Source organism: Musca autumnalis, unplaced genomic scaffold (assembly GCF_047663935.1).
Source record: "Musca autumnalis isolate F117 unplaced genomic scaffold, ASM4766393v1 scaffold_4, whole genome shotgun sequence".
NCBI classification, from domain to species: domain Eukaryota; kingdom Metazoa; phylum Arthropoda; class Insecta; order Diptera; family Muscidae; genus Musca; species Musca autumnalis.
Genome location: NW_027411977.1, coordinates 25,814,601 through 26,060,935, shown reverse-complemented (window position 1 = coordinate 26,060,935; position 246,335 = coordinate 25,814,601). Strand labels below are relative to the sequence as shown.

General features: G+C 37.6%; 2 protein-coding genes across 5 annotated transcripts; both read right to left on the bottom strand.

Annotated features, from left to right (window-relative positions):
• Positions 1-28,365: 28,365 nt before the first annotated feature.
• Positions 28,366-52,613, bottom strand: ssp6 (PDZ domain-containing short spindle 6). Its single transcript, XM_073980855.1, has 3 exons — positions 51,344-52,613; positions 30,942-31,304; positions 28,366-30,872 (listed from the first exon to the last, which is right to left on the bottom strand). The coding sequence occupies exons 1-3, from the start codon at positions 51,545-51,547 to the stop codon at positions 28,788-28,790; spliced, it is 2,652 nt and encodes an 883-aa protein (XP_073836956.1). The 5' UTR covers positions 51,548-52,613; the 3' UTR covers positions 28,366-28,787.
• Positions 52,614-75,400: 22,787 nt separating this feature from the next.
• On the bottom strand, positions 75,401-213,052 carry vn (membrane-bound neuregulin protein vein). Of its 4 annotated transcripts, none has more exons than XR_012412255.1 (7): positions 212,435-213,052; positions 180,038-183,232; positions 94,364-94,530; positions 94,052-94,176; positions 93,827-93,950; positions 89,472-89,527; positions 75,401-75,919 (listed from the first exon to the last, which is right to left on the bottom strand). XR_012412255.1 is itself a non-coding variant. In XM_073980854.1 (7 exons), the coding sequence occupies exons 2-7, from the start codon at positions 182,139-182,141 to the stop codon at positions 75,873-75,875; spliced, it is 2,628 nt and encodes an 875-aa protein (XP_073836955.1). In that variant the 5' UTR covers positions 182,142-183,232; positions 212,435-213,052; the 3' UTR covers positions 75,695-75,872. The 4 variants fall into 4 exon arrangements, 2 of the variants coding, with proteins under 2 accessions (XP_073836955.1, XP_073836954.1); XM_073980854.1 differs by having other exon boundaries at positions 75,695-75,919; positions 94,364-94,535; XR_012412254.1 differs by lacking the exon at positions 75,401-75,919 and having other exon boundaries at positions 87,743-89,527.
• Between the last annotated feature and the right edge of the window lie 33,283 nt (positions 213,053-246,335).

Below are 246,335 nucleotides of genomic sequence, written 5' to 3'. Positions count from 1 at the left end.
TTGGACAATGCACTGACTGTATCGCCTCCTGATCAAACAATGTCATGCACGATGCGCCTTAACTAACTTTAAATGAAAACCGCTTAGTCCCGGTCCACACTAGCATGAATTTCATTATAAAATTTAATGAAATTAGGCGTTCTTAAATCGAATTCCCCACAATTTTATGATTTTGATATGGAAGTCGATCTAGAGGCGATACTTTCATGCAATTTTTTAAATGAAATCACTCTAGTGTGGACTGGGACTTACGCCTGGGAAGTTTTTGCGGATTCTAAAACTACGATCATAATAGATGAGAAAAATTAATAAACAAAAGAATCACCGGTGTGCCTTTTAAATGAATCTCAATCAAAGTTGACATTTTTAGAGTTTTAATGTTTTCATGATTTTGCTTGGAAACCGCAAGTCCTATCGAAATGGGAGAGAAAATAAATATTGTATGTAGCTGTGAAAATTCTCTACAAGATTAGCTCTTATGGTATTTTCGTAGGTTTTACAATTTTTGAGATATAGTTCAAATGGGGACAATTCACTGACTGTATCCTCTCCTTATAGAACAATGTCAGGGACTGCGATTTTCCAGCTTAAACTTATATATCTCAAAAATGATACAACCTAGGAATAAATTGCGAAATTGCCAATCTTCTAAAGAATTTTAACAGCTATAAGAAACCGACTTTCCCTCCATAAATGAGATAGCTGAAGCTATAACAGATTTAAAAAATAACAAGACAGCTGGCGTTGATAATATAGCTGCAGAGTTGATAAAAGTAGACCCTTTAGTTAGCTCAAAACTCCTATACCCTATAATTACAAACTTCTGGGAAAATGGTACTTTAGACGATGAAATTAAAGAAGGTGTAATAGTAAAGTTGCCAAAAAAGGGTGATTTGTCAAGATGCTCAAACTGGCGAGGTATAACAATATTATGCACCATCAATAAAGTTATAACCTATATAATAAACAAACGAATCAACATAGCATACCCTGAGCTGTGTCGAGCAGAAAAGAACAATAGTCTTCGCATAATAGTTGAACAAAGTGTCGAATATCGGTCGCCGTTATACCTAATTTTCATCGACTTTCAGAAAGCCTTTGACAAATTACGCCACAAGGCAATATGGGCTGCAATGCGGTGCAAAGGTTTTCCCGAGAAAATCATAGAACTTGTTGGGCACCTGTACAGCGGAGCAAACTGCCGCATATTGCATGAGGGAGTTCTTAGTGATAAGGTTTTCATCAAAGTAGGAGTAAGGCAAGGCTGCATATCATCCCCAACACTATTCAACATAGTCCTAGATGTTGTTATGAACCAAGCACTCCAAAGCCAAAGGGGGATTAGCTGGGGACTACATGGATTCCTGCAAGGTCTTGACTACGCTGACAATATCTGTCTACTTGCGCACACATATGATGATATGGCTCGCAAACTCAAATCAATAGCTACAATTACCGCCAATGCCGGACTTCATATAAACATTGAAAAAACAAAAGCAATGCGACTAAATACAACGAAAAATCGCCCATTTCTTCTAAAAGGAAAACCGCTGGAAAATGTGCAATCTTTTATATATCTAGGTAGCACTGTTACAAACACCGGTGGAAGCGCTGGAGATATCGAGAACCGTATAAAAAAGGCACAGCAAGCTTTTGGACAACTCAAGAACATTTGGACATCAACATCTCTTTCCAATCAAACCAAGATACGTATTTACAACTCAAACGTAACTTCAGTTCTTTTGTACGGTTCTGAAACATGGAAAGCGGCGCCTCAGCTCATACAGCGACTACAAAGCTTCAGCAATCGCTGCCTAAGACGCTTGTTAAGAATTTACAGGCCCAACACAATACCAAACAACAGGCTATGGGAGCTAACGAGTCAAACGCCAATCTATATAAATATAATGGAACGGAAATGAAAGTGGATAGGGCATACACTGCGGAAGGATGGTGGTGATATAACAAGACAAGCCATTGAATGGAATCCACAGGGAAGTCGAAGAAGAGGACGCCCAGAACACACCTGGAGGCGACAAATTGAAAAAGATGTTGAAAGAAGCGGTGTTACATGGAGTGAAATAAAATTATTAGCATTAGATAGAAATAGATTTCATAATTTTGTTCTGGCCCTATGCTCCTTATACGAGTTTAAAGAAATAAACATAAGATTTTCTCTAGTCCCATTTCGATAAGACTTACCGTTTTCAAGCAACTCGTGAAAGCCTAGAAAAAAAACGTCCAATCCTCTAGAAAATTTTCAGAGCTACAACATTTTCTTTAGCTCCATTTCCATAGGTATTGCGGTTTCCAAGTAAAATCGTGAACTTTGACCGCGATTTATTTAAAAATCCCTCCAGCCATTTGTTCTTGTTTTTCGATTTTTCTCATTTATGAATATTAGACTTGGGTGCCACCGTGGTGCAATGGTATGCACGCCTTGCACGCAGAAGGTCGTGGGTTCGATTCCCCGGCTAGGCAACATCAAATTTTCAACGGTGGCAAAATATCCCTCAGTAATGTTGGCGACATTTCCTGATTATTTCAGCCATGTAAAACTTCACCCGCCTTGCACGCAGAAGGTCGTGGGTTCGATTCCCCGGCTAGGCAACATCAAATTTTCAACGGTGGCAAAATATCCCTCAGTAATGTTGGCGACATTTCCTGATTATTTCAGCCATGTAAAACTTCTCTACAAGTGGTGTCGTAGGACACGCCTCGGACACGGCGATAAACTGTGTAGGTTCCATATCACTGAGCTAATATGAATCGGTGTGCACTCATTGATATGAGAGAAGTCTCCCTTGTCCCGTGTGGGATGTTGTGGAACAATGTTTTTTTGTTGTTGTGAATATTAGACTGCTTTTAACTCAAAGGGAAAAAATCGATGTCAGATTTTTTTATGCGGCAAGCCCCTAAAGTTTTTAGTTTTTATACCCTACATCACTACGTGGGGAGGGTATTATAAGTTGGTTTTGCCCAAAAAGTTTGTAACGCATCGAAATAATGGTCGTAGACCCATACTTATATATACCAAAATGAATGTCTCGACGAGCTGAGTCGAACTGGCTATGTGTGTCCGTCCGTCTGTCCATCTAAACCCCGTATTCACGCTACAGGTCGCAATTTTGATCGGATCGTCACCAAATTTTGTGTGTTGATGAGGGTCGCGGAGGGAAAGAAGCCTATTGATTTTGATGATGGTCGGATAATATTCAGGGTTCGGAATGGACAAAAACCTTATTTGGGATATATTAAAAGCCTTTACAATGATGTATAGGTTGTCGTAGGTGGTAAAACAACGAAGATATCGCAACAGCCGCTAATACAAGTCAACTTTAATTTTTGCGATTATAAGTATAATTCGTCATTATTAAATATAATCGCAAAAATTATCACAGCTTTGAATGGGCAGCGTCCGAAAGCGAACGTCCGAATGATGCAAAGTAGTTTGGCGTAGGTGGCTAAACAATGGAGATATAGCAATAGTCGGTAATTTATTATTATTATTATTATTATTATTATTATGGCATGTTTATTTACATCTTGTAGTAAAACTTAGCATATTCACAAAGATTATTTGTATATATTTTCCATTGATTTCTGTCTCGAGCCATTGTTCTAAGTTCGCTAAAAGATTTAGATGTTTCTTGAGTCACTGATATGCGCCAAGTAGATTTAGGGCGTCCTCTTTTTCTTTTTCCCTGTGGATTCCACTCCAGAGCTGCATGAGTTACATCGTAAGTGTCCTTTCTTAACGTATGTCCAATCCACCTGTATTTTCTGCGTTTAATTTCACGTTCTATTTCAATTTGGTTCGTAACTTGCAATAATAGCTCGTTGCTTATAGTTCGTGGCCACCATATTCTTAGAATTCTTCGTAGGCACCTGTTGACGAAGCACTGTAGTTTGTGAGCTATCGCCTTTGTTACATACCAAGTCTCGCTTCCATAGATAAGAACAGATTTCACACACGCGTTGAAAATTCTGACTTTTGTGGGCTGTTTAATATTTTTGCAGCTCCACACACGACTCAATCGAGCAAAGGAGATTTTTGCTTTCCGCAGACGGTTGTCAACATCCGCTAGTGTTCCTCCGACGTCGTCAACAACACTGCCTAGATATTCGAATTTGCGAACATCTTCCATCTCTACGTTACCTATAGTCAGCGTGTTATCGTTGTTAGCGTTAATACGCATACTTTTTGTTTTGGTTGTGTTAATTTTTAGACCAACTATCTTAGCCTCGTTATCAAGCAAGGTAACGTGTGTTTGCATATCCTGGTATCTATTTGCTAGTAGCACGATATCATCAGCGTATGCCAGTTCGCACAGTTTTCCACTTAGTCTCCAATTAATTCCCATATTCGCTTGGTTAACTACTTGCAGTATAAGGTCTAGTGTGGTAATAAACAACAGTGGGGATAAAGCGCATCCTTGTTTTACACCGCTGATCGTTGGGAATGGATCGCTGAGTTGTCCTTTGTGCACAACTCTGCATAGTCCTCCGTCATAGCTATTTTTAATAATGTTAATAATTTTTCTAGGGATGCCTTTGAATTCTAGCGCTTTCCATATACATTCTCTTTTAATTGCATCAAATGCTTTCTCAAAGTCTACAAATGTTAGATACAGACTTGAGTTAAGTTCGACGGACTGCTCTATGAGAATTCGGATGCTGTTGATATGGTCTGTGCAACTCTTGTTTGGTCTAAATCCAGCTTGGGTGTGTAAGATACTGTCGTTAAGCGACTCTTTTATTCGGCATAGTAATATTTTATTAAAAATTTTTGTTACGGACGGAATAATTGATATACCGCGCCAATTGTTCCTGTTCTTTAAATCTCCCTGTTTAGGTATTTTTATTACTATAGATTCCTTCCATTCACTTGGTATATCTTCCTCTTTCCAAATCTTTTGAAAGAGGGGCAAAAACAGCTGTGCCACCTTTTGTGGATAGACCTTATAACATTCTGTAGGTATTGCATCTGCTCCGGCCGTTTTACCGGATTTTTGAGTCGATATTGCGTCGACAATTTCATCGAATGTGGGTGGTTCGGTAGAAATATCTAATCTTGGGCTTAGTGGATTGAATATTTGTAGTTCCTCCTCATTTTCATCGTGGATAACATTTAGTGTTCGTTCGAAATGTTGCTTCCATGCAATCATTTGCTCATTTTTATTTGTCAATAGAGTGCCGTTGTCGTCTACAATCATATTGGAACTTCTGGTTTTGGTTCCACTTAGTTGCTTTGTGATTTTAAAAACATCCTTAGTATTTCCCTTTGCAGCAGCCTTTTCCGCCTTTTCCGAGGTCGTCCATATACTTATTTTTATCTGCTCTGGTTTGTTTCTTGATTAATTTGTTTAGCCTTTCGTAATCTCTTTTAAATATCTCATATAGTGTAACATTATTCTCTTCTGTGGCTAGCATTTTCCACTTTACTTCCCGCCGATTTTCTATTAGTTTCCAACTATCTTCTGTTATCCATTCTTTTCGCTCGGATTTGCTGTATCCAAGGGTCGATTCGCATGCATTCCTTAGTTCGTTTTTTAGCCTTTGCCATATCTCGTCGTTGGTGCTATCATCATAGTTGATATTTATTTCCTCCACTTTTCTTCGCAGTTCATTCCTCGATGCATCATTTCGAAGCTTGTCGGTATCAAATCTTCTTCTTCCTATGGTGTTTGTCCGGGTTTTTCTTAGCATGTTTAACTTAAGTTCACTGACCACAAGATAGTGATCACTTCCTATTTCGGCGCTTCTTCTGTTCCTCACATCAGAGCAAATATTAAACCATTCTCGGGAGATGCAGATATGGTCAATTTGAGATTCAAATGTTCCCGTCGGTGATTTCCATGTTACTTTATGTATTTCCTTATGCGGGAAGACAAACCCCGCAATCTTTAGATTGTGATTGCTGCATGTATCTAGTAACAGCTCGCCATTTTCGTTGCAGGATCCCAGCGCATGTTTCCCCATTATACTTTCATAATCATGATTGTCGCATCCTATTTGGGCGTTGAAGTCGCCCATTAGTATAGTGATGTCTCTGTTTGGTATCTCTGATAGGGTTTTGTCTAACAGGCTATACAGGGCTTCCTTGTGGGCGAATTCGCCGTCCTCTGTAGGCGCGTATACCTGCACTATAGTTATGTTTCTGCCTTTTGCTGCCAGCCTCGCAGTGATGATTCTTTCGGAAACTGGTTTCCATGTCAATAAGGCTTTTTTTGCTTTTATGGAGAGGTAAATTCCAACTCCTTTTATATGAGGGTCCTTCTCGTTTGGCATTCCAGAGTGCAAAAGCAGTCTGCCGTTTTTGCTAGGAGTTTCCCCGCTTTCGTTCCATCTAACCTCGCTTAAGCCCACAATATCCATTTTTAATCTTGCGCATTCAGCTGTAAGTTGATCAAATTTACCCCTTTGGAACAATGTTCTGACATTCCAATGTCCACACCTTATCCTTTTCCGTTTGCCATATGTCGTCAACTGATTTCCATTATTATTCATTATCTTTGTAAATACTCGAATCTTTATAAATTTCAGCAGCACATAGAGGATTATTCTTTGACTGCCTAGCCCGGTGGTAGGGCTGCTACCTTTTGGCCTCCGAGCATGCCATAGTACATCCCATTTTTATTTTTTTTTCTTCGAAATCGCGCTATGGGTCGCAATTTTGATCGGATCGTCACGTTTGGGGGTTAATTGGGTTCCCACAGAGGAAGAAGCCTATTGATTTTGATGGTGGTCGGATAATATTAAGGGGTCGAAATGGGCAAAAACTTATTTGGAGAAAAGGCCAACGTTTTATTTCAAATCCAATATCTCTGTTTCTTTAAGAGGTATATCAAAAGCAAAGTAGAAAATATCACCTTTATAACGATGTAAAGTAGGTTGTCGTAGGTGGTCAAACAACAGAGATATCGCAATAGTCGCAGTTTGCAATCACGCTACAGGTCGCAATTTTGATCCGATCGTCACGAATTTTTTGGAGTTGATGCGGGTCCCTCAGAGGAAGATGCCTATTATGTTTGGTGATAGTGGGATAATTTTCAGGAGTCGGAATAAGCAAAAAGCGTGTGTGGAGAAAAGTCAACGTTTTTTTCTTATGCGAATATCTCCGCTTCTGGTAATTCCAAAAGGAAAGGCCGTCAATGGAAGAAGAAATGATGTCCTTTAAATTGATGCAAAGTATGTTGGCGTAAGTGGGCAAACAACCAACCGTAAAAGTTATTAATATATCCAATTTGTACATTTTTTTAATCACGCTACAGGTTGAAATTTTTATCGGATAGTCACGAAATCTTGGGGGAAGATGGGGGCCCCACAGAGGAAGAAGCCTATTTTGATGATAGTCGGATAATATTTAGGGGTCGGAATGGGGAAAAACTCATGTTTAGACAAATTAAAAGTTTTATTCTTTGTGAATATATCGGTTTCTAGCAGGGGTATTCCAACGGCAAAGCCTGTCAATGGAAGAAGAAAATGTTACCTTTAGATTGGTGTAAAGTAGGTTGGCGAAGGTGGTCAAATAAGTGAGATACCACAATAGTCGGTAATGCATCCAATTTTTTAATTTTTTGCAATCACGCTACAAGGACCGTCGTATGTTTTCTACATTTTTTTGATATATATTCACCATAATTATTTCAAAAACTTTTTGTATCGAGCGTACAACATCTCTATAATATATTAGTGTCGAAAAAGCCACAAAAATATTTGTTTGTATCCGGAAATAACGAAATTCTGGGTAAAACTCTTAAAAACCGGTTTTGTGCTTTATCTCAAGAAAAAGAGCTGATGGAGAAAAACCGCGACCGGATTTGAAAATAACTCGCCGAACTCATTTTGAAACAACAAAAACTTCGGTTAAACAAAAGTCGTGTTGACCAGTGTAATTTTATTGTTTTCTAATGTATTCTCCGACATAGCTCAAACGAATTGTGGAAGCACTTCTTCACGTTTTCATACGCCTCAAAAACGTGGTTTTTGAACTTTTCAGCAGCATGTTCTGTCTAGTTTCTGGCTTTTACGCACATATCCATGAATCGTCACCTGCGATGATCTTTTAAAAGTCTTTTGAAGCACCGGGATAGTATTTTTTCGAAATGTCTTACACCTATCGACACGGAATCCAACGAGAACAAACCGTTTTTACGGCCACGTGTTTACGCAATATCGAATGTAAGCTGGTGGAAGAAATGTCCAAGTATGACTCTATCATGGCGATTTTGCATTATCAGTTCACGGACGGCTTCAATGTTTGTGATATGATCGCAGTTTTTAGACGACCTTCTCTACCCTCGTCGTTGAGGGTTCAACTCCCAATAGTTTAATTCCCTGTTTTGGCAAATTGATTTTTCAAGTCGCAACACATGGTGGTACGTCAAACCATACTGGGTACTTTTATACTAAAAATGTCAAACTTTTTAATAGAACTGTGAAATGGCTTCTGGAAACTCGTATTGTTGCCTGGGGCAGAAACTTATGTAGTAGCCCTCGTGTATGTAAATTTTTTCATAAATATTGACTTTTTAAAGCAATTCTGGGCTATATCACTGAAACCTATGTGAATTTTCATTTGACCTCTGAAGCAAATTTGTAGATACGGGCAAGAATAAAATATTTGAACAAATAATGAACTCGAAAAACTATATTTATTGGCTTATTGGCTTATTTGATTGTAAAGTAGATCCATATGCCGCATTTTTCTCTTCCGTAGCAGCACGACAATCCTGGTCATAACATGAATTCCTTTGTGGAGGTCTCTGGAATCCAAGTATGGATTTTGCGGCTGTTTGCATGGAGTGGGCAATATATTTTGCCATTGTGTTGTTATGTTATCGGGACAAGGAGTGCTCGCGTTAAGCAATTGGGCTAGTTGAGTGGAATATGCTGTGGCTATCTGTTATGTTTGCAGCCTATCGATGTCCAGCTTCCGCGTTGTGTCTGTTCGTGCTTTATTTGCAACGTTTAGACGGGTACGTACCTTTGCTGCAACAAGGTAGTGGTCCGAATCAATGTTTGCGCCTCGGAACGATCGTACATCCAACACGCTGGATGAATGTCTTCCATCTATCACAACATGATCAATTTGATTACTTGTTCTTTGATCTGGAGACAGCCAGGTGCCCTTATAAATATCGAGATGATTAAATCTGGTACTGCTAACTACCATGTTTTTTGCAGCTGCAAAGTCTATCAGCCTCATACCATTGTCAGATGTTTCACTGTGGAGACTGAATTTCCCGACTGTTGGGCCAAAGATATTCTCCTTTCCAATGTTGGCATTAAAATCGCCTAGAATGATTTTAATGTCATGGGCAGGGCAACTGTCATATGTTTCTTCTAAGCGCACGTAAAATATATCTTTGGTCTGTTCGTCCTTTTCTTCAGTGGGAGCATGAGCGCAAATAAAGCTGATGTTGAAGAATTTAGCTTTTATTCGAATTGCACCAAGTCTTTCATTCACTGGGGTGAAGCTGGAGACCAGATGTTTTAGTCTCCGACTAACTACGAATCCGCAACCAAACTCATGCTTTGCGTCATGGCAGCTATAATACATTGCGTCACCTTTAGGTGTTGTTGTGACGCCTTTCCCAATCCATCGTATTTCCTGTATGGCAGTAATATCGGCCTTGTACTTTTCAAGTATGTCTGCCAATGCGAAGACCTTCTCTATAAAGAGTGCGAACATTTCAGGTGCAGATTCGCAGATCATGGTCCCTAAAACGTTTGCGGGGTTCGTCAACTTTAAGGGGTTTGTTTTTCTTTTCTTTCGTTTTTTCATAGTAGGCTGTTTTTTCTAGGGGAGGGTTACTTAACCGACGCCCAAACCCAAGTTTTTAACGTTCTTATGGGTGAACCCGCGGCACATGTTAGCTCACTACCTTTAACGGGTGTTAAAGGCAGCTACCCCAGGTGACACCACGGGGAGGTCAGTGTCCACTTGATATGAAAGAGGGACCAAGATAAATCCTGGGCTTTGCCATGTTAAAACCGGTCAGGACCGTTCCTTGGTATCTACCATCCCCTACGTCACCTGATACCTAGCTGATACTGAACAGAATTTCAGCTATTATGTAAAAATTTCTATATTTTATCGATTTTCATGTGACAAAAAGTGACTAAATGCCAAATTTCAGCTATTTTAGTTGGATAATGCGGCTAAAATCTTCAAAATTACCAAAATCGGGCGGTACCTTTCTATGGGGGCTATATCAAAAAGTGCACCGGTACCGACTATTCTCTGTTGGAATATTTTATACCCCCCAACGAAGACTAAATGCCAAATTTCATTCATTTCATTTGTATAAAGCAGCTAAAACCTTCAAAATTACCAAAATCTGGTGGTACCTTCCTATGGGGGCTATATCAAAAAGTGGACCTGTACCGACAATTCTCAATCGAAATATTTTATACCCCCAAAGGAAGACTTTTAGTTAGATAATGCGGCTAAAATCATCAAAATTACATAAATCGGCAGGTACCGCCCTATGGGAGTTATATCAAAAAATATATAAAAAATATATAAATAATACAAATCGGCCAAATATATCAATAAATGAAGTAAAATTGACAATCTAAAGCTATACTTTTCATAATTATGGATAAACATACAATAAAACATCGAATTTTATTTTCTGCACGTTAGATCTGCATTTTTCCACTGTGATCTGGTACCTCCCGCACAAAAGTAAAAAAATATTCGGGAAAATGGTACGCACGAAATCTTTTGAACGGAGCTACCGCACATTGGATTTCGTAATATTCTGCCCAAACTCAGTTTATGTTCGAAAATGGGTCATATCGGTACACTCTTTAGGGTACCTCCCTCACAAAACTTCAACATTTTTGTTTAAGTGCAGTCTAAGATCAGTTCGATGATGCTTTGGAAATTGGAAGGCTACTCTTTGTGGGCATGCTTCCTGATTTAATGATCCAAAAGCTCTAAATTGCACATATCGCTCATTTACTTAAAGAGTGGCATAACTCAAAAAATGCGTTTTCTGAGCTAGCAGTTTCTTTTTTCTACGAGTTCTACTTTATCTTGTGTCAAATTTTCATGCTGATATCTCTAAAACTTAACGAGTTACAGCTCATTTGCTACGAGCTTCACATAATTCAACACAACAGTTTTTTGAGTTTATGAAGCACTAAAACAACTCAAATTATGATTAATCTTGCACAGAAATTTAGCACTGATATCTGGCTAGCTGTTTGCAAAATATGGTCCAAGTAGTTATTTTAGTTTTTGTGTAATAATCTTTTTATGTTGGGAAGTCAAATTTCAATCACGAACTTTAAACGCGTTTTTCTCGAAACTGGCTTTTTTGAAATGTTTCACTCTTTGAGTAAATGAGCGATATGATCGAAATGAATGATTCCCAAAATAAGAACCACTTCTAAAATGACCAATGCGGTCCATTCCTTCAGGTATCTCCTTCGCAACACCTTTGAGCTTTAATCCAAATCCATGTTATTGTCGGCTACGTCAGGAAAACCCTTAATAACTTAATTTTTGGAAAAAAAGATTTTGATTGAGCAACCGGTATATATATGCAATAAAATCTATAATAACAATAAAACACACCTCCCAAATTATTTTTGAACACATTCATGCATTTATTTATTTGTTTTTTTGTTTGTTTTAATTTATTAAATAATTATTATTTTTAGTTATACTAAATTCTAAATAACAAAACATCCATTGTATTTAAATATTTTTGGTTTAAATCAAATTCGATATTAAAGATAAATTTTAAAATATTATATTATAATTATTTATATAAATTTAAGGTTAATACCAAAATTCACATCTACTATTTTGTTTGGTTTTGTTTTCTATATTAAACTACAACTTCTAAATAGAAATAGAACTCGTTGGAAATAGAGCCAAAATGACAAATATTTGATTTAGTTATTATCTAATTTAAAATTTTCATGTTTTTGTTTACTTTAATTAAAATAATTATTTAAAGGAGTGCTATACAGATATCACAATAGAATGTATTTATTTAAGATTTTAGTTGTTTTTATTTGAAATGGCGTGGGAGAGTGTAGGTGCAGGGGAGGGGTAACAAATGACAGCACATTAAAACAATTTTGCCTATCCTAGTTAACCTTTCAGTCTTGGGCTGTTTGTATTGAAATTATGCATTATTCTTTATGTATTTCTATATACTATGTGAGTACAGCAGTGTTCAAGATAATAGTAGTACATGTAGTTAATCCGTTCATGCCACACATTAAATTTGACCTGCTTAAAATATAGGGTAAAACAAGAAATCAATGTTGAGAATGGATCATATTCTGAATTTCAGATTACTTTTGCACATGTTATCTACATGCACTATTACTATTTTGATTACACGGTATGTTTTGGTATGTATGATAATGATATTATTCATCGACGATTTAAAAATTTTATTTTTTTTTTGCTAAAACAGTTACGATCTATGTACAAAAGCAATTAAGTTGTTTTATCAGCAAATGATATGTAAAAATATGCAGCTAGAATAATTGTGAAAACAACTATCGTTCATTTCTATATATATAGCTAACACAAGCAGATTTTATCTAAAATAAAAACTGAACAGAAAAATCAATTTAATTTTACAATAGAATATTTTGAAATTATTAGTTTAACACAATTGTATATTAGAGGATTTCAGCTGATGCATCTCATATACCACTTCCCTATCGTATGTTAAATAGACCAAACTATAGCTTGGAACTGAAAAGCTAAGAAAGGTACTTTATTATTTGAACTTTTAATATTGACGACCTCCCCAAACGTTTTAAGGACCATGATCTGCAAATATGCTCCTAGAACGCCTGAACTCTTAACAAGGAAGATAGAGTTTGGACAAAAGTCGGTTCAGATTTGGATATAGCCCCCATATATATCTTTCACAGATTTTGCCTAAAATCGGTCAATTTGTGATAAATAGTCTTCAAATTCAACATTGGATGTCTTCGTAGGCCCTTTTTCAGTTTTACCGATTTTGACACAAATCGATTTGGATTTGGATATAGCTCTCATATACATATATTTTCGCCCGATTTTATGTTTTTGATCCACTAAACACGCAATGTATGTGAAATATTGATGCAATTTGGAAAAGTTGACGTAATTATTCGTAATTGAGTGACGTTAGGCAAAATTATATATGGGAGCTATATCCAAAACTGAACCGATTTTCATCAAAATCGGTAAAACTGAACAGGGGCCTAAGAACATATCTTATGCCAAATTAAAAGCAATTCCTCAAACCTTGACCGATTTATAGTAAAATCGGTGAAATATGGGGGCTATGTCCAAATCTGAACCGATATGGACCAAAATTTGAAGATTTCAATCCGTCAACCTACTTCAACTCCTTCTAATTAACGATGAAGCTGCAACACAGTTAGTAAATAAAAAAGGTATAGTTTTTCATTAATATCAATTTGACCATTCATTAAAATTGGGATATATCTCGGAAGGTTGCAGGGATGGGCAGAAAGTTTTTACACATTTTGCTTCGGAAGAGATGTCCAATTAACGGAAACCAAGAGCGAAAGTGGCAATCAAAAGATCTGTTCTACGAAATATTAAGAATTTATATTTTTTTTTATCAAATTTAAAGTTTCAATTTTTAATAACAGTACTTCGTCCATGTCCAGTTCATGTCCACTTATTTTACTAAAATTGTATATTTGTAGTCATCCAAAACTTTTAATATTATCAAAAAATTTTCGGAAATAGTTAGTTTAAAGGTCATCTAATTATATCCTACACCACTATGTGGGGAGGATATTATAAGTTGATTTTGGCCAAAAAGTTTGTAACGCATCGAAATAATGGCCGTAGACCCATACATATATATACCAAAAGGAATGTCTCGATGAGCTGAGTCGATCTGGCTATGTGTGTCTGTCCGTCCGTCTGTCCATCTAACCCTTGTAATCACGCTACACGTCGCAATTTTAATCCGATCTTCACCAAATTTTGGGTGTTGATGAAGGTCCCGGAGGGGAAGTAGCCTATTGAGTTTGGTGATGGTCGGATAATACTTAGGGGTCTGAATGGCCAACAAACTTATTTCAAAGCTAATATCTCCGCTTCTATATGTAAGTATATCAAAAGCAAATGAAAGTAGAAAATATCATTTGCAACCTTGTAACGTAGGTTGTCGTAGGTGGTCAAACAGAGATATCGCAATAGCCGCTAATAGAACCCAACTTTTCATTTTTGCGATTTTAATAATAATTACGGATATCACAGCTTCGATTGGGAACCTTCCAAAAACAAAGTCTGACTATGAAAGTAGAAAATCCCATCTTTACAATGATGCAAAGTAGGTTGGCGTATGTGGGCAAATAACGGAGATATCGCAATAGTCGCTAATACATCCCATTTTTTTTTGTTGTAATCACGCTACACGTCGCAATTTTGATTGGATTGTCACGAAATTTTGGGTGTTAATGGGAGTCCCACAGAGGAAAAAACCTTTTGATTTTGGTAATGGTCGGATATTATTCAATGGCCGGAATGTGAAAAAAGGCCAACGTTTTATTTCAAAGAAAATATCTCTATTCTGTAGGAGGTGTATCGAAAGCAAAACCTGGTAAGGAAAGTAGAAAGTATCGGCTTTACAACGATGTGAAGTAGGTTGCCATAGGTGGTCAAACGACAGAGATATCGCAATAGTCGGTAATGCATCCCTTTTTCCATTTTTTGGGCAATCACACTACAGGTAGGAATTTTGATAGGATCCTCACGAAATTTTGGGCGTTGCTGGGGGTCCTACAGAGAAAGAAGCCTATTGATGGTTGGCGTACATCCCACTTTTCAATTTTTTTTATTTGAGTTGCACTGACGATGCATTTACATGCGTTTCAACAAAATTGACCCGTATTAATGAAGACATTCAGAGCAAATGCGCTAAGCTATCCCAATTTTAATATTTTGAATTTTACCAGTCAGAAGCTTATGTACAGGGGTAGTGGCCGACCTGACTTTAGCCTTGGCTCACTTGTTTTCATATGATTATCGCTTTACCTGGGAAATATTTTTCATATTTAAAGAGCTGTAACTTCATTATGGATGCACATATCGAAAAAATTCTTTCAGATTCGACGTATCTGATGTGTCTACTGAACAGGAAAGAATGGAATAATGGATCACCACCGATGGATTTAGACACGAAGGTGTACATGTACGTACATGTACATGTACGACAAATTTTAGGTGGAACGTTTTTTACCCCCAAAGAAGAATTAATACCAAATTTCAGCCATTTCGGAAGGATATTGAGGTCACAACCTTGAAAATACCAGAAATACGGAGGTACCGTTCTGTGGGGGTTATATGAAGACGTGGACCTATACCGACAAATATCAGGTGGAAAGCATTTCGTTGGGATATTGAGGCCACAGCCTTCAAAATACCGAAAATGGTACCGTTCTATGGGGAATATATGAAGACGTGGGCCTATACCGACAAATTTCAGATGGAACGTTTTATACCCCAACGAAGACTTAATACAACCGTCAAAATATCGGAAATCGGGAGGTACCGTTCTATGGGGCGTATATGAAGATGTGGACCTATGCGGGCAAATTTCAGGTACAAAGTTTCATACCGCCAACGAAGACTTAATACCAAATTTCAGCCATTTTGGTGGGATATTCAGGTCACAAATCCTTGCATATGGTTTTGATATGCTCATTTTATGCAAATATGTAAAAATATGTCAAAATATGCACGATATGCAAATATTTCTGGGCCAAATTCATTTTATTTTGTGATAAACGATGAGAACTGGAAAACTTTGCTGCCAGACGCCATTTTTTGGAAAGCTCGACAGTTTTTATCCTCAACGTACTCGGAACAGTTTGACATACGATCATGTGTTGTGTTGTTTACAGTGACTTGATTGAGACACACCTCCAAAACATGGTTATTGAACGCTTCAACAGCATTTTCTGGCGACGAAAATCGTTGACCACGTTTCTTTTTTTGATGTTCGGGAATCATACTAACAGCGTGTTTTTGTAAAAATGCTTGCCTGTCACACGAACCGTTCGTACTAAAACGTATACGTTCAAAATTTGGTTCTTGTAAAATTTTACGAACCATTCGTTTTTATCTGAAAGCTTTCGTCTATTTTATAAAAGCTTTTATATTTCACGGTTTCCATGATACTTATTTTGTGAATTTTGCATAGGCATCTGCACGTAAAATGTGTTACATAATGGCAACCCCGATAAACAGATGACAAACAAAAAAATAAGAAAAAAATGTAATCAAATTTGTCCAAAAATAATTGTGATAATATGAAGAAACGGATGTACATATGGAAATAAATAAAATTGCATTCCCTTCCAGTTTTCGTGTGTTTTGTGCCATTTATTACTCAAATTATTTAATTATTAATTCAAAACGATGGGACTTTTCCATTCGTTTATTTTTGACGTATTCGTTCGTCTGATTTTGTTACGAAAACTAAAAAAATTACGAAAATAAAAAGCTTTCATTTGTTTGTCATACGAATACAAACGTCAACCGCTATGAAAACCAAATTGTGTCTTCGTTCATGAAATCGAGGAACGAATGGTCAAAAACTTTTTACAAAAACACGCTGTAAGTCTTTGGGTGCCAAGGCAGGGCTGTACGGCGGAAGGCCCATAAATTCCACGATTTGTCCGGTTAAAACGGCGCTGCTTTGAATCGATGTTTAAGAGCTCGCATTGTCATGGTGCACAATGATTCGTCGTCTCATGTTCGTTTCTCGAATTTCTCCGGAGACTTCAGGCAAACAAATTATAGTGTACCACTCAGAATTAACCGTCATATGTTGCTAAAGCCGTTTAGTCGGCACAGGGTCAGTTTTGCAGAAGAAACAGGCGACCATTTTCTCTGAGGTGCTTCTTTCATCAACAACTTTCGTAGGATTTGGCTCGCCTTCGAAAACCCACACGGTCGATTGCTGTTTTTTCGGGCTCATAGGGCGTAGCGTAGTTTGAAGCACAGCGATCGTAGTTATTCACAATTTCGCATCTGTCGACAAAAGCCTTTTTTGAGCAATTTTCAAATTGTGCTGGATGCCTTCATCTCACAATTTATAACATGGCGATTATCCGTTCACGCACGGCTTAATTTTTTTCTGGCACAACGCCCGTTTTTGGACTACCCTCACTACCTTCACTTTTAGCGAGTGTCGGTCACGACTGAATTCATTAAACCAGCTTTTCATAGTGCTATAGGATGGTCCTTTATCGACATACAAAGATATAATTTGATCGATGTACTTTTGCCGTGATTATTCACGTTGAAATTTGTGAAAAACGATTGGACGAAAATGCTCACAAGTAAATTTCAAAAAAAAAAAAAAAAGAAAACGAGTAAGCCAAGGCTATAGTCGGACGGGCCGACCATGCAATACCCTACACCTTTACCCTTGGGAATTAGCTTTCCACATATCAACATTTTTAACAAAATAATTGTTTCGCTTTATTGCAATTTTCATCAGGGGGAAGATCAGTAGTTCTATTTTCATATGTAGTATACTTTGCCGGTATATGCCCTCCAGGAAATAAAATATAGACCAAAAATATATTTTTTTTGTATATTTAATACAAAAGTAATGGTCCATTTCACCCGCTAAATAATATAAGATCATCATCCAAAATTAAAGGCATCTTCCTCTACCTAACTCCCAACCTCGTGCAAAATTTCGTGATTATTGGGCTATAATTGCGAACTCTACTGTGTTTATCATTACACTACAAACAAAAAACAGGGTATATTAGGCTGTAACTCTGTTATCTTATCATGTACACCAACACAATTGACATCAATAGAAAGTATAGCTTACTTGCCCGGTAAAATTTTTCACAATTTTCACACAAAAGTTTTGGTCCATTTAACCCTCTAAATATTACCTGATCGCCATCTCCAATTGCAAGATACTTCTTCGTCACATAATCTTACCTTACTTAAAATTTCGAGGCGATCTGACTATCATTGCGACCTACAGAGCATCTACAAAATCGGATAAAAATTATGTTTTTGGTCCATTTCACCCGCTAAATATTTCACGATCATCACCAATTAAAATAGCGATCTATTCTGATGTGAAACCGACCTCCATACCAAATTTCGTGACGATCGGTCCGTAATTGCGGCCTGGAGTTTGATTACAATTTATAATGGACAGACGGACACACGGACGGACGGACACACATCTCAAAATCGCTTTATCTCGCCGAGATATGAAGATTGGTATACCACATTGGGGGTCTCCGACGAATATTTCGCGGTGTTACATGAATTTTTACCAAAACAAACTTATAATACCCTTTCCACATTGTGGTGTAGGGTATAAAAAAAAATCAACACTACGTGTAGCCTAGGTCGCAAACTTTTCTGGTACCCCTCGTAATTGGTGCTATGAATGGTATATAGCCATCACGTAAACCAAACATTTGACAGCGTTCTTGTTATCGGTAGAACGACTACTTGTTTTTGGTCGCTAACTTACCGAAGTTACATTTTACCAATTTTTGTTGGTAACAAAAAATGAGTTAGCGAATCGAACTACAGGTTCGGATTTGTACTATATCGGTCCACACCTTTGGGTACTTCTCGCACAAAATTTCGCAAAAATACAGTTTAAGGGCAAGCTTCGGATCGTTTTGAAATGTTTTTTAACAGGTTGTCCTTGCGGCTCCATACTTCCTTTATTAACATTAGACCCTTTCAATGAAAAAAGAAAGAAGTAAAAAAAAGTATCAACCGATTTTTTCGACAGAGATATTCCCTCAGCTTGTGTGAATTAAAAAACTTTTTCTTTTTAAAAAAGTATGTATTTAGAAGGTTTTCAGAGTTTTGGGTGTATGAACTTGATTTTGCAGGGCAGGTACCTAAAGGAATGAACCGACATAGTGCATTTTGGAAGTGGGTCTTATTTTGAGAGACATTCCTCTTTATAGATATCGCGCCCACTAGTCACTTCAGTTGGTGACCCTATAATTTAGAGCTTTTGAAGCATTATATCAGGAAACATGGACTTGCCCACGAAAAACATAATATCGCTGTAAACACGGCCACTAGGAGTACCTTCGGTAAAAATTTCCAAAGGTTCCTCGAACAGACCCTTAACCGCACAAAAATTTTGAAAGTATGTGTGGCCCCATGGAGTGGACCGATAGGGCCCACTTTTGAACATAAACTGAGTTTCGACATAATATTTCGAGATCCAAAGATTGCTTCAAATCGGTTGCCCCGTTTATGAGATATCGCGCGTACCTTTTTATCGAATATTTTCGAACTTTTGTGGGGCAGGTACCGGAAGGAGTGGACCTATAAACACCATCGTCGAATTTTATTTAATATTCGAAGAGATATTATGATATGAAAGTGTGGACCAACGCAGTATTCGTGTCTTGTGGTGAAATTCGAAGGAGGTGCTTTCGGACCGTAGTGGTTTTTACAGCTTTCGGTTCAGTTTCTTAAGAAGTATGGACTTGCCGCTCAAAAATTTGCATCATCGTAATAGTGGCCTTGAGTGCAATCTGTTGCAGGAACAATCAAAACTATTCGAAAGTAAGCTCTAAACAGCACTTTTCAGAAATTTTGTGTGGGAGGTAACCGAAGGAGTTTACATATATAATCCATATTCCAACCGGATATTTGCCTCGTAGAAATATTACGATGTGCAAAGTATGGAGCAAATCGGTTACTGGCTTCTACACCATTTTCATGCGCACCATTTTAACGAAAAGTTTTGAACTTCTGTGCCCAATTTTGGACCGATTCGGTTTATCCGTTCGAGAGTTTTTGTGCGATCCATTTACTACACATGGTGCCATATCGGGTTCTTACAGCTTTCGGGCTATTTTCTCAGGAAGCATGGACTTGCCCCTGAAATAACTTGTACTGTCGTAATTGGGGCAGCGAATACAAGTTGTTACGAGAAAAATCAAAACGATTCTAGAGGAGGCCTTAAACTGCACTTTTCCGAAATTTTGTGTGGACCGCTATAATCCAAATTTGAACTTGATCTATGTCTTGTAAAAATATTACGGTATGCAAAGTATGGACTAAATCGGTTGGTCCCTTCGAGAGTTATCGTGCGCATAATTTATCCGAACAAATTTGAACTTTTGTTGGTGAGGTACCCGAGGAAGTAGACAGATATGTCCCATCTTCCAACTTAAAATAAGTTTGGACAAAATATTATGGAAGCCAAATTTTGAACCAAATCGGTTAATCCGTTCGAGAGTTATCGTGTGCTCCAGCCAGCCAGACAGACAGACGGACATGGCTAAATCAACTCCAAATTGTCTGAGACACATTTCGTCCAAACATACTTGGGGTCTAAAACCATTATTTCGATGAGCACATTTTGCACATATGAAAGTGTATATGGCGAATAACAAAATTCCTTTACAATTCCATTTGAAAAAAATTAAAAATTTTTTTTACGAGCACATCTACGATTTTTGGTACAGAGGTAAAGGAAAAAAATCCGGTTTCAAATCTGCTCGCGTTCACGAAATTGGCCAATGCGCGCAAAAGTTATAGCGGTTTTTATTCTCATATAAAGAAAAAATATTTAAAAATATCTTTTTTGTTGTTATGAGAAAATGTATGCACAAATCGTTAACAGCAGTCCATATCTATTCGTAGATGTTTAAATAGTTATTAAATTTATTATTATTTTCGCGGAAAGTCAACAAATAATAAAAAAATTTTGAAGTAAATCCAAATTATCCTGTCCCAGAATCCGTACAAACCCTCAAAAATAAATTAAAGAATATATGCGGAATCTAGACAATGCGTAGAAAAATATGATACCAAATTTATAGAGATTGGGTACATAAATTGCATATTATAGCAACAACAAAAGAGAAAAACTTATTGTTGGAAAATATTGTTGCAAATATTTTTTTGGTTTGATTCTAAAAATTAGAAAAAAATATTTGGGAGTTCTCCAACTATTTTGCTAAAATCCCATAGAATAATGAATGTATACAGTTAAAACTTCATCAAAACATATGGTTTACCATCGCGAGAGTTTAACTGATTACTGTGATAACTTATAAGGGTAGGAAATTAAGAGTAATATTGAAATTACAATCATTCAATTAATATTATAATTAAAAAGCCTGTTATTCGCGAATTAGTTAAAGTCGGTTGATGCGCATCCGTTTTTGGATACAGCGAATCAATCTCTGTCAAAATTTATGCATATTTCGATGTTTCACTCAGGGGTCATTGTGTGCCACCAGTTGCATCATACACTGCAAAAAACCTTAAAGTTGGTGAAAGTCGCGCAATGTGCATACGATTTTGATGCGCATCCGGTTTCGTCAGCGCCTATCAAAAATACGTCCAAATATACCAATTTTAATTAGATTCTTCAAGAACCGCGGATGTGCCTCCACATTCTATTTTTGGTGAAAAACCCATATTACACGCGAATCTCTGTAATTTATGACACGCGTTTTCGCAAATATTATAATCGCGTATAAAGGATTCCATTTACGTAAAAAAATTTCAAGAAAATCGCGGTTTAGTACGCGGATTTTTCGAAATAATTTTTTGCTGCTTTTCCTATTTTCAGGGTATTTATATCCGCGGTTTTAGTGGATGGATTCGCTCGCGGAAGGTCTCATTAGATCCGACGCGTAAAAAAACTAAATTCACGCGGGGTACAAAGGAAATTGAATGGCACTTGTAAATTTTAAACGCAAAAAATAGGTTTTTTAAAAAAAATCACACATCAAATATTGGCCTTTAGACTCCAATTACTAGGATGCTATAAGGAGCACACTCATGAGATATGCATTAAACGACGTAGAATCAAGAGTTTTATAATCCTAATGTGAGTTTTGAATATTATCTTGTTGCGCGTCCGAATTATTAAAACAATTCAAAAAACCCCGAAATTCCGGCTTCAAAATGTTAGCATCAATTTTAGGTGGATGCAGTGGATATATCGAAAAATGATACACTAGTATCATATTGCCCATGAAGTATTCTTTGAGTCTTTCTTTGGGCATATGTCTATAAAATGTAAGGTTAAGCCTAAAATCGGAAGGGAGCATAAAAAAACTTGTTGGCTTCAACCCATTTTTTTGCTATTTTTCTACATTGATGCCAACACAGCTTCCACGTAAATTAATTTTAATGGTCGACCTTATGGGATTCCTCCTAAAACACTTCAGTTTAAAGAATGTATATCATACTATATAGAATATGTTAACAGTTCGCGAATTCTGAAAGGGTGAAACTCGGATTCATCGATTGTAAAAAATTTTTGTTTTTCGCCATATACTCTTCTTAGTATAAATGCTGAGGGCATAAAAATAATATAAATTCGTGGTGAAATGGAGAAGTTGTGGCCGTTTAAAATTGAATTTCCAAGAAAGTCCTTTTTCTATATATTTATCGTTATAAATATCTTTTACGAAGTGATCTGAAAAAAATCCAAAGGTAAGGAGCGATGCCGTTACTTGAGGGATATATTAAATTGTGAATTCTCTGTATGAGTGTTTTATATTCATAGCAAAGAATAAATACAATTTGTGTACTCCCATCGAAGCCTAATTATGAACACTAAGCCATTTCGGTATTATAATTAGGCAAAACTTTGAAAAAAACCGACAATCGGAATATACGGCGGATATAACAAAACGTCGACCTATAACAAAAATCTGAGGGAAATTTTATTGCTAACAGCGAAGACTGAATACGAAATTTTAGCCTTTTACGAAAATCCGAAGGTACCATTTTATGGGGGCTATATAAAAACGTGGACCAATAACAACGAATTTCTGGGGGAACGTTTAATGTTCTCAACAAAGACTGAATACATAATTTAAGCCAATTCGATGTGATAGTGAAGCTAAAACCTTCCAAATACCGAAAATCGGGCGGTAAAATTTTAAGTGTGGACCGATATAGCCCATTCTCAAAACCTCCTAGGAGTAAACGAAATTTCTGTACCAAATAATAAAGCTCTGGCTTAAATATTACAAGCTGTATCTTAATTTCAACAGACAGACGGACGGACGTCAGTATTTCGACTTAGGATTTTATGCTGATTAAGAATATATCGACTTTATAGGGTCTCCGACGAATATTTCGATGTGTTACAAATGGAATGACAAATATAACAAGTAAACAAGTAAAAAAAGTTAAGTTCGGCCGGGCCGAACTTTTTTTACCCTCCACCATAAAATTTTCTGATACTAAATATGGAGTACATATTATTTTTTCCTGTCCACAATACCTTATTAGGATAGTGGATATTTGCCGACACCTTGGTCCATGGTAAAACAGATGAGATATTGAGAGGCAAACATTTTAGCTTAATTGACTTGAACCCGCCAATATGCGAGTAGTAAGTAATTCAGTTGTCCAACCCCATCTTCGAACATGTTATGTATATGTTTGATATTTTGTAGTTGTTGAAAAAATATACGACAACAAAATATTGAGAGAAATTTTTCTTCTTCGTATCGTTCGACGTTATAACCGGTAGAAAAAAAAGAAAATATTTCACAAAAAAATTTTTTGGTGTAGAAGTTTTGTGACCACTGAGAACATCAAATGTCGAATCACAGATAGTTCGGTTAACAAATGTAGCTGTACTCCTCAAAAAATCTAAAATCGGAAGGTGCCGTTATATAGAGCCATTCAAAGCATGGATCTATGTTGACAAATATTAGTCAAATGTTAAACTACAGGTATTTGGGTAGATAGAATCCCCAAACACACGTAATATCGGGAGGTACCTTTATATGGGGGCTTATACCAAAAAAACATAGACCTGTATTGACAATTTTCAGTGGAGAGGTGTTATGACCGTTAGGAACCTCATACGGAAAATTACCGCTAGTTTGTTTAAAAATTGAAACTAAGTTCCCCAAAATGCCAAAAATTGGGAGAAGCCGTTATATGAAGGCTATAACAAAACATGGACCTATCGTGACCATTTTTGGTAGGGACGTCTGGTCACCACTGGGAACCTAAAATGTTAAATTACAGGTTATTCCTTTAAATAATGTAGCTAAAATATTCAAAATACCGAAAATCGGGATGTACCGTTATATGGGCGCTATACCAAAATTTGGACCTACGTTGACAATTTTTGGTGGAGATGTTTTGCGAGCACTGGAAATATCAAAATGCAGCCAAAATACCGAAAATCATGAGGTAGTGTTATATGGACCTACCAAAATTCGGACCTATGTTAACAATTGTTGGTGGAGACGTTTTGTGACCACTGGGAACCTCAAATGTAAAATTGCAGGTAGTTCGGTCAAATAATGAATCTAAAATCCCCAAAATACCGAAAATCGGGAGGTATATGGGCCTTATACTAAAACATGGACATATGCATATTGACATCTTTTGGTGGAGATGTTTTGTGATCACTGGGAACTTTAAATGTAAAATTGCAGGTAGTTTGGTCAAATAATGTAGCTAAAATTCTCAAAATACCGAAAATCGGGAGGTACCGTTATAAAAACACGAACATATGCCCATATCTTTTGGAATATAAGTTTGTTATATTATATGGGGGCTATACCAAAACGTGGACCGATGTAGCCCATCATCGAACTTGATCTGCCTGCAAATAAAAGACGCTTCTTCCCAAAGCGCCCTATCTCCATTTTTTGTGGATGCTAAAGTAATTACCACAGCCAGACGGATCGACGGAAATACACAGATCGACTCAGAATTTTACGCTGATCAAGAATATATATACTTTATAGGGTCGCAAATGATTATTTCAATGCGTTACACACGGAAAAACAAACTTAATATACCCTCTATACTAAGGTGGAGGGTATAAAAAGTATCAGTAGGCTTTGCCGATAGAGATATACCCAGCCTATGTGAATTGAAAGTTGAAAATTGAAAAATGTGGATTAGTTCAAAAGTATTGCGGAGGAGGTATTCGAAGGCATGGACCGACATAGTCCTTTATGGAAGTGAACCTCATTTTAGGAGTCATATCTTATCGACTGATTTCGCGCCCACCAGTCAATTCAGTGGGTCATCGTATGCAAGGACCAGTATGCAAGGAAGCATGGATTTGTCCATGGAAAACATAATATCGCTGTAGACAGTACCGCAGGAATCGGTATACATTACCAAAGGATCTTCGAACAGACCCTAAACTGCAAACAGAGACAAATGTTGAATTTTTGTGGGCGAGGTTTCCTAAGGAGAGTACCGATATGGCCATTTTAGAAGTTAAACAAATTTGGATATAATTGGAGGTCCCGTTCAAAAGATATCATGCATACCATTTTATTGACGTTTTTTAATAATTAGGGGGGGCGGGTGAATACCGGAAGTTGTGGACTGGTATTGCCCATCTTCGAACCGAAACTAAGTTTGGACCAAATATGGCGAAGGTCAAATTTTGGACCATATTGGTTGATCAGTTCGAGAGTTTTCGTTCTTCCAGCCACTACATATTATACCATAGGTGGTTTTTAAATTTTTCGGGCTGTTTTCTCAAGAAGTATGGACTTGTCTCTGAAAAAACGTTTACCATCGTAATTGAGGCAGCGAATGCAAGATGCTTCAACAAAAATCTAAGTGATTCGAGAGCAGATTTTAAAGTGAACTTATCTGAAATATTATGTAAAGGTACCCAACAAAGTAGACAGATATAGTCCATATTCGTAGCTGATCTATATCTGGTAGATATATTACGATATATTATATGTGTAAACTATGGACCAAATCGGTCACTCTCTTCAAAAGTTATCGTTCGCACAATTTTTCGAACATTTTTGAACTTTTGTGGGAGAGGTAGGTACCTGCAGGAGTGGATCGATATGGTTTATCTTCGAACTTAAACTACGTTTGAGCAAAATATTCCCAAAGACAAATTTTATATCGAATCGCCAGATCCGTTCGATATTTATCTTGCGCTCCAACCACCACACACGGTGTCAGGCGTTTTTGGCAACGATCAGGCTATTTTCTCAGGAAGTATGGACTTGCCCCTGATGATACTTGTACCGTCGTATGAAGGTGCAGTGAATACAAGTTGTTACAACAAAAATTAAAGCGAGTCGAGAGCAGTTCCAATACTGAACCTTTCCCAAATGTTGTGTGGGAGGTACCCGAAGAAGTAGACCTATTGAGTCCATATTGGAACTTCGTCTAAGTCTGGTAGAAATTTTACGTTGTGCAAAGTATGGACGAAATCGATTACTCCTATCAAGAGTTATCGTATCCGAATATTTTCGAACTTTTGTGGGAGAGGTGCCTGAAGGAGTGGACCGATATGGCTTATCTTCGTACTTAAACTAAGGTTGGACAAAATATTACGAAGGCCAAATTTTAGATCAAATCGACAGATCCGTTCGAGAGTCTCAGGAAGTATTGACATGCCTGTGATGAAACTTGCCTGTGATGAAACTTGGCAAATCCTGGAGAAGACCCAAGAGATGCAGATCGACACCTACCACCTTTTTGTCGATTATAAAGCAGCCTTCGACAGTCCGCTGCGCTCAAAGGTATTCCAAGCCATGTCTGAATTTGGTATTCCCGCAAAGCTCATCCGGCTTTGTAAAATGACTTTAACTGACACGAGGTCTTCAGTTAAAATAGGAAAGAACCTCTCCGAAGAGTTTGGTACCAAAAGAGGTTTCAGACAAGGAGACAGCCTTTCGTGTGACCTCTTCAACATCCTGCTAGAAAAGGTTATACGAGAGGCAAACGTCAAAAGAAGTGGCACAATCTACACCAATAGTCACATGTTACTTGCTTATGCTGATGATATAGACATCATGGGTCGATCAGTAAAAGAAGTAACTGATACCTTTATAAAGGTCGAAGGAGAATCTGCTAAAGTGGGTCTGGCGGTAAACGGTGAGAAGACCAAGTTGATGGTGTCGACGCGCAATGCGTCCATTGAGCTCGGACCGACTGTGGAAGTTGGTTCCTATAATATTGAGGTAGTAAAAGACTTCGTCTACCTCGGCACCTCCGTCAACACAACAAACGACATCAGTTGTGAAATAAAAAGAAGAATTGTATTGGCCAACAGATGCTACTTTGGATTAAGTAAGCAGTTTAAAAACAAAGCCACATCTCGTCAAACAAAAATAACGCTCTACAAAACACTGATACTACCCGTGCTGATGTATGGCTCCGAAGCCTGGGTACTTGCGCAAGCAGACATGGCAGTGCTTGGTGTGTTTGAGAGAAAAATTCTTCGAAAGATCTACGGACCAATCTGCGTTGACGGTGAATATCGACGTCGCATGAACCACGAGCTGTATCTGCTATACAACGACATGAATATTGTTAAACGTATCGAGATGCAGCGATTGCGTTGGCTAGGCCATATCATAAGAATGAGCGATGATGAACCCGCTAAAAAGGCGTATGAATACATGCCACATGGCGGTGCACGCAGAATTGGCAGGCCAAGGAATAGATGGCGCAAACAAGTGGATGTTGAGATGAAAAGGCGCGGTATTCCAGAGAGCAAAGCAACAAATAGAGAGGAATGGAGATCTCTTCTTAGTTCGGCCTATAGAACAAATGTTCTGTAATGGGCCAGCTAAGTAAGTAAGTAAGTAAGTGATGAAACTTGTACTGTCGTGTGGGGGGCAGTGAATACTATTTTTTTTCATCAAATATCAATGCGATTTGAGAGCAGGCCCTAAAATGATTTTTTTTTTGTGTGGGAGGTACCCGAAGATGTGGACCTATTGAGTCTATATTGGAACTTCGTCTATTACGAAAGGCAAATTTTGGACCGAATCGCTTGATACGTTCCAGAGTTATCGTGCGCTCGAACCAGGCAGACAGACTGAAGAAGTGGACCTATTGAGTCGATACTGGAACTTCGTCTATTACGGAAGTCAAATGTTGGTTATTGTGTTATCGTGCGTTCCAACCAGCCAGACAGACAGACTGACGGACATGGCTAGATCAACACCAAAGTGTCTGAAATGGATTTCGTCCAAACATACTTGGGGTCTAAATCCATTATTTCAATGAGGCACATTTTGCCCGTATGAAAGTGTACATACCCTCGTTAGCATAAATGCTGAGGGTATAATTATACCTTCCATTATCAGGTCCATGGATCCATGTCTTCATATTCATACATATAATAACTAATGACACTAAAATCAATAAAATATATTCATACATACAAACTAAGGAAGCGTTTTGAAGAATATGATGGTGCATAAGTGTAGTTCTTTATAGATTTTCCAATAACATGTTAGTGTATATGTACTGTTATAATTCTCATTCACTTGATTATATGAATATTTTAATTTGGCAAAATTTGACAAGACTTTTGTATTCCTTCTTCTTTGGACTTTTGTTACTGATTATGATATACCTAAGGTTATTTGTTGTAATTGTGATAAATATTTCGTTATGAACTGTATGTATGTATATGAACCTAACCTAATATCGATGTGTCAAGATGAGAAGAGACGGCTACACTATGCAATGTTTCTTTCCTTTGGACTATAACTTGCCATGCTATGCGTCGTTCTATGATTATGCTAAAGTAAGAGGCATTTGGTTATATTTGGTTTCTATACTCTTCAATCCTTTCGGATAGCTATGTATTAGTTAAGCGTTATGGTGCTTCGCTAGATATTCGAGATCGCTTACTGAGATTATCACCACCACCACAGGCGTGGGACAATTAAGTTATGCTGCTTCTTCTTCCATTTCGCTTTGCTGAATTTTATTTAGGCCAATTGCAGCGATTGACCTAAACAAGCGATACCTACAAACGTGTTACCTCGGTAACTGTGGCAGAATTGGCAGTTTGTGGTGATCCGGCTGTGGATGTTGCGGCATCCGTTTTTGGTTGCGGCAGATGGGAATAATAACCCATTTGGCATTGCTGGTGATGACCTGCATGACCTTGATTAATTTGCATTTGAGCCATTTTTATGGCCTGCTGATGCTGTTGCGAGGTGCTACATTCACAGGGATTTGGTGTTGGTCCAGTCCCCGGCGAGGCTAAAATATCCTCGGCTGATTTGGCAGTAATGGTTGTTGTGGTGGTTGTCACCTGTTCGAGAAATTCCGTGGGTGGCGGTGCATAATTTTCCACATCGGTATAGGCTGAATAACGGCCATAGGGATTTTTCCTTGGTATGGAGTGGCGTTGTTGGGCAATTTGCAAATTGACAATGGGCTTCATGGCCACCGTGTCCAGATAACCGTAACCATAGCCATAGGCTCCCAAATTGGCAGCAGTTAAATTATCCCATGATTTGGGTTTGTGGACATAGGCGGTGTTGGGAAATATTTGGGCCGGTTGGATTTGAGTGGCGGTGATATGGTAACGTTGCTGGTACATGTGCTGCATATACTGGGCTTGATGTTGTTGCTGCTGCTGTTGGTGATGATGGTGTTGCGAATGATGTTGATGCTGATGTTGCTGCTGTTGATGATGATGGTGATGATGATGAGGGCCACCGGATTGTTGCTCCGCCTGCTGCTGTTGTTGTTGCTGCTGTGGCTGATGGTGATGATGTTGATGCTGATGTTGTTGATGTGCCTGTTGCTGACATGTCGATTGCCGGGACTTGGTGGAATGCTGCCTAGAAGTCATACCCGGATTTTCACTATTCGGATCATAGAATAGCGTGTCGGTACTAATCGAGGTGGTATAGGAAGCCGTATCAGGTTGTTGGAATTCACTTGAAGTACATGAGTGTAGGCTACAGTGACTGGCCAAGCCAGAGGCCAAATCGAAATAACGTGACCTAATGCTCCCACTCTGGGAATCACAGCCATGACCAGATTTCTGATGTTGACTGGCAAGGGATTGCTGTTGTTGCTGCTGCTGTTGGCCACTTCCATAATACTGATAATGTTGGGTGACATGATGATGGCTGGGATCGTGGGCCACATGGTGGTGATGATGATGATGCCTTGTGGCCGGTCCCGGTGAGACATGACTCTGTGACTTAGGTCTGGGTGGACGTTCTTTCGACTCACTTTCCCTTTCACGATCTCGATGCTTGTGCTTGTGTCCATGTTCCTTGTGATGATGGCGTACATGTCGCCGTGTGGGTACACATTGTGTGTCACAACAGGGACTGGCCAAATCGTAGGCATCCAAACTAACATTATCACCATTACCACTGGTGGCCAGGGCCGCCGTTTTAGCCGACGATTTCCATCGAAAATCAATGCAGGGATTACAGGAACGACCATGACAATGTTTACCAGCCTTGGAGGATTTGTGAGCACCTGCTACTGCTCCGCTACTAGTATCCTGCTGCTTAGGTGGTGTCGATTGTTGTTGCTGCTGCTGCTTGTTTGGTGGTTTGTGTTTCTCACATGTCCTAGGTGGTGGTGCTGGCGGTGTTTGGGAAACACTTGATCTCCTTTGGCTGGTGAAATGCTGCGAGGTGGGTCCAGCTGTTGTGGTATCACCCGATTGTGCCCGACTCAACGGTTCTCCTATTGTCACAAAACAATCACCACTACTGGTGGTGGATATCGATGGCTTCAAGACATAACGATATGTTGGATCGAAATATTGATACGACAACATATACTGAGCTGGTGGTGGTATTATTGTCTGCTGTGATGATTGACGAGCTATGTTTGTAAAATCTTCGGTGGACAATGCCGGACGATAGTAGGGTAAATTTATTTCTGTATCAGTGGGTGAGTTGCCCGTCTCTGTACCACCTTCTGTGGCAGTGGTGGCTTTTTTGCGTGCCGGCAAACTGTGGGTCTTCCACTTGCCCTCCAACAGCTCACGTTCCCTGACGCAAATCCTCTCCAATTCGTTCATTTTGTTTTGCAGCAGTGTTTGCAATTGGATATAGCGCATGTGTAAATTAACCTGGTTAAGGAAAAGGATAACAAATTAATGAAAATTTTAAAAATTTTTTAATATCATCCCCACACTCACCTTCCGCACACAATCCTCAAACAGCACAACCATGCGCATCCTAGAATCACAACTTTTTATAAAATCCACCAATGTCTTGTGATCAGCCTTCTCCATATTTTGGCCATTAATCGAGAGTATGACATCACCCTCCCTCATACCCGCCTTATAGGCTGGTCCATCATATTCCACATAATCAACATAGGTAATCATCTCCACTTCCTGGTCCTTTTTGTAGTGTATGCCATAACTTTGCAGGGTAAAGCCAAAAGAATCGTTTTTCTTTTCCACAATTATGGTGCGGCGCCGACGATCCTCATCCACTTTAGATGATAGAAAACGATCCGATTTAACACGTCCCAATATATGGGTCGATTGAGATAACTGAAACGAGACAGACACACACACATACATAGAAATATATTAGCTTTTTACAAAAATACATATTTAGAACAAAAGAACTAAAAAAAATGCCTTTTGGCTTCCATTTCAAAGTCTTGCCAACACCACAGCAATCATCGTCTTTGTCCCATTATACCAGCCGGCTAACGGCAGCCAGCCAGCCGTAGTCGTTGTCATTGTGTTGTGTTGAAAACTCATTACAATCTCCTTTTCAAACGCATGCCATAAAAAAGAGGAGAAATAAAAAAATTCAAAGTATCGTCACAAATAGCCCGCAGCTATGCAATTGCTAATTGTGGCAGGACATTTACACGACAAGTACAACTTACTGCCTGTGCCACCGACAACCAGCTTCCAGTTTGGAAAGTTTTACCCCAGCCTAAGAATTGTCAATGTGTTGAACTTTTAATAATACAGGACAAGAGAAGACTCAAGGGAATGTTTGAACTTCCCTTATCGAAGATGTAGCCTAAGTGGTGGACACTCTGCTAAGTACTACGAACTCTGTATGTGGGTTAGTGTATAGCCTGAATTTAATTGAAATACCGTTGAAAACTGGTAGAAGAGGTGAGGAAATGGGAAATGTTGAATTATAAATATAAAGTAAAGATGTGTAGGATGAATAGTTTTTAGGTTTGGAATGCCACATTATTCTCCTAGGAGACTATAGATACAAAACAAAGATTCCGGTAGGTTATAGCACAGCAAAGCCCAGTACGTGGTCCCTATTTTGCTTAAGTGGACACTGACTTACCGGGTCAAGATATCTCTGTGTGCCGAACACCACATTCGTCTACAATTACCTTATAAAGATAAAATGATCCACCAGTGGATAATCCTTTGGCAAACAAGTAAAAAAGTATCAGTCAGCTGTGCTGACGAGATATACCCTCAGCCTTTGACTAAAAAAATATATTGATTTTGTATCACGAATTTGTTTCGAAATACGTGAAATTTGTAGGTGTGGGGCTATATCATTGACATATACCAAAATTTTTTAGTGAGCAAACTTCTGATTCATAGATAACTCGAAAAAGTTTGAAATTTATCTCTCACGCTAGCCATTTTAGTATGAGCTGGCAGAGTTTTTGAAGCTTTTGGGCCATTATTTCAGGAAGTATGGACTTACTCCGGAAAAAAATTTACCGTTGTAAAGGGGGCCGCTAGGACAAGCTACTGAAAAATTTTCAACACGATCCAAGAGGAGCTCTTAAACTTCACTTCTTCCGAATTTTGTGTGGTAGATACCCGAAAGAGTGGAGTCCATTTTTCAACCTGATACATTACTGGGTGAAATAATACAATGTGCGAGTTTTGGGCCAATCAAAATTTCCCAGAGAGAGTTATTTTACAGATTTTCCATTTTATTTCGGGAGGTCAGGCTTTCTTGGGGAGTTTAGTCCGCTATCTACGGAAGTATTGACTTGCACACGAAAAAAAATTTACCATCCAAAAGGGAGCTGCAAGAACAACCTGCTGAAAATTTTTTCAAGACGATTCGAGAGGAGCTCTTAAACTTCACTTTATCCGAATTTTGTGTGGGAGGTAACTGAAGGAGTGGGTCGATCTATATCTGGAAGGAACTATACGATGTGCAAGGGTTGGTACAAATCGATTGCTCCATTCGAGAGTTACCGTTCACACAATTTTACAGAAAAATTTTTGAACTTTTGTGTGGGAGGTACCTGAAGGAGTGGACCGATATGGCCCATCTACGAACTTAAACTAAGTTTGGGCAAAATATTACGAAGTGCAAAATTTTTTTCGAATCGGTTAATCCGTTCGAGAGTTATCATGCGCACCAGCCAGACAGACAGACCGACGGATGGACATGGTTAAATCGTCTCCAAATTGTCTGAAACGAATATCGTCCAAACATGCTTGTCGTCTAAAACCTTTATTTCGGTGAGGCACATTTTTAGTCCTTTAGTCCCTTTCTAGTCTAAAGGCTGAAGGTATAGTAATCAGTTCAAAACCGTCCTATGACTTTTAAAACACCGTAACAAATCCATAATTCAAACCAGTATGGAAGCGATCAAAGTCGGGCCGGGCCGACTAACACCACGATGAGGACGTAGGGTATGAACGATACAACAGCAACGGTCCTGACCGGCTTTAACATGGCAAACCTGAGGACTTATCTTGGTACCTCTTTCATCTCAAGTGGCCACTGACCTACCTGTGGTCTCACCGCGCATTGCATTGCCACGCATTCACCCATAAGAATGATAAAAACTCAGGTTGGGGATACGGATTAGTAAACCCACACATATAAATAAACCTACCTTAAAATAACAAACAAACAAAAAAATCAAAGCCTTCTGATGTTTACGACCCCCACAAATATTTTAAGGACCGTGATCTGCGAATCTGCACATGGAATGTCCGGACACTTTACAGAGTACGTGCAGTTTGCGCATTGGTGGATGTTCATCTAAATTTGTTCTAGGTTATTGTAATGCTAAAAGTAGGAGGGAAAATAACTTTGGTCCACGGTTGGGAAGTTAAGCCTTCATGTTGTACAATTAAAAAAGTATCAGTCGGCTTTGCCCACATAGACATACCCTCAGCCTGTGTGAGTTGAAACACTTTTTTTTACCCTCAGCATTTATGCTAACGAGGGTATATACACTTTCATATGGGCAAAATGTGCCTCCTCGAAATAATAGTTATAGACCCCAAGTATGTTTGGAAGAAATCCGTTTCAGACAATTTGGAGTTGATTTAGCTATGTCAGTCTGTGTGTCTGGCTGGAGCGCACGGTAACCCTCGAGCGGATCAACCGATTCGGTCCAAAATTGGGCTTTCGTAATATTTTGTCTAAACATAGTTTAAGTTCGAAGACGGGTTATATCGGTCCACCTCTCTCGGTACCTCCCCCACGAAAGTTCGAAAATGTTCGGAAATTTTGTGCTCACGATGAGTCTTGAAGGGAGTAACCGATTTGGTCTATACTTTAGACATCATGAAATTTCTACCAGACATAGATGAGGGTTCAATATGGACTCGATCGGTCCACTCCTTCGGGTACCTCCCATACAAAATTTCGGAAAAGTTCAGTTTAGGACCTGCTCTCAAATTGCTTTGATTTTTGTTGTAACAACTTGTATTAACTGCTCCCCATACGACGCTACAAGTTTCATGAGGGGCAAGTCCATACTTCATGAGCAAATATCCTGAAAGTTACCAAAAACCCCTATGACACCGTGCGTAGTGGCTGGAGCGCACAATAATTCTTGAACGGATCAACCGATTCGGTTGAGTTCAAAGATAAGCAATATAATTTCACTCCTTTAGGTACCTCCCCCACAAAAGTTCAAAAATGTTTGAAAAAATTGTGAGCACGATAAATCTTGAAGGGAGTGACCGATTGGGTCCATATTTTACACATCCTAATATATCTACCAGATATATGTAGATCTGGTTGGATTATGCACTGTATTTGTCCACTCCTTCGAGGACCTCCTACACAAAATTTCGGATAAGTTCACTTTAAGACCTGTTCTCGAATCACTTTAATTTTTGTTGAAGCAACTTGTATTCGCTGCCTCCATTACGACGGTAAATGTTTTTTAGGAGCTTAAGAAAACAGCCCGAAAGGTTTAAAAACCACCTATGGCACCCTATGTATTGGCTGGAGAGCACGATAACTCTCGACTGATCAACCAATTTTGGTTCAAAAATTGGCCTTCGTTATATTTTGTCGAAAATTAGTTTCAGTTCGAAGATGGGCAATACCGGTCAACAAATTCGGGTACTTCCTCCCAATATTTAATAAATTGTCACTGAAATGGTATGCACGATATTCCTTGAACGGAGAAACTAATTTGGTTCAAACTTTGGTTCTCCTAATATTTTGTCCAAATTTAGTTTAACTTCTAAATTGGCCCATATCTGTCCTCTCCTTAGGGAAACTCGCCCACTCAATATTTGTGTCTAAGTGCAGTTTAGGGTCTGTTCGAAGATCCTTTGGAAATGTATACCGATGCTGTTCGTTGTGGTCATGTTAACAGCGATATTATGCTTTCTGTGGAAAAGTCCATGCTCCTGGCATACTGGTCCAAAAGATATACGATGACCCACTGAAATGACTAGTGGGCGCGATATCTATCGAATAGATATGACTCCCAAAATAAGATCCACTTCTATAATGGACTATGTCGGTCTATTCCTTTAACTACCACCTCCGCAACACTTTTGAACTTCAATCCTAATCCACATTTTTGTCGGCAAGTTCAAATGTCCAAAAAAGGCCGCAACTTTCAGGAAAGACCCTGAATAACATTCGATCTATCCGTAGATGAAAGTTTCAATTCACATATGATGAGGATATATGTATCTCTATCGGCAAAGCCGTTTGATACTTTTTTTACTTGTTTTGCCCAAAAACCTACGTATTTAGGAGGTTTTCACAATTTAGGGCGTATTAACTTAAGGACAAAACAAGTAGAAAAGCGTTAAGTTCATACCCTCCAACATAAAATATTCTGAATTAAAATGGAATAATTAGTTTTCATTCCTGTCCCCAACTTTATGTGGGTACGTTAAAATGCCAGATAATGTACATAAAATGCTTCATTCGGGAGGCCCTTTTTGTGGTGCCTATACCTAACTATGTATGTTGACAATTTTTGGTGGGCTAGAAAGTGGAAGGTACCGTTATATAGGGGTTATAATAAAACATGGACCTATGTTGACAGTTTTTGATGGGAGCCTTTAATGTCAAATAACTCTTATTTCGGTTAAAAATTGTAGCTAAAATCCTCAAAATACCGAAAATCGGTACATAACGTGAGAACTTCAAATGTCATTAAAAGCTAGTTCGGAGGTACCCCCATATGTGGGCTATACGAAAATATGAACTTAAGTGAATAATTTTTGTTGGCTCTTAAATTTCAAATTACGGGAAGTCCAACAAATAAAGCTAAGGTACGGAAAATCGGGAGGTTTGTTTTGGGGCTATACCAAAACATGGACCTAAGTTCGATTAAACATTTTAAGTAAAATCCTCAAAGTACCGAAAATCGGGAGGTATCGTTATACTGGGGCTATGTTGAAAATTGTTTATGCAGATGTGTGGTGACCACTACAACCTTCAAATGTCAAATTACAGTTAGTTCGGTTAAAAATTGTAGCTTAAATTGCCAAATTACTGAAAATCGGGAGGTACCGTTATATGGGAGCTATATCAAAACATGAACCTATGTTGACAATTTTTGATGGAGAGGTGTTGTGACCACTAAGAACTTCAAATGTCAAATTACAGCTTCTCTGATTAAAAATTTTAGCTAAAATCCCCAAATTACTGAAAATCGGGTGGTACCGTTATATGGGGCTATACCAAAACATGGACCTAAGTTTATAATTTTTTCGAATATAAGTTTTTTTGGGCACTAAGAACCCTAAATATCAAATTATAGCTAATTCGGTCGAGAAATGTGACTTAAAACGTCAAAATACCTGAAATCGGGCGGTAACGTTATATGTGGGCTACTCCAAAACATGGACCTATGTCCACTAGTTTTGTTATATAAGTTTATTGACACTTAAGAACTTTAAATGTCTAATTATAGCTAAATCGGTTTGAAAATGTAACTACAAACGTCAGTATTCCGTAAATCGGGGGGTACCGTTATATGGGGGCTATACCAAAACGTGGACCTAAGTTTTGTTATATAAGTTTATTGACACTTAGGAACCCTAAATGTCAAATCATAGCTAAATCGGTCTGAAAATATAGCTAAAAACGTCAAAATACCGTAAATCGGGGGTAGCGTTATATGGGGTCTATACCAAAACGTGAACCGATATAGCCAATCATCGAACTTGACCTGCCTGCAAACAAAAGACGCATTTTCCCAAAATTTCGGCGTCCTATCTCGTTTTTGTGGATGCTAGAGTGATTACCACAGATGGATGGACGGTCGGACGTTCAAAGATCGACTCAGAATTTTACCCTGATCAAGAATATATACACTTTATAGGGTCGTAAATGAATATTTCAATGCGTTACAAACGGAAAAACAAACTTAATATACCCTCCATACTATGGTGGAGGGTATAAAAATATGGATTAGGATCAAAGCTGAAAAGCATTGCGGGGGAGATACCTAGAGGAATGGACCGACATAGTCCATTTTGGAAGTGTGTCTTGTTTTGGCATTCATTCCTCTCGATGGATATCGCGCACCATTATATCAGAAAACAAGGACTCGTCCATGAAAAACATACCACTGTAAACAGGGCCACTAGGAGAACTTTCGGTGAAATTTTTCAAACAAAAACAAAATTGTTGAAAATTTATGTGGGGGTACCCTAAGGAGTGGACCGATAGGACCCTTTTTTGAACATAAACTAAGTTTGGACCAAATTGGTTGCTCCATTGATGAGATATCGCGCGTACTATATTAGAGAATATTTTCAAACTTTTGTGGGGGAGATACTGGAAGGAGTGGACCTATAAGCACCATCTTCGATTTTCATCTAATATTTAAAGAAATATTTCGATATAAAAAGTGTGAACCAATGCAGTATTCGGTTCGAGAGTTTTCGTAGGCACCAGCCACTACAAATGCTGGCCGTATGGGTTTTTATAGCTTTGGGGTCATTTTCTCAAGAAGTATCGACTTGCCACGAAAAATACTTATACCTAGTAATAGGGGATTTGAGTACAACCTGTTTCAAGAAAAATCAAAACGATTTGAGAGAAGGTCCTAAACTGATCCTTTCCGAACTTTTGTGTGGGAAGTACCCGAAGGAAGATTCCAACTTTGGTGAAGGAGATACCCAATGTAGTATCGTAGTGAACCGAACTTGATTTAAGTTTATGAAAAATATTTCGACTGCGAAATTTTTGGACCGAATCGGCTTATCCGTTGGAGAGTTACCGTGCGCTCTATTCACCACAAATGGTGCATTGCCGGTTTTTACAGCTTTCAGGACATTTTATCAAGAAGTATGACTTGCCCCCTGAAAAAGCTTGTACCGTTGCAATGGGAGCAGCGAATACAAGTTGTAACAACAAAAATCAAAATGATTCAAGAGGAGGTCTTAAACTGCACTTTTTCGAAAATTTGTTTGGGCGGTATCCGAAGGAGTGGACTGATATAGTCCACATTCGAACTTGATCTGTGTCTGGTAGAAATATTACGACATGCAAAGTATGGACCAAATATTTTAACCTAATTTCTGGGCTACCTTACTTTTACTTTGAAACCCTATTAATATTTTTATACTCTAACCCACACTGTGGAAAAGCCATAGGAAGAACGCTATTGTTTTTGGTAAGAATTGGTTCAGATTTTGATATATGTAGCTCCCGTTTATATTTTATCCGATTCGAGGTACTTGATGCACCAAACACGCAAGATCTGTCCAATTCCAATGAAATTTGGAGTGTGTGGTATAGAAACAAGTCTGTTAAATTATATTGAAATCGTTCTAGATTTAGATAAAGCTGTCATATATATTTAACATATTCACAGTGGTGTAGTGTAGCATATAGTCGGCCCTGTCGACTATTATAATTTCAGTATGAGCCCGGCTGGGATTGGAACCTAGGTCTCCGGCAACCAAGTGACATGTGAATTATTCAATAGGGGAATTTTTGTGGCTTGTAATCTAATAAGGATATAGCTCTGTGATATAAAATATACGAAAAAGGCTGAATTGAAGCTATGATAGGTCCTCAAAAAATATTTTCAGAAACAACAGCATGGCTCTTTTATTCGTTCATATACTTTGAATCCATTTCGAAATAATGTCAATACATTTATAACTTGGATTCCATGGAATTTCCAATTTATATATACGAGCACTTGTATGTATGTATGTGGGTACGTATTCGCTATATGTATGTAGGTACATACATATGTATCTTAATTGTTGCTTTTGACACTTTTTCTACAACTATCCCTGACAGTGCAATGTTGTTGTGTCTGTCTGCACTTCAATGCTATGTTATGGCTGTATACAATTTGTACCCTCAAAAACAGATAACAATGCGAATATCAAAGAGGTCAAACACGATAAGGTTGTTTTGGTTGCCCAGGTAGACTGTGCAAAAAACGTCACTTTCGTGTCTACAAACAATAAAGTTCAATATCAATGCAACTGTCTACGGTATGAATGATTCATTGCCGTGTGTAACGAAAATAGATAAGATGGTCGGTCGTTCGTCATATACATATTTAGAGAATAAATTCATATTTAGGAATTTCATTAATTTTTAATTTAGTTCAAATGACTACCATATCATATGTAGGTACAGAATATGTTTAATATTCTAATCGATATTACTCAGTCAGATAGAAATATATTTGTATGTATTTATGTGACTAACTAATCTGGGCATTCGTAATAATAATGCATCGTCATTTTTTACAAAGTCTAAACGATAAGATATAATATTTAGTCTGACGTAGAAATTTGTTGTCACATTATTTACGTTTTATGGCAATTAAAAAGATGAGTTATAATGACGAATTATATTAATTGTGTGTCAAGTACTGTTGGATTAAAATATCTACCCTGTAGGAAATGTCAGTAATGAATCTTTTAATGTATTATCCGGTGGAAATTTTATACATACATATGACCTGTTATTTGAAATTTACACTAGTGACATTAGAGCTAGGATGCCAGTTGTAAGTCATTAGTTGCTGATCGGCCATTTGTTGACATTGGCGTTAGTTAGTCCAAACACACAGTGACTTGTCGACCCCAGGTTTCCTACAGGTTAATTTCCTATATGACTTTGTAACATGATAACACAATATGGTGCAATTGTGTAACACACATACAAATTTATATATAATTAGATGAAATAATTTCGTCCTTTTAATTTAAAAAGGGGGAACTGCCTTTAACACCCGTTAAAGGTAGTGAGTTAACATATGCCGCGCGTTCACCCACAAGAACGTTAAAAACTTGGGTTTGGGCGTCGGGGTAGTAACCCTCCCCTAGAAAAAACAGCCTACTATGAAAAAGCGAAAGAAATGAAAAACGAACCCCTCTAAAGTTGACGAACCCGCGAATCTGCACCTGGAATGTTCGCACTCTTTATAGAGAAGGTACAGTCTTCGCATTGGCAGACGTACTTGAAAAGTACAAGGCCGATATTACTGCCATACAGGAAATACGATGGATTGGGAAATGCGTCACAACAACACCTAAAGATGGAGCACTGTATTATAGCTGCCATGACGCAAAGCATGAGTTTGGTTGCGGATTTGTAGTTAGTCGGAGACTAAAACATCTGGTATCCAGCTTCACCCCAGTGAATGAAAGACTCGCTGCAATTCGATTAAAAGCAAAATTCTTCAACGTCAGCTTTATTTGCGCTCTGCTCCCACTGAAGAGAAGGACGAACAGACCATAGATATATTTTACGAGCGCTTAAAAGAAACTTATGACCGTTGCCCTGCCCATGATATTAAAATTATTCTAGGCCAAAATTGGAAAGGAAAATATTTTTGGCCCAACAGTCGGGAATTTCAGTCTCCACAGTGAAACATCTGACAATGGTATGAAGCTGATAAACTTTGCAGCTGCAAAAAACATGGTAGTTAGCAGTACCAGATTTAATCATCTCGATATTCATGAGGGCACCTGGCTGTCTCCAGATCAAAGAACAAGTAATCAAATTGATCATGTTGTAATAGATGGAAGACATTCATCCAGCGTTTTGGATGTACGATCCTTCCGAGGCGCAAACATTGGTTCGGACCACTACCTTGTTGCAGCAAAGGTACGTACCCATCTAAGTGTTGCAAATAAAGCACGAACAGACACAACGCTGAAGTTGGACATCGATAGGCTGCAAACACAATAGATAGCCACAGCATATTCCACTCAACTAGCCCAATTGCTTAATGAGAGCACTCCTTGTCCCGATAACATAACAACACAATGGCAAAATATTGCCCACACCATGCAAACAGCTGCAAAATCCATACTTGGTTACCAGAGACCTCCACAAAGGAATTCATGGTATGACCAGGAGTGTCGTGCTGCTACCGAAGAGAAAAATGCGGCATATAGAGCTACTTTACAATCATTAGCAACACGTAGCGCACGAGAGAGATATCGGGAGAACAGGAGAGAAGAGAAACGTCTTTTCCGCAAGAAAATGGGAGAAATGGAAAAACGGGAGTGTGAAAAAATCGAGATGTAGGAGCCAGAATGAAGTCCGAAAATTCTACCAAAGAGTGAAACATCAAACTGATGGCTTTGGAACTGACACATCCTCCTGTAGAGACCAGCAAGGTAATCTGGTAACTGATACAGATAGTGTGCTAAGGATATGGAAAGAGCATTTTTCCAAACTGTTGGTATCCAATAGTAGCGAAGTCGACGAAGATACCACAGATCCAATCCCAGAAAATGGTATTGAATGTATACCACCCGGCCAAGATGAGGTAAAGACAGCAATAAACCGACTGAAGAATAATAAGGCAGCAGGAGCTGATGGCCTACCAGCCGAGCTGTTTAAAACCGGAGGCGACGCGCTGATAAGATGTATGCATCAGCTAGTTAGCTCCATCTGGAGGGAAGATCGCGTACCCGACGATTGGAACCTGAGCATCCTGTGTCCCGTCCATAAGAAAGGATATAAGACTTTATGCTCCAACTATAGGGGCATAAGTCTTCTTCCTATCGCCTCCTAAAGTGGGTCTGGCGGTAAACGGCGAGAAGACCAAGCTGATGGTGTCGACACGCAATGCGTCCATTGAGATCGGACCAACTGTTGAAGTTGGTTTCTATAATTTTGAGGTAGTAAAAGGCTTCGTATACCTCGGCACCGCCGTAAACACAACAAACGACATCAGTTGTGAAATAAAAAGAAGAATTGTATTGGCCAACAGATGCTACTTTGGCTTAAGTAAGCGCTTTAAAAACAAAGCCACAACTCGTCAAATGTATGGTTCCGAAGCCTGGGTACTTGCGCAAGCAAATAAGGCAGTGCTTGGCGTGTTTGAGAGAAAAAGATCTACGGACCGATCCGCGTTGACATTGAATATCGACGTCATATGAACCATGAGCTGTATCTGCTATACAACGACATCAATATTGTTAAACGTATCGAGATGCAGCGATTGCGTTGGCTAGACCATATAATAAGAATGAGCGATGATGAACCTAAAACGCTAAAAAGCCGTATAAATTCGAGCCACATGGCGGTGCACGCAGAATTGGCGGGCCAAAGAATAGATGGCGCAAACAAGTGGATGAAGAGATGACAAGGCGCTGTATTCCAAAAAGCGATGCACGAAACAGAGAGAATTGGAGATCTTTTCTTAGTTCGGCCTATGGAACAAATGTTCTGTAATGGGCCAGCTAAGTAAGTATGTAAGTATTTAACAGGTAAGGAAAGGCTACAGTCATGACGGTATCGGCCATCAACGCCGTTATTCATTGTTAAGGCAAGTTGTACTATAATTATTTCGAAGAGTTTATTTTTCAAACACACCAATACTGACTAATCTGCTTTGTCACGTACTCAAGCTACATATCTGGTAGTGGAACGGTCCTGGTTTTAACATGAAGAAGCTTAGGACGTATCTTGGTCCCTCTTCCATCTCAAGTGGACGCTGACCTCCCTGTGGTGTCACCTGGGGAACCGCCATTAATACCCGTTAAATGTAGTGACACAACATGCGCCGCGTGTTCACCCATAAGAACGATAAAAACTTAGTTACCGAGTTGCAATATAGAAATCTGTGATATAATTTAAGTTGTCTTTAATTAAATATGTGTTGCCATTCATTGTGCTATTTGACGAAAACCTTCATGTAAATATATTCAAAATTATTACGTATCCCCTGAAGATGTCAACAAAAATTGACGAAACGTCGGGACCAATGAAATAAAAACGAATTTTTATTTACACAAACTTAGGTCGACAAAGCTTAACTAATACACAATAGGATAAAAACTTAGGTTGGAGAAACGGATTAGTAAACCCATCCCCATAAAAAATCGACCATAAAAAACAAGTAAGAACAGCGTTAAGTTCCGCGTGACGAACTTGTTATACCCTCCACCACGAGTTAAATTGAAGTAAAATGGAACAATTAGTTTCCTTTTGTTTATGAAGAAGACTAAATATCAAATTTCAGCAAGTTCGGTAAAACAGTGTGGCTAACCTTCACAATACCGAAATTCGGAAGGTTCCATGGGGGCGATATCAAAACGTCGATCTATACTTACAAATTTTTAGCGGAAAACTACATGAAGGCGTGGACCTATACCGACGAATTTCTGGGAAAACATTTTATACCCCCAACGAAGACTAAGTAAAAAATGTCAACCATTTCGGTGTCATAAAACGGCTAAAACCTTCACAATACCGAAAATCGAGTGGTACCGTTCTATGGGGGCTATATGAAGGCCAAATACCAAATTTCAGCCATTTCGGTGGAATATTGAGGCCACAACTTTCAAAATACCGAAAATCGGGAGGTACCGTTCTATGTGGACTATATGAAGGCGTGGAGTTACCGTCAAATTTTATATGGAACCTTTAATACTCCAAATGAAGACCAAATACAAAATTTCAGCCATTTCGGTGGAATATTGAGGCGACAACCTTCAAAATACCGAAAATCGGGAGGTACCGTTCTATGGGGACTATATGAAGGCGTGGAGTTACCGTCAAATTTTGTATGGAACCTTTAATACCCCAAATGAAAACCAAATACCAAATTTCAGCCATTTCGGTAGAATATTGAGGCCACAACTTTCAAAATACCGAAAATCGGGAGGTACCGTTATATGGGGCTATATGGAGCGTGGACCTATACCGACAAATTTCTGGGGGAAAGTTGTATACCCCCAAGGAAGACTATGTACCAAATTTCAGCCATTTCGGTGTGACATTGAGGCAAAAAATCTTCAGAATGCCGAAAACCGGGTGGTACCGTTCTATGCGGGCTGTATCAAAATCGATATAGCCCATTTGCAATACAAAATATCCTGGGAGTAATAGAAGCTTCTGTACCAAATTACAAACCTCTATCTTTAAAATTGCAAGCTGTATCTAGATTTCAACAGACGGACAGACAGACATGGTTATATCGACTTAGAATTTTACCCTGATCAAGAATATATATACTTTATAGGGTCTACGATGAATATTTCGATGTGTTACAAACGGAATGACAAATTTAGTTATACCCTCCATATTACGGTGGAGGATATAAACAAAGAAAAATAAAACAAGTAAAAAAGTATCAGTCGGCTTGGCCGACAGAGGTACATATACACTCAGCCTATGTCAATTGAAGCTTTCATCTACGGATAGATCGGGTCTTTTCAGAATTTTGTGGGCCTTTTTGGACATTTGATCTTGCCGATAAAAATGTGGGTTAGTGAAGGAAGTACTTGAAGGAATGGACCGACATAGTCCATTACGGAAGAGGATTTTATTTTGGGTGTCATATACTTTCGATAGATATCGCGCCCACTAGTCGTTTCAGTGGCTCACCGTATAATTTTTGGTCCAGTATACCAGGAAGCACGAAGCGTATGCCAGGAAGCATATCACTGTAAACCGGACCACAACGAACAGCATAGGTATACATTTCCAAAGGATCTTCGAACAGACCATAAACTGTACTTAGACACAAATGTTGAACTTTTGTAGGGAGTTTCTATAAGGAGAGGACCGGTATGGGTCATTTAAAAATTAAACTAAATTTGGACAAAATAGTTGGTTATCCAAAGTTTGTACCAAACTGGTTGCCCCGTTCAAGGGATATCGTACATACCATTTTAAGTGACATTTTTTAAATATTGGGAGTGGACCGGTATTGCCCATCTTCGAACTGAAACTAAGTTTGGACAAAGTAAGACGAAGGCCAAATTTTGGACCAAATCGGTTGATCAGTTCGAGAGTTATCGTGCTGTCCATCTTTCGGGCTGTTTTGTAAAGAAGTACGGACTTGCTCCTGAAAAAAACTTTTACAGTTGTAATTGAAGTGGCGAATGCAAGTTGCTTCAAAGTGATTCGAGCGCAGGTCTTAAAGTGAACATATCCGAAATATTGTGTGATAGGTACAAGTAGTGCGATTCTCCAACATATTTTTTGAGTTACCGACAAAAATCGGTCAAATTAAAACGCACAATTATGAATCAAAAGTCGTCCCTAACTTACCGAAAAACACCGGAAATTACCGAAATTATAAGCATTTTAATTTTACCGACAATTGTCGGTAACTCAAAAAATGAGACAGAGAATCGCACTACAGTAGGAGTGAACAGATATAGTCCATATTCGAACCTGATATATTAGCATGTATAACGTATATTAGCATGTGTAAAGTATGGACCAAATTTTTAGCAAAAACTTTAGAGCAACATTAGAGCAAAAACCAAAGCGATTCGGGAGCAGATCCTAAACTGAACTCTTCCGAAATTTGGTGTGGGAGGTAAGGACCGAGTGAGTCCATATTGGAACCTTATCTAAGTATTGTAGAGATTTCATGAACCAAATCGGTTACTTCCTTCAATAGTTATCGTGCGCACAAATTTTCCGAAAATTTTCGAACTTTTTTGGAGGAGGTACCAGAAGTGGACCGATATTACCCATATTCGAACTTAAACTAAGTTTGGACAAAATATTACGAAAGCCAGATTTTGGACCGAATCGATTGATCCGTTCGAGAGTTATTGTATGCTCCAGCCAGACAGACGGACATGGCTAAATCAACTCCAAATTGTCTGAAACGGATTTCGTCCAAACATACTTGGGGTCTAAAACCATTATTTCGTTGAGGCACACACATATGTATTTACCCTCGTTAGCATAAATGCTGAGAGAAAAAAACATGGGTATTTTTATATTCCCAGCTTTTAGGCTAGAGAGGGTATATCGGCCTTTTTGTAGAAAATTTACTTCTGTTGAAACTGAGGTATGGGGTATTGTATCTCGCGAATTGTTGTAATATACCATAACGCATTTAGGTAAAATAAACTGTTTTAGCACGATTCACTGATGGATTTCTTAAAATTATAATTTGAGCGGAAGCTGTGGTCATATTAATGTAAAACAATAGGAAACAATCGTTGAAGGAAACGAGTTTTTTTAAGTCAATTTGCAATTAGTGGCTTTACAATACAATGTAGAGTATAATGTTCAAAGAAGAAGTTAAAGAATGCACTTCAGAGATGAAGTTTCTAATGTATGGTTTTTTAATATAACCACTGCATCAATCTTAAACGGATGCTGACATTTTGAAGACTGAAAAATTGGGTTTTTTGAATTTTTGCTCTAATCGGGACGTGCAACTGTACTCGTTTAAAAACTGACTATAAGATTGTAGTACTCGCGATTACGCATTTTTTGATGTATAACTCTGGCGTGTATCCTTCAAAGGTTCACAACAATCTCAGATTAAAATCGAAATTTTTGTGCGTAAATTTTTCTAAAAAAACAGTTTTTTGGATTCAAAATTTACAAATGCCATTCGATTTCAGTGGAAACCCGCGTGAATTTAGTTTTTTTACGTTCTGAATCTAACAAGCCTTTGCGCGTCTAAATCCATCCACTAGATCGGCGGATATGATACCCCTCAAATTTCGAAAATATGCAAAAAATATTTTTGAAAATATCACGTATTTAGACGCGTTTTAGATGTGTTATTCCTACTTAGATAAATAGAGCGAAACGCATATTTAAAATGTGCGAAAACATCTATTGAAAATGTTCGCGAATCCGGAGATATAATAGATTTTTTCTAAAAACTGAGTGCGATGCTACATCCACGGTTCTTGATGGATCGCATTGAAATGACATAGGATGATGTATTTTTTAACGGTGATCATTGAAATCGGATGCGCATAAAATGCAAATGTACTTCGTGGAAATTATGGGCATTTTACTGTTTTTTGCACCCTAACATGCAACTGATGCTACATCGTGGTCGTTAAATGGAATTTCACAAAGTGTATATATAATAAGAGGGATTGATTCGCTGTTTTGGAAAGTCGGATGCGCATCTTGTGATTTCCACTATTACGCGGTTTCTATGCGTTTCAAATGTTGTAATATTCAATATAACATTATTTTAATGTTATGCCACAATTGGAATTCCTTGTGATTTAATATAATGTTCTAAAAATATTCGCCAATAGGAAAACTATAAGTGAAAAAGTTGTTGCAACGGAATATCTTCATTATTGCGTGAAATTTGGACGAAAATGACGAAGAACTCAATCATTTTTTCTTCAACATTTCCTATAAAACCATAAAATTAGAATAACATAATTTTTATTTTTTCGTCACATTTTCATTGTATTTTTGCAAATAACACGAATACTATAGCTCCAAACTTCACGACTTAGGTTTCATTTTATTCCTCACAATGTCTGGATGCTGCTATAATTTTTTTATATATTTTTTGTAAGTATAAGCGCTATTGTTTCAAAAATATGCTTGTAAATACATGAAATTATTTAACAAATTTAATTTTTCGCGAATCCATTGAAACTTTTTGAATTTTTTTTGCATATTCTCAAAGGGTGCGAATTCAGTTAACGACAATTGGATATAACAGCTAACTATATTAAGCCGCGATTTTTTTAGAATTTTTTCTAATTAGCATAATTAAAACGGTCATATCTTTTGCGCGCAACAATCAAAGTTGGTAACGAAAACAGATTTGGAATGACGATTTTTTTCTTAATCTATGTACCAAAAATCATAGATGTAGTATCAAAATTTTTTTTGATTTGTTTGAAATGGAAAATACGATTTTAGACATTTTTGCTGATATACACTTTGATACGACCAAAAATGTTCCTCATCGAAATAATGGTTTTAAACCCCAAGTATGTTTGGGCGAAATCTGTTTCAGACAATTTGGAGTCGATTGAACAATGTCCAATGTCTGTCTGGCTGGTGCGCACGATCTGGTCCAAATTTTGCATTTGCAATATTTTGTCCAAACTTAAAGTTCGAAGATGGGACATATCGATCCACACCTTCCGCTACCTTCCCCACAAAAATTAAAATAATAATAATAGTGTGCACGATAATTCTCGAAGGGAGTAACCGAATTAGTCATAACTTTGCATATGGTATTTTTACTTCCGGTCCACTCTTTCGGGTACCTCCCACACAAAATTCGTAAGAAGTGAAGTTTGAAGTTTTGTCGCCTCCTTTACGACAGTAAAATTTTTTCGGGGGCTAGTCCATTTAATGAATTCACCACGGTGCTCTAGAATCAACTTTAAATGGAAGGTGCTGACACCTGGGAAGTTTTTGTTCTTAGATGAGAAAAACAAAAAAATAAAAAAAATCACCGGAGCGCTTTCTATGTATCATTTTGGAATATTGACTATATCGGTCCCTTCCTTCAGGTATCCCCCACACAAAATTTGAGAAGGATGCAGTCTAACAGCTTATCGCGGATCCTTTGAAATTTTTTCCAAAAATGTCTTCTTGTGGGCCCTGTATACTCCCTGAGATAATGACCCACAATCTAAAAAAAACCCTGTCGGCACCAACTAAGCTGAGTAGTACGTAAGATAACCCTCGAAGTGAGAAACCGATTTGGTCCAAACGTTGTACATCATACAGCCCCGAATTATGTCCGAATATTGACTATATCGGGCCACTTTTTCGGGTACCTCCCACACAAAGTTTTGAAAAAGTGCAGATTAAGGACTCGTGTTGGATAATTTTTAATTTTTTTGCAACATTTTGTGTATGTATGTCCTAGTTAAGACGGTACATATTTTTCGGGGACAAATCTATACTTCCTGAGACATTGAACCAAAAACTCCGATGCTGGGGTATATCTATGTCGGCACAAACTTTCTTACTTGTTTCAAAATCCCTCGTTTAAAGATATGGTTATTAGGTGCTTAATAAGATCACAAATATATATGATCGGTCCGAGCTATATTGTTTGTTAAAAAAGCGGGTAACACCTCAATGATAGGTTCAGGCAATTTTTGGAGATTTACACTTATAAATTTGAGAAAAACTTTTTACAAATCGTTGTTTTTGTTTTTTTTTTGTATCCACGAGTAATTAAAGTCAGTGTTTGTGACCGATTTATTTTAACCTGCAGATTTATTCAACACTTTAAAACCTTTTTCAAGAACCACATTATTAGTGGGGGAAAAGGAGGTAAACTATTGGTTGTCAGAGGTAAGGATCATGTGCAAAGTATTGACCAAATCGGTTACTGCCCATTTATACCATTTTACAGAAAAAAATTAAACTTCTGTGAGGGAGGTACCCAATGGACCGATATGGCTTATCTTCTAACGTAAACCAAGTTTGGACAAAATATTACGAAGGCCAAATTTTGTGCCGAATCGGCTGATCCGTGAGTTATCGTGAGTTCCAGCCACTACACATGGTGTCGTAGGGGTTCTTTACAGCTTTCGGCCCATTTTCTGAGGAAGTGTGGGATTGCCCCTGAAAAAAAACTTGCAACATCCTAATGGGGGCAGCGAATACAAGTTATTGCAGAAGAAATAGAAAAAAAAAATCGCGAAGAGATCTTAAACTGCACTGTCCGAAATTTCGTGTGGGAGGTACCCGAAGGAGTGGACCGATATAGTCCATATTCGAACTAGATCTATGTCTGGTAGAAATTGTATAATGTGCAAGGTATGAACCAAATCGGTTATTGCCTTCGAGAGTTATCGTTTACACCATTTTACAGAAAAAAATTGAACTTTTGTGGAGGAGTGGAACCGATATGGCGCATCGTTGAACTTAAACTATGTTTGGGCGAAATATTACAAAGGCCAAATTTTGAACCGAATCCGTTTATCCGTTTAAAGGTTATCGTGCGCTCTAGCTACTACACATGGTACCGTAGGGATTTTTTAAAGCTTTCGGGTAATTTTTTCAGGAGATGTGGATTTGGACCGAAAAAAGCTTGTACAAGCTGTGGCAAAAAACATCAAAGCGATTCGATAGCAGGTCTTTAATTAAATGTACTTTTCCGACATGTTGTTTGGGAAATACCCAAAGAAGTGGACCGAAACAGTTCATATTCGAACCTGATCTTTGCCTCGAGGAAATATTACGTACCAAATCGGTTACTGCCTTCTAGAGTTATCGTGCCCACAATTTTACCGAAAATTTTTGATTTTTTGGTGGGGAGATATCGAAGGAGTGAGGCGATTGGTCCCATCTTCGAACTTAAATTAAGTTTGGACAAAATATTACGAAGTCCAAACTTTGGACCGAATTGGCTGATCCGTTTGAAAATTATCGTGCGCTCCAGACAGACAGGCGGATATTGCTAAATCGACTCCAAATTGTCTTAAGCGGATTTCATCCAAACATACTTGGGGTCTAAAACCACTATTTCGATGAAGCACATTTTGGTCGTACAAAACTGTATATAACCTCGTTAGTCCAAATACTGAGGGCATACGAATACCTTTCGCCCTGAAATTTTAACTTTTGTATGGATATTTGTGACAAGGCATGCTTCTATTTTAAGAGCTTAACCCCACCACCAGATGTGGCCAAAAATAATTTTTTTTCTGATTACATTTTTTATCTCTTAATTCCTTAATTCCCCCACTCCATTTTCTCGATAACTTTTTTTCCCTACCAAAGAGATTATGTTATAGATTATACTAAAACATATGTACTTGGGGGTATCATCTATTCACTGAACTCATAATTGGATTAAATATCATCATGGTTGGTTGGCCGATGGCTATTTCGAACGAACGAACAAAAAAATTATTATTAAGGGGTGGCAATAGAGGAACTCCAATTTGTAACTTGTGGGAGAGCCACAACAACATCGAATTGAAAGAAAAAACAAATTTGCAATCAAGCATGACACTAATGTCAAACACCTGAAATAAATGGTGGTCAAATGATGGGTAAAAAGAAAAACCACGACAAGGAATACGAACAAAAAAACAAACTCCTCTAAAGAACTCCATAGGAAGGCCATTGTAGGAGGGTAGGGAAAATAAATAATTAGCCGATGTAGAATATCTAGTTTATGGGGGGCGACAAGTTTTACAATATTTACCTGGGCAAAATCCAATTCCTCGTCACTGGCGCCCAACGTTTTCAGTTTGAGTCTCCCCAAACTGCCGGTACCCATGACATACTGAGTATTGCCATTGCCACTGTTGGAACGTAAACAACCACCACCGCCACCAACGCTTGTGGACATATTTGTAACAGCAGCTATGCTCTGACAGCTACTGCTCATAGCATTGGCAGTGGCCATGGTCGGTTATTCGTTCGGTCGGTAGTCTGGTTTGAAGTAGTAGTTAAGGGTGCTGTCGATGTTTCTTAGCTTTTAAGCGATTGTTTTGGTTTCCTTTTTGTTTTGCCTTGCCTTGTCTCACGTCGCGTTGCGTTCTTGATGGCATACAACACTGTTGATTTCCGGATTATTCCTGTTTCTCTGGCTTCTTGTGTGGTATGTCGCACATTTTAATATACATACATAACACATATGTCTGCGTGTATGTGGCGAATGTGTGCAAACGAGATTTGCCTTGTATCCTTTGATCCTGTATTTGCATAGCTATTGATTTATGGTCTTATACACGGCCGTCACTAGGCCACTCACTCATTGACCAGTTGTGTGTTTCATCATCGCTGGCTTTGAGATTTATGGAAAGTAGGGTAGCTTTTTTGGCATTAGCATTTAATTAATTTGATTATATAATTGCATTTCAACATTGAAACTCTAATCAACACACACACACTCACATAACTCGAATTGTCTTAGGGGAAATCACAAATAAAGGGGGGAGGCAGGTATCTATTTTTTCGCACGTACACACACGTTAAGAGGATACAGAAAGCAATATACCGGATAAAATTGACCGACCGACCGAGTGCAAGACGTAATCACTTAAATCTCTACATAATTTGAAATCTTTTCAAATAGCCTCAGAACCGAACGAACGAGCAATGAACCCCTAAAGCCATATGAATATCATGTTATACCCCAAACACACAGTTTTCAGCTTATTCGACTTTTGTTATTTTTTAAACTTTTTTCATTTCTGGCTTTTGTTTTTGTTGGTTGCTGTTTTTGGCCACTTAACTAATTATTTATTAATTTTCTTGTAAATATATTACAAAATTGTTTTGAAATAGGTATTTTCATAGAAAAAAATTCTTCCGATATATTAGACCAATGCCGTGTATTTAAGAGAGAGTTTAGCTTTCAACTGTTTTGCCTTTGATTCAAAAGCCATTCAATTTAGTTTGAATTTCCATATCAAATCAACCACCATTACGTTAACCATGGCCAACAGAACGTACAGAAAAATGTCACTGAATCGTTTGTGCAGGTTAATTCCATAATAGAAAACTTTCTCTGTCTGTTACTCTCCCACACACACGTGTACTCTCTCTCCCTCTCTTGGGTCATTTATGTACTACTCTTCGTTGGCATCAACAAAAAACGGAAAAGGAAGTCATTTTGCATGGTCCGTCAGAACAACATTAGGCCAAGAGGCAAAAGGGTTCACTTTTTAATATTATTTCCTAATTAAAAATTAAAACTCAACTAGAAGTTTTATTCATCTGTCAGCCAGCCAGTTAACCAGTCATCCGTAACAAACGGTTACGCTGATTTGGAATTGTATGACGACGGCCCACAAGAGATACGGAGCAATGTAGATTTCGTTGCTTTGGCACGCACATTTTATAATTTTATTATTTATTATTACGGTAATGCATTCTTTCTCTCGCTCGCGTTCTCATCACCATATGCTATTGAATATTTCTCTCTACTAATTTGTAGTTCTCTTTTTTTATTTGCCTTAACAGACGTTGTTGAATGCAATATTGTTTGGAGCAGTTTTCTGCACATGAATAGACACACAACCATATGTTAGCTGTCATCGCGCAAGCACACACATATACACACATACATTAAACATTATACACAAATGAACCGTTATGCTTACTTTTCGTTTTGTAGCTATGAGCTTTTGTATGTATTGAGTCTGCTGTGTTCAAATTAACGGCACTGAGAGAATTTGGTTTGCATAGTTGGTAACACTAGATAAAATATGGAAGTGTTCCCAACTTATATTTCCTTCAACACTTGCCGTTAGACACATTATGTTTTGAAAACAATTAAAAAAGAATTATTTGGTTTTGCCGAGAGATAAATACTATAACCCCATAATTATACAGAAAACAAGTGAGCAAAGGCATTTCACCAATTTTGGTAACGCAATTGGGAACATTTTAAAGCGCTGTATGTCTTCACTGTTGAAAAGCATCTAAGCAAAGCTTAGATATTCTTCATTATTATTCACATAAAAAATGGAAAAGTGGGATGTGCGCCAACCTATTTTGCATCATAATAAAGGTGATATTTTTCTCATCCATTGACGGGCTTTCCTTTTTGAATACGGCTACTAAAAGCGGAGATATTTGCATAATAATAAACTTTGAATTTTTGTCAACGTACGTTCTTTGCGTGAGGGTTACGTGACGTAGGGGATGGAAGATACCAAGGAACGGTCCTGACCGGCTTAAACATGGCAAAACCCAGGATTTATCTTGGTCCCTCTTTCATCTAAAGTGGACACTGCCCTCCCCCTAGTGTCACTTGCGCCTTTTACACCCGTTCAAGGTAGTGAGCTAACATGTGCGACGCGTTCACTCATAAGAACGTTAAAAACTTGGTTTTTGGGCGTCGGGTTAGTAACGTTTTCAGGACCATGATCTGCTAATCTGCACCTGGAATGTTCGCACTCTTAATAGAGAAGGTGCAGTTTACGCATTGGCAGATGTACTAGAAAAGTACAAGGCCGGCATTACTGCCATACAGGAAATACCATGGATTGGGAAAGGCGACACAACAACACCTAAAGGCAACGCACTGTATTTTAGCTGCCATGACGTAAAGTATGAGTTTGTTTGCGGATTTGTAGTTGGTCGGAGGTTAAAACATCTGGTCTCCAGCTTCACCCCAGTGAATGAAAGACTCAGTGCAATGCGAATAAAAGCAAAATTCTTCAACATCAGCTTTATTTGCGCTCATGCTCCCACTGAATACAAAGACGAACAGACCAAAGATATATTTTATGAGCGCTTAGAAGAAACTTATGACCGTTGCCCTGCCCATGTCATTATTATTATTATTCTAGGCGATTTTAATGCCAAATTGGAAAGGAGAATATCTTTGGCCCAACAGTCGGGAAATTCACAGTGAAACATCTGACAATGCTATGAGGCTGATAGACTTTGCAGCTGCAAGAAACATGGTAGTTAGCAGTACCAGATTTATGCATCTCGATATTCATAAGGGCACCTGGCTGTCTCCAGATTGACCATGGTCTCAAATTGACCATGTTCTGATAGATGGAAGACATTCATCGAGCGTGTTGGATGTACGATCGTTCCGAGGAGCAAACATAGATTCGGGCCACTACCTTGTTTCAGCAAAGGTATATACCCGTTCAAACGTTGCAAATAAACCACGAACAGATACAACGCGGAAGTTGGACATCGGTAAACTGCAAGCACAACAGATAGCCACAGCATATTCCACTCAATTAGCCCAATTGCTTAATGAAAGCACACCTCGTCCCGATAAAATATAAGCACAATAGCAAAATATTGCCCACTCCAGCCGCAAAATCCATTCTTGGATACCAGAGACCTACACCAAGGAATCAATGGTATGACCAGGTGTGTCGTCCTGCTACAAAAGTGAAAAATGTGGCATATAGGGATACTCTACAATCAGTAGCAACGCGTAGCGCGCGAGAGAGGTATCAGGAGAAAAGTCATTTCCGCAGGAAAAAGACATAAATGGAAAGACAGGAGTGTGAAAAAATCGAGATGTACAGGAGCCAGAATGACGTCCGAAAGTTCTACCAAAGAGTGAAATATCAAACTGAGTGCTTTGGTACAGGGATATTCCCCACGACAGCAATAAGTCGGCTGAAGAATTATAAGGCAGCAGGAGCCGATGCCTTACCAGCCGAGCTGTTCAAAACTGGAGGCGATAAGGTGTATTCATCAGTTAGTTAGCACCTTCTGGTGGGAAGAACGAGTACCCGACGATTGGAACCTGAGCATCCTGTATCCTGTCCACATGAAAGGAGATATGGCTGTATGCTATAACTGTAGGGGCATAAGTCTTCTCCTTCTTGCCTACAAGATAGTGTCAGGGATAATGTGCGAACGACAAAAGCCTATGCTCAATGAAATAATTGGGCCATACCAATGCGGTATCCCTGCAAAGCTCATCCGGCTTTGTAGAATGACATTAACTGATACTCGATCGTCAGTTAAAATAGGAAATAACCTCTCCGAAGAGTTTGGTACCAAAAGAGGTTTCAGACAAGGTGATGGTCTCTCGTGTGATCTCTTCAACATTCTGCTGGTAAAGGTTATATGAGATGCGAAGTTGAAAAGAAGTGGCACAATATATACAAACAGCCGTATGAACCACGAGATGTATCTGCTATACAACGACATCAGCATAGATAAACGTATCGAGATGCAACGATTGCGTTGGCTAGGCCAAATCATAAGAATGAGCGATGATGAACCTGCTAAAAAGGCGTATGAATTCGGGCCGCATGGCGGTGCACGCAGAATTGGCAGGCCAAAGATTAGATGACGCAAACAAGTGGATGAAGAGATGAAAAGGCGCGGTATTCAAGAAAGCGAAGCGCTAAACAGAGAGAGTTGGAGATCTTTTAATGGGCCAGCTAAGTAAGTAAATTTTTTGCCCATTCCGACTCTTGAATATTGTCCGACCATCACCAAAGTCAATATGCTTCTTCCTCTCTGGGAGCCATTTTAACCACCTAAATTTCGTGACAATCCTATCAAAATGTAGAAAAACTACTTTACATCGTTAGAAAGTTAATATTATTTTCATTGTCAGGTTTTGGTTTTCGTATACCCATTATAGACGCTGATTTATTTGCTTTGGAATAAAACGTTGACCTTTTCCCCAAAAATTATTTATTTAGAGAATTTTCTGAATTTCTGAATTTTGTGGCGCTTTTTTGACGAATGGACTTGCCGAAAAAGTTATGGATTGGGACTAAAGCTCAAAAGTGTTGCGTAGGAGGTATCTGAAGGAATGGACCGCAATGTCCATTTTGGAAGTGGATCTTATCTTGGAAGTTATTCCTTTCGATACATATGGCACCCATCAGTCATTTCAGTTGGTCACCGCACAGTTTAGAGCATCAGGAAGCATGGACTTGCCCACGAAAAGCGGAGTAGCTTCGGTAAAACTTTCCAAAGAATCTACGAACAGACCTAAAAGTGCACATAAGAAAAAATATATTAAATTTTTGTGAAGAAGGTACCCTAATGCCTTGTTCAGACTGACGGTGTTTCGCTCTCTATTCGTTGTTCGACCCCAAATTACGATGTAAATACTTCATTTCCCATACAAAATATTGAGAACGAACAACGATTTGTGTACATTGTTCAATTTAAATTACTCTCAGAACGACGATAAAATTTGTCCCATCTCTAAAAAATGAGAGATTTATCGAAATAAATTAATTATGACAGGAAAAATAAAAAATTTAAAAATTTATTCAAAAACCAAACATTTTTAGAAAAACTGCAAAATATGAATGAAAAGTAAACGGTTTAGCGACTAGTATACATTCAAATCATGGCAAATTTTGTGTTCTCTTTCATTGCATTTACATTTCTTGTCCAACGTTTCAAATTCGCGTACAAATTTAGAAACAAAAATCAAATGCCTGCCGGAAAGTCTGTATACCAAAAAGTTATTTTGGCAGGTCTCTCTCTCGTTTATTTTTAAAATAGAAACATTTGAAAATATACTGAAAACACCAAAATTGTGAGAAAAAATAGAAAACATGAATGAAAATAATATAATTTAATATTAAATAGATATCTGAAAGAAGGACAAATATTTTTTCAGTTCATATCAATTAACTTTACTCGTCTTTTGGCTGAAACTTTCTTTAAAATCAGTAAACAGAAACTATGAAAATATGAATCATGTTGCTATGAATGATGTACCATGTCGTATGAACGGGTTAATTCGTGTACGTAATTATGAGAACGAACTACGTTATTCAAATGCTGGTATGAACATGGCATAAGGTTGCTCTCTTTAGAGAATATTTTTGAACTTTTTTAGGTGCTGAAAGAAGTGGACTGATAATCATGCAAAGTTTGAACCAACGCACTGTGGTTTAGCTTGTATGGGAGAGAGCGACAAACATATTCCTAATCAAGATATCGATTTGAAAATGTTACCGTAAACTCGTAGTGACTAGGAGATAATTTTTCCCAAAAAATCGTCAGGATTGGTCCACTTTTTGGAATAGACCCCCCATAACGGTACTTCCAGTTTTTTTATTATTAATTTTAAGATTTTGTCTATAATTTCAGAGACAGTGGTCCCACTTGTATGGGAAAATGCGACAAAAATATTTATAATAGTCGGATCAATCTGATTTTTTTCAGTATATGCTAAAAATAAGTAAAAAATACTTTAGCCAAAAAATCAACAAATTGGGTCCAGTTTTTCCTATAGTCCCCATGTAGCGGTACCACCCGTATTTAGGTATCTTGAAGATTTTATCTACATTTTCAGCTCGAATTGGTTGTAATTTGCCATTTGGAGTTCTCAATGATCTAAAACCTTCTGCGCCAAAAACTGTGGTCTTAGGTCCAAGTTTCGGAATAGCCCTCCCCATTTCAGTTTTTTTTTGATGTTTTTATCTACATTTTCGATTCGAATTGGTTGTAATTTGCTATTTGGAGTTCTTAGTAATCAAAAAGTCTCCGACTGCTATAGTGGACAGGAAAGGAAACAAATTATTAAACTTGAGGTTAGAATAATATTACATGGTAGGGTGCGACCGAACTTTACATTTTACTTGTTATACCCTCAGCATTTATGCTAACGAGGGTATATACACTTTCATACGGGCAATATGTGCCTCATCGAAATAATGATTTTAGACCCCAAGTATGTTTGGACGAAATCCATTTCAGACAACTTGGAGTCGATTTAGCAATGTCTGTCTGTCTATCTGGTGCGCACGATAACTCTCGAATGGATCAGCCGATTTGGTTCGAATTTTGGGTATCGTAATATTCTGCCTAAACTTAGTTTAAGTTTGAAGATGGGCCATATCGGTCTACTCCTTCGGGTATCTCCCCCACAAAAATTCAAAAATGTGAGGAAAATTTGTGCGCACGATAACTCTTGAAGGGAGTAACCGATTTGGTCCATACTTTGCACATCGTGAAATGTCTACCAGACTTAGATGGGGTTCCAATATGGGCTCAATCGGTCTACTCCTTCGGGTACTTCCCACACAAAATGTCGGATAAGTTCAGTTTAGGACCCGCTCTCGAATCGCATTGCAACAACTTGTATTACCTTTCCCCCAAACGACGGTATAAGTTTCATCAGGGGCAAGTCCATACTTCTTGAGAAAATGGCCGGAAAGGTGCAAAAAGGCCCTATGACACCTCGTGTAGTGGTTGGAGCGCAAGATAACTCTCGAAGGGATGTGTCGATTCGGTCCAAAATTTGGCCTTCATAATATTTGGTCCAAAATTTTGCCGTCGTCATATTTTGTTCTAACTTAGTTTATCTTCTAAAATGACCCATATCGGTCCTCTCCTTAGGATACCTCCCCCACAAAGTTTCAACATTTGTGTCCCGGTGTAGGTGCACAAAACTACTACGAAAACGCGACAAAAGCGATTAGTTGTCAATGAGAGCCGTACCTAAAATTTTCTGAGCGACATTTTTGCAGAACATTTCGACGCTGAAAAACGTCATATTGTGGTACTTTTATAGCGGCTCTTAAAATAAAGGACGAAAAGGACATTGAATGAAGCGAGTTAGAAGGTCGAAGTGCTCTACGAAAATAATCCTCATTCGATTCGACTGCAGACAAGTCATCTCAAAAATAAGCTAAAACAACAGTGGATAAAGATATAACGCTAATTCTTAATGCCTTACAGGATCTCTAGCAAAAACTTCATCACGCCATAACGCGGAAGTTAACTCACGGCGGATCTGTCTTTTGGGATTCTAAATATCCTCACCAAGGCCTTTCTTCTCCAAGAGGAATTTTCCGTGCCCCAGACTTTGAAGTTTTTTATATATGGTTTTTTGTTGAATTTTTTTTCGAGCCACTCAAAACAAGCTTTAAAGCCACACGACATAACCAAAATGAAATAAGCATTTGTTTCTCACGAATTTTATCTCCATATCATTATATATATATATATATATATATATATATATATATTTATATCATATTATGTCATATATAACATTATTCCATATATCATATTAATTGAAAGTGGTCTGTGCTTTTTCAATATTTAAATGGAATAAAAGTTATTCTAGTTATTAATAGGCAAAAAGTGCAACAGGAAATAATTTTTTGAAAAAAATGTTTTTCATTTCATAGAATTTTTTTCAATTTTTTTCAAAGTGGTTTGTGCGTCGTGACCTTTTTTAATAATTAAATGGAATGAATGTTATTTTTGGCATTAATAGGCAAAAGTTTATTTATTCTCGCTACCGGAAATCGTTTTTGAGAAAAAATATATAAAAGGCATAACCCAAGTGTATATGGGCAAAACTGCCAATTATTTCATATTCCATTTCCAAAAAATTGAATTTTTTCTTTTCGCGCTACATTAACGATTTTTGGTACATAGGTTAAGAAAAAATTCCCCAGTACAAATCCGCTCGCGAGCAAATTTTTGGTTGTTGCGGACAAATGTTATCGCGGTTTTACTTCTGCTTTTAAGAAAAAAATATTATAAAAACGCTAATTATTTTATTGAGCACAATTGTCACTAAAAAGTTATCACGAAGTGACGTCATTAAGTAGATTGCATAATATTTGTAAAATGTTTCTCAGCATTCGCGGAATTTACAAAAAATTGACAAAATTTTAAATGTAATCCGAATTTTTGAAAAAATAGGTCCATTTACCCGTCAAAAATTACAAAAAAGTAACAGTTTTAAATAAAGACTTCATGGGGAATCAAATGAGGCCAAACTTACAATCATCGGGATAGTAGTTAGGATATTATAGCCAAAACAATCACATATTTGTGTTACAAAAAACTAATTTTGGTTTGGAATAATGGTTTTCACATGCATTCTAGAGTAGAAAATATTGGAAAAATGCTATAGGAGTACTTCTTTTATTTTTCTTGAAACTCCCAAGAAAATGGGTGGATTTTGCTTTATCTACATTCACATAGAAGGTTTCCCATTGAGGAAAGTTATCGGGTTGTTGAAATAAATCATTAAACTTCTTTAAAGGAAATAGAGTTCAAATAAACCGCTTTAACTTATATGCATTATTAAAATATGTTTAAATCGCGTAATTATCAAAATCGTTTTGTCCGCATGTGATTTTCATGTACAGCAAGACCATATCTTTTAATTTGTATATGTTTTTCGAAATATAATTTGGACGCTAAGGTGTAGCATCGGCTGCATCTTAGCATTAAAAAACCTATAAAACATCGCTAATTTGCGCAAAGTTCATACAATTTCGTTCCGCATCCGGTTTTAGTGTCACCATGAAAATCTGCATCTATATATACCTATTTCAAGGCAATCAGTCAAGAACCGTGGATGTAGCATCACACACTATTTTTGGGATAAAATGAATGTAGTTTCCTTATCAGTGAAGTTTTTAAATCTCTGTTTCCGCAAAAAGGAAGATGCTGCACTAGTTATTTCATAGTAGTGCAAGCGGCCGACAGAATACGCGATAAAATGCGCGATATTTTCAAAAACAATATTAGGTGATTTTCCTACCTTGGAATTTCTCCTATCTCGCGTTTTAGTAGATGGATTTTAACGAATAATGATTTATTAGATCCGCAACGTAAAAATCCAAAATTTGCAATCATGCACGAGTAAATCGAATGCCAATTGTACAAATTAGACCCGAAATATATGATTTTTAGAAATTTGTTCGCACAAAATTTTCGTATTTGGATACAGATTTCTCTGAAGCTGTGTAGGCTACATTCACGACACATATATCAAATAAATCAGAATCGTGAGTTCTTCATTCCTATATATGATTTTTTGAAAAACCTGTTTGCGGAACGAAATTATAAGAAAATTTCAAAAAACACTTAAAATCTGGCTTCAAAATGTCAGCATCATTTAATTGTAGACGCAGATCAAATTTTGAGAAGTTATACACTAGTGAGATGATCCTTATTTAGTTGCCTTCTACTTTTACTTTAACGGGAAAATCGTGATAAGTGTGGTTTAATCACAAATCGAGAGAAAACAAAAAAAGACACGTTGGCTTCAACCCATTTTTACCCATTTTTTAACATAAATATAGCCACAGCTTCCACGCAAATCAACTTTGAAGGCCAATATTTTTTGCCAAGACTAAAAACATTTCATTTTATCCAAAAGCATGTAAATTGTACAATATACAACCACTATTCGCGAGTTATAAACAGGTAAACCTTGGCTTCAACGATGTTAAATTTTCAATAATATTGCCCATATACCCTCGTTAGCATAAATTCTGAGGGTATAAACTTCTCATTTAGGAGATCCGTTATCTACGGAAGACCCCTTTGTCTGTCTATAGAAAATGACTATCTATAGAACAATCCTTTTGTGGGTCTTCTACCTGTCAAATACTATTTAAGGAGGTTTGCATTTTTAGACGACTTTTTAAGAACCATTTTTATTTATAAGGTTTTTTGTCTAAGGCATACCCTATAGGAGGTCTTCATTAAACAGGTTTACATATTGGGGAGAACACATTTTTGTTCTTCTTTCAATATTTTTAACAACAGGTTTGTTTAGCAAATTTTCGCAGGAGTCTAGTGCTATCTTACTTACTTACTTAGCTGGCCCATTACAGAACATTTGTTCTATAGGCCGAACTAAGAAAAGATCTCCAATTCTCTCTATTTGTTGCTTCGCTTTCTGGAATACCGCGCCTTTTCATCTTAACATCCACTTGTTTGCGCCATCTATTCCTTGGCCTGCCAATTCTGCGTGCACCGCCAAGCGGTCCGTGTTTATACACCTTTTTAGCGGGGTCATCATCGCTCATTCTTATGATATGGCCTAGCCAACGCAATCGCTGCATCTCGATACGTTTAACAATATTGATGTCGTTGTACAGCAGATACAGCTCGTGGTTCATGCGACGTCGATATTCACGGTCAACGCAGATTGGTCCGTAGATCTTTCGAAGAATTTTTCTCTCAAACACACCAAGCACTGCCATGTCTGCTTGCGCAAGTACCCAGGCTTCGGAGCCATACATCAGCACGGGTAGTATCAGTGTTTTGTAGAGCGTTATTTTTGCTTGACGAGATGTGGCTTTGTTTTTAAACTGCTTACTTAAACCAAAGTAACATCTGTTGGCCAATACAATTCTTCTTTTTATTTCACAACTGATGTTGTGTTTGTTGTGTTTACGGAGGTGCCGAGGTAGACGAAGTCTTTTACTACCTCTATAATATAGGAACCAACTTCAATAGTCGGTCCGAGCCCAATGGACGCATTGCGCGTCGACACCATCAACTTGGTCTTCTCACCGTTTACCGCCAGACCCACTTTAGCAGATTCTCCTTCGACCTTCATAAAGGTATCAGTTACTTCTTTTACTGATCGGCCTATGATGTCTATATCATCAGCATAAGCAAGTAACATGTGACTATTGGTGTAGATTGTGCCACTTCTTTTGGCGTTTGCCTTTCGTATAACCTTTTCCAGCAGGATGTTGAAGAGATCACACGAAAGGCTGTCTCCTTGTCTAAAACCTCTTTTGGTACCAAACTCTTCGGAGAGGTTCTTTCCTATTTTAACTGAGGACCTTGCGTCAGTTAAAGTCATTTTGCAAAGCCGGATGAGCTTTTCGGGGATACCAAATTCAGACATGGCTTGGAATACCTTTGAACGCAGCGGGCTGTCGAAGGCTGCTTTATAATCGACAAAAAGGTGGTAGGTGTCGATCTGCATCTCTTGGGTCTTCTCCAGGATTTGCCGCAGGGTAAATATCTGGTCAATGGTGGACTTGCCAGGTCTAAAGCCGCATTGGTATGGTCCAATTATTTCGTTGACCGTGGGCTTTAGTTGTTCGCACAATATCCCTGACACGATCTTGTAGGCAATAGGATCACACGAAAGACTGTCTCCTTGTCTGAAACCTCTTTTGGTACCAAACTCTTCGGAGAGGTTCTTTCCTATTTTAACTGTCAGTTAAAGTCATTTTGCAAAGCCGGATGAGCTTTGCGGGGATACCAAATTCAGACATGGCTTGGAATACCTTTGAACGCAGCGGGCTGTCGAAGGCTGCTTTATAATCGACAAAAAGGTGGTAGGTGTCAATCTGCATCTCTTGGGTCTTCTCCAGGATTTGCCGCAGGGTAAATATCTGGTCAATGGTGGACTTGCCAGGTCAAAAGCCGCATTGGTATGGTCACATTATCTCGTTGACCATAGGCTTTAGTCGTTCGCACAATATCCCTGACACGATCTTGTAGGCAATAGGGAGTGCCTCTATAGTTAGAGCATACAGTCTTATCTCCCTTCTTGTGGACGGGGCACAGGATACTCAGGTTCCAATCGTCGGGTACTCGTTCTTCCTGCCAGATGGTGCTAACTAGCTGATGAATACACCTTATCAGCGTGTTGTCTCCGGTTTCGGTTTATTGCTGTCTTTAACTCATCTTAGCTGGGCGGTATACATTCAATACCATCTTCTGGGATTGGGACTGTGGTATCTTCGTCGTCTTCGCTGCTATTGGATACCAACAGATTTGAAAAATGTTCTTTCCATATCCTGAGTACACTATCTGTATCAGTTACCAAATTACCTTGCTGGTCTCTACAGGAGGATGTGCCTGTACCAAAGCCATTAGTTTGATGTTTGACTCTTTGGTAGAATTTTCGGACTTCATTCTGGCTCCTGTACATCTCGATTTGTTCACACTCCCGCTTTTCCATTTCTCTCTTTATGCCGCATTTTTCTCTTCGGTAGCAGCACGACACTCCTGATCATACCATGGATTCCTTGTGGAGGTCTCTGGTATCCAAGTATGGATTTTGCGGCTGTTTGCATGGAGTGGGCAATACTTTGCCATTGCGCTGATATGTTATCGTGATGAGGAGTGCTTTGATAAAGCAATTGTGCTAGTTGAGTGGAATACGTTGTGGCTGTCTGTTGCATTGTATTGTGTCTGTTCGTAATTTGTTTTCTACATTTAACCAGGTGCGTACCTTTGCTGCAACTAGGTAGTGGTCCGAGTCTATGTTTGCTCCTCGGAACGAGCGCACATCCAACATCCAGTGTCTTCCATCTATCACAACGTGATCAATTTGATTTTTTGTTTTCTGATCTGGAGACAGCCAGGTGCCCTTATGAATGTCGAGATGTTTAATTCTGGTGCTGTAGTTAGCAGCATGTTTTTGCCGCTGCGAAGTCTATCAGCCTCATGCCATTGTCAGATGTTTTATTGTGGAGACTGAATTTTCCGACTGTTGGGCCAAAGATATTCTCCTTTCCAATTCTGGCATTAAAATCGCCTAGAATAATTTCAATGTCATGGGCAGGACAACGGTCATATGTTTCTTCTAAGCGCTCATAAAATATATCTTTGGTCTGTTCGTCCTTGTTTTTAGTGGGAGCATGAGCGCAAATAAAGCTGATGTTGAAGAATTTTCCTTTTATTCGAATTGTAGCAAGTCTTTCATTCCCGGGTATGAAGCTGGAGACCATGTGTTTTAACCTCCGCCCAACTACAAATCCGCAACCAAACTCACGCTTTATGTCATGGCAGCTATAATAGAGTGCGTCACCTTTAGGTTTTGTTGTGACGCCTTTCCCATTCCATCGTATTTCCTGTATGGCAGTAATGTCGGCCTTGTACTACATCTGCCAATGCGTAAACTGCACCTTCCCTAAAGTGTGCGAACATTCCACGTGCAGATTCGTTTGCGGGTGTCGTCAACTTTAGAGGGATTTGTTTCTCTTTTGTTTTTTGTTTTTCATAGTAGGCTGCTTTTTCTAGGGAATGGTTTCCAAACCGGCGCACAAACCCAAGTTTTTAACGTTCTTATGGGTGAAAGCGCGGCACATGTTAGCTCACTACCTTTAACGGGTGTTAAAGGCAGCTCCCCAGGTGACACCACGGGGAGGGGAGTGTCCACTTGAGATGAGATAGGGACCAAGATAAATCCTGGACTTTGCCATGTTAAAGCCGGTCAGGACCGTTCCTTGGTATCGCTCATCCCCTACCTCACCCCCATAACATACATATAACATTATTCCATATATCATACCAATATTTAAATGGAAGTTATAAATTGGCAAAAAAATTCATTTTTTGAGATTTCTTTTCATTTCTTAGTAAAAAAATGAAAAAATTTGATTTTTGGCATTAATAGGCAAAAGATACCCTCGTTAGCATAAATGCTGAGGGTATAGAAATCTCATTTAGGAGATCCGTTATCTATGGAAGACCCCTTTGTCTGTCTATAGAAAATGACTATCTATAGAACATTCGTTTTGTGGGTCTTCTACCTGCCAATTACTATTTGAGGAGGTTTGGATTTTTAGAGGACTTTTTAAGAACAACTTTTATTTATGAGTTTTTTTGTCTAAGGCATACCTTTTAGGAGGCCTTCATAAAACACATTTACATATTGAGGAGAGCACATTTTTGTTCTTCTTTCAATATTAGATTTGTTTAGCAAATTTTCACAGGAGTCTACTGTAATCTAGAAGATGGATTCTCTAGCGGTTTATCAATAATGCTTCCGACTTACCATATTTTCGATACTTACCATCTGTTGATCCAAACAATTATATTATTATATTATGCCTAACATTTCCCCCCGCAATATTTTTTTCTACGAAAAATCTTAATTTCGTTTTGTCGTTTATGGCCATAAATTTGTCTTGCCCACCAAGCCAAATGCATACGTGGCATGTATTTGTCATAGTGAAATGTTTTCCATGGAAAACCGACTGACTGTTGACAATTAACCCAATAAAACAGCTGAGATTTCATGAAAATTGTAGTGTGACACAAATTGGTATTGTATCTTCTGGTATTATTTTAATATTTTTTTCGGTATATATTTTAATTTTTATTGTTCTTTCGTTTCTTGTTTTTTGTTGTAACACAATTTATGTTTATTATCGTTTTAATAAATTTTTTGTTTTAATTTTTATATCTTTTTTCATTTAGTTGTGTGTGTATGTGTGTAATTGTAATAAATATGACATTATTCACTTAAATTCCATGTAAATTGTGTTGTTGTTGTTTTTTTATGTATATATATAAAATTATTAGCAAAAATAATTTACATTTACTTAAAGGCTAAATAAAAAAATGTATGTATGTGTGTGTGTTTAATAAAGGAAAAGATAATTTTTTAAGAATGGACTTTGGGGATTGTTTTTGTTTTTAAGGCGTATAATATTTCGGGTGAGTGAGTGTGTGTGTGCGTGATAAATAAAAACACATTAAAAATACAATACATACAAAAAATATTAACAAAAATAATAATAAAAAACTAAATATTAATATTATGTATATGAAAAATAATAATATTTTTTATTTGAATATTTAATAAATATATGTTTTTAAGAATATTTATTATAATCATCATCATCATCTTTTTCTTGTTCTTCTTCTTAGGGAGATAGAGAGATTCTTTCTTTGTTCTATTTTTTAACACATGGATGAAAATGTTGCGAATCTAATACACAAGTGCCTGCTTTTTTTTAATTGAAATTTTGTTTTCCATCCAAGATATTGAAATTTCATAACAATCTGCTCATTAATGTGTGAGTTCATGTGCTAAATGCCATGTTGATTTTTTTATTTTTTAAAATAATTGATCAAAACCATTAATTTTTTAACTTTTATTTATTTTTTGGTGTGAAAAAACACAGTATTTACCCAGAGCTAAATATTTTGGAAAAATCTTTATGAATTTTGGCCATTGTATTGTTGTTTTTCCGCAACATGTTTTTCACCCCGTGTTGTTTGCTATTGGCTTGATGGTTATTTTGATTATTATTTTCCTTCTATTTCTTTTTCTTTAATTTACAATTGAAATGTTAACTAATTATAATTACATTTTTGGTATGAATTGTGCATTTTCTTCTTGTCTTAAGCATAACTAATATTTGAATATTTTTTTCAATATTTTTTATGTGTAATATTTTATTTATTTGTTTCATTATTTATTCTAATAATAATATTGGGGTAGTTTCTTATATTTAGAAAATTTATATTTTATTATAATTTTCTTTTTTTTCTTATACATTGTCTCATATTGGTTTGTTTGTTTTGCTTGGAGGGAGGAGCGAGCATACATATATAGAGTATTTGTTTTTTAACTTATAATTTAAATCTAAATATATATATATATATATATATATAGAATAATATTAAGTATAACATAACCATTACAATTTACATTTTGAAAAAAGAAAATATGAATAAAAACACCAAAATAATTATTAATAAAATTTAAATTAATAATTAATAGTTAATAATAAAAATAGTAATAACATTAACATTGTTTTTCTTTTCTTTTGTTTTTAATTTCAATTTTTTTAATACTAACAAAAAGAATTCGTTTCTTGCTTTTGCTTTTTTTTTGAAGTTTAGCTGAAGATTTGGATTGATTATGATTGCAGCGTAGGACATCGCAGTATAAACAGCATTGATTTCCAATCAATGTTGTTCTAGTTTGGTTATCCTTTAATTTAAAGGATATATGTTAGGGAGATTTTATTGTTATTGGCTTATTTTTGGAAAATTTGGTGTAGAGTTTTTTCTTATATATTTTTTATATTTATTTCTTTTTTTGGCTATTGTGTTAATACAACAATGACCACAGCAAACAAAAATACAAACAACAACAGTACCACAAAAGCCGTAGCAATTATATATTTATATAAATGTATGTATATAAGAATCGTTGTGCGGTGATATAACATTCGCTGAAGTATTTCGAACCTGATTCTAGATTTTGTTTTACATTTTTGTGATTTTTTATTGGACTGTGATAAAGTTCCAAAGTGATTATCCAAATTTAGCATCTTCAAAGTTTCAAAACAGAGCGGTCAATAAAGCATAACTATAAAGTATAGAAATTAATTTTGTAGCCGGCCTAGATTTAAGAATTTCATCCTTGGAGAGATACAAAGCGCGTTTCTCGTATAAAGGGGTGACGCTTGTAAATTTCAGAAAATCAAAAAGAAAAAAATAATATTTGGATTATTTTAAAGTAGAAAATTTAAAGTCGATCGGACCAATATTGCCTGATATATGAGCTTTGGAAAGGAAACAATTACTGTATTTTTATTGCAACATAAAAATTTAAAATGTGTTTTTTTTTCGAAATCGGTGCCTACTTCAGCTCGTAAACTAATCAACCGATTGTCATACAATCAAGGACATCAAAACCTAGCAATTCATGGATCAAGTTTATTTTTAAAATTGTTTTGTCCGTTTTATGACCAGAAAACACCCGTTTTTTTAGGCCAAAACATTGAAATTTTGAGTTATTTTTTGGTCCACCATTTTAGTAAAACCTAATATTTGTAAAAATTTTTATCGATGCAGGACTAGATATTTATTTTCTAAATAAGCCCACAAAAATATATGACATTCGGTTAATTAGTTTCAAAGCTAGAGTTGGCACCGCAAAACGCTTCTACAAAAAATTGATTTTGAGGACGGCCGTTTGCCACAAAACTACATCATATGTTCCAACAAAAAATTCATACATAAATTAAAATGTGCTCTATTAGATGAAAAAAAGATCTACCAAAATAGTTTGGTAGTTTTCTTGTAGAAAATTCATGGAAGTGGCCTTTTTTGGCGTTTACAAGTGACCGTCAACCCTTTAATCATTATTGCCAACTTTGAGATTTCCTTACATTGATAGTTTTTAATTTGAAATTAACATTTGTATTAATACAATAAATTTATAGAATGCGAAGTGACATTCTTTTTTATTTACAAAAAAAAAAAATAATTCTTGATACTTTGTTTTTTAGAAAATTGATTATTACGAGTACCCCCTGTTTTTGTAACTATTTTTTTGTTCGTTTGTTTATATTCGTAATAATTTAGGCGTCCATAGCTCAACCCCCAGATGACATACGGACCTAATTTTTCATAGACGCGTTCCATATACAGTTAAGAATTCCTCTTTTCAAAATCAGAGATCTGCATTTGCGCTGAGGCGAGTAGATCGATCTACAAAATTTGTCATTTCGTGTGAGAGGAATAAAAAATTTTACAAAAACAGGGGGTTAATTTGTTTGATGTTTTAATCTAGACTTTTTAATAATATTTAATTATTTTTACGAATGTTGCAACAAAAATGTAGAAAATCAGATGAGGAGGAATAAACTGTTGTCAGTGGTCTGCCCTAAGAAACAACAAGTTTTGTCGCAACAGTCTGGACGAACACAGGAAATGGTCCTACTTCATAACTTTAATGACTTTATATAAATTAGATTTTTCATTGATTTTGAGCCAATATCGCAATATTTCATTGAACATCAAATTACTTTTTCATTGATTTTTAGCCAATAATGAATGTATTTATTAAAACAATGAAATGTCATTACAGAATGAAACATTTTCATTAATACAACAATATGTACTTTTATTAATGTAATAAACTGTGTCATAGTATTAATAAAAACTTTCGTAGTATTGATAAAAACTTTCGTAGTATTAATAGAAACTTTCATAGTAATAATAAAATATTTTCATTAGATTAATTATAGTTTTTCTTTACATAATTGAAAAGGTTGAACTGCATTACAATATATATATTCATAAATTTTACTTTAATGAGACTCAATGAGTTTTTATTAAAACAAGAAAATAAATGAAAGATTTAATTGATGTAATGAAAGATTTCATTCATGTTGTGGAGCGTTTTTTGTCGACTTTGTGCCAATATCGGAAAGTTTCATTAAACACATTTCATTAATACAACGAATTACTTTTTTTATGTTTCATTGATTTTGAGCCAATAATGAATATATTTATTAATACCATCACATATTATTACAGAATGAAACATTTACATTAATACAACAGTATACTTTTATAAATGTAATAAACTGTTTGTTAGGAACCCTAAGTACCAAATAACAACTAATTTTGAAGGAAAAGGTGGCTTAAATCCTCAAAATATCGAAAAAATATTTCCCTATGTTGTTAATATTTAGTCCATAATTACCCACAGACACAGATTAAGTTTGTGCAAAATTTCAGAAAGATATGTTCATTCGTTTCCAAGTTATTATTTTCGCGCCGCTAGATCAGTGGTTTCGACCACTGTGCGTTGCAAATAAAGCACGAACAGATACAACACGAAAGTTAGACATCGGTAAGCTGCAATCGCAACAGATAGCCACAGCATATTCCACTCAACTAGCCCAATTGCTTAATCACAGCACTCCTCATCCCGATAATATATCAGCGCAATGGCAAAGTATTGCCCACTCTATGCAAACAGCCGCAAAATCCATACTTGGATACCAGAGACCTCCACCAAGGAATCCATGGTATGATCAGGAGTGTCGTGCTGCTAACGAAGAGAAAAAAGCGGCATATAAGGCTACTCTACAATCAGTAGCAGCGCACGAGAGAGGTATCGGGAGAAAAGGAAAGGGGAGAAACGTCTTTTCCGCAGGAAAAAGAGAGAAATGGAAAGGCGGGAGTGTGAATAAATCGAGATGAACAGTAGCCGGAATGAAGTCCGAAAGTTCTACCAAAGAGTGAAGCATCAACATGATGTCTTTAGAACTGGCACATCCTCCTGTAGAGACCAGCAAGGTAATCTGGTAACTGATACAGATAGTGTGCTAAGGATATGGAAAGAGCAGTTTTCCAAACTGTTGGTATCCCATAATAGCGAAGTCGACGAAGATACCACAGATCCCATCCCAGAAGATGGTATTGAATGTATACCGCCCAGCCAGGATGAGGTAGAGACAGCAGTAAACCGGCTGAGCTGTTCAAAGCAGGAGGCGACGCGCTGAAAAGGTGTTAGCACCATCTGGAAGGAAGAATGCGTACCCGGCGATTGGAACCTGAGCATCCTATGTCTAGTCCACAAGATGGGAGATAAGACTGTGTGTTCCAATTACAGGGCCATAAGTCTGCTCCCTATATATACGTCTGAGAGACTAAAGCCTATGGTCAGTGAAATTATTGGACCCTATCAGTGCGGTTTTACACCAGGCAAATCCACCACTGACCACATATTTACCTTGAGACAAATCCAGGAAAAGACCCAAGAAATGCAGATCGACACCTTCCATCTTTTCGTCGATTATAAAGCAGCCTTCGGCAGCCCTATACGTTCAAAGGTATTCCAAGCAATGTCTGATTTTGGTATTCCTGCAAAGCTCATTCGGCGTTGTTGAATGACATTAACTGATACCCGGTCCTCGCTTAAAATAGGAATGAACCTCTCCGAAGAATTTGTTACCAAACGAGAATTCAGACAAGGAGACGGTATGTCGTGTGATATTTTCAACATCCTGCTGGAGAAGGTCATACGAGACGAGAACGTCAAAAGAAGTGGAACAATATACACGACCAGCCCGGATATGCTACTTCGGATATGCTACTTGCTTATGCCGGCGATATTGACATCACGGGTCGATCGATAAAGGAAGTAACTGACACCTTTGCAAAAGTCGAAAGGGAATCTGCTAAAGTGGGTCTGGCGGTAAACGGCGAGAAGACCAAGTTGATGAAGTCGACGCGCAACTGTTGACGTTGGTTCCTATAATTTTGAGGTAGTAAACACAACCAACAACATCAATTATGAAATACGAAGAAGAATAGTGTTGGCCAACAGATGTTACTTCGGTCTGAGCAAGCAGTTTAGAAATAAAGCCATATCGCGTCAAACAAAAACAACGGTTTACAAAACACTGATACTATCCGTGCTGATGTATGGTTCCGAAGCCTGGGTACTTGCGCAAGCAGACAAGGCAGTGCTTCTTGTGTTTGAGAGAAAAATTCTTCGAAAGATCTATGGACCAATCTGCGTTGACGGTGAATATCGACGTCGTATGAACGAGCTGTATCTGCTAAACAACGATATAACGAATCGAGATGCAACGATTGCTTTGCCTATGTCATACCATAAGAATGAGCGATTATGAACCCGCTAAAAAGGCGTATAAATTCGAGCCACATGGCGGTCCACGCAGAATTGGCAGGCCAAAGAATAGATGGCGCAAACATGTGGATGAAGAAATGACAAGGGGCAGTATTCCAGAAAGCGATGCACTAAACAGGGAGAATTGGAGATCTCTTCTTAGTTCGGCTTATGGAACAAATGTTCTGTAATAGGCCAGCTAAGTAAGTAATTAAGTAAGTTAGTTGTAATTCGAGAATTCCATTTGTAATTCGAAAATTCCATTTGTAATTCGTAACATTGTGTTGTAATTCGAGAACTCCATTCGTAATTTGAAATATTTCAATTGTAATTGGAATTATTCCCTTTGAAATTCGAATTATTCTATTTGTAACGCGAATTATTTCTTTCGTAATTTGAGTTATTTTATTTATAAATCGAATTATTTCATTTGTTATTCGAAGTATTTCATTTGTAATACGAAACATTTCATTTGTAATTCGAAAAACTAATTATAAAACCAATACAAAATTTTTTTTGTGTTTTTTTCAAATGGAATAATTCGGATTACAAATGGAAAAATACAAAATTCAAATGGAAAAATTCGAATTACAAATGGAATTCTGGATTAACAATTGAATTGTTTCGAATTACAAATGGAATAATCGGTATACAAACCAGATGCTACCAATTACACCTGTAGTGCGATTCTGTAACTCCTTAACGACAGAATTAACGACGAATGACGGTAGTTAACGATAATATTCGATAAGTGCTATACTGTAACCAGTTTTAACGATTTTTGTCGGTAAATTCTGTCTTTAATTACCGAAAATTATTGTTAAGTTAACAACCAAAAAAAGTAGTCGTTAAGTCTTAACGACTGTACATTATTGCTGTATTTTGATGATTTCTTTTAACAAAGGCGTTTTTATATGAACATATATGAAGATAATAAAGAGGGCTCACAAGGTAAATTCCGCCCTATTGAGAAAAATCTTCTTAACATGGGGCAGCTTCGCCACAGTTGTGCTTACCCCAGCGCCGATTTTATTGAAGCTGCATATAGGAGAAAGTTGTAGATCTACGATTAACTCGTAACTTTCCCTTGGACGATCTTTATGTATCATCAATTAAATCGGCGCTGGCGAAGGCGCAACAGTGGCGAAGCTGCCCCATGTTATCTTACATAGTAAACACTTATGTGACGGCCTTAAGAAGATTTGTCTTAATAAGGCTGCGCTTACCTTTGTTTTAATTATTAAAGAGGAAAAACGTGAGCAAATGCATCAAGAGAACGCGAGTGTGGTACTGCTATGTAAGACCTATACCTATGTCCTTAACACTATCTTTCTAGGAGGCTTTCATTGGCTTCAATGTTGTACTGAGGCCTGTATAATCTTATAGATTTGAACTTAGCATCACTAACAATCAGAATTCTAATGCGTATAAGCTTGGATTTCCGAACGTTTCATACTTTACTTGGAAATATGTACTTATTTGGCACGCTTAATCAAAAAGCAGACCTTTTTGCCTACCTTACGAGTTTTGTGTCCTGTATTTGCGGAAAACTAATATTTTTAATTCAAAACTACATTAATAAATATACAAATATATTATTTGACAATTTGTCTTTCCATCGATATTCGTCGGTAGTGCTAACTATTTCTACAATCGGTAACATAAAGTTACAGAATAACACATTCGTTAACTCAACCGAATATTTTCGTTTACTACCGATGTCGGTTCGTTATTAAAAAAAGTTACAGAATCGCACTACTGGAATGTTTCGAATTACATCTGAAAAAGTGTTTACATTCGTTCCAGAACTAAAATGTTTTTACAATTTTTTCCGGACTCAAAAACGTTGCAAAATTTTCACTTCTCTTTAAACAAAAAAGTGGCGGTGAATATTGTTCTCTTTAGAATCTTTTTATACAACACATTTGGGCAAGCAAAAAGTTGCAACCTGTTTTCCGACTTCTGATTTGCTGTTACTCCCACATTGATAATTGTTTCCGTTTTTTGACGTTTCCGCAATTTTTCGTTCCGGTACTTTTCGAACAAATTCGTATGTGGAACTTCATTTTAACATTTCACTCTTTTGCTAACATTATTATAAAAAATTAGCAGAACACACATTATGGTTGGAAAAAGTTTTAAGATGAGAAAAGTTTTGACCAAATTCGTTTTGTCCTTTCGAGAGTTATCGAGGCTCTAACCAGACAGATGGACTGCAAATTCCCAGATACGGCTTTGTTTTAACGTGTGTGGGGGTGCAATAACACTTAGCCATAAGGCTGAAAGTATAATAATGTTTATTTATAAGAAGGGAAATTAACAACAAGTATGCACGGTGCGCCTTAACTAATTTTAAATGGAAGGTGCTTACACCTGGGAAGTTTTTGCAGATTATGAAACTACAATGCTCATAGATGAGATATATCAAAAAACAAAAAAAATCGCCGGAGGGATTTTCAAATAAATCGCGATTGTTTTATAAGGAGGCGATACAGTCAGTGCATTGTCTCAATTTGAACTTCTATATCTCAAAAACGGTAAAACCTACGAAAATATCATAAAGGTCAATCTTGTGGAGAATTTTCACAGCTACAACATTTTCTTTAGGCCCATTTTGAAAGCACTCGCGGTTTCCAAGCACAATCGTGAAAACCTAAAGAACCCCCAAAAATGTGAACTTAAATCGCGATTTATTTGAAAATCCATCCGGCGATTTTTTTGTTTCTTGATATATCTCATCTATGAGCATTGTAGTTTCAGAATCTGCATAAACTTCCTAGGTGTAAGCACCTACCATTTAAATTTGGTTAAGGCACACCGTGTATGTTGATTATTTATTAAAACATGTTAAATTAAGAATTTCAATATTTATGATAAAAATATTTGTTTTTCGTAAATTGGATAATCATGTTGGTACTTCACCTCATTCCGACAACTAACATATTCAAACCAAACCTTCACTCATACAAATAATTTTTTATGGAAATATTATTTATATACTGAAAATATAAACAGAACAATTCCAATTCTAACACCTATCCCAACGGAAAAAATTGAATGAAATTGCATTTGGAGGGGAATAAAAGTGGATGGTGTAAAATACAACACTACGTGTTTGCTTTATTTCTAAATTATTTTCTTTTAAATTCTTTCGGCTTTGCAAAGAAAAATCTTCTCTTCTTTCTTTTTTTCTTTCTTTGTTTTCATACAAATAACTACAAAACTTATGGACAAAATTAAAATAAAAAAATAAACTATACACAAAAAATTATATATATAATACAAATGACTGACTATAAAAAAACCAAGAACAAACAAAAAAATTAAAATTAAAAAATAATAATAAATAAAAAAACTTTCAAATAATCAAAGGTGTGTATTTGGCGGTAGATTGCAACATGAAATCTGTGAATAGAAACAAACATGTAAAAATGTCATTAATGTTTTGTTTACTGTTTCTTTAGGAGGTTTTTTCAATTTTTTACGATTCTACTTTGTTTTTTTTTTTATAAAATCAAATAAATGAAAATTAAGCACGAAAGAAGAGCATGGAAAAGAACAGGGCAATAAATTAAGAAAACTAAACGAACTATGTAGTGTAACTGTCATAAAAGAAAATGCTGAGTGTAGAGTATAATGTGTGTGCAGGGTTGTGTGGTATATCTTTGTGCGGGGAAATTTTGTGGAAGGTGGGGAAAGGGAACAACTTAACTAAACCAATCCAAAATAAAACTGAGAAAGAAACAAATTATTAGTAGTACTACAAAACAAACTACTTTTCTCCCTAGGAAGAAGGAAGCAGAATAATATAAAGAAATGCACCAAACCATACATTCAGCCAACCAACCAACCAACCGATCATCATCCAACATGTTGCATGATCTACGGCCAAAAACAGCCACTCTAATTCTTTTTTATGTTTTTTTTCTTGCTTCTAAATTAATTGAAATCATGAAATGAATTTGGAAATAAAAATAAATGAAAATTAAATATATGTAACTGTGGGTGTAATGTAATTATGTTTTTCTGTGTGTTCTTCATGTTTATGTTACGTAATAAACTAACTTTAAATGTAGGCATATTATTTGTTTTTCTTTTTGTTCTTGTCTGGCCTCTACCAAAACCGTTTATAATATTAAGTACAAAACAAAAATTATATACAACAATTGTTTATATTATTTTAAAGAAAGATAAATACTCGTACTCAGTGTATACATACATATCTACTTAATGTTGATGAAACAAGAGCAAAATACGAAATTAATGTAGTGGTGTGGTAGTGTACGTAATGTTAGATGCATGGATGGATTAGTTAGTTATATTAGAGAAAGAAATCTACATACAGTAAATACAACTGCGACATTTGAGTAATTGATTAGGTTGTATTCGAGATGTAGTGGACAGTGATGATTTTCATCATTTTATCAAGGAGTGAGAAAAGTTAATTCGATTACTCGACAGTGGTATTTCTTCCTATTTTAATTTTTTTAATTAATAATAATTATAATAAATAATTTTTTAGCAAATTTTGTGCAATTCCCTAGAATCATATTTCCCATGTATTTCGAAAATATGTGAAAACTGTCATTTGCTTTTTAAAACATCGAATTAATATTTTCATCACCACTAATTAAAGTGATGAATTATTAAGTATTTTATATATCTTTTTGTTTCTAACAAATGATCAGTCTTTGAGATTAGCACAAAACATGTATGACGATTTTTAACAAAGAAAACGAATTGTATCTCAAAATATTCAGTTGAATATTTATGTATGGGTCAAGCAAGGGAAGCGGCAAGTCATTAGGTTCGGAAGAGATGCATTTCCCTGACAACTATTTGTCAGTATGACGACTTTTAATACACAAATTACTGTTTTCATTGTAATCTTTAAATAACTGAGATGTATTGCCAAAGTAATATCACCATGCACCGTGGTCCACGCCATTGGCCAAAAATAAAAAAGTCAAACTTTAGGTTTAAAGCATTCCATCCTCAAAATGCTGTTGGGGCTTTTCTTTAGAACGGATATACATAAATATTTTTGTTATTTAGACAATTCCAAAAGCTTTTCAAATGGAGGTATCATGATTATATTTTGAGGGCAATGGTGCCTAAATGTGTACTCCAACAAACAATTTTGAAATAAAAATATTTAATTTTTTCGATGGAAAAACAAGTAAAAGACAAAAGTATCAATAAATATTAAAATTGCGAAAGGTTGGCGCCTATTGCAATAATTCTGATTTGGTAGACAGTCTACTTTCTATATCAGTTTCTCCCTTTAGTATATATCAAACAGAAGGGGAGACAACCGCCATGGAAATAAAATGCCACAATTTAGAAATTGGGATACATGAGCGTCTTCTTCTATAACTCTAGTATTTGACTAATTTTGGTGACGTAATTGGGATCAATTTAAAGCTCAGATTGTCTTCTTTTATATTGATTACCTTTGTTGAAAAGCTGGGATATTCGTCATTACGATTAAAAAAAATGGAAACATGTTGTGTGATGCTGTGTATAATTTTAAATGTTGTTGTTGTAGCAGCATATAATGCTGGGTTGGCAGCCGCTGGCCGAAACACTTTTGGTTTCTTGTCAATCCGGTACGTAAGAACACGCTGCCGTGATGAGATTTTCTGCTTTCACTGTCAGACTTTGCTTTTGGAAGGTTCCTAACCAAAGCTGTGATATTCGTCATTACTAGACATCAGATCTTTTGCATATTTTTGAAAATTATAATGCAAATACTTCGGTTATTAAACAATAGAAGTTGGAGCTTTGTATGTGTTATTGATTATTTTCAATATTTCATCGAATTTCTATTACTGGACCGATATAATTCTATATAATAACGTAGTTATAATTGGTTGACATTTCAAAAATATGCAAAAATCCGATGTCTAGTCATTGCAATTTAAATGTCAAAAATGAAAACGTGAATAGAAACGGATATATTCGCATAAGAATACAATTGTAACTTTTTCTCTAAATAAATATTTTTGTCATTCAACACCCAAAATTTCGTGACGATTCGATGAAAATTGCGACCTGTAGCGTGGTTAAAAAAGATCGACTGAGGTTGTCGAGACATTCATTTTGGTATATATACTGGCCTAGGCAACACGCAGTTTCGCCAGGCGTAATTTGACATTTTTCTTGGAAAGTTTGACAGTTTTTAGGCTAAGAGTTCTCAGGACAGTTTGACATACGGCTATGTGTTGAGTTGTTTACAGTGCACAATGGATCCACTTGCATCGAGAAAGTGGTCAAAAATATTTAGAGTGTACAAAACAAGATTAAGCGCCCATTACAGCTTTGTGCTGCTGCGAAGAGTGTTTTAAGAAACCACGAGCGTAACATTCTCCCCCTTTTCTATTCTATGCTGTTAATACAAAATGACATGAACAGAAGTCCCGATTATCTTATGATGCAGAAATAGGCTTGGGGAAACAAAACAATCTCCAAACATAAAATCCAACAAATTTAGCGGATTAAAAAAATTTACATTTTGTCTGAAAATTGGTAAAATTTTTAATATAGATATTATAGCATTCTTCCTGGAAGGCACATACCGCCAACGTAGGGCAAATTTGGAAAAAGATTTCTTTATCTTCCCACTGATTATGTTAATGTACGTTGTCAGATAACAGAGTTATACGCTAATATATCCATAGAAACCCTATTCTAGGGCAGCTTTAGTCAGCGACCCACCATTTATAGTCTTGCACTAGATGGAAGCTGATTTTAATACTGATTTATATTAAACCCATGACCTACTTTGGAAAATTATTCCCGAGGTGGGCACTGGTGGGCATCATGACTATAAACTTAGCTCAAATTTTAATTTATGATTGAAATGACATTACAAAATACACTAAGAAAATATGCAGCTAACTAGAGTCCCACAACACGCTAAAACACTATTTTTTAATGAAAATTAAGCTATTGCCCCCTCCTTCAAAATCCAATATAATATTTGGCTATACGTATTAGTTTCGCGATATGTTGAATATATTTACTTGCACTTAAAATATAGGTTGTACTCACAACAAAAATATTAGTCAAATATTCCGACTTTTGAAGCTATTCTTAAAAAGATCGCGTTCGAATGAAACAAAAAGTAATATATTTTTAAAAAGGTCCATGTCATAGCTGTCAGATTTGCCAGATGTTGTACCAAAATTTTGACATTAATTTTTTATTTTTGGTCAATGGGTGGATCCACTGTGCAGTGGCTTGATTGAGACACCTCCAAAACATGGTTTTTGAACGTTTTTACAGCATCTTCTGGCGATAGCTGCCATTTTTCGGGTTCATACGCATAGTTCTATGATTTGTCACCTGATCCATCTTATAAATGCCTTTTGAAACGGCGCGTTCGTATTTTTTTCGAAATTCCATGCACCGAGAAAAACTTCATTTTTGCCTTCAAGTTTACATGCAATATCAAATGTTAGTTGGTGGAAAAATGTCCAAGGATGCCTCAATTTCACGGTATATTACACTGCGTTCTTGCATTATCTGTTCACACACGGCTTATTTTTTTCTGGCACAACGGCCGTTTTTGAACGTTCCTCACGAACTTCTTTTCTTTGGCGAGTGTCGTCGACGACTGAATTCATTAAACAAGTTTTTCATAGTGCTATAGGATTGTTTTTTATCGACGCCCAAAGATTTAACCCACTTAGCGCCTAGAATTTTTTTTTTGCGAGAAAACTTAAAAATTTGTGTGAAAATTATATTTTTGGGACTTTCTAAGCATTTCTTAACAAATAACTTTTTTCTCTAAAACGAATAGTTTTCCTGCAATCGGGCCTTCTTTTAAAAGTACCGAAAATTTTGAAGGGTAATATACGTGTATTCTTACATCTCAATCCCTTGGTTTTTTATTGAGAAAATACTTTTACTACATCCCTAACAAATCCATGAAGTTATATGAATGTAACATTTTAGATTAAATTTTTATCGCATATTTAAAATTTTCATCAAAAGTCGAAAATTGCAAAAAAGTCGATTTTTTTTGAGTTCCTTGCGTTTTAGGCCGATTGTGTGGAAATGCATGCACCAAATGAAACCTTTTAGGCATGGAATGACAGATAATAGACATTACTATAACCAAATGCAAAAAACCCCACAAAAATATGCGAAAAAACCCGAGTTTTATGTCAATTTTTGCAACCATTTTTGGTGGCGTTTAAACGGCCAGTGGCTTTAAGTGGGTTAATTTGAACTCTTGCCGTGATTATTCACGTCGGAAGTTGTGAATGTCGGACGAACATTTTCACAATTAAATTATATTTTTTTGCTAAGTGATTTTCTCATGTCACTGTAAGCAACTCAACATGTGGTCGTATGTGAAACTGTCCTGAGTACGCTTAGGCTAAAAACTATCAAAAAAAATGTCAAATTTATAATCTCGAAAATGACATACAGCAACTGCTACATTCAAAGTACACCTGGAACATGATCCGAATGTGTTTAAATGCGAAAGATTTGTAGCTTTAACGTAAAGAAGATCTGTAAGCATTAAAAAACAACACTATGGCGTCCAAGATTTTATCTGCATAAATATATTGCAAATCGTGCCCACTCGCCTCATATATGCATTATATTTCTTCGAAATTAAGCAAGAGGTTCTGAAGGATTTCGTTCTGGAATATGAACATTATGAGAACAAAATCTTCTTTGAATATCATTACAGGTCTTTTTGGTGTATTATTTCCGCCTTGTATGCTGAATGCCCGGATTCGATTCCCAGGCCAGAAACATCAAATTTTCAACAGTGGCAAAATATGCTGGCGACATTTTCAGAGTATTTCAGCCATGTACAACTTTTCTACAAATATGCACACAGTTCGGACTCGCCAATGAACAGTTTGTCCCATATCATTGAGCTTAATATGGATCGGAGTGAACTCATTGGTATGAGAGAATTCTTCCTTGTCTTTTCTGGGATGTTTGTGGAACAAAACAAATAATAAAACTTGTAAAGCAATTGAAGATCGAGCTTTAAACTGAACATAAGATTGTTAGAGTTGGCAATGCCATCTGCAAATTTGCAATAAATTCAAATTTGCAAATAATTGCAAATTTGCAATAAATTCAGTATATATAGAAGGAAAAAATTTAGGGTAGACACATAGTCAGATTGCCGCACAAAATATCCTGATGACCGCTTCTCACCAAAGTGCGAAACATGTAGTGTAGTGGTTTGTGATGACTATTTCTCTGACATTCTTTTTCATTTACAAACACCTTCTGATGAATCAGCTCGTCTCAAAAGAGAAAAACAACAAAACATAAGAAAAAATGTTTGTGTTCGCCGAGAAATTAAAGGGGTTACGACATGTCATGCACCCAAAAACAGTAAAGTAGCATTGGAACCCCCAGTGCGTATGTTTGTTATAATAATATTTATAATTAATAACAATCATACGCGCTGGTGTTTCAATGTTAATTTTGTTATTGTTTTTTTCTTTCAATTTCACTGTGCAATATTTTCAAGGTAATTTTGTCCAAACAATTTTAAATGCGGTTTTTATGAAAGTACAGACGCAATAGACAAAAATCCTGTTTGGGTTTTGTTTTGTTAGATCGGGCTCAGATTTTATGGCCCTATCTAAACATGGTTAAATATTGACTTTTTAAAGCAAATCGGGGCTATATCTTTGACACCAATACGAATCTTTCCATGACATCCGCAGCAAACTTGTAGATAAGAACAAGAAGAATGTATTTGGAAACATGATGAACACGAATAACATCATTTATTGCCTCAAAATTTATAATATACTAGCAAAGTGCCCGCTACTTCGTATGCGGAAAGGATATAAAAAACAAATAAACAATATATAATATGAAAATGGCGAACACTGAAAATTTTATTGTACTTATACCAACTTTAATCAATATTTATTGTTATTTTAGTACTGTTCGTACAGCTTTAGTTCGATTTTCAAAAAGATCAGCCGTATCTCACCCTTACATGTTAAAAGCTAGACCAACATTGTACACCAGTACTCACACTAAATCCAAAAAATTCAGATTCCAGCACTGTTCCTACACCCAATAGTACGATTTTCCAAAACTACCTCAATCCTTCACTTCACCAGTAACCTAAATTCCAAAAAACAGGATTCCAGCGCCATCGGTGCACTCAAATTGTACCATTTGGTATATTTCGTGCCCATAAGTACGAATTTCAAAAACAACCTCCATGTCTAAATCCTACACTCCAATCTTAGTCTTACCAAATTCTAGGATTCCAGCTCTATCCGTTCCCCCAAATACCCACTGTACCAAATTTAGTATCATTTAGTACTTTTCGTACCCATAAGTACGAATTTTCAAAACTACTTCCATTCTACCCTCCAACTGTAGCCTTAATTCAAAATTTCAGGATTCCAGCTCTTTCCGTTCAACCTAAATCGAAATTGTACCAAATTTAGTACTATTTTATACTTGTCGTACCCATAAGTTCAAAACTGATTCCATTCTACTCTCTAATTCAAATTTGAGGATCCCAGCTCTATCCGTTCGCCCAAATCGTAATTGCATCAAATTTAGTATCATTTGGTACTTTTCGTCCCCATAAGTACGAATTTTCAAAACTACTTCCGTTATACTCTCCAACAGTAGCCTTAGTTCAGGATTCCAGCTCCATCCGTTCGCCCAAATCGTAATTATTCCAAATTTAGTACCATTTAGTACTTTTCGTACCCATAAGTACGAATTTTCAAAACTACTTCCATTCTACCCTTCAACTGTAGCCTTAATTCACAATTTCAGGATTCCAGGTCTATCGGTTCAACTTAAATCCAAATTGTACAAAATTTAGTACCATTTAGTACTTTTCGTACCCATAAGTACAAATTTTCAAAACTACTTCCATTCTAATCTCTAACAGCAGTCTTAATTCAAATTTCAGTATTCCAGCTCTATCCGTTCGCCCAACATCGTAATTGTACCAAATTTAGTACCATTTAGTACTTTTCGTACCCATAAGTACGAAATTTCAAAACTACTTCCATTCTACCCTCCAACTGTAGCATTAATTCAAAATTTCAGTATTCCAGCTCTATCCGTTCAACCTAAATCCAAATTGTTATTTAGTACTTTTCGTACCCATAAGTACGAATTTTTAAAACTACATCTATTTTACTCTCCAACAGTAGCCTTAGTTCCAAATTTCAGGACTCCAGCTCTATCCGTTCGCCCAAATCATAATTGTACCAAATTTAGTACCATTTAGTACTTTTCGTACCCATAAGTACGAATTTTCAAAACTACTTCCATTCTACTCTCTAACATTAGTCTCAATTCAAGTTTCCAGCTCTATCCGTTCGCCTAAATCATAATTGTACCAAATTTTGTATCATTTGGTATTTTTCGTACCCATAAGTACGAATTTTCAAAACTACTTCCGCTATACTCTCCAACAGTAGTCTTAATTAAAATTTTCAGGATTCCAGCTCCATCCGTTCGCCCAAATCGTAATTATTCCAAATTTAGTACCATTTAGTACTTTTCGTACCCATAAGTACGAATTTTCAAAACTACTTCCAACTGTAGTATTAATTCAAAATTTCAGTATTCCAGCTCTATCCGTTCAACCTAAATCCAAATTGTACCAAATTTAGTACCATTTATTACTTTTCGTACCCATAAGTACGAATTTTAAAATTTACATCCATTTTACTCTCCAACAGTAGCCATAGTTTCAAATTTCAGGATTCCAGCTCTATCCGTTCGCCCAAATAATAATTGTACCAAATTTAGTACCATTTAGTACTTTTCGTACCCATAAGTACGAATTTTAAAAACTACTTCCATTTTACTCTCCAACAGTAGCCTTAGTTCAAAATTTCAGGTTTCCAACTCTATCCGTTCGTCCAAATCATAAGTGTACCAAATTTAGTACAATTTAGTACTTTTCGTACCCATAAGTACTAATTTTCAAAAATACGTGCATTCTACTATCCAATAGTAGCCTTAATTCAAAATTTTGAGGATTCCAGCTCCATCCGTTAGCAAAAATCATAATTGTACCAAATTTAGTACCATTTAGTACTTTTCGTACACATGTGCACACTTTTCCTAAGCCACCTCCTTATGTCAACCGTGCCTTTTAACCTTGATTCTCACACCAAATTTCAACCTTTATCCTTTATCCGTTCACAAAATACGAATTGGCACCAAATTTAGTACACTTTAGTACTTTTCGTACACTTATAGTTCGAATTTCTAAAAACCTTTTAGCACATCTTTCCTACTCTCCATCACTGACCTTCATTCCAAATTTCAAAGTTCTAGCTCTACCGGTTCGCCAAATACAAACGGTACCATATTTTGTACCTTTTAGTACTTTTTGTACCCTTCCAGTTCGAATTTCCAAAAACCCAGCCTTATCTGACCCCTTCGGACCAAGAGTGATCCACACCCAAAATTTCAGGATTCTAGCTTCAGTCGTTTCGTCTGGGCGTTGATGAATCATTAAGTCAGTCAGTCAGTCAGTCAATCACTTTACTCTTTTATTAATATAGATCTAAAATTTTCGTGATTTGTATATATTTCGCAGCGTATCTCAAAAACCGTCAAATTTTTCTTAATATTATCTTTGAGAAAAATATTCGCTGGAATGTAATACACAACTCTTCAGAACATATCATTGTTGTAAAATTCCTCTATCGTGTTGTTTCTATAATATTTTTCAACGACAATTTGATAAATATATCAACATTACATTGAAATTTCAAATGTGAGAATAAACAGCCTGTGTGAACGTTGTTTAAAATATGTTTTGTAGAAAGTATGATATGAAATACCGCCTAAACAACATGAAATAAGGGTTTTACCGTTTCAGAATGTTCTGAAGAATTGGAAAATTTTTGCTAAAGGCTACTTGGTTCAACTCTCAATAGTTTGGCAGTTACTGACCATAATTCCAGAAATTATGTAATCTTTCCTATATTTTATCAATTGTGATGCGCTATATGCGGTTTTTTGTAAATCGTCTGTTTGACATATAAGTTCTACCACATTAGGACTACAATATAGTTGAAGAACACGGATCAATTGAAAAAAAGGGTCGTTTTAGCCCGGTATAGATGAGGCGATAAAATCCAAACACGATCTAAAAACACGAAACCCAACTAGGGATTTTGTAGTCTTAATATGTACTTTCAGAAAATGCCACTAGAAGTTGTTTGCATTTGCAGTGTTGCACAGTGTTTTTGAAAGCTTACCTAATTTCCTTTCTTCGTGAAAATAAATACTTGTTTTCTTTTGTAACTTCTAGTCAACTTAGAGCCGGAGGGAAAATATTTTAGGTTTCTAAGGAGTAGAGTTTCTGGTCGGGAATTCCCGGCCCGGGATTTTCCAGGAATTCCCGAAATTTTTTGAACGGGATTTCCCGGAAAATTTTTTTGAAACTCCCGGGAATACGGGTTTTTGTATTTTCATGTATAAGCCATATATTATTTGCCTTATAGTTATTTAATATTGGAAATAAAGTAGAGTGGCGATAATTCGTGCCCCGATTATTCCTAATTGCGGGCCCATTGCAAAAATCGCCATAATTCGTATAAAATATGTATGTATTAGTCCTCTCGATAATTGGTGTTTTTTTCTGGAATTAGAAGTCTGTATAACCTCACATAATTTTTAATTTTTAGTTTATCACGGTTGTTCTAGTCTAAATTTTTATTGGTGGCATTCTTGAAGAATATTAATTTGCTAAGATATAAAAGCTGTGATCCATTCGAATTGTTGTTTTCTCCAAAATTATTGTTTGCAATACAAAACACTGTATAATGTGTAAGTGGCAAATATGTATGTTCATATAAGTACGACTCTATATCATTGGTGCCACCGTGTACTCAAAAGGTCAGCCGTAGTAGGTATTTCATGTTTGCTTACTCTCTGTCACGTCTATGCCCCACGAATTCGATTTACCATAGTCCCGGGAATTCCCGGGTTTCCGGGAATTGAAAATTTTCATTCCCGATTTCCCGGAATTGAAAAAAAGTCTGGAATTCCCAAACTCTACTAAGGAAACCCCCCAACATGCCCCCCTCCCCCCTCTACAACTTGCCCCCCTTAACCTTGCACCAACGTGGAAACATTTTTAACCTGAAGGCAACCACAATGTAGCTAAGACCCTCAAAATACCTAAAATCTGGAGGTATCGTTATATGGGAGCTGTATATGGATATAGGTGATGATTTTTAGTTAAGAAGTTTCGTGACCACAGAGAACCTCAAATGTCAAATTACAGCTAGTTCGGATAAAAATTGTAGCTAAAGCCCTCAAAATACGGAAAATCGTGAGGTACCGATATATGGGACCTAGTTCGATTTTTGTTGGAGAAGTTTCGTGGCCACAGAGAACCTCAAATGTCAAATTACAGCTAGTTCGGTTAAAAATTGTAGCTAAAAACCTTAAATTACCGAAAATCAGGAGGAACTGTTATACGGGGCTGTAACTAAACATGGAGCTATGTTGACGATGTTTGGTGGAGAAGTTTCGTTACTACTGAGAACCTCAAATGTCAAATTACAGCTAGGTTGGTTACCCTCCATGCTATGGTGGAGTGGCAAACAAATATAACACTGTGCAACATAATCAAGGTAATTTTGTGCAAACAACTTCAACTGTGGATTTTATGAAAGTACAGACCTAATTGACAAAAACCGTATTTTGGTTTTGTGTTGTTAGATCGGATTTAGATTTTATTTTATTTGACACGTACGTTCTTTTACTTTTGGGCTATAATATTGCTGAAGACCGCGAAGTAAATTTCTTTTTATTTTCTGAGATAAAGCCCAGATGAGTGGAAAAAAGTGTCGTTTTAGCCAGGTTTAGATTAGGCTATAAAATCCAAACCCGATATAACAACACGAAATCCAATTAGGGTTTTTGTAGCCCCAGTAGGTACTTTCAGAAAAACCCCATTAGAAGTTGTTTGCATTTTCAGTGTTGCACAGTGTAATATTAATATAATGAGTGCAACCCATCAGAGAATTTTCCCAATTTTCACATATAATTCGGTACATAAAGTGAATATTGTTCGTGTCATTTGACGACAATACGCAAGAAAAATAATTTCTTTTTGGCCAAAATTTTAGATTAATTTGTTAAAGCGAATATATAACCTTATAACCTCTGATACAACCATGTTAGACTATATACCCCTTAACCCATCACAACTGAAGCAACTGAAGATTTCATTTTTTTAAACATTTGTTGACAAAACTTTTATTTCACTTCTAAAAAAAAATACATTTTTAAAATACAATTAATTCTTTTACTTTTTACAAAAAAATGACTATCGAGTAATCGTTCGTGGAGTTGAAATTGTGAAATATATATATACGTATGCGTGTGTATGTGATTCTAAAAATAAATTCTTGTATTTTATGTATAAAATAAATTAACTTTGGATACTTTGCTTTATTTTCTAAGCTACAATGAATGCTATGCTATGATGTGGTGGTGGTAATGGTGTTATTATTATGGTTAATTATGAATTAAAGGTTAATTAAGTACTCGGTACTCGGTTGCTATGGTAGTCTATTGTTAAACATCAATCTAGGTTTAATTGTTTAATTACAACTATATTTTCAGTGTTTTTTTGATTTAATGTGGGAAAAAAGCCTCTGTACTCTATATTAAGCATGGCATTATTTCATTATGGGTGGGTAGTTTGTTAACCGGTTTTATTGCAGTTGAGTAGTAATAACAAAAAATAACCGAGTTTCTTTGTTTAATGCGAAAACAAAATAAATACCAACTTAAAACTGGATTAGTGATGCATTTAAATAAAAAAATACTAATTAAAATTATATTAGAGAAAAAATACAAAATTCTTATATACCAATACAGACACATACATGTACATGTACATACCTATGTACATGTATATGGGTTTTGTATATAAGAAATAATAAATAATTAAAAATTATGTTTATATTGGAAAATCTAAGGAACAACAACTTTATATATTTTTTTGTGTTAGTAACCGCTTAGCGGGAGAAAAAGTAATTATTGTTTTCTGTGGTTGGGTGTGTGTGTATGTTGTCTCTTTGTCTGTGTTGGTGTGTAGTTAAAGTGTTCAAACAAAGAAAAGAAAAAAACAAAGCCTTTCTATAGCACCTTCTGTTCTTCTGTTCGCTATAACCGAATCAAATTGGCTATTTATTATTGGAATTTATATTCTTGGGACTTTAGAATGAAGAAAAAAAAATCAAGAAAAACATGAAATATGACGGCGACAAGTGAAGTGAGTGAAGAAGTCAGGAAACAAAAGACAATACCTAAGCGGATGTTATGGAATGTGGTGAATTTGTGCATGTGGTTAGCCCCCAGTTAAGAGGCCCATACTGTTGTTGCGTTTGCGTTATGTGTCATTGCATGAGCATTACATTTTGTTTTTTTGTTTGTACTATACAAATATTACTTTTTTATATAAGTGGTGGTGAATATTATTAAACTAAAAAAAAATCTTGAATAAAAAAATAACTATTTTGATTATCTGTTAATTAATTTTTTGGTGTTGTCTGCTGTTGATAATTTAACTTTTTTTGGCATATGCACACACACACACACTGTGTGGAACAAAATCCTATGGAAATTGTTAGCATGTGTGTGTGTGCACCTAAAATAATATTGTTTTTGGAGGGTGGGTGTTTCAACTCGTTTAGAAAAGTTTATAGAAATAATGATGTCTCCCTGCAGAGGGAAGGCCACATTTGTTGTGAACGTTTTTTTCGTTTTGCGGTTCCATCTTTCCAAAAAAGAGTTTGGAGTTTTTTCCTTTTTTCTTATAAAAAAATTTCGAGTTTGTTTGTATTCAATATCGTTAAACATTGGATGCTATAGAAAAGCCTACTTTAGCAATAATAACTTCCAAAATACTTTTTATCGCCACACTCTTGTTCGTTGCTGTACGTACTGGGATTGTTGACTTCCTTGCGATCACATCTTTCACCAATGAAGCCTTCAGGACATCTGAAAAAGAAAGAAAATAGAAAAAAAATAATTATACGGAATAAAATGATAAGGAGAAGAACAGTAATTGATCTAATGGTATAAAGTTCTATTTTAAATTCAAAGAAGACAAAATGTCTTATCGTAGAAACAGTATTTTCATGAGTGATCATCAAATTTCCTGGGGCTGGATCTTCACTTAGAAGGTCAGTATATTTTCACATAGATGATAAGTATTTCTCTTCGTACAACATCAGGGAGTTATCTCATAGAAGCCGTTTTTCTCATAGAAATTCTAGAGATCTTCTCACAGAAAGAAAAAATAAGAAGATCAGTAGAACTAACAACAAAGTATCATGAGATCTTTTCATTGAAAATCACCGGACCTTCACATAGAAGATCGGTATACCTTCTCACAGAGGATCAGTAGATATTCTCATAGAAGAACAGTAGGTCATCTCACAGAAGATCAGTAGGCCTTCTCGTAAAAGGTCGGTGGATCTTCTCACATAAGATCGTTAGATCTTCTCTTAGAAGATCAGTAAATCTTCTAACATGAGATCAGTAGATCTTCTTACAGAAGATCAGTAGATCTTCTCACAGAAGATCGGTACATCCACTCAAAGATCGTTAGATCTTCTCAAAGATTGTTAGATCTTCTTATAGAAGATCGATAGAACTTCTCATAAAAGATCGGTAGATCTTCTCATAGAAGATCGGTAACTCTTCTCATAGAAGATCGATAGATCTTCTCATAGAAGATAGGTAGATCTTCTCGTAGTAGATCAGTAGATCTTCTCGTAGAAGATCAGTAGATCTTCTTACAGAAGATCGGTAGATCTTCTCACAGAAGATCGGTACATCTACTCAAAGATCGTTAGGTCTTCTCAAAGATCGTTAGATCTGCTTATAGAAGATCGATAGAACTTCTCATAAAAGATAGATCTTCTCATAGAAGATCGGTAACTCTTCTCATAGAAGATCGGTAGATCTCCTCGTAGAAGATCGGTAGATCTCCTCGTAGAAGATAGGTAGATCTTCTCTTAGAAGATCGATAGATCTTCTCATAGAACATCAGTAGATCTTCTCATTGAATATCGGTATTTCTTCTCACAGAAGATCAGTCGTCCTCATATATGATCCGTAAATCTTCTCACAAGAGACCTCATAGAACATGCGTATATCTTCCTATAGAAGATCGGTAAGTCTTCTAATAGAAGATTGGTTGATCATCTTATAGAAGATCGATTGATCTTCTCATAGAAGATCGGTAAATCTTCTCATAGAAGATCGGTAAATCTTCTCATAGAAGATCGGTAAATCTTCTCATAGAAGATCGGCATATCTTATCATAGAAAATAGCCAGATCTTCTCATAGAAGGTTGATAGATCTTCTCATAGAAGATCGGTAGATCTCCTCGTAGAAGCTAGGTAGATATTCTTATAGAAGATCGGTAGATCACAGAAGATCAGTAGTCCTCATAGATGATCCGTAAATCTTCTCACAAGAGACCTCATAGAAGATCTGTAAATCATCTAATAGAAGATCGGCAGATCATCTCATTGAAGAGCGGTAGAATTTCTCATAGAAGATCGGTAGATCTTCTTACAGACGTTCGGTAGATATTCTCATAGAAGATCGGTAGCTTTCCTCATAGAAGAGCGGTAGATCTTCTTATAGAAGATCGTTAAATCTTCTAATAGAAGATCGGTAGATCATCTCATAGAAGGTCGATTGATCTCATAAAGATCGCTAAATCTTCTCATATAAGCCCGGTAAATCTTCTCACAGAAGATCTTCTCATAGAAGATCGGTAGATCTTCTTATAGAAGATCGATATATCTCCTCATAGAAAGTCGTTTGATCTTCTTATAGAAGTTCGGTAAATATTCTAATAGAAGATCGGTAGATCATCTCATAGAATATCGGCAGATCTTCTCATAGAAGATGGGTAAATCTTTTCAGAGAAGATCCGTAGATCTTCTCATAAAAGATTGGTTGATCTTCTCACAGAAGATTGGTAGATCTTCTCATAGAAGATCGGAAAATCTTCTCATAGCAGATCGGTAGATCTTCTCAATGAAGATCGGTAAATATTCTAATAGAAGATCGGTAGATCATCTCATAGAATATCGGCAGATCTTCTCATAGAAGATGGGTAAATCTTCTTATAGAAGATCGGTTGATCTTCTCATAAAAGATCGGTAGATCTTCTCACAGAAGATTGGTAGATCTTCTCATAGAAGATCGGAAAATCTTCTCATAGAAGATCGGTAGATCTTCTCATAGATGTTCGGTAGGTCTTCTCATAGAAGATCTGTAGATCTTCTCATAGAAGATCGGTAGATCTTCTCATAGAAGATCGGTAGATCTTCTCATTGAAGATCGGTAGATCTTCTCATTGAAGATCGGTACATGTTCTTAAAGAGGATCGGTTAATCTTCTAATAGAAGATCGGTAGATCTTCTCATAGAAGGTCGGTGGGTCTCCTCATAGAAGATCAGTAGATCTTCTCATAGAAGATCGGTAGTCTTCATAGATGATCGGCAAATATTCTCACGAGAGATCGGTAGATTTTCTCATGGGTGATCGGTAGATCTTCTCACAGGCAATCGGTAGCTCTCATAAATGATCGGTAAATATTCTCACGAGAGATCGGTAGAACTTCTAATAGAAGATCGGTGGATCTTCTTATAGAAGATCGGTAAATCATCTCATAGAAGATCGATAGATCTTCTGATAGAACATCGGTAGATCTTCTAATAGAACATCGATTGATGTTCTGACAGAACATCGGTTGATCTTCTCATAGAAGATCGGTTGATCTTCTCATAGAAGATCGGTAGATCTTCTTATAGAGGATCAGTAAATCTTCTTATAGAGGATCGGTAAATATCTTCATAGATGATCGGTTGGTCTTCTCACAGAAGATCGGTAGTCTTCATGGACGATCGAAAACACTTCTCACAAGAGATCGGTAGATTTTCTCACAAGAGATCGGAAGAACTTCTGATAGTTAAATCTTCTCATAGAAGATCGATAGATCTTCTCATAGACCATCGGTATATTTTCTGATAGAAGTTCGGTAAATATTCTAATAGAAGATCCGTAGATCTTCTCATGGAAGATCGGTAGATCTTCCCATAGAAAATCGGTAAGTTTTCTCATAGAAGATCGGTAGATCTTCTCATAGAAGATCGGTAGGTCTTCTTATAGAAGATTGGTAGATCTCCTCATGGAAGATCGGTAGATCTTCTCATGGAAGATCCGTAGGTCTTCTTATAGAAAATTGGTAGATCTTCTTACATAGAAGATCGGTAGATCTACTCACATAGAAGATCGATATATTTTCTCGCATAGAAGAAGAACGGTATATCTTTTCAACGAAGATAATTAGATTTTCTCTTTAAGTTCAGCATTCTTTCATATAGAAGTTAAGAATGTCTTCTCTTAGCAGATTTTCTTATAGAAGATCGGTAGAAAATCGGTAGAGTTTCTTATAAAAGATTCGTAGATCTTCTCATAGAATATCAATAGTCCTTGTCATGGGCGATCGCCAGATCTTCCCACAGAAGAACATGATTTCTTGCAATCGAAGATCGGTAGGTTTTTCATAGAATATCGATAGGTCTTCTAACAGGAGATCGCTAGACCATTTTATAGAAGACCTTTTGTCGATCTTCTCGTGAAAGATCAGTAATCGGTAGATATTCCCAAGAAAGATCAGCATTTTTTCTCATAGAAGATCCGTAGATTTTCTCATAAAATATTGGTTGGTCTTCCTATAGAAGATCGTTAGATCTTCACATAGAAAAATCTTGAGATCTTCTCATAGAAGATCGGTTAATTTTCTCATAGACGATCAAAATATCTTCTCAAAGAGGATCAGTCGATCTTCTCAAAAAAAAAAAATCGTCATATCTTTTCATAGAGGATCAGTAGATATTCTCACAGAAGATGAGAGGATCTTTTCATATACGACCAGTAAAACTTTTTCTAAAAAATTAGCAGATATTCTGACAGAAGATAAGTAGGTCTTCTCACAGCAGATCTCCTCGTATAAGATCGGAACATCTCCTCAGAGGACATCAGAAGAATTTCTTCTAGAGAATCAGAATCTCGTAGAAAGTCATACTCTCGTAGTGGATCAGCAGTTACTCTCCTAGAGGATGAGTACATCTTCTCAAAAATAAGCTGATCTTAAAAAGAAGATAAATTTTTCTCTTGATAGAAGATTGACTATTAGGTCTTAACGTAGACTATTAGAAATTTTCTTATAGAATATCAGCAAATCTTCTCTTAATTCATATAATACTTACATGCACGAATAGGAACTGATTTCAGAGAAGAACTTGCAGGTTCCACCATTAAAACAAAACTCAGAGGCATCATCGGGGCAGGTGTTGCCAGCACCACGGGGATTTGGATCAAAGCGTTGAACGACTAGAGAAAGAAAAAAGAGAAAAAAAGATCACGTTACAAACGATAAACAATGGAAAATGGTGTTTGTGGAGTCATATCAACCGCACAAACATGGTACCTACCTGGATACGCTTTGATGACAATGGTTCTGCGTTCTATATTACGATTAACCTTGTTTTTTGCTCGACACTCATAACGACCCGCATCAGAGGTATTGAAAGAACGTATAATAAGTTCAGATCTCTTCCTAACAAAAAAACAGGAAAAAAGAAAGCAATAACAAATTAGATCGGGTTTAAAAGGTAATAAACAAAAATAATGATGAAGGAATGGTTATATTTAAAAATATTTTTTAATTTTTATATTGACATTTTTCCAATAATTATTTTTAATGACTAATGATTTCTCTCTGTTTTTTTTTGTGACCCACTTACTTGTAGTGTATAAACTGATACAGTTTACGATTTCGATTTATTGATCGATGATCCTTAAACCATGTCACTTTGGGTGGTGGCCTCCCGGTCACTTTACACACAATTCGCAATTCTTGACCATTTTCCACTGTTCGATTGCTGGCTGATATTGATCTTATGGAAGCGAGCTGTGCTGTAAAGAAACAATAAAACAAAAGGCAAATAACGTAAGTTTAGTTGGTTGTGTGCAAGAGAGAGAAATAATATTTGAATTTAAATAATTAAACATTTTTAAAGCAAATGCTTTATATCTTTTTCAGAAATGCTCATCTCTAATGTCATAAATCTCTAAACACCGACGGTGCCACTCGTATCCCCGAAGTTTCTGACATATTTCAATGTTTTTCTAGTAAATTGCGAAGTTCTGTTCATTGATCCCATCCAAATGGTGTCGGAAGTATTTCTGTTTATGTCGGTGGCCCTTATTGGTTTGTTGTCACTTTTATTCAGCCGTTTCAGATCCTAAGGTCGTGGTGTTTACCTACATATGTAAGTGTGTTTTTCTCTCAAGACAAAGCGTCCCTGAAGTGTTGCTTTGCCTTAATGTAGATGAGCCTCTTCTAATAATCCCAAATAGAATATTGTAGCGCATTTGGTATTCGACTTCTACCATTGTTTGCCCACCATAATTTATTTAAACAAATAATAATATTTTTATGACTCATTTTGTGAGCCAATAAAATTTATATGCCTCATTTAATTATGACATTTATCAGATTGTATCAATACAAGGTTGGCAAAATTTCAGCAAAATATTGAAAATCGTTTAAAGAAGATCATCAGCAAAACACACAAACAGAAATGTTCTAGTAGCTGCTACATCAGAAAGCTACCAAAAAAAACATGCGTTCTTCAGTGTGACGCATAACGCAGATGCCTTTTTCGCATCGTGCATATACCGACATACATACATACCCACATATCATAGCTACCAAAAATGAAGGCGTCACGGTGTTGGTAAATTATCAACGCAGTATAACTTTTAATTTATGACTATGGAATGCGTTTGATTTGTGCTATCATCAGCTGCTGCGACTGTTTCTACTACTCACTTCCAAGTCAATGCAAAGCCGAGAGGAGTGAAGTGGTTTTCTGTGACGTAAGACTCTTGTGATGAGATGATTAAATTGTCACGTTGGCCCTGATGGCCAGGCACGATTTTTCTTAATTCTTATCAACCGAAGAAAAAAAAAAACAAAAACTTAGAGATTTGTTTTGAAAAACAAAAATTTTTCCAAAATTTATAACACACCCAGGGAGGAGACAGTTGAAGATGAAGAGAAAAAAATAATAAAAAGAAACGTAATCAACTAATCAAATATAAGGCGTTTTTTAGCAGGAATACTAGCGGCATACATGGATAACAACTGAATGACTGACACAATAGACGGTTGGATGGATGAATGTATGATTTTGGATGAGAGAAGACATCAAAACAACTTATTCATTTCATTTCTTTATGTTTCTTTTTTATTTGAGAAACATCATTTAACGTAACGTCAGGTTGGTAAACATGCCTATCATTCTGCTCGACAATAAATACATCAAAAAGCGACAACCGAAATTAAGACGAGTAACAGACAAATGAACTGAACGGAAAATCTGCCAACAATATCAGCAGCATCCCCAACAAGAACAGCAACAACAACAAGGAGTACAATGTTATCAACAGCATCAGGCCGAGAGGAAAAAGAACAACAACAACAAAAATAACTGAAATGACACAAAGCTTTGCTGCTCCTTAGCTTTGAAAATCAACATAAATGATATTTTTGTGGCATTTTAACGTACAACAGCGACGTCGCCGGGCAACGAAATCATCACAGCAAGAAGATGTTATGTTTATGTGATTATAAAGACATGTGTATGTGCAACAAAGTTTTAGCCAAAACTCAATGTAAACACACTCTTGTATATTCAAGTTGTGAGGGAAAGTGTCAAGTGCCAACCGGTTACTAGGCTTGAGATTTACTAAGGCGCTTTTTTAGGGACATGCCCATGCCCCCACCAAAGGCACGCCCACAGTTCAAATTTTAGGACCAGTCAAATCTTCTAAAAGAAGATTCAGATAGATTATTTCTTAGAAGAGGATAAAGTGCTCTCATAGCAGTACATAAGGTTATATTTTGATGGGATATAAACAGGTATTTTCAAGGATAATCATGAGATTTTTCATCAAAAATGGCATAAGCCAGATTTCCCCAAAAAAATAGACAAGTTGTTTTCACAGAAGATCAGCAGATTTTTTTTTTTGTAAATAATGAGGATATTTTTTTATTGAGCCTCGGAAGTTCGTATCATGGAAAACAAATATATTTTCCCATAGATCGCCTCATAGAAGATCTTTAGGTCTTCTTATGAAAGGTCAGAACTTCTCATAGTAGATCAGGAGGTTATTTTATTGAAAATCAGCTGGTCTTCTCGTAAATGGTCAGTAATTTTTTTTTTTATAAAAGAGCATCAGATTTTTTCATAGTAGATCAGCAAGTATCTTAATGTAGGTTCAGTAGATCTTCTCACAAAAGATCAAAATACATTCTTACAAAAGCACGTAAGGTCTTTCAATGAAGAACAACAATTTTTTGACGGAATATTTCCTGATCTTCTCATAGAAGATTTCTCGTAGTAAAACTGTTTCCGGAAGATCCGCAACTCTTTTCATTGAAGATAAACAGAACTTTAAAAAAACCTTCTACTTCGGCCTTTAAAAATATTTTTTTTTTGCTCCAGCTTTAAAATTAAGTTTTATTTTTTCTGTTGCTCCCAAAAAAAGCTTTAAAATTAGGATTTTTTCTGTGACCCCCAAAAAGCTTTAAAATATCCACGTTTATATTAGACTTTTATATTTGTTCTGGGTTGCTCCCAGAAAGCTTTAAACTTAAGTTAAATTTTTTACAGTTGCTTCCAAAAAAACTTTAAAATAAAAGTTGTATGTTTTCCTGTTGCCCCCAAAAAAGCTTAGAATTAGGGTTTATTTTTTCCGTGCCACCCCCAAAAGCTTTAAAAGACAACCTTTAAAGATCTTGGTCTTTAGTTCCTCCCGCAACAAGTTTTTAAAGCCACTTTTACCTTCGCGTTGGCTGCTCGACAAATAGCTTTAAAAATCCACGGAAGATCCGCAACTATTTTCATTTAAGGTAAACAGAACTTAAAAAAACCTTCTACTTCGGCTTTAAAAAAATTTATTTTGGTCTAGCTTTAAAATTAAGTATTATTTTTTTTGTTGCTCCCAAAAAAGCTTCAAAATTAAGATTTTTTCTGTGACCCCCGAAAAGCTTTAAAATATCCACGTTTATATTAGACGTTTATATTGGTTTTGGGTTGCTCCCAGAAAGCTGTAAGCTTAAGTTAAATTTTTTACTGCTGCTTCCAAAAAAGCTTTAAAATAAAAGTTGTATTTTTTTCTGTTGCTGCCAAAAAGCCTTGAAAATAATAGTTGTATTTTTATCTGTTGCCCGCAAAAAGCTTAAAATTAAAATTTATTTTTTTCCGTGCCCCCCAAAAAGCTTTAAAAAGCAACCTTTAATAACCTTGGTCTTTGGTTCCTCCCCCAACAAGTTTTAAAATCCACTTTTACCTTCGCAATGGCTACTCGCCAAAATGCTTTAAAAATTCACGGAAGATCCGCAACTCTTTTCATTGAAGATAAACATAATTAAAAAAAACTTCTACTTCGGCCTTTAAAAATACATATTTATTTTGGTTCAGCTTTAAAATTAAGTTTTATTTTTTCTGTTGCTCCCAAAAAGACTTTAAAATGAGGATTTTTTCTGTGACCCCCAAACAGCTTTAAAATATCTACGTTTATATTAGACGTTTATATTTGTTTTGGGTTGTTCCCCGAAAGCTTTAAACTTAAGTTAAATTTTTTACAGTTGTTTCCAAAAAAGCTTTAAAATAAAAGTTGTATTTTCTTCTGTTGCTCCCAAAAAGCCTTAAATAAAAGTTGTATTTTTTCTGTTGCTCCCAAAAAAGCTTAAAATTAAGTTTTATTTTTTTTCTGTGGCCCCTAAAAAGCTTTAAAAATCAACCGTTAATGACCTTGGTCCATGGTTCCTCCCCCAACAAGTTTTAAAATCCACTTCTACCTTCCCGTTGGCTGTTCGCCAAAAAGGTTTACAAATCCACGTAAGAACCGCAACTCATTGAAGATATACTGAACTAAAAAAAAACCTTCTACTTCGGCCTTTAAAAATATTTATGTTGGTCCAGCGTTAAAAGTTAGTTTTATTTTTTCTGTTGCTTCCAAAAATTAAGATTTTTTCTGTGACTCCCAAAAAGCTTTAAAATATCCACGTTTATATTTATTTTGGGTTGCTCCCAGAAAGCTTTTTTTTACTGCTGCTTTCAAAAAAGCTTTAAAATAAAGTTGAATTTTTTTCTGGTGCTCCCAAAAAGCTTTAAAATAAAAGTTGTATTTTTTTCTGTTGCTCCCAAAAAAGCTTAAAATTACATTTTAAAAAAGCTTTAAAAATCAACCTTTAAGGACCTTGGTCTTTGGTTCCTCCCCCGAACAAGTTTTAAAATCCAAATTTACCTTCGCGTTGTTTGTTCGCCAAAATGCTTTAAAAATCCACCTTTACCTTGTGTTACTTCCCAAAACGCTTAAAAGTCGATGTTTATATAAGGCTTGGGTTTATCCAAAAAGCCTCTAAAATTAATGTTTATTTTGGTATTGGATTGATCCCAAATAATCCAAAATCGACTTTTATGTAAGTCTTGAGTTGACCAAAAAAAGATTCGAAAATTATCGTTTATTTTGGTCTTGGGTTGCTGCCAAAAAGCTTTAAAAATCCTCCTTCGTATTTAGGTTTGGGAGAAAAGTTTTAAAAATCCATATGGCTGCTCGCCAGAAAGCTTTAAAAATCCACGTTTACCTTGAACTTGTGTTACTTCCCAAAAAGCTTCAAAGTCGATGTTTATGTAAGTCTTGGGTTTAACCCAAAAGCCTCTAAAATTAACGTTTATTTTGTTATTGGATTGATCCCAAAAAACATTCAAAATCTAATTTTTTTGAAAGTCTGGAGTTGATCCCAAAAAAGATTCGAAAATTAACGTTTATTTTGGTCTTGGGTTGCTCCCTAAAAGCTGTTAAAATCCACCTTTGCATTTAGGTTTGGGAGAAAAGCTTTAAAAATCCACGTTTACCGTGACCGTGTGTTACTCCCCAAAACGCTTAAAAGTAGATGTTTATATAAGTCTTGGGTTTATCCCAAAAAGCCTCTAAAATTAACGTTTATTTTGGTATTGGATTGATCCCAAAAAAAAATCAAAATCGACTTTTATGTAAGTCGTGAGTTGATCCCAAAAAAGATTCGAAAATTAACGTTTATTTTGGTCTTAGGTTGCTCCCAAAAAGCTATAAAAATCCACCTTTGTATTTAGGAATGGGAGAAAAGCTTTAAAAATCCTTTCGCTGCTCTCCAAAATGCTTTAAAAATCCACATTTACCTTGACCGTGTGTTACTCCCCCAAAAGTCTTGGGTTTATCCCAAAAAGCCTTTAAAATTAACGTTTATTTTGGTATTGGATTTCCCCCAAACAAAATTCAAAATAAACTTTTATATAAGTCTCGAGTTGATCCCAAAAAAGATTCAAAAATTAACGTTTATTTTGGCCTAGGGTTGCTCCTAAGAGCTTTAAAAATTCCCTTTTTTATTTAGGGTTAGGAGAAAAGCTTTAAAAATCCACTTGTATTTAGGTTTGGAAGAAAAGCTTTACAAATCCACGTTTGTATTTAGGTTTTGGATAAAAGCTTTAAAAATGTACCTTTGTATTTAGGTTTGGGAGAAAAGCTTTAAAAGTCCACTTTTATTTAAGTTTTTGAAGAAAAGCTTTAAAAATTTACTTTTATTTTTAATTTTTTGCCTTTTTAGGGGCGAAGGCCATTATTTGTGAGATTTAATTAATTTAATTAATCGAGCTTTTTACATTACATTGAAAAATTGATATCTAGCGAAGTTTTGTTTACGTTTGTATTTAGATTTAGGAGAATGCTTTCAAAACCCACGATTTTATTTAGGTTTGGGAAAAAAGCTTTAAAGATCGTATTTTGGTTTGGGAGAAAAGCTTTAAAAATCCCCGTTCATATTGGCCTTCGGTTGCTCCCAAAAATCTTTAAAAATCCACGTTTATATTTATGTTTGGGAGTAAATCTTTGAAAAGTCTACGTTTATATTGGCCTTCGGTGCTCCCAAAAAGCCTTCAAAAGTCCCGTTTAGTTTTGGTAACGAGTTTCTCTCAAAAGGCTTTAAAAAGTCTACGTTTAGTTTTGGTAAGCTTTAAAAGTCCAAGTTTAGTTTTGGTAACGGTTTGCTCCCAAAAAGCTTTCAAAAGTCAGGTTTAGTTTTGGTAACGGTTTGCTCCCAAAAAGCTTTAAAAAGTATGGGTTTAGTTTTGGTAAGACTTTGCTCAAGAAAGCTTTAAAAAGTCCAGGTTTAGTTTTGGTAACAGTTTTCTCCCAAAAAGCTTTAAAAAGTCCACGTTTAGTTTTGGTTAGTTTTAAAAAGTCTAAGTTTAGTTATGGTAACAGTTTGCTCCCAAAAAAACTTTAATAATCCACGTTTAGTTTTAATAAGCTTTAAAAAGTCCACGATTAGTTTTAATAAGCTTTAAAAAGTCCACGTTTAGTTTTGGTAAGTTTTAAAAATTCCACGTTTAGTTTTGGTAACGGTTTGCTCCCAAAAAGCTTTAAAAAGTCCACGTTTAGTTTTGGTAAGCTTTAAATAGTCTAGGCTTAGCTCTGGTAACGGTTTGCTCCTAAAAAAAACTTTAAAAATCGTTTTAATAAGCTTTAAAAAGTCCACGATTAGTTTTAATAAGCTTTAAAAAGTCCACGTTTAGTTTTGGTAAGTTTTAAAAATTCCACGTTTAGTTTTGGTAACGGTTTGCTCCCAAAAAGCTTTAAAAAGTCCACGTTTAGTTTTGGTAAGCTTTAAAAAGTCTAGGTTTAGCTCTGGTAACGGTTTGCTCCTAAAAAAAACTTTAAAAATCGTTTTAATAAGCTTTAAAAAGTCCACGTTTAGTTTTGGTAAGCTTTAAAAAGTCCACGTTTAGTTTTGGTAAGCTTTAAAAAGTCCACGTTTAGTTTTGGTAAGCTTTAAATAGTCTAGGTTTAGCTCTGGTAACGGTTTGCTCCTAAAAAAAACTTTAAAAATCGTTTTAATAAGCTTTAAAAAGTCCACGATTAGTTTTAATAAGCTTTAAAAAGTCCACGTTTAGTTTTGGTAAGCTTTAAAAAGTCCACGTTTAGTTTTGGTAACGGTTTGCTCCCAAAAAGCTTTAAAAAGTCCACGTTTAGTTTTGGTAAGCTTTAAATAGTCTAGGTTTAGTTCTGGTAACGGTTTGCTCCTAAAAAAAAACTTTAAAAATCGTTTTAATAAGCTTTAAAAAGTCCACGTTTAGTTTTGGTAAGCTTTAAAAATTCCACGTTTAGTTATGTTAACGGTTTGCTCCCAAAAAACTTTATGAAGTCCATGTTTAGTTTTGGTTTGCTCCCAAAAAACTTTAAAAAGTCCACGTTTAGTTTTGGTAAGCTTTAAAAAGTCTAGGTTTAGCTCTGGTAACGGTTTGCTCCCAAAAAAACTTTAAAAATCCACGTTTAGTTTTAATAAGCTTTAAAAAGTCCACGATTAGTTTTAATAAGCTTTAAAAAGTCCACGTTTAGTTTTGGTAAGCTTTAAAAAGTCCACGTTTAGTTTTGGTAAGCTTTAAAAAGTCCACGTTAATTTTTGGTAACGGTTTGCTCCCAAAAAGCTTTAAAAAGTCCACGTTTAGTTTTGGTAACGGTTTGCTCCCAGAAAGCTTTAAAAAGTCCACGTTTAGTTTTGGTCAGGGTTGTTCCCAAAAAACCCTTAAAAGTCCACATTTAATTTTTTCAAAACGGTATCTCTAACATACTAATTGAGGCTATAAAGTATGGCCACCACGTAAACCTAACCACATTTAATTTTGTTGTTGAGTTGCTCCAAAAAGAGCTTTGAAAATCCATGTTTTTGGTCTTGTATGCACTCAAAAGCTTTAAAAAGTCCTGGGATTCTCCCAAAAAAAGGTTAAAAAACCCACATTTTTGGTCTTGTGTTGCTCTCAAAAAGCTTAAAATAATTCACGTTTTTGGCTTGAAAAATTCATGCTTTTGGTCTTGGGTTTCTCTCAAAAAGCTTCAAAAATCCACGTTTTTGGTATTGCGTTGCTCTCAGATCCAAATTTACTTTGGGCCTTCAGAAAGCTTTAAATATGTATTTTTTGGTCTTGGGATGCTTCCAAAAAGCTTTAAAAAGTCAACATTTAATTTTGTTTTTGAGTTGCTCCAAAAATAGCTTTAAGAAATCCACGTTTTTGGTCTTGGTTGCACTCAAAAACTTTAAAAAGTCATGGGCTTCTCCCAAAAAAACTTTAAAAAAGCTTAAACAATTCACGTTTTTTGGCACGAAAAATCCATGTTTTTGGTCTTGGGTTTCTTTCAAAAAAAAGCTTTAACAAGTGAGCAAAGGATATAGTCGGGACGGGGCCGACCATGTGATACCCTACACCACTACCCCTGTGCATAAACTTTTCACTGGTAAACATTTCTTTAAGGGAATATAATCCGACTACCACCAAAAATAATATGCCTCTTTCTCTCTGGGACCCCCATAAGCAACCAAAATTTCGTGACCATCCGATCAAAATTACGACCTGTAGCTTGATTGCAAAAAATGGAAGAATTGGATGCATTACCGACTATTGTGGTATCGCCCTTGTTTGGCCACCTTCGCCAACCTGCTTTACACGAATGTAGAGGTAATATTTTCTTCTTTCATTTACAGGCTTTGCCGTTGGAATACCCCTACTAGAAGCCGATATATTCACAAAGAAGAAAACTTTGAATTTGTCTCCAAATGAGTTTTTCTCCATTCCGACCCCTATATATTATCCGACTATCACCAAAATCAATAGGCTTCTTCCTCTGTGGGGCCCCCATCTACCCCCAAAAATTTCGTGATTACAAAAAATGGAAATATTGGGTATTCCTTTTGGAATCCTCCAACCAGAAGCGGAGATATTCGCATAAAAAAACGTTGACTTTTCTCCACATAAGCTTTTCGCTTAGTCCGACTCCTGAATATTATCCGACCATCACCAAACTAAATAGGCTTCTTCCTCTGTGGGACCCGCATCAACTCCCAAAAAATGCGTGACGATCCGATCAAAATTGCGACCTGTAGCGTGATTACAAAAAAATTGGAAAATGGGATGCATTATCTACTATTGCCATATCTCTGCTATTTGACCACCTACGACAACCTGCGTGATTACAAAAAAATTGGAAAATGGAATGCATTATCTACTATTGCCATATCTCTGCTATTTGACCACCTACGACAACCTGCTTTTCATCCTTGTAAAGGTGATATTTTCTACTTTCCTTCCCAGGTTTTGCTTTAGATATACCTCTTAAAGAAACAGAGATATTGGCTTTGAAATAAAACGTTGACCTTTCCCCAAATAAGTGTTTGCCCATTCCAACCCCTGAATATTATCCGACCATCATCAAAATCAATAGGCTTCTTTCTCTTTGGGACCCCCATTAACCCCCAAAATTTCGTGACGATCCGATCAAAATTGCGACCTGTAGCGTGATTACAAAAAAATCGGAAAATGGGATGCATTATCGACTATTGCCATATCTCTGCTGTTTGAGCACCTACGACAACCTACTTTACATCGTTGTAAAGGTGATATTTTCTACTTTCCTCGCCAGGTTTTGCTTTTGATATACCTCTTAAAGAAAAAGAGATATTGGCTGTAAAATAAAATGTTGACTTTTCTCCAAATAAGTGTTTGCCCAGTCCGACCCCTAATTATTATCCGACCATCACCAAAATCAATAGGCTTCTTCATCTATGAGACCTCCATTAACCCTCAAATGTTCGTGACGATCCCATCAAAATTGCGACCTGTAGCGTGATTTCCAAAAAAATAGAAAAATGGGATGTATTACCGACTATTGCGATATCTCCGTTATTTGGTTACCTACGCCGACCTAGTTTGCATCATTGTAAAGACGGGATCTTCTACTTTCAGAGTTAGACTTTGCTTTTGGAAAGTTTTCAACCAAATCTGTGATATTCGTCAATATAATTAAAATCGCAAAAATGGAAATTGGGGTTTTATTTGCTACTATTGTGATATCTTCGTTGTTTGATCACCTACGAGCACCTGCTTTACATCATTAGAAAGGTGATATTTTCTACTTTCATTGTCAGGTTTTGCTTTTGGTATACCCCATATAAAAGCTGAGATATTTGCTTTGGAAAAAAACGTTGTCATTTTATCCACCTAAGTTTTTTGCCCTTTCCGACCCCTAAATATTATCCGACCATCACCAAAATCAATAGGCTTCTTCCCCTCCGGGACCCCTATTAACATGCAAAATTTCGTGACGATCCGATCAAAATTGCGACCTGTAGCGTGATTACAAGGTTTAGATGGACAGACGGACAGACGGACAGACGGACGGACGGACGGACTGACGGACGGACACACATAGCCAGATCGACTCAGCTCGTCGAGACATTCACTTTGGTATATATAAGTATGGGTCTGCGACCATTATTTCGATGCGTTACAAACTTTTTGGCCAAAACCAACTTATAATACCCTCCCCACATAGTGGTGTAGGGTATAAAAATCCACGTTTTTGGTCTTGGGTTGCTCTCAGATCCAAATTTACTTTGGGCCTTCAGAAAGCTCTAAATATGTATTTTTTGGTCTTTGGATGCTTCCAAAAAGCTTTAAAATCCACTTCTGTTATTTTCTAAAAGCCTTTAAAAGCGGTTATTTGTTTTAGCCTTGCATTACCCCCATAAAGCTTTTGTGCATTTTAGTGAACGGACAGACCCATTACCCTAGTTCCTCTTACAAGTGGGTTGTACGCTTAATGGGAATGAATATCTTGAAGTGTGAGTTATTGTTATCCTCCATTGTAAGTTTACTGACTGCAGTTGCTTTTAGCTGCCGACTATAAACAATTTCTTCTCGGTGTGTTGATGTCTTAAATGTGCGCCAAAAAGAATCATGTGAAATTTCCTTACCCAGTCAGTCCCCAGTCGTTTGCAAGGTGAGTTATGGGGGCGTGTGAACAACAGCAACATAAGAGAGATAAATATGTTGATAAGGCTAACTCCTTTACCTTGTAGACCAATGAAAGAAAACAAAAAACGCAACGCTTAAGAATAACATTTTCAAATTAAACAAAACAAGAAAAAACTACAAATGGCAAAAAGTAGTCAGTGAGCTTTTTTATGCTCTTTCACTTTGTTTGTAAAACCAATGGTACATACACAGATTATGCCGCCGCCACTGTAGTGGGTGATTCACACGAATGTTAGATTATATATCATACACTACTTATACGCATTCTAACCACCCACCATCCCCCTCTTCGTCACCATCCAAAAAGAAAGAGGCAAACAAAAAGTAGAATAGATTCCTATAAATAACATGTCTAATTGCAGCCACTATTCTTAACATAGTGAGGGAGAGCGGAGGGGGAGGGAGATGTATGTATGGGCTGCAGTAAGTACCCAAAAAAAAAAAAACAACTAACTACAAACCAATCAATTCTCAGAAGGTGTTCTGCCGACGATATCTAACAGATCAATGCCATCCTACATGTGTTTATATAGCAACAAGTACACACACGCTCTCACATTTGGTTTATATCCAGATTCTTGATGATTTGTATGGCAATTTTTACATTGAAATGATTTGGTAATACCCACCCGTTCGATCGATCCGTTCGACCGATCGCAGTGATGATTAATTTCATTGCTTTTACGAATTTGTAGATATTTTAAATGTAATCAATTGTGAGGTGAATTCAATTGCCAATTTAATGGCTATAAACACAAACAATGTACGTGAAATGTTTTCTATGAACCAACAAAAGGGGATTTTTCTGAATTGTACAAGATGGGAAAATGGATTACTGAGCGAAATTTTGGAGCAAAGAACAAGCAACAGACATGGATTTCATAAGGATTTTAAGGAGCAATCAAAAACAATCAATTTTTTAAAGAATTTTAGGTTACAACAAAGAGGCCAGGCTGAGTGGATTTTTTAATGAATTTTAGGTTACAACAAAAAGGCCGGGCTGCGTGGATTTTTTAAGGAATTTTAGCAACCTCTAAGAAGCCGAGACTGCGCGGATTTTTTAAGGAATTTTAGCAACCTCCAAGAAGCCCAGACTGCGTGGATTTTTTAAAGAATTTTAGCAACCTCCAAGAAGCCCAGACTGCGTGGATTTTTTAAGGAATTTTAGCAACCTCCAAGAAGCCCAGACTGCGTGGATTTTTTAAGGAATTTTAGAAACCTCCAAGAACGCCAGGCTGCGTGGATTTTTTCAAGGAATTTTAGCAACCTCCAAGAAGCCCAGACTGCGTGGATTTCTTAAGGAATTTTAGCAATCTCCAAGAAGCCCAGACTGCGAGGATTTTTTAAGGAATTTTAGCAATCTCCAAGAAGCCCAGACTGCGTGGATTTTTTAAGGAATTTTAGCAACCTCCAAGAAACCCAGACTGCGTGGATTTTTTAAGGAATTTTAGCAACCTCCAAGAAGCCCAGACTACGTGGATTTTTTAAGGAATTTTAGCAACCTCCCAGAAGCCCAGACTGCGTGGATTTTTTAAGAAATTTTAGCAACCTCCAAGAAACCCAGACTGCGTGGATTTTTTAAGGAATTTTAGCAACCTCCAAGAAGCCCAGACTACGTGGATTTTTTAAGGAATTTTAGCAACCTCCCAGAAGCCCAGACTGCGTGGATTTTTTAAGGAATTTTAGCAACCTCCCAGAAGCCCAGACTGCGTGGATTTTTTAAGGAATTTTAGCAACTTCCAAGAAGGCCAGGCTGCGGGGATTTTTTAAGGAATTTTAGCAATCTCCAAGAAGCCCAGACTGCGTGGATTTTTTAAGGAATTTTAGCAACCACCAAGAAACCCAGACTGCGTGGATTTTTTAAGGAATTTTAGCAACCTCCAAGAAGCCCAGACTACGTGGATTTTTTAAGGAATTTTAGCAACCTTCCAGAAGCCCAGACTGCGTGGATTTTTTAAGGAATTTTAGCAACCTCCCAGAAGCCCAGACTGCGTGGATTTTTTAAGGAATTTTAGCAACTTCCAAGAAGGCCAGGCTGCGTGGATTTTTTAAGGAATTTTAGCAACCTCCCAGAAGCCCAGACTGCGTGCAACCTCCCGGAAGCCCAGACTGCGTGGATTGTTTTAAGGAATTTTAGCAACCTCCCAGAAGCCCAGACTGCGTGCAACCTCCCAGAAGCCCAGACTGCGTGGATTTTTTAAGGAATTTTAGCAACCTCCCAGAAGCCCAGACTGCGTGGAGTTTTTAAGGAATTTTAGCAACCTCCCAGAAGCCCAGACTGCGTGGAGTTTTTAAGGAATTTTAGCAACCTCCCAGAAGCCCAGACTGCGTGGTTTTTTTAAGGAATTTCAGCAACCTCCAAAACGGCCAGGCGGCGTGGATTTTTTAAAGGATTTTAGCAACCTCCCAAAAGCCCAGACTGCGTGGATTTTTTAAGGAATTTTAGCAACCTCCCAGAAGCCCAGACTGCGTGGGTTTTTTAAGGAATTTTAGCCCAGACTGCGTGGATTTTTTAAGGAATTTTAGCCCAGACTGCGTGGATTTTTTAAGGAATTTTAGCAACCTCCCAGAAGCCCAGACTGCGTGGATTTTTTAAGGAATTTTAGCAACCTCCCAGAAGCCCAGACTGCGTGGATTTTTTAAGGAATTTTAGCAACCTCCCAGAAGCCCAGACTGCGTGGATTTTTTAAGGAATTTTAGCAACCTCCCAGAAGCCCAGACTGCGTGGATTTTTTAAGGAATTTTAGCAACCTCCCAGAAGCCCAGACTGCGTGGATTTTTAAGGAATTTTAGCAACCTCCAAAACGGCTAAGCGTCGTGGATTTTTTAAAGAATTTTAGCAACCTCCAACAATGCCACACTGCATGGAGTTTTTAAGGAATTTTAGCAACCTCCAACAATGCCACACTGCGTGGTGTTTTTAAGGAATTTTAACAACCTCCAACAATGCCACACTTCGTGGATTTTTTAGGGAATTTTAGCAACCTCCAAGAATTTAAAGAATTTTAGGTTTCAAAAAAGAGACTAGGCTGCTTGGATTTTTTAAGGAATTTTAACAACTGCTCTATTTCTCTAAAACCCTTAATTACCTCCTCTCCACTCACCTACCCTCTTGCTAACTACCACCCCATAAAATTTACAACATCACCAACTGATTAAAAATGTGTTTAATGCCGCCGCGGCAGCCACCGCCTTGTTTGTTTGGAACACAAAGTGTTTTCTTTTCGGATAATAGTTTTATAATGCTACACGTATCCCAACTACGTCGTATGTAGATATCTAACAAACTGCTCCCCCGCATTTGACCCGCTGGAAAAAAATACAACACACACCAAAAAAATTTTGCCGCATAATCTTTGTTTTCTTGGGAACTTTAATCTTTTGATGCGAAGCGGGTCAGGTGGAGAGTGGGGCGGGGGACAACTGAAAATACTGCGACCGTGGGACAAGTGGCGGTATGGCATATCACAAATAAACAAACAAACAAATGAACAACAATGAGACAAACAGACACACTTGTTGTTTGTTTCATGTTAAAGAAAAAATTTCTCTTGTTTGATTTTCTGTAATGTGTGATACCCCAACCAGTGAACCTACCAACCAACCAGCCAACAACCGACCGTCATCATCATCATCACCACCAGCAGCAAGGTGAGTGAGCGTGAGAGTGTGTCGTCTTTGGAAAAGTAGAAAAAAGCTCGGCAGCTGCAGTCTACCTCAAATCTCTGCATAAAATGCGCCGCGTACCCAGCCAGTTGTCTGTCTGTCAGTTATGTCCAACGTGAGTGTGTCGTTTTGGTCCATCCTATTTGTATATGTGTGTGTGTGTATCTCTGTATATGTGTGCCACAGTTAGTTTTACTTCTGTTTATATTTTTCTCACGGTGATAACATTATTTGTGTGCGCAAAGCTGGTTTTGCAGCTTCTTAAAAAAGAAGCGACACTCACTCACTCACTAAAAGTTGACATACTCTTTTTCGCCGGTCTCGTATGTTATCTTTTGGCTGGTTAGTTGGTTAGCCTGGCCGTGTGTGCATTGTTGTTGGTGATTTACGTGGTGTCTTTAGTGTTGTTGTTGTCTTTGTTGCTGTTGTCATCGTCATTGTTGCTGATGCTGCTCCCGGCTTCTGCTGCTGCTGCTGTTTCTACTACCAAGTTGTTGTCTTCAACAATTGTCTTTACCAAACCAAAAATGACGATGACAACAATGTCTGCACAGTGTTCTGACAATGTGTAAAAACGATAGTTGTTGCATTTATTTGCTAGCAAATGTTTTATCTGTTGTTTGTTTAAAATAAACTGACATTTAAGTGACATTTTTTAATAAAAGCAGCGATAACAATTTCTGCGTTGCACAGTTTTATAACAAAATTGTCAAAAAAAACTTCGCTGAGATGATTTATAATGTGATGTGTTGTGTCACTCCCAATGACCTTTTTTATCAGCACGTGCTTTGCTGTGATTTAAAAACAAAGAATAAATTGTGTATAATTTTAGCTAGTAGGAAAGAGTTCAATTTCAAGGACAAAAAACAGAACGCAAAACGGGTCAGCTGTAGAAAGTCTGCTGATTAAATATATGTCAAGAATGTGACATTCAGAAGAGATAAGGTATCGCGAAATGCAGTTCTGCAGTTCTCTATACGTATGTCTAAGAAAAATGATTTTTTTTAAAGATTTTTTAGGAGCACTAAAGATGCTAAGAAACGTGGATTTTTTAAGGAATTTTAATATTCACCAAAGATCCAAAGAAACGTGGATTTTTTAAAGAATTTTTATATTCACCAAAGAAGCCAAGAAACGTGGATTTTTTAAAGAATTTTAATATTCACCAAAGAGGAAAAGAAACGTGGATTTTTTTTAAGAATTTTAATTTTGATCAAAGAGCCCAAGAAACGTGGATTTTTTTAAGAATTTTAATATTCACCAAAGATCTCGAGAAACGTGGATTTTTTAAAGAATTTTAATATTCACTAAAGACCCCAAGAAACGTGGATTTTTTAAAGAATTTTAATATTCACCAAAGAAGCCGAGAAACGTGGATTTTTTAAAGAATTTTAATATTCACTAAAGACCCCAAGAAACGTGGATTTTTTAAAGAATTTTAATATTCACCAAAGAAGCCAAAAAACGTGGGTTTTGTAATGAATTTTAATATTCACCAAAGATGCCAAGAAACGTGGATTTTTAAAAAAAATAGTATTCACCAAAGACGCCAAGAAACGTGGATTTTTTAAGGAATCTTAGTAGTCACCAAAGATCCCAAGAAACGTGGATTTTTTAAAGAATTTTAATATTCACCAAAGCGGCCAAGAAACTTATTTACTTACTTACTTAGTTGGCCCATTACAGAACATTTGTTCCATAGACCGAACTAAGAAAAGATTTCCAATTCTCTCTGTTTTTCGCTTCGCTTGCTTTCTGGAATACCGCGCCTTTTAATTTTTTCATCCACTTGTATGCTCTATCGAAGCTTAGACCTGCCGATTCTGCGTGCACCGCCATGTGGCATGTATTCATGCGCCTTTTTAGCGGGTTCATCATCGCTCATTCTCATGATATGACCTAGCCAACGCAATGGTTGCATCTCGATACGTTTAACTATATTCATGTCTTTGTATAGCTTATATAGCTCGTGGTTCATACGACGTCGATATTCACCGTCAACGCAAATCGGCCCGTAGATCTTTCGAAGAAATTTCCTCTCAAACACATCAAACACTGCCTTATCTGCTTGCGCAAGTACCCATGCTTCGGAGCCATACATTAGCATGGGTAGTATCAGCGTTTTGTACAGCGTTATTTTTGTTTGACGAGATGTGGCTTTGTTTTTAAATTGCTTACTTAGACCATAGTAGCATCTGTTGGCCAATACAATTCCTCTTCTTATTTCACAACTGATGTTGTTTGTTGTGTTTATGGCAGTGCCGAGGTAGACGAAGTCTTTAACTACCTCAAAATTGTAGGTACCAACTTCCACAGTTAGTCCGAGCTCTATGGACGCTTTGCGCGTCGACACCATCAATTTGGTCTTTTCGCCGACGAAGTCTTTAACTACCTCAAAATTGTAGGTACCAACTTCCACAGTTAGTCCGAGCTCTATGGACGCTTTGCGCGTCGACACCATCAATTTGGTCTTTTCGCCGTTTACCGCCAGACCCACTTTCGCAGATTCTGCTTCGACCTTCCTAAAGGTATCAGTTACTTCCTTTACTGATCCTCCCATGATGTCTATGTCATCAGCATAGGCAAGTAACATGTGGCTATTGGTGTAAATTGTGCCATTTCTTTTGACATTTGCATCTCGTATTACCTTTTCGAGCAAAATGTTGAATAGGTCACACGAAATCCTGTCTCCTTGTCTGAAACCTCTTTTGGTACAAAATTCTTCGGAGAGGTTCTTTCCAATTTTAACTAAGGACCTAGTATCAGTTAAAGTCATCTTACAAAGCCGGATGAGCTTTGCGGGGATACCAAATTCAGACATTGCGTGGAATACCTTTGATCGGAGGGGACTGTCGAATGCTGCTTTATAATCGACAAAAAGGTGAAATATGTCGATCTGCATCTCTTGGGTCTTCTCTAGGATTTGCCGCAGGGTAAATATCTGGTCAATGGTGGACTTGCCAGGTCTAAAGCCACATTGGTATGGTCCAATTATTTCGTTGACCATTGGCTTTAGTCGTTCGCACAATATCCCTGACACTATCTTATAGGCAATAGGGAGAAGACTTATGCCCCTATAGTTTTAGCATACAGTCTTATCTCCTTTCTTGTGGACGGGACATAGGATGCTCAGGTTCCAATCGTCGGGTACGCGTTCTTCCTGCCCGATGGTGCTAACTAGCTGATGCATACACCTTAACAGCGCGTCGCCTCCGGTTTTAAACAGCTCGGCTGGTAAGCCATCGGCTCCTGCTGCTTTATTATTCTTCAGCCGGTTGATTGCTGTTTTTACTTCATCTTGGCCGGGCGGTATACATTCTATACCATCTTCTGGGATTGGATCTGTGGTATCATCGTCTTCGCTACTGTTGGATACCAGCAGATTGGAGAAATGTTCCTTCCATATCCTGAGCACGCTATCTGTATCTGTTACCAGATTACCTTGCTAGTCTCTACAGGAGGATGTGCCTGTACCAAAGCCATCTGTTTGATGTTTCACTCTTTGGTAGAATTTTCGGACTTCATTCTGGGTCCTGTACATTTCGATTTTTTCACACTCCCGCTTTTCCATTTCTCTCTTTTTCTTGCGGAAAAGACGTTTCTCTTCTCTACTTTTCTCCTTTTCTCCCGCGCTACGCGTTGCTACTGATTGTAAAGTAGCTCTATATGCCGCATTTTTCTCTTCGGTAGCAGCACGACACTCCTGGTCATACCATGAATTCCTTTGTGGACGTCTCTGGAATCCAAGTATGGATTTTGCGGCTGTTTGCATGGAGTGGGCAATATTTTGCCATTGTGTTGTTATGTTATCGGGAAAAGGAGTGCTCGCGTTAAGCAATTGGGCTAGTTGAGTGGAATATGCTGTGGCTATCTGTTGTGTTTGCAGCCTATCGATGTCCAACTTCCGCGTTGAGTCTGTTTGTGCTTTATTTGCAACGTTTAGACGGGTACGTACGTACCTTTGCTGCAACAAGGTAGTGGTCCGAATCAATGTTTGCGCCTCGGAACGATCGTACATCCAACACGCTGGATGAATGTCTTCCATCTATTACAACATGATCAATTTGATTACTTGGTCTTTGATCTGGATACAGCCAGGTGTCCTTATGAATATCGAGATGATTAAATCTGGTACTGCTAACTACCATGTTTGTTGCAGCTGCAAAGTCTATCAGCCTCATACCATTGCCAGATGTTTCACTGTGGAGACTGAATTTCCCGACTGTTGGGCCAAAGATATTTTCCTTTCCAATTTTGGCATTAAACTCGCCTAGAATGATTTTAATGTCATGGGCAGGGCAACGGTCATATGTTTCTTCTAAGTGCTCGTAAAATATATCTTTGGTCTGTTCGTCCTTTTCTTCAGTGGGAGCATGTGCACAAATAAAGCTGATGTTGAAGAATTTAGCTTTTATTCGAATTGCAGCAAGTCTTTCATTCACTGGGGTGAAGCTGGATACCAGATATTTTAGTCTCCGACTAACTACGAATCCGCAACCAAACTCATGCTTTACGTCATGGCAGCTATAATACAGTGCGTCACCTTTAGGTGTTGTTGTGGCGCCTTTCCCAATCCATCGTATTTCCTGTATGGCAGTAATATCGGCCTTGTACTTTTCAAGTACGTCTGCCAATGCGAAGACTGCTTCTTCTCTATAAAGAGTGCGAACATTCCAGGTGCAGATTCGCAGATCATGGTCCTTAAAACGTTTGCGGGGTTCGTCAACTTTAGAGGAATTTGTTTTTCTTTTCTTTCGTTTTTTCATAGTAGGCTGTTTTTCTAGGGGAGGGTTACTAACCCGACGCCCAAACCCAAGTTTTTAACGTGCTTATGGGAGAACGCGCGGCACATGTTAGCTCACTATCTTTAACGGGTGTTAAAGGCAGTTCCCTAAGTGGGCCAAGAAACGTGGGTTAAAAAAATATTTTTCACCAAAGCGGCCAACAAATGCGGATTAAAAAAAATATTTTTCACCAAAGTTGCCAAGAAACGTGAACCTTTTAAAGAACTTTAAGTTCACCAAAAAGCCCAAGACACGAAAATGCCAAAAACGTAGATTTTTTAAAGAATTTTTGGATCCACCTAAGATTCCAAAAAACGTTGATTTTTTTAATAATTTATCTTGCAACACTGTGCAACAAACCATTATTGTTGCTGATGCCTATTGCCTGTTTATTTTCCGGCCTGTCTGCCGGCTTCGCCAACCTGCCTTGTTGACTGCCAGTGTGTCTGACTGCCAACCAGGCAGCCAGCACGACAGTGTGGAGTAGTAGTATTAACCTTTTGTAAATTAGTTTTGGTTTGTATTCTCTCTATTTGTGTTAACCGCATTCTATCACAACACGTACTTTGTGTGTGCGAAAAAGACAAAGACGACGACAACAACAACAACAAGAAACTACTTCTGCAACAATACTACTGATGATGAAGACAACAATAATGATGTTGCTGATGATGATGATGACGATGGCGAAGAGCGACATAAGGACAGATTCACAGGCAACAGCCAAAACAATATCAACAACAGAAGCAGCAGCAGCAGAAGTAGCAAACAACAGTGGCATCCTGGCTGCAGATCGGGACTGCAATAATGCTAAGCGGCAACCAAAAATGATATACTTTAGACTGTTTGTTGGTTTGGCGGTGGCTTGGTTGACTGGCTGGCTGGCTAACTGGCTGCAATGCATTGCAATGTTCACATTTTCCTTTTTCAGATAACATCCGTGCTGTTCGCGATTCCCATTCTGGTCAACTTGGTGTGTAAAGTTGAAATTGTTTGGAGCAGCATAAATCAACTTGAATTCACAAATGTTTCTCGCTCTTCGTTGTTGTCGTTCGATGTCGTAGTCTTCATCATTGGTATTAGCTTGAGTTGTTTCTCATTCCCTCGCCGTCGTCCACTGTATTGTTGCGATCTGTCTTCTCGTCGTTGTTGTTGCTGGTCTCAAACATTAAATTATTTTACATTCAAATAGGCATCATTTACAAACGGAGAAATTCTTTTTATTTATTCCTTGGAAAAAACACCGACCATATTGTGGCAGCAAGCAGACTTGAAGACTGCCAAGCAAGCCATAGCCAAGGATTCACCACCACCACCAGCAACAACAACAACAACGACAGCAGCAGCAATAACAAAACATTATGACTTCATTTGGTCAATGAGGTGACTGCAGCATTCGATGAGACGACAGCAACAACAACAACAACAGATCTTAAGAAAAAGTGAATTGTACTGCTGATCAGAAAAGCAAAAAATATCAAATGACATACTATCAGCATGTGAAAAAATGCGGAAAAATGTTAATGTGCTTGGTTATCCTGTTGTTGTTTGTAGGTGGCCCAAAAGGGATTCGAAGTTGGCTTTTAGTATTGTGAGAATATAAAATTTCAATTATTCTATTTATTTTTTTGTAGATTATGTTGAAACTTGTTAACGTGGGTAGTTTAAATTTTGAATTCCGTGTTACACACCTATTAATTGAAGTAATTCGTCACTTAAATCATGCGGAAATCTTAATTTTTCTGAGATAAAATGACATGAAATTTGTACTTCCTCGAAAAGAACAATAATGGGCGAATTCATTAAAAAAGTCAGAGGCGGCCCAGAAACAATAAAAGATGATTTTTTGAAGATTTTTAGAAGTATTAAGGGATTAGAATTAATGCGTATATAGTGTCAAAAGACTTTTTTAAAAATATTTTGGAGTTGTGGATTTTTTTTATAGAATATTAGGAGTAGTGGATTTTTAGCGATTTTTAGGAGCGGTAGATTTTTTAAAGATTTTTAGGATCCGTAGATTTTTTAGAGTCGTGTATTTTTTAAAGATATTTAAGAGTCGTGGATTTTTTAATGATTTTTTGGAATTTTTTAAAGATTTTTTGGTGCCGTGGAAATATTAAGATCCTTAGCAGCCGTGGATGTTTCAAAGAATTTTAGGAGTCGGGGATTTTTTAAAGTATTTTAGGAGTCCTGGATTTTTTAAAGATTTTTAGGAGTCGTGAATTTTTTAAATATTTTTCGGAGTAGTAGATTTTTTAATTTTTTTAGGAGTCGTGAATTTTTTTAAAAATCTTTCGGATTAGTGAATTTTTTAAAGATTTTTAGGAGTATTGGATTTTTTAACGATTTTTTTTTTAAGATTTCTAGGAGTCGTGGAGTTTTAAATATTTTAAGGGATCGTGGATTTTTTAAAGATTGTTAGGATTCGTGGATTTTTTAAAGATTTTTAAAGGCTTTTAGGAGTCGTGGATTTTTTAAAGATTTTTAGAAGTCGTGGGTTTTTTAAAGATTTTTAAGAGTCATGGATTTTTAAAAGGCGTGACGTATGGGATGAATGATACCAAGCAACGGTCTTGACGGGCTTTAACATGGCAAAGCCCAGGAGTTATCTTGGTCCCTCTTTCATCTCAAGTGGACACTGACCTCCCCGTGGTGTCACCTGGGGAGCTGCCTTTAATATCCGTTGAAGGTAGTGAGCAAACATGTGCCGCGCGTTCACCCATAAGAACGTTAAAAACTTGGGTTGGACGTTGGGCTAGTAACTCACCCCGTCAAAACACCGCCTACTATGAAAAACAAAAAAAAAAAAAGAAGAAAAACAAACCCCTCTAAAGTTGACGAACCCCGCAAACGTTTTAAGGACCATGATCTGCGAATCTGCACCTGGAATGTCAGGACTCTCTACAGAGCAGGTGCAATTTGCGCACTGGCGGATATACTTGGCAAGTACAAAGCTGATATTATCGCCTTACAGGAAGTGCAAGGGAACTGGGCAGACGTAAAAGCTAGGCGTGAGCTAGGTGTTGGATTTATGGTAAATAGGAGGCTTAAAAATCTCGTCTCCAGCTTCACTCCTGTTGATGAGAGAATTGCCACAATCCGAATAAAAGCAAAGTTTTTTAACATCAGTCTCGTCTGCGCCCAGGCCCCGACCGAATAGAAAGATGAACAGACCAAGGATATATTCCACGAGCGCCTAGAGAGAGAATATGACCGCTGCCCTGGCCATGACAATAAGATTGTTCTAGGAGATTTTAATGCTAAAATTGGGAAAGAAAATATCTTTGGTCCCACGATCGGAAAGTTCAGCCTTCATGAGGTAACATCCGACAACGGAATGAGGCTGATTGATTTTGCAGCGGCAAAAAACATGCTAGTGAGCAGTACCAGATTCTAACACCTCGACATACACAAGGCCACGTTGATATCCCCCGATGGGAAAACAAGAAACCAGATTGATCATGTTGTGATAGAAGGAAGACACTCATCCAGTGTGTTAGATGCCCGATCGATTCGAGGAGCGAACATCGATTCGGACCATTTCCTTGTAGCAGCAAAGGTACGCACTCGCCTTAATGTTGCGGCAAAAGTGCGATCGAACACAGGACGGAAGCTGGATGTCGAGAAGCTGCAAACACAACAGATAGCACAAGCCTATTCCGCTCAACTGACTCACATGTTGGAAGACGGAACTGCTTGTCCCGATAATGTGAAAGCGCGGTGGCAAAGAATAGCCCATTCACTTCAAACTGCCGCAAAATCTGTGTTTGGGTACCAAAAACTCCACCTAAAAATCTATGGTACGATCAGAAGTGCCGTAAGTCTACTGAAGAAAAGAACGCGGCATACAGAGCAACCCTGTATTCAGTAGCAACACGAATTGCGAAAGAAAAATATCGGGAGAAGAGGAGAGAGGAGAAGCGTATTTTCAGAAGAAAAAAGAAAGAGCAAGAAAAATGTGATCGTGAGAAACTCGAGATGTTCAGGAGTCAGAATGAAGTCCGCAAATTTTACCAGAGTGTGAAACACCAGACTGAAGGGTATGGTGCAGGCACATTCTCCTGCAAAGATCATGAAGGGAATCTGGTAACTGATACAGATAGCGTACTGAGGATCTGGAAGGAGCATTTCATGAAGCTCTTGGTATCGAATATGGGCGGCGATGAAGATACACCAGAACCAATCGCAAACGACGACGTTGAATGTCTTCCACCTAGCCAAAGCGAGGTCATAACAGCAATTAATCGGCTGAAAAACAATAAAGCAGCAGGAGCTGATGGGCTGCCGCCGAACTGTTCAAGACCGGTGGCGAAATGCTGATAAGGAGTATGCATCAGTTAATTACCGAAATTTGGCAGGAAGAGAGCATACCCACCGATTGGAACCTCAGCCTCCTATGTCCCGTACACAAGAAAGGAAACAAGACGGTGTGTACAAACTACAGAGGCATAAGTCTGCTCCCAATCGCATACAAAGTGCTGTCGAGTGTGTTGTGTGAACGTTTAAAGCCCATGGTCAATAACATAATCGGGTCATACCAATGCTGTTTTAGACCTGGTAAATCGACAATTGACTAAATCTTCACACTGCGCCAAATACTGGAGAAGATCCACGAAAGACAGATCGACACATACCACCTGTTCGTCGACTATAAGGCCGCCTTCGACAGCCCAATTAGATCAAAGGTGTTTTAAGCCATGTCTGAGTTTGGTATCCCTGCAAAACTTATACGATTAAAGTAGGAAAGAACCTCTCGGAACCTTTTGAAACGAAACGAGGTTTCAGGCAAGGTAACAGCCTATCGTGTGACCTATTTAACATTCTATTGGAAAAGGTCATACGAGAATAAAGATAAAGATAGCACGATAAAGATAAAGATAGCACTATATACAATAAGGATATAATGTAACTGGCCTACGGAGACGATATTGATATAATAAGTCGATCAACTCGATCCGTAACAGCCACCTTTGCAAAAATTGAAAAAGTGTCTGCCAAAGTGGGTCTGGCAGTCAACGGCGATAAGACAAAGTTTATGGTATCAACACGCAAGACGTCCAGTAGACTCGGACCAATTGTTGATGTTCAGAACTACAATTTTAAGGTAGTAAATGACTTTATTTACCTCGGCACCGCCATAAATAAAACGAACAACATCAGTTTTGAAATCAAAAGAAGAATAATATTGGCCAACAGATGATACTTTGGTCTAAGTAAACAGTTTAAAAGTAAAACCACCTCTCGTCAAACAAAACTTACTCTCTACCAGACACCGATACTACCCGTACTTATGTATGGATCTGAAGCATGGGTACTTGCGAAAACAGATGAGGCAGAACTTGGTGTGTTTGAGAGAAAAATTCTTCGAAAGATTTATGGACCAATATGCGTTGACGGTGAATACCGACGTCGTATGAACCACGAGTTATACTTGCCGACCGACATCGATATAGTAAAACGTATCGAACTACAACGATTGCGTTGGCTTGGCCATGTCAGCAGGATGGATAAAGATGGCCCCGCCAAAAAGGCATTTGAGTACGAGCCACTCGACGGTATACGCCCCAAGGGAAGGCCAAAACATGACATCCAAAATTGGAGAAGTAAAGTAAAAGATCGGTGCGTTTGGAAATCTATTCTTAGTTCGGCTTATGGAACAAGTCGTTCTGTTTAATATAAATGCCATCTAAGTAAGTAAATAAGGATTTGTAAAAGATTTTTAAGAGTCGTGGATTTTTTTAAATATCTTTCGGATTAGTCGATTTTTTAATTGTAGTGGATTTTTTAAAGAATTTTAGGAGTTGTGAATTTTTTAAAGATTTTTCGGAGTAGTGGATTTTTAGAGATTTTTAGTAGTCGTTCATTTTTTAAAGATTTTTTAGAGTCGTGGATATTGTTTTTTAAAATAGTCAGGCTTAATCCCATAGTCGTTGTTTCAATATTTTAATAAAACAACTTTAATTTATTAGTGGGGAAAAATTGGCGATGTTTACCAAGGGTTAAGGCAGGGAAGACTATATTTTCAGATCTCGCCACAGATCTTCATCACCCACTAATAAATTAAAATTGTTTTATTAAAATATTAAAACAGCGACTATGGGATTAAGCCTGACTATTTTGAAAAACAAAATAGAAGTCGTCATCCTAAATAAAAAAAAAAAATGCCAACCCTTCTAGTCGTGGATTTTCATTAAATTTTTAGGAATCTGAATTTTTAATTTTTTTTTTGGAGTCGTGGATTTTTAAAGAATTTTATTCTTTTATTGTAAAGTCGTAGATGTTTTATAAAGTTTTTAGCTGTCTTGGAATTTTTAGGAATGTGAATGTTTTAAAGATTTTTCGGAGTCGTGCATTCTTGTAAGACTTTTCGGATTTTTTTTAAAGATTTTAAGAGACGTATTTACGTGAATATTTTTATAAAGATTTTTATGAGTCGTGGAGTTTTTATGACTTTTTGAGAGTCGTGTATTTAAGCCTTGAATTTTTTATGGAATTTTGGAATCGTTAGTTTAAATATTTTAGGAATCGTGGATATTTTTTTAACGATTTTTAACAGCCTTGAATTTTGTAACGACCTTTAGAAGCCTTGAATTTTTAAAGAATTTTAGGGGGATTTTTTTAAAAAATTTAGCTGACTTGGATTTCTTTTTTTAATTTTTAGCTGATATTCAAAGTTCTGGACTTTATGCCGACTCATTTTTTATTTTTAGGAGTTCTAGATTGTTAAAGTGCCGCGCGTTCACCCATAAGAACGTTAAAAACTTGGGTTTGGGCGTCGGGTTAGTAACCCTCCCCTAGAAAAAACAGCCTACTATGAAAAAACGAAAGAAAAGAAAAACAAACCCCTCTAAAGTTGACGAACCCCGCAAACGTTTTAAGGACCATGATCTGCGAATCTGCACCTGGAATGTTCGCACTCTTTATAGAGAAGGTGCAGTCTTCGCATTGGCAGACGTACTTGAAAAGTACAAGACCGATATTACTGCCATACAGGAAATACGATGGATTGGGAAAGGCGTCACAACAACACCTAAAGGTGACGCACTGTATTATAGCTGCCATGACGTAAAGCATGAGTTTGGTTGTGGATTCGTAGTTAGTCGGAGACTAAAACATCTTGTATCCAGCTTCACTCCAGTGAATGAAAGACTTGCTGCAATTCGAATAAAAGCTAAATTCTTCAACATCAGCTTTATTTGCGCTCATGCTCCCACTGAAGAAAAGGACGAACAGACCAAAGATATATTTTACGAGTGCTTAGAAGAAACATATGACCGTTGCCCTGCCCATGACATTAAAATCATTCTAGGCGATTTTAATGCCAAAATTGGAAAGGAGAATATCTTTGGCCCAACAGTCGGGAAATTCAGTCTCCACAGTGAAACATCTGACAATGGTATGAGACTGATAGACTTTGCAGCTGCAAAAAACATGGTAGTTAGCAGTACCAGATTTAATCATCTCGATATTCATAAGGGCACCTGGCTGTCTCCAGATCAGAAAACAAGAAACCAAATTGATCATTTTGCGATAGATGGAAGACATTCATCGAGCGTGTTGGATGTACGATCGTTCCGAGGCGCAAACATTGATTCGGACCACTACCTTGTTGCAGCAAAGGTACGCACCCGCTTAAACGTAGCAAACAAAGTACGAGCAGACACAACACGAAAGTTAGACATCGGTAAGCTGCAATCACAACAGATAGCCACAGCATATTCCACTCAACTAGCCCAATTGCTTAATCAAAGCCCTCCTCATCCCGATAACATATCAGCGCAATGGCAAAGCATTGCCCACTCCATGCAAACAGCCGCAAAATCCATACTTGGATACCAGAGACCTCCACCAAGGAATCCATGGTATGATGAGGAGTGTCGTGCTGCCACCGAAGAGAAAAATGCGGCATATAAGGCTACTTTACAATCCGTAGCAACGCGTAGCGCACGAGAGAGATACAGGGAGAAAAGGAGAGAGGAGAAACGTCTTTTCCGCAGGAAAAAGAGAGAGATGGAAAAGCGGGAGTGTGAAAAAATCGAGATGTACAGGAGCCAGAATGAAGTCCGAAAATTCTACCAAAGAGTCAAGCATCAAACTGATGGCTTTGGTACAGGCACATCCTCCTGTAGAGATCAGCAAGGTAATTTGGTAACTGATACAGATAGTATACTCAGGATATGGAAAGAACATTTTTCAAATCTGTTGGTATCCAATAGCAGCGAAGAAGACGAAGATACCACAGTCCCAATCCCAGAAGATGGTATTGAATGTATACTGCCCAGCCAAGATGAGGTAAAGACAGCAATAAATCGGCTGAAGAATAATAAGGCAGCAGGGGCCGATGGCTTACCAGCCGAGCTGTTCAAAACCGGAGGCGACACGCTGATAAGGTGTATTCATCAGCTAGTTAGCACCATCTGGCAGGAAGAACGAGTACCCGACGATTGGAACCTGAGTATCCTGTGCCCCGTCCACAAGAAGGGAGATAAGACTGTATGCTCTAACTATAGGGGCATAAGTCTACTCCCTATTGCCTACAAGATCGTGTCAGGGATATTGTGCGAACGACTAAAGCCAATGGTCAACGAGATTATTGGACCATACCAATGCGGCTTTAGACCTGGCAAGTCCACCATTGACCAGATATTTACCCTGCGGCAAATCCTGGAGAAGACCCAAGAGATGCAGATCGACACCTACCACCTTTTTGTCGATTATAAAGCAGCCTTCGACAGTCCGCTGCGCTCAAAGGTATTCCAAGCCATGTCTGAATTTGGTATTCCCGCAAAGCTCATCCGGCTTTGTAAAATGACTTTAACTGACACGAGGTCCTCAGTTAAAATAGGAAAGAACCTCTCCGAAGAGTTTGGTACCAAAAGAGGTTTCAGGCAAGGAGACAGCCTTTCGTGTGACCTCTTCAACATACTGCTAGAAAAGGTTATACGAGAGGCAAACGTCAAAAGAAGTGGCACAATCTACACCAATAGTCACATGTTACTTGCTTATGCTGATGATATAGACATCATGGGTCGATCAGTAAAAGAAGTAACTGATACCTTTATAAAGGTCGAAGGAGAATCTGCTAAAGTGGGTCTGGCGGTAAACGGTGAGAAGACCAAGTTGATGGTGTCGACGCGCAATGCGTCCATTGAGCTCGGACCGACTGTGGAAGTTGGTTCCTATAATATTGAGGTAGTAAAAGACTTCGTCTACCTCGGCACCTCCGTCAACACAACAAACGACATCAGTTGTGAAATAAAAAGAAGAATTGTATTGGCCAACAGATGCTACTTTGGATTAAGTAAGCAGTTTAAAAACAAAGCCACATCTCGTCAAACAAAAATAACGCTCTACAAAACACTGATACTACCCGTGCTGATGTATGGCTCCGAAGCCTGGGTACTTGCGCAAGCAGACATGGCAGTGCTTGATGTGTTTGAGAGAAAAATTCTTCGAAAGATCTACGGACCAATCTGCGTTGACGGTGAATATCGACGTCGCATGAACCACGAGCTGTATCTGCTATACAACGACATCAATATTGTTAAACGTATCGAGATGCAGCGATTGCGTTGGCTAGGCCATATCATAAGAATGAGCGATGATGAACCCGCTAAAAAGGCGTATGAATACATGCCACATGGCGGTGCACGCAGAATTGGCAGGCCAAGGAATAGATGGCGCAAACAAGTGGATGTTGAGATGAAAAGGCGCGGTATTCCAGAGAGCAAAGCAACAAATAGAGAGGAATGGAGATCTCTTCTTAGTTCGGCCTATAGAACAAATGTTCTGTAATGGGCCAGCTAAGTAAGTAAGTAAGTAAGATTGTTAAAGTTGTTTGAGAGTCATCGATTTTTTAAAGATTTTAAGGAGGCGAGGATATTTTTTTCCTAAAAATTGAAATAGAAAAATTCTGATGGAATGAAAATTCGTTTCACTGAACATAAAACTGAAAATCCTGTGCATATATTTTTCATTTTTTACATGATTTTGCATATATTTTCGCATAGTTTTCACATTGATAATATTCAAACAGTGGCATTTTAGATAGATTTGTAATGTCGACTCTGCACAAAATCAATAATCTAATTAATAAACACTTAAAAATGGAGTGGAAATTTTCTAAAGTTTGTTTAAAATAAATTAAAATAATTCCCACAATTACAACTCAGCACCACCACCTGGCTACAGACATTTAAAGAAAGATTAACGCTCTAATAAGTTATGGCGCCGTCGTCAGTTGGCGGTGACTCTTTGTCTAACACACAGCAAAAACGTAACCGCCTCTATTTGTCTGGCCCCCCTTGGAGGATCATTAACGTCATTCGAAGACGAAGTATTGGAAATGGTGGTGGTGATCATGTTTGATGGACAATTAGTCATTTGCAGATAAAAGGTGTCGATGGTCAGCAGAGGTGTGTGGAACATAGATCATGGCGAGCATGTGTGTGTTCTGCTGAAAACTTTTTTGTTTGCTGGCAAACAGTATCACTTACAAACAAATTCCCATGCTGGCTAAACTAGCAAAAGATTTATGTGGGGAAAAATAAGTACCATTTCTTTCAACTAACCGCCAAAGCGCCTTATTTTCAAGTACTGAAATTGATGATACAAAAAAGGAAAAAAAACGCATTCCCCCAACGGCGTTTTCTAATTAAATATAAAACAATATTTAAAACTATTAGCCAACAATTTGTTAATATATTACAAAATAGTTGGCCAACTTGGCTAGGAGGTGGAAAACAGCAATATATTAATTGATTTAATGAAAACAATAACGAGAGGAGCAGCAAAAAAACTGTGGCCGAAAATCAACCATTTGTAAAGGCAAATCCATTTCCCCCATTGATACCCTGCTGTGATACCTTGATGTTCTTTGATGAAGGCAAAAATGTTTTAAGTTCCTGTTGTTGTTGCTGTTGTTAACATTTCACAACTTATCCATCTCTGTGTTGTTTTGTGGGCTCCCTCTCTGTCTCCTTGTCGGGCGGGATCTGTGAAATGTATTCAAAGAGCTGTGTTCAAATATCAAATTGTTAACACTTTAGTTTGTCTATTTATTTGCCCTGTCTGTCGTTCATGCCACAGACATGTTGTTATTTCAACCGCCCGACTGACTGGCTGGCTGGATAGTCTTGGTAGCTTGTCTTGACTCTAGCAGATCTATCTGACTTGAACTAGCTATTCATCGCAACTATCTATCTTGCTATTCATCACCAGCTATTTACTTGTGGGAGCTACAAGTTGTAAATACTAAAGATTCTACCTCAAATAAGGTTGCGGCAGCCACAGCACAGCCTCCGTTAATGTGCTCATATCAACAACTCCCTCCTATCAACGTGTGCCCATCTTCTATTCGTCCATCCATCCATCCATTCGTTTGTTACGCTGTCCGTCCGTCCCTTCGTCAGTTTATTCGTGTGTCTGCCTAAACGTCTGTCTGGTCAGAGTAGAGGAAGAAGATAAAGTTATTTAGGCGCTGGGTATCACCATAACGCCACCATACACTTTACTTTGAGGCTAAACACAACAACAACAGCAATAATAACAACAACAAAAGAAGTAGAAGATTAAACTGTTTGTAAAACATAAAAGTTAACGCTATTGTTATCATCTACTCCTCCTAATTGTATCGTAATACGTTCTGATAATTATATGAATGCTGTGCGCGCCACTATGGACAGTCAGGCAGTTAACCGATCAAGCGACCGTTTATATCTCTGCTACTGGATTTTCGGCAAGGTTTTTTAATGTTTGTTTGTGTATTTGTTGTGTGTTATTTTATCACTCGAAACCAGAAAATAATGCAGATAAAGCGTTTGATTGAATCACCAACAAAGTCAGAAGCAATCGTCGTCGTCGTTGTCTGTCTCCCTTGTGGGTATAATAAAATGTTAATGCTCCGTTAAGGCATCAATGCAGAATTCCAGAGAAGAAGGTTTTTATTAATGTTTATATTTCGTTTGTTATGTTTGTTCTAAAAATAATAAAAAGGAAACATATCTATTTGCATACATATTTAGGGTAGGTTAAAATTAGTCATAAAGATATGACGATATTTTATAAACTTTGATCGGTAAAGTAGGCTACAACAGGGTGGTTCATTTCGTTATCAAAAAAAAAAATGGTTTTCACAGCCATAAACATTTTGGCATATAACTCTCCACATTATCCTACTAATCATTAGGCATAAGCCGCGCACTTCCATAATAGAATATACCTATATAGAACAAGTCAAAAAGTACCAGTCGGCTTTGCCGACAGAGATACACCCTCAGGGTGACGTAGGGGATGAGAGATACCAAGGAACGGTCCTGACCGGCTTTAACATGGCAAAGTCCAGGATTTATCTTGGTCCCTCTCTCATCTCAAGTGGACACTGACCTCCCCGTGGTGTCACCTGGGGAGCTGCCTTTAACACACGTTAAAGGTAGTGAGCTAACATGTGCCGAGCGTTCACCCATAATAACGTTAAAAACTTGGGTATGAAAAAACAAAAGAAAAGAAAAACAAACCCCTCTAAAGTTGACGAACCCCGCAAACGTTTTAAGGGCCATGATCTGGGAATCTGCACCTGGAATGTTCGCACTCTTTATAGAGAAGGTGCAGTTTACGCATTGGCAGATGTACTTGAAAAGTACAAGGCCGACATTACTGCCATACAGGAAATACGATGGAACGGGAAAGGCGTCACAACAACACCTAAAGGTGACGCACTGTATTATAGCTGCCATGACGTAAAGCATGAGTTTGGTTGCGGATTTGTAGTTGATAGGAGGTTAACACACCAGGAAAATAAGAGAGAGATGGAAAAGCGGGAGTGTGAACAAATCGAGATGTACAGGAGACAGAATGAAGTCCGAAAATTCTATCAAAGATTGAAACATCAAACTGATGGCTTTGGAACTGGCACATCCCCCTCTAGAGACCAGCATGGTAATCTGGTAACTGATACATATAGTGTGCTAAGGATATGGAAAGAGCATTTTTCCAAACTGTTGGTATCCAATAGTAGCGAAGCCGACGATGATACCACAGATTCAATCCCAGAAGATGGTATTGAATGTATACCACCCGGCCAAGATGAGGTAAAGACAGCAATAAACCGGCTGAAGAATAATAAGGCAACAGGAGCTGATGGCCTACCAGCCCAGCTGTTTAAAACCGGAGGCGACACGGTGATAATGTGTATGCATCAGCTAGTTAGCTCCATCTGGTAGGAAGAACGCATACCTGGCGATTGGAACCTGAGCATCCTGTGCCCCGTCCACAAGAAAGGAGATAAGACTTTATGCTCCAACTATAGGGGCATAAGTCTTCTCCCTATCGCCTACAAGATAGTGTCAGGGATATTGTGCGAACGACTAAAGCCCATGGTCAATGAAATAATTGCGGCTTTAGACCTGGTAAGTCCACCATTGACCAGATATTTACCCTGCGGCAAATCCTGGAGAAGACCCAAGAGATGCAGATCGACACCTACCACCTTTTTGTCGATTATAAAGCAGCCTTCGACAGCCCGCTACGTTCAAAGGTATTCCAAGCAATGTATGAATTTGGTATCCCCGCAAAGTTCATTCGGCTTTGTAAAATGACTCTAGCTGACACAAGATCTTCAGTTAAAATAGGAAAGAACCTCTTCGAAGAGTTTTGTACCAAAAGAGGTTTCAGGCAAGGAGACAGCCTTTCGTGTGATCTTTTCAACATCCTGCTAGAAAAGGTTATACGAGAGGCAAACGTCAAAAGTAGTGGCACAATCTACACCAATAGCCACATGTTAATTGCTTATGCTGATGATATAGACATCATGTGACGATCAGTAAAAGAAGTAACCGATACCTTTATGAAGGTCGAAGGAGAATCTGCTAAAGTGGGTCTGGCGGTAAACGGCGAGAAGACCAAGCTGATGGTGTCGACGCGCATTGCGTCCATTGAGATCGGACCAACTGTTGAAGTTGGTTCCTATAATTTTGAGGTAGTAAAAGACTTCGTATACCTCGGCACCGCCGTAAACGTAGCAAACGACATCAGTTGTGAAATAAAAAGAAGAATTGTATTGGCCAACAGATGCCTGGGCACTTGCAGACAAGGCAGTGCTTGGTGTGTTTGAGAGAAAAATTCTTCGAAAAATCTAAGGACCGATCTGCGTTGACGGTGAATATCGACGTCGCATGAACCACGAGCTGTATCTGCTATGCAACGACATCAATATATGTAGGTTAACGTATCGAGATGCAGCGATTGCGTTGGCTAGGCCATATAATAAGAATGAGCGATGATGAACCTGCTAAAAAGGCGTATAAATTCGAGCCACATGGCGGTGCACGCAGAATTGCCAGGCCAAAGAATAGATGGCGCAAACAAGTGGATGAAGAGATGACAAGGCGGGGTATTCCAAAAGGCGAAGCACAAAACAGAGAGAATTGGAGATCTTTCCTTAGTTAGGTCTATGGAACAAATGCTCTGCAATGGGCCAGCTAAGTAAGTAAGTAAGTGTAAAACGAATATTTTCAAACTCTACAATACAAAGACTAAAAGCTTTTGGCCAAATAAAATTTCTAATTTAGAACTATGGAATACGATTTTTCAGAGTCACCAGAGTGAAGAGAAATGTCCTCTCTATATCCCTCTGATATAAAGGATGTTTCTTATATCCGAGTCCATAGGCAAATGAGGGGTTTAGTCACCGCTAAAATAGGTATATACATATGTGATTTTATTCCAAAGTTTGAAAGTGAATATTTTTAGCCAACAATATGAGAATTTATGGCTTGTTTCACTAAGACGATACATGCAAAAATCAATTATGGTATTTGTTTTGAATCGTCATTGTATCAAATACCTTAGAGCACTCAAATTTCCTGAGACGCAAAAAAAGCCCACAAACCTCATAAATTTTAATATTTATATGTAAATACTCCGAACCGTAATCAAACATTTTGTTTGAATTCCATTAAAATATTTTAGGGCCATTGTAATAATTTCAAGCTACTTAAACCCAATAATTGTCCCCAAACAAGAAAACATAAACAACAAACATATTTGTTTAAACAAACATTTCAAACGATTATCGGATTTTTTGCTATCCACAAAATGTTTGAACATCTTGATTTTTCACTAAGACGATTCGAATTCAAATTAGTGCGTAGTGTAACCAAACTCCTGTTATTGTAGAACATTTTTGTTTGTTTGAAAACAAGAAAAATATGAGTATTTATTTTGAATAGTCGTTGTTTCAAATACCATGAACCACTCAAATTTCGTGAGACCCAAAAAGCCCACAAATCCCATCAATTTTAACATTTTATGTAAATACTCCGAATCGTAATCAAACATTTTGCTGAATTCCATTAAAATATTTTAGAGTTATTTGAATCTACTAACTGTGTCCCCAAACAAGAAATCACAAACAACAAACATTTTTGTTTGAACAAACAAATGATTATGGGATTTTTTGCTAGCCACAAAATGTTTGAACATCTTGATGTAATTTACGTACTTATGCTTGAGAGTTGGGTGTGTATGTGGTTTCATTCAGATTTAATATTTGTCTTTATTGTTGTAGGGTTTTGAAAGTATTTTTTATACCCTTAGCATATATGCTACGTACTTACTTAGCTGGCCCATTACAGAACATTTGTTCCATTGACCGAACTAAGAAAAGATCTCCAATTCTCTCTGTTTTTCGCTTTGCTTTCAGGAATACCCCGCCTTGTCATCTCTTTATCTACTTGTTTGCGCCATCTATTCTTTGGCCTGCCAATTCTGCGTGCACCGCCAATCGGTCCGTATTTATACGCCTTTTTAGCGGGTTCATCATCGCTCATTCTTATGATATGTCCTAGCCAACGCAATCGTTGCATCTCGATACGTTTGACTATATTCATGTCTTTGTATAGCTGATATAGCTCGTGGTTCATACGACGTCGATATTCACCGTCAACGCAAATCGGTCCGTAGATCTTTCGAAGAATTTTCCTTTCAAACACACCAAGCACTGCCTTATCTGCTTGCGCAAGTACCCATGCTTCGGAGTCATACATTAGCACGGGTAGTATCAGCGTTTTGTATAGTGTTCTTTTTGTTTGACGAGATGTGGCTTTGTTTTTAAATTGCTTACTTAAACCATAGTAGCATCTGTTGGCCAATACAATTCTTCTTCTTATTTCACAACTGATGTTGTTTGTTGTGTTTATGGCAGTGCCGAGGTAGACGAAGTCTTTAACTACCTCAAAATTGTAGGTACAAACTTCCACAGTTAGTCCGAGGTCTATGGACGCTTTGCGCGTCGAAACCATCAATTTGGTCTTTTCGCCGTTTACCGCCAGACCCCATTTAGCAGATTCTCCTTCGACCTTCATAAAGGTATCGGTTACTTCTTTTACTGATAGTCCCATGATGTCTATATCATCAGCATAAACAAGTAACATGTGGCTATTGGTGTAAATTGTGCCATTTCATTTGACATTTGGATCTCGTATTACCTTTTCCAGCAAAATGTTGAATAGGTCACCTTGTCTGAAACCTGTTTTGGTACTGAACTGTTCGAAGAGGTTCTTTCCTATTTTAACTGAGGACCTAGTATCAGTTAAAGTCATCTTACAAAGCCGAATGAGCTTTGCGGGGATATCAAATTCAGACCTTGCATGGAATACCATTGATCGGAGGGGACTGTCGAATGCTGCTTTATAATCGACAAAAAGGTGATATGTGTCAATCTGCATGTCTTGGATCTTCTCCAGGATTTGCCGCAGGGTAAATATCTGGTCAATGGTGGGCTTGCCAGGTCTAAAACCACATTGGTATGGTCCAATTATTTCGTTGACCATTGGCTTTAGTCGTTCACACAATATCCCTGACACTATCTTATAGGCAATAGGGAGAAGACTTATGCCCCTATAGTTGGAGCATACAGTCTTGTCTCCTTTCTTGTGGACGAGACATAGGATGCTTAGGTTCCAATCGTCGGGTACACTTTCTTCCTGCCAGAGGGTGCTAACTAGCAGATGCATACACCTTATCAGCGCGTCGCCTCCGGTTTTAAACAGCTCGGCTGGTAAGCCATCGGCTTCTGCTGCTTTATTATTCTTCAGCCGGTTGATTGCTGTTTTTACCTCATCTTGGCTGGCCGGTATACATTCTATACCATCTTCTGGGATTAAATCTGTGGTATCATCGTCATCGCTACTATTGGATACCAGCAGATTGGAGAAATGTTCCTTCCATATCCTGAGCACGCTATCTGTATCTGCTACCAGATTACTAACGCCATCTGTTTGATGTTTCACTCTTTGGTAGAATTTTCGGACTTCATTCTGGCTCCTGTACATCTCGATTTTTCCACACTCCCGCTTTTCCATGTCTCTCTTTTTCTTGGGGAAAATACGTTTTTCTTCTCTCCCGATATCTCTCTCGTGCGCTCGTTGCTACTGATTGTAAAGTAATATAGAGCCGCGGTTGTTTGCATGGAGTGGGCAATATTTTGCTATTGTGTTGTTATGTTATCGGGAAAAGGAGTGCTCTCATTAAACAATTGGGCTAGTTGAGTGGAATATGCTGTGGCTATCTGTTGTGTTTGCAGCCTATCGATGTCCAACTTCCGCGTTGTGTCTGTTCGTACTTTATTTGCAACGTTTAGACGGGTACGTACCTTTGCTGCAACAAGGTAGTGGTCCGAATCAATGTTTGCGCCGCGGAAAGATCGTACATCCAAAACGCTCGATGAATGTCTTCCATCTATCACAACATGATCAATTTGATTACTTGTTCTTTGATCTGGAGACAGCCAGGTGCCATTATGAATATCGAGATGATTAAATCTGGTACTGCTAACTACCATGTTTTTTGCTGCTGTAAAATCTATCATCCTCATACCATTGTCATTTCACTGTGGAGACTGAACTTCCCGACTGTTGGGCCAAAGATATTTTTCTTTCCAATTTTGGCATTAAAATGGCCTAGAATAATTTTAATGTCATGGGCAGGACAACGGTCATATATTTCTTCTAAGCGCTCATAAAATATATCTTTGGTCTGTTCGTCCTTGTCTTCAGTGGGAGCATGAGCGCAAATAAAGCTGATGTTGAAGAATTTAGCTTTTATTCGAATTGCAGCAAGTCTTTCATTCACTGGGGTGAAGCTGGATAACAGATGTTTTAGTCTCCGACTAACTACAAATCCGCAACCAAACTCATGCTTTACGTCAAGGCAGCTAAAATACAGTGCGTCACCTTTAGGTGTAGTTGTGACGCCTTTCCCAATCCATCGTATATCCTGTATGACAGTAATATCGGCCTTGTACTTTTCAAGTACGTCTGCCAATGCGTAAACTGCACCTTCTCTTAAAAGAGTGCGAATATTCCAGGTGCAGATTCGCAGATCATGGTCCTTAAAACGTTTGCGGGGGTCGTCAACTTTAGAGGGATTTGTTTTTTTCATAGTAGGCTGCTTTTTTTAAGGGGAGGGTTACTAAACCGGCGCCCAAACGGTGAACGCGCGGCACATGTTAGCTCACTACCTTTAACGGGTGTTAAAGGCTGCTCCCCAGGTGACACCACGGGGAGGTCAGTGTCCACTTAAGATGAAAGAAGGACCAAGATAAATCCTGGGCTTTACCATGTTAAAACCGGCCAGGACCGTTCCTTTGTATCTTCCATCCCCTACGTCACCCACCGGGTTCAGTGTCCACTTGAGATGAGAGAGGGACCAAGATAAATCCTGGAATTTGCCATGTTAAAGCCGGTCAGGACCGTTCCTTGGTATCTCTCAACCCCTACGTCACGAAGGCCAAATTTTGGGCTGTATCGGAAGATCCGTTTGAGAGTTATCTTGCGCTCCAACCACTGTACTCGGTGTCATAGGGGTTTTTTGCAGCTTTCAGGCTATTTTCACATGAAGTATGGACTTGCCCTGATGAAATTTTTGCCATCGTACAGGGGACAGTGAATACAAGTTGCTACAACAAATACCGAAGAGATTCGAGAGCAGGTCCTAAACTGAACTTTTCCGAAATTTTGTGTGAGAGGTACCCGAAGGAGTTGATTTCGAACTTAATCTAAGTTTAGACCAAATATCAGCCAGCCAGACAGACAGACGGACGGACATGCCTAAATCAATTCCAAATTGTCTGAACGGATTTCGTCTAAACATACTTGGCCTCTAAAACCATTATTTCGATGAGGAACATTTTGCCCGTACGAAAGTGTACATACCCTCGTTAGCATAAATGCTGAGGGTATAAAAAACAACGATGGACTATGGACTTTTGAACTTTAATCCAAATCCTTTTTTGTCAGCAAAGTACTTGATCGTTATTAATTTTCTCGTTTAGAGTTAAGCTTGATGATCGACAATTTTTTGCAAGTGAAAAAGGAAAGCCAAGGACTTGAACCCACACAGTCACCAAATTACGTGACCTGGTTTCGCTGTTAGTTGACCAGCTCTTCAGACGTATGGATTGTGGGATGGCTTCTCTGTCCTAGAACTTTTGGTTTTTCAAATGCAAATGTGTTTTTATACATCCACGGATATTTGGCCGTTGAATACTTGATCACTGATACAATGACCTGAAAAGTACCACGGTGACCAACTAAAATCCCCACTATAGCACAAAATTTTCCATAAAGTAAAAGCTCCTTTATATTCTTTCCTATAGTACGTTTATATAACCGGATTTAAAAAACCCACTGGGTTTCAAGTGTCAATTCCATTAGTTATACGTCAAATAAATGCTCAAAAAACTGTAATGTATACGACGTTGAACCCCCTATTGTCCAAAAACTCAATTTACTTTATGGAAAACTTTGTAATCACACGTACTGACATTATTTTCGTATAGTTACCTTTCAACACGACAAATTGTACAATCAAATCAAGCAATCTGAACCTTGCTACATATAAAGAATCTAAATCGAACTTATCTCCAACATCATGCTAATGATATTTCATAGTTTCAACTAATGATGACTTCTAAGTTAACAAAAGTGGTTTACAAAAGGCGAACCAATTTTATGTTTTTTTTCTTTTGCCAAAATTGGTATCAGCAACACAATTTGTACACCTGTGATGTGATATGTGAACAGGGTGACACACGAAGAAACCACACAAACAATCGATGCAATTGTTTGTAAACAACAACATTGATATTGCTGTTGTTATTATTGTTACTGTGGTGCGTAGTTGCTACCACTAATAGTTTTGCCAGCTAAGCTAGTCGTCTGTCTGGTAATGACGTTTCCGGGCATAATATCTGAAACTAGTTTTATCAATTGCAAATGCAACCTTGCCATATTTTGCACAGACAACAAGTATTTAATTATTATGCAAACAGGGTTGCACTACTTTGTCCTATTATGGTTATAATGACCGCAGTTGCCGCTGATCTCTGATAGCGATCTTTTTGTAGTCGATCGATCACATTTTTCTTTGGCGATTTCTGTCCTAATTTTTCTTGTAACCGTCACTTGGGTAGTCGTTTGCAAAACAGCAAAAACTACAGCAGCAACAACAACAGCAAACAAACGACAGAACGATCGAACACATGCATGTGTCAGTGGCATTGTGTGCAGCTTGCCGGCTGTCTGCTTGAGATCAGTCAGCCAACCAGCCACCCAAGTGTTTTGATGAAATGCCTAGCTGAGTTGAGGCAGGTGGGGTATTCATATAAAGAAGCAGCAAGGCTGTAGGTCAGTCATGGCGTTTTTGTTGCTATTGTTGTTGTTGTTGCTCTAGCCCACCTTATATTACACTTACTAGACCGTGTATGGTGGGCATATGGCATTTGAAGTCATTGCAACAGGGATTTCCTTTGAAAAGTAGTGTGGCATAAAAGCTTCAGAACGTTTTTCTTTCATTTGATTTGTAATTGTGTTTTTTTCACAAACATTTTTTGCCTGCGACTTTGACCAGCTGAAACACAAAAAAAAAGATACAATGACACTCAGCGAATGAACGCAAAATGCTTTTGTGGTAATGACATTTAAATTGCGTCAAAGAGAAATGTTCGCACATGCCCAGCCGCAATTGTAGGTTTGTATGGATGGACGGATGGATGGATGCAAGGCAGGCTGGCTAGCTGGCATACCTATATGGACGGACAGATATGTGACCGTCGTCGTCTATCTACAGAGTAGAGTCGTTGTCGTATGTATAACTTCATTACAAGCAAACGAATTCGTAACATCCAATACCTACCTACCGCTCTCCAAATACACCACATTGGCCCATCTTGAGAAGAAAGAATGAAAAAAATGAAATTCCGATTGAACGGGCAGACATAGGTATACGTACGTTTGATCGAACCATAAGACCATTGCAATACCCAAAGTTTGTTGTGTGTAAAGTAAAATTCGCACGCCACCGATCAGGAGCAGTCAAAGGTAGCAGCAGCTGAAGACGACAGCAAGCAGAGAGTAATGAAGAAGTACGTGCAAATGCGTTAACACACAAAATAGTTCTTTTATTGATCGAGTAGTGAATTTTGTGCCATTGTTATTGTTGTTGTTGTTGCCTCTTTTTTCGGTATAGTGTTTTTGTTTTGTGCAGATTGTCAGAGAAACACCGCCGCGCGCCATGAGTAGAAATATATAGAGTTTTGCACACATGTGCTCATGAGAAAATGTTATACGACCAAAATCGATTGACTACAACAAAAAGCCATGCAGCTAGCTAGCCACCAGGCCATATAGCCAAAATCAACAAACCAAGTACACAATGTAAAATGTTGCCACAACTTTAACCACCAACGAGCGTTTGTGGCATCAGTTTCGGCAATCGCTTGGGGAAAAATTTGTAACTGAGGTGGGAAATTAAATTCGGGGACAACATTTGTTCATGTCAGTACGAGCCATCGCCCAGACAATATCAAGTGTTTCAACGGCGGTCGATTTTCGAGAGAAGTCACAAATACTACCTGCAGTAAAAACTTGCACTTTTGTGCGGTATATGTAGGAGAGGTAGACATAAATACTGGTATATGTAAGGACAATATCTCAGCATCTATTGACTTTGTCCTAGAAAAAGGTTAAACTGTTATAGTCATTATCCCAATGTCTACCCTCTATTAAAATTACAACACGGTATTAATTGGTTACGGTAGGATTTTTAGAACTCATATGACATAACGCAGGAGAGCATAGACTTACCCACGGAACATATTACATCAATTTATTCAGGACCCCAGTCTACCATCTGAGAAAATCTAAAAACGATCCTCAAAAAGGCCTTATGAGGCACATAAGCGAAAAAGTTGGACTTATGCGGACCTTTTAGAGCATTTGGAGCACTATGTCAGCAAGCATTAACTGGCCCACGAAAAATGTGTGCCGTTGTAATCGAACAACCCGTAAACTGCACTTAAGAAAAAAATGTTTCAACTTTTACAAAGATGTACCCGAATTATTTGCCCGATATATACCTTCAACTCCTTAGGTATTATTATTGATGCCGGCACAATTTTTGGACCATTATTTCAGAAGAATCACATCTTTGAAATGAGGACCACAAAGTTTGGAACAAAGTTTAGGCCAAATCGGTCATTACATAGGATATCCTGGATTCTTGTTAACTATCTAGCCAGAACGGACACGGCTAGACCGTCTCCGAATTATATGTAGCGGATTTGATCTTAATATTAAGTATTCATCTTACTCTGACCTTCTCCACCACAGAGTCCATATGTATTAGGCAATTTTACTTGCGGCAATTGTCAGTTTGATGGAGAGAGGGGTGATGCATATGGAAACTCTTTGGCTCTCAGCACCCTCTCTCACCTACAAACTGACAATTGCCGCAAGGAAAATCGCCTAATGTAAATATGGTAAAACAGATAAGTCCTTAGAAACAATGGAGACACATTCCCTAACTTCAGACAGAATGCTGTCGTGACTCAGGGTGGAAACAAAGTTTTTGCCACCGCACCGCCTTAAAATCCTCGTTCCGAGTAGTGAAATGACTAGCTAGACGATAAGTAAAAAATTGAACAGGATGAAGTTCTACCTTATGTGGAAGCTTGAGGAAATCCAAGAAAGTCATTCCGACCGGTTCATTCCGGTGCTTACTGTGGCCCAAGAAGATCCCTGAAACCCCTTAACCACTGAGAAAAATTGACCAATCGCCAAGGAGCTTTGGACTTACTGAGCTGATTAGTTGGTGCCAAAAGTAAGTATGACACTTGCCCTTTCAGAGGGCAGCTTGTTAATGGAGTCAGATTCATTGCAGTTCACTGAGAAAGAATCTCGGAAGATCAAGATGAAGCTCAGGCATTCTAGGATGTGAATTCTAATGTGCCCAGAGCCAATCAATCGAAATTAATTTTCTCAACTAACCAATGAACTCCACGTTGCCCCATGAGGACTCTTCGGTAAGTGAAATCGCAGCTAGTTGGTGGATGCTTAGAAACTCGCCGCTTAAATTAATGAGCTGATAAATTGGCGCCCAACGTAAAAGAGGACCTATCAAAGGTTAGCTTGGTATTGGAGTCAGCTCCTCTGTAAGGATCCATAGCAAATTACTGAAAAATAATATCGGAAGATTAAGATGATCTCAGGTATATGTTAAGAGGAATCAATATGATCGAATGGAATTTTCTCTCCAAACTGGTGGAAGCAAATTTGACGCATGACAGTGAGGCCTATGCCGCAAGAGAAAACCCTTCAAATATGTAGATATGTGGCAATCTCTGCCACATGCAAACTTAGGCCCCAAGATTTCTATTATCCCTAACAATTGAGTTTCGTGGGAAAGAAGCCTGAAGTAAGATTGAAGCAGAAAAGAGTGATGCACATTATTTTCCTTGATGAGGATCTATAGGAGAAAAAATTACGAATCGCCAATTATCTTTAGATTAATGAGTTGATAAAATGGCGCCCAACGTAATCGAGGACATTTGGAAGGGTAGCTTGCTATTGGAGGCAATTCCTCTAAAACGATCCATTGCAGGTTACTTAGAAAGAATTTGGGAAGATCAATATAAATAGTCTTTAGATTACTGAGTCGATAAAATGGCGCCCAACATAACCAAGGACCTGCGAAAGGGGAGCTTGCTATTGGAGTCAGTTCGTCTAAAACGACCCATAGCAGGTTACTTAGAAATAATTTGGGAAGATCAATATAAATAGTTAATCTGACCAAAAGGAATCTTCTCTCCAAAACGGTGGCTGTCAAATTGGAGCGTTTCAATACGGATATGTTTGGGAAATAAATTAGCTCACAAGCATCCGCAGTCAGTGTGAGTAACCAACAGTAAACTTCGGTCCCAAGCTCTCCAATACCCCCTAACATTTGGTACCTGTAGGGCGTATTCATAGGAGAAAAATGTACCAATCACCAATTTTTCTTTGGATTGATGAACTGATAAATTGGCGCCCAACGTAACTATTTCCTAGCAAAGTCAGTTCCCCTCAAACGACTTTTGATCGAAATAAAATTTCTTCTCAAACCGATGAAGGTCTAATTGCATCATGACATAGAGGACTCATTTACCAGAGAAATCGCTTCAATACTTTCGATGTACGTAAAAAGAACTAGCTCATGCCTAACAACAAATACCTGTGGAGAGGACTTTGTATCAATGAAGCGAAAAATGGGGTTTCATTAAAAACAAGGCCTGTAAACGGGCGACCTAGAGTCGTTTCCATCACTATAGAAAATATGCTCTACTATAACCTTTGGAGGCCGAAGTTTCGAAAAAGTAAACCAGAGAAATTATTATTCCATAGAAGGTCTTGGGAACTTGCGACATATAAACACCTTTTACATGAAAACCATGAAGGAGCAGATGTTTTGGAGTTGAAAATGTTTGAAAGAAGTTATTCTCTAACAATCAGCCTCTTTGATCGACTTGGTAGGACATCTCGCCGTAATACCTAAATCTGACAACTCGTCTGAAGTCGAGCTTTAGGGACTTGTAAAGAACTTGTAGTTAAACGAAATTTTGTTAGCGTAGGTAGGAGTAGACTTAACTCACTTTCACATCAACAGCGGTTCCTTCTATCCCGAATGACAAACCTTAACGAGAGTCCGTCTATTGTTCGAAAGACGATCAAATTTAAAAGGGACAAGTAAAAAAGTATCAGTCGGTTTTGCCGACAGAGATATGCCCTAAGCCTATGTGAATACGGACAGATCGAATGTATTTAGGGTAATTTCAGAATTTTTTATGGCCCTTTTTGGACATTTGATCTTGCCGACAAAAATGTGTGTTAGGATTAAAGTTCAAATGTGTTGTGGAGGAGGTACACTAAGGAACGGACCGACATAGTCCATTATGGAAGTGGATCTTATTTTGGGAGTTATATCTTTCGCGCCCGCTAGTCATTTCAGTGGGTCATCGTATAACTTTTGGTTCAGTATGCCAGGAAGCATGGACTTGTCTACGGAAAACATAATATGGCTGTAAACAGGGGCACAACGAACAGCACCGGCATACATTTCCAAAGGATCTTCGAACAGACCCTATACTGCACATGGACACAAATTTTGAACTTTTGTGGGGGAGGAACACTAAGGAGAGGATCGATATGGGCCATTTTAGAAGTTAAACTTAATTTGGACAAAAAATTAAGTATTGGGGGTGGGGAGGGGGTTTGTTGTCCATCTTCAAACTGAAACGAATTTTGGACGAAATATGACCAAGGCCAAATTTTGGACCAAATCGGTTGATCCGTTCTAGAGGTATAGTGCTCTCCAGCGACTACATATGGTGCCATAGGGGTTCTTACAACTTTCGGGCTGTTTTTTCAAGACGTATAGAATTGCCCCTGAAAAACCTTTTACCGTCGTAATTGAGGCAACAAATGCAAGTTGCTTCAATAAAAATCAAAGTCATTCGAGAGCAGGTCTTAAAGTAAACTTATCTGAAATTTTGTTTGGGAGGTACCCGAAGGTGTGGACAAACACATAGTTCATATTCAAACCTGATATACATCTGGTAGATATATTAGGATGTGGAAAGTGTGGACCAAATCGGTCACTCCCTTCAAGAGTTATCATGCGCAAAATTTATTCGAATATTTTTGAACTTTGGTGGGGGAGGTACCTGAAGGAGTGGGCCGATATGGCTTATCTTCGAACTTAAACAAAGTTTGGACAAAATATTACGAAGGCCAAATTTTGGACCAAATCGGCATATTTTTCAGGCTTCTCAGCAAGTATGGACTTGCCCCAGATGAAACTTGTACTGTCGTACGGGGGCGGTAACTACAAGTTGCTACAACAAAAATCAAAGCGATTCGAGAGCAGGTCCTAAACTACACACGGTGTCATAAGGGTTTCTTCAATTTTTCAGGCTATTTTCTCAAGAAGTATGGACTTGCTCCAGATAAAACTTGTACCGTCGTCTGAGGGCGGTAAGTGCAAGTTGTTAAAACAAAAATCAAAGCTATTCGAGAGCTGGTCCTAAACTGAACTTTTTTTTTTGTTTGGGAGGTACCCTAAGGAATAGACCGATTGAGGTCGATTTGTAATGAGTTTTTTTCTGGTTGTGGGAATCAAAAGCAATGTCTAGGGAAAAACATTGCAATATTTTTGGAAGTTGATTGAAAATAGAGATTTCACATGTATTGCAATCCAAATGTTGTACACCTCTGTAAAAATGCTATTGCTGGCGTTGAGCACACATACTCACACACGTGTGCGTGCCCAATTAACATTTTCGGTGAGAATCAGAACGAAACTGGTGAAACGATACAAGTTTTTTTTTGGTTGTAGGGAGTTTCAAATTCGGTATTGTGTTTTGTTGTTAAGCAAAAACAACAAAGGCGAGCGAATAATATCAAAAGGATGGCGGGGAGCAGGAGATACTATGGGTCGGTTGGTAGGTAGAAGTCGCACAAGTAGCCTGTTGGAATTGCACTCTCATTCCTTGCATGGTAATCAATAATCGAATTGATAACGATCGTGTTTAATTTTCATTTTTTGGGATCTCACAACGCTCGCTGTGGTGGTGGTGACTGGTGGCTGGGATCTGGTCGGTACGTTTGCTGCTGCTGCTGTTCAATGATGATAATGATGCTGCTGACCTGTGTCTGTGTTGTGGTTTTTGGTGTTATAGGCGACGGGTGAGCTTTAACAGCCATCATCATTGTTGCTGAAGTGCTTTGCCATGTTCTTTATATTGGCTTGGCTGCATATTGCGGCTGATGTTGTTTGTGCTGTTGTATTTTTGGGTTATTTGATTGGCTCTAGGTATGGAGGACGAGTCATATGGCCAAGTAAAACGACGCGACATAAATTATGACCAAGAAAAGCAAAATTGGAATTCCTTTGGTTTGACTTGTTTTTTGGCAAAGATTGTTTTTATTCTCAGATTCGGTAACTGGCTGGTCGGCTGGCTAACTGCTTGATGGTGGCGGCATAGCTGCTTTTGGCTTCTCCTCAAAAGCATTTACCACAAGATTGATGATTTCGAGCGGCTTTTAGTTTCACAGGTAGCATTATGAGGGGTGTTTAAATGGTCACCACAGACGCCAGTTCATCTGCCTGTCTGATGTTGGTGATTATTAAATGTGGAGGCAAGTGAGTAACTGGCCGCCGCACTGACCGTTAGAAGACCAAAATTACCAATGACCAAGAATTGATGATGGACATTGCACAGGTATCCGGGTTGAGAGCCACACGGTGGCATGCACTTGAGCGCCTAGGGGTATGCAGGCGGTGGTAAGGCTAAATGTTTGGAGTAAATAACTTTTCGTCAACTATTTTGGCCACTACTAGTAAGTTGTTGGCTTTCAGGCTGTGGTGTCTGCATTTTGGCATTGCCTGCCAGTCAGCGAAACAGTCATTCGGCCAAAACTAACCAGCCAGCCGGCTTGGTATGATCCGTTCAGTTTTGCCCCAACCAACAAACACAAAACAAAAATGCTGGGATCCAAAAAGCTGCACTATGCTAATTACGTCATGTGGTCTGCCGCTTATGGACATATTATATTGTGGGAACCAAAAACTGGTATTGAACTGTGGTGTTGTTCTGTGTGTTTGTGGTGATGGCGACGCCAACAGTACTCGTGTCGCTGCATACTGCAACTGCGAGAAGTAAAGACACGGACGGCACGGCTGCATGCCAATCTACTGCCAGCCTTGTTAATAACCTAAAGCCTCCTCCTTGGCCGCTGGTAGCTACTGTCGTTGTCGACGCTGTTGTCGTTGATGCAGTTACGGTTGCACCGTTGTCAACAACATCATGAACACCACCATCTCTATAATGATCATTATTAATGCCGTTTAATTTTGCGGCGGTGGTTGTGGTGGCAATGTTGTTGGAGGCGCTGGTGGTGGCTGATCGCTTGTTTTGAGTTTTGTTTTTATTTTGGTTTTGTTGCAATCAAGAAGCGAAAAAAATGTCTTGTCTACGGTTTGGCTGGCTGCTATTACTACCAATGTGACCGACCGACCGGCCACCACAACTGCTGCTGCAACAACGTTCGCACCAACCAGCCGTAGTCATCATAGTCGTAATGTATGAGAAGTTGTTTTTATTTATGTTGTTGCTGTTATTTAAGCAATGTTACGCCGGCGAATAATGGGATTTTTACATTATGTTTTATGCGGTCAAGTACGACATTTGTCGGTATTGGAATTGGTGCTATACACAACTATTCCGCACACACACACACTGTACAGCTCAACTCAGCTGAGCCAGTTCCAGCTGAAGTCAACCGAACCAAAATAAAAAACTAAAAAATATATATTACCAAAAGTTTTACTATGCCAGCTACTAAAGAACAGCCTGGCTATGACTGGGAATTTAGTGTGAGACTTTTTTCTTGGGCACACACAGTGTTTGGTAAATAAATAAGGGGCAGAAAAATATATATTTGAGGAATATAACAGGATGTATAGAAGCAGAAAGGGTCTATAGAAACACCCATTTTTTCAGAAAGGGTCCGTAGAAGCAGCCTTTCTATAAGGAAGGGCCCAACGAACAGGCTTTCTTTCAGAAAGGGCCCAACGAACAGGACACCCTTTTTCTCAGCAAGGGTCTTAGACGCACCCTTTTTCTCATCAAGGGTCTTAGACGCACCCTTTCTCTCAGCAAGGGTCTTAGACGCACCCTCCGTTTCATCAAGGGTCTATAGAAGCACCCTTTCTTTCAGAAAGGGTCTCTCCTTCTCTATGGAAGGATCTAAAGAAGCGCACTATCTTTCAGAAAGGGTCTAAAGGAGCACTCTTTCTCTCTGGAAGGTTCTAAAGAAGTACCCTTTCTTTCAGAAAGTATATATAGGAGCACTTTTACCTCTGGAAGGGTCTTAAGAAACACCCTTTCTTGCAGAAAAGGCCTAAAGGAGCATTCTTACCTCTGGAAGGGTCTAAAGAAACACCCCTTCTTGCAGAAAGGGTCTAAAGAAACAGCCTTTCTTGCAGAAGGGTCTAAAGAAACAGCCTTTCTTGAAGAAAGGGTCTAGAGAAACCGCCTTTCTTGCAGAAAGGGTCTAAAGAAGCACCCTTTATTGCAGAAAGGGTCTAGAGAAACAGCCTTTCTTGCAGAAAGGGTCTAAAGAAGCACCCTTTATTGCAGAAAGGGTCTAAAGAAGCACCCTTTATTGCAGAAAGGGTCTAAAGAAGCACCCTTTATTGCAGAAAGGGTCTAAAGAAGCACCCTTTCTTACAGAATGGGACTATAGGAGCACTCTTACCTCTGGAAGGGTCTAAAGAAACACCCTTTCTTGCAGAAAGGGTCTAAAGAAGCACCCTTTCTTACAGAATGGGCCTATAGGAGCACTCTTACCTCTGGAAGGGTCTAAAGAAACACCCTTTCTTGCAGAAAGGGTCTAAAGAAACACCCTTTCTTGCAGAAAGGGTCTAAAGAAACACCCTTTCTTGCAGAAAGGGTCTAAAGAAGCACCCTTTCTTGCAGAAAGGGTCTAAAGAAACACCCCTTCTTGCAGAAAGGATCTAAAGAAACACCCTTTCTTGCAGAAAGGGTCTAAAGAAGCACCCTTTCTTGCAGAAAGGGTCTAAAGAAGCACCCTTTATTGCAGAAAGGGTCTAAAGAAGCACCCTTTATTGCAGAAAGGGTCTAAAGAAGCATCCTTTCTTGCAGAAAGGGTCTAAAGAAGCACCCTTTATTGCAGAACGGGTCTAAAGAAGCACCCTTTATTGCAGAAAGGGTCTAAAGAAGCACCCTTTATTGCAGAAAGGGTCTAAAGAAGCATCCTTTCTTGCAGAAAGGGTCTAAAGAAGCACCCTTTATTGCAGAAAGGGTCTAAAGAAGCACCCTTTCTTACAGAATGGGCCTATAGGAGCACTCTTACCTCTGGAAGGGTCTAAAGAAGCACCCTTTATTGCAGAAAGGGTCTAAAGAAGCACCCTTTATTGCAGAAAGGGTCTAAAGAAGCACCCTTTATTGCAGAAAGGGTCTAAAGAAACACCCTTTCTTGCAGAAAGGGTCTAAAGAAGCACCCTTTCTTACAGAATGGGACTATAGGAGCACTCTTACCTCTGGAAGGGTCTAAAGCAAAGAAGCACCCTTTCTTACAGAATGGGCCTATAGGAGCACTCTTACCTCTGGAAGGGTCTAAAGAAACACCCTTTCTTACAGAATGGGCCTATAGGAGCACTCTTACCTCTGGAAGGGTCTAAAGAAACACCGTTTCTTACAGAAAGCGTCTAAAGAAACACCCTTTCTTGTAGAAAGGGTCTAAAGAAGCACCCTTTCTTGCAGAAAGGGTCTAAAGAAGCACCCTTTCTTGCAGAAAGGGTCTAAAGAAGCACCCTTTCTTGCAGAAATGGTCTAAAGAAGCACCCTTTCTTGCAGAAAGGGTCTAAAGAAGCACCCTTTCTTGCAGAAAGGGTCCAAAGAAGCACCCTTTCTTACAGAAAGAGTCTAAAGAAACACCATTTCTTACAGAAAGAGTCTAAAGAAACACCCTTTCTTGCAGAAAGGGTCTAAAGAAACACCCTTTCATGCAGAAACACCCTTTCTTACCTCTGGAAGGGTCTAAAGAAGCACCCTTTCTTGCAGAAATGGTCTAAAGAAGCACCCTTTCTTGCAGAAAGGGTCTAAAGAAGCACCCTTTCTTGCAGAAAGGGTCTAAAGAAGCACCCTTTCTTACAGAAAGAGTCTAAAGAAACACCCTTTCTTGCAGAAAGAGTCTAAAGAAACACCCTTTCATGCAGAAAGGGTCTAAAGAAACACCCTTTCTTGCAGAATGGGTCTATAGAAGCACCCTTTATTGCAGAAAGGGTCTAAAGAAGCACCCCCTTTCTCTGGGAGGGTCTATAGAAACACCCTTTTCTCTGAGAGGGTCTATTGAAACACCCTTTTCTCTGGGAGGGTCTATTGAAACACCCTTTCTCTCTGGAAGGGTCTGCAGAGGCACCCTTTTCAGGAAGGATCAATTGAAACGCCCTTTCTTTCAGGAAGGATCAATAGAAACACCCTTTCTCTATGGGAAGGTCTATAGCAGCACACTTTCTCTCTGGAAGGGTCTATAGAAGCACCCCTTTTCTCTGGATGGGTCTATACAAGCACCCCTTTTCTCTGGGAGGGTCTATAGAGACACCCTTTTCTCTGGGAGGGTGTATTGAAACACCCTTTCTCTCTGGAAGGGTCTGTAGAGGCACTCTTTTTCAGGAAGGATTAATAGAAACACCATTTCTTTCAGGAAGGATCAATAGAAACACCATTTCTCTCTGGGTGGGTCTATAGAAGCACCCTTTTCCTCTGGAAGGGTCTATAGAAGCACCCTTTTCCTCTGGAAGGGTCTATAGAAGCACCCTTTTCCTCTGGAAGGGTCTATAGAAGCACCCTTTCTCTGTGGGAGGGTCTGTAGAAGCACCCTTTTCCTCTGGAAGGGTCTGTAGAAGCACCCTTTTCCTCTGGAAGGGTCTGTAGAAGCACCCTTTTCCTCTGGAAGGGTCTATAGAAGCACCCTTTTCCTCTGGAAGGGTCTATAGAAGCACCCCTTCTCTCTGGGAGGGCGTATAGAAGAACCCTTTTTCTTTGGGAGGGTATATAGAAGCATCCTTTACTTTAGGAAGGATCTATAGAAGCAACTTTTTCAAGAAGGATAAATAGAAACAGCCTCTGTTTCATCAAGGGTCTACAGAAGTACTATTTTTTCAGAAACGGTCTATAGAAGCACCCTCTGCTTCATCAAGTGTCTATAGAAGCACCCTTTTTCAGAAATGGTTTATAGAAGAGCCCTCTGTTTCCGAAAGGGCTGTAAAAGCGTCCTCTTTTTCAGAAAGTTTCTATAGTAGCACCCTCTGTTTCAGCAAGGTTCTATAGACTCACCCCTTCGTTTCAACAAGCTTCTATAGAAGCACGCTTTCTTCCAGCAAGGGTCTATAGAAGCATCCCTTTGTTTCAGCAAGGGTCTGTAGAAGCACCCTTTGTTTCTTTGAATAGACCTCTAAAGAACCTTTATGGTAATTTTGTAATTTACTTTGTCACTTTAGTTCATTTCAAAACACTGTGCCTCAACTCTACTATAGTAATCACTCGTAGTAAAACGTACTACTTACTTACTACATTATTACTACGACGACGACTGACTACTCGACTTTGCTGGAGTATTCAGACGTAGTAAAACTTAAGGCACTTCTTGTGTGTGACAATGATGTTGTCGATGACGATGATGATGACAAAGAATACTTTGACTATTATTGTTGCCTAAAAATGTATGTCTGTCTGTAAAATCGTCTGTTTACTGTTTGTTGGTGGTATGTTTGACGCGGCTCTTTAAGCCGCAATTGTCTGGATAGTAGAAATAGTCAACGTAACAGACGTACCATAACACCAGCAGCAGCACACTACCACCAACTTTACCAGCAAATGGTCTGTGGTCTATGACGATGATGATAATGATGATGGCTACTATAGTAGCAGCTAGAGTTCCTTTATTTAATTGCTGTTGTTGTTGTTGTTCGTTCGTTTTGGCGTTGCTGCGACTACCACTTCTCGTACTATATAGATTATGTGACACGGGGGTTTAAGCTTTTGTGTGTGAAAATATTTTTGGAATGAGCACAAAGTCAATTAAATTTATTTTAAACACTTTACCATTCTAGGGACACATGAATGTTGGTTGTTGCTGCTACTACATTCAACCAACAGCAACAACAACTGGCAAATGTTCATAGTAGTTAAAGTCTTTTGAAGACAAACTTGTTTAACTTTTATTTTTGGCTTTTAGTTTTTCTTATGTCGGCGCAGTTCGCTTTTTTTGTTTTTGCTTCTGCACCCCCTGCTCAATTTACCATTAAATCATAAAAAAGCGATTTCAAGTCGTTTCTTTTTTCTTTGCTTTTTTTTTGTAAATTACGGTGAGAACTTACAGAGATGTTATTGACATCGCCAAACACTAATATTGTTTGCTTTCCCATTCGTCAATGCTGAAATATTTCCCACCATTGCTTGCGACAATGACGACAATAACCAACCAACCAAGTGACCAACTGATTTTTTTTTTTCATTTTTTTTCTTTAAATATCAACTGGTATTTGCTGAGACTCTTAATATGGGCAGAATGTTGGGTATGATAAAGGAGATGGCAATGTAATGGTATGGAAATATACATACATATATAATATTGGAATCCTGGCGATGTACAACACTTTGATTGTGGGAATTTTGAGAAGCGACATCTATACCTTTGGATGTGCATTGTACATTATTGTCCTATTATGTTTCGGAATTTTCTGAAAGATTATTTATGGTTTTTAGATTTGCATGGGAAATGCATAGATAACCCAAAAGAATATCTCTAAGGGGGCCCCAAATTTCTTTTGGAGGAGGTTAATCAAAAGGGACCCCGCAGATATTTTAAAGAAGAACCTAAAGTTATTTATAAAAGTCAAAGGGATTGCCCAGAAGAAAAACCTGGAATTCCTAAAGGTCTTTTAGAAGAAGTTCAAAAAGGTCGAGGAAGAACCTGAAGATCTTCATCAATGAGAAAACTATTTGAAGACCCTAAAGGTCTCATATTGGAAGAGCAAGAAGCCTCTGAAGGTCATCTGTAACCCTAAATGTTTTCTCTATGAACACCAGAAACTCTTTTTAAAATAAAACTCAGAACATCTTCCATAAGTAGACCATAAAGGTCTCCAATATGAAAAAAAGTAGACCTTACAAATTTTCTAAAATAAGTAAAAAAAATATCATCAAAAATGAAGCCCTATGGTCCTTTTTAAGAAGACTATAATTGTCGTCTATAACAAATCTTAGTTTTCACAATGAAGACCGTAAAAAGCTTCTCTAAGAAGAAGCATGTTCTTGTGGTCTCCTCTATGAAGATCACACATAATACTGTTGTCTATAAGAAGATAAAAGAGGTTTTCTATAGGAAGGTTATTAAGGTCCTTCCATAAAAGTACGAACGATAATTTTGTCTCCATAATCTACATTTCTCCAGGTAGCAGTATCAAATCAAGAAGCTCCATCTTTTGTACGGATACCTGAATTTAGCAAAGACACCAACCACCGTGCCGTGTATATTCATAATGCCAAAAAAGAAACAAAAAAGTAAATGAACTGAATTCTTATTAAGGATTTTAAATATAAAAATTTGTGAAAATAGTGTGACGACGTGTTTTCACTTTGAAGCTGGGGTAGTTCAGTGGGGGCCAGGGTCGTCACAAGGATTTATTTGTTGGGAACTTTAGTGAGAGAGAAAACACAAGTTTAATTTTTTTCATAAACGTTACAATCTTTAATACAAAAACACTTCACATTACATTTCATTAAACACTTTATCGAAATCTTATTATTTGGTTTCGTTTAGGTACAGTTCCGGAATCTTTTGCAGCACATTTGATCAATCGTAGTTTTAATTGTTCACAGTTCTGGGAATCATTCTTATTTTCCGACGGCAACTCGTGGTTTGGCGAATCACTATTTCTGTTCAGTATCATATGCTGATGGCTTCATAATCATTCGTGAGGGCGATGACGTCAATATCTCCAATTGTCGAAGTAGGTTAACAGATCGGTACGTTGATTGCTCTCAGTACCCAAATTAACCGCTGCACAAAGTTAAGAGATCGGTACGTTGGATGCTCTCAGTACCCCAATTAACTCACACACCACACAAAAAGTTAAGAGATTGGTACATCGATTGCTCTCAGTACCCCAATTAACTCACACACCACACAAAAGAGTTAAGAGATTGGTACATCGATTGCTCTCAGTACCCCAATTAACTCACACACCACACAAAAGAGTTAAGAGATTGGTACGTCGATTGCTCTCAGTACCCCAATTAACTCACACACCACACAAAAGAGTTAAGAGATTGGTACATCGATTGCTCTCAGTACCCCAATTAACTCACACACCACACTAAAGCGTTAACAGATTGGTACGTCGATTGCTCTCAGTACCCCAATTAACTCACACACAACACCAACGAGTTAAGAGATTGGTACGTCGATTGCTCTCAGTACCCCAATTAACTCACTACAATATCTACACTACAGAGTTAAAAGATCGGTACTTATCATACCCCAGTTAACTCACTACTATCCCACAGAGTTAAAAGATTGGTACTTATCATACCCCAGTTAACTCAACAGCGGTCAACAGACAACTGTCCCGAGTGACGGCCAGGCATCTCCTTTTATAGCATGGCGTTGGTGGCTGCGCCAACCAACTGCGACCAACTTCAGGTTAAAACACTGTTCCCACTAGGGGGGTTCATAGGTGTGGTAGTCATACTAGTGCATGACGTTTGGCCGTTAATTTAAAATTTAATTCAAAAGTCCTTTGAATTAAGTTTATTTTTTAAAACATAATCAATTTCCTGTAACCAAAAACGAGTGATCCGAGATCACGACTTTTGGAGCGTTACAATAGGCCTACATCAATGGTAGGCAATGGGGTTCCCATTAGTTATTGTGTGCGTAAAAATGTCTCAGACACACAATTCAACTAACGAAAAAAGCAGGGCACTCACACAATGACACCCCCTAAAGTATGCAATAGAAAAATATGTTGCCTATTATTGGCCTACATCAACCTGTTTCAAACGACAAAACTGGCTGCCGCCTTTCTCTGGAAACATGTCACTACTGATTCCAATTTAAAAATGTCATTTATGGCGAATTGTTTTATTTAAAATCTAATCTCACTTCATTTCACACATTTAAATCACGAAAAATTTTAGATCCCTATCTTTATCTGTAGTGCGATTCTCTAACTCATTTTTTTGAGTTACCGACAAAAATCGGTAAAATAAAAATGCTTATAATTTCGGTAATTGGCAGTATTTTTCGTTAAGTTAGCGACCAATAAAAAGTAGTCGGAAAGTTCCACCGATAGAAATAGTGATGTCAAGTTTTATTTGAACTTTTTATTCATAATTTTGCGTTTCAATTTTACCGACTTTTGTCGGTAACTCAAATTAATTATTAATTTAAATGGAGATTTAATTGTTAATTTAATTTAAATATCCCCCTAAAAGTATGCAAATCAATTTGTCATTCATATATAATATTCTAATAATACTGTCAACGCTGAAATATAGATGGCGTATAGAACTAAGGATCATTTTGACAATTTCAGAAGAGGAATTGAAAATGGTCCATACAAGGTTTGATTTTGCTAAATATTCCAGATCTTCTATGAAGATAAATCATATTCTCAGGGTCCTACCTTCATCTTTCCCCCCGAAAAGTATGCTAATATATTTATTTTTCATAAATAACGTGCTAATAATAATGTCAAATGTGAAATATAGATGGCGAAAGATTGTCTTCTCGATGTCAAACCTTTAAATTTAAAATTATTAACCTTTCGGTCCACGGCTTTATACAGCCCCAATAGAACGGTACCACCCGATTTTCGGTATTTTGAAGGTTTTAGTTTCATTGTCACACCGAAATGGCTGAAATTTGGTACTTAGCCCTTGTTGGGGGTATACAATTTCCCCCCAAAATCTGGTTGTTGTGGGTCCACTCTGTATTTTAAAGGTTGTGGCTTCAATATTCCTCCCAAAATGGCTGAAATTTGGTATTTAGTGCTCATTTGAGGTACTAAACTTTCCATATGAAATTTGTCGGTATTGGTCTACGCCTTCATATAGCCCCCATAGAACGGTACCTCCCGATTTTCGGTATTTTGAAGGTAGTGGCCACAACAATCCACCGAAATGGCTGAGATTTGGTGTTTAGTCTACTTTGGAAGCAAAACCCTTTCCGACTGAATATCCCACCGAAATGACTAAAATTTGTTATTTAGTTTTTCATAGGGTTATAAAATATTTCAGAAAAAAATTATCAGTAAAGGACCATATCATCCTATATCACCATAGAAGCGTACCTCTTGATTTACGGTATTTTTTAGGTTTTAACCACATTATCTTACTGAAATATCGGAAATTTTGTATTTAGTCTTCTTTGAGTCTAAAAATTTTACGCCAGAAATTTGTCGGTATGGACGTTTTGATATAGCCCTAACCGATCTTAGAAAATTCCAACTATCCGGCATGGTTTCCAAAAGCTGCATAGTACAACGGCTGTCTTTTAGGTCATAACCACACATATTAGCAGAGGTGTCAAGCAAAAGCAGTAGAGCTGGCAAATAATTTGGGTTATCTGTAACGAATTGTTTAAAACCTTGTGGTTTCAGATTCCGATATAAACAAAGCTTTACGACAGTGATCAGAAGGATAGTCCAACTATCGATAGTTAGTCAGCTCTGAGAGCTAGCCGTGAGACAGGACGATTTTCGTGGCATTAAGCTTGTCGAAGGCGTTCGACACCGTCAACTATATTCTCCTACTTGAGGGCATTACTATTACCAGTCAGAAGCGTTGTATCCTAAAGTGAGTATGCGCCGCCAACCATATGTGGAGTTCAGAAATGCGAAGTCAAAGCCATGTCGTGTAATAGAGAGTATCCCTTAGTTGGTTTCATATATTCGAAATTGATTAACTTCAACGTCTCTGGACGAACAAAACCACCGGACGGCATACAAATCGTGTTTTATGCGGATAATTGCAAGTGTTAGACCCGGTTATATATGATATAGGCATCAGATGGAGGAGGGGGAAGGATCATGAACGAAATGGTCTACTGAGTAAGAATTCCTACCACAAATTACCCAACGATTTTAGGGAGGCCATTCAGATCAATCATGCTGGGTGCAATGGGGTTCGATTCCCAGGCCAGGAAATATCGCATTTTCAACGGTGGCAAAAATACCAGCGGTTCGGACTCGGCTATAAAAAGTAGGTCCCATATAAAGTAGATCCCATATCCTAAACTAAACTATAGCGGGAATAATGTACTATGAGATTATCCACTATCCATAGCAGATGAAGAGTTACAACTCTTAAGACAGACTTGTTTTCAAATACCCAGCAATGCCTACTTGACAGTTTTGAGGTTGCATGTTTCCTGAACAAATAACATGTTGCAGCCACTACAACAACAATAAACCTCCGAACTTTGTGAAACCTGGAAACACAACTTGATTAGGAAAGAAGTGAGAACGGCGTTAAATTCGACAGAACCGAACTTTCTATAACCTACACCATAAATTATAATGAAACCAGATTACAGCTTCTTCTGTTGGACAATGTGGTTAAACCTTAAATAATACCGAATATCGGGCTGTACATTATATAGCGGATACATCAAACCGTGGCCTACACCAACAGTTCTGAGCAAAAATATTTAACAAAGACTTAATACAAAATTTCAGTTATTTCGGTGGTATAAAGTAGCAAAATCCCTAAAAATACCGATAACCGGGATGTACCGTTCGAGGTGGGGCCTATATCAAAGCATAGACATACGCCGAAATATTCTAGAGAAAATCTTTAAATTCAAAATTTCAGCCATTTCGGTGGGTGAGGCTAAATCCTTAAAAATACGGAAAATCGGGAGGTACTTTTCAGCGGGGGGCTATATCAAAACGTGGACCGATATAACCCATTTTCAATACCAAACAGCCTAATATTGCGAGCTGAATCCTGATTTCTACAGACAGACGGACGGATATACACTTTATGGAATATATATACGAGGGCTGCACGAAAACTTTCTGAATAAAAACGATCGCGGTGCTTCAAACGACGTTTATAAAATCGTCACAGACAACAAATTTTGGATCTATGCTTAGAAGCCCGAAAAAAAAAACAGAAATCGACCATTTAGCTCTTCGAAAACGAGCCAAATCTAACGAAAGTTGTTCATGTATGAAACACTTCGAAGCAAATGGTCGCTTATTTCTTCGGAAAAACTGACCGTGTGGCGACTATACAGCTTGAGGAATGTAGGACGGTTTATTCTAATTACACTACGATGTGTTTGCCTGAAGTCTCCTGAGAAATTCGAAAACCGAACAGGAGAAGTAGACTGCATCATGACAATGCGAGCTCTCACACATCGAGTGAAACCAGCGCGTGTTTGACCGCACAAAACGTGGAATTGATGGGTCATCCACCGTACAGACCTGACTGGGGATCTAATGGCTTCATTTGAATCCAGTTTATCAAGAAAAAAGGCATGGTCAACGATTTTCGTCGCCATAAAAGATGTTGTAAAAGCGGTCAAAAACATGTTTTGGAGGTGTCTTAATCGGAGTGGAAAAAGTGTTTCAACAATTGGTTTGAACGCATGAAAGAAAATAATAAAACTATTTTTGATGGTAAATTTTCGCGTTTTCATTGTTATGCCAGATAGTTATCGTGCAGCCCTCGTACTTCATAGGGTCTCCGACGAATATCTCGATATGTTGCAAACATAATGACCACTTTTTTCAACCTCATATCCCTGTATGATATTTTGATGAGTTTTTAACTAAGATTACATAAAATCAACAAAAAACAAAAAAGGGCGAATGGCACGCACAAGGGAGTTTGTAATAAATTCCAACAACAATCACTCACAGGCAACTGTGACGATGTTTTTCAACTTACAGAACTCGATGAGTTCTTAGGTGATACGTGCTGATAGTCGTTTGCAAACATTTTTGTTCTGATGTTTTTTCTCGTTCTGTTTAATTTTCTGGTCACTCTTATTGACCTGTTTATCGACACCGAGTCAGCGGTTAAGAGAACTGATGAGGAAGTTTGGCTGCTTCCGAAACTATAGTATTCTCTGCCTCCGCTCGTAGTAATCAATTTCATTATCCACTGTTAAACATTTTGTTTCTTCAAATTTTGAAGCAACAAAATATGGACTATAGCTGAAATAAATACACAACAAGTGTTTTTTGGAAAAGCTGAAAAGTGAGTGTGATTCTCATTTATTTGAGAATACTAGACACTTAAAGAGTTCGGTTTTTCACTAAAAAAAGGCATAATTTCAAAAGCTGACAAAATCGATCAGTTGTCAATGAGAGCCGTACCTAAAATTTTGAGCGAAATTTTTGCAGAACATTTCGAAGCTGAAAAACGTCATCTTGTTGTACTTTTATAGCGGCTCTTAAAATAAAGGATGAAAAGGACATTGAAGGAAGTGAGTTAGAAGGTCGAAGTGCTCTATGAAAATAATCCTCAGTCGATTTGACTGAAGACATGTCATCTCAAAAATAAGCTAATGCAGCAGTGAACAAAGATATAACGCTAATTCCTGATGGCTTACAGGGTCTCTAGCAAAAACTTTAATACGCCATAAGGTGGATTTTCGACTCACGGCGGATCTATCATTCGGGGTTCTTAATATACTCACCAAGGCCTTACTTCCCCAAGAGGAATTTTCCGTGCCCCAGACTTTTACCTCCATTTTGTTGCACAGTGTAAGTAGACATGCCTTAATCTGTACCTAAAAATTAGGGGTTGTTGAGTTGACTCTCAGACAATTCTGCCATTACTAATTTTAAGGTGTCCCTTCGGACGACATTTGCAACTTTTTTCGTATAATTAACTAACTATATTTAAACTTTTATGTGCCTTAAGACATAATCTAGTTCCAATTTGCCAGTTTACACCGTTGTTTACTCACAGAAAAAATAATTATTAGTCGTGCTGCCAGTTTCGAGCGTATTATGAAGGCTCCCAGCAAAAATCCTCATTACAAACCTCCTTTCCCACCCATTATTTTAACAAGGGCATGTCGCGCGAAATGTCTGGTTATTTTGTAACCGCTAAAATAAGTAGTCAGTATCTAATTATTTCAGTGGTTACAAAATAACCAGATATTTCGCGCGACATGCCCTTGTTAAAATAATGGGTGGGAAAGGAGGTTTGTAATGAGGATTTTTGCTGGGCTGTTCTTAATACCAAAAATATTTTTTTTGGAATCTTTAAAAAAATGTTGGTATGTTTTGCATTTTTTGTAACGAATTTCTTATTTTTTGATTATTAATTGACGCTAAACCCAGAGACCAGCTCTTAGATAATGAAAGATTGACACTTTATAGTTTTCTAATGAGTTTATTATATGTTGCATTTATATTGCAGAGATTCAGAAAATGTATATGCGAATTATATAACCACATACAGCTCGATCTAGAAGGGACAGCTCTTCTGAACACAAGGGAGTCTTCTCTCATATCACAGTTGTATCAACTCTCACATTTCATTTTATATCTGCAAAGTATTTTCAGTTTGCTTTAGTAGCCCTTTATTGTAAGTAAAATATTCCGCCTAAAAGTATGTTCATGCTTTCATCAGTTCTGTATGTTGTGAATGTGAATAAAACTGTCTTCCAGATGGCTCAAAAATAGAAAATTGATTTCAACATTCATCATTTAATTTTATTTTTTTCCAAATTCACTCTTCAGATTATCACTTACTTATTTCAACTTTATGTGCAGACACCGGACTACCTACATATATCCAAATTAAAGAATGAATAAAAGAGAAAAAAACCTTCATAGCAGCTGCACTTTTTCGGCACGTGCGAAACAATGCCTTTGGTATATTGTCTTAATATTCCGTTTTAAGGACACATAACACCTTGAATTCATTGTCATGTCTACCTACGAAGCTTATTCCATGGCCATCTGCCTGAGAATCACATAAACCGTAAGCATTTAAATAATGTCATTTTTTAATTTAGCTGCTTATCCCAAAGTGAGATCTTGTTGGATATTCAGTTAAGGGTTGAAACCTCAATGGATACTTTTTGAAAAAAAGTGGTATTTATGTGGGGAGCCTGTCCTGCCAAATGAAACCCTTTACAAATATCACCTGTTAAAATATCTGAACACAAATTGGAATATTTGTTTAATTCACAGCAATAAAAATGCTGCTGCTGATGATGACGTTGGGGATGAGCCCTTGAGAGCTCGTGTCAATAATGGCAAAAAGCAGACAATCCTTTTCAAGGAAACACTGCCAAAAACTTTGTGTGTTTGTGTGTTTAGTTGTTTTTGTTTGCCAAGAAACCGTAATTTTCTGCACTCAGCTGCTCTTGTTATGTGCTTTTTTGGGGTTGTTGCCATCACCGTCTTTCAGATATGCATGTCGTTTTATTGTTTTTGTTCTTGTGGCTGCTGCTGTGGCTGGTAATTCGATTGCTTGATCGTTTTATTCTCATTTTGGTTGTTGTTTTTGTTGTTGCTGCTTTTGTCTGTTGTCTGCGATAGTGGTTTGCTAATAATAAGGTCGGAACGTGTGCCAGACAGCTGTACATTAATTAAGGCTCCAGCTGAAAAATAGAATTGCAATTTCCTCTCTCGTGCGATTATCATCGTGGTGTTGTCGATAATCATCACCCCAACCCCAAAGACACACAATCACAAATTATCAGCGTCATCATTGTTCGTCAGCAAATAAACACCAGCATTGTTTAAAGAACCTCAAAGGCGACGACGGCGACGACGCTGACTGCCACGACAGACAGTAAAGCCAGGCAATATCATCATAGTTTGTTGTTTGCCGCTTGTCCGCGATCTCCAAAATATCGACCGACACACATACGCACCAATGGCCGGCCAAGCAAATAAAATAATCGATCGCGTATAATTTCGCATGGTCGTTAGCTCGAGAGTTCACAACATCATTGGATTTGCTAAATGTGTGCCAAAGCTGCTTGAGACAGACTGACTGAATGAACTAAAAATGCATCTCTTCAGCAGCAACATGTTTATTCAATTATCCCCGTCCGCCAAAACTACTTGTATAATAACAAAAATAACAACAACAGAAATAATATCTAAGTATCGTACAATAACAAAAAAAAAAAAGCGAAAACTTTAACAAATGTGACCTCATTGATCTACATGTGGTGTATGACGTCAGATATGTCAATGTTCACTGGCTTGCTGGCTAGATGGCGGCGGGCTTATTGACTGCCTGCGTCGATTGTGGTTTGGTGTGGTGTTCAATAGCCATGGAAATAGTCAATAATAAACAGGAGCGAATAAGTAAGCGTGTGAGTGAGTGACTGGCCATTGAATTGCTTGTGATTACACCTGTGTCACATCACGGGCAAAGTGTTTTAAGTGCTGTGCTGTCCAGTTAGCTGCTATGTCTATGACACTGAGAGCCCACTAAGCAATAAATCTATGTTTGAACAAGTTGACTATAGGCTGACAGGTCGTCGTCGTCGTTGTCGTCATCATTGTGGTTGGTTGTTCGTTCACTTGTTCAGCTCCTTTATACAACATGTTACCACTAACCTAGTAACATATAGGCATGTTTCTTTGAGAGAATTTGTACGGGTTTTTTAAACAAGACAAATGAAACAATACGAATTAATCTAAAACACAAAATGTCGGCTGGGTCCCACTGTTCGATTCCCAGGCCGGGCAAAAAACATTATACTTTACACTTAGTGAAATGTAAGCGAAATTTGCTTTAATCTGAAGCTTTAATTTTTTCAAAATTTAATGGAACTAATCAAGACAGGTCTAGGCAAAATCTCACTTACAAGATATCAAAATACTCCTTACACGGTGCTCTTGAACCATCCTTAAATGGAAGGTGCTTACACCTGGGAAGTTTTTGCGGATTCGGAAACTACAATGTTCATAGATGAGAAAAATCAAAACACAAAAAATCGCCGGAGCGATTCAAGTTGACATTTTTAGGGGTTTTTAGATTTTCACGATTTTGCTTGGAAACCGCAAGATCTATCGAAATGGGACAAAATAATTTGCAGCTATGAACATTTTCTACAAGACTGGCCTTTATGATATATTTGTAGGCTTTACCGTTATTGAGATACTTACTTACTTAGCTGGCTCATTACAGAACATTTGTTCCATAGACAGAACTAAGAAAAGATATCCAATTCTGTCTGTTTTTCGCTTCGCTTTCTGAAATACAGCGCCTTTTCATTTCTTCATCCACTTGTATGCTCCATCGAAGCTTAGGCCTGCCGATTCTGCGTGCAACGCCATGTGGCATGTATTGATACGCCTTTTTTAGCGGGTTCATCATCGCTCATTCTTATGATATGGCCTAGCCAACGCAATCGTTCCATCAGCGTCCCCTCCCGTTTTTAACAGCTTGGCTGACAAGCCATCGGCTTCTGCTTCTTTATTATTCTTGAGCAGGTTGATTGCTGTTTTTACCTCATCTTGGCCGGGCGGTATACATTCTATACCATCTTCTGGAATTGGATCTGTGGTATCATCGTCTTCGCTACTATTGGATAACAGCAGATTGGAGAAATGTTCCTTCCATATCCTGAGCACGCTATCTGTATCTGTATCTGTTACCAGATTACCTTGTTGGTCTCTACAGGAGGATGTGCCTGTACCAAAGCCATCTGTTTGATGTCTCACTCTTTGGTGGAATTTTCGGACTTCATTCTGGTTCCTGTACATCTCGATTTTTTCACACTCCCGCTTTTCCATTTCTCTCTTTTTATTGCGGAAAAGACGTTTCTCTTCTCTCCTTTTCTCCCGATATCTCTCTCGTGCGATACGCGTTGCTACTGATTGCAAAGTAACTCTATATGCCGCATTTTTCTCATCGGTAGCAGCACGACACTCCTAGCCATACCATGAATTCCTTTGTGGAGGTCTCTGGTATCCAAGTATAGATTTTGCGGCTGTTTGCATGGAGTGGGCAATATTTTGCCATTGTGTTGTTATGTTATCGGGACAAGGAGTGCTCTCATTAAGCAATTGGGCTAGTTGAGTGGAATATGCTGTGGCTATCTGTTGTGTTTGCAGCTTATCGATGTCCAACTTCCGCGTTGTGTCTGTTCGTGCTTTATTTGCAACGTTTAGACGGGTACGTACCTTTGCTGCAACAAGGTAGTGGTCCGAATCAATGTTTGCGCCTCGGAACGATCGTACATCCAACACGCTCGATGAATGTCTTCCATCTATCACAACATGATCAATTTGATTACTTGTTCTTTGATCTGGAGACAGCCAGGTGCCCTTATGAATATCGAGATGATTAAATCTGGTACTGATAACTACCATATTTTTTGCAGCTGCAAAGTCTATAAGCCTCATACCATTGTCAGATGTTTCACTGTTGGCCCAAAGATATTCTCCTTTCCAATTTTGGCATTAAAATCGCCTAGAATAATTTTAATGTCATGGGCAGGGCAACTGTCATATGTTTCTTCTAAGCGCTCGTAAAATATAGCTTTAGTCTGTTCGTCCTTTTCTTCAGTGGGAGCATGAGCGCAAATAAAGCTGATGTTGAAGAATTTAGCTTTTATTCGATTTGCAGCAAGTCTTTCATTCACTGGGGTGAAGCTTGATACCGGATGTTTTAGTCTCCGACTAACTACAAATCCGCAACCAAACTCATTCTTTACGTCATGGCAGCTATAATACAGTGCGTCACCTTTCCCAATCCATCGTATTTCCTGTATGGCAGTAATATCGGCCTTGTACTTTTCAAGTACGTTTGCCAATGCGTAAACTGCACCTTCTCTATAAAGAGTGCGAACATTCCAGGTGCAGATTCGCAGATCATGGCCCTTAAAACGTTTGCGGGGTTCGTTAATTTTAGAGGGGTTCGTTTTTTCATAGTATGCTGTTTTTTCTAGAGGAGGGTTACTAACCCGACGCTCAAACCCAAGTTTTTAACGTTCTTATGGGTGAACGCGCGGCACATGTTAACTCACTACCTTTAACGGGTGTTAAAGACAGTTCCCCAGGTCACACCACGGGAAGGTCAGTGTCCACTTGAGATGAAAGAGGGACCAAGATAAATCCTGGGCTTTGCCATGTTAAAACCGGTCAGGACCGTTCCTTTGTATCTTTCATCCCCTACGGTATAGGTCCAAAATACCAAATTCAGTCATTTCGGTGGTATATTGAGGCCACAACCTTTAAAATACCGAAAATCGGGAGGTACCGTTCTATGGGGGCTACATAAACACGTGGACCTATACCGAAAAATTTCAGGTGGAAAGTTTTATACCCCCAAGGGAGACTTAATACCAAATTTCAGCCATTTCGGAGGGATATTGAGGCCACAACCTTCAAAATACCAAAAATCCGGAGGTACCGTTCTATGGGGACTATATGAAGACGTGGGCCTATACCGAAAAATTTTAGGTGGAAAGTTAATACCCCCAACGAAGACAAAATACCAAATTTCAGTCATTTCGGTAAGGTATTGAGGCCACAACCCTCAAAATACCGCAAATTGGGAGGTACCGTTCTATGGGGGCTATATGAAGACGTGGACCTATAGCGATAAATTTCAGGTGAAAATTTTAATACCCCCAACAAAAACAAAACACCAAATTCAGTCATTTCGGTGGGGTATTGAGGCCACAACTTTCAAAATAACGAAAATCGTTCTATGGGGGCTATATGAAGACGTGGACCTATACCGACAAATATCAGGTGGAAAGTTTTATACCCCCAATAAAGACAAGATACCAAATTTCAGTCATTTTGGTGGTATATTGAGGCCACAACCTTCAAAATAATGAAAATCGCTATATTTCAGGTGGAAACCTTCAAAATACCAGAAATCCGGAGGTGCCGTTCTATGGGGGCTATATGAAGACGTGGGACTATGCAGATAAGTTTCAGGTGGAAAGTTTCATACCCCCAACGAAGACTTAATACCAACTTTCGGTTGGATATTCGGGCCACAAATCCTTGCATATGTTTTTGCATATGCTCATTTTATGCAAATATGTAAAAATATTCAAAATATGCAAAAAGTTCTGGACCTAATTCGTTTTATTTTGTGATAAAACGAGTTTCTGTCTAATCAGATTTTGTAACGTGACCGTTTCATACAATTCTTACATCTCATTCGGCCCGCATTGATATCCATCCCACCTTAATATTTCCATTATACCGTCAGTATCAAACTTACAAACTTACCCCATACTCAATAGTGGCCTATCATCCATCATATAGCATATGTTGGGTTCAGTGCAGTCAACAACAATCCCATTCAATAATAATTCTCATTCACTTCGTGCAACCACCCGAACATGTATTCTGGTTTTATTCACCCAAGTCGTCGATCACCAGTCGACAAAGTACGACAAGACGTGTGGCTCGTCCGTAGTCTCGTTACTAGTTAGCTACGATTCGAACGCGCTCCTAGCAAGCTCCAAGTCTCTTAGGAAGTTCCAAGTCTCTTAGCAAGCCCCAAGCTCTAGCAAGATCCAAGCTCTTAGCAAGCTCAACGCTCATATCCAGCTCCTAAATATTAACCGACCTCTTAGCAAGCTCTATGCTCTTAATAATCTCCAAGCTCTTAGCAAACTCCAATCCTCTTAGCAAGCTCCAAGTCTCTTAGCAAGCTCAAGACTCTTAGCAAGCTTCAAGCTCTAGCAAGATCCAAGCTCTTAGCAAGCTCAACGCTCATAGCCAGCTCCTAAATATTAACCGACCTCTTTTCCCCACAGCAACCCGAGCCGAGTCACACATCCGACGACTGCCTACAACAACCCGAATACGACGGAACCGATCCGCATACCCGACGATTGCTAACGAGCCGACAGCAACCCGAATACCACAGAGCCGAGCCGACAGCAACCCGAATGCCACAGAGCCGAGCCACATTCCCGACGATTGACCACGAGCCGATAACAATCCGAACATCACAGATCCGAGCCATACACCCGACGACTGCCGACTTGACAGTCACCCGAATAGCCGACAGCAGTTCGAAAATGTTCGGAAAATTTGTACGCACGATAACTCTTGAAGCGTGTAACCGATTTGGTCCATACTTTGCCCATCGTGGAGCGTGTACCAGACTTAGATTAGGTTTTAATATGGACTCAATCGGTCCACTCCGTCGGGTACCTCCCACACAAAATTTTGGAAAAGTTCAGTTTAGGAACATCTCTCGAATCGCTTTGATTTTTGCTTTAGCAACTTGTATTCACTGCCCTCCATACGACGGTATAAGTTTCATCAGGGGCAAGTCCATACTTCCTGAGAAAATAGCCTGAAAGTTGCAAAAAACCCCTATGACACCGTGTGAGGAGGTTGGAGGGCAAAATAACTCTCGAACAGGTCTGCCGATTCGGTCCGAAGTTTGGCCTTAGTAATATTTTGTCCAAACATAGTTTATGTTCGAAGATAAGCCATATCGGTCCACTCCTTCAGGTACCTCCCCCAAAAAAGTTAAAAAATATTCGGAAAAATTGTGCGTACGATAACTCTTGAAGAGAGTGGCCGAATTGGTCCATACTTTACACATCCTAATATATCTACCAAATATAGATCAAGTTCAAATATGGACTATATTTGTCCACTCCATCCGGTACCTCCCACTCAAAATTTCGGATACATGTTCACTTTAAGACCTGCTTTCGAATCACTTTGATTTTTGTTGAAGCAACTTGCATTGCTGCCTCAATTGCGATGGTAAAAGTTGTTTCAGGGGCAAGTTCATACTTCTTGAGCAAACATCCCTGAAGTTCTAAAAAACCCATATGGTACTATATGTAGTGGCTGGAGATCCATTCTTTTTAGTATCTCCTCCGCAAAACTTTTGATATTAAATCCTAATAAACATTTTTGTCAGTTCAAACGCCCAAAATTTTTAAAACTCCCTAAATACATGCGTTTTTTGGAAAAAAATTGTTTCAATATACACAGGCTGAGGGTATATCTCTGTCGGCAAAGCCGACTGATACTTTTTTACTTGTTTTTACTTAAGGTTTGTGGGTCCTTAGGCCGACCCTGGCAGCGACTGAGCCTACCTCATAATTTTCTCTACGACTATCCTAATCATATATGCATTTGCCTAGGAATCCGCTGTCTACTAATGGTATTGCCTATATGTATGGCATAAGTACACTAGAACTTCTGTACCGACCACTACGTTATAGAGAAAATTTGTTATAGCGATATTATGTTATGTGAGAATTTCCATTTGTGTCTTAAACACTATTTCGTTATTCGTTACTGAGAAGTTCGTTATAGAAAAATTCGACTGACTGCATGTTGAAAATTCTCAATGTACGGTCATATCAATCAAATGCCGGAATCATTAACCAGTTTTCAATATCAACATCGATCGCATCATCATCATCATTTTCCACCCTCACTTAACCTTTTAAACAATTATCAATTAAGGTTGTCTCTATTGTTGTTGTTGTGGTTTGCAGTAAATACAGACATAAAATTGAGATCACATTTCTGTGATGTTTGTCGCTGTTTTTTTTTGCTATGAGGAAAATGTGTACATAATAGTAGACAAGTGGCAATACAACAAAGGTGGTACTGGTCCATAATCTTTGATGAATACTGAAACGTAAACTACCAACAAAAGGGGGGACTGGGGCGGCAGGTGGTGGTTGGGTAAACTATGTGATTTATATTGTTGCCAAAGTATTGCTTTTCACAATGAAAATGGAGACGTTCAGCCAAGGTTAACAGTACTCAAGCATTTAATGAGTGTGCTTGTGTGTGTGTGTGAGTGTATGTGGAAATAAAATTACAAACAATTACAACAATGAAATAGTTCAGGGAAATACAGAGTACCTCGGTAATAAGTGTTGGAAAACTGGCAATAGCGAAACTGCGAACCAAGCAAAACAATAGCTGAGAGACATGACAACCAACCAACCACATGGAGGAGCTTCAGCGTGCGAACAAACGTTTTGTGGCAAATGTTAGATACCAACATTCTAGGTTTCTTGTCGTTCAAGCAAGCACACACGTTTGCGTCAGGGGCAGGCATGCCGTACAAGTCTAAAATATTCGACCTCGTACAACACCTGTTGCTGCCAACATTTCCGACGTCTACGGGAAGATAGGGAACACAAAAACTAATAACAACAAGAAGATTAGGATTCCACAGCTATTGCCGCCGCCAAAGATGGGGTGATAAGAAGCAAGCAACCACCGAAAAGGTCTCCATGCATTTTGAGGGAGTAAAATTAAGGCAAAGGAATTAAAAGCCAGCCATCCAGTCGCAGCCACATTAGCAATTCAGTTTGGATTGTTAGCAATTCAGCTTTGACTTGAGGCAAAAAGCAGCGATATGCCACAACATGAAAGGTTGTGAACCGTAACGACGTAACATTCCAATGGCAATGGGTACATAGTTAAACAGACAAAACGCAAACCCAGCCTTACTACACAAGACAAGATCTCTGTTTTCGTTCTTTCTTTCATTAGAGTTTGTTATTATTATTCATTTATGCCCGGTTCGGTTCTCTATGTTCTAATGAGAATGCACACACACAAAGTGGAAGAAACAAATAAACTTTGAATGAGATGAAATAAAAATATTAATGTTGCAACAATGAATGCTGTTTGCTGGGAGACCGACTGACTGAGCGTGTGGTTTGACAGCCAACCAAGTCTGTTGTCAACTGAAAATAATTTTTGTGTGTTTTTCGTTGTGGCTTTGACTTTGATGATTGCAGCTGTTCTTGTTGTTTGGCAGTGACTAAGGCCGGGGGTAGTATAATATACAATACAAAATGCAATAACAACGGGCAACCACAACAACAAAAAACAATATACAAACCAATATAAAAATAACAACAAAAACAAACTTTAGATACAGTGAATGAATTTTCAAGCCATCAACTAAGCCAGCCAACCAACCAACCGCACGAAGAGGAGCCGGCCGCATAGTCTTGAAATTAATTAATAAAAGCACTGATTACGAGAACACCAACAATCAAACGAACGAACAAATAAACGAAAAGAATGCTCCTCGTAACGTTGTTAAAGAAGAGATCTAAAATGAAATTTAAACATACATATATACATACGTAAATGTATGGAACGAACCATCACTCAGTCATTCATTCAGACCGGCTGACTGACAGCTAGTAGCACGTCACAGATCCAGAAGAAAACTAAAGAAAAATTATTTAGTTTCCCTTCCGCAAATACATACATACATACTTATGTGGATAAATGTGTTCTAACTCTGTGTGTGTGAGTTTGAGGAAACACCTATATCAACCAAGTTTCTACAGGGCCGGAGATAGAGGAACTTGAAAAGTCATCAATAGACAGCCGAATTTTATGCAACCCCTATTTTTGATCCGATTCATGTCAAATTTTGGGAATGGGCATATTTTTGGCTTCTGATTAAATTGCAATCGAAACATATGACATATGCAAAATTATGCAACAAATATATCAATAATAGGTACAAAAATGTGAATGTACAATTTTCCTGTTTAAAATTCTTTTCAGACCGAAAATCGGGAGGTATCGTTCTATGGGGGCTATATGACGCCCTGAACCTAACCCGAAATTTTTGCGGGATATTGACGCCACAACCTTCAAAATATAAGGAATCCGGAGGTACCGTTCTATGGAAGCTATATGAAGACGTGGACCTACACCGACAAATTTCAGTTGGAAAGTTTTATACCCCCAAGGAAGACTTAAGCCATTTCGGAAGGATATTGAGGCCACAACCTTCAAAATACCGTAAATCGGGAGGTACCGTTCCATGGGGGCTATATGAAGACGTGGACCCAAACCGACAAATTTCAGTTGGAAAGTTTTATACCACCAAGGAAGACTTACTACCAAATTTCAGCCATTTAGGAGGGATATTGAGGCCACAAGCTTCACAATACCAGAAATCCGGAGGTACCGTTCTATGGGGGCTATATGAAGACGTGAACCTATACCGAGAAAATTCAGGTGGAACGTTTTATACCCCCAACGAAGACTAAATTCCAAATTTCGGTGGGATATTGATGCTATAACTTTCAAAATACCAGAAATACGGAGGTACCGTTCTATGGGGTCTATATAAAGACGTGGACCTATACTGACATATTTCAGGTGGAAAGATTTTTACTTCCAACGAAGACTTTATGCAGAATGTCAGCCATTTAAGTATGATGTTGAGGCCACAACCTTCAAAATATCGGAAATCGGAAGGTACCTTTCTATGGGGGCTATATGCGGACAAATTTCAGGTGTAGAGTTTCACAACCCTGGAATGTTTTATACCCCCAAAGAAGACTAAATATCAATATTGATGCTATAACTTTCAAAATACCGAAAATCGGGAGGTACCGTTCTATGGGGTCTATATAAAGACGTGGACCTATACTGACATATTTCAGGTGGAAAGTTTTATACTCCCAACGAAGACTTTATACAAAATGTCAGCCATTTAAGTATGATGTTGAGGCCACAACCTTCAAAATATCGGAAATCGGGAGATACCTTTCTATGGGGGCTATATGAAGACGTCGGCCCATGCGGACAAATTTCAGATGTAAAGTTTTATACCCCTAACCAAGACTTTATACCACATTTCAACCATTTGTGTGGGATTTTTAGACCACGAATCCGAACTATGTGCCCTAAGCCAACCCTTGTAGAAAATTTTTACTTGGCTGAAATACTGTGAAAATGTCGCCACTATTACTGAGGGGTATTTTTGAAAATTTGATGTTGCGCGGCCGGGGAATTGAACCGACAACCTTCAACGTGCAAGGCGGATGTGCATACCATTGCACCACGGTGGCACCCCCATCAATGGGATTTAATCTAGGATAATCAAGAGCTACATACACTTTCAGGGATATCACTTTCCAATTGCAGCCACTGGTGAGTCTGATCCTGATGATGGAAGACTTCAACTAAAGAGTCAATTTTAAGGTCTTTCGCTTTTGACAAATCAGTTAAAAATCCACTTTCGGTTAAATCCATTCTCAATAAAAATCGTTGAGTGAAGACCGAAAATCGACCGACTCTTCGACTTTTACTATGGCCAAAAGTCGACACATATTAGTCGAGGGCTGAACAAGAACAGACCTTGCGACCGAACAGTCATGGTGGCCTTCGACACCATCAGACATGCCAAGATGTTCAAGGACATAGATAAGACAACCATACAGCGGTATTTGAAATGTTGGATAATTACCCAGCAAACCAAATGTCTGATGTAGGACACGTCTGAACAATTTCGAAAGCAAGTTCGTTTAGATTTCGTTCCGATTTCTAAACGATTTTTCGGAGAGGAAATAATTCAGATTTCGTACCGATTTCGTTCCGATTTCAAAGCGAATGTCGGAAATAAATTTCCCTTCCGAATTTCCCAAGGATTTTCTTCAGATTTCGTTCCGAAATCGATCGATATCGTTACGATTTCGGATCCGACATCGGACGTAGCGTCCAAATTTTTTTCCGATTTCGTTACGAATTGCGAATTGAAACAGATTTTTTCCCAAAAATCTTATGTATTTAGGGCATCTTCAGAATTTTGAGTGTATGAACTTGCAGACAAAGATATGGATTAGGATAAAATCTCAAAAGTTTTGCGGGGGTGGTACCTACAGGAATGGACCGACATAGTCAATTTTGTAAATGTTTTTTTTTTTGTGAGTCATTCCTCTCGATAGAACCATTATATCAGGAAACATGGATTTGCCCATGAAAAATATCATATCGCTGTAAACAGGGCTACTAGGAGTACCGACGGTAAAAATTTCCAAAGGATTCTCGCATAGACCATTAACCGCACTTAAACAAAAATGTTGATGATTTGTGTGGGTGATACCCTAAAGAATGGAACGATATGCCCCACTTTTTAACATAAACTAAATTTGGACAAAATATTTGCCCATGAAAAACCTCATATCGCTGTAAACAGGGTTACCAGGAGTACCTTCGGTAAAAATTTCAAAAAGATTCTCGAATAGACCCTTAACCGCACTTAAACAAAAATGTTGATCATTTGTGCAAGTGGTACCCTAAGAAATGGACCGATGTGGCCCACTTTTTAACATAAACTAAGTTTGGAACAAATATTTGAAGATCCAATATTTGGACAAAATCGGTTGCCCCGTTTATGAGATATTGCGCTTAACATATCACCGCATATTTTCGAAGTTTTGTGGGGGGAGGTACCGGAAGGAGCATTTTCGAATTTCATCTAATATTCGAACAAAGATGTCGATATGCAAAGTGTGGGCCATCGCATTTTTCGGTTCGGGAATGCGATTTTTACGAAAATCGAAGAACCTACTCAGGGGCCTAAGAAAATAATACATATTAAATTTGAAGGCTATTCGATCAAAATTGACCGAGTTATAGCAAAATCGGGGAAAAATATATATGGGGGCTATATCCAAATCTGAATTGATTTTTGCTAAAATCGGTGAAACTACTCAGGAGCCTAAGAAAATAACACATACTAAATTTGAAGGCTATTCGATCAAAATTGAACGAGTGGTAGCAAAATTGGGAAAAGATATATATGGGGGCTATATAAAATCTGAACCGATATATCTCAGAAGGTGGCAAGGATGGGCAGAATGTTTTTACACATTTTGATTTGGAAGTTATGTATAATTAACGGAAAACAGGAGCCAAGGTGGCAATAGGTGGCAATCAAAAGATCTGCTCTACTAAATATTAAGAATTTTGAATTTTTTTTTTTTATCAAATTTAAATTTTGATTTCTTGATAACGGTACATTGCCCATGTGCAGTTAATGTCAACTTTTTGTACTAAAACGTTATATTTATAGCCCACTCATCAAATCCCCATCCAAAACTTTTAGTATTATCAACAAATTTTTCAGAAAATGTTATTTTAAATGTCGCCTTATTTTCATATGATTATCGCCTTAGATTACCTGGGAAATATTTTTCATATTTAAAGAGCTATAACTTCATTATGGATGCACATATCGACAAAATTCTTTCAGATACCTTGTATCGGATGTGTTTACTGTAAGAAAAAAACATAAACATATGTAAAAGTTAACATCACATTTTTTATTTTTGTCCACGCGGCAACACTGTGCGACGTGTGTTGTTTTTGCTGTAAAGCAGACCAACCAAATTTTGGTGTGTGCATTCGTCGAAAGTGGAAGAGGTTTGAATTGTTTTCGCAGACACTTTCGTCGGAGTTGTATGATGTTGCCAAGGAAAAACTTCTCATTGAACTTTTTTCTTTGCTTACCTTTATACTTCGAGCTGACGATTGATGTTTGGGTATAAAAAGTTTCTTGTTGAAGAAGTTATTGAAAAATAACTTCGGTGGAGAATATCCACAAACAAGAAACAAGGGAACTGATGAGATCCAGTGGCGTGGATCGAAACTATAGTATTCCCTGCCTTACCCCTTGGCGAGCAATGCCAAATCTTTTCCACTAATAAAATAGTTGTTTTAAAATATTAAAACAACAACAATGGGATTAAGCCAGACTATTTTGAAAAAACAAAATTGCAAACGCTATCCCAATAAAAAAACGACACAATGCTTCAAAATGGAACTGGTTTTTAGCAGCAACAATGAACTGTTAAGCAATTTTCATCGATTGGACAATAAATGCGGATTTTAGGGAATTTTCGTGGGAATGGAAAAAATGGGCGTAGGCGTTTAAAAAAAAAACTTTGTCGTTGTTTGGGCCGCCCTAATCTACATACCAGGCTTAGTACAGTTCTTCAATCTGTTGAGTTTGAAACTATCCGCCGCTAAATCTACTGCCACACTGTTAACCACGGTGTACACGGTGCTCTTGAATCAAATTTAAATGGAAGGTGCTTACACCTGGGAAGTTTTAGCGGATTCTGAAACTACAATGTTCATAGATGAGAAAAATCAAAAAACAAAAAAAAATCGCAGGAGCGCTTTTTAAATAAATCGCGATTTAAGTTGATATTTTTAGGGGTTGTTTAGGTTTTCACGATTTTGCTTAGAAACCGCAAGTCCTATCAAAATGGGAATAAAGAGAATGTTGTAGCTATCAAAATTCTCTACAAAATTGACCTTAATGATATTTTCGTAGGTTTTACAACTTTTGAGATATTAAATTTGATTCAAAACACCTTTTGAATGTTTAAGTAAATCGCACAAGTAACTACTCTTAGCGACAAGATAAGAAGTAGGAACAAGGTCCTAATGTCGCCGGGCAGCAGCACTAGGAGTGCTGAAAGATAGCCATTGTTGACCTCTTAAAAAGAAATAGGACGTTCTGTGCTAAGCGAATTGTAGGCCAATATTACGCTGAGGGGATTTGTCGTTGCCGATTTTTTTATATTCTGGTCAGGCATTGAACCACAAACGTTCCGAGTGCAAAGCGAACGTGAGAAAAACTGCACCACGTCATACCACTGCTCTACGCAGTTGAAGAATATTCAAACCTATTCAAACCAGTCTTCTCATGACACCCGTGACATTATCTTCATGAGGACCATACGATTTTCACGGTACATTAGCGCAACAAGACATTGTCGATGCAATACCTGCTTGAGGGAAGCTCTGTCCTGGCTTCCCATACTCGTCACTTCTGGAGAGTGAGAGGGTTCCAAAAGTTCAAACTCGTACCTCAAGATCATCAAGGCATTTAGGAAGCATTGGATAGTATTCACATTGATAGATTCGCACAGGTAGTTGGAATGTTAAAGTGGGTGTCGTATTCGGAGACTACCCTCCCTTCATTGCAGCAGAAGAACGCTGAAATGCGGACTTCGTGTTGTGCCCGAATTGACTGCACGATACCCAATACGTAACATGCATGTGGACTGGGACCACACGATACGCTGCATCTGTTTGCAAGCAATTTAAACGTCTGAGGAACACTGAAGCGCTATTCAGACATCTTGAGCGCTATAATAATAATGCTTCTGCATAGTTTGGTCTAAGAAAGCAGAAGGAAATGCTATATTTCGTATTTTTAGACATTGGAACAGGGCAAAAAAAATCCCAGACAACCCAATTATCTTTATCAATGGGAGGAAGGAACAAGAACAGAATTGACTGTCAGACGACCTTATAGACTCAACTATTGTTGGCAGAGATTTTTGCAGTGTTGGAAGCTTTCACCGATCAGCTATCAAGACCAGCGGTTGTTGTTATTATGTTTTATTTTACGAACAAGAGCACTGCAATATCCTATGAAATATCAAGACAGGAACCTGTCGCAGTCCTTTAATCTACTTGTGGAGGTGTATAACCGACCACCTTAGAGGAAAACTACATACTCAATATGTTCTACATGGAAATATCGACAAGGATTTGTACCGACAGAGTTAGATACAAGGTAACCTCAGGAAGTAAAACCTTGTCCATGTTCCACTTTAGAAAATCTGAAAGTATAATTGCTATAGGTCCAACAATATTGAATATTAACACACACATCTTCTACTTGTCATTTCGGGAATGTTCGTGGGACATCATTCTGTACCAGATATTTCCATAGATTTCCTAGTTCAGTTCTCAAGGCCCTTATTGTTAAGACCACTGTTTCCATTCCTCCAAGTGTATAACAAATTCATTGTAACATTTTTTTGTTCAAACATATGCCATATTGTGTTTGTGTTTGTGCGGGGTTTTGTCGCTTTTGCGGGTGTGTTGTGTACTGCATAAAATTATTTCGGTCTGGTGAGTGCTGGCGGAGCGTGAAGTTGGCAACGAAAAAAAAGACGTAAAACAAAAACAAAAGTAATTTAAAATTAAGGAAAATCATTAAAAAATGAATTACAAATGAGTGGCTTTTATTTGTGATTTTTATCACAGAACTCACAGAATGTAATGCAACAAGTTTTATAAGAACTTTGCAACACAAAACACACACACAAACACATACTCCCATAACTAAATATACCGGCAAAAATCCCCCACATATCCATCCGTCAAACAAAACAATGGAGACGAAGAAACAATAATAAATCTCATCAAGTCAAAAGTAAATACACGCAGCAGCAGCAATGGCAGTCAGCAACACATGCAAGGCCCATTTACCCTAACCTAAGTTAAAGTCAAGGTGTGCGCACACTCAAATTCGCACAATGAAACAATGAGTGCAGTAGTGGTGGTGATGGCCAGCCGCATAATATCCGTATCCGCTTGCCACCTTTTTTTTAATGATCGAGTCGTGCTTTTCATCAAGAGCCACAGCACAGTGTTGCAAAACAAAAAAATGCTAATTCGCGTGGCATTTGCGTGTTTGGAGGCCTTCATCATCATCCAAATTCGCAAACGTGTAGAAAAAGGGCCAATAGCAATATGCAGAACACAGCCACATACATAAATTGAATATTTCCATGGTTTGGAAACAAGCAGGCAACAAATGTTGCATCATCTGCACTCTATTAATGTCTTCAGTTCATTTTCTTCTTCTGCTTTGTGGAACTTTATATCAAAAGTCTTAACTATAATACCTTGTTAATGTGTTTGTCTATCTTCTCCATGCATAGTCAAATGTAAGATACATATTTATTTATTCCACGAATAGAGTCAGTATCTCTAATGGACATGATAAACAACACACAATATATTTGGCATGGCGTCCACCGAAGTTACGTATGTGTGTTTGAATTTGCAGCCTGACGGTTTGACTGAATATTTCACACTGAATGCACTCATGTATGAATCGCAACCGCACTGATCACAATTATAGAGCAACAAGGAACGGAAATGCTTTTCCGCGATCAGATGAAAAATAAAAACACACACACAATTCGCCATCCGTAAATCAAAGGTGTATCGCTTGATTATATTTTGATTTAGGTGGAAATGGCGACAACAATTTTGGAACATTTCTTGGAAAATAATTAATTTCAAGGGACGTTTTGTTTTGGCGGTTTTGAAAAGCGGAAAACAACATGCAAATTATATTTCTAGCGAAGTAATTAAAGATAAGTTGGAAATTTACATTTAACAAATCAGAGTGGGCCTGAGACACTGTGGTCTCAGTGAAGACTACGTGGTCTCCTAAAAAATCTTATCCACGCTTTGGTTGGGGAAAGGGAGCTTGAAAAATCTATAAAATATCCACGCTTTAGTTAAGAAAAAGTGGCTAGAAAATTTAAATATCCACGCCTTATTGGGAAAAGGTGATTTTAAAAATCTTTAAAATATCCACGCCTTATTGGGAAAAGGTGATTTTAAAAATCTTTAAAATATCCACGCCTTATTGGGAAAAGGTGATTTTAAAAATCTTTAAAATATCCACGCCTTATTGGGAAAAGGTGATTTTAAAAATCTTTAAAATATCCACGCCTTATTGGGAAAAGGTGATTTTAAAAATCTTTAAAATATCCACGCCTTATTGGGAAAAGGTGATTTTAAAAATCTTTAAAATATCCACGCCTTATTGGGAAAAGGTGATTTTAAAAATCTTTAAAATATCCACGCCTTATTGGGAAAAGGTGATTTTAAAAATCTTTAAAATATCCACGCCTTATTGGGAAAAGGTGATTTTAAAAATCTTTAAAATATCCACGCCTTATTGGGAAAAGGTGATTTTAAAAATCTTTAAAATATCCAAGCCTTACTGGGAAAAGGTGATTTTAAAAATCTTTAAAATATCCACGCCTTATTGGGAAAAGGTGATTTTAAAAATCTTTAAAATATCCACGCCTTGGTTGGAAAAAAGTGGCTTGAAAATTTATTTTTAAATAACCACGCCTTGGTTGGGAAAAGGTGGTTTGAAAACAATTATTAAAATATCCACGCGTTGGTTGGGAAAATTTCGCTTGAAAAAAATCTTTAAAATATCCACGCCTTGGTTGGGAAAAGGTGTCTTGAAAATTTCTTAAAAATATCCAGGCGATGGTTGGGAAAATTTCGCTTGAAAAAAATCTTTAAAATATCCGCGCCTTATTTGGTAAAATGAGGCTTGAAAAAAACTTTAAAATATGCACGCTATGGTTAGTAAACTGTGGCTTGAAAAATTCTTTAAAATATCCACGCATTGCATTATCTCAGGAAGTATTGACTTACCCCGGAAAAATATTGTACCGTTCAAAATGAGGCCGCTAGAACAACTTACGGAAAAAAGAGATGTGGCATTCGGCCCTCGGAAACTTCCAGACTGGTACAGCGCTGGCTGAGCAGATTGATAGCTCTACGTTTTGCACGGTCAATGAGGACGCCCCTACCAGAATTAGAGGAGAGTGTCACAGTTCGCCAGACATAACCATCGTGTCACCTGGTCTGACAAATGACGTTACCTGGCAACCCGTCATTTCCCTTGGATCAGACCATTTCCCCATAATTGTCTCCATTAGCAGACCACCCGACTTCAACACCTCTGAACGCCGCAAATTCGTCAATCATAAGAAAGCTGATTGGCCGAGTTTCAGAGAGTTCACCAATCACCGCTTCAGAGAATTGTCCAATCCTTCTGATGTTCGGGTAGCTGAAAGGACGTTCCGAGACATCATCACTGCTGCAACCGCTCGCCATATCCCTGCTGGTCGAATACCCGAAGTAAGACCAAACTTTCCAGCAGAGGCGACGGGATTAGCAAATGAGCGTGATGAGCTTCGTCGTGTCAACCTCAATGACCCCAGAGTCAGGGAGCTGACACTGGAAATTAACAGGCTGGTCGGCGAGCATAATCGGAACAAATTGTTAAATCATCTGAAGAGCTGCAACATTGGAGCCGGTATAGGTGAATTGTGGGCAACGGTTAAGTCACTCTCGAACCCTGGAAGAAAGGAAGATAGGACCTCAGTCACGTTTGGCGACGTTACGTTGACTGACCCGAAGAGGTGCGCAAGTAATTTCAATCGACAGTTTGTCGAGCACCCCGGGAGTGACAGGTCGAAGAGAAGAGTATTACGTCGCATCTGATCTCTTCCTGTCGAAGATGAACCACCACAATTAACAGTCGATGATGTTGCCAATGCCATCAGAAACGCTAAATCACGCACGGCAACAGCGCTGCACACCATTACCACATATATCTGTCAAGGACTCAACCTGAGACAACCGTGCGATAGAACAGTGATGGTGGCGCTTGACTTATCAAAAGCCTTTGATACAGTCAGGCACTACACGCTGTTTGAGGACATTGAGCAGACAACCCGCGGGCCAAGTATGAAAACTTGGATAATCAATTATACGTGTGGACGCCAGTAGTACGTGGAATTCAGGAATATGAAGTCCAAAACCCGTAGAGTGAAACAGAGAGTCCCTCAAGGTGGGGTGATATCTCCGGAACTGTTTAACCTCTACCTCTCCTGTATTCCGGCCCCTCCAGACGGCATCGAGATCGTAACGTATGCGGATGATTGCACGATCCAGGCGTCGCGTACCTATCCTGATGACATCTGTGAGAGACTGATCAACTATTTAACCGATTTTACCACCTTTTACCATTCGAGGAATATGCAGATTTCCGCCACAAAATCTACAGCCACCTTGTTCATCATCAGCGCAGTTTGGACGTGAGTTGAATGTCGTGGTCGACGGTATCAGAATTCCGACCACAAACTGCTCTAAAATTTTAGGTGTCACATTCGACACTACATTTACGTCGTGAGCACACGCCACAAGCTGAAAAGTAGGAACAAGGTCCTCAAGTCCCTAGCCGACAACACTTGGGGTGCAGATAAAGAAACCTTGTTGACCACATAAGCTATGCGGCTTCAGTCTGGTCCCCGAGATTATGTGATACGAATTGGAAAAAGATTCAACATTGCCAAAATGCCGCCTTGAGAACAACAAATCTTCAGTGGACCATCTACATAAGGAGGCAAAGATTCTTCCAGTAAAGCAACACAATGAGATGCTTTCGTTGCAGTACCTGCTTGGATGTTACCGTGTGAGCCATCCCAATCAGCATCTTGTGGGTAGGCCCGACACATTCAGGCAGATCGGGAAGGATATCCATGCTCTAGAGGGAGAGGTCCAACGATACAGGAGAGAACCCCTTGATCAACAAGCATATCAAGCAGGTTTGAATAGCATTCACACGGACACAGTTGCCAAGGCCTTAAGCAATTATAGTGTGAATAAAGTACTCGGAGTACATCCCCCATCTATCGCAGCTGAGGAGCGTCAGCTGCCACGACAAACCAGAGTAGTTTTGGCTTAACTACACTCGGGATATTGCAGTCGCCTAAATACTTATTGGGCGGAAATCGATCGCGCCGTGCAAGACATCTGCCCAGAATGCGGCATGGGCCCGCACGATACTAAACACCTATTCTACTTCCCCGCCAAACCTACCCACCCAACTCCAGTGGATCTGTGGCTACATCCCATCGAAGAAGCCATTTTTCTGGAACTGGAGATAGACCCAGAGCCAGATTGAATAGGGGAACGAACATACAAACATAATAAAAAAAACACTGTTACAACAAAAAACACTGTTGCGCAAAAAAAATTGTACCGTCATAAAGGGAGTCGCAAGGACAACCTGCTGAAAAAAAATTCAAGACGATCCGAGAGGAGCTCTTAAACTTCACTTTATCCGAATTTTGTGTGGGAGGTACCCGAAGAAGTGGACCAACATAGTCCATAATCCAACTTGATGCATGACTTGACGTAATAATATGATGTGCAAATTCTGCACCAATCAGAAACTCCCTCCGAGAATAACTTGCGGATTTGCCATTTAGGTTGGCGCTGTCAGGGTTTCTTGAAATTTCTAGGCCAATATCTCAGGAAGTATCGACTTGCCTAAGAAAAAAATTGTACCGCTGTAAAGGAAGCCGCAAGGACAACTTAATGAAACAAATTTCAAAATGATCTGAAAGGAGCTCTTAAACTTCACTTTAACCGAATTTTGTGTGGGAGGTACCCGAAGGAGGAGACCAATATACTCCATATTAGAACCCGGTCTATACCTAGAAGGAATAATACGATGTGCAAAGTTTGGACCAAATCGATTGCTCCCATTTTACAAACAAATTTTGAACCTTTGTGGGGAAGGTATCCGAAGGATAAGCTAAGCTTGGACAAAATATTACAAGAATTAAAATTTGGTTCGAATCGGTTGATCCGTTCGAGAGTTATCGTGCGCACCAGGCAACCAGACAGACATTTTTCGTATCAAAGTGTGTATACCTTTCTAGCCTTAAAATATCCACGCCTAGGTTGGTAAAATATGGCTTGAAAAATTCTTTAAAATATCCACGCCATGGTTGGTAAAGTGTGGCTTGAAAAATTCTTTAAAATATCCACGCCATGGTTGGTAAAGTGTGGCTTGAAAAATTCTTTAAAATATCCACGCCATGGTTGGTAAAATGTGCCTTGAAAAAATCTTTAAAATATCCATCCCATGGTTGGTAAAATGTGCCTTGAAAAATTCTTTAAAATATCCACCCCATGGTTGGTAAAATGTGGCTTAAAAAATTATTTAAAATATCCACGCCATGGTTGGTAAAATGAGGCTTGAAAAATTCTTTAAAATATCCACGCCTTGGTTGATAAAATGAGGCTTGAAAAATTCTTTAAAATATCCACGCCTTGGTTGGTAGAAGGTAACTTGAAAAATTCTTTAAAATATCCACGCCTTGGTTGGTAGAAGGTAACTTGAAAAATTCTTTAAAATATCCACGCCTTGGTAGAAGGTAACTTGAAAAATTCTTTAAAATATCCACGCCTTGGTTGGTAGAATGTAACTTGCAAAATTCTTTAAAATATCCACGCCTTGGTTGGTAGAAGGTAACTTGAAAAATTCTTTAAAATATCCACGCCTTGGTTGGTAGAAGGTAACTTGAAAAATTCTTTAAAATATCCACGCCTTGGTTGGTAGAAGGTAACTTGAAAAATTCTTTAAAATATCCACGCCTTGGTTGGTAGAAGGTAACTTGAAAAATTCTTTAAAATATCCACGCCTTGGTTGGTAGAAGGTAACTTGAAAAATTCTTTAAAATATCCACGCCTTGGTTGGTAGAAGGTAACTTGAAAAATTCTTTAAAATATCCACGCCTTGGTTGGTAGAAGGTAACTTGAAAAATTCTTTAAAATATCCACGCCTTGGTTGGTAGAAGGTAACTTGAAAAATTCTTTAAAATATCCACGCCTTGGTTGGTAGAAGGTAACTTGAAAAATTCTTTAAAATATCCACGCCTTGGTTGGTAGAAGGTAACTTGAAAAATTCTTTAAAATATCCACGCCTTGGTTGGTAGAAGGTAACTTGAAAAATTCTTTAAAATATCCACGCCTTGGTTGGTAGAAGGTAACTTGAAAAATTCTTTAAAATATCCACGCCTTGGTTGGTAGAAGGTAACTTGAAAAATTCTTTAAAATATCCACGCCTTGGTTGGTAGAAGGTAACTTGAAAAATTCTTTAAAATATCCACGCCTTGGTTGGTAGAAGGTAACTTGAAAAATTCTTTAAAATATCCACGCCTTGGTTGGTAGAAGGTAACTTGAAAAATTCTTTAAAATATCCACGCCTTGGTTGGTAGAAGGTAACTTGAAAAATTCTTTAAAATATCCACGCCTTGGTTGGTAGAAGGTAACTTGAAAAATTCTTTAAAATATCCACGCCTTGGTTGGTAGAAGGTAACTTGAAAAATTCTTTAAAATATCCACGCCTTGGTTGGTAGAAGGTAACTTGAAAAATTCTTTAAAATATCCACGCCTTGGTTGGTAGAAGGTAACTTGAAAAATTCTTTAAAATATCCACGCCTTGGTTGGTAGAAGGTAACTTGAAAAATTCTTTAAAATATCCACGCCTTGGTTGGTAGAAGGTAACTTGAAAAATTCTTTAAAATATCCACGCCTTGGTTGGTAGAAGGTAACTTGAAAAATTCTTTAAAATATCCACGCCTTGGTTGGTAGAAGGTAACTTGAAGAATTCTTTAAAATATCCACGCCTTGGTTGGTAGAAGGTAACTTGAAAAATTCTTTAAAATATCCACGCCTTGGTTGGTAGAAGGTAACTTGAAAAATTCTTTAAAATATCCACGCCTTGGTTGGTAGAAGGTAACTTGAAAAATTCTTTAAAATATCCACGCCTTGGTTGGTAGAAGGTAACTTGAAAAATTCTTTAAAATATCCACGCCTTGGTTGGTAGAAGGTAACTTGAAAAATTCTTTAAAATATCCACGCCTTGGTTGGTAGAAGGTAACTTGAAAAATTCTTTAAAATATCCACGCCTTGGTTGGTAGAAGGTAACTTGAAAAATTCTTTAAAATATCCATGCCTTGGTTGGTAAAATGTGGCTTGAAAATTCGTTAAAATATCCACGCCTTGGTTGGTAAAATGTGGCTTGAAAATTTCTTTAAAATATCCACGCCATGGTTGGTAAAAGGTAACTTGAAAAATTCTTTAAAATATCTTCGCCTTGTTTGGGAAAAAGTGGCTTTAAAAATTCCTTAAAATATCCACGCCTTGTTTGCGAAAACATGCTTTAAAATATTCACACCTTGGTTGGACAAACAAGGTTAGACAAGTTCTTTAATATATTCTTAAATTATTTTAAATATCCACGCCTAAAATGTGACATTGTAGCGTAGAGTTCAAAAATAAATTTCCTTTTTTGGAAATCTCTTTTATATTCCTTCTTTCAAGTCTGGCGGAAAATTGTTAGTTTTTATTTTTATGGATTAATTTGAAAACCTTCTTTCATTGAATAAATAAAAAGATTAATTAAAATCCACGCAAGACAAGAAAGCCATTAAAATTGATGACATATTTATGGGCAATGGCAAACCCATGTTTTTCACACATTCAAAATTCGTTGTTGTTTTGTCAAACATTTGTTCAAATAACCTTGACCAGCCAAAAATTGTCATGGAAATCTATTTTCAAAAAAAGACCCAACAAATAAAACGACAATTCGAATATGTCAATCTGACGTAATGGCGACAAGAGATTGAGAGTCATTTTACAAATAAAATCTATCAAATGTGTACTGATGTGTAATGGACTTAGAATTCGGGCATAGTTCAACTTTAGTCATAATATGCAAAAAGATGTTGCATTTTGTGTGGTATTAAAAAAATATGTATAATAAATCATTAGATATAGAGAAACGATTTAAAAAGAAGCGGATCTGTCCGCTCAAATCCATCTTCTTTTTTCATGTATTCAAAACAAAAAAAGTAATTAAATTATTTTTCACACTCACCATAATTTTCACTCACAGCATTTCGTACAGCTTCAACAACCCGTTTGGTCTTCCTTATCGGTTGGCCAAGTATGGTGAAATTGCCAATGTCAATTTGCTGGACAAACAACAAATAGATGCGGCCCGGTTCAATGGTATCACCTTTGACCAGGCCACGCGGTCGCAATTGTTCGCGATAGATGTCACATTCACCGCTGCTGTTGCGATAGGCGAATTGCAGGCGCAGATATTTTTGCAAACGATAGCCAATCTGTTGTTTAAATACTTCGCGCACCTCAACGGTGGCGGAGAAATTCATACGGCGATCGGGTGTCATAGAGACAATTTTACCCTCGAATACGGTGGGTGCCTCAAAGGCCAGTTGGGCTGGATCACGGGCCGAACAATAGCGTCGGCCATGTTTATTACGCAGTCGTTGATTTCTTAAATTATTATTGTGGTTGTGGTGGTGTTGGTGACGAAAATACAACGATGAGGATGAGCTGGTGCTGGGGGAGGATGCGGAGGAGGAGAAGGAGGTGTGAGAGGACATGTCTTGCTTATTACGTTTATTACGTCTATTGCGGGCCGCCTGCTGTTGTTCCGCATGTCTGCTACGCAATTGTTTTAAATGCCGCGGCATTGGAGTTTGTTTGGCTGATCGTTGTTGCTGCTGCTGCCCACCAGTGATGGAGCTTGGAGAGAGGGGTGCTACCTCATATGATTCTATAACAAATCGTATGGGTGCTTTGGCGGCTGATGACTTAATTTTGTTTACTTTTAAGATATTGGAGATGTCGAAAACCTTATCGGCTGATGTTGCTGTTGCTGGTGGTGGCCCACCAACAATCATTGTATTCAACGATTTATGGTTTGGTGATGAAAAGATTGTTGTGGTCGTGGTGGTGGGTCGAAGTTGAGTACTTGCTATTCTTACATTATTTTCTTCTATTACTTTGGGGGGATGGGATGGAGGATTATCAGCATATTGTTGCTGCTGCTGTTGTTGTTGATAATAATGCTGCCTGTAAGTATGCCTTCTATCCTCTAGACGCCTTTTTATGTCTCTGGTATTTAGTCTTGTCGCCTTATTGTCCTGATGATATTTATTATCAGTCAATAATGTTGTGTCATCTTCATCCTCGTCATCATCATCGATATCATCATTATCTTGGACACCATCAAAGTCATTGTCATCCTCCTCCTCATCTTCATCAACAATGTCCTCATAATCATTGTTGGCGTCAACGCCTATATCAACTGTTATGACCTCATCATGGTCGTTAAACGACTCCAAAGGATTTGAGCTGGTTTTGGGCCACCCCGCATTTTTATTATTATTGTTGTTATTTGTGTTTGTATGGGTGTTGAGTATATCCTTATTTGTGTGTAGCCAATCTGGGGCCAATAGCCCACCACCACTACTACTACTACCCCGACTATTGCTACTACTACTACTACCACTAGCATGCTGAGGCAACAAGGGCCATGTTGGCTGTATGTCATCTGGCCGATTTCTTCGTGTCTGTGTGTAAAAGCCCGGAAATGACTCTCTGGCCATAATGTCGCCACCATTGTTGGCCACTTCCACCCGTTGTGACGCCTGATGTCTGTTGCTGTTGCTGCTGTAACTTCGTCGGTATGGTTGTGATGATGTTGCCAATAATTTTGTTGGCTGTTGTTGGTATGATAATGAAGTTGCTGGTATTGATGCAAATATTGTTGTCATCGGCAGTGACGGCAGCGATGTTGTTGTCGTTGGCCGCATATATGTTTGTCGTGTCTCCTCCCCCTCCCGCTCCCCTGCTACTACTACTGCATGATGGATATTTTTTGGCATAGGTTGTTGCTGTTTCTTCTCTCCGGCTACTACGAGTGCTGCGCCTGATGCTGACGGCAGCAATGCTGCATTTGCCATCGACAATGAGGACTGTGACGGTGACAACGATGTTGTTGTATGTGTTGCTGTTGGATATGGGTTCATTGTTGCCAATGCTAGGGTTGGTGCACATGTGACAAGTAGTAGCGGCAGCAGCAGCAGTACAACGACCACAAGTGAACACGCTGAGCAAGACATTAGATTTTTCGTATGTATACTCCATTTGCGCAATATTCGCGCATTCATGGCGTTTCCGCAATTGATAGCGAATTGAACAAAAGTCTGTGTTTGTTTTGTTGTTGTTGTTTTTTTCTTTTTGGGTTTTGAAAAAATAAATTCGACGATGAAGTTTCCCAAGTTTCCCGACTCACACTAATTTTACTTCTTTCGCTTGTTTTCTTTTTCTTTGAAAAATTTTAGATTTGTTTAGAGGTATGGATAAATGGGGATGTTGGATGTTTGTTTGGTTTCGAGGAGACCTTTCATCACCTTTTCACTTCAATATTTTGTAGCATTCTTACACTTTCACTGCTTTACGGAAAATTTCAAATTCGTTTTATTTTTTTCTTTTTTAGATGCGTTACCGTTATGCGTTTTGTGATCTTGCGATCTATTCGAAGGGTGTTATTGAATGCAGCTGCACCTTTCTACCACTTATGTCGCTGGGGCCAATTGAGGAAAAGTGGTGGTGGTGCTGGTGCTAGTGGTGCGGATGCTGTGGGTGTGTGCTTTCTTTGATTTACTCATTCACTTGTAATTTTTTTCGAATTTTTTTCTTTCACTTCTTAGATAATTTTTCTTATTCTTGGCACTGCACTACACGGCATTTCACTTAAACAAAAAAATTCACTTAGTTGTGGTGTGTGTGTGTGTGCTCGTCGTCGTAATTTCATTAACCGTTTTCCTTCTTTTACCGATTGCGTTCATACATTTTTGGAATTTTTCTTAGAAATTTATCACAATTTAGCCACTTTTTTCGATCAAGCAATAGCGTCATTTTCCCAAATTTCTTTTTTGAATTCCAATTGAACAGAAAGAACAACTAATAAGCGTCGATTCAATTGTAATGCCAGCCAGCACCGTTTCCCCCGCAAATTTTTAAACAAATTCAATTCAGAGGAGGGTGCCTTGATGGGGAAAATTCTACGTTTCGTTCGTTGTTCACTTCACTTTTTGATTTTTCTCAAGATTCCCCTAAACTGATTCATGATTTTCATCGTTATTATTGTTGTTGGTGGTGTCGTTGTTGTTGTGGTTTTGTTTTTTGGTGAATCGTCATCAGCCAAAGCAAACATTGGCTTGTCTTCTTGGTAATTCAAATGACTGAATATTATAATCTGAAATGAAATATTAAAAAAAGAGAGAAACACATATTAAAATTATATATACACTCGTGCTATATAGACAGACAAATGGACGGACGGACAGACATGCACAGATAGAAGATAGTCACATAAAATTAGAACCATAACAAATTCATCATCACCGACACCCAACCGGTGAATAGTGTCGCCGTTTTTTTGCCGTTTTTTTGATGGGGCGCACCATCATCACCGTCGCCACCGCCAAAGCCATCACTCTATAAATACTACAAACTCAGCACACACATATCCAGGTACGCATTCATCTTATTATTTTTTGTTATGTGTTCTTCTTCGTTTTCAAACAGCCAGCCACATCACAATCGGAAATCAGCCGTGTTATTTTGTGAGTTTTTCGTCATATTAAGGGGGCGTCTAATAGTTGTTCTCTTCTTGTCTTGTCATTGATGGTTTTGCATGACAATAATAAAAATAATTTCTGACATTATGTGTCATATTATGAGGAATATACACAGATTTGTGTAATATATCAATATTAAGTTTATTGTTTTCCAGAGAAAAACAAAATCATTCGAAATAATTGGGAGGAATTTTTGGGCATTTTTCTAAATCGTGAAAATGGTAATGTAAAAGGATGATGAACAAGTTAACAATATAGGGAGAAATATGGAAAATAGAAAAGACTACAAAAAATACTAACGAAGTGGCCTTGAATATCTGGGGAATTTCGAGATTCATGCAAACAAAGTCCACTTCAAAGGTCAAGCGGCCAAGTCATTTACAATAAACACAGGCGTCAGACAGAGTATTGGATTTTTTAAAAATATGTTGAAACACCTATCAATAATATTCAAAAATATTTTTAAAAATTCCCCGATTACTGACAGGTGATCAAAAATATTTTTAAAAATTCCACGATTATAGCCAGGTGATCAAAAATATTTTTAAAAAATCCAAGATCAATGATAGGTGTTCAAAACTATTTTTAAAAAATCCACAATCAATGATAGGTGTTCAAAACTATTTTTAAAAAATCCACGATCAATGATAGGTGTTCAAAACTATTTTAAAAAAATCCACGATCAATGATAGGTGTTCAAAACTATTTTTAAAAAATCCACGATCAATGATAGGTGTTCAAAACTATTTTTAAAAAATCCACGATCAATGATAGGTGTTCAAAACTATTTTTAAAAAATCCACGATCAATGATAGGTGTTCAAAACTATTTTTAAAAAATCCACGACCAATGATAGGTGTTCAAAACTATTTTTAAAAAATCCACGATCAATGATAGGTGTTCAAAACTATTTTTAAAAAATCCACGATCAATGATAGGTGTTCAAAACTATTTTTAAAAAATCCACGATCAATGATAGGTGTTCAAAACTATTTTTAAAAAATCCACGATCAATGATAGGTGTTCAAAACTATTTTTAAAAAAATCCACGATCAATGATAGGTGTTCAAAACTATTTTTAAAAAATCCACGATCAATGATAGGTGTTCAAAACTATTTTTAAAAAATCCACGATCAATGATAGGTGTTCAAAACTATTTTTAAAAAATCCACGATCAATGATAGGTGTTCAAAACTATTTTTAAAAAATCCACGATCAATGATAGGTGTTCAAAACTATTTTTAAAAAATCCACGATCAATGATAGGTGTTCAAAACTATTTTTAAAAAATCCACGATCAATGATAGGTGTTAAAAAATATTTGTAAAAAATCCAATATTATTGATAGGTGTTCAAAAATATTTTTAAAAAATCCGCGATTATTGGTAGGCGTTCAAAAATATTTTTAAAAAATCCACGACCAATGATAGGTGTTCAAAACTATTTTTAAAAAAATCCACGATCAATGATAGGTGTTCAAAACTATTTTTAAAAAATCCACGATCAATGATAGGTGTTCAAAACTATTTTTAAAAAATCCACGATCAATGATAAGTGTTCAAAACTATTTTTAAAAAATCCACGATCAATGATAGGTGTTCAAAACTATTTTTAAAAAATCCACGATCAATGATAGGTGTTCAAAACTATTTTTAAAAAATCCACGATCAATGATAAGTGTTCAAAACTATTTTTAAAAAATCCACGATCAATGATAGGTGTTCAAAACTATTTTTAAAAAATCCACGATCAATGATAGGTGTTCAAAACTATTTTTAAAAAATCCACAATCAATGATAGGTGTTCAAAACTATTTTTAAAAAATCCACGATCAATGATAGGTGTTCAAAACTATTTTTAAAAAATCCACGATCAATGATAGGTGTTCAAAACTATTTTTAAAAAATCCACGATCAATAATAGGTGTTCAAAACTATTTTTAAAAAATCCAATATTGTTGATAGGTGTTCAAAAATATTTTTAAAAAATCCAATATTATTGATAGGATTATTGATAGGTGTTCAAAAATATTTTTAAAAAATCCACGATTATTGATAAGTGTAAAAAATATTTTGTCCACCTTTATTGCTATCAAAATATTTGTACAAAATCTTCTCTCACAAATTGTTAAAAATCAGCGGTTATGACTCTGAAAATTCCTTAAAAATCCACGATTATACATATGGAAATTCCTTAACAAAATATTCTTAAAAAATCACGATTATTTATTGATGATTCCACAAAAATATTCAAAATGATTCTTATAAATTTCTTAAAAAATAGTTTCTTAATGTATAGACTAATTTGAAAATATTCACCATTATAATCTGTCAAAATGTCCTTAATCTATAATTATGGCTTTTAAAAATATTCTTAAAAATCCGCGGCTACGACACCAATCGCAATTCAAAGATATTCTATACAAATCCCTGATTACTTAAAAATCCACTATAATTATTATATTATATCCCCAAATCGCAAGTGTTATAGGCAGATATCACTTCTGAAAAATGCCTTTGATGATACATCGTCTATAGAAACAGCAGAAAACCCTTTAAGTGTTTTTCAATTAAAAAAAAAAAATCCAGACAAAATATGTAAGAATTTTTTTATTTTAACTTTAATAAACTCCAGACCGTCGGCTGAAGTTAATTTGAATGAATTCTAGAATTTTTCCTGATTTTTTTTCTGTTTTGGTAAACTACAAACAATTTCTATTTATTATCTGCTGCTCATTAATGTGTCTGCAAAAATATGGGGGAATCCTTCTCTCGACGACGTCTACATATTTATATATGTACATAAATATATGTGAACTCCCCCTAAAGTATCCCCCATAAATGCCACACAAACAAGATCTATGTGAGTCGTACCGGCTGATCATAAACATCGGGAATTTTACATCGTTTGTTTGATTTTATTTTTTTTTTCAGTTGTTGTTGAAATACAAATGTTCTGTATCGTCTCGTGTACTTACACAGGCACACATATCCTTATCCTCTCATATATATTTTCTTCTCTTTTAAATGAAAAGAAGATATTTTTATAAAAATAACAGAACAAATACAATATTCCAATATTCAGATCTTGTGTTCTGTTTTAGTGAAAAAAGTACTCTTGAAGAGGAAGAAGAAGAAGTGCTAGACGACAAGGAAAACAGATGTTGATTATGAAGACTAGGGGGAGAGGAGTTTCTTTTTTGGCTGGGCGACGGCACGCGTAATGTAAATAAAAACAAAATACAAAAATTAAAAAAAAAAAACAACAACACCAATATCTACAAGAAGTTTATAATGGGGCAAAGTGGCGCGAACAAAAATATGTACTTCTTTTTTATGTTTGGAGGTAGAAACTAAAGAGGGCTTCGGGAAGAAATTGCATTAATGATCATGATAAACATAATTATGTTGAATGCTCAATTAGGGTAGGGTGTTCACAAAAATCTTGGGGGGTTGGTGGCGACAACGTAGCCAAAGAGGCATCATCTTTTTTTCCTCAAATACGCCTGGACACCCTCGATTTTTCACAGTTTTCCAATGCGACAGTACCGACAAACGACGTCAATGCGTACACAGACGCCACTAATGTGTCTAGTTTAAGACAATTTTGTTGGTGTTTTTGGCCGTTTTGCTAAAATCACGAGAATTCAACACACCAGCAACAACAAGTATATTCCCAAAATACATCAAACTATAACCAAGTCAATTGTGATAGGAGGAGAAGTGCCAAAAGGAGAACTAGCAACTGGCGGTGTTGCCAATCGGCAGACCAATAAGGGTTTCTTGAGAAAGAAAAGGTCGAGGTGAGAGCCCTCTTAAAAAATTTATGAAAAATCAATTTTATATTTAACTTTACGTTTTATATTTTATTTATTTATTTTTTTTTTTTTCAAAATAGTCAGACTTAATCCCATAGTCGTTGTTTTAAAATCTTATTTAAACAACTTTATTATTTTATATTTATGCTTTATATTTTATATTTATATAGTTTATATTTTGTATTTTATATTTCAAGTTTGAGTTAAGTTTATATTTTAAGTTTCATATGTTATACTATACTAGCTGAACCCGCTGGGTGACGTAGGGGATGGAAGATACCAAGGAACGGTCCTGACCGGTTTTAACATGGCAAAGCCCAGGACTTATCTTGGTCCCTCTTTCATCTCAAGTGGACACTGACCTCCCCGTGGTGTCACCTGGGGAACTGCCTTTAACACCCGTTAAAGGTAGTGAACTAACATGTGCCGCGCGTTCACCCATAAAAACGTTAAAAACTTGGGTTTGGGCGTCGGGTTAGTAACACTTCCCTAGAAAAAAACAGCATACTATGAAAAAACGAAAGGATCAAACGTTTTAAGGATCAAGATCTGCGAATCTGCACCTGGAATGTTCGCACTCTTTATAGAGAAGGTGCAGTCTTCGCATTGGGAGACGTACTTTAAAAGTACAAGGCCGATATTACTGCCATACAGGAAATACGATGGATTTGGAAAGGCGTCACAACAACACCTAAAGGTAAAGCACTGAATTATAGCTGCCATGACGTAAAGCAAGAGTTTGGCTGCGGATTCGTAGTTGGTCGGAGACTGAAACATCTGATATCCAGCTTCACCCCAGTGAATGAAAGACTTGCTGCATTTCGAATAAAAGCTAAATTCTTCAACATCAGCTTTATTTGCGCTTTTGCTCCCACTGAAGAAAAGGACGAACAGAACAAAGATATATTTTACGAGCGCTTGGAAGAAACATATGACCGTTGCCCTGCCCATGACATTAAAATCGCTCTAGGCGATTTTAATGCCAAAATTGGAAAGGAGAATATCTTTGGCCCAACAGTCGGTAAATTCAGTCTCCACAGTGAAACATCTGACAATGGTATGAGGCTGATAGACTTTGCAGCTGCAAAAAACATGGTACTTAGCAGTACCAGATTTAAGCATATCGATATTCATAAGGGCTCCTGGCTGTCGCCAGATCAAAGAACAAGAAATCAAATTGATCACGTTGTAATAGATGGAAGACATGCATCAAGCGTTTTGGATGTACGATCGTTCCGAGGCGCAAACATTGATTCGGACCACTACCTTGTTGCAGCAAAGGTACGTACCCGTCTAAACGTTGCAAATAAAGCACGAACAGTCACAACGCGGAAGTTGGACATCGATAGGCTGCAAACACAACAGATAGCCACAGCATATTCCACTCAACTAGACCAATTGCTTAATGCGAGCACTCTTTGTCCCGATAACATAACAACACAATGGCAAAATATTGCCCACTCCATGCAAACAGCCGCAAAATCCATACTTGTATACCAGAGACCTCCACAAAGGAATTCATGGTATGACCAGAGGAGTGCCGTGCTGCTACTGAAGAGAAAAATGTGGCATATAGAGCTACTTTGCAATCAGTAGCAACGCACGTAGCGCACGAGAGAGATATCGGGAGAAAAGTAGAGAAGAGAAACGTCTTTTCCGCATGAAAAAGAGAGAAATAGAAAAGCGGGAGTGTGTAAATCGAGATGTACAGTAGCCAGAATGAAGTCCGAAAATTCTACCAAAGAGTGAAACATCAAACAGATGGCTTCGGTACAGGCACATCCTCCTGTAGAGACCAGCAAGGTAATCTGGTAACAGATACAGATAGCGTACTCAGGATATGGAAGGAACATTTCTCCAATCTGCTGGTATCCAATAGTAGCGAACACGATGATACCACGGTTCCAATCCCAGAAGATGGTATAGAATGTATAAAGCCCGGCCAAGATGAGGTAAAAACAGCAATCATCCGGCTGAAGAATAATAAAGCAGCAGCAGTCGATGGCTTACCAGCCAAGCTGTTTAAAACCGGAGGCGACGCGCTGGCAGGAAGAACGCGTACCCAAAGATTGGAACCTGAGCATCCTGTGTCCCGTCCACAAGAAAGGAGATAAGACTGTATGCTCCAACTATAGGGGCATAAGTCTTCTCCCTATTGCCTATAAGATAGTGTCAGGGATATTATGCGAACGACTAAAGCCAATGGTCAGCGAAATAACTGGACCATACCAATGTGGCTTTAGACCTGGCAAGTCCACCATTGACTAGATATTTACCCTGCGGCAAATCCTGGAGAAGACCCAAGAGATGCAGATCGATTATAAAGCAGCTTTTTGTCGATTATAAAGTAGCTTTCGGCAGTCCCCTCCGATCCAAAGGTATTCCATGCAATGTCTGAATTTGGTATCCCCGCAAAGCTCATCCGGCTTTGTAAGATGACTTTAACTGATACTAGATCTTCAGTTAAAATTGGAAAGAACCTCTCCGAAAAGTTCAGTACCAAAAGAGGTTTCAGACAAGGAGACAGCCTTTCGTGTGACCTATTCAAGATTTTGCTGGAAAAAGTAATATGAGACGCAAATGTCAAAAGAAATGGCACAATTTACACCAATAGGCACATGTTACTTGCCTATGCTGATGACATAGACATCATGGGACGATCAGTAAAGGAAGTAACTGATACCTTCAGGAAGGTCGAAGCAGAATCTGCGAAAGTGGATCTGGTGGTAAACGGCGAAAAGACCAAACTGCTGGTGTCGACGCGCAAAGCGTTTATAGAGCTCGGACCAACTGTGGAAGTTGGTACCTATAATTTTGAGGTAGTTAAAGACTTCGTCTACCTCGGCACTGCCATAAACACAACAAACAACATCAGTTGTGAAATAAGAAGAAGAATTGTATTGACCAACAGATGCTACTTTGGTTTAAGTAAGCAATTTAAAAACAAAGCCACATTTCGTCAAACAAAAATAACACTATACAAAACGCTGATACTACCCGTGCTAATGTATGGCTCCGAAGCATGGGTACTTGCGCAAGCAGATAAGGCAGTGCTTGGTGTGTTCGAGATGAAAATTCTTCTAATGATCTACGGGCCGATTTGCGTTGACGGTGAATATCGACGTCGTATGAACCACGAGCTATATCAGCTATACAAAGACATGAATATAGTTAAACGTATCGAGATGCAACGATTGCGTTGGCTAGGCCATATCATAAGAATGAGTGATGATGAACCCGCTAAAAAGGCGTATGAATACATGCCACATGGCGGTGCACGCAGAATTGGCAGGCCTAAGCTTCGATGGGACATTCAGTTATAGTTCAGTTATAGTTTTTTTTGTAGGGGTTTTCAGACTTAAGCCACTATAACCTAGCCATTTGTTAACCGATTTAAGAAAATAATAACTTGTTCGAAAGATATTATTCGCCCCTTTAAAAGGAAGAAGGATCAATAGATATCCGTTGTGAAAAAAAGAAAATATGTCCGTTTAAATTTGAATATGTAAGAAAGCCAAATTTTCACTACTTTTACCGATATAAAAAAACAAAGCGAAGTGACTAAAACGAACTAAAGGCACTTACGTTGTCCATGGATCCCAACACGATAAAATTTTGCATTATAACGCTTGAATATTTTTCGGGTCAAATTTTGTAGCACAATGTCATTTATCGATATTTTCCGAATAGTTTGCATCTTCTCAAGGCCAAAACTGCCTGAAGGAGCGTTCCAATGCTTTTGCGATGTATTAAAGAGTTCTTAATCACTGTCTTGGCTATAATTTTTGCTTTTGTATTGGATCGAAAATCTCAATGGTTTGGCCGTTATATGCTAAAATGTCCAAAAAACGTGGATAAAAAACTTAAAGTAAAAACGGGAGGCTCGATTTTCGCGGTAGACCTATGGTCTAGTGGACTTTTTTGCTCAGTTTAATCCCAGGAATCAGAAACGCGAAGGGCTCATTAAGGTTTTCAAATCGCCCCGGCCTAATATATATATCTTTATTTTATAATTTATATTTAAAAGAAATACTAAAAATTTTGACCCCAATTCGACCAAATTCGGAAACTCTCAGCCTGGTTAACATTGGCAACGAATGTGGCCATCGATTTTCATTTCATTAATGTTGTTGAGGTTGTTGGTTTGTTTTTGCTTTGAGGATGTGAGAAGATGCGCCCCATATTGATGATGATGTTGTTGGTTGGTCGGTTTGTTGGTTGGTTGCTCTGTTGGGGCTGTTCGCATTCCCAATCGCCTCTGTTACAACGTTGCATGCCAGAATTGGGTGTTGTTGGGTGCTATTTGAGTATGAAATATTTTTTTTGTATTCATTTTAGTGCTTAAAATTCTGCATTTGTTGTTGGCGGTATTATTGCTGTGTTGTTTGTATGCATTCATGCTCAAACCAAAAAAGTACTTCATGTATGAAAATATAGGCAAATCGGGTAGCACCACTAAATTGAAGTGCTCTAACAACAACAATATGCCAATGATATTAGTGTAGTCTACTTAATATGTAAGACATATAGAAGAACATACAGCAAAAAGTCGCAACATTGAACACCATCAAAAAAACATTACAATACCAACAACAACAACAAAATTGGTATCGTCAAAACAAATAATCGAATATCGGCTGACTGGCTGTTTGGCTAAATAGTATCTACGTTTAGTGGGTAAAATAAATGCTCTTTTTTCCTACTACAACAACAACAATTGCAACAACATTTAGAAAGCCACAGAGCCTGCCGTGGCAGAGTCTGCGGCGGCGGTGGCAGTTGTTTGGCATCGAACCGCATGCGGGTATATTTTTATTTTCGTATGATTCACAACACAATTTTCACGAGTTCAATTTTGTTTTTCTGGCGCAAGCTGTTCTGGCCGTCGTCGTAACCGAGGCTGACTAGTAGCTATAGCTAGCTAGCAGGCTGGCTGGCAGACTGACGGATGATTGTCATTGTATGTATTTGTTGAAAAAGTAAAAACAAAATAAAAACATCATTATTGTGACAACCAAAAAGGGGATGTAGATCAATGAACAATTTGTTTTGTTCTTCATTATCATCTTTGTCATAATCATTATTGTATTGAATGATAATAACGATCATTTACATTACATTGATGATAGACATGATCATGCTTTAGATGATAATGACAATCCCAATGAGGGAAAGAAAAACTCTCTTCTTCACATCACCATTGGATACTACTTTATGCTCGACATACGCGCTTACGGTTTTTCTGTTGTTTTTGTTTTTTGTGCGATATGCCAGACACACACTTTTCTAATTTTAGACAAAGTAATTAAAAACAAAACACAAAAAAAAAAGAAAAACTGAAAATGAAAATGAACAGCAACAAAAACTAAAACATAAAACGTTATATCGAAATAAACTTTGAACAGTGGGTGTTTAAGAAAAAAGTGATTTTGAACTTTTAGATTGGGTCTTACGAATTGGCGTTATACAGGAAGAGTTAGGGATAACTATAGGTATTGCCTACAACGCATTATAGTTGCCAGATGCTGGATATGAGCTTGACTTTCGAATTGTGGTTTGTTGGAAACTGAAGCTAAACTTGATCAAAGAAAGTACCCTACCAACACAAGCTACGGAAAATCAACTTCTGAAAGGAATACGATCATGAAGTTTGACTTTGACACCTTGTATCTCAAGACGCCCAACCCAGGCGAAATCCAGAGGGGTTTCAAGCAGGCACGGCATGTGGTGGCATTGAATGGGTTCATTTTCGAAGATGTTTGGAATAGAAGCCATGCAAGGAGTTATGCAACATCTCAGCCAAACGTAAGCCGTAGACTGGTAGTTGGTGTGGGCTCTCTTGTGGGAGGGTCGCGCTGAATGTGGAGTTGCATTATCTACCAGCTGGAAAGATAGGAAACCATGGTGGTGAACTGGACCAAACTCGGCTCAAGCAAGTGCCGTTGGTTGGGCGCCTGTATTCAGCTCGATGTTGAGGCAGGACCCACGTTAATCAGTAACATGTCATATACGAGGGGTTTTCGACACGAGACATTGCTTCAAATACGTGGATGTTTGGGAATCTCTGCCACCTGCCATCGGTCCCAAGCTATTTAATGCTCCGAGCTGGGAGTTTCATAGGAAAGTAGTTTGAAGAAGAGTGACCTGTAGTCGTTTTCTTGATGAGGATCCATGGGAGAAAAATTGACAAATTGTCAATCGTCTTTGGATTAGTGAACTAATTAAGTGACACCCAACATAATGAAACACCTATGCTTCGATAGCTTGCTATTGCAATCATTTCCTCCAAAAAAGGACCCATACGAGATTCTTGAGAAAGAATTTGGGAAGGTTAAGATGAAGCTCAAGAGTAAATCCGATCGAAATAAATCTTTACTCCAAACCAATGGAGGCCTAATTGCAGCACGACGTTAAAGGCTTTGCATCGAAAGAAATAGATAGCTAACTCACAAGTAACCGCTGCCTTCGAAACCAATATCTCGAATGCCCATAACAATTGAAACCTTTTGACAATTTTATGGCAAAGGAACCTAAGGTAATCAAGACCCTATAGAAGAGTGACACTCGTATGACACTCAGTCTAGCTTTGTCATAGGTTAATTTTTCATGGTCAAATCTAAACCTTTAAGTAAGGGCTTCGCTTTACTAACGTGGGGTTTTACCTTATTTAATCCAAAAAATTTTGGTTTTACTACTCACAAAATACCAATTTCAGTCATTTCTGTGGGATAATGACGTCACAACCTTCAGAGGAAGTATTGTTCTAGGAGGCTATATAGAAACGTGCACCTATACCGTCGGAAAGTTCTATACACCCAACGATAACTAATTACCAAATTTCACCCATTTTGGTGGGATAATGAAGCTAAAACCTTGAAAATACCGAATATCGGGAGGTACCGTTCTATGGGGGCTATATAAAGGCGTGGACCTATACCAACAAATTTCAGGTGGAACGTTTTATATCCTCAACGCAGACTAATTAAAAATTTTCAACCATTTTGGTGGGATAATGAAGCTAAAACCTTCAAAATAGCGAATATCGGGAGGTACCGTTCTATGGGGCTATATGAAGGCGTGAACCTATACCAACAAATTTCAGGCGAAATATTCTATACACCCAACGATAACTAAATACCAAATTTCAGAAATTTTGGTGTGATAATGAAGCTAAAACCTTCAAAATACCGAATATCGGGAGGTACCGTTCTATGGAGACTGTATTAAGGCGTGGACCTATACCAACAATATTTTTGTGGAACGTTTAATATCCGCAACGAAGAATAATTACCAAATTTCAACCATTTTGGTGGGATAACGAAGCTAAAACCTTCAAAATACCGAATATCGGGAGGTACCGTTCTATGGGGGCTATATGAAGGCGTGAACCTATACCAACAAATTTCAGGTGGAATGTTCTATACACCCAACGATGACTAAATACCAAATTTCAGCCATTTTGGTGGGATAATGAAGCTAAAACCTTCAAAATACCGAATATCGGGAGGTACCGTTCTGTGGGGGCTATATGAAGGCGTGGACCTATACCAACAAATTTCAGGTGGAACGTTTTATATCCTCAACGCAGACTAATTAACAATTTTCAACCATTTGGTGGGATAATGAAGTTAAAACCTTCAAAATACCGAATATCGGGAGGTACCATTCTATGGGGGCTATATGAAGGCGTGAACCTATACCAACAAATTTCAGGTGGAATGTTCTATACACCCAACGATAACTAAATACCAAATTTCAGCCATTTTGGTGGGATAATGAAGCTAAAACCTCCAAAATACCGAATATCGGGAGGTACTGTTCTATGGGGGCTATATGAAGGCGTCAACCTATACCAACAAATTTCAGGTGGAAAGTTCTATTCACCTAACGATAACTAAATACCAAATTTCAGCTATTTGGGTGTGATAATGAAGCTAAAACCTTCAAAATACCGAATTTCGGGAGGTACCGTTCTATGTGGGCTATATGAAGGCGTCAACCTATACCAACAAATTTCAGGTGGAAAGTTCTATACACCCAACGATAACTAAATACCAAATTTCAGCCATTTTGGTGGGATAATGAAGCTAAAACCTCCAAAATACCGAATATCGGGAGGCACCATTCTATGGGGGCTATATGAAGGCGTGAACCTATACCAACAAATTTCAGTCGGAAAGTTCTATACACCCAACGATAACTAAATACCAAATTTCAGCCATTTTGGTCGGATAATGAAGTTAAAACCTTCAAAATACCGAATATCGGGAGGTACCGTTCTATGGAGACTATATTAAGGCGTGGACCTATACCAACAAATTTTAGGTGGAAAGTTCTATACATCCAACGATAACTAAATACCAAATTTCAGCCCTTTTTGTAGGATAATGAAGCTAAAACCTTAAAAATACCGAAATCGGGAGGTACCGTTCTATGGGGGCTATATGAAGGCGTGAACCTATACCAACAAATTTCAGGCGAAATATTCTATATACCCAACGATAACTAAATACCAAATTTCAGAAATTTTGGTGTGATAATGAAGCTAAAACCTTCAAAATACCGAATATCGGGAGGTACCGTTCTATGGAGACTGTATTAAGGCGTGGACCTATACCAACAATATTTTTGTGGAACGTTTAATATCCGCAACGAAGAATAATTACCAAATTTCAACCATTTTGGTGGGATAACGAAGCTAAAACCTTCAAATACCGAATATCGGGAGGTACCGTTCTATGGGGGCTATATGAAGGCGTGAACCTATACCAACAAATTTCAGGTGGAATGTTCTATACACCCAACGATGACTAAATACCAAATTTCAGCCATTTTGGTGGGATAATGAAGCTAAAACCTTCAAAATACCGAATATCGTAAGGTACCGTTCTGTGGGGGCTATATGAAGGCGTGGACCTATACCAACAAATTTCAGGTGGAACGTTTTATATGCTCAACGCAGACTAATTAACAATTTTCAACCATTTTGGTGGGATAATGAAGCTAAAACCTTCAAAATACCGAATATCGGGAGGTACCGTTCTATGGAGACTATATGAAGGAGTGAACCTATACCAACAAATTTCAGGCGGAATGTTCTATACACCCAACGATAACTAAATACCAAATTTCAGCCATTTTGGTGGGATAATGAAGCTAAAACCTTCAAAATACCGAATATCGGGAGGTACCGTTCTATGGAGACTATATTAAGGCGTGGACCTAAACCAACAAATTTTAGGTGGAACGTTTTATATCCTCAACGAAGACTAATTACCAAATTTCAACCATTTTGATGGGATAATGAAGCTAAAACCTTCAAAATACCGAATATCGGGAGGTACCGTTCTATGGGGGCTATATGAAGGCGTGGACATATACCAACAAATTTCAGGTGGAACGTTTTATATCCTCAACGCAGACTAATTAACAATTTTCAACCATTTTGGTGGGATAATGAATCTAAAACCTTCAAAATACCGAATATCGGGAGGTACCGTTCTATGGGGGCTATATGAAGGAGTGAACCTATACCAACAAATTTCAGGCGGAATATTCTATACACGCAACGATAACTAACTACCAAATTTCAGCCATTTTGGTGGGATAATGAAGCTAAAACCTTCAAAATACCGAATATCGGGAGGTGCAGTTCTATGGGGGCTATATGAAAGCGTGGATTTATACCAACAAATTTCAGGTGAAAAATTCTATACATCCAACGATAACTAAATACCAAATTTCAGTCATTTTGGTAGGATAGTAAAGCTAAATCCTTAAAAATACCGAAAATCGTGAGGTACTGTTCTATGGGGGCTATATCAAAACGTGGACCGATATATCCCATTTTCAATACCAACCATCCTGCCAGTAATAAAAACTTCTGTACCAAATATTGACGCTCTATCTTTAAAAAGGAATGACAAATTTAATTATACCCTCCATATGGTGGAGGGTATAAAAATCTCACAAGCAAAGTGATGTGCACAATTTGCCCCACCGTGCATAAGAGATTTTACACATTTGTTTTGAACGTACGACGACCGCGAACGCAACGACTACAGCAAAAAGAGTTCGAATGCGAAGTTACGTTGGGAAAAATCATCATGCATTATAATTATTCACCTAACGATAACTAAATACCAAATTTCAGCTATTTGGGTGTGATAATGAAGCTAAAACCTTCAAAATACCGAATTTCGGGAGGTACCGTTCTATGTGGGCTATATGAAGGCGTCAACCTATACCAACAAATTTCAGGTGGAAAGTTCTATACACCCAACGATAACTAAATACCAAATTTCAGCCATTTTGGTGGGATAATGAAGCTAAAACCTCCAAAATACCGAATATCGGGAGGCACCATTCTATGGGGGCTATATGAAGGCGTGAACCTATACCAACAAATTTCAGTCGGAAAGTTCTATACACCCAACGATAACTAAATACCAAATTTCAGCCATTTTGGTCGGATAATGAAGTTAAAACCTTCAAAATACCGAATATCGGGAGGTACCGTTCTATGGAGACTATATTAAGGCGTGGACCTATACCAACAAATTTTAGGTGGAAAGTTCTATACATCCAACGATAACTAAATACCAAATTTCAGCCCTTTTTGTAGGATAATGAAGCTAAAACCTTAAAAATACCGAAATCGGGAGGTACCGTTCTATGGGGGCTATATGAAGGCGTGAACCTATACCAACAAATTTCAGGCGAAATATTCTATATACCCAACGATAACTAAATACCAAATTTCAGAAATTTTGGTGTGATAATGAAGCTAAAACCTTCAAAATACCGAATATCGGGAGGTACCGTTCTATGGAGACTGTATTAAGGCGTGGACCTATACCAACAATATTTTTGTGGAACGTTTAATATCCGCAACGAAGAATAATTACCAAATTTCAACCATTTTGGTGGGACAACGAAGCTAAAACCTTCAAATACCGAATATCGGGAGGTACCGTTCTATGGGGGCTATATGAAGGCGTGAACCTATACCAACAAATTTCAGGTGGAATGTTCTATACACCCAACGATGACTAAATACCAAATTTCAGCCATTTTGGTGGGATAATGAAGCTAAAACCTTCAAAATACCGAATATCGTAAGGTACCGTTCTGTGGGGGCTATATGAAGGCGTGGACCTATACCAACAAATTTCAGGTGGAACGTTTTATATGCTCAACGCAGACTAATTAACAATTTTCAACCATTTTGGTGGGATAATGAAGCTAAAACCTTCAAAATACCGAATATCGGGAGGTACCGTTCTATGGAGACTATATGAAGGAGTGAACCTATACCAACAAATTTCAGGCGGAATGTTCTATACACCCAACGATAACTAAATACCAAATTTCAGCCATTTTGGTGGGATAATGAAGCTAAAACCTTCAAAATACCGAATATCGGGAGGTACCGTTCTATGGAGACTATATTAAGGCGTGGACCTAAACCAACAAATTTTAGGTGGAACGTTTTATATCCTCAACGAAGACTAATTACCAAATTTCAACCATTTTGATGGGATAATGAAGCTAAAACCTTCAAAATACCGAATATCGGGAGGTACCGTTCTATGGGGGCTATATGAAGGCGTGGACATATACCAACAAATTTCAGGTGGAACGTTTTATATCCTCAACGCAGACTAATTAACAATTTTCAACCATTTTGGTGGGATAATGAATCTAAAACCTTCAAAATACCGAATATCGGGAGGTACCGTTCTATGGGGGCTATATGAAGGAGTGAACCTATACCAACAAATTTCAGGCGGAATATTCTATACACGCAACGATAACTAACTACCAAATTTCAGCCATTTTGGTGGGATAATGAAGCTAAAACCTTCAAAATACCGAATATCGGGAGGTGCAGTTCTATGGGGGCTATATGAAAGCGTGGATTTATACCAACAAATTTCAGGTGAAAAATTCTATACATCCAACGATAACTAAATACCAAATTTCAGTCATTTTGGTAGGATAGTAAAGCTAAATCCTTAAAAATACCGAAAATCGTGAGGTACTGTTCTATGGGGGCTATATCAAAACGTGGACCGATATATCCCATTTTCAATACCAACCATCCTGCCAGTAATAAAAACTTCTGTACCAAATATTGACGCTCTATCTTTAAAAAGGAATGACAAATTTAATTATACCCTCCATATGGTGGAGGGTATAAAAATCTCACAAGCAAAGTGATGTGCACAATTTGCCCCACCGTGCATAAGAGATTTTACACATTTGTTTTGAACGTACGACGACCGCGAACGCAACGACTACAGCAAAAAGAGTTCGAATGCGAAGTTACGTTGGGAAAAATCATCATGCATTATAATGAGGGGGCCCCCTTGCGTTTACGACAAAGCAAAGTAAAGCGGCAACAACGAAGGCACAGCAAAAACCTAAAAAAGAGGGAAAATTGTTGAATGTTTTTCCATTTTCATTTCATTTCAGTTTTGTTTGTGTGTTTTATTTTTCGCGTTCATCTACTTTGTCTGGTCGTCTGTCAGGCCAGATGTCTGTCTGTCTGTCGGTCTCCCTTGTCTATTCGTATGCTGCTCCGGCGATGTGTTACTGGATGGCTGGCTGGCAGATTGTTTGGTTGGCGTTGTGTGTATCTTGTGCGAGTTTCGAAAACAGAAATTTTGAAATCATTTTGAAATCTCACTTTTTTCCATTTCAGTTTCTTTTGATGGCAACAAAACGCAACAACACCGCCACCCTCTCTCTTTCACTACCTTGAACACGACGACGACGGCACCCTTGGCGTTTGACACCACCCCCTCCACTACCCAAGAATCAAAAGACCATTTTATTGTGGTTCACTGCTGTTACTAGCTGCAAGAAATTCTAAGTCAGAACAGAACAAAAAAATACAAAACATGAGGTTAAAGGAAAATTCTGAAATTCATTCATTATTGCTTGATCAAACCAAAAACAACAACGACATTAGTGCAAGTATCTTCGTCACACAACCCTTTCATTCTTTCTTCCTTCCGCCCAACAACCATCCTGTGTTTCATGGCATTCTTTCACATGTTTGTCCATCACACAAAATCATTGCTGTCTGTCCTCATAATTTATCCTCCTCACATATCATGATCACAATTATTGCTTGTTCCTGTTCTTCTTCTTGTAGTTGTTCTTACCATTATTCTTTAATTTGTTTTGTTTTGTTTTTATTTTAATGTTTTATTTTGCTATAATTTTTGTTTTGTTTTTTTTTTTTTGTTGCTGTCCCATCTCCATCACATGCGTTATGATGATGTGAGGCGAATGATGGGACAGACATACTCTGGGAATATACGGATATACGCACAGATCACATTATTCATATTTATCAACTCGTCATTAAATGAACGAACGAAAGCAACGAACAACGTAAGAAATATTCAACGGCCGATATCCACTAGAATATACATATAGTATCCCAGTCAGCATTTTTTGAAAATTTTAATCAAATTCGAGTCTTTTTTGATCCGACTGCACGATTAAAAAGCTAGAATATGAGCTCATTTTCTGATCATAAATGACTCCTTTGTCGGTAGGAAAACATAACCTCAGGCGACTCTTCTAAACAAATCACAAATGAGTCTTTTTCGAGTCGTATTTCAATCATTTATTGGTGTTTTGTTGATTAATTTCGGACCCTTTTTCGAGTCTTTTTAGAGTCATGTTTATAATCATTTATGAGTCTTTAGGGAGTCATTTATGAGTCTTTTTGTTAGACGAAATAAATTAAAAAAATTTTCTTTTTATTCTTCTTTGTTTCTTTCCTTCGTTTTATAGTCTTTTCTGCTTTGTTATGTCTTCTAATTATCCTTTATGTTGCTTGGTGGTTAGTATACTGCTTCTTCATTTCACTTGGCAAAACCTGTTGTGTTGTGTTTATCTGTACCTTTAATATTATACGTTACATTTATATCAAAATTTTGTAGAAAGTGTATATGAGAATTTTATTTTTTTATTTACAACCAAATAAAAATAAAACAAAGCAATCAGTTTTTAATCACCTAACTGTTCAAAATATGATCAGAGTATACATAATTATAATCACTTTTCAAACACCTGTATGACCCTTTTTTGATTAAGCATTTTTCAATCTTCCAGATGATCAAAATGTGACAATAAATAATAAAAAATTGTCACATTTTAAACACCTCAATGATTTATTTGTGATTGCTACACATTTGTTGTTGTATTTTAAATTGAACTCTTTTTAATCATTACAGGGAGTCACTTTCGAGTCCCTTTCTGATCACACAAGCGACTTAATCAATTTTTGATCACCAAAAGGACTCTAAAAAGACTCCTCAATGTGATTTTTGAAAAAACAGTCTTCTAAATGCTATCTGGGATGTATATATTGCTTTAGTGTGCGTAAGTTTTTCTTACACTCAACTAATATGTGTAGGCTGTGTTTATGTGTGTGTGTGAATGTTCTCTTCTAGGCGGAACAATGCCAAAAATTTTCACTGAAAATTCATTTTGTTGTACTTGGGCGTAATGTAAATTAATGTTATTTTGCTACGTAACTGCTACGTAAGTACATACGTACGATGAAAACGAAACAATTTTCCATTTTTCTCATTACTTACGCATTCGCTGGTTCTATCCAATATTGAGTGTATAATAACATACAGTAGGCGCCATTCATATCTTTAGTATCCATTTTATTTAAGTGTTCCCATTAAATTAACCATTGCAAATTTTGTGTTTATTAAAACGATGAGAAATAATTACACTGTGCAACAATGATAGGACTTTCACGACATTAGTTTCCCATTTATTAAAATCGTGATCGATCGATCACAAATACTGTTATGTCTGCAAACCCAGCAACAATTTGGGAGCCACATTAACCGAAAAACTCATTACAAAGTAATATATTCAAATTACCATCTGCATGAGCAGTAAGCTGAAAAATAATTCGTTATTTCTTTAAATTTTTCTAAGGCAAGACCACTTTATTTACTCATTACAATATAATGAGTAACGGTGGAATAGAGTGGGTAAACATTTTTGATGTACATGTTAACGTTTAAACAACTCTAATGTATGTGGAATAAAGCCCGTTAATTGGTAATGGGAGCTTTTTCGGGAAAGATCAAAAATATTTCCGATCTTTGTAAAACGTTATTTTTTACTACACCTTTTTATACCCTCAGCCTTTAGCCTTTATATACACTATTATACGATGAAAATGTGCCTCATCGAAATAATATTTTTAGACCTCAAGTATGTTTGGACGAAATGTGTTCCAGACAATTTGGAGTCGATCTAGCCATGTCCGTCCGTCTCTCTGTCTGTCCTGCCGGCTGGTGCGCACGATAACTCTCGAACGGATGAACCGATTCGGTTCAAATTTTGGCTTTCGTAATATTTTGCCCAAACTTAGTTTAAGTTCGAAGATGAGCTACATCGGTACACTCCTTCCGGTACCTCCCCACAAAAGTTCGAAAATGTTCGGAAATTTTGTGCGCACGATAACTCTTGCAGGAATTAAACGATTTGATCCATACTTTACACATCGTGAAATTTCTACCACACTTAGATGATGTTCCAATATGGACTCAATCGGTCCACGCCTTCGGGTACATCCCACACAAAATTTCGGAAAAGTTCAGTTTAGGACCTGCTCTCGAATCGCTTTGATTTTTGTTATAGCAACTTGTATTCACTGCCCCCCATACGACGGTATAAGTTTCATCAGGGGCAAGTCCATACTTCCTGAGAAAATAGCCTGAAAGTTACAAAAAATCCTATGACACCGTGTGTAGTAGTTGGAGCGCAAGATAACTCTCAAACGAATCTGCCGATTCCTTCCAAAATGGGGCATTCGTAATATTTTGTGCAAGCTTAGTTTAAGTTCGAAGATAAGCCATATCGGTCCAATCCTTCAGGTACCTCCCCCACAAAGGTTCAAAAATGTTCGGACAAATTGTGCACACGATAACACTATGCAACACTGAAAATGCAAACAACTTCTAGCATGGATTTTTTGAAAGTACATATTTAGACTACAAAAACCCTAGTTGGGTTTTGTCCTGTCAGATCCAGTTCGGATTTTATGACCTCATCTAAACCGGGCTAAATCTTCACTTTTTTGCATTTATCAGGCCTTTATCTCAGAAACGAATAGGAATTTGGCCTTGCTGTCTTTAGCAAAATTGTAGCCCTAAACTAGTAGAACTTATCTCTTGAAGAAACCACATAAGAAAAACTCCATCTAGGGCATATCAAGAGAAATTAAATGCCGAATAGAAATGGCAAGAAGCAATTTTTTCAAACATAACAAAGTTTTACTTAGCCACGACATAAGTCTTACTACAAAAATACGATTTGTAAAATGTTACATATGGTCCGTTTTGTTGTACTCTGCGGAAACATGGACTTTGAAAGCTGTAGATGAAAAAAAGACTGAACTCGTTTGAAATATGGATATATCGTCGAATTTTAAAGATCCCATGGACCGAGCGCATTACAAGCGACGAAGTGTTAGAACGCATGCAAGTCGAACGCCAATTAATAAAAATTATAAAAACACAAAAAACCGCATATCTTGGTCACATTATGAGGCATGAAAAATATAAGCTTCTGCAAACAATTATCCAAACAAAAATCGATGGGAGAAGACCGAGAGGGCGACGGGAAACATCATGGCTCAAAAACATTCAAGACTGGACTGGACACCATAATGAAAGAACTCTTCTGAATGCCGCCAAAAACAGAAACTTATACATATATAAATTAATAAACTGATTTGTTAAATATACCAAATTATCATTATGTAATTGTATGATCGCTAAAACCCGAATACGGAATGGCAAATAAAGAAAAGATCGGCTAAACTATTGGGAGTTGAACCAAGTAACCTTTTGCAAAAACCTTCCAAATAAAGTTCTCAACAATTCTTTAGAACATTCTGAAACTCTAAAATGCTTACTTCATGTTGTTTCAGCGGTATTTTGCATCATATCTTTTACAACACGTATTTCAAACACAGTTCACACCAACAGTTTATTCTCGCATTTCGGATTTCACTACATTCTTGACATTTTTATTAAATCGTCGTTGAAAAATGTACTGAAAACAACGGCATAGAGACATTCTACAACTATGGTATGTTCTGAAGAGTTGTGCATTACATCCCAGGGAATATTTTTCCAAAAGAAAATATTCAGAAAAAATTAACGGTTTTGGAGATACGGTGCGAAATGTATAAAAATTGTGGACTTTTTGCATATATTTTGAAATTTGAGCCAACAAATGTAGTTTTTCGAGTTCATTATTTCTCCAAATATTTTATTCTTGTCCTTATCTACAAATTTGCTTCAGAGGTCAGAAGAAGATTTGCATTGGTTTCAGAGATATAGCCCCGAATTTCTTTAAAAACTCAATATTTAGCCATGTTTAGATGGGGCCATAAAATCCGAGCTGGATCTGACACAACAAAACCCAACTAGGGTTTCTTGTCTTTTGGGTCTGTGCTTTCAAAAAATCCTCAGTTCGAAGTGTTTGCACAAGATCATCTTTAAAATGTTGCACAGTGTAACTCTAGATGGGAGTGGCCGATTTGGTCCATACTTTACAGATCCTAATATATCTACCAGATATAGATCAGGTTCGAATATGGACTATATTTGTTCACTCCTTCTGGTATCTCCCACACAAACTTTTGGATAAATTCACTTTAAGACCTGCTCTCGAATGAATTTAGTTTTTGTTGAAGCAGCTTGCATTCGCTGCCTCAATTACGACAGTAAAAGTTTTTTTAGGGGCAAGTCTATACTTCTTGTGAAAACAGCCCGAAAGTTGTAAAAAACCCATATGACATCATATGCTGTGGCTGGAGAGCTTGAACCCAATACAGCGTTTGTCCACACTTTGGATATTCTAATATTTCTTCGAATTTTAGATGAAATTCGAAGGTGGTGCTTATAGGTCCACTCCTGCCGGTACCTCCCCCCAAAAGTTCAAAAATATTCAATAAAATGGTACGCGAGATTTCTCATTGACGTAGCAACCGATTTGGTACAATCTTTGGATCTCTAAATATTGTCGAAACTTAGTTTGTGTTCAAATAGTGCCATATCCGTCCAATACTTGTGGTACCACCCACACAAATGTTGAAAATTTTTATGTGGTTAAGGGTCTGTTCGAGGATCCTTCGGACACTTTTACGGAAAGTTCTGTTTACAGCGATATTATGTATAGCTCTATCTATCGATATCCCCAGCAATTTTTGAGCTTTAATCCTATCCATACTTTTGTCGGTTGATAGTCCCAATATTTTGAAAACCCCCCTAAATACATAATTTTTTTGGGAAAAAAGTATTTTAAACCACACAGGCTGAAAAAAATAACAAAAAATACAAAACAAATCAAATTCGACCAATATTAAAGATGTTATGTGTATTTCTTTGCATATAGTTTTTACAGAATACTACTTTTTCAAAGCGCGATATCTCTGGAGCCATTGGTCAAAAAATCTGAAAATATACTAAAATGTTTTGCTGATGAGCAGCATCACTACTGCAAAAAATAAAGGAAATCAAAAACCCCTTTTTGAAAAAGTGACCAATTTCACTCAGAAATCCCCTTACAACAATGTAGAAGGGGTATTATTATAAGTTTGTTTTGCCCAACATTCATGTAACATAGTTGGTCTGTTCCTTTACTTTTGAAAATGGTAAAACCGGCAAAAGTAGTAAAAGTTGTAAACTGCTCCCCATATGAATTGTTTGGTGTCTTAAGTAAAGGAACGCTTTTCGGGTAAAAAGTAGTAAAACTTGAAGATTCTTCCACGTAAAGGAACAGAGCTAGTGAAATATTCGTCGCAGGCCTCGCTTGCCATTTTTCATAACTCGTCGGGATAAAGCGAACAAGCCATATGTGTCCGTCCATTTAAAGTTGTAATAAAAATTCCAGACGTCAAGGCATTGTATGAGGAGATCGAGTTCCGATCAGAAGATATGTCATTAGTTGTTGGTGATAATTGTAAGGGGTGTGTGTAATGAACCAAAAACAACATTTTTATCCGATTTAGTAGATATCCTGTATGTCGCAATAATTTCAAATTTTTGGGAAAAGTTTGAGTTTAAGACAAATAATAAGCTTGTAATTTAACATGATGATAGTAATTAGCGGGTTTAATGGACCAAAACTTTCGGTTGAAAATAGCGTTCCACCCACCTAAGTTATATCAGCAAGATGAATTCTTGGCCTTTCCACTGATGCCAATTGTATTAATATACATGGTCAGGTAACAGATTTTTAGCTTAATATAATATATACCCTGATCCCACAGTTTTAATTGTTTGTAGTGTAACCATAATAACAATAGAGGTCGCTTTTCTAGTTCTATATTGACAACATTTTCAACGAGTTAATAGTTTAGGTCAAGGAAGATTCCAATAATTTTGGATGATGATCGGATTAAACTTGACGGATGAAAATGGTAAAAAAGATGCAAATTTAATTTTATATGCATATATAAATTTAATTCGGCAAAGTAGCTTATAAATATTTGGGCAAATAACTTTTGACTTTTCGCTGGATGCTAATTACAATAAAGTAGCGTTTAAATAACGAAACAACCTAATATATAAATGGGTGAGAACTGTCAACTTTTATTATTTCTTTTAAAGATCCGAAAATTTCAGTTCAAACAATTGATTTCCATTTGACATGTACTTAAAACCAAACAGGTAAGCCACTTTTGCATCATCGATCAAATCGAATAGTTTTAAAAAATGAAACGATCTTTATAATTAACAAGTAAGAAAGTGTTGCGGAGGAGGTAATTAAAGGATTAGGCCGACATAGTCCATTATGGAAGTGGATTTTATTTTGATAATTATATCTTTTCGATAGATATCGCGCCCACTAGTCATTTCAGTTGGTCATTGTATAACTTTTGGAATCGGTTGATCAGTTCGAGAGTTATCGTGTTCTACAGTCACTACATTTGGTGCCATATGGGTTTTTAACACCTCTCGGGCTATTTTCTCCAGAAGTAAGGACTTTCCCATGAAAAAAAAACTTTTACCGTCGCAATGGAGGCAGCCTATACAAATTCTTTCAATGTGCTTCCTGAAGCAATGGACCGATATGGCTTATCTTCGAACTTAAACTAAGCTTGGACAAAATATTACGAAGGCCAAATTTTGACCAAATCTGCAGATCCGGTCGAGATTTTTCTTGCGCTCTAACCACTACACACGGTGTCATAGCGTTTTTTGCATACTTCAGGCTATTTTCTCAGGAAGTATGGACCTGCCCCTGATGAAGCTTTTACCTTAGTATGGGTGCAGTGAATACAAGCTGTTGCAACAAAAATCAAAGCGATTTGAGAGCAGGCCCTAAACTGAACTTATCCGAAATTTTGTGTGGGAGGTACCCGAAGGAGTGAACCGATTTAGTTCGTATTGGAATGTCATCTAAATCTGGTAGACATTTCACGATGTGCAAATATGGAGCAAATAGGTTACTCCCTTCAATAGTTATCGTACGCCCAAATTTTCCGAACATTTTTGAATTTTTGTTGGGGAGGTGCCTGAAGGAATGGACCCATATGGCCCATCTTCGAACTTAAACTAAGTTTGGACAAAATATTACGAAAGCCAAACTTTGGAAAAAATCGGCTCATCCGTTCGAGAGTTATCGTGCGCACCAGCCAGACAGACACACAGACGGACATTGCTAAATCGACTCCAAATTATCTGAAACACTTTTGGTTCAAAAATACTTCGGGTATAAATGGATTATTGCGATGAGGCACATATTGCCCGTATGAAAGTGTATTTACCCTCAATAGCATAAATGCTGAGGGTATAAAAAAATGTATGATCCGAATACACACAAATGTATGATCATACGGCTTGGGATTATGACGGACTGCTTGGCAAATGCAATATAATCAGAGAAGACCTCACATTTTTTTGTTTGCAAAGCACAAAGGACGTATTACATTAGAGTTCTTAATATTACATAGAATACTTGATACTTGAAAAATTGGAATTTTTACAAAATTTTGCAATATGCGTTGTATTTGAACACATAAATCCTCTCAATTGGTATCAGTAAAAAGGCCCAAAATCCATATTTTATCAGTGCGCATATAGAGGGAAAAAGCTGTCAAATGTACAATTTCGTTGCAAAATAGAAATTATCAGATTTTTATGCAAAACTTCGGTGTTTTGGCTACGTTAAATGTCATCCGTTTACACTGTGCAACAAAATGGAGGTGAAAGTCCGGGGCACGGAAAAATCGATTAATTGTCAATGAGAGCCGTACCTTAAATTTTCTGAGCGACATTTTTGCAGAACATGTCGAAGCTGAAAAACGTCATATTGTTGTACTCTTATAGCGGCTCTTAAAATAAAGGACGAAAAGGACATCGAAGGAAGCGAGTTAGAAAGTCGAAGTGCTCCACGAAAATAATCCTCTTTCGATTTGACTGAAGATCAGTCATCTCAAAAATAAGCTAAAGCAACATTGAACAAAGATATAACGCTAATTCCTGATGGCTTACAGGGCCTCTAGTAAAAACCTCATCACGCCATAACGCGAAAGTTCGATTCACGGCGGATCTGTCCTTCGGGGTTCTTAATTAACAATCAAGGACTTTCATCTCACAGTGTTATCAACCAATAGCATACATAGTCCGCCTTATTTGCAATGTATCCAAACCACGGATGACGCCTATCATTATATCTGAACTTCATAAGCTGTAGTGTTCTTTCAATATATGGTATTCTATTAAGTATGACTGAATTTCTTTAAAATTAAGTGTTTTAGGAGGGATCCCATAATTTTGAACATTAAAATAAAGGTGTGTTGGTAAGGTGTGTTGGCATCAATGTAGAAAAATGGGCTGAAGCCAACAAGTTTTTTATGCTCCCTTCCAATTTCTGGCCTAACCTTACATTTTATAGACCTCTGCCCAGAGAAAAAAATCACAGAATACTCCATGGGCAACATGATACTAGTGTATGATTTTTCGATATATCGACATTCGACATTTTGAAGCCGGAATTTTGGTGTTTTTATTTTTTTTTAATAATTCGCACGCGCAACAAGATAATATTCTAAACTCATAATAGGATTATAGTTTAATGTATTTCTCATAAGTGTGCTCCTTACAGCTTCCTAGTAATTGGAGTCTAAAGGCCAACATTTGATGCGTAATATTTCTTGAAAAAAAAAACTATTTTTGCGTGTAAAATTTACAAGTGTCACACAATTTCCTATGAACCCCGCGTGAATTTAGTTTTTTTTTATTTGCCGGATCTAATGAGTCCTTCCGCGATCGAAGCCATCCACTAAAACCCTGGATATAAATACCTTGGAAATATGAAAATCAGCAAAAATATATTTTGACAAATCCGCGTACTAAACAGCGATTTTCTTTAAATTTTTTCCGTAAATGGAATCCTTTATACGCGATTATAATATTTGCGAAAATGCGTGTCATAAATTACAGAGATACGCGAGTAATATGGGTCTTTTACTCAAAATAGAATGTGGAAGCACATCCGCGGTTCTTGAAGAATCTATTTGAAATAGGTGTATATTGACGTATTTTTGATGGGCGCTAATGAAATCGGATGCGCATCAAAATCGTATGCACATTGTGCGACTTTTACCCACTTTAAGGTTTTTGGCATTGTGAGATGCAACTGACGGCACACTTTGGCCTGCAAACGGATGAGCATCAACTGATTTTAACTAATTCGCAAATAATAGGCTTTTTAATTTTCGCATTTTTTCAATGATTGCAATTTCAATATTACTCTTAATTTCCTGTCCTTATAAGTTATCACAGTAATCAACTAAGCTTTCACGATGGTAAATCATATCTCTTGATGAAGTTTTACCATATTAATTATTGTATGGATTTTAGCGAAAGAGTTGAAGAATTTCCAAATATTTTTTCTAATTTTTCGAATAAAACCAAAAAATATATTTGCAACAATATTTTCCAACAATAAGTTTTTCTCATCTGTTGTTGCTATAATATGCAATTTACATATCGACGCCTCCAAACAATAGTACGCTAAGTCGACTTAGCATGTTTTCAAGTTTTATATTTAACGTCCTTTAACTTAAATTCTGTCAAATTTTGGTAATGATCGGACAATCCAAACAGAAGTTATAAACAAATATTTACTTAGCATAGTACTGAAGGTCAAAGAAATTTCCAAACTTTTAGAGCTTGTCCTGCAAAACTCGCTTTTCAGAATTAGCAAACTATTATTTGGAGGTGTTGAACGTCCTTTAACTTAAATTCTGTCTAATTTTCGGTCAATCCGAACAGAAGTTATAAACAAATATTGACTTAGCATAGTACTGAAGTTCAAAAAAATTTCCAAACTTTGAGAGCTTCTCCTGCAAAACTCACTTTTTAGACTTAGCATACTATTTTTTGGAGGTGTCGATATGTGCCCAATCTCTATAAATTTGGTATCATATTTTTCTACGCATTGTCTAGATTCCGCATATATTTTTTAAGGGTTTGTTCGGACTCTGGGACAGGATAATTTGGTTTCACCTCAAGATTTTTTATTATTTGTTGATTTTCCGCGAAAATAATAATAAATTTAATAACTATTTAAACATCTACGAATAGATATGGAATGCTGTTAACGATTTATGCATAAATTTTCTCAAAACAACAAATAAGATATTTTTAAAAATTTTTTTTTTATATGAGAAAAAAAAACCGCTATAACATTTGCGCGGATTATCCAATTTTGTGAACGCGAACAGATTTGAAACCAGAATTTTTCCCTAACCTCTAACCAAAAATTGTATATGTGCTCGCAAAAAAATTTGGTTTTTGCAATATATTTGTATAATATTGTACGAAATATTTTGAAAATGCTCTCTGTAGTAAAAAATTGCATAAAATTCCAGAAAAGTTTCTAAATGTTACGTGTTTAGCTTAATTTAGAAACATTTTAGGGGTGTTATGAAGAAATGTGGTACTTAATAAAAACAACATAATCAGAAATAAAATCCCACTAGATATATTATTAAAAGTTTCAACTTCTATAATTTCTTGGGCTCACCAATGTTCTAATCAATTATTGTGGGAAGTCCCAGTTTCATTCGTATGTATGTATGTTTGTACGTATTTAGTCCATGAAGCCACTTTAAACAATTTGATGGATATTTTTGTTAATTTTATTTATTTAATATTAACTGAACTCACTGTATACAGTATTGTTTGCACTAAAATATTCATTATTGTATTTTTTTTTGTTGTTTTAATTTTTCTTATTGGCTAAGTTTCTTGCGTCTGTAGTGGTGCGTGAGTGTTGATTGCGGTATGATTTTTGATGTTTCACTTTTTTTATTGTTATTATTTTCTCATTTATTTATTTTTATTTTGGTTTAAGAAAAAAAAACTGAATTGAAAACAGAACGTAACGAATGAAACACCACAATTTCAGTTGTTGGTGATGATGATGACGGGGCGACGGCAATGATGAGGATCGTAATGAAGATCTTTACAGATAAAGATGTGTATAAATACATATACTACATATTTAAAACAAAAATTATATATACATAAATTTAAAACATAACTAGAAGAAGATCTTCATACACACTTAGTACATTCATATGTAAATAGTGTGTAATAGGCAAATATTTATATTTAAGTCTGTATTTGTAGTTTATTTCATGGCGCTGTAATCTAATGTTGTTCACTAAATGTAATATTTTCAAAACATTTTCATTTGTTATTCAAAAGTTGCTGTTTTATTTAAGCCATTATTCATTTAAGTTTGTTTTGCACCTTTTTTTGTTTTCAAAATTAATATCACTGGTAAGACTTTTCCAACCGTTCTTGTCACTTTTATTTGAAATTTTTGCAAAATTTTTTCTGTTTCAAATTTCAATTTTTTGCAAAAAATATGAATTTAGTGTGCTTAAAAACAACAACAATAGTAATGGAAAATACATACACCATCATATTCCAATTCACATAAACGCGTTTCCATACATTACGTCGCGTTACGCGTATGGATGGTCTAAATGAACCAAATGTTGTTGATGATGATGAACAACAACAACAATAATAATATCGGCAGCAGATGAGGAACGGCAATAAAAACAACAGAAAATAAACTACGGCAATGTGCACATTAACCGAGCGCGGCGGCGAATGTATTGTAGAATACAAAAACACACACATGCACAATTATTTATATTTATATGTATCACTTTTGGATGTGTTGTTGTTGTTCTTCTTCTTCTTGGTGTCTCGAGGAAAATTCAGTAAAAGAACAGAACTTTTATTTATTTTTTTTTGCTTTTAAATTTTCGTTTGTTTTTTCTTCTTCGATTAAAAAATTATACCGCCGCCTTTGCTAGGCGCGATTCTGTTTGACTCGTTTGATGTTTCTCGTCGTGGCTCGCCGTTATATTTTTCACAAAAACAAAAAAATTGGGAAGATATCCGAAAAATGAAAAACTAAATGGCATGAATTAAAATTCGAATTTCCGTTCGTCACCCGGTACGTTTTCGGAAAGACGTACGAACTCCACAAATTTAAAAAATTAACTGAACAACGAGAACCAACTTGGCCCAGCCGTACGAACATTGTACGTACGCACTTGTGTTTGGCCGCAAACAATAACACACAACATGTTTGAGACTGAGAGCGAAGGACCGAAATGTTCGTTACAACGCCACACCAGAAAATAACGAGCAACAGAGCCAACCAGCTGTTGCTGGTCATCGTGTTGTGGGTGTTTGGTTGTTTGTCTGTATGTGTGTCTTCTTGTTGGGGATGTCTGTTCAATTGGATGGATGTGTTGTTGTTGTTCCTGTATGATTGGTTAAAGGGGGGCGCTGAATGAATGGGTGGTCCCCAACCACCCTCTTCTAACATTAACTGCCGAACGCGCCAACAAGTGTTGGGAATTATTGGCCTCATCGTCGTTAATAACTGTGAGACACAACATTGCCGGCACCGCTGCTACTGATCTTGAGAAGACAACAAAGTCTCATGTAAACAAACATCCATCCATCCATATGTACGTAACTTTAACTTTTGTGGGTGTCACACTTGAACTACGATGCTCTTCTTATTCAGCTGTGTTTACTCAGCTATTTTAATTCAATATTTATTATGTTTCCCTACTTGAAGTTTGCCACTATTTTTACTCCATCAATTGAGAAATTTTTACAGATGAAGAGCAAATAGTTCCAGAGCTATGAACATTGATAGATAGGGTAACCAACGAGACGAAAACCTTTCTATAACATATATAATTTCAGTTGAGGTCTTATATAGCAATGACGACCTCTGTTGAGGACTTCTAGAGCATAGAAGAGATCTTATATACCATAGATGACCTCAGTTTAAGGTCTTCTATAACATAGATGACCTCAATTGAGGTCTTATATAGCATAGATAACCTCAGTTGAGGTCTTCTATAGCACAGATGACCTCAATTGAGGTCTTCTATAACATAGATGACCTCAATTGAGGTCTTCTGTAACATAGATGGCTAATGCCACAGCTGCCTCCGTCCCGTTAAAACCTGGCAAGTCCCAAAGTAAGTTTAATGTTCCTCCCATTATGTTGGCAGTGTAGGTTCGGACACACATTCCCGATTAACACGGATCTGGCTCTGAACGGGAGATCTCATAAGGGTATACCGTCAACCCTCGCATGGCTGCACATTTTACGAGGGGAGATGACATCAGTTGACGTCTTCTATAGCATAAATTACCTCAGTTGACGTCATCAGTTGAGGTTTTTCATAGCACTAAAAAAGGTCTTCTATAGCACCGATGACCTCAGTTGATGTCTTTTATAGCAAAGATGACCTCAGTTGAGGTCTTCTACATCAAATTTGACCTCAGTTAATGTCTTCTATAGCATAGATGGCGATAGTTGAGGTCTTTCATTGCATAAATGACCTTAATTGAGGTCTTCTATAGAATAGATGAGGTCTTCTATAGCAAAGATGACCTCAGTTGAGGTCTTCTATAGCATATTTGACCTCAGTTGAGGTCTTCTATAGCATATTTGGCATCAGGTGATGTTTTTGATAGCATACATGACCTCAGCCGAGGTCTTCTAAAGAATAGATGTCCTCTGTTGAAAAAGTGCAAAAAAATGTGGCAATATTGATATCTTGGATGTGGGGAACCTACACAAAATTTTCGGAGGAACATTTTTGTAGATTTTTTTCATGTAGTAAATCTTGTGTTACTTTTTCAATTCAGGAACAAAAACTGAGCTAGAAGGATATAAGAATAAATATTCTATAAAAAGATGACCTCATTCTATTTAACTGAAAATATGTTATCTCAAAATGATGAAAAATATCGCCAAACAGAGATATCAAAAATCATTACATCATAACTCAGAAACTTCAGCTATGGGATCCTTTGGGGTTCTTAATATACTCAATAGGGACTTTCACTCCGTAACGGAATTTTACACCCACTGAAGTTGACTTCCATTTTGTGTCACATTGTAATCAGTAGGATTTCCCATAGAGACCACAATGTATTTCATAGGAATGCAGCAGATCCTTTAATAGAAGACAAGGTGACTTCTCATAAAATATAAGATGAGAAGACCCGTAGGTCTACTGGAAGAAGAGTTGTAGAACTTATATAGAAGACGTTAAATGTAGATTCGATTGTAATAGAACTTTACGTTTGCTTTCAAAAAATTAAAGGATCAATCGTATATAACATGGACCTATACTAACAATGTTTTGTGTAGAAGTTTTGCGACCACTGTGAACCTCAGAAAAATTAGAGCTAAAATACTTAAAATAAGGAAGATCGGCATGTACCGTTATATGGGGGCATGGACCTTTATTGACAATTTTTAGGGCAGAAGTGTTGTGACTTCCTAAAATGGTAAATTTAAAACAGATATTTTTCACAATATTAACAATGACCTTTTTTTACACTTTCTGTAAAATGATGGAACGATAACTCTCGAAGGGAGCAATCGATTTGGTCAAAAATTTGCACATCGGTTCGAATATGGGCTATATCGGTCCACTCCTTCGCGTACCATCAACACATAATTTGAAAGTTTAAGAAGAGCCCCTCTCGGATTGTCTTAAAATTTGTTCAGCAGGTTTCCTTGCAGCCCCCTTTACAACGGTATATTTTTTTGGGGAAAAGTCCATACTTCTTGAGATAATGGCATAATAGCTCGAAGAAACCCTGACGGCACCAACTAAACTAGAAAATCTGTAAGATAACTCTCGCAGAGATATTCTGATTTGCCCAATATATGCACATAGTATTGTTTCGTCCCGTCATATATCAGGTACCTCCCACACAAAATTTGAGAAAAGTTCAGTTTGAAAGCTCGTCTCGGATTTATTTGACGTAGGGGATGGAAGATACCAAGGAACGGTCCTGACCGGCTTTACCATGGCAAAGTCCAGGATTTATCTTGGTCCCTCTTTCATCTGACCTCCCCGCAGTGTCACCTGGGGAACTGCCTTTAACACCCGTTAAAGGTAGTGAGCTAACATGTGCCGCGCGTTCTCCCATAGGAACGTTAAAACCTTGGGTTTGGGCGTCAGGTTAGTAACCCTCCCCCACTATGAAAAAACGAAAGAAAAGAAAAAACAAACCCTCCTAAGGTTAACGGGAAATTCAGTCTCCACAGTTAAACATCTGACAATGGTATGAGGCTGATAGACTTTGCAGCTGCAAGAAACATGGCAGTTAGCAGTACCAGATTTAAGCATCTCGATATTCATAAGGGTACCTGGCTGTCGCAGGTTCAAGAAATCAAATTGATCACGTTGTAATAGATAGAAGATATGCATCAAGCGTGTTGGATGAACGATTGTTCCGAGGTGCAAACATAGACTCGGACCACTACGTTTCTGCAGCAAAGGTATGTACGTACCAGATTAAACGTAGCAAACAAAGAGCGAACAGACACAACACGGAAGTTGGACATCGATAGGCTACAAAAACAACAGATAGCCACAGCATATTCCACTCAATTGGCCCAACTGCTCAATTAAAGCACTCCTCGTCCCGATAACATATCAGGACAATGGCAAAACATTGCCCACTCCATGCAAACAGCCGCAAAATCAGTACTTGGATACCAAGGACCTCCACCAAGGAATCCAAAGTATGCCAGGAGTGTCGTGCTGCTACCGAAGAGAAAAATGTGGCATATAGGGCTACTTTAAAATCAGATACGATAACGATAACATATCAGGACAATGGCAAAACATTGCCCACTCCATGCAAACAGCCGCAAAATCAGTACTTGGATACCAAGGACCTCCACCAAGGAATCCAAAGTATGCCAGGAGTGTCGTGCTGCTACCGAAGAGAAAAATGTGGCATATAGGGCTACTTTAAAATCAGTGGCAATGCCTAGCGCACGAGAGAGGTATCGGGAGAAAAGGAGAGAGGAGAAACGTCTTTTCCGCAGGAAAAAGAGGGAGATGGAAAAGCGGGAGTGTGAACAAATCGAGATGTACGGGAGACAGAATGAAGTCCGAAAATTTTAACAAAGAGTGAAACATCAAACTGATGGCTTTGGAGCTGGCACATCCTTCTGTAGAGACAGGCAAGGTAATCTGGTAACTGATGCAGATATTGTGCTAAGGATATGGAAAGAGCATTTTTCCAAACTGTTGGTATCCAATAGTAGCGAGGTCGACGAAGATAACACAGATCCAATCCCAGAAGATGGTATTGAATGTATACCACCCGGCCAAGATGAGGTAAAGACAGCAAAAAACCAACTGAAGAATAATAAGGCAGCAAGATCTGATGGCCTACTAGCCGAGCTGTTTAAAACCGGAGGCGACACGCTGATAAGGTGTATGCATCAGCTAGATAGCTCCATCTGGCAGGAAGAACGCGTACCCGACGATTGGAACCTGAGCATCCTGTGTCCCCTCCATAAGAAAGGAGATAAGACTTTATGCTCCAACTATAGGGGCATAAGTCTCCTCCCTATCGCATACAAGATAGCCTTCGACAGCCCGTTACGTTCAAAGGTATTCCAAGCAATGTCTGAATTTGTTATCCCGCAAAGCTAATTCGGCTTTGTAAAATGACTCTAACTGGCACAAGATCTTCAGTTAAAAAAAGAGGTTTTAAGCAAAGAGACAGCCTTTCGTATGATCTTTTCAACATCCTGCTGGAAAAGGTTATACGAGAGGCAAACGTCAAAAGAAGTGGCACAATCTACACCGATAGCCACATGTTACTTGCTTATGCTGATGATATAGACATCATGGGACGATCAGTAAAAGAAGTAACCGATACCTTTATGAAGGTCGAAGGAGAATCTGCTAAAGTGGGTCTGACGGTAAACGGCGAGAAGACCAAGCTAATGTTGTCGACGCGCAATGCGTCCATTGAGATCGGACCAACTGTTGGAGTTGGTTCCTATAATTTTGAGGTAGTAAAATACTTCGTATACCTCCCCCGTAAACACAACAAACGACATCAGTTGTGAAATAAAAAGAAGAATTGTATTGACCAACAGATGCTACTTTGGCTTAAGTAAGCACTTTAAAAACAAAGCCACAACTCGTCAAACAAAAATAACTCTTTACCAAACACTGTTACTACCCGTGCTGATGTATGGTTCCGAAGCCTGGGTACTTGCGCAAGTAGATATGGCAGTGCTTGGCGTGTTCCACTGGGCTTTAGGGTCAGCTGTTCAGTCGTTAGCAATCAGTAGTGCATGGTAGAGATTAGACCATAACACTAGACTAATACCCGAACCCATCGTGTGCCCGAGTATCAACTGCCGAAAGCCGAACCTAATGTATCCCCGAGCATCAACAGCCGAACACCGGACTCATCATGTTCCCGATCATCAACAACCGAACCCATCGTGTTCCCGATTTTAATATAAAGCTATATTATAGGGCCCAAACTACCTAAAATTGGCTTAATACACTATTGGACCAATATCGAAATCTTGCCCGATGTTCATACCATTTTTGTACGATTCGTTTTCTAGCCACAGCAATGAACTAGTAAAAAATTATCATCGATTGGACAATAAATGTGGCCTTTAGAGGAATGTCATGAAAATTCGCATTTGGCCCCAAACTAATTACTATGGAAACTTTGAGGCACCAGTGGCACGGGTTAACATCTTCCAATTGTGTTCAAACTTTGGCAATATTAAAATCAAACAAAAACTAAAAAAATCCGACAACGATTTTTTAAAACCATCCTAAGATACATGATATTTCAATGCGTTACAAAGGGAAAAACAAACTTAATATACCAGAACAGATACGTCACCTGACCTATAGGAGGCTTTCGATGCCGTCAACCATGTCAGCTGTTCGAGGATGACACAGAGAAGACTTTCTTAGATTCGTCTTCGAATAGATATTGGACGCCATCGCGGTCCAAAGTTTGATCAAGTTCGAATATGGACTACTACATCCGTCCACTTCTTTAGTTACCTCCCACACAAAAATTCAAAAATTTTCGCCCAAATGCAGTATAAGGGCATGTCTGGGACACGGTGTGCCTTAACAAATTTAAATGGAAGGTGCTTACACCTCGGAAGTTTTTGCAGATTCTGAAACTACAATGCTCATAGATGAGAAATACCGGAGGGATTTTAAAATAAATCGCGATTTAAGTTCACATTTTTAGGGGTTTTTTAGGTTTTCACGATTTAGCTTGGAAACCGCGAGTTCTATGTAAATGGGTCTAAAGAAAATGTTGAGGCAGAGAAAATTCTTAACAAGATTTACCTTTATGACATTTTCGTATGTTTTACCGTTTTTGAGATATGGAAGTTCAAATTGGGACAATGCACTGACTGTATCGCCTCCTTATAAAACAATGTCATTACTGCAATTTCCCAAATTAAACTTATATATCTTTAAAATGGCACAACCTAGAAAAAAATAAATCATCCAATTTTGTAGAGAATTTTCACAGCTTCAACATTTTCTTTAGTCCCATTTTCACATAACTTGCGGTTTTCAAGCAAAATCGTGAAGATTTAAGATAAAAACCTAAAAATTTGAATTGAACCTCTATATCTCAAAAACGGTAAAATCTACGAAAATATCATAAAGGCCAATCTTGTGGAGAATTTTCACAGCTACAACATTTTGTTTAGACTCATTTCGATACGACTTGCGGTTTCCAAGCAAAATCGTAAAAACGTAAAAAAACCCTAAAATTGTGAATTTTGATCGCGATTTATTTAAAAATTCCTCCGGCAATTTTTTCTGTTTTTTATTTTTCTTATCTATGAACATTGCTGTTACAGAATTCGCAAAAACATCCCATGTGTAAGCGGTTTCCATTAAAAGTTAGTTAAGGGGCACTGTGCATAATATTGTTTTATAAGGGGACGATACAGTCAGTGCATTGTCCCAAGTTGAACTTCATATCTCAAAAACGGTAAAGCCTACAAAAATATTATAAAGGACAATCTTGTGGAGCATTTTCTCCTTTACAAAATTTTTTTTAGACCCATTAACATAGAACTCGCGGTTTCCAAGCTAAATCGTGAAAACCTAAAGAACCCCTAAAAATGTGAACTTAAATCGCGATTTATTTTAAAATCCCTCCGGCGATTTTTTTGTTTCTTGATATTTTTCATCTATGAGCATTGTAGTTTCAGAATCAGCAAAAACTTTCGAGGTGTAAGCACCCTCCATTTAAATTTGTTAAGGCACACCGTGGGGATCGTTTAGAATTTTTTTACAGCAGGTTGTTCTCTAAGCTCTAACTACAATGCATGATGGGCTCGATTACTTATGTATTTCTTTCAAACGTATTTTAAGTTCCAAGAAGGTCCATATAAAACATCACCTTCGGGTACCCCTTAACAATATTTTCACTTATTCACAGTTTAAGGGCTGTTCGAAATTTTTACTGAATTTTTACTGTTTGCAGCGACATAATCTGTTTCATAGGCAAGCGAATGATTCCAAAAGGATGGTATAAAAACTGCGACATTACAGAGGGGCATACACCACTGTTGGGCAGAAATGCTCGGCCTCATACACAAAAGTGTAAAAAATACATGAGTCTCTCGCAATTTGGCCACCATTGGCATACACGCCCAGTGGGAAAATGGAAGCAATGGTAAACGAGGAGGTAATGCATAAACACTATGATTTATTGATTCCAGAATACATTATTGTTAACACGGTGCATGTCCTAGGAAAATAATGCATTCCTTTTGTTTGCCTCAGTGATTCATAATATAATGCATTCAATATAATACATTTTTGGACACTATTTCAAGAATACATTATATAATTGATTATTTATTTAATTTATTCCCCCATAATATATTAAAAATATGTATTATTTAAAAATATAAATTTTTATTCAATTTTTTTATTATTTTATATTTTATTATTTTTTTATTAGTAATAACAAAACAAAATCGAGTGTATTTCAACTGTCAATTCCTTTGCGTATACGTCAAATGAAAACTCATCCGAAATCCATTGGCTTTCATTTGACGTTTGAGCAATGGAATTGACAATTGAAATCGAGCAGATTTCTTAAATGTAAACCAACTATTAAACTGTCTTAATTTAGACTATGTTTACATTTACGAAATCCACTCGATTTCAACTGTCAACTCCTTTGCGTATATGTCAAATGAAAACTCATCTGAAATCGAGTGGATTTCATTTGACGTTTGAGCAATGGAATTGACAGTTGAAATCGAGTGGATTTCGTAAATGTAAACATAGTGTTAGTCAGATGGAATGCCATTTTAATATCTTTTTGTATTCTTTCTCGTCATATCGTTCGCACGTTGACACTTCTGTAATAAATAATTTATATTAATATTTATTTATAAAAGTATTTAATTTGCAAATGTTGAACAATTTTACTTACTTGTTTTCATTTGATGTATGCACTTGCACAACGTTTCTGTTTTATTTGATATTAAACGCCTCCAATGTCGCTTTGAGTACATTTAAAAAACGTACATCTTCACCGTCACACGAATGAAACAAAACTAAACAAATTTACAAACTTAAACAATGACGCGACATGAAGTCGTCCGAAAATAACGGGACACAGAATCAGGAAAAAACAAACTATGAAACTACACATTCCATCATATACATATTTTGGAATATAGACGGTAATCAATTTGTAAATTTCGCCAAAAGAAATTACCATTTCGCTTCAATTGGGATGAATAATATAATGCATCCTATAACAACAGTGTTATAATTAATTTTTGCTCAAATTGCATTCTTTTCTCGATTATTTTTGACAAATTCTATAATGTAAATCATATAATGCTATAAGTTATTTATTCTCAATGTAATATATTCTCCATTTTCCCACTGGGCGGTTAATCGATTTTACGCTCCGAAATAGATATAATGCCCTCCCTAAGTAGGGAATAATCAAATCTGTCATAACATTACTCATAACTTCCATATACACACACGCTAACACAAACGTAAATAACTTCAATATAGTTTTCAGTGTTTTGACGATGAATTGAATGGAATTGTATTTATTTACCATAAAAAGAAAATTAAACGCAACAACAACATTGACAACAACAAAAACCAAAAAAGTTCCCATACCCCAAAGATCTATGCGGTCGATTGGTTTTTGTTGTTGCTCTAATGATTGTTGTTGTTGTCGTCGTCATTGTTGATACTAATGATGAGTTATGAATAATGTTCCACTATCCCCGCATATCGATGTATCTCTTTTGTCATTATATTGTGTGTGAAGCTGTTTGTTGTCTGAAGCTACAGCTCAAACATGTTGTGTTTACGTTTGAATCAAACCAATATGAAGATAAATAAAAATAAAAAAACGGATATGGTTGCAGTTGTATGCGGTAGGATGTTTGAAGAAACTTTTTTTTGCTATACACTTGTCGCATCGAATGGATAAACCGATTGAAAATGACAACAACAACAGCAACGATTATAGTTCGTCATCTGTTCGTAATTGTATCTCAAAGATTGCTTTGTTGGTTGGTCGTCGGGCCGGTGACAACAATTTGCAATTAAATATCAGAGGAGTTAAGCGGTGACGATGATGAAATAGAACACATTCAGCAGTAACGGAGGCAGTTCAAGAAGTAGAGGGGGATGGAGGGAGGGGTGGGTTGGTGATTGCCATGATGACGATAATTACACAAGTTTACATAATTGTTAATTTTGTTTCAATAGGTGAACAAAATTAGAATTTTGAAAATTAAGGATTTTGGAACATTGGTGGCGTTTATTTAATTGGGATAGCTGTTACAATTTTGATTTTTCAAAATAGTCTGGCTTAATCCCTTTTGTTGTTTTAATATTTAAAACAACAAGTTTATTAGTGGAGAAGGTTTGGCATTGTTCGCCAAGGGGTAAGGCAAGGAAGACTAGTTTCGATCCACGCCACTGGATCTCATCAGTTCCCGTTGTTTCTTATTTGTGGATATTCTCCACCGAAGTTATTTTTTAATAACTTCTTCAACAAGAAACTTTTTATACCCAAACATCAATCGTCAGCTCGAAGTATAAACGTTAACAAAGAAAAGCATTCAATGAGAAGTTTTTCTTTGGTAACCTAACACAACTCCGACGAAAGTGTTTACGAAACAAAGCAAACCTTCTTCCACTCGTATGTGTCGTTGATTTTTCAACAAATGCACATACCCAAATGCTGTTTGGTAGCTTTATACCAACAACACACAAAACCGTGCCAGTGTTTCTCAAATAGAACATTGGTGGCGTTTATTTAATTGGGATAGCTGTTACAATTTTGATTTTTCAAGATAGTCTGGCTTAATCCCTTTTGTTGTTTTAATATTTAAAACAACAAGTTTATTAGTGGAGAAGGTTTGGCATTGTTCGCCAAGGGGTAAGGCAAGGAAGTTGTGTTAGGTTACCAAAGAAAAACTTCTCATTGAATGCTTTTCTTTGTTAACGTTTATACTTCGAGCTGACGATTGATGTTTGGGTATAAAAAGTTTCTTGTTGAAGAAGTTATTGAAAAATAACTTCGGTGGAGAATATCCACAAATAAGAAACAACGGGAACTGATGAGATCCAGTGGCGTGGATCGAAACTAGTCTTCCTTGCCTTACCCCTTGGCGAACAATGCCAAACCTTCTCCACTAATAAACTTGTTGTTTTAAATATTAAAACAACAAAAGGGATTAAGCCAGACTATTTTGAAAAATCAATTAAGGATTTTAAAATTATTCCCTATGCGAGGAATAGAAGCAATAACATATTTGCGTATGTCTGTAGGTAAGTATGATAAGAAGGAAGGAGTTTCCCCACCTGGGATTTTCTTTTCCATCCTTGAAACTACATGTAAACTAACCTGTGTAATCCTTTTCCCCAATAATTTATATTATTAATCTGAAAACCTCAGATTTTATGGCCCTTTTGGACGTATGATGTGGGGAAAAAATATACTCGAATGCATCGGCATAGTCCATATTGGAAGTGGATCTTATTTTGAGAATCATTTCTTTCCAGTACATAGCGCATGACTGGAGGCTTTTCAATTAATCACCGTTTAACTTAGAGGTTTCGCAACACTATGTAAGGAAGCATAGACTTGCCCAACAAAAACATAATAGCGCTCTAAACAGGACCACAGGGTATACCACCGGTATAATTTTCCAAAGGATCTTCCAATATATCCTAAACTGCACTTATCCAAAAATTTCGAACTTTTTTGCTGGAAGTTAAACTAAGTTTGGACAATATATTACGAAGGCAAAATTTTGGGCCGAATCGGCTGTTCCATAGGGGTTTTTTTACACCTCTTGGGTTATTTTATCAGGAAGTATGGACTTGCTCCTGAAAAAAACTTGTACCGCGGCGTATACAAGTTGTTAGAACAAAAATCTAACAAAATTCGAAAGCAGGCCTTAAACTGCACTTTTCCAAAATTTTGTACCCGAAGGAGTGTACCAAGACCCCGATACAACGTTTCTTGGGTCTTTGCTGAATAATAACATTCTTTGAAAAATCCACGTTTCTTCAGATCTTTGAAGAATAATAAAAATCTTTGAAAAATTCCCATCTCTTGCTATCTTTGGTGAATATTAAAATTCTTCAAACGGGTGACGTAGGGGATGGAAGATACCAAGGAACGGTCCTGACCGGCTTTAACATGGCAAAGCCCAGGATTTATCTTGGTCCATCTTTCATCTCAAGTGGACACTGACATCCCCGTGGTGTCACCTGGAGAACTGCCTTTAACACCCTTTAAAGTTAGTGAGCTAACATGTGCCTCGCGTTCACACATAAGAACGTTAAAAACTTGGGTTTGGGCGTCGGGTTAGTAACCCTCCCCTAGAAAAAACAGCCTACTATGAAAAAACGAAAGAAAAGAAAAACAAACCCCTCTAAAGTTGACGAATCCCGCAAACGTTTTAAGGACCATGATTTGCGAATCTGTACCTGGAATGTTCGCACTCTTTATAGAGCAGGTGCAGTTTACGCATTGGCAGATGTACTTGAAAAGTACAAGGCCGACATTACTGCCATACAGGAAATACGATGGAACGGGAAAGGCGTCACAACAACACCCAAATGTCGGAGGTTAAAACATCTGATCTCCAGCTTCGCCCCAGTGAATGATAGACTCGCTGCAATTCGATTAAAAGCAAAATTCTTCAACATCAGCTTTATTTGCGCGCATGCTCCCACTGAAGACAGAGACGAACAGACCATATATGTATATTTTACGAGCGCTTAGAAGAAACTTATGACCGTTGCCCTGCCCGTGACATTAAAATTATACTAGGCGATTTTAATGCCAAAATTGGAAAGGAGAATATCTTTGGCCCAACAGTCGGGAAATTCAGTCTCTACAGTGAAACATCTGACAATGGTATGAGGCTGATAGACTTTGCAGCTGCAAAAACATGGTAGTTAGCAGTAGCAGATTTAAGCATCTCAATATTCATAAGGGCACCTGGCTGTCGCCAGATCAAAGAACAAGAAATCAAATTGATCACGTTGTGATAGATGGAAGACATGCATCAAGCGTGTTGGATGTATTCGTTCCGAGGTGCAAACATAGACTCGGACTACTACCTTGTTGCAGCAAAGGTACGTACCAGATTAAACGTAGCAAACAAAGTGCGAACAGACACAACACGGAATTTGGACATCGGTAAGCTGCAATCACAAAAGATAGCCACAGCATATTCCACTCAACTCGTTTTACTCAACTGGCTTAATCAAAGCACTTCTCGTCCCGACAACATATCAGCACAATGACAAAATATTGCCCACTCCATGCAAACAGCCGCAAAATCCATACTTGGATACCAGTGACCTCCACCAAGGAAACCATGGTATGACCAGGAGTGTCGTGCTGCTACCGAAGAGAAAAATGCGGCATATAGGGCTACTTTACAATCAGTAGCAACGCGTAGCGCACGAGAGAGGTATCGGGAGAAAGGGAGAGAGGAGAAACGTCTTTTCCGCAGGAAAAAGAGAGAGAGATGGAAAAGCGGGAGTGTGAACATATCGAGACAGGAGGCAGAATTAAGTCCGAAAATTCTACCAAAGAGTGAAACATCAAACTGGCACATCCTCCTGTAGATACTAGCAAGGTAATCTGGTAACTGATACAGATAGTGTGCTAAGGATATGGAAAAGCATTTTTCCAAACTGTTGTTATCCAATAGTAGAGAAGTCGAAGAAGATACCACAGATCCAATCCAAGAAGATGGTATTGAATGTATACCACCCGGCCAAGATGAGGTAAAGACAGCAATAAACCGGCTGAAGAATAATAAGTCAGCAGGAGCTGATGGCCTACCAGCCGAGCTGCTTAAAACCGGAGGCGACACGCTGATAAGATGTATGCATCAGTTAGTTAGCTCCATCTGGCAGGAAGAACGCGTACCCGACGATTGGAACCTGAGCTTCCTGTGTCCAGTCCATAAGAAAGGAGATAAGACTTTATGCTCCAACTATAGGGGCATAAGTCTTCTCCCTATCGCCTACAAGATAGTGTCAGGGATATTGTGCGAACGACTAAAGCCCATGGTCAACGAAATAACTGGAACATACCAATGCGGCTTTAGACCTGCAAAGTCCACCATTGAGCAGATTATTACCCTGCGGCAAATCCTGGAGAAGACCCAAGAGATGCAAATCGACACCTACCACCTTTTTGTCGATTATAAAGCAGCCTTCGACAGCCCTCTACGTTCAAAGGTATTCCAAGCCATGTCAGAATTTGGTATCCCCGCAAAGCTCATTGGGCTTTGTAAAATGACTCTAACTGACACAAGATCTTCAGTTAAAATAGGAAAGAACCTCTCCGAAGAGTTTTGTACCAAAAGAGGTTTCAGGCAAGGAGACAGTCTTTAGTGTGATCTCTTCAACATCCTGCTGGAAAAGGTTATGCGAGAGGCAAACCTCAAAAGAAGTGGCGCAATTTACACCAATAGCCACATGTTACTTGCTTATGCTGATGATATAGACATCATGGGACGATCAGTAAAATAAGTAACCGATACCTTTATGAAGGTCAAAGGAGAATCTCCTAAAGTGGGTCTGGCGGTAAACGGAAAGAAGACCAAGCTGATGGTGTCGACGCGCAATGCGTCCATTGAGATCGGACCAACTGTTGAAGTTGGTTCCTATAATTTTGAGGTGGTAAAAGACTTCGTATACCTCTGCACAGCCGTAAACACAACAAACGACATCAGTTGTGGAATAAAAAGAAGAATTGTATTGGCCAACAGATGCTACTTTGGCTTAAATAAGCACTTTAAAAACAAAACCACAACTCGTCAAACAAAAATAACGCTTCACAAAACACTGATACTACCCGTGCTGATGTATGGTACTTGCGCAAGCAGATAAGGCAGTGCTTGGCGTTTTTGAGAGGAAAATTCTTCGAAAGATCTACGGACCGATCTGCGTTGACGGTGAATATCGACGTCGTGTGAACCACGAACTCGAGATGCAGCGATTGCGTCGCCTAGGCCATATAATAAGAAAGAGCGATGATGAACCCGCTAAAAAGGCCTATAAATTCGATCCACATGGCGGTGCACGCAGAATTGGCAGGCCAAAGAATAGATGGCGCAAACAAGTGGATGAAGAGATGACAAGGCGCAGTATTCCAAAAAGCGAAGCTTTAGACAGAGAGAATTGGACATCTTTTCTTAGTTCGGTCTATGGAACAAATGTTCTGTAATGGGCCAGTTAAGTAAGTAAGTAAGTAAGTAAGTAAAATTCTTCAAAAAATCCACGTCTCTTCGGATCTTTTGTGAATATTAAAATTCTTTAAAAAATCCACGATCCTTGGGCTCTTTGGCGAATATAAATTTTTTTTTAAAAATCCACGTTTCTTGGCTTCATTTGTTGATATTAAAATTCTTTAAAACACCAACGTTTCATAGCCTCTTTGGCGCTCTTACAAAATCTTAAAAAAATCATTTTCCTTGGACTAACGTATAGAGATCTGCAGAACTGCATTTTGCGATACCTTATCTCTTCTGAATACCACAGTCTTGACATATACATACTTACCCGAAGGTGTGGAGTGGGCCAATCAGTCCACATCTTGAAGCTTACTTAAAGTAAGTTTGGGTAAAATTTTACGAAGTGCACAATTTGGTTTGGTATGCTCCAGCCAGGCAGACAGACGGGCGGATAGGGCTAAATCGACTGAATAGAATTTCGTCCAAACATAATTGGGGTCTATCTGAAACAGCCCTGCTTCGAACGGCGAAATGTTTCATCATCAATTCATGAGTGCATATTTTTGTAAATTTGTTGTTTAAATTGTTAATTTTTTAATCAGGTAAATCGTTTTTGAGAATACTGAAGTGCAAAAGAAAGAAACTTCCAAAAATCGTTCTTTCCTAATTTCTCTTAAATTTTTTTTCTGTTTCGTGTGAAAAAACTCCGTTTGAGCAGCCATGATCTAAAACCATTATTTCAATTTGGCACAATTTTGGTCAAAGGGTATATACCCTCGTTAGCCTAAAGGCTGAGGATATAAAAATTACAATCATTGGATTTCCTTATGAAAACATAATAAATTTTGTAATTCATAAATGAAACCATTTACCATCGAATTAATTCGAATCCAATAACTTTAATGGAATATTAATAAATACTCAATATAAAATCAAAAGCGCCGAGTAGAAATGGAAATAATTTGAAATTTGAAATAATGTTTTGTTTGAATAGACAACCGACGATTTTTCTCTCCAATGTTTTGCACTAATTTATGACTTTTTCACATCCATGTCTGACTGGCTGGCTGTACATCTATTCCGACGTTTATTACAAGCCAACAAAAAAAAACGAACACACACATCATACAGTAGCATCTTTTGTGGCGCTTAAAAAACACTAAAAATAGACAAAAAATATTCTCAATAAAATGAAATATAAACATCGCAGAGAGTAGTCGAGTAGCTAATAAAATTTCCTTCAATGTGAAATATAAAGAACTCATAAAAATGTGATTTTTATTCGAATGAATTGTAGCATTGTTGTTCAATACGTGGAGAGAAGTTTTATTTTGAAAAATGAACACTTTTTCCTTCTTAAATCATTATTTCATTATTTTTCTTTGGAGCGGATACGTTGTTACTTCTTTAGATGTTCTTAGTTAAGAAAATGAAACAGTTTTCATTGATGTTTCTTTCACTTCATTTTGTGAATTGATTTAATGGTAACCTTACAAAACTGACCTTTTTCGTAGAGGATTTGTTTGTTTATATACGAAAAAGGCATAAATGTCAAATTCTGACCTAGTTATGAAATGAAATATCTTAGCGCCACTATAAGCGGATTAATGCAAATTAATGTCTTATAAAAACTGAGGATTTTCCACCCAGATCATGATGATGCTATGTGAAATAGATGTGTGTTTTTGAATATTTTGTTCTAAATGTTGAACACAATATGTCAAATTCGTCAATATTGGTCTGATTGAAGACAAAATATCCCATGGGATGGCCAAGCTTTCAATGCTATCGGGAACGTCCACGGGCTATTTGACAGATCTGGGGGAATGTCTGTGTGATTATTATCCCTGGATTGCCGAATGAGATTTAAACAAGTAGTAAAGTATCAGTCGGCTTTGCCGACAGAGATATCCCTTCAGAGTTGAAAGTTTCATCTACGGACAGCTCGCGGCCACACAATCAAGATGCTTTTCCCAAAAAAATTTTGTAGAGGGTCTTCTGGATTTTGTAGCCTTTTTTGGACATATGAACTTGCCGATAAAAATATGGATTTGAAGTGGATCTTTTTGGGAATCATTTCTTTTTGATAAATGTCGCGCTCACCAGTTATTTCATTTGGTCACCGTATAATTAAGAGCTTTTGGACCAATACGTCACGATGCTTGGACTTGCGAACGAAAAACACAGTATTGCTGTACCAGGAACATAAGGAATAGCTTCGGTATTAATTTCCAAATGAGGTACCCTAAGGAGAAGACCGATATGGACCATTGTACCCTTGTAATGGGGGCAGCGAATACAAATCGTTACAGCAAAAATCAAAGAGATTCGAGAGGATATCTTAAACTGCACTTTTTCGGAAAATTAGTTTGGGAGGTTTCTGAAGAAGAGGACCTATTTAAACCATATACGTAGCTGATATATGTTTCGCAGAGATATTACTTACTTAGCTGGCCCATTACAGAATATTTGTTCGATAAGGCGAACTAAGAAAACATCTCCAATTCTCAATCAAACACACCAAGCTCTGCCTTGTCTGCTTGCGCAAGTATCCAGGCTTCGGAACCATACATCAGCACGGATAGTATCAGTGTTTTGTAAAGCGTTGTTTTTGTTTGACTAGATGTTGCTTTATTTCTAAACTGCTTACTCAGTCCGAAGTAGCATCTGTTGGCCAACATTATTCTTCTTCGTATTTCACAACTGATGTTGTTGATTGTGTTTACGGCGGTGCCGCGGTAGACGAAGTCCTTTACTACCTCAAAATTATAGGAACCAACGTCAACACTTGGCCCGATCTCTATGGACGCATTGCGCGTTGACACCATCAACATGGTCTTCTCGCCGTTTACTGCCAGACCCACTTTAGCAGATTCCCTTTCGATTTCAATGTCATCGGCGCGCCGCGGCGTAAGCATAAGCAAGTAACATATGGCTGTTTGTATATATTGCGCCACTTCTTTTGACCTTCGCATCTCGTTTAACCTTTTCAAGCAGAATGTTGAAAATGTCACACGAGAGGCCGTCACCTCTTTTGGTACTAAACTCTTCGGAGAGGTTCTTTCCTATTTTAACTGAGGACCGAGTATCAGTTAATGCCACTCTACAAAACTGAATGAGCTTTACAGAAAAACCAAATTCAGACATGGCTTGGAATACCTTTGAACGTAGGGGGCTGTCTAAGACTGCTTTGTAATCGACAAAAAGGCGGTAAGTGTCGATCTACATCTCTAGGGTCTTCTCCAGGATTTACCGCAGGGTAAATATCTGGTCAATGGTGGTTTTGCCAGATCTAAAGCTGCATTGGTATGTCCCAATTATTTCATTGACCATAGGCTTTAGTCGTTCGCACATTATCCCTGACACTATCTTGTAGGCAAAAGAGAGAAGACTTACATATGTCCCTATAGGATTCTCAGGTTCCAAATCGTAGAACATCAAATTGATGGCTTTGGTACAGGCACATTCTCCTGTAGAGACCATCATGGTAATTTGGTAACTGATACAGATAATGTGCTCAAGATATGGAAAGAACATTTCTCCAAACTGTTGGTATCCGATAGTAGCTAAGACAGCGAAGACACCACAGATCCAATCCCAAAAGATGGTATTTAATGTATACCGCCCAGCCAAGATGAGGTAAAGACAGCAATAAACCGGCTGAAGAATAATAAGGCAGCAAGAGCTGATGGCTTACCAGCTGAGCTGTTCAAAACCGGAAGCGTCACGCTGATAAGGTGTATGCATAAGTTAGTTAGCAGCATCTGGCAGGAAGAACGATTACCCGACGATTGGAACCTGAGCATCCTATTGCCTACAAAATAGTGTCACGGTATTGTGCGAACGACTACAGCCTATGGTCAATGCAATAATGTGGTCATACCAATGCGGCTTTAGACCTGGCAAGTCCACCATTGACCAGATATTTAAGAGATGCAGATCGACACCTACCACCTTTTTGTCGATTATAAAGCAGCCTTCGACAACCCGATACGTTCAAAGGTATTTCAAGCAATGTCTGAATTTGGTATCCCCGCAAAGCTCATTCGACACAAGATCTTCAGTTAAAATAGGAAAGAACCTCTCCGAAGAGTTTTGTACCAAAAGAGGTTTCAGACAATATGATGGCCTCTCGTGTGACATTTTCAGCATTCTGCTTGAAAAGGTTATACGAGTTGCGAAGTTCAAAAGAAGTGGCGCAATATATACAAACAAAAGGGAATCTGCTAAAGTGGGTCTAGCGGTAAACGGCGAGAAGACCAAGTTGATGGTGTCAACGCGCAATGCATCCATAGAGATCGGGCCAACTGTTGACGTTGGTTCCTATAATGTTGAGGTAGCAAAGGACTTCGTCTACCGCGGCACCGCCGTAAACACAACCAACAACATCAGTTGCGAAATACGAAGAAGAAGAGTATTGACCAACCGAAGCTACTTTGGCTTAAGTATGCACTTTAAAAACAAAGCCACAACTCGTCAAACAAAAATAACGCTTTACAAAACACTGATACTACCCGTGCTGATGTATGGTTCCGAAGCCTGGATACTTGCGCAAGAAGATAAGGCAGTGCTTGGCGTGTTTGAGAGAAAAATTCTTCGAAAGATCTACGGACCGATCTGCGTTGACGGTGAATATCGACGTCGTATCAACCACGTGCTGTATCTGCTATACAACGACATCAATATAGGCCATATAATAAGAATGAGCGATGATGAACCCTCTAAAAAGGCGTATAAATTCGAGCCACATTTTTTTTATTTATTAATTGCAACTGAGTTCAGAAACTCATCAAGCAATATTAATCTATCATACAATAATATTTAAATAGCGGTATAATTTCAGGAAAGTATATAATTCATTAATTACACTCTAGCATTACTCCATTTGAGGCTTATATGTCCAAATCCATAGGGGTTGTCCGTCTAAGTCTACGGGGATTTCTAGTGATATGTTCGTTGTATATGTTCTTCATATCTGCGTTTCTATGTTGACGAATTTTGTTAACATACGTCCGAGATTGTTGTTTTTTTTTTCGTTGGCGACTAAATTTATACGAAGATCTCTGTGTAGATCAGCATTTCGTATGTACCAGGGGGCATTTACTATGCAGCGAAGAATTTTATTTTGTAATTTTTGTATTTTTTGGATTTCATGTTGATTTGCACATCCCCATAATGGGAGGCCATAGGTCCATATGGGTTTTATTATTTGATTATAAATCAGAATCTTATTGCTTATGCTAACATTTGATTTCGCTGAAAAGATCCAGTTTAGTTGATTAACTTTCAATTTTATTTCCTGAACCTTTTTCTTTACAAGTTCTTTCCATTTGATTTTTGTATCTAATGTCATACCCAAATACTTTGCTGTATTTGCGAATGGTACTTGTATGTCGTTTATGAAAAGTGGTGTTGGTTGTGTAATAGATCGGTTTGTGAAAAGCATATGTATTGACTTGTTTTCATTTAAATTCATCCTCCATTTTTTGATCCATGAAACAATTTCATAAAGAGCTGTTTGCAGTTTAGTTGAAGAGATTTTTTCAGTTTTTCCAATAGCTAATATAGCGGTATCATCCGCAAATGTAGCAATAGTTGTTTCTGGTGTTGATGGCATGTCATTTGTATAAATAAGATATAGAAAAGGGCCAAGTACGCTTCCTTGCGGAACTCCAGCTTTTATTTTTTTCAATGATGAGTACTCAAATTATATTTTAACTCTGAAGTATCGATCCTCCAAATATGACTTAAGTATTTCAAATATTTCGATTGGAAAATACTTATGTAGTTTAGTCCTTGGTGCCAGACTTGATCAAAAGCTTGGCCGACATCCAGGAAGACAGCGGAACAAACTTCTCTTTTATCGATAGCTCTTCCAGCTACATTAATGATCCTGTGCACTTGTTCTACTGTGGAATGTTGTTCCCGAAATCCAAATTGGTGTGTTGGTATTAGTTTTCTTTGTTCAGTTAGTTTTTTTAATCTAGCGGCTAAAAGTTTCTCGAATAGTTTTGAAAGTGTTGGAAGTAATGAGATTGGTCGGTATGATGTTAATTCATTTTGGGGTTTGCCAGGTTTTTCTATAACAATTATTTCCGCTACTTTCCACGGTAATGGTACATGCCTCAGTCTGAAGCAGGCATTAATTATGTACAACAATATTCTCAAAGCTTTTTCAGTTAGTTTTTTTTATTACTTTTGCTGTTATAAGATCATATCCCGGTGATTTTTTATTTGACAAGTCTTTGCATATTAAAGTTTTTAGTTCACCTATCGTAACCAAATCGATCTTATGAGAATCAATTTTTGGGACTAGTTCTACATTCTCTTGTGAAGATAACTTATCTAGTGGTTAGAATATATTCTCAAAGTGATTTGCAAAAAGTTCTGCTTTTTTCATGTCTGCTTTAACCCAGTTTCCTTGTGTGTTTTTTATTGGAGGTATTTTTGGTTTAACCCTATTTAAGTGTTTAATTGCCTTCCAAAGGCTATTGTTACTTTCTTTTGAGGTAGATAAGTTACTTAGATAATCAGCCATATTCTTGTTTTCTACATCTTTTAATAAACGTTTGACCTCTGTTGTCAACTGATTTAGATGTCTCTTGTTTTCCATAGTTCTGTTTTGTTGCCATATCCTTCGGGCTTTACGTTTATCAGATATTAAATCCCTCACTATTTTAGGATAATTTTTGTTTTTGAAGGCTTGGTTTGTATTTGCTGGAGTACTTTCCCAACAAGACTGCTGGATAGAATGAATAAAATTTTCAAGTGCATCATCTATTTCATTTTTAGTTCTAAGCGAGATATTGAAGCTGATTTTTTGGTCTAGTAAATATCTAAAGAAGTTCCAATTTGTTTTCTGTGTCGACAAACTGGGATGTGTATTCTTAGGAAGTACAGTGTTACCAACTGTCATAATTAGAGCTGAATGATCCGATGATAGCCCTGTATAGTTTTCAATATTAATATATGTTTCTGGAATATTTTTGCAATGAAGAAATCGATTAGATCAGGTATCAGTTCTGAAGACGCTGGCCAATAAGTTGGCTCATTTCCAGATAATACTACACATGAGTTCCTTTTTATGGATTTATATAGTTCGTACGCCTTTGGATTTGTAAGTCTGGATCCCCATAACTTATTTTTTGCATTGATATCACCGCCTAGGATAAAATTGTATCCTAGCGCTTTTAACATTTCAGTGTATTGTTCTTCTTTAATGGAATGTCTAGGTGGGGAGTAAATTGAGGCTATTTGGAAGGATTTATTGTTTTTTAAAAAGACGTTAACAGCCACGACTTGGAACATTTCAGTTTCTATTCGCATGTCTTCATTATGTTGCACATTGGGCCCAATGGCAGGTTTCTGAGGCAAAAAGTCTAGTTTTGAAGTCATATATTTGTATAAATTAGTAACGGGATTAGATTCTTAACACTTTGAGCCACTTAGAAACAAAATCATTTCAACCTGGCAACGCTTCGTGGTCACATACCGAGCTGTCAAAGATATTGCATGTTACTTTGTAAAATTTTATAAAAATTTATCCAACGAAGAACAAATTTGTTTCGCTCGGCAATTAAAAACCGCTGATTTAATAAACAGTTTTTTTAATGGATAAAACGTGTAAAGGTATATAAATTAATATTCTGATTAAGAAATAAAAGAAGTTAGATTTGGTAAGGAATATTTGAAGTAGACTTGTGGTGTATTTTTTGTGTAGTTCGTATTGTAGTTTAAATAGTTTTTGGAATAAAACTCGCGGTATTGCGACGTATTGTCGAAACTATATATATCTGATAGAAGGTAATAGTGAGTACTATATGTGTAAAAAAATTTCATGTCCGTATGGATCCGAATACTTATAGAAAATTACTTACAGATAGCGTGACACTTAAAAATGTGGATATTTTAATTTATTAGATTGGGTTGGGACTGGACGATGCTCAATATGACACAAGTCGCCAAATTTTATAGTAATCTTATCCGAGTTACACCAAGCATTGAAATCTTCAATATTCTAGATCTTTAAATTTAATAACTGGTACTACAAACACCTACTAAATTTCAAGATCTTAACCTGTAATTATAAAGTTTTCAAATAACGGACGCGATCGCGGTTTTCTACTTCCAAAACATAAATTAATGATAGAGGTCACAATTACTATTGTTTTGTATACCAATGCGTCTAATAATCTCTGAGATTTCGCGTTTGGCTAAAACTTGTTGTGGGGGAGGTCCCCCACCCCCTCCATTTTTCGGTATAAAAAGTACCTTACGATCTATTCTCAGACCTTATGAATCTACAAACAAAATTTTATCAAATTCGGTCCAGCAATTTCATAAGATTTATATTTCGAACATCATTGTATACCTGAAAAGGTTTCTATATATATGTAGATATATATCTGAACCGATCAGAGCCAAATTTTCAGGACCTGATTCTAACCTGAACAGGATTTACCATATCAAATTTTAAGGCGATCGGATGCAAATTGTGACCTTTGTGGGGCTTAAATATAAATCGGATTAAATCGGATGAAACATATACATGAAAACTATATCTATATCTGAACCGATTCTTACCAAATTTTGCAGAAGTACTTTTATGCCCATTAAAAACATTGTAACGAAATTTGGTAGCTCTAGCTGCTTCCAGTGACTTGTTGCCTCAAAAACCTGTCATTGGGCCCAATGTGTGTTGTAGGGTTTCCTTGATTATTATCGTGACTCCTCCTCTAGCTCTCTGTGCGGGATGTGTGGAGTTATAGATGTTAAATCCCTTGATATTAACAAAGGAAGAATTTGTAAAATGACGTAGCACGAAACAGAGAGAATTGGAGATCTTTTCTTAGTTCGGTCTATGGAACAAATGTTCTGTAATGGGCCAGCTAAGTAAGTAGCTGATTCAACTGGAGGCACACTTTGGCCGTTGAGTGAAACATCAAAATATTCGTGATTTCTGTACCCATAAATTGTTTTGGACTGTTCTTAAATAAATGTAAGTAAGACTTACATATATTGAAGGATTTAGGTTCGTCCCGAATTTTCGCCAGTTCACTTGGATGGTTCACGGTTTCCAATGACAACAGGAACTATCGACTTTCGTGGCTAGTAAGATGTTCTCGTTTGAATACGCTTTACAAGTCTCGTCATTAAATCAAATTATTTTATATTAGAATTTTCCTCGAAATACATTAAATGAACGACACCTTCATAAAATGTTAAATAAAATAAAAATAATAATAACATCTTTTCATTATGACACTGAGGTGGCACTGAAACGACAATTCACAATTTCGTTTTATTTACCTTCCCAGTGATCCATGGGTCGTTATAATTACGACAACTACGCCGTCTGTTTGATGACAAAATATTAACATTAAGAAAATAACAAAAAGTAGAAATAAAAATAAAAACAATTATAATTTTGTTGTTTTAGTTACTGTTGAAGTTGTTGTTATTGTTTTTGTAGTTGATATTGCTTTAGTGTTGGGTAGATGTTTGGGTTTCCTTCCGCCTAAATGAGAAGACACATTTCGAACACACACAGCCCAGCTACGTAGTTCGCTATGAACAAAGCGACTAAAAAAACACAAAGCAAAGTCAAATAACAATTACATTCAAATTACCTTAAGATGCAACACTGTGTAATGAATGGGCATTAACAATTGTTAACATTAAAAACACCAACACACGCACACACAAATTGAACTCACATTTGCGGTAAGTCAGTTAACTAGGGAAATGCGAGCACACATCAAGCAACCAACCAACACACACAACGAAGGGCAACGGCAAATTGTAACAGGTATGAAAGGTAAAGGTAAATCCGTAGCTCAAATAACAAAACTCATCCATTTAGCCAACAGTCCCCGAGGTGAGTGAATGCGAGTATTGAGTTCATACTCTCACGGCTAAATAAGTCAAACTATCGGGAATCATTGTCATGTGTGTGTGCATTGGCAGAGTTGGGGGGAGACTACTATTTGGCTTTTGTTGTTCTGCTGTGTGTTTGTTTAGATAGCAATGTTTTCTTTATGGAAATTACATTCGGAAGTCTACCGGAATGGCCGCGCCTGCGCAACTGCCGCACCACATCGCATACAACTACTTGAGCCACACCACTTCAACGGTGGATAAAATGAAGCAGACGCAGTGAAAAGAAATAACAAAGAAGCAGTAGTGACAGTCGAAGACGAATTATGAATGGGCTTGATGACGTAGTTCTTGGCAGCTGTTGTTGTGTCAGTCAGTAGGAAATAAAATAAAATGCTTGTAAAGTAAGCTGTTGAGCAGCGAGTTTTATTTACATTTGGGCCCCTTCTGTCTGTCTGTCCATGTATCTCATCGTCTTCTTCGTTCATTCCTCCGACAGTTTGTCTGTCCCTTCTTTGCCTTCTTTAGGGCTCTGTGAACTCTCCCAGACAGATCTCAACATTTATGGCTTAATACTATTGAATTTAACCACGGGAACAATAACAATATTATCACCATTACCACCACCGCCGGCTACCGCCACCACAACAACGAACAGCAGTTCCGTATTGCCACTATACCAGGCAACCGCAAACGGTTTAAGAAAAATATAAAGCAGCAGCAGTTGAGGAAAATTCCAACAATAAAACCCAGCCATTTGATTGTGGTCACGGCCAAATGAGTTGTAACGACTTAAAATTCACTGCGCACTGCATCTAAGCTATGCATTTTGGAGGGAGTGACACAGCTAAGGTGCTAAATTGCTCTGTTTGGACTTTTGAGTTAATCCGAAGGGTGAGTTTTTAAGATTAACAAGCAGAAGGAGGAGGAGAGGGCGGAGTAGGTAATTTTTCACAATAACTGACGTTTGGTAGCAGTTAACAGGTGTTCGGCGAAGTGAAGTCTATAATTGGGTAATTTCTTCAAAAATTAAGAAAGTCAGGGATGATTTTGAAAGAATATGCGCAGCTTTTTTGACAATCTTTTTGGAGTCCAATGGATTTTAAACCAAATTGTTTCAAGCCCTATCAGAAAAATAAGCGTGGATTTGTAAACAAACCTTTTTTCAAGTCTTATAAGAGCCTGCCATAAGCGTGGATTTTTAACCATATTTTTCAAGACCAATTAGAGCAATCCGTAAGCGTGGATTTTTAACCATATTTTTCAAGACCAATTAGAGCCATCCATAAGCATGGATTTTTAACCATATTTTTCAAGACCAATTAGAGCCATACATAAACGTGGATTTTTAAAAAAATATTTTTTGAAGCCTTAGCAGAGCCATCCATAAGCATGGATTTTAAAACAATATTTTTTCAAGCCTTAGCAGAGTTATACATAAGCGTGGATTTTTAAACAATATTTTTTCAAGCCTTAGCAGAGTCATACATAAGCGTGGATTTTTAAACAATATTTTTTCAAGCCTTAGCAGAGTCATACATAAGCGTGGATTTTTAAACAATATTTTTTCAAGCCTTAGCAGAGTCATACATAAGCGTGGATTTTTAAACAATATTTTTTCAAGCCTTAGCAGAGTCATACATAAGCGTGGATTTTTAAACAATATTTTTCCAAGCCTTAGCAGAGTCATACATAAGCGTGGATTTTTAAACAATATTTTTTCAAGCCTTAGCAGAGTCATACATAAGCGTGGATTTTTAAACAATATTTTTTCAAGCCTTAGCAGAGTCATACATAAGCGTGGATTTTTAAACAATATTTTTTCAAGCCTTAGCAGAGTCATACATAAGCGTGGATTTTTAAACAATATTTTTTCAAGCCTTAGCAGAGTCATACATAAGCGTGGATTTTTAAACAATATTTTTTCAAGCCTTAGCAGAGTCATACATAAGCGTGGATTTTTAAACAATATTTTTTCAAGCCTTAGCAGAGTCATACATAAGCGTGGATTTTTAAACAATATTTTTTCAAGCCTTAGCAGAGTCATACATAAGCGTGGATTTTTAAACAATATTTTTTCAAGCCTTTGCAGAGTAATACATAAGCTTGGATTTTAAACAATATTTTTTCAAGCCTTAGCAGAGTCATACATAAGCGTGGATTTTTAAACAATATTTTTTCAAGCCTTAGCAGAGTCATACATAAGCGTGGATTTTTAAACAATATTTTTTCAAGCCTTAGCAGAGTCATACATAAGCGTGGATTTTTAAACAATATTTTTTCAAGCCTTAGCAGAGTCATACATAAGCGTGGATTTTTAAACAATATATTTTCAAGCCTTAGCAGAGTCATACATAAGCGTGGATTTTTAAACAATATTTTTTCAAGCCTTAGCAGAGTCATACATAAGCGTGGATTTTTAAACAATATTTTTTCAAGCCTTAGCAGAGTCATACATAAGCGTGGATTTTTAAACAATATTTTTTCAAGCCTTAGCAGAGTCATACATAAGCGTGGATTTTTAAACAATATTTTTTCAAGCCTTAGCAGAGTCATACATAAGCGTGGATTTTTAAACAATATTTTTTCAAGCCTTAGCAGAGTCATACATAAGCGTGGATTTTTAAACAATATTTTTTCAAGCCTTAGCAGAGTCATACATAAGCGTGGATTTTTAAACAATATTTTTTCAAGCCTTAGCAGAGTCATACATAAGCGTGGATTTTTAAACAATATTTTTTCAAGCCTTAGCAGAGTCATACATAAGCGTGGATTTTTAAACAATATTTTTTCAAGCCTTAGCAGAGTCATACATAAGCGTGGATTTTTAAACAATATTTTTTCAAGCCTTAGCAGAGTCATACATAAGCGTGGATTTTTAAACAATATTTTTTCAAGCCTTAGCAGAGTCATACATAAGCGTGGATTTTTAAACAATATTTTTTCAAGCCTTAGCAGAGTCATACATAAGCGTGGATTTTTAAACAATATTTTTTCAAGCCTTAGCAGAGTCATACATAAGCGTGGATTTTTAAACAATATTTTTTCAAGCCTTAGCAGAGTCATACATAAGCGTGGATTTTTAAACAATATTTTTTCAAGCCTTAGCAGAGTCATACATAAGCGTGGATTTTTAAACAATATTTTTTCAAGCCTTAGCAGAGTCATACATAAGCGTGGATTTTTAAACAATATTTTTTCAAGCCTTAGCAGAGTCATACATAAGCGTGGATTTTTAAACAATATTTTTTCAAGCCTTAGCAGAGTCATACATAAGCGTGGATTTTTAAACAATATTTTTTCAAGCCTTAGCAGAGTCATACATAAGCGTGGATTTTTAAACAATATTTTTTCAAGCCTTAGCAGAGTCATACATAAGCGTGGATTTTTAAACAATATTTTTTCAAGCCTTAGCAGAGTCATACATAAGCGTGGATTTTTAAACAATATTTTTTCAAGCCTTAGCAGAGTCATACATAAGCGTGGATTTTTAAACAATATTTTTTCAAGCCTTAGCAGAGTCATACATAAGCGTGGATTTTTAAACAATATTTTTTCAAGCCTTAGCAGAGTCATACATAAGCGTGGATTTTTAAACAATATTTTTTCAAGCCTTAGCAGAGTCATACATAAGCGTGGATTTTTAAACAATATTTTTTCAAGCCTTAGCAGAGTCATACATAAGCGTGGATTTTTAAACAATATTTTTTCAAGCCTTAGCAGAGTCATACATAAGCGTGGATTTTTAAACAATATTTTTTCAAGCCTTAGCAGAGTCATACATAAGCGTGGATTTTTAAACAATATTTTTTCAAGCCTTAGCAGAGTCATACATAAGCGTGGATTTTTAAACAATATTTTTTCAAGCCTTAGCAGAGTCATACATAAGCGTGGATTTTTAAACAATATTTTTTCAAGCCTTAGCAGAGTCATACATAAGCGTGGATTTTTAAACAATATTTTTTCAAGCCTTAGCAGAGTCATACATAAGCGTGGATTTTTAAACAATATTTTTTCAAGCCTTAGCAGAGTCATACATAAGCGTGGATTTTTAAACAATATTTTTTCAAGCCTTAGCAGAGTCATACATAAGCGTGGATTTTTAAACAATATTTTTTCAAGCCTTAGCAGAGTCATACATAAGCGTGGATTTTTAAACAATATTTTTTCAAGCCTTAGCAGAGTCATACATAAGCGTGGATTTTTAAACAATATTTTTTCAAGCCTTAGCAGAGTCATACATAAGCGTGGATTTTTAAACAATATTTTTTCAAGCCTTAGCAGAGTCATACATAAGCGTGGATTTTTAAACAATATTTTTTCAAGCCTTAGCAGAGTCATACATAAGCGTGGATTTTTAAACAATATTTTTTCAAGCCTTAGCAGAGTCATACATAAGCGTGGATTTTTAAACAATATTTTTTCAAGCCTTAGCAGAGTCATACATAAGCGTGGATTTTTAAACAATATTTTTTCAAGCCTTAGCAGAGTCATACATAAGCGTGGATTTTTAAACAATATTTTTTCAAGCCTTAGCAGAGTCATACATAAGCGTGGATTTTTAAACAATATTTTTTCAAGCCTTAGCAGAGTCATACATAAGCGTGGATTTTTAAACAATATTTTTTCAAGCCTTAGCAGAGTCATACATAAGCGTGGATTTTTAAACAATATTTTTTCAAGCCTTAGCAGAGTCATACATAAGCGTGGATTTTTAAACAATATTTTTTCAAGCCTTAGCAGAGTCATACATAAGCGTGGATTTTTAAACAATATTTTTTCAAGCCTTAGCAGAGTCATACATAAGCGTGGATTTTTAAACAATATTTTTTCAAGCCTTAGCAGAGTCATACATAAGCGTGGATTTTTAAACAATATTTTTTCAAGCCTTAGCAGAGTCATACATAAGCGTGGATTTTTAAACAATATTTTTTCAAGCCTTAGCAGAGTCATACATAAGCGTGGATTTTTAAACAATATTTTTTCAAGCCTTAGCAGAGTCATACATAAGCGTGGATTTTTAAACAATATTTTTTCAAGCCTTAGCAGAGTCATACATAAGCGTGGATTTTTAAACAATATTTTTTCAAGCCTTAGCAGAGTCATACATAAGCGTGGATTTTTAAACAATATTTTTTCAAGCCTTAGCAGAGTCATACATAAGCGTGGATTTTTAAACAATATTTTTTCAAGCCTTAGCAGAGTCATACATAAGCGTGGATTTTTAAACAATATTTTTTCAAGCCTTAGCAGAGTCATACATAAGCGTGGATTTTTAAACAATATTTTTTCAAGCCTTAGCAGAGTCATACATAAGCGTGGATTTTTAAACAATATTTTTTCAAGCCTTAGCAGAGTCATACATAAGCGTGGATTTTTAAACAATATTTTTTCAAGCCTTAGCAGAGTCATACATAAGCGTGGATTTTTAAACAATATTTTTTCAAGCCTTAGCAGAGTCATACATAAGCGTGGATTTTTAAACAATATTTTTTCAAGCCTTAGCAGAGTCATACATAAGCGTGGATTTTTAAACAATATTTTTTCAAGCCTTAGCAGAGTCATACATAAGCGTGGATTTTTAAACAATATTTTTTCAAGCCTTAGCAGAGTCATACATAAGCGTGGATTTTTAAACAATATTTTTTCAAGCCTTAGCAGAGTCATACATAAGCGTGGATTTTTAAACAATATTTTTTCAAGCCTTAGCAGAGTCATACATAAGCGTGGATTTTTAAACAATATTTTTTCAAGCCTTAGCAGAGTCATACATAAGCGTGGATTTTTAAACAATATTTTTTCAAGCCTTAGCAGAGTCATACATAAGCGTGGATTTTTAAACAATATTTTTTCAAGCCTTAGCAGAGTCATACATAAGCGTGGATTTTTAAACAATATTTTTTCAAGCCTTAGCAGAGTCATACATAAGCGTGGATTTTTAAACAATATTTTTTCAAGCCTTAGCAGAGTCATACATAAGCGTGGATTTTTAAACAATATTTTTTCAAGCCTTAGCAGAGTCATACATAAGCGTGGATTTTTAAACAATATTTTTTCAAGCCTTAGCAGAGTCATACATAAGCGTGGATTTTTAAACAATATTTTTTCAAGCCTTAGCAGAGTCATACATAAGCGTGGATTTTTAAACAATATTTTTTCAAGCCTTAGCAGAGTCATACATAAGCGTGGATTTTTAAACAATATTTTTTCAAGCTTTAGCAGAGTCATACATAAGCGTGGATTTTTAAACAATATTTTTTCAAGCCTTAGCAGAGTCATACATAAGCGTGGATTTTTAAACAATATTTTTTCAAGCCTTAGCAGAGTCATACATAAGCGTGGATTTTTAAACAATATTTTTTCAAGCCCTATCGGAGCCATCCATACGCTTGGGTTTTTTAAACAATATTTTTTCAAGCCCTATCAGAGCCATCCATAAGCGTGGGTTTTTTAAACAATATTTTTTCAAGCCCTATCAGAGCCATCCATAAGCGTGGGTTTTTTAAACAATATTTTTTCAAGCCCTATCAGAGCCATCCATAAGCGTGGGTTTTTTAAACAATAATTTTTCAAGCCCTACCAGAGCCATCCATACGCGTGGGTTTTTTAAACAATATTTTTTCAAGCCCTATCAGAGCCATCCATAAGCGTGGGTTTTTTAAACAATATTTTTTCAAGCCCTATCAGAGCCATCCATAAGCGTGGGTTTTTTAAACAATATTTTTTCAAGCCCTATCAGAGCTATCCATAAGCGTGGGTTTTTTAAACAATATTTTTTCAAGCCCTATCAGAGCCATCCATAAGCGTGGGTTTTTTAAACAATATTTTTTCAAGCCCTACCAGAGCCATCCATAAGCGTGGGTTTTTTAAACAATATTTTTTCAAGCCCTATCAGAGCCATCCGGGCGACGTAGGGGATGGAAGATAACAAGGATCGGTCCTGACCCGTTTTAACATGGCAAAGTCCAGGATTTATCTTGGTCCCTCTTTCATCTGAAGTGGACCCTGACCTCCCCGTGGTGTCACCTGGGGAACTGCCTTTAACACCCGTTAAAGGTAGTGAGCTAACATGTGCCGCGCGTTCACCCATAAGACCGTTAAAAACTTGGGTTTGGGCGTCGGGTTAGTAGCCCTCCCCTAGAAAAAACAGTCTACTATGAAAAAACGAAAGAAAAGAAAAGCGAACCCTCAAACGTTGACGAACCCCGCAAACGTTTTAAGGACCATGATCTGCAAATCTGCACGAATTCGCACTCTTTATAGAGAAGGTGCAGTCTTGGCATTGGCAGATGTACTTGAAAAGTACAAGGCCGATTTTACTGCCATACATGAAAAACGATGGATTGGGAAAGGCGTCACAACAACACCTAAAGATGACGCACTGTATTATAGCTGCCATGACGTAAAGCATGAGTTTGGTTGCGGATTTTTAGTTGGTCAGAGGTTAAAACACCTGGTCTCCAGCTTCACGCCCGTGAATGAAAGACTTGTTACAATTCGACTAAAGGCAAAATTCTTCAACATCAGCTTTATTTGCGCTCATGCTCCCACTGAAGACAAGGACGAACTGACCAAAGATATATTTTATGAGCGCTTAGAAGAAACATATGACCGTTGACCTGCCCATGACATTAAAATTATTCTAGGCGATTTTAATGCCAAAATTGGAAAGGAAAATATCTTTGACACAACAGTCGGAAAATTCAGTCTCCACAGTCAAACATCTGACAATGGTAGGAGGCTGATAGACTTCGCAGAGGCAAAAAACATAGTATTCAGCAGCACCAGATTTCAACATCTCGACATCCATGAGGGCACCTGGCTGTCTCCAGATCAGAAAACAAGAAATCAAATTGATCACGTTGTGATAGATGGAAGATATTCATCGAGCATTTTGGATGTGCGTTCGTTCCGAGGAGCAAACATAGACTCGGACCACTACCTTGTTGCAGGAAAGGTACGCACTCGGTTAAACGTAGCAAACAAAGTGCCAACAGACGCAACACGAAAGTTAGACATCGGTAAGCTGCAATCACAACAGATAGCCACAGCATATTCCACTCAACTAGCCCAAGTGCTTAATCAAAGCACTCCTCATCCCGATAACATGCATATCAGCGCAATGGCAAAGTATTGCCCACTCCATGCAAACAGCCGCAAAATCCATACTTGGATACCAGAGACCCCCATCAAGGAATCCATGGTATGATCAGGAGTGTCGTGCTGCTACCGAAGAGAAAAATGCGGCATATAGGGCTACTTTACAATCCGTAGCAACGCGTAGCGCACGAGAGAGATATTGGGAGAAAATGAGAGAGTAGAAACGTCTTTTCCGCAGGAAAAAGAGAGAGAGATGGAAAAGCGGGAGTGTGAAAAATTCGATATGTTCAGGAGCCAGAATGAAGTCCGAAAATTTTACCAAAGAGTCAAGTCTTTGTGTACAGACACATCCTTCTGTAGAGACCAGCAAGCTAATTTGGTAACTGATACAGATAGTGTGCTCAGGATATGGAAAGAACATTTTTCAAAACTATTGGTATTCAATAGCAGGGAAGACGACAAAGAATACCACAGACCCATTCCCAGAAGATGGCATTGAATGTATACCGACCAGCTAAGATGAGGTAAAGACAGCAATAAATCAGCTGAAGAATAATTAGGCTGCAGGAGCTAATGGCTTACCAGCCAATAGCAGGGAAGACGACGAAGAATACCACAGACCGAATCCCAGAAGATGGTATTGTATGTATACCGAGCAGCTAAGATGAGGTAAAGACAGCAATAAATCGGCTGAAGAATA

Bases quoted from the DNA above. Each gene is read 5' to 3' on its own strand.
- ssp6 (XM_073980855.1), bottom strand. From the start codon at position 51,547: ATGGCCACTGCCAATGCTATGAGCAGTAGCTGTCAGAGCATAGCTGCT. The intron at 31,305-51,343 runs GTAAATATTGTA...GTCTCGTTTCAG, and splicing joins AGGAATTGGATTTTGCCCAG to TTATCTCAATCGACCCATAT. The intron at 30,873-30,941 runs GTGAGTGTGGGG...TTCCTTAACCAG, and splicing joins TTGAGGATTGTGTGCGGAAG to GTTAATTTACACATGCGCTA.
- vn (XM_073980853.1), bottom strand. From the start codon at position 182,141: ATGAATGCGCGAATATTGCGCAAATGGAGTATACATACGAAAAATCTA. The intron at 94,177-94,363 runs GTAAGTGGGTCA...TTTTTTTGTTAG, and splicing joins TATCAGTTTATACACTACAA to GAAGAGATCTGAACTTATTA. The intron at 89,528-93,826 runs GTAAGTATTATA...TTTCTTTTTCAG, and splicing joins ATCAGTTCCTATTCGTGCAT to ATGTCCTGAAGGCTTCATTG.